Below are 288,358 nucleotides of genomic sequence, written 5' to 3'. Positions count from 1 at the left end.
GACCATATGACCCATGAGAACACCATATGACCCCTTTTAACATCCTAGTACACAACATGATCCCTTATGACACCATATGCCCCTTAGTAAAATATGATGTCCTAATGGGTCATATGGTGTCCTAAGAGGTCCCATGGTGTCTTAAGGGGTCATGCATGTTCTAACACATGTGTGGTCCCTTCAGACCCCATATGACCCCTAACGACACCATATGACCCCTTAGGACACCATATGATCCATGAGAACACCATATGACCCCTTTTAACATCCTAGTACACAACATGACCCCTTATGACACCATATGACCCCTTAGGACAATATGATGTCCTAAGGGGTCATATGGTGTCTTAAGGGGTCATGTGGTGTTCTAACACATGTGTGAGCCCTTAGGACCCCATACGACCCCTTATGACACCATATGACCCCTTAGGACAATATGACATTCTAAGGGGTCATATGGTGTCCTAAGGGGTCATATGGTGTCTTAAGGAGTCATGTGGTGTTCTAGAACATGTGTGGGCCCTTAGGACCCCATATGACCCCTTATGACACCATATGACCCCTTAGAACACCATATGATGCTTGAGGACAACATATGACCCCCTTTAACATCTAAGTACATGACATGACCCCTTATGACACAATATGACCCCTTAGGACAATATGATGTCCTAATGGGTCATATAGTGTCCTAAGGGTTCCTATGGAGTCCTAAGAGGTCATATGGTGTTCTAACACATGTGTGTGCCCTTAGGACCCCATATGACCCATAACGACACCATATGACCCCTTACGACACCATATGATCCCTGAGAACACCATATGACCCCTTTTAATATCCTAGTTCACAACATGACCCCTTATGATACCATATGACCCTTTAAGATAATATGATGTACTAATGAGTCATATGATTTCCTAAGGGGTCATATGGCTTCCTAAGGGTTAATATGGTGTTCTAACACTATAGGCTCTTAGGACTCCATATGACCCCTAATGACATCATATGATCCCTTAGGACACCATATGACCCTTTTAACATCGGAGTACATGATATGGCCCCTTATGACAACATATGACCCATTAGGACACCACATGATCCCTTAGGACCATTTGATGTCCATATGGTGTTAAGGGGTCATATGGTGTTCTAACATGTGTAGCCCCTTAGGACCCCCTTATGACCCCTAATGACACCATGTAACCGCTTATGGCATCATATGACCCCTGAAGACAATATGATGTCCTAATGGGTCATATGGTGTTCTAACACATGGATGGACCCTTAGGATCCCATATGACCCCTAACACAACATATGACCCCTTAGGACACCATATGACCCCTTAGGACAACATATGACCCCATAGGACAATATGATGTCCTAATGGGTCATATGGTGTCCTAGGGGGTCATATGTTATCCTAAGCGGTCATATGGTGTTCTAACACATGTGTGGGCCTTTAGGACCCCATATGACCCCTAACGACACCATATGACCCCTTAGAACACCATATGACCCCTAAGGACACCATATGACCCCTTTTAACATCCTAGTATACAACATCACCCCTTATGACACCATAGGATACCTTAGGACAATATGATGTCCTAATTGGTCATATGGTGTCCTAAGGGGTCCTATGGTGTGCTAAGGGGTCATATGGTGTTCTAACACATGTGTGGGCCTTTAGGACCCCATACGACACCTGATGACACCTTATGACCCCTTCAGACAATATGATGTCCTAATGGGTCATATGGTATCCTAAGGGGTCATATGGTGTTCTAACACATGTGTGGGTCCGTAGGACCCCATATGACCCCTAACGATACCTTATGACCTCTTAGGACATCATGTGACCCCAAAGGACACCATATGACCCCTTAGGACAATATGATGTCCTAATGGGTCATATGGTGTCGTAAGGTATCATAAGGTGTTCTAACACATGTGTAGGGCCTTAGGACCCTATATGACCCCTAACAACACCATATAACCCCTTAGGACACCATATGACACCTTAAGACACCATATGATGTCTATATGGTGTTCTAACACATGTGTTGTCCCTAAAGACTCCATATGACCCCTAACGACACCATGTTCTCCCTTACGACACCATATGACCCATTAGGACAATATTATTTGCTAAGGTGCCATATGGTGTCATAAGGGAACATATTGTGTTCTAAGGGGTCATATAGTGTTCTAAAATGTGTCTAAGCCTTGACGACACCAATGACCCCTTATTACACCATGTGACCCCTTTGAATACCATATGACCCCATATGACATGAGAGAGAGAGAGAGGGAAAAAGAGTTAGAGGGAAAGAGAGAAAGAATGGGAGAGAGAGAGAGAGAGAGAGAGAGAGAGAGAGAGAGAGAGAGAGAGAGATGGGGATATGGGGAGGGAGAGTGGGAGAGAATGGGGATAATGGAAATAATTGGAGAGACCCTTGAGAGAGAGAGAGAGAGAGAGAGAGAGAGAGAGAGAGAGAGAGTGGTGGGTGGAGGGATTGTGTGTTTGAGAGAGAGACCTAAGAGGTGGAGGGAAGGATGGTGAGAGAGAGAGATAGAAAGAGCCCGAGTGAGAGGAAGGGATGGAAGGAGAGTAAGAGACTAGAGAGAGATAGGTGAAGAGAGGGAGAGAGGGATAAAGAGAGATGAAATGGAGATAGGGAGAGAGATACACCCAAGAGAGGAGAGTGAGATAAAGAGATAGCTTTCTGCTCGAGACTCAAAATTATGAGCCATTTAACTCATTGGAAAGGTCTCCAAGAGTTAGGAGAGAATTCCAGCAAGAACTTGCCTACGACAACATTCTAAAGGACATGCCAAAATTTCAACTAGGGCTAAAAATGCCCCGAAGGCCTTCAAAAATGACAATTACTAATGCATAGAAAAACTACAAAAAAATTTAAAATATTTTTCCACTATTTTAGATTTGCTTCTGATCATTACTTCCCCCTTGGAAAGCAATGGGCTCCATTGCATCAACACTCTGAATGAGATGAGTAAAACATTCTTGGAGCTACTCCTTGGTAAACCACTTTCCTTGTTGAGCAATTTGCCCTGCTCGAACCACTTTGTACAAGTAAATCTATTGTTGTTTGAGTGTTTTCACCATGGTGTCCACAATTTGATCGCATTGGAATGGGGTAGATACATTTTGGATTCAATTCTATAGTGGAGATTGTTTCTACCACATCTGCAACATCTAATAGTGGAGGAAAATATGGCTTCAAGAGTTCCACATTGAAGACTGGATGAAGACCCAGAAATGGAGGTAAATTAAGCTCAAAAGCATTATCACCAACTTACTTGATGATGGTGTATGACCCATAATGCAAAGGATGAAGCTTCCTATTGGCACCCTACAATCATTCCTTCTGGATATGCAACCACACCTTGTTCCCGACTTGAAAATTAGGAGGAGTACAATTCTCATCATGTCTCTCCTTATACTTATTATTAGTGTGTTCCAAAATTTCATGAACTTGTTGTTGTAGATGATGAATTCTATTGATGAACTCGGCTGCCTTATCTTCCTCCTTACCAACATGTAAAACTAGATCAAGTTGAATAAGTGGTATTGAAATATCCATGGGTGAAAGTGGCTAATAACCAAGACAAACCTCAAATGGGTTATGGCCAGTTGAACCGTGAATTGCCTTGTTGTAGCTATGCTAAACATATGGAAGACTTTCATCCCATGTGCGGGGATGTTTTGAATGGTACATTTGTAGGATGTGCATGATCATTCAATTCACTACCTCTATTAGGCCATCTGTTTGAGGGTGGAAAGCAGTAGACTGTTAATTTTGTGTCCATCTTTTCCCATAGTGTAGACAATAACTTACTAAGAAACCTGTTGTCCCTATCCAAGATAATGGTATTCGGTAGACCAAAATGAATCCAAATGCATTCAAAGAATAGCTTTGCAGTGTCCTCTGCAAAAATTAGTTTTTTACATGCCACTATTACTGCCATTTTTGAGAACCTATCTACCACAACATACACACAATCATGACCTCTTTTGGTTGTAGGAAGACCAAACATAAAGTCCATAGAAATTGAGTGCCAAGATTTTTTAGGAACAAGGAGTGGTGAGTATAGCCCAAGTTTACGATTGGCAGGCTTAGCAATAACACATTCATTACAAGCTTGAATATATGAAATAACATCATTTCACAATTTTGGCCATTAGAAATACTTCTGAAGTATAGCAGTAGTCTTGCCTATACCAAAGTGACCAGTAACCTTACTATAGTGACCTTCCCATATCAACTTTTTGTGTTCTGCATTGGGCACACATATTTGGCCAAGGTGACAAAGCATTCCATCCTATAAATAGAAGTCATTCACTTGATGTCCCTTCACCAATTGATTATAAACATCTGCAAATTCAACATTGTTCTCATACAAGCAAGCCCAGGCTTTAGTTTGATGACCACATGAGTTCAAAACCATACTTATGGCTGCAATTGGAGGCCTGCTCAAATAGTCCACTACTTTGTTAGTACTTCCCCTCTTGTGGCAAATATTGAGGTGAAATTGTTGAAGATATGCTGACCATCATTTATGTCGATCATTCTGCAACTTTTGTTGTGTTTGCAAAAATTGAAGGGGTTTGTGATCTGTGTCGATGGTAGTCTCCTTACCCAAAATGTAATGTTTCCACTGCTTACAGGCTCAAACAATAGCATACAGTTCCTTGTCGTAAGTGGCATATCGATGCATTTTATTAGAAAAAGTCTGACTGTGATATGCAACTAGATGACCATGCTGCATGAGGACTGCCCCTAGAGCATATTTTGATGCATCTGTTTGTATTTCAAATGACTATTGTAGGTCAAGAAGAGATAAAACTGGTGCAGAACATAACCTTTGTTTTAGCCCCTCGAATGCTTCTTGTTGAGCACTTGTCCATTTAAAATTTTCTTGTGTCCCCCCCCCTCAATGACTGATTTAGAGGCCAAGACAAATGGGAAAATCTCAACACAAATCTACGATAAAAGTTTGCCAACCCGAGGAAACTTCGTAGGTCTGCAAGATTTCTAGGAGACGACCAATCCTTAATCAATTGCATCTTCTCCAGATCAACATGGACACCCTCATTATCAATAACATATCCTAAGTATCTAATACTCTACATACCAAACGAGCACTTTTCTTTGTTTGCATAAAGCCTATGATCTTGTAAGGTTGAGAGAATGTTTTCCACATGTTGAAAATGTTCCTCTCAAGTTTTGTTGAAGATGAGTATGTCATCAAGATATACCACCATAAAGGAATCAGTGAATGGTCTAAGTATATCATTCATCATTCTCATGAATTTTGCTGGAGCATTTGTTAGACCAAAAGGCATCACTAGCCATTCAAACAATCTCTCTTTAGATTTGAAATATGTCTTCTACACATTGGCCGATTCAATTGGTACTTGATGGTACCCTGATTTTAAATCAATTTTGGTGAAGAATCGAGCCCCTCTAATTTGGTCCAAGAGGTCATCTATTTGGGGAAGTGGATACCTATTTTTGACTAAAATTTTATTCAAGGCCCTATAGTCAATACAAAGTCTCCATGTTCCATCCTTTTTCTTTGCTAGAACAATGGGGCTTGCATAGGGTGATGCACTTGGGCGAATATGTCCCTTCTCAATCAATTCTTGTATTTTCCTCTTAATCTCATTATTCTCTAATATTGACCTATGGTAGACTGGTTCATTAGGTAATGGAGTTCCTGGTATCAAATCAATAGTGTGTCTCACTTGGCAGTGTGTAGGTACCCTAGTTGGTAACTTAAATAGATTCTCATATTTCATCAAAATTTGATCCATTGATATTTTCTGCAGTGTTGTGGTGTTTGTGATGGTATGGGAATTATAAACTGATTTACTTTCTTCTTTAGAATGAATCATCAATAAAATAAATGTTCCTATTTTGGCAATGAACCTCTTACATTGCTTGGCACTAATCAAAGAGGTAGTGTATGCAGGGCTTACCTCTGGTATTCGGTATTTCTGCTCACCTAATCTGATGGTCACACTGTGAGGCCTAGACTCATAAACACCATGTCGCTAGTACATATATGGTAGTCCCAACACAGCATCACAAACATCTAAGGGAGACGCATCAAAGATTACCTCATCTTTGAAAGACTTTATGGAGTATGAAAGGCGACACTACTGGTGCACCTGGATATCTCTCCCTTGACTAACCCATCCCATTGAATAGGGTTGTGGGTGGGTTATTGTTTTTCAGATTCAATCTCTTCATAGTCTCTGCTGAAATTGTCATGCCTGTGAAGTGTGGACCTATTCCTGCAACACAAAACACTCAATAGATCATTACAAGCATGTTTAATGAATTTAAAGCAAAGAAAGATAAAACCATAACTAAGCGATCTATCACCTCCTAGTAAATGCAAGTATGAATTTTGCTCTTAGTTTTGGTTAGGCAAATTCCACTGAAATCTATTCCTACAACACAAAACACTCAATAGATCATTACAAGCATGGTTAATGAATTTAAAGTAAAGAAAGATAAAACCATAACTAACCGATCTATCACCTCCTAGTAAATGCAAGTATGAATTTTGCTCTCAGGTCTGGTTAGGAAAATTCCACTGAATTGAATATACTTAAATGGAGGATTTAAATGATAAATGGAGGATTTAAATGATAAACAATGCATTTAAGCTAGAAATGATGAGATTAAGCTAGATGATAAGAAAATTGAGCTATAAAATAAGCTAGATTTAAGCTATAAATTGAACATGATAACAATGCTAAAATGATAAACTAAGATTGCATATGCCTAAAGTAACAATTCTTGAATGCAAATGAGATGGGATGATTATTGCTCCAAAATGGGGTCTATTTATAGGATTTCCAAGGCTAGGGGTGAGGTGATAGGAATCAATGGTCAAGATTAAGTCTAAAGATATCAATGGTTAAATTGGAGGAGGTTGGCAAAGAGGTTGGATTAAAGGGAACATTTGGAGGTTGGTAGGAGAAGGGGTTGGATGAAATGGGATAGTGTCATCTCCATGGTGACAAGTGTCAAGAGGCTTCTAGAAGAGGTTGGATGAAAGGGAACATTTTTCATCTCTATGGTGACAAGTGTCAAGAGGTTTCTAGAAGGGATTAGATGAAAGGGAACACTTAGTGACAAGTGTCACAAAGATTTTCTCATGAGAGGGAAAAGTGTTCAAGGAAAGGGGACATGGTGGTTAGGATGTGCAAGCTAGGATGGAGTTAATTAAACTTGAGGATAGATGGAATGAGTTAGGTTTAGAGGGGGTTAGGTTAGGTGGTTAGAAGTTAGGCGAATTTGAATTTAAAAATTCAAATAATAGAAAAAGGCTAATTAATCTCAACACCTCATAAATTAATTTGTTTTAATTAATTATGGGATTTAGAAGAAATGAATTCAATGATGAATTTGATGAGGGGAATTAATTAATTAAAGGGGATTATTGAAAATGAACCTATTAAATAAATCCTTAGATTTATTAACAAGTAGATGAAAAGGGGGAATTTAATCAAACTACTTAGTGAATTCAATTAAATTGGGAAGGGGGATTAATTAAATAATTGTTTATTTAATTAATTATCTTGAGACCATGTTTAGGTGTATACATTTTGCTCTTCTTTGAAGCTAGGTGTGATGACACGTTGATTCAAACAGTAATCTCATTTTGATGATGATATTGGTTCGATAGGATGCCCCAAATCTTTATTGTGATACGATGATGCCCCCTTGGGAGATCAATTGAGATAATTGATGTTTGGATTTTTTGGATGAATGCGAAATTGATGTCCTGATTAAAAATGATTTGATGTCTGCAACTGTGGTTGATGAAAATGCGAGTTCTACCATCATGGTGATGTGGCTCTCGATGATTGATAAAGCTTGATTGGTTGGATTGATAAGATCGAGATTCAATCTGGTTTTAGGAATGACACCTCTTGTATAAGACAAAGATGATCAAAGCGTTTGGTTTCAGGAATGATATATGTTGTATAAGACATGATCATAACATCTAGTTTCAGGAAATATAAATCTTGTATAAGACATGATCATAATGTTTGGTTTCAAGAAAGATACATATTGTATAAGACATGAGAGAATCAATTTAGATGTGATTGATTAATAGAATTAAGATTGATTGGATAAAGAATTGACAGTTTGTTGATATCAAGTTGCAGTAAGATTCAGATATGTTGATTTTGGTTCTGATGAGAGGGTAGCATAAGAGTTTTGTTGGTTCGACAATATCTAGAGAGATATGAGTCATCATTCTGATTGTGTATACACCTGTGGTGATACCTTGATGATTCATGTGATAGATTTAACCTTGGATAAAAGGAACATGCGGGATCCCATGCAAGAATGAAGTGCAAGATAAATGTAAATGAAATGAAATGCAAAGCTACGATCAGACTAGTCACTAGATTATTGTGTTTTTGCCATCATTAAGCTTTTTAAGCCTGGGAAGTGAGTGCAAACATCGATGGTATAATTAAACCATGATGACCTGAGCACTGCTTTCCAAGATTTTCATATGGCAAGTTAGCACAAGCATCGAGGTATAATTGAACCGAGATGACTTGAGTGTTGCTTGCGTAAAATAGGCAGTATTAATCATTTCAATACTCAAATTGGAAATGTCTTCAATGATACTTTGATGATCATGTCTTGAGACAAGTTTGCACATATTAATGATTAATTTTCAGACAGTAGACAAGAAAAAAAATCATGCTTCTTCCTTGTTCCTCTAGTCAAAGAAATCCTGGAGTCACACAAAAATCATGATAGCGAAAATCAATATAGAAAAGTTGAAAAATCATGTTAAAATCATTATCCAAAAAGATATCATCCATGCGTTTAGACTGACTTTGTGATAGTTTGATGGTTGATAATTTGATCTCGTGTTCGATGTTGGATATGTCTTAGTTTTTGCTTGATAAGAGTTATCTAACCGTTTGTTCTACCTGTTTGATTAAGCTCATAATTGATCCAAATTTTTACCCCCAGCTAAGTGCAGGATTTTTCCCCAAGCCTAGAAACAAATTCAGTATGATATACCCAATCATCCAAACCATGGTGAGAGAGTGTGATGCCTACGTATGTACAAAAGCTTTATGAATGCAAGTGGAAAGATGCATGAACTAATAGATGGAAGAGCTAGCCAATAAATAGCGCCTGTTTGCCAGGTTTTCACCATCTATTTTTATTGCACTTTTTTCTCATATTTAATTTTTTTGGATTTTCTTCTTTTTCACTGTTCTGGATTTTTTGCTTTTTCACTGTTTTTGATTTTTTGCTTTTTCACTGTTTTTGAATTTTTTGCTTTTTCAGAAATAAACTTCTTTAGATGCATGCTATTGATGGGTTCCTCAAGCTGATCTTTGTCCTGTGTTGATAGCTGATATGCTCTTGATCTTAATACTGCTGTGATCACAAATGGACCTAACCAGTTTGGTTCAAACTTTCCTGTTTTCTTGATCTGCCTGGTTGCGTGGATTTTCTTTTAGTACTAGTTCCCCTACTTGAAAAATTCATGGTTTGACCTTGTGATTATAGCTCCAGCACATTCTTTGCTAATATACCTTTAGATGATCAAAGACATTTTGTCTTTGTTCATGGATCGGTTCTAACTCTTGTGGTCTTGATACATCTTTTTCTTCATATGGGATGAGACCTTTTAATGATACTCGTAGATAAGGTATCTCTACTTCTATTGGTAGTATTGATTCTGATCCATAAAAAAGAGAGAAAGGTGTGGCACCTGCTGGTGTGCGGATACTAGTACAGTAGGCCCATAGAGCAGGGTTTAATTGAATATGCCAATCTATTCCAACATCATTCACTGTCTTTTTGAGGATTTTTAGAATAGTTTTGTTTGATTCTTCTGCTTGCCCATTCCCTTGCGGATAGTAGGGTGTGGAGAATCTGTGTTGAATCTTGAATTTCTCACATAGCTCTTGTACATCTTGATTCTTGAATGGTTGCCCATTATCAGTGATAATGGTCATTGGTATTTCATAGCAACAGATGATATAGTTCAAGATAAATGCAGAAATTTGTTTTCCTATGATATTTATGAGAGGTACTGCCTCAATCCATTTTGTGAAATATTCTATAGCTACAAGGATAGATTTGTGACCATTAGATGAAGAAGGATTTATCTTTCCTACTAGATCAAGACCCCATTGGCAGAAAGGCCAAGATGTTGCTAAAGCATGAAGTTCTTATGATGGTGCATGAATCAAATTCCCATGGATCTGTCATTGTTTGCATGTTCTAGTTATCTTAAAATAATCTCGTTCCATAGTCGACCAATAATAGCCCATGAGTTTTTTCAAAAGGGTAAGACCACTTGAATGAGTGCCACAAATTTTGTTATGGACTTCACGTAAGGCCTTATTAGATTCTTCTTGTTCGAGACATCTTAAAAGAGTATCATGTAGACCTTGTTTAAATAGGGTATCCACGATGAGAGTAAAATGGGAGGATTGGCGAATAAAGTTTCTCTTTTGATTTTTTGATAAGTCGGGAGGTAGGGTTTTATCTTTTAGGTATGTGTAAGTTTGGCCATAGTAGGAGGAATCATGCCCCACAAGTTGACAAATAGTTTGGGAATCAAGACAATTATAAGTGGGGTAAAACAACACTTCCACCAAGAATTCATAACGCTGTTGATTTTCCTCTGTCTGAAGTAGAGAAGCAAGTGTAGCCATGGCATCTGCTACTTTGTTGTCATTTCTTGGAATTCGCTAAGGCATTGATTTTTTGTCCTTTGTTTGATAATCATCATTGATTTGATTAATGATGAGCTGGGAGTCTCCAAAGACTTGAAGTTATGTAATGTTCCATTCTGTAGCCATTTTGATACTTGTTACCAAAGCTTCATATTTTTTTGTGTTGTTGGTGCATGGAAAGCTTAATTTGTATGTTTTTGGGGATTGTATGACCTTGTGGTGTGATGAATAGAATGCCTACTCCTGATCTGTGTTGTGTATATGAACCATCAAAGTATAATTGCCATATTTTTGTTGTAATTGTTAGGATATCAGCATCAGGAAATTCAATATGTAAAGGATGATCATCTTGAAGGGGTGCCTCCGCTAGCTAATTTGCAATAACTTGTCCTTTGATAGCTTTTCTGTCAACATACTCAATATCAAACTCACTCGGGATCATGATCCATTTTGCTAGTCTTCCTGTTAATGTCGCCTTGCTGAGTAAATATTTCAGAGGATCTATTTTAGCTATCAGCTTGATGGAGTGAGATAGTAGATAGTGTCATAATTTTTGAGATGCAAAAACTACTACCAAGCATTCTTTTTCTGTTGGTGAATAGTTGATCTCGCATCCTACTAGTGTTCTTTTGATGTAGTAGATAGGTCATTCTTTCCCTTCATTATCCTGTTGTGCAAGCTAAACTCCTAATGATGCTTCGGTGGTTGATACATAAAGTAATAACGACTTTCCTAGAATTGGTGACATTAGGATGGGTGATTGTATGAGATAAGCCTTGATCTTGTTGAATGCGTCCTCACATTGGTGGTCCCACTTGAAATGAACTTTTTTGTGTAATAGATGAGTAAATGGTTGACATTTATCTTCTAGTTGAGCAACAAATCTTTTGATTGACTCGAGTCTTCCTTGGAGTGATCTTAGTTGACTGATATTCTTAGGAGACATCATTTCCATGATTGCTTTTACCTTAGCTAGATCCACTTCGACACCTCTAGCTGAAACAATGTATCCCAATAGCTTGCCTGAAGTGACACCAAAGGAATATTTCTTAGGGTTTAGCCTTAGCTTATATTGTTCTAACCTATCAAAGATCTTTTCCAGTATCTCTATATGTTCTTCTTTGTTGTATGATTTAGCCAATATGTCATCCACATAGTCTTCCATGAATGTATACACCATGTCATGAAATAATATAGTTGTCATAGCTCTTTGATATGTAGCACCAACATTCTTTAATCGAAAAGGCATGGCATTCTAGCAAAAAGTACCCCATGGACATGTGAAAGCTATCTTTTCTTGGTCTTCGAGTGCTATTTTGATTGGATTGTATCCAGAGAAACCATCCATTAAAGAAAACATGGAGTGTCCAACAGTTAAATCTACAATGATGTTGATGTTAGGCAAAGGAAAGTAATCCTTTGGACATGCGTTATTAAGATCTATGAAGTCTGTGCATATTCTAATTATTTTATCTAGTTTTGAAAGAGGAACGGTGTTGGATACCCATTGAGGATATGCTACAGGTCTAATGAATCTAACATCGAGTAATTTCTTTAGTTTTGCTTTGACTAGAAGAGAAATATGAGGATGCATTTTCTGTAACTTCTGTTTGATTGGTTTGGCTCCTAGACTAACATTTAAGTGATGCATAATAAGCACTGGATCTAACACTAGAATGTCTACATAGGACCAGGAAAAATTGATTTGCCATCGTTTTAAGAATTCCACATATTGTTGCATTTCTTCTTCTGATAGAGAAGTCTCCAGATGAAGAATCTTTGGTTGCTCTGTTGTGCCAATGTTAACTACCTCTATTGGTTCGATCAAAATTGATGACCTTTCTTTATAGTGCTCAGGTAAAGTGTCAAATCTCCCATCTTCTAGCACCTCAAGGAGGTTTTCACCATTAGATGTGTCCTTTCTTTTTACTTTTTCCTGATCTAATGTTGCCAATAAATGGTTTTCAACATTCGACTTGATATTCTTTTCATTATTTTCAATTTTGCGACTAGGAGATTTGGCACCCACTTGACTAGAGGACGCGTTGCTGAAAAACCTGGTGAAGGTTGTTACGGGTTCTATTGCATTAAGATATACAGATATGGCATGGTCATTCAGAAAGGTATCAATGGCAGTATGTCCTTCATTTTCCCAATTAATAAGCTCAGGGTGGATTAGAGGTAAGGGATCTTCAGGCTGGGAGGTTTTGAGGGTTTCAAGGGTCATGATGGATATATCAAAGTTTTCAATAAGTATGTCTATGTCTAGAAGGGTACTCTCATCAGAATGACCTCGTGCAAGGAGTTCTTGATCATCCTCAGTTAATTCCAAGTTAGTTGAATGTGATTCTAACTCAAGAGAACTAGTTCTCGATGTTGTCCCACATACGTGTGAACTACATCAACTCCTACATCTCCTTCAAAGCAATTTTCTTCAGTTGATTCTTTAGAGTGATAGGAATCCTATTCTCATTCATTAGAATCTGTATCACTTGTAGCTTGCAATCTACATATTTGATCATATAGCATTTCTTCTACTTTTCTGGCTATATCTTTTCTTCTTTCATATTCAGCTTCTTTGGGACTGAGATTGAGTTCTATCAACTTTTCTATGAGCTCTCCTTGACTTATATTAGCTTCTTCCTTGTTTTGATTTAGATTTAATGCTACTTGAGAGATTCTTTTAGTTTGTTTCTCTTGTTGATTTAAAGCTTGTTTCTTTTCTCTTTTCATTTTTGCTTGTGTTTGTTGCTTAGCTAATGTTTCTTCTCTTTCAATTGCCAGTTGTTCTTTTCTATTTTCATATTCCTCTTGTTGTTGACTAAAAGATTTGTCTTCTGGTAGGGTGACTTGTCCATACCCTAATCATGTTTTGTCAGTAGTTTGCTGAGTGTAACATTGAATAGGTTCTGAGATACCTTCTTTTCTTTTTCCTATAGGACATGTTCCAGTGTATCTCATTCTTTTGAGAATGTTAAATCATTTTCCATACTTTTCTGTAGGTATTCTAACATTGTTGATCTTTAGTTGAAATTCTTTGTCCTTGTATAGCCAATTTAGCACATCTTTGTCTTATGTTTCCTCTGATAAGGTTCCAACACTAAAAATTTTTCCATCAAATATCAGAAGATGTTTTACAATTGGTTGTTGTTTAGAGTTTGATGGTTTTCCAAAGGATTTAGGAGAGAGTGGTAATTGTGATATTGAATATTCTCCATTCCCTCAATCTCTTAGCTACATTTGTTTTTCCATACTTGATAGAATAGAGGAAAATGATTTTTCCTTGGATTGTGTTTTTGAAGATGATGCCTCCCTATTATGAGGAACAATGACTTCTTGGGCCATTTTTAGATTGGTGCAGCATTGAAATAGATTTTAATTTGCAGAGATTGTGATTTCGTACCCATTGTAGGGAAATTTTACACACTGATGATATGTTGATAGGACAACTTGCAAGTCATGTATCCATGGTCTCCTCAGGAGTACATTATATGATAGGTCCAAGTCTAGAACTTGGCATGTTGTGTCTTTCTGCAAAGGTCCAACTCTGATGGGTAGTATCACAATTCCCTTGGAGGAACGTTCTTCTTCATCATAAGAATTTATGGTGATCCTTTTCTAGACATCAATTGCATCTTTTGAATATCCTAAGGCACAAACAAGACTCAATGAACAGATATTTAAGCCAGCTCCACCGCCTATTAGAACATGTTTAACACGCAGTTTGTGAATGAGGACTTCAATATACAAAGGAGCATTGTGGGGATGTTGTAAGGACATGTCATCTTCTTTAGTGAATGATAAGTAGTGAGGGGTTGTAAGGTTTCTCACCATGGTTTGGAATTGATTTATATCAAGATCTTTGGAAATTGTTGTATCTACTAATGCTCGTTCAAGAATTTCTTTGTGTGCAGGTGAAAGCTTTAACAATTCTAAGATGGATATTTGTGCGGGTGTTTTCTGCAATTGCTCCACTAGACTGTATTGTTTGGTAGTGGATGATGTGTTTTTTGTAGGACCTGGAAAAACAAATCTGGCTTTGCTTCTTGTGATAGCAAGAGCATGTTCTTGATTTTGTTTTTCTTTAACTATAATCACGTTTACCACATTGTCATATGTATGAGCGTAGTTTACCTTTGCTTTACCCTTACCATTATTTGTTGTTGATGATTCACCTTTCTCATAACTTGGAAGTGGAGTTTTAAAAGCTATATGAGATTAGTTTGTTGTATGTCCATCCACTGTTATTACTCCATTATTAATCATATCTTGTATGATATATTTCAACTTCTCATAATTGTCTATGTGATGTCCCTTGTTTTGATAGAAATCACAATAATGGTTATCATTCTACCAAGGTGGTGTGATTTGAGGTTCATAGTTCCTTTCTTCTGGTAAAATGATTAATTTGTTTGTGAGAAGTATCTTTAGTGCTAACCCAAGGGATTCACCAATGTTCGTAAATTATCATTGAAAGAAAGTTTTGATAGTTGCTTTTTGGTGAATGTTGTTTTGTTGAGCTGCTGTTGAGTGAGTGGATAAGTTAAAAATTGGTTATTTTGGTTTCACATTGTTGTTATCCACTATTCCATCATTGACGACATTTCAATTTCTATTCCAAAACTTTGGTTTATCATTATGGTTGTTGTTATTAGGAGGATGAACTCCGTCTATATATTTTCAACTCACCTTTCTTTATCATAGCTTCCTCCATTTTGATTCCATTATCAATCATTTTTCTGAAACTTTGATTTCCTTGCATTTTTAAGTAATAACTCATTTGATCATTTAAGTTGTCGATGAATATGTCCATTTTTTTGTATTCTGGCATTGTACGAGGATACCGTGAAGATAATCATCTCCATTGTTGTAAAAATGTCATGAAAGGTTCTCCACTCTTTTGTTTGGCATTACATAGGTCTAGCATTGTTACTTCATGTTGTATGTTGTAAGAGTATTGTGAAACAAAATTATCCACCAACTCTCAAAATGATCTAATTCCAGGTGAAATTTTGGAGGACCATTCCATAGCTAGTCTACTTAAGCTTTCTAGAAATAATCTCATCAAGTAGGTATCCTCATGTGCAAACTCCATGCTCATTGTGCAAAATTCTCATATATCATCTTGAGGGTCAGTGCTTCCATCATATTTTTTGTATCTAGGAGTTTCAAAACCTATAGGAAATGGTATCACATTTAGGTTAATGTCGAATGGATAAGGGCAAATTTCTTGTAGTGAGTATCTTCTAACATTTCCTCTCTGCATACCTTGAATTTGTGTTTGCAATGTTTGTAGTTGTGTGAGAGTTGTGACAGGATTATCAACATGATTTTTTCTTGCTCAACCATGATTTTGCATTCTAGGAGGATCTAGATCTCGTCTTATTTCATCTCTAGTCCTTCTTGTATCTTCATTGGATTGGATGTTATTCAAAATTTCTACTTCATCTCTTTTGGGTATGTAGGTTTCTTCATTGGTTCTGGTATTATTGGGGATTGATGTGTCATTCATGTGGAGACCAAAAATATCTTCGTATTGTTCATTATTAGGGGGAGGATCACTTTTCTCGAATTGAGGATCTTTCTTGATGTCTCTGATATTTTGTTCTATTATTTCTCCTTCAACTTGTATTTCCTCTTCATGTTCCATGGTTATATGCTTTTCAGTTGTTTCCAATGTTTCAATTTCCATCTCTGTGATCCTTTGTCTCTGAGCTCTGGTTAGAACGGGCATACACTTGTGTTATTTTGCTAGGATTTGATTGTCCAAAAGTTGGTTTTGATAAGTGATCAATTGTAAAGGTAAATGTGATAGCACAATATGACACGAAAAGATGGTTCGAGTGTTTAGAGTTTTGCAATTTTTTGATCTTCAGTTTTTGGAGTGCAATGATGATGATTTGATAAGAACCAAGTCCAGTAGGAATGATATATCCTATGATGTGGGATGAGATTATCCTAACCAAACATTTCAGTTTTGTGATAAAGGATGATAGATCCTGATGAAAAACTATGTTGGAGTGATTAGTTTACCAAAGAGGGTGATAATGCACTTTGAGATGTTTAGATCTCGAACTTGTTGAGGGTGAGCACTTGAAAATATTAAGGTGTTTATGTTCTAGAGTCTGATTTTGACATATGATAACTTGACCAAGCCAACAAAGGAGACAATCCAAGCACAGAATGACATATAACAGGTGTTTATGATTACTGCAAATTGATCAAGCAAAATGACAGACCTAAAAAAGGCATGCAGGACACAGCTCTGGACTAGGAGAAACTAAGACTCGTATGACTGATTATAGAGCCCTGAATGACAAGAGATATAAGGCCATACGACAAACTGAGAATTTTATGTGCAAAAGAATAGGCTCGTACAAAAAAAATTTCTAAACCATATGACAAGATAAATGACTCATATGATAGAGGACAGGACAGAGAAAAATGTGTTTGTTTGATCGAATTTTAATCACTAAATTCTGATGTTTTGCTTATGCTTTCTAGTTTTAGATGTCTGATTCTTTTCATTTAGGGATGAATACATAGCAAACACGTGATATGATAAGTGACCACAAGCATGCTAACCCTAAGGAAGTTGGCTGAGGAGAGAAAACATTTTCTTGCAAGCTTAGCTACACACCCAATAGCTAACCAAAATATGGCCATTGAGTTTCACACAATGGATTCTAAATGTCGTATTATCCGACTCCAAATGCTAATGGGGGCACGATATGGCAATTATCTTGGGAGAGTAACTATCTCTCAAGAGTACAAATATTATCACCCTTTCGGAGGTGAATCAGGTAGCTTCTAATTTAACCGACACTAGTAAGGGATCTGTTCGACGCGTCGGGGGTATAATACTCAATTAAGAGGTCTCCCAGCCTTGAAACCCAAGGTTTTCTATACCCAAAGGTATGAAGGAGAGCTATTCCCGAGCACTGCTAATGACTTTATTTTCATCAAATCACATTTATTTTATAGTGGGTTGGATTAATTAGCGTTAGCTGTTCCCACTTAGGTTGTTCTCCTCTCACTGACCATAATAGCTTTAAGAGTTATTAACTCCTCAGGAGGGTAGGCTTGCTAAAGATATGCACTAATGAAAGCAAAAGATGAGTCTAGCTTTCTGATCACCTAAGAAAGGTGAGAGCATACTCGCCTATCATCAAAGACACAAAATACATGATTGTTCATTCCTTTAGCAAAAGACATGTCTTCCTTAAAAAACTTTAAGGAATACACAAAGTTTTGTTGAATTCTTTTAGGCAACCTGCAAAATAAATCTGTTAGTAGTCATTGATGTGTCTTGAATTTGGCCTTTGACTAGCGTATCTTTGACAGTCGTCATATAGAAAAGAGTTAGGCTACCAAAAATCTCATAAATAGAATAGAGCTAGTGTTAGTGATAATCAATTAAAGCATCACATCCTTAACATGTAGTCAATTTAAAAAACCATAGAAGCAGAGTGTTGTATGACACACCTTACCCACTCGTGTGAGTATCTTTCTGAGACCATACGAGTTAGGATGAGTGATAGTATGAAATTAAAGTTTTCCTAAAGGCTCGTACGAGTTAGGATCTCTTATTGTTCAAGCTCACAAAGCATGTCGTACTAGGCCAAAAATGAGTTCGTACGATATCTTGATTCAGACCTGGCAGAGATGAATGTTGATGAAGCTTGAGAGGCCAAAAATGATAACTCTAGCCCCATGGTGGGTGCCAAAATGTCGTTCCTATGAAGTGTGGACCTATTCCTGCAACACAAAACACTCAATAGATCATTACAAGCATGGTTAATGAATTTAAAGCAAAGAAAGATAAAACCATAACTAAGCAATCTATCGCTTCCTAGTAAATGTGAGTATGAATTTTGCTTTCAAATCTGGTTAGGTAGATTCTAGTAACTTGACTACACTTAAATGGAGGATTTAAATGATAAATGATGCATTTAACATAGAAATGATGAGATAAAGCTAGATGATAAGTAAATTGAGCTAGAAAATAAGCTAGATTTAAGCTATAAATTGAACATGATAACAATGCTAAAATGATAAACTAAGATTGCATAAGCCTATAGTAACAATGCTTGAATGCAAATGAGATGAGATGATTATTTCTCCAAAATGGGGTCTATTTATAGAATTTCCAAGGCTAGGGGTGAGGTGGTAGGAATCAACGGTCAAGATTAAGTTTGAAGATATCAATGGTTAAATTGGAGGAGGTTGGAAAAGAGGTTGGATTAAAGGGAACATTTGGAGGTTGGTAGGAGAAGGGGTTGGATGAAAGGGGACAATGTCATCTCCATGGTGACGAGTGTCAAGAGGCTTCCAGAAGAGGTTGGATGAAAGGGAACATTTGTCATCTCTATGGTGACAAGTGTCAAGAGGATTCTAGAAGGGGTTGGATGAAAGGGAACACTTAGTGACAAGTGTCACAAAGATTTGCTCATGAGAGGGAAAAGTGTTCAAGGAAAGGGAAATGGTGGTTAGGATGTGCAAGATAGGATGGAGTTAATTAAACCTGGGGTTAGATGGAATGAGTTAGGTTTAGAAGGGGTTAGGTTAGGTGGTTAGAAGTTAGGAGAATTTGAATTTAAAAATTCAAATAATAGAAAAAGGCTAATTAATCTCAACACCTCATAAATTAATTTGTTTTAATTAATTATGGGATTTAGAAGAAATGAATTTGATGAGGGGAATTAATTAATTAAAGGGGATTATTGAAAATGAACCTATTAAATAAATCCTTAGATTTATTAACAAGTGGATGAAAGAGGGAATTTAATCAAATTACTTAGTGAATTCAATTAAATTGCGAAGGGGGATTGATTAAATAACTGTTTATTTAATTAATTATCTTCAGACCATTTTTAGGTGTATACAGATATTAGGTTCTTTTGACTTCTACTATCAATGATAAAGTGCAAGGCTTTTCCTCCGACCCACATCTATGAATGGAACAATCTCTCCACATCCTCCCGGGGTAATATCCTTGTAGTAGCTACCATGGCATATGGATCAGCCTCAATGACCTATTCATGACTTCCTTCAATGCAAGTTTCTGCCACCTTAGATTTTGCCTTGTCTTCATGCATCTCCATCATTAAACTTTTTATGGATCTGTAATCTTTTATATTATGAGAGGGACTCTTATGGAATTCAAACCACAGACCGTTCTCTTCTGTCTTCTTCATACTCCATGTCTTTTTGGTTGGTGAATTGGGAGAGGGTTCCTTAGAGGTGTGTTTCCATGTAGTTTTGCCACCTTCACTCTTCCATCTATTGTTTGTGAAATTATGCCTCCTTCCTTTCTATTTGAATTTCTTCTCAGTTTTGGTAGCAAATTTATATGCACTAGGTAAAGTCTCTATGTTCAAGAATTCCATTTCGGTTTGGATGTACCTATGGAGTCCACTCTGAAATTTCAAAACTCGGTGCTTCTCACAATCTTTGATGCCAAGCTTTGCTGCTAAGGCATGAAACATATTAGTATATTCCTAAATAGTATGGTCCTTCTTCTATCGAAGCAATTGCCATTGCATATATTTTTGTTCATATGTATCAATAGGAAAATATTATTCCTTTATGTGCTCCATGAATTCTCCCCATGTGGGTTTTTGATAAAAAAATAAAAGTGCTTCCATTTTCTGCTGCCTTGGATGCTAACTTCGATTCCCACAAATATTTCACATGATTTTAAGCTTTGAGGAAGAAAAAGTTATCTTCTCTTCATCTGAAAACTGATTGATAGAGAAATATCTTTCTAGTTTTGAAACCCAGTCATCAATAACATCTGCATCAATCTTTCCTTGAAATGTGGGTATGTTGAAATTCACTTGCACCTTGAATGGCGTATACCCTATAAATGGTGGGTTTTCTTGTGACCCACGACTTTCTAGCATTTGCTTGAACTGCTCCATCATTTCTTCACATTGCTTTGTTAGCGCATCTGCAACTAATACTTTAATTTCATCATCGGTTTGCAACTTAGCAATCTGCGATTGTGTGCGTCTCAAAGGAAGGTAGTCTGAAGGATTCCTTGTTTCCAACCCCAATCTTTGATATGTTGATCGTGTGTGATATGAAATACATGAGCTAACTTTCTCTGGTACCATTGATCTGAATTATGGATTCGAATGACAAAACCTGAGTGAGAACCTGCGGTATTGTAAATTTTGTTTACAAGAACAAGAAAGCATAGAATTGAAGTAAGCCAAAAAGTAATCTATTCCATTCAAAAACCCAACATATAGTAGTTCATGAGATTCAAGGGTCACACAAACCCCTTGAGAATCGAAGCTGAATAGTCACATTTTTTTATTACATAACAAAATCTAAAAACTATGAAAATTTTAAAAACTATATGAAATTTTATCCTAACTTTAAATAGGCATAACTTTTTGCTCGGGACTTGAAATTACGAGCCATTTAACTCATTGGAATGGTCTCCAAGAGTTTGGAGTGAAGTCCTGCAAGAACTTGCCTATGAGAATGTTCTAAAGGTTAGACCAGACTTTCAAGGGATAAAAATGCCCTGAAGGCCTTCAAAAATGACAATTACTAACGTATAGAAAAATTAAAAAAATATAAAAATATTTTTCCATTGTTTCAGATTTGCTTCTAATCAAGATGACAGATAAATATTTCCCCTTAAGTCGCTCACCATACCAATAATCAGTAATAAACATAATTAAATATTAAACCTTAGGATAAGGAAATAATATTTAATTAAATAACTTATAACTCCAATACTGATCAACACCAAAATCAAGGATGAAGCTATGCGATGAAGACCACTAAACTGTGCTAAATCAGGATCCTGTCTAAGACTGCTAAAGATAGTAATGTTCAACACAACCACTTACTAAAAATAGTAAGTCAAGAAATACTGCTTCGAAAATCATGATCTTCGCACCCAGAGAAAGAGCTTGGAAACCTCAGTAGAACTGCATCATCCAAACAAACAAACCCTAACTTACTAAAAATAGCAAGTTCTCACTTCACCAAAGAATAACATGCATGTTATGCCACCCTAGAGTTCATGGAAAACCTAGAAGGAAACCATAAGCAGAATTGAATAATTCCCTTCTGACAAACCCTAAAAAGCTCGTGCAGACTTCACAAAAGTTGGAAACCTTAATTCTCCTTTCCAAATAGTGTACGGGTCTCCAGAGTAGGCCAATGGACCACTGAATGCACATCACTGAGAAGGGAATATTACATGGATGCAGCCCTAGGTGAGGATTAAGTTGAATCATGACAAGTGTCTTCATATGTCTTGAGACAATATGACTTATAATTAGTTCAATCATGTGACAAGTGTCCTCATAATATGACTTGAGCCAACATGACTTATAATTAGTTCAATCTAAATATAGAAAAGCACTCTCAAGTTTAGCTTAAGTTTAAAATGTAATAGGGGACCCAAGTAATTAATTGATGATTAATCAATTTTTTGTAGTTGCTTCTAGTTTTGATTGTATGCCTTTTTTTACATCAACGTTTTAGATCACACTTTGTGATCCATCATTAGGATGTGAAGAGAATGCAAGGATATGACATATCATAAATTCTCTTAGCATCCTAATGATGGATCACAGTGTGATCCAAAACGTTGATGTAAAAAAAGGCACACAATCAAAACCAGAAGTTGCATTCCCTTAGCATCTTGATGATTGATCACAAAGTGTGATCCAAAATATTGATTTAAAAAATGACACACAATGAAAACCAGAAGCAGCTACAAAGTATTAATATGGATTGTAGAAATTTGATTATTTTGATTACATGATTATTAGTTGATGAACCTATTTACTCCAATACCATCCTTAAGATCAACTTAGGGATAAGCTAAAAACCTAATGACGAATGCAATGATGGATGCATGGATGGGTCTGAACTACACAACCTGATGAGGTACCCATGTACAAACAAATGAAATCACTCATAATTGGAGAAAAGGAGAAAACCATATGGGCAAAAAATTCTCTCCAAAAGAGAGAAAATGAAATAAATGCTCTAGTAAAAGAAGGATAGGAGGATAGGATGTGACCCCCCAAGAATTGCTTCTTTCTTACAAGTATAATACATGTCCCACATCACCCAATAAGAGAGAGAAAATAAGGATATGAATCTCCCCCATAAAGAAGTAGCTTCCATGCCAAGGATGAAAGTGTGAAGACATAACACAATCCATTGCTTGCAAACAACATTTCTACCCTTAGGAAGAAACAGATCCACTTGGGATTGGAGAAGCCATTCCCATGAGCTTGAAGAATTAGGTATCCAAATCCAAGTGATGTGTGCTTCTAAATATTGCTCAAATATCCACATGGCAGAATGAGATGATGTCAATCCAGAAACTTGTGAATATTGATGTAGAATAAGCTCCAAAGTCAATGTTGATGGTGGGCTAATAGTGATGATGTGGCTATCAGTAGAGAGGTGGTTAATGTTGTTAATGTTGTGGCTTCGGTCATATTAAATTGATCAAGAAACAACTGCCTAATCAGTATATGAAGATCATTTTGTTATAAGTGATTTATGTTGACTGAAAAAAATAAGTTAACTATGCTTCAAAACTTTCATTAACCCGATAATCATTATCGATTAGAGACATTGATATTAACCATAGTGATAAATAAAACATTGGTCATGCATTTTTATCATTATTACATTATCATTGTTATATTATTGAATGGACATGTCTCATGTAGAGGCATGCCTCTACGTGGAATTAGTCTACATAGAGACATGTCCCTACATAGACATGCCTCTCCATCTGCATATTTATATCCTTTTCGGCCTGCACATGGAAAACACCTAATGTGTTGTTGATGTGTCTTTTATACATGAGCAAACACAGAATAAAATACCTAAAGGTACCTTATCCTCTCTTGAATAAGGCTTCCCTGAATGCTGAAGATCTTGTAGAAGGATCAATCAAAGTATCTCCAAGGTTCTGATTCTAGGTTCTCTACATGTGGATAAGCTCTTGCGGTATGATGTGATTTTGCTGGAATCACAATGGGACTTACATTCAATGACTTGAGCATCTGATTTGTTTTGGATATCACTGAAACGTGGGTCTTTACTGATCCTTGATTTTTTTTAAAAAGGGAAAAGGATAAGGGTTGGAGAAGGATCTAATTCTAACACTAAGAATGTAGGAGTAATGGATGACTTTTGATGAAACTTTAACTAAGTCTTTCTTTGACATTCTAGGATCATCTCCACAAGGTTAGTGTGATCTTCTAAGGAAAGCTTTATGATGTTCAAATCACCACTACAAGAATAGACATCGCCAGGTTGATGCATATCAATGAAGAAGTGATAATTGAAGTTAAGATTAAGCTGAATGATTCTAGTTGACTACGCAAGGCAAGTTTGCAATCAACAAACCGCTAGTAGTATGGATATACAATTTTCACCATTGATCATATAGATTTCACCATTGATCATACAAATTTCTTCCATTCATCTAATAACATAGAATTAAATTTGAGAAGTATAGAGACCATGCAAATTGTAGAATCAACACATAGAATTCACCATTCCTTCAATGAAATTTACATGTCTTTTGCAATAATCTCTTGGCAACAATCTTTGCCTTCTCTTTCTACTGTACTCTAAAATGCTATCTACTATTGAGCTACTAATTATTGACTATCTCTCTTTTGCTAACTCCTAACTATTCTCTAACTATTAACCTTTACAAATGAAGAGTGAGGGCTTTATATAGAGCCCTTTACAAATTGATGGCTCTGATTGACTTAGAATCAATGGCTAGGATTACAAGATAGTAACCCTAATTAGGGTTTGTTATGACAAAAATTTTTAGCCAATGAGAAAATTACATTCAATGAGTGTGGACCAATAAGAAGAAGGGTTAGGTACATCAAAGTTAGTTCCATCCCCGATAAATTAGATACATTGAATCTGGACATGCTGAGGTGGACCAATCCAACTAGAGGAAAAATGACTGGGATGCCACCTTGTCTGACATTTGTGCCCTAGTTGATCCTCCTCTGTCTTTGATGTGATTAATGATGTACCCCCTTTACTCCCATGTGCTTGATGAGGCTTCCTTACTGTCAAGTCTTCTTTCTCCGGTAGCATACCTCGCCTTAAAGTGTTGGTAAGCTCATTCTTCTCTATCATCATGTGGTAGAATGAGGTCTTGAGGATAGCTTGCAATTTCTCAAACACTTGAAGTCTTTCAATGGTTTAGAAGCACCTTGAGTCCTCCTTCATGCCTTTCAAGTGTCCTTGATAATGATGAGACTTGAAGAGGTTGTCCTTTTCCTAGCCTAGTCTCCCTCGAACTTGATTTTGTTGATCTGCAAAACAAACAAAAGACGATTAAGTATACATAATATATTCATTCTAACATAGCATTTCTTACCTTAAATCATCAACAAGAAGACATTAAAATTAAGTTCTCTCAAGATCCTCCCAGGGACAGGCCCTATAAGAATTTCGCTCTGGACCCTTTGGAAGGGGCAGGAGTGAAATTTGCCATTTTGCTCAATTTAGACCTCATTTCATCATTTCATAATCTTAAGCCTAACACTTCACTTGCCCTTTGAATCACTTTCTCCTAAAGACATCATTTATTTGACCCCCAAAAAGACCAAAAAAGAAGATTTTGCTTTGGACCTTGGCCAAGGACAGGACCTATAAGGAATTTCACTAGCGAAATCACATTCTTGGTTTGAATTCTTTACATTTTGTGACCATGGATTGATCAAATGCATGCCTAAGGATGTTTCTAATCTCAATCAATACTAGGCTTGATGCAAAATTGGGAACAAAATAGAGGTTTTAAGGATTTCGCTTTGGACCCTTTGGAAGGGTCAGGAGCGAAATTCACATTCTAGGACAAACTCTATTATTTTTCTACTCCAAAATGCCTTCCAAGGAAAGCATACACTAGTCTTATATCCACCAAGGTCTAGGAATCTATGTCTTGATCTCAATCATGAGCAAACTAGGTGATTTTGAGAATTTTGCTCTGGACCTTTTGGAAGGGTTGGGAGCGAAATTCTTGATTTGCTTGTTTTCCTTCACCTAGTTTCATTCTTCATACGTTACTTTCCTTTGACTCTCCCTCTTGGATCCCCCTTTCATGAAGACAACACTTGTTTGACCTCAAAAAGGCCTGAAAGGAGAATTTCGCTAAAAACCATGGCCAAGGACAGGACCTATAGAGAATTTCGCTCTGGATCCTTTGGAAGGGTCAAGAGAAAAATTCAAGTTTTAGCTCAATTCCTTAACATTTGGTGGTCACAAGATATTCAAAGGCATTCCTAGGGGTATCTCCAATCTTAATTCACCCCGATCCACACTTGGCTTGACACAAAATTAAGAGAAAAAGGAGATTTTGAGAATTTTGCTCTAGATCATTTGGAAGGGCCAAGAGTGAAATTCACATTCTAGGCTTGACTCTTCATCTCTTGAACTCCAATCTCCATTGAAAAGTCAATATAAGCCAATCCACCTTCAACCAGGCCATAGAAACTAAGGATTTGACCTTATCAAAGGGAAAAATAAGTGTTTTCAAGAATTTCGCTATGGACCCTTTGGAAGGGTCAAGAGCGAAATTCATGATTTAGGACAAAATCCTTCACTCCTTCACTTAAAATCACTTCCTAAGTAAAAAACATGTCAATCTACTTCCAAATATTCCCAAGGAACTAAGATGTTGGTCTAAACAAGGAAGAAAATGAGGTTTATGGAGAATTTCGCTCTGGACCCTTTGGAAGGGTTAGGAGCGAAATTATTTCTTGGGCTCATTTCTCACCTTTTCCCTCCCTTCCTTGGCTTGAATATAACTTCTTAGGCCTCCTTCCATCATGATCAAGTGAATTTTCTCCTCAAGTTGGCATCTAGTTCAAGATTTTGTGAAGAATTAGGGTCTTATATGAATTTTGCTTTTGACCCTTTGGAAGGGTCAGGAGCGAAATTTGCATTTTGGGTTGATTTTTGACTTCTTTTCCCACATTTCTTCATTTAAACAAGTGAATTCTCTTCAATAATGCCTAGGACATGGGTTTTCTCATGGCTTTGGGCAATGTAGAGTGTCTTATAGAGGAATTCGCTCTAGACCCTTTGGAAGGGTCAAGAGCGAAATTCCTATTCTAGGCTCAATTCACCTTGGATTTGACTTGACTTTGGCTTAGAAGTGATCCTAGATCCATTTCCTTCCCTATCCTTGCAAATTTTCTCAACCATTGAATGACTTAGGTGAAATCTTAGGTCCTTTGTGAAATTTCACTCTGGACCCTTTGGAAAGGTCAAGAGAGAGATTTGTTATTTTAGCCTCTCCGTCAAGATTCATATATGGAATATAACATTTAAGTATAAGAAAGAAGAAAGATATAAGAAAATGTATATATTGTCAGGATGTTTGAGAGTGGTTTTGGACTTCTAGGAGTTATAATACAAAATCTAGTTTTTGGAGGATTCTTCAATTTTCCAGACTTAGTCAAGTTTCAAGATCAGGATGACATTCCAGATAGCCAAATTTCAGGATTAGGATGAGATTCCAAACTTAGCCAAATTTCAAGACATTTGAGGATCAAGATGACATTATGTATTCAACCAAGGTTTGATTTAGCAACTTGAAGTGCAACTAGATAATACACAAAAAACACCCTAGGAATGATCTAAATTACCCCTAATCACTCAATTGACCTGACCTCTTGAGTAGATCTACCTGACTCAAGTAGAGCCTGCTATCTTAATGAGCCCCCTGGTGACCTTTCAAATGAAAAAGGTCAATAGACAAGAACCTAAAAGACCTAAAAAGAAAACCCTAGAAAGTAGAAAGTAGGGGTCCCGATTTGCAATGGGGCATTGTGTGAATACGTCACAACACATACATAAAACTAGTGCCACTATAAGTGCAATCATCTCGCTATTACAAGTGCTATGATCCTTCATTATTTTAAATCACATTCTTACAAGCATGCAAATTTACCTATTCACAACAACAGTAAATCTGAATCAGTATTGTATCAAGGAGTACATACATCAAATAAAGAAAGGTATTATAATCTGATCTCATTTCCTTAACATGGTATTAGAGCCACGTTGAAAATAATACCAAGAGAAAATATAATTACATAAAATCCAAAACACCATCAAGAAGAAAATAGCAATCATGGTGAATGGACTTAGATTTGAAGACAGACTCGAGGGTGCCACAAATTTTGTCTCATGGAAACTTAGATTAATGATGACACTTAGAGAAAAAGAATTGGACACATTTGTGGAAAATACCATATCTATACCAAATGATGAAGATGACAAAATACAATGGCAAAAGAGCAACAACAAAGCCATGAAGATCATAGTAGATGCAGTAAAAGATCATATAGTTATTGCTATATCAAAGTTGGACACTGCACATGCCATGTTTACCTTCCTAGGAGACATGTATGAGATTAACAACACCATCCAAACTCTCTCACTAAAACAACAATTGCATCATGTAAAAATGAACAAGGGTGAATCTATTACATCTTATTTCATAAGAATAACTAAGTTAAGGGATCAACTATCTATAATTGGACATACAATTGATGACAAAGAATTAAGAATGCTGGCATTCAATGGACTTCCTACATCTTGGGAAGCATTTATTCAAGGGATAAGCACATGATCCAAACTCCCAAAGTTTGATTGACTAAAAACTGTTTGTATTTAGGTTGAGTCCAGACTAACAACTAGAAGAGGTATTGGGCTAAATAATACTAATGGAAAGATTCAAGTACTGAACACAAACTCTCACAATAAAGGGAAGAAAGGAAACTTCAAACAAAAAAGGGGAAGAGACAACAATAAACATTCATTCAAAAGAAGGAAGGACATGTATAGGGTACAAGACAATAGATGTGACCAATATGGACACCTTGTGGTGAAGTGCTCGGAAAGACTCAAGAATCAAGCCTCATTAGCTGAAATCAGTAAAGACAAAGATATAGAGAAAATGATAATCTTTTCAGCCCTATCAAGTGAATTAATGACTACCAGGAATACTTGGGTCATTGATAGCGAAGCATCTGGTCATATAGTGGGATTCATAGAACAACTGGATAGTTTTGAAGAAAACTCAAATGAGGAAGTTACCATAGGAGATAACTCCACCTACCCTATGAAAGGAATTGGGGCCTGTACAGTTTATCTAAAACCAAGAGTTTCTCTTCAACTAACAGGAGTACTATTTGTACCAAGCATCAAAAGAAATCTAGTTTCCATCTTAGCCCTTGAAGACAAAGGGTATCAAATCACCTTCTTGGATGGAAAAGTTCTAACCCGGCCTAAGAAAAGAAACATAAAGAAGGCATACACAATAGGGATTCAAGATGGATGTTTATACAAACTTTGCAATGTTCAAACCCAAGCCTTAACTCATGATGTTTCCACTACTAATGAAATATGGCATAGGATGTTAGGACATCTTCACTTCTGTGCCCTACCTTCCATATAAAAACTTGTTACAGGACTACCCAAATTAAATAAAAAACACAAAGGGATATGCAAGAGTTGTGTTTTAGGTAAGAACTATAAGGGGACTTTTTATTGTAGTGAGAACAAATCAAAGAATATACTTGAACTTATTCACACCGACTTATGTGGTCCAATGACAATACCCTCCTTAGGGGTATTTTTGTACTATGTTATTTTTGTTGATGACTACTCCAGGAAAACTTGGATTTACTTCCTAAAACTTAAAGAATCTAATGAAGTACTATCAAAATTTAAGGAATTTAAGGCCTTAGTTGAAAACATGACTGGGAAAAGAATTAAAACTCGAAGGTCAGATAATCAGGGAGAATATATCTTTGAAAACTTTAAAGAATTTTGTAGTACAGTCAAGATTAAGAGGGAGTACATTGTTCCTTACAGCCCTCAACAAAATGGGGTAGCTGAAAGGAAAAACAAGACCATAGTAGAAGAAGCCAAGGCTATGATGCATGATCAAAATCTTCATACCTCATTTTGGGTTGAAGCCTCTAACACCACTGTTTACATACAAAACATATGTCCTCATTCTATTCTTGACAATATAACTCTTGAAGAAGCATTTACAAGAAATAAGCCTAACTTAAGTCACTTAAGAATATTTGGTTGTCCAATCTACATCAACATTCCCAAGGAGAAAAGATCCAAACTAGATCCCTCAAGAAAGAAAGGGATATTTTTTGGTTATAGTGAAACATCCAAAGCCTATAGGATATATGTTCTTGGTCAGAATATAATTGAGCTTAGCAAATATGTAACTTTTGAAGAAGACATTGCATTCAAAATTTCTAAAAACACTAATGAAGTAGATGATGAGTCTTCTCAAGATGTGACTGAGGATTGTGGCACTGATATTTAGAGGGAGATACTTGTAGAAGATAATGAACCAATAAATTCTACTCCTGAACCTCTTGAACCTACTACTAATAGAAAAAGACCACTCTAGGAAAGGAAAACAATTGAAGAAGCAAAGATCTATGCTACACCCAAGGGGACATTTAGAGAAAGCAAGAATCCAAGAGGTTATTTAAACTATGTTGCTCTTATGAGTGAACTCATTAAATCCAAACCTTCAAATGTTGAAGAAGCCTTAAAAAATCAAGTTTGGAAGGATTCCTTGATTGAAGAGTACCAATCCATTCTAAAGAACGATGTTTGGGATATTGTGCCTAGACCTAAAGGAAAATTAGTTGTTACATCCAGATGGCTATTTAAAATCAAACATGCAACAAATGGAAGTATTGAAAAACACAAAGTTAGATTTTTTGCTAGAGGGTTCTCTCAAAAGGTTGGAATTCATTATGAAGAAACATTTGCCCCAGTCGATTGGTACACTTTAGTAAGGACCATAATTGCTATTGCCACCTCAAAAGGATGGAAAATACACTATATGGATGTATAGACTTCATTTCTGAATGGTATAATAGAAGAATAAGTATACCTAGAGCAACCTAAAGGTTTCACTATTCATAATATTACTTCTCATGTTTGCAAATTGAAGAAGGCTCTCTATGGGCTCAAACAAGCCCCTAGAGCCTGGTATGAAAAAATAGATAGTTACCTCATCAAGTTATGATTCTCCAAGAATGAAGCAGATGCTAACCTCTACTTCAAAGTAATCAATGGTAACATGTTAATTCTCATCCTTTATGTTGATGATTTATTAATCATAGGTGAAGATCATCTCATCATAAAATGCAAACAAGATTTGGCTTCTGAATTTGATATGAAAGATTTGGGTATCTTGCATTACTTTCTAGGACTATAAGTATGGCAAGAAGACAATCATATCATTCTGAATCAAGGTAAATACACTATTGATATTCTAAATAGATTTGGAATGATAGGAAACAAACCTATGTCTACACCCATGGAGATGAATCTTCATAAACTAAAAGATGCAGCTTTTGAGTCAGAATTAGTCAATCCTACTCTCTATCGACAGATAATTGGACCATTGATGTACTTGGTAAATACTAGGCCAGACATTTGTTATGCAACAAATGCTCTCATTAAATTCATGTGTGAACTCAGGAAAATACACCATGTAGCAGTAAAACACATCATGAGGTATCTACATGGAACTATTGGACTAGGACTAAAATATGATAATTTAGAGATATGTCTATACAGATATTCTAACTCAGATTGGGCTGGTAGTGTTGTTGATCATAAAAATACTTCAGGATGCTATTTTAGCTTGAGATCTGCCATGATATCCTGGTTCAACATAAAGAAATCTTCAATTGCACAGATCTCCATGGAAGCTGAGTACATTGCAACATCAATGGGAGCTTGAGAAGCAGTATTGTTGAGGAAACTACTGGTAGGATTGTTTGGACAATCCATGAACCCCACTATTATACACTATAATAATGAAAGCTATATTAAGCTTTCTGTGAATCTAGTATTTCATAACATATCAAAACATATTGAGATCCCCTACCATTACATCAGGGATGTGGTGGAAAGAAATGTCATACAATTGAAATATATCAACACGGATGAACAAACTGTAGACATCTTAACCAAGCCCCTCTCCAAATTAAAAGTGAATCACTTCAAAGGTACACTTAGTATGGTAAGAATGTAATTATATTTTCTGAGGTTGAGTCTCAGTAATATTTTAATGTTAAAAGATATCTATGTTATTTTATCATGTGAGTTACTACATGATTCTGTAGAGACATTGTGGAAGGTGGTGATATTTCACTGATGTCTGATTATGGTTACTATTGTAAGGTGACGATCTTATAAATAGTTTAACTTGTTGTCATGATGGATATTATAAGAATAATGTCTATGGAGATCATGATAGTGTACATATCTTTTGTAACTAAGTTACTAAGATATGACATGATGGATACAATGAGATTTAGTATCAATGGAGACATCATTGCAGATATCCTCCTTGATAGGCATCATGAGACTTGATGCCACTGCACATATTGAGGAATAAATGAGTATGGTGAATATCCTATGGTTGATATTATTGAATCTACCATACCTTGATGATACCATAAGGTAACATTTAAATAATGGATAGATATTGCTATCCTTTGTTATTTTTACGTTATCATATTGAGATGATTATTTCCTCTCTCATAACTTGAGAGTATAGTATATTGATCATACCATAATCCTCCCTAGCTAAGAGGGAGTGTTAATGTTGTAGCTTCGGTTAGATTAAATTGATCAAGAAACAACTACCTAATCAGTATATGAAGATCATTATGTTATAAGCAATTTATGCTGATTGAATAAAATAAGTTAACTATGCTCCAAAACTTTTGTTAACCCAATAATCATAATCGATTAGAGAAATCGATATTAACCACAACGATAAATCAAACATTGGTCATGCATTATTATCATTGTTATATTATCGAACGGACATGTCTTATGTAGAGGCATGCCTATACATGGACATGCCTCTCCATCTGCATATTTATATCCTTTCAGCCTGCATTTGGAAAAAACATAACGTACATAAAACCAGTGCCACTACAAGTCCAGTCATCTTTCTATTACAAGTGCTATGATCCTTCATTGTTTTAATTCACATTCTTACAAGCATACAAATCAAACTTACTTTGTTCACAACAATAGTAAATCTGAATCAGTATTGTATCAAGGATTGCATACATCAAATAAATAAAGGTATTATAATCTGATCTCATTTCCTTAACAAATGTCCTCAAAATAATCCTTCAAATTTCTAATCTGAGACTCCACAAACAAGGATGATATGTCTGTAAGATAAGAATCCTAAGTAGTTGTATCTGGAAGATGATGAATGTCTTGCTGCACTAAACCAATAGGAACCAAGGATGTGATGATGCCAAGCTGATCATGAACAAAAAAAGATGGGGATTGGGTCTCCACATGAGTAGGAACAAGGATACAAGCCTTTGAACCATTGGAACATGCAAGACCTATGATGTACTCAAGCTTCTTTAAAGCATCATTATCAAAGGGTATGCAATCGGCATTTGTAAAAGGAATGAGATAATTTGTGTCAAGATCCTCTGGGAATGGAGAGATATGAGGGCCTCCATGGATCTTCCAAAGTCTAGTCCAAAGTGTGTGAGGATTAGGACAATCAATGCTTGATACATCACACTGTGTTAGGATCAACACTAGAAAAAATCATGCCTACAACATGGACAATGATGTTACCCCAAGTTGATCTAACCTCTGGTGTGGCTGGTTTAGATTTCATTCCACACAAATAAGGAAAAAGATTAAGTCATTTGAATGTGTTAGGATTCTATTTTGCTAATACTCATATTTATAAGTTGCCAAGATGACTACAAAAAGATGAACAAAAGAACCCATGATACCTCCTTAAATGAAAAATTTAGAGATCAATGACCTCAATACATGTTAAGCAGATAAAAGGAAGTTATATCATGCAAATAGATCCTTTGGAGGTGCAAAGATGTCCAAGTAATTGACCAAAATGTGAAACCACAAAAAATAAAATAAAATATATACGGGGTAGATTTTGGAATAAGTGAATGTATGGATTCAAAGAGCTTTGAAGTACCTTTCCAACACAAGAATTACGAAAATTGGAGATATAAGCAAAAAGTTGCAAAAAATGGAAGCCAAAACTTATGATCTGACTTCAATAGATGATAAATTGTACAAATAACAAAATCTGATTATGAGACATGTACCATTGGAAAGTACTTGGAACTAGCTTTTCAAAAATATCTTGTTTTCTTTATTTTGACATTGTATGTCCAAGTTTTGGCCAAAAGAAAAAATCTTCTCTTTTAGGGCCAAATGGGGGCTACGAGAGGGGCTTGGGTAATGTAAAATTGTTGATGTCACATTGACATTAGTGTGAATATTCTTGAAATATTCCCTTGCCTCATTGAAAACAAATCGCAATCCCTAGAAAAAGAAGATTCCTTGAAATATTATGTGGGTTGGTCTGTATATGTGTTGAGGCCGAATGGAATATTCCCTTTTTGGCATGAAAATTTGGGGTGAATCTCTTTTCATTGGAATATTCTTATTGTGCATTGGTATATACTAGTTTGTTGTGAGTTTTGTTGATGTTGTCGAGATTTTTGCCATTGGCATCGAATGGGTGCACTCGTGGTGGTCGAAGGGGGTTATTGGTGAAGTGGTGGGTGATGGTATAGGTCATCATTGATTTGGCATGGGGCTCATGTGGTCTCTTTATATTTGTTGCTAGGGTACGATTTGTACCTTGTGTACAAAATTAAAAGTTTCTGACCTTTTTGATTTATTTTTATTGATTCTCTTGGAAAAAATATTGAAAAAACCAAAAATTTTGTGCATGTACAGAGTGATGTGGGTGTGGTATTCTATGCAAGTTTAATGGCTGAGAGTGTATGGATTTGTATGAAGGATGTATGGCTGGCCTAAAATCTTGTTCTCTCAATTTATTTTTTGCCAAGAATTCAACTACTTGGATTTGAGCATTTGAGTAGGCGTACTTATGGTTTTTGGCTATTCTAAATCCAATGGTGATACTTGTTTTTCTCTAGAATAAAATATTTTTTCCCTCAAGGCTGGAAGTCATAGAATTTGGATAGGAAGTCATAGATTTGGTGCTATGGTTCCATGTTGGAGTTGATAGTGAGCGCTACAACTCCTAGAAATCATCTAAAACTAAAACACCTATCACATCTAGAAAGAGAAGGCCATGATTGTGATATTAACCTTGAGATTAATATTGATCCAATGAGGAATCTAATATTGAGACTAATCCAATCAGATTTGATACAATGTACAAATGAATGCTTATAAAAGAAAAATCCTAGATGAAACCTGATGGAAATGGGTATGGGATAGACTAGCCTAGTCTATGCTCTTTGATCCTCTCCTTGGATCACCAGGTGTTCCAACCACACCCTAGGGTCTCTATGACTTACCTTGCTTGTGGAATCCCCTGACCTTGCCCAATCCACCCACCAACAACATGTGATGCTTCTCCTAAGGTCTCGCCTACTCACAAGCTTCAAAAACCCTCACATAGGCTAATAAGGGTTTAACTCTTCCTACACCTTCTCAGGTCCTAGAAAGGATAGGACAAGTCTTTGACATATTTCTCCATCCATTCATGTGCCCCCAAGAGGTTTTGACCTTCCTATTTGTTACTGATCTCACTATTTTGCTTCTTTCCTACAAAATAGGGCTACAAGGAATGTGCCCAATTAGGCCTCCATTCCAGACTTTTAGGGCTCCCTCTTGCAAATGATGCCCAAACTTGTGAAACTTCCCAAAGGGACTTCTATTAATTTGGAAAAGGCTCAAATATTTTCCTAGTTTTGGGCCTCCAAGTGTCCGTACACTTCCCTAGGTGAATTTAGGGGTTTTTGAGGGTTTTTATGAGGGTTTTTAGGCCTGCCAGGGTCACAGTGATGGTTTGCTATCTTCACCACCTTGAATGGATTGGTGGAAGCTCCTCATTCTCACCAATGGTACTCCACACACCCCTCCACAACTCCTCCAAAGGTTTCCTCCCTTCTTGTCCTTCCTTGCTCTCATGGACCTCTGCAACCTTAACCCTTCCTAGCTGGGCATAGTCTAGTCTCGCCTAGGAGTGGGTCTTTGAAAGGATTTCCTACATCTTCAAGGGCCTTGCTTCCTATGAGATACTGTACAAGGTCTTCACTCCTATCCCCTATGGTTTCATGGTGTTTCCACAATGGGGATAGGAGTTGTCAACCCATTTACACAAAACAGTCCAAAACTGGACAGTAAAGAAGAAATTTGCAAAGTATTTACAAACACACCAAAACTTGGAAAACAAACTTAATATAAGTGCTCAAAATGAATGTTTCAACTCTAAATAATACTCCCAATACAATTTAATTTCCACAACAATCCATTAACAATCCTTCATTGCTCCATTTGTGTCGACTGGCAACCAAAACACGATCACAGTCAAGGTCTTTTTGTTTTGGTTGTACAATCTGACATCCAACCCCTCATTTTAGGGTTTGCAACCATATATAATGTCTTTGCCTCAGTTTGTGTGCCAAGGTTATGGTTCTCCATAGCAAGCTAAGGTTATGACCTATTAGGTGGAAAAGTTGCATGACAACTTTGAAAAATTGTCATGCAACTTTTTGCAACTTTTGAGCAACTTTTGCAATGTTGCTTTTCTTGAATTTTAGGCCTACATTGGGCTATCCTATGGAGACAACCATGCTTAAAGGACCCCAAAATCCTGAATGGGAACACATACCCTATACTCCAAAAGAAAACTCAACCTAGACTTGTGAACCTAGGACCTAAACAAGACCAATGAGCTCTTGGCTCTTATTACATTTACATGGCTTCTTAAAGAAGCAAAATCCCAAAAAAATCAAATGGAGGAAGACCTTATAAGGGTGCTCCTGTACCATACTCCCCCTCAACATAGAATTAAGGAGCTAAGGGAGATATGAGAGTTGGGTCAATACCAAGTTTCTTGAACCTACCCTCTTCAACCCAAGTGGCTTCAGACTCAAGTTGACCTGCCCACTTCACCAAGTGTTCCATGTAGACCTGGTGTCTAGTAGACTTCTTCACCCTTGACTCCAAGATCTCCTTTGCTAAGAGCTACTTCACTTGAGGTAAGGCATTCACATCCAAGTCCTGCTGCACCTTGGCTTGATTCTCAGTTTGCCCTGCTATTTCACCTTTATATAATATCAGATTAGCAACATTGAAGACTAGTGATATAGCCAAATCTGAAGGAAGATCCACCTTGTATGCATTCTCACCATATTTGGACAGAATTCTACAAGGTCCAACCCTCTTCATTCATAGCTTAGTAGGCTTGTTGCTTTGCATTCTATCTTTACTTAGATGGACCATCACATAGTCACCCACTTTGAACTGAATCTCTCTCCTTTTTTCATTCACTTTATCTTTTAGTTTTTGAGTAGACTCTAGGATGGCTCTCTTTACCTATTCTTGGACTTCCTTGATGGTTTGAGTGAAGTCCTCTACTTTCCAACTCTTCATCTCCATGGAACCAAGTTCTCTTAGTTCACACACCCCTCTTGGATGTCTACCATAGACAACCTCAAAAGGACTCCTTCTAGGGGTCCTATTTACACTGTCATTGTAGACATACTCAGCTTGTGGAATAACTATATCCCAAGTCTACTCATACTCCTTGGTTAGACACCTCAACAAGTTGCCTAACACCTTGTTAATGATTTCAATTTAACCATCAGTTTGTGGATGGTAGGTTGAGCTAAATGATAAATTAGTCCCTAGTCTTCTCCATAAGGTTTGCCAAAAATGGCCCATGAACTTGCTATCCCTATCTGAAACAATACTTAATGGGAGTCCATGAATCCTTACAATCTCCTTAAAGAAGAGATGTGCAATATAACTAGCATCATGAGTAGTTCTACATGGAATAAAATGGCTCACCTTAGAAAATCTATCTACCACCACATAGATGCTATCCATACCTATCTTTGTCTTGGGGAGTCCTACCACAAAGTCCATGCTCACACACTCCCAAGGCCTATTTGGGACTGCTAATGGTTGATAGAGGCCTGCATTTCTTGATCCTCCTTTTTCCCTTTGACACACACCACATTGCTCCACATATCTTCTCACATCCCTTGGCAACCTAGGCCAATGGTAGTACCTCTATACTAGATCCAAAGTTTTATTGATTCCAAAGTGTCCACTTAGACTTCCATTGTGTTTCTCTTGTATGAGGTTTTCTCTCATGGGTCCTCTAGGCACACATAATTGATTTCCTTTGAACAAGAGACCATTTTGAAGAGTGTAATTTGCATACTCACCATGAAAATGATTCTCAAACTCCTTGCAGACCTTGTAGGCTGATGAGAAGTCCTCATCTTCTTCATAGAGACCCTTGAAACCTTCTATCCCTATGCTCTGCAATTGTAATTCTTTGACAGTCAATAACTTCCGGCTTAAAGCATTTGCCACCTTGTTAAGCTACCCCTTTTTATGCTTGATGGTAAAGGTAAAGGATTTGAGGTACTCCATCCACTTCAAATGTCTATTACTAAGATTCTCTTGAGTGTTAATGTAACTCAAAGCCTGGTTATCTGTGTACACCACAAATTCTTTTGGGAGTAGGTAATGCCTCCACTTCTTGAGAGACTGAACTAGTGCATACAACTCTAGATCATATGCTGAATACCTCTTCTTTGCCACATTAAGATTCTCATTGAAAAATGCCACAGGCCTTCCCTCTTGACTCAATACACCCCCTACTGCAATTTCACTTGCATCACATTCCAATGTGAATAACTTGTCAAAAGTAGGTAAGAGTAGGATGGGTTTTGTGGCTACTTCTTGCTTCAATAATTGGAATGCTTCATCGACTTGTTCAGTCCATTTGAACTTAGTTTTAAGGCCTCCTTTTATGGTGTCAAGTACTGGTGCACATATGCCACTGAAGTTCCTCACAAACTTTCTGTAGAATTGGGCTAAACCATGGAAACTCCTAACTTCAGTCCCTATTTTAGTGGCAGGCCAATTCAAGATTGCCTCCACTTTGCTTGGATCCATCTTCAAGGTTTCCTTAGACACCACAAACCCCAAATAGACTAACCCTTGCTTTAAAAAGTCACACTTCTCTAAGTTGATTGCGAACTTCTCTTCATGCAACCTCTCTAGGACTAACCTCAAATGTTCTAGGTGCTCCTCTTTGGTTTTGCTATAGATGAGTATGTCATCTAAGTACACCACCACAAATCTATCTATGAAGTCCTTCAACACCTCATTAATTAACCTCATGAAGGTGCTTGGGGCATTGGTAAGTCCAAATAGCATCACAAGCCATTCATACAATTCTTCTATGGTTTTAAAAGTGGTCTTCCACTCATCACCCTCATTAATCCTAATCTGATGATAACCACTTTTAAGGTCAAACTTAGTAAAATACATGACACCTCCTAAACAGTCCATCAAATCGTCTATTCTAGGATTAGGAAATTTGTACCTTATGGTGATCCTATTGATTGCCCTTGAATCAATGCAAAGTCTCCACTTGCCTCCCTTCTTTGTTTCTAGTACTACTAGAACTGCACATGGGCTAATGCTCTTCTTGATCAGTCCTTGATCCAACAACTCCTGCACTTGCCTTACCACCTCCTTGTTTTGATTAGGCATGAGCTTGTATGCTGCTTTATTGGGCAGGGATGCACTGGGGACAAAGTCTATTTGATGGCATATAGACCTTCTTGGTGGAAGTGTTGTAGGTGCTCCATCACTCACTATGTCTTTATACTCTTGCAACATTTGTTTTACCTCCTTAGGTACCTCTATCTACAACTTAACTTCCTCCTCCTTTGGCTTCACAAAGATGGCACATCCCGCTATCTCCTCTTCATGTAGCAGGTGTAAGAACTCTTTACCAATATTAAGTAAGACACTAGGTGTTCTTGAGGTTCCCTCATCATTCTCTGTCAGAGACTGAATCTTATAGGTTATGTTGTCCTTCTTGAAGGAAATGGAGTTCTCCTCTCCATCATAGATCATCTTCCTATCAAATTGCTAGGGTCTACCTAGCAGCAGATGACAAGCATCCATAGGTAACACATCACAAAGGATCTTATCCTTGTATCCTCCAATAGAAAACTCTATGCAAGTTTGTTCATTGACAAGCACACTCTGTCCTTGATTCAACCATGTCACCTTGTAAGGGATAGTGTGGGGTATCTTTGTGAGTTTCAACTTCTTGACTACCTCATCTGATATGATGTTATCAGTTGACCCTGAATCAACTATCACCTTGCAAACCTTACCAAGGATTTTGCATCTCACCCTAAACAATTCTCTCCTATGCTTAGGTTCATCCTTAACCGGCTGTCTTATCAAGACTCTATTGAACATCAAATTTTCTCCAATCTTTGATTCAATATAGTCCACCTCAGGTGTTTTGCTGCTTGATGTGTCTTCATGGGCATACGTAACCCTCTTTCCACTGTTTGATGAGGTAGGCTTGTCAGGGCATCTATAGGCCGGGCATCCCAATTGACCACAATTGTAGCATTTCATGGTTTCAAAGTAGGAATTACCCCTACCAGTGCCTCTGCTCCTATTTGGGCCCCCTTGTGCACCTCTTCCTTGAGAATGGCCTCCTCTAAGAGTGGTTTCACTGTTATGTTCAGTCAACTTGGACTCTCCTTGATTCCTTTGCTCACTTGCCTTGCTTTGGTAACCACCTTGATGATTCATTTGATCTCTACCTCTACCTCTACCCCTATTGTTGGAGTCTCCCTTCCTTTTGTTCCTCACTTCCACCTTAGCAGCAACCTGATGACACTTTTGGACAGTGGTAGGAGTCCATAGGGCTTATTTCCTCTTGGATATTCCACTTTAAGCCACTTAGATACCTAGCCACCTTGATAGATTCCTCTTCTTGGACTTTGGATCTAAGACACAGCTTTTGAAACTCCTCTATGTAGGAGGCCACATCAAGGTCTTTATGCTTCAATCCTTGTCTCTTCTTATGAATTTGGACTTCATAATCCTCTGGCAAGTAGTTCTCCTTGATCTTACTCACCATGGCCTTCCAGTTTGCAATAGGTAGCTTCCCCATGCTAATTCTCTCCTCTTGCAAGTACTTCCACCATGTCAAGGCTTCTCCCCTTAGTCTTGATTTGGCAACCTTATAATTTTGAGGTTCTCTCACACCTTCACACTCAAAGTGGTTCTCCATACCCTCAATCCATTCCATGACGGTGTCAATATCCATCCTTCCACTGAAATGTGGCAATCCTTCAAAAGCTTTTGTATTCAAAGCATTGATGGCCTTTACAAAAGGTTCTTCATTAATTAAGGGGCCTAGTTTAGGTATGATGTCATCTAGATCAATAGCTTTCTTGCCTCTGTCACTAGTGTCTGTACCCCAGAGTTCTTGTGCTCTCTAATCAACCACTTCTTGCAGCTTGTTCCTTATCTCACTCATAGCATCTTCAAGGAGTCTATTTTTCTCCTTTTGTTCTTCTACCTCCCTAGCCATCTCTACAATAGTGACCATTATGTTCTCCCCTATTGATTCACTAGAGTATAGAGACATGCACGGTCCACCAAATCTTTAACTTTGCTCTGATACCAATCTGATGCAAATGGGTATGGGATAGACTAGCCTAGTCTATGCTCTTTGATCCTCTCCTTGGATCACCAGGTGTTCCAACCACACCCTAGGGTCTCTAGGACTTCCCTTGCTTGTGGAATCCCCTGACCTTTCCCAATCCACCCACCAACAACATGTGATGCTTCTCCTAAGGTCTCACCTACTCACAAGCTTCAAAAACCCTCACATAGGCTAATAAAGGTTTAACTCTTCCTACACCTTCTCAGGTCCTAGCAAGGATAGGACAGGTCTTTGACATATTTCTCCATCCATTAATGTGCCCCCAAGAGGTTTTGACCTTCCTATTTGTTGTCGATCTCACTATTTTGCTTCTTTCCTACAAAATAGAGCTACAAGGAATGTGCCCAATTAGGCCTCCATTCCAGACTTTTAGGGCTCCCTCTTACAAATGATGCCCAAAATTGTGAAACTTCCCAAAGGGACTTCTATTCATTTGGAAAAGGCTCAAATATTTTCCTAGTTTTGGGCCTCCAAGTGTCTGTACACTACCCTAGGTGAATTTAGGGGTTTTTGAGGGTTTTTAGGCCTACCAAGGTCATAGTGATGGTTTGTTGTCTTCACCACCTTGTCTGGATTGGTGGAAGCTCCTCCTTCTCACCAATGGTTCTCCACACACCCCTCCACAACTCCTCCAAAGGGTGCCTCCCTTCTTGTACTTCCTTCCTCTCACGGACCCCTGCAACCTTAACCCTTCCTAGTTGGGCATAGTCTAGTCTCGCCTAGGAGTGGGTCTTTGAAAGGCTTTCCTGAATCTTCAAGGGCCCTACTTCCTCTGAGATACTACATAGGGTCTACACTCCTATTCCCTATGGTTTCATGGTGTTTCCACAATGGGGATAGGAGTTGTCAACCCATTTACACAAAACAATCCAAAACTGGACAGTAAAGAAGAAATTTGCAAAGTATTTACAAACACACCAAAAATTGGAAAAAAAACTTAATCTAAGTGCTCAAAATGAATGTGTAAAATCTAAACAAGACTCCCAATACAATTTAAGTTCCATAAAAATCCATTAACAATCCTTCATTACTCCATTTGTGTCGACTGGCAACCAAAACACAGTCATAGTCAAGGTCTTTTTCTTTTGGCCGTACAATCTGACATCCAACCCCTCATTTTAGGGTTTGCAACCATATATAATGTATTTTCCTTGGTTTGTGTGCTGAGGTTAGGGTTCTCCATTCCAAGCTAAGGTTATGACCTATTAGGTGGAAAAGTTGCATGACAACTTTGAAAAGTTGTCATGCAACTTTTTGCAGCTTTTGAGCAACTTTTGCAATGTTGCTTTTCTTGACTTTTAGGCCTACATTGGGCTATCCTATGGAGACAACCATGCTAAAAGGAACCCAAACTCCTCAATGGGAACACATACCCTCTACTCGAAAAGAAAACTCAACCTAGACTTGTGAACCTAGGACCTAAACTAGGACCTAAACAAGACCAATGAGCTCTTGGCTCTTATTACATTTACATGGCTTCTTAAAGAAGCAAAATCCCAACAAAATCAAATGGAGGAAGACCTTATAAGTGTGCTCCTACACCAAAACCCTAGGTGAGTATTAAGTTATATCATGACAAATGTTCTCATCATATGATGTGAGACAACATGACCTATAATTAGCTTAATCTAAATATAAAAAAGTAATCCTAAGTTTAGCCTATGAAAATAAATAGGGATCTAAGTAATTAATTGATGATGAATGAATTACTAGGTGATTAACCTATTTACACCAACAAGATGAAAGAATGGATGATATTTGTCACAATCTTGACATTCAATTGAAGTTGAAACTTAGCTTAAATTTGAGGTCTAACTAGCCCTTTTCATAAGTTTTGGCAAAAAAATCAGAGTTTAACAATATCTTTTTTAAATAGCTCAAAATATCCGATAAAGGAATTTTGGGCCAAAGATGAACCATTGACAAGAAATAGAACCCACCAAATACAATTGTTATATATAGAACGTCCCTTCTTGAATTGGCCCTCATTTTAGATAAGATAGAGTTTAATTCTCTTTCAACCCTTAAATACAATAAAACATAAAGGTTCCTACTATCTTTACCAAAGCAACAGTAATCAAGATATTTTGAAAACTTGGCCTTTGTATATCTTTGCCAAAGCGGGGTGAAGAAGAAGATTTTAAAAACATGGCCTTTTTAACTGACTTAGTTAATAGGAGAGCCTTGAGTGATACATATTTAGACTAAGAAGGATCACCCCCCTACAAATCCTAATGATCCACTTTGCAGAAAAGAACCATTCCATGAATTTTGACATCAATAATGTCCATACTATCCTTACCTTTGATAAACAACATAGCTACTAAGACACCATTAAAATTTGTTTAAGAATGGGTATTAGCCTAGAAAAATTATTCAAGAAACCTTTCTAACCTTATATTGGTAATGGTTGAGGGAATCTAATAATAAGACTAATAAACATGAGTAGAAGCAATAAAATTAGACTTTATCTAGATGTAAGTAGTCAGACATAGGTTTAGTGATCCAAAGCTATTTAATTTTCACCCTTATTATGAAATAGCTCTAGAGGATATGAGTGGCATGGAAAGTAAAGATGACATCCTATAATTTGAGCATAATACTTGTGTCGATCCACGAGCATCCATATTGATGCAGCCAAATTAGGAAGAGATCTAGAGATTGTTTGAAGTATTGAGTTTGTAATTCTATCGCAAGTGAGTCTCAGTGTCAAAAAGTTAGTATAAAATGCTAAATGACTTCTTTAAATGACATTTCTTCAGTTATGGTAAATTGATGTTTTAAACAAAGGAGATGAAGGCTCCTTAAATACATTTACAAAGATGATGTTTCTTAAAGAAACAACTGGTGACTGAAGATGGAAAAGAAACTAACTACACTAAACAAGATGACCATTATAGAACATTACATAATTTTAATACCCTCCCTTAATGGTCATCATTCTAACTACCCTACAAAAGACAATTTGCAGGTCTTTTGATTACAAACACAAACAAGGCCGCTCCTTCTCCTCAGAACGCTCTGCGACATGAGCATGTTGTTGAGATAGTCCCTGATTCTGTAGAACTTCTAAATATGACCAATTTTGGCACAATCCATCAACATGATGTTGGGTAACAAAGCCATCCCTCCTGTTATCCAGAGACAACAAGATTAGCTTGTCAAAAAACATTGTTTTTTGTTGCCAAAAAAATTGGCAAAAAACTGAAACCACGATTTTGTAGAAAGATTGTCAAACCCTCCATCATGATTTTCTTTGGAAACAATCATAAAACCCACCACCTTGATTTTTGATGGAAAAAAAATCAAAAAACCCACCACCATGATTTTTTATGGGAAAAAAGTTAGAAAACCACCACCATGATTTTTTATGGAAAAAATCTAAAAACCCAAAAAATAGCAACACCCTTCATGGTTGTTTGTGGAAAAAGAAAAATAACCTAGAAAACAACAACACCCTTCATGATTTTTCGTGGAAAAAATTAGAAAACGTAGAAAACAACAACACTTTTCATGTTTTTTTGTGGAAAAAATAAAAAGAACCCAGAAAACAACACACTTGATGATTTTTTGTGAAAAATAAGAAAAATCCTTCAATAGAGGAAAAACCCATGATTTTTGTGTGAAAAAAAACGTGCAAAGAACAAACAGAGAAACCACAATTTTTTAAGAGAGAATTGTGCAAAACCCTTCATGATTTTTTATGGAGAAAAATAAAAAAAACCCATCTACAATTTTTGAGGAGAAAAATGTACAAACCCTTAGTCTGTTCAAAAACTTTACTCGAGGCCATCACAAGTAGTAAAAAAATATAAAAATTCCCCGATTTTTGTAGAAAAATCAAGCAAAACCCTTCCATGATTATTTGTGGAAAAAAATCAGAAAACCCAATAGTAGAGAAAGAACCCATGATTCTTTGTACTACAAAAATTTGCCAAAAAAGAACCTAAGCTCTGATACTATGTTATGGTAAATCGATGTTTTAAACAAAGGAGATGAAGGCTCCTTAAATATATTTACAATGACGATGTTTCTTAATGAAACAATCGTTAACTGAAGATGAAAATAGAAACTAACTAAACTAAACAAGATGACCATTATAGAAAGAACATTACATAATTTTAATATCTTTCTTAGAAAATAGTAATAAAATGATCATCAAAAAATGACCATTAAGAAGTTATTTGTTTTCTCCACAAGAACGAGAAGTATTTTGTAAAAATTTATGGGAGCCTTTATGGGATAAAATTTATCCGAAGTCATCAATAGAAACAACTAAAAGGGAAGGGCAAGAGTACACCATCATCTGATACTACAAAGATCAAATCCCTCCAATTTATAACCAATTTTGGCTAGACAAGCAAAAGCAGGATGTTAAAGAGTTTTGATAGTTTGATTAAACTTGGGACCAAAATCTAAAGCCTGCAGTGTAGCCAAAGTAAAAGGCTATACTTACCTTTTCAAAATCGATCTTTATGAGAAAGACATGTCACGTAGAAGGTTTAGCTTATTGTATACCTTCCCAATAGCTTGACAATCAAAGGCTTGGCCTATTGTAGACATCCCTGATTTTGAAGGAAAGAGCCTTGACAATAAATTTATAACAAATGGTAAGCTGGTATTTTGAATTAGAAACTTATAAAATTATAGCAAATATCTATCTCTTACTCACTGGCTTATATTTTGGATATGAAATTTAGGGTGATATAGGAGAGAAACATAGCACAAAAATGTTGCTTAAAAAAATACTAGAGAGTTTTTCATTTAAATAATGTAAAAAATGGAGTCACTGATGTGGCTCTTGGTTTGCTTATGGAGGCTCTTATTAAGGTGCACTATCACTTTTTTAGGTTTCCAATATTGAATGGAAGTCATTATATCTCCGATCTTGAATGAAACTCTAAATAAATGAGGATATATATCTTGTTGGCATTGTTAGAATTGTAACTATTCTCCAACATTTAGATATTAATGTAAAAAAATAAAAATAAATTAGATTAGCATCTTTGAATGACCAAAAAAGATCAATGAAACTCAAGAATACATCTATGTATGATAGAGAATTATTGCAGGATGAAAGTGTCTTAACACAATTATTGACTTAATACTAATCTGAGTGAAAGGCAAACCCAATCTAGGTACCTACAAATGAAATTACTATATCCAAGTAAGAGAAAACTACAAGAAACAAGAGTTGATGACAACCCAAGAAAATGATTAGTGCCTTGTATAGAGAACACTATTATCACTTCTCTTGATCAAAACTTGGAAAAGAGTATATGTTATCATCAGTCACATCAAAAGGACCAATCTAAGATCTAATTATGTCTATAGGAGAATATTGGAGTTAAGGTGTTTATGTTGGATAAATCTAGGAATCCACTAGAAAAAGGAGTTAGTGACGACCCAAGTTAGAGATCAGTGTTGTCTAGAGACACCATTATCACACATCTTGACCAAAACATGGACAAGAAGATATGTAGGCACTAATCATGTCAAAAGGACCAATATAAAAGATCCAATGATGTCCATAGGAGAATGTCAGGAACTATGTTGTGAGTTATTTGTTGTCATTTTATGACATTTTTGGTCCATCAGTAAGAACCGATCAGAGATATGTTCCATGGACCAATGCTGCCCCAGTCAATCAAGGATAAAAGTACTGGAATCATGGTTTGAAGTGTTGTCTTGTTGAAAGTTCCTAGGACCTCTTTTTCTCTTCCCCCGGAACTCTAGAACCTCAAGATTCCAAAGTTCTTTGCCTTAGCCGCTTTCTTTCTTGCTTCGGAACCTCCAGGTTCCAAAGTTCCCTTCCTTAGCTTTTCTCTAGTTTCTTTGGAACTCTGGAACCCCGAGGTTCCAAAGTTCTTCCCCCTTCCCCTACCCTTCTTCGGAACCTTGGGGTTCCAAATTTCCTTCCCTAGCTTAGCCCCTCCTCTCCTTAGCCTTTCTCCCTCTTCCTTCAGAACTCCGAAACCCTGAGGTTCCGAAGTTCCTTGTTATTTTTTCTTCCCTCTTCGAAACTCCAGAACCTTGAGATTCCAAAGTTCCTCTCCTTCTTTGTAATGTCCCCACTTTGAAATATAATTTAATAATAAACGATAATAATAAAGTTAAAATATAAAATAATATAATTAAATATGATTAATTAAAAATTAATTAAGCTAATGAAAAGTCAAAAGACATGAAAGTAAATTTATGACTCCCTCAACAATGAGATATAAAAGGGAGAAGAAAATCTCATTTGAGAGGAGGGGATAATTTGGAAATGAGAAGTGCAGATTTGATTTAATAATAAGTGCAGATCTAATTATGAAAGGATGTGTCCCTTTCAAAGGGTAGAAATAATGAAGAGTTGCACTCTTTCAAAGGGTGCTAATGGTGAAAGGGTATGTCTCTTGCCAAAGGGCATACATGATGAAGAGGTGTGACCTCTCCCTCAAATTGAGATATATAAAGGGAAGGAATCAAAAGAATCTAGTGACATCACCATTGATAATATCATATCAGAATTGTTATCAAGTTATAGGCAGTAATATTTGTGTTCTTGGTGGTATGCATGAGGATGTGCTTAATATGTAGGCTTAGTATATGAAGCTTGATAAGGATATTATGCACAATCTAGTAATAATATTGTTATAAACTATAATATGTATGACTATCATACTTAATTTCATATATATTTATAATACATGAGAAGTTAGCGTACTTATAGTCTAAATCATGTTATTACTATCATTATTTAAGAAGATGGGTATGAGATGTTCCAAAGAGGGGCAGTCTAAATCCAAGCAATATGTTATGTCCCAAGATAGGGTAGGGATCAGTGACCCATAAGCCTTGAGGGTATAGACCCAAGATAGGTAAGGGCTTGGATCTATAAACTTTGAGGGAACCTATTGTAGTTGGTCTCTAAGCGCTTTGGTAACATATGTAAACCCTTCTCCCTTAAAACTGAAGTAGTAATAGGGTCTAATATCTATATTAATAATGATGTTAATCATCTATTGAGGTAAATAGATAAGCACTTGTTAATAACTAATTGAAGAATATCAATCAATTTTAATATGTTGAAATAGATCAGGTAGGGGACATTACATTCTTTCCTTTTTCTCTTCTCCTCCTTCGGAACTCTAGAACCCCGAGGTTCCAAAGTTCCTTCTTTTCTTCTCCCCTTTCCCTAAACTTTGAAACCCCGAGGTTCCGAAGTTCCTTTGTGTAGTTCCTTGGAACTCTGGAACCCCGAGTTTCTAAAGTTCCCTCCTAGCCTCTCTTCCTTCTTTTCTTCGAAACTCCAAAGCCTCCAAGTTCCAAAGTTCTCTTCCTCGCTTCCCCTTCTCTCCAAAACTTCAGAACCCTGAGGTTACGAAGTTCCTTCCCCCTTTGCCTTTTCTCTCTAGTTCCTTTCCTTCTCTTCCTCTCTCTATTGTGGAACTTTGGAACCCTGAGATTCCAAAGTTCTTTCCTTAGCCTTTTGAAAGTTCTCTGGAACTTTGGAACCCCAAGGTTCTGAAGTTCCTTGCTGCCCTCCTTTCTCCTATCCTGGAACTCTAGAACCCTGAGGTTCTGAAGTTCTTCCCTTGTCTTCCCACTTCGGGAGCTTGAGCTTCCGAAGTTCCCGGACTTCCTTCGGACTGGCAACACTTCCGGATGGCGTAATCAACACTCAAGGCTTTAAATGCTCTGACAATTTTGGTGAATTGTGCACTTTCTTTTGTGGAGCCACAAGGGTGCCTTAAATGTTTTTGGCACGATATCCATCAAGTGAGGTACAGGGCCATTCTTGGTGACTTATGTCATGTCTGAATTTGGAAGATTAGTCAATCAACCTTCTCAGGATTGCCTTTTGTGGGTATGTCTAGGTTGCTTGCATGTACAAGTCAAGTGCATGCACTTCATTTCACTTCCAGACTAACATGCAGGGCTCATGATCACCCTTGTAACTTTTTTTTTCTATATAAAGGTTGTTAAGCCTCATTGTAAAGGGTTCTCTCCCTGCTGACTTGAGTTATTCTATGCTCTCCCACTTCTCTTGTATTTATCTTGCATTTATGAAACTATAAGTTTTGCAATTGGCCTTATAATTAATTGAAAATCACCATTCTTGCCTTCTTTCAACCTATGTATGTTGTGTATGTTTTCTTACCTTCATTATAGGTGTATGTCTTGTGGATTTTCTCTCTATATATGGTGTGTTAACTTGTTTTCCGAGTGTGACTTGTGGGAATCCTTCTCCCCTCTTGAATCTTAGCAAATTCTAACCTCCATACATGCATTGGAGTCACTCAGGCAACTGAAGTTTGTGCATCTCTCGAGTGTTCAGTTAATTCTTTGTGTCATCTCAGTGGGGAGAGAAACAATCTCTTCTTGGTGCATCACCTCCCTCTATTTCCAACATTCTCTCTTCCCTTTACCCTTGCAAGTTGTTTAGGTATTCTTAGGAATTAGTTTTAAAGTGTCGAGTTGGTTCAACACCTGCACCTAATTGAAGAAGGAAGTTGGCCTTCTTCGGAGATTCAACCCCTTGTGCAAGGTCCCACACTTCAGGGTTGTTTCCATGTTTCACAAGGTTGTTGAGTTGATAGCTTAGCAAGGGTGCAAGCTTTTGTGATAACAATATTCACACATTGCCCCATTGTAAATGGGGACCCCCTACCTTTTTTTTCTTTCTCGATTGTGTTAGAGTCTTTGCTATTAGTCTTTGCATTGAAGGGATAGAATTTCTCAAGTAGCTAGAGAGTCATTATGTCAGGTTGGTCTCCTGAGTGGAGTGAAGTAGGACATCAAGTGTTGCAAAAATATTTAAGATTGAACAAACTAGGCAAAGTCAGGTGAAAGGACTAAGTCAAGAGTCTTTCCTAAGGATGTGTACCGTGCTCCCTCGCTGGAGCAAAATTTGCCCAAGTACCTTGACCCCATACCTTGGAAAGGTTCTAGAGCGAGATTTTGATGTCCTGTCCTTCTTGAGGTCCTAGAGCGAATTCCTCCAAGTGAAGATTAAGAACAAATCTGTCCAAGTAAAGATCAAGAGAGAATTTGTCCAAGTGAAGATCAAGAGAGAATTTCACCTCCAAAGTCTTGTCCTTTCCAAGGTCCAAGAGCGATTTTTATCTTTAAGGTCATGTCCTTCCAAAGGACATAGAGCGAACTTGATCTTGTCCTTTCCAAAGGTCCTAGAGAGAATTTGGATTTAAGTCTTGTCCTTGGAGAGGACATGGAGTGAATTTTCTACCTTGACCTTGTCCTTGGAGAGGATCTAGAGCGAACTTATTTCTTGTCCTTTCCATGGTCCTTGAATGAATTTTTGCCAAGTATGTACCTCACAAAGACCTTAGAGCGAATTTGAAGATGTGTACCTTAGATGGACTTTAGGGAAAATTTTGTCCATTTGGTGTACCTTGGAGAAGTCTTAGAGCGAGTTTTGTCTAGAATCATGTGCATACCTTCCAAAGGACAAAGAGTGAATTGCATTTTAGGTTTTGTCCTTGCAAAGGCTAGGGAGAGAATTTCATTTTAGGTCCTGTCCTTGCTAATGACGTAGAGCGAAATTTTTATCAAGAGTCTTGTCCTTGCTAAGGACATGGAACGAGTTTTTTCTTTTGACCTTGTCGTTCCAAAGGACTTAGAGAAAATTTCATGCCTTGTCCTTCCAAGGGTCATAGAACGAATGTACTCCCAAAGGTCCAAGAGCAATTTTTCTTGTCCTTACTAAGGATGGAGAGTGAATTTTATTTTAGGTCTTGTCCTTGCCAAGGTCAAAGAGAAACATTCCTTGGAAAGGTCCTAAGGCGAAGTTGAATTGATGTCCTTGGAAAGGACAAAGAGCAAAATTTTTACTAAGATCCCGTCCTTCCAAAGGACAAAGAGCGAAAATATTTACTTAGGTCCTATCCTTCCAAAGGACATAGAGAAAATTTTTTTCCTTGATCTCATCCTTCCTAAGGACATAGAGTGAAATTCTCATTTAGACCCTCAAGAAGTTGAAAAATACAACTTCAGAGATCCCAAGAACACTTGCAAGCAAATACCTGTCACAAGAGAAGAATGGAGGCAAAAAAAAAAATGGCTCTGAAGAAAAAGATTATCATTTAGAGAGGGAATGAAAAAGAAATACAATACAATCCTTATAAAAGGAGATTATGCAACCCTAAAGTTGTGCAACCCTAAAGAAACCCTAAAGGGATAATGTGTATTTACTAATTAGAATAATTATTAAATACTTTCAATATTATTAAATGCCTAAGTTTAGCTTAAGTGTAGAGGATAATAGACTAATAATTAAATAAATAATTATTAGCTAATACATGATAACTCTAACACCCCACCTTAAGATGAATTTAGGGAGTAGCTAAAACAACTAAGGACTAAAAAATGCATGTAAACAAAATGCATGAAAGTAACAATGGGTCCAAACAACTAGGCTTGATGAGGTACCCAAGTAAAAAATAAATCTCACAACTGGAGAAAATGAGAAAACCTCATGGGGAAAACTCCTCTCCTAAAGATAGAAATACAAGTGAAGGACTGAAGAAGCCTCCAAACAAGAGAATGCCCTAGAAAAAGGAACAAAGGATGAACATAAAGAACACCACTGAAGCATGAAGCTGCAAACATTGTTGAAGAATAACTATCATTTGAAGAACCTCCACTGAAATAGAAGATGATCGGGTAGAGAAGACTGTAATCTGCATGAGTGCCCTCAAATAACACTACTCAAATCAAGTGGCAAACAAAGGCAAACAACTGAACTTAAAGGTATAGATGGCAAAAACACCAAAGTCTGAAGAGTTGATCAATCGAAGATGGAAGGTTGCCTCCAAAAATAGGAATGAAAGAGTGTCCATATGGTAAATGATCCATCTCACCTAAATGCATAAGTAACCAATCACTGCATCCACCTTGTACATAGGAACAAATACTGAATACATAGCTCACTCCAATGAACCAAGGAAGTATTAGAACCAACAACCAATAGGAGAAACCCCCCCATAATGCTAACAAGGGAGAGGTGATAGGTACACTGAAACTGAATGCCAAGAAAAATTGCATGATGAAGAACCATGAACATCGAGAGTGCAACAGAAAGTACAAACACATATAAAGGCTAGTGTCGTGGAAGGAAAACTCACTTGACACACATCATGAGGCTAATGTTGTGGAAGGAACACTCACATGACAAAGGTAGATGGTAAACAAAGGCAAACATCAAACCCCCCCATGGCACTTTATAATGGAGTGCAAGTACAACAAGGCGCAAGATGTGCAAGATCTTAAGCATGCAAAGCATAGTAGCACTTTATCTCAGTGCATTTCCAAAAAGGAAAATGCTTACAAAATGATGTATACAATGCTCAAAGAAGACAAAAGTCTGAAAATACAGAAATAATAGCCAAAGATGAGTCATCCCACACAAAGAAAAGGATCCCAGGAGCTAAAACATCCAAGATATTCACTAGAGTGCATAAATGCAAAATACTGAATAAATGTACCTAGAGCAGAAGTTTGAAAGAAGACCCATACCACTGGAAAGTGTACAGAATCAACTTTCCAACAATATTGCATGTGCCAAAAATGAAGTCCAGATTCTCAAGATATGTTTCCCGGAGTGCAAAAAAGAATTTTTGGCTTTGACGTCAAAAAAGACATCAAAACAACAAAAAATAGAAGACCAAACCTCCAGATCTGAAGAGAGCTTGGAAAGAGCTTTCTGATACCTATTCATTTGCCAAAATCCAACTTTCAAGAGGGGTTTGGTGGCGACTAGGCGGAGCTGCCGGCAGAGGTGGCGGGTCGGTTGGGCGGTGGTGGCGGGTCAGCCGATGCAGGTGGTAGCGGTTACCGTTGTTGCTGGCTGCGATGGTGAGTAAACTACAGGTGGTAGCAGTTTTGGTGACTGGTCCTGTGATCATAGTAGTGTGGAGATCGGGTCAACCTAGGCATGCCATTAAATTGCCCAATTTTTTTATTTATCTTTTTTTATTTTCCTGAAATGCGTGCCCAAAAGGGCAAAAAACCAAAAAAAATTGCAAGGGCCAGAGTTGTCCAAATTGGATAACTTTTATATAAAAATGGGGGTTTTGGGGTGTTCTGAGCTCAATCGTGAGGTTTTTTGAGCCCAAAATGACCAAAAAAAAAAAGCACCCCAGATTCAAATAAAAAACTCTAAAAATCTTGAAACCCTAGCCTCCAAAAAATTCTTCTGAAAAATCAGGAACAAGTAGCAGCAAATGTAGGCTTTGATACCATGAAGAAGTTGAGAAATATAACTTCAAAGATCCCAAGAACATCTGCAAGAAAAATACTCGTCACAAGAGAAGAATGGAGGCAAAAAAACAATAATGGCTCTGAAGAAAAAAATTATCATTCAGAGAGGGAATGAGAAAGAAATACAATACAATCCTTATAAAAGGAGATTATGCAACCCTAAAGAAACCCTAAAGGGATAATGTGGATTTAATAATTTGAATAATTATTAATTACCTACAATACTATTAAATGCCTAAGTTTAGCTTAAGTGTAGGGGATAATAGACTAATAATTAAATAAATAATTATTAGTTAATACATGATAACCCTAACAGACCCTATGCTTGGAAAGGACATGGAGCAAGTTTTTTTCATGAAGGCATGTCCTTCCAAAGGACATGGAGTGAACCTCAAAGTTATGTCCTTTCAAAAGGCCTAGAGAAAATTTATCAAAAGACAAGATGAAGAAAGTCTATGTTGAGTCGGCCAGCATGAGGAGGACAATTTATTAATTTGTCAAAGTAAATCAGCCTTATACCCCAAAAGACACACCTTTACCCTAAATCAAATATATAAGAGAAGTCAAAAGGATCATTTTAGCATCAATTCAAAACATAATTCCTCTCTAAAAGCGAATTTTGTCGCAGGCCAGCAAATTAATCCAATTGAACAACAAACTTAGTAGAAGAACATCAGCAAATTCCAACAGTATAAGATCGAATTTCATCATTGGAGATGCAGGTCTAATCTTTTGGAGCAGGCGAGATTCATCATTTGAGCACCAAAGAGAAGTGAATTTTCTTAGCCAACAAGCTTATCAACCTAGCGAATTCACTTTAGGACAACCCAAATTTGTCCTAGGGCACTCAACTTATCTTCCACACAATGAATTTATTAATTTTTATCAATTCTCTTTGATTATATTTGGAGAAAATTGTATTAAATCAGAATCAGAGATTATGTCAAATTAAGAGGTTATATAAACTATACATCTTATATGTTTGATGATCAATTGTTTGTTTTGCAGGAGGTAAGGAAAGAGATCAAAGGATTAGGTTGGAAGAAGATTGGAGTGGGGATCTTAAGGAGAAGTCATACAATCACTCCAAGGCAAGCAAGTAAGGATAGAAGGAGACATCTATATCAATAATTCCCATCACCACTACTTTGAGCGAGCTAGATAAATGTTGAGTATCAAGAGATATCTCTTGATATCCCTTCATGATGATGAAACCAATCAAGTCTACAAAGTGAAAGATAAAAGTGGCATCCTAGACGATGTCCCAGTCACCATTTCTCTTGCTAATGAAGTCCACATTAGCATGTCTAGATGCAATGCACCTATCTCATACATGGATGCACAAAATCTAATGTACCTACCCTTGATAATTGTTGGTCCACACTCGCTGAATGAAATTTTCTCATTGGCTAAGGAGAGTTTGTTGTAACAAACCCTAATTAGGGTTTTCATTGTAAAATCTTAGTTGTTGATAGAGATTTGATCCTGGCTATTAATTGTAAATGAGCTCTCTATATAAGCCTCAATCTCTTCATTTGTAAAGGTTGATAGCGAGTAGAATAACTAATAGTCAATAGATAGTCTTAAGAGAATAAAATGGTAATTAGAGTAGAGTAGGAGGAGAAGGCAAAAAATGTTGCCTAAGTTGTAAATGAACTCCATTTTCATTTAAGTTATGGTGAAGTGTGTTGTTTCTTTATAATGTGCATGGTTTCTTTTTGGATCTCCATGTTAGATGATAAATAATTAGATTGAATGGAAGAATTTGTTGAATGCATTTATGTGGAATCCACCCAATCCATACCACTAGCCTGTTACTGATAGTAAGTGTACCTTATGTGGTCAACTAGAATGATATTAGCTTAACTTCAAATCATTATTCATCCATTGCTTATCCAATAACTTGAATGGTGATCAATGTTTGATGGTATCGATTCAAACATCTTTGAAATGTCTTTAGAAGATTGCACCGAGCTTGTGTCAAATTGTTCAAGATGATGGTGAGACCTCACTCGGTAGGGTTCCATATTGTCAATCATCTATGTTCTCACATTCTAGGCCTCAGAATAGACCTTCTCAACCCTTTACCTTTTGCCATTTTTTCAAACTTGAGATAGTTTAGGACAAACAACATCACCATATAGCAACATTGGATGATGAAGTTCCAACAAATCAAGCATTCAGGTATTCAAATGTAAGTCCCCTTGTGATTCCAGCATAATCACATCAAACCAATGAGGTTATCCACACGTAGTGATCCTACATTCATGAACCTTGGAGTCTTCTCAAGTGATCCTTAAGCTAATCTTCAACATTTGAGAGACTTTGTTCAAGAGAGGATAAGATACTTTTGGGTATTTTATTCTATGTTAACATGTGCGTAAAAAACACATCAACACTATGGCTTTTAGGTTGGATAATTCTAGTAGAAAGCATGGTAGCTCCACTAGAGCCTTTCCTAACATTCAATTGTGACAAATTGTGAGTTAGAAAGAAAGCTGGTAATATGAACCTAGCTTTGATCCTTGTGATATCAATTAGAAGTACTAGAAGGACCTTGATGCCAACAGAAGATATAAATAGGATGCTTGAGGGTGGGAAAGTTGATTGAGATATTTTTGCAGTGGTGAAAGAACAAAAAATGAGCTCTAGTTTCTAGTCATTTGGGGTTTCTATGATGTTAAACATTTGTAAAGATAAGCTTGAGTTTTAAGCCCTAAAGTTGATAAATTTGACAAGTGTGAGTTTAGATATTTGAAGGGAAAATTATGCTCGCTATGTTTGTTAAGCATTATTATTTTTTTGGTTATATTTAAAAATTTTAGCCCAGAAGTGGAGACTATTGTGCTTTCACACATGGATTTCATGACACCAAGACTTCTTTTTTTGAGAGGTTATGGGTAAGCAAAAACACAAAATTCTGAACATCTCAAGTATAGAACACTAATGTAAAGAACAGTTAGATAAGTAAAGCCTTGTAGTGAAGATGACAATCTTAGAAAAGGGGTGAGTACTTGTAATGTCCCCTTTAGCAAATGCCCTAGTTTTTGCCTTTAAATCACAATTCCAAGCTCATTGAAAGCATATTCCATAAAATGGATCTTTCCTAGTAGGGTTAGAAACATTATTTTAGTCATATGATATATCTAATTCATTAATGGAATTCAACTATAGGAGAGTTAGGATAAGAAGGTATGTTAGGATGCTTGAACGATCCTCTACCCTAGGCCCAAGAGCAGATAGACCATCCCTCTTGGCCTCATGTGGCACTTTGCCATCCATATGAGGGGGTGTACCTAGTGAGGAACCCTATAGCTGTTCCCGTCTTCTTGCCACCCTTATTCTCCTCCCTATGATTGGGACTCCTTAACCCTATTCTCCTCCCTATGATTGGGACTCCTTAACCCAATAATCAACCATGGTGGAAGCTTGTGGGGAAACTACAATAGGGTTTCTGGAACATCCTTCCCTTCTAAAGCCCAAGGGCAGGGCACTCCTTGAACCCCCTCGGCCTCATGGGACCACTGGTCATCCACCATGAGCTGGTGTGCTTAGAAGAGGACTTTATAATTGTTTCCTCTCCTTGTATTCCCTTACTATCCCATCATGGTTGATTGCAGCACTTAAACAGACATATATTATATCCTATATTCTTTATATAAGAGATCATATAATAACACCATATCCTTAGATTGTATACACACCATTCATATGTGAGTACTTATACATAAGGTTCATTATGCAGCCTACCACAAGAATTATTATTTCATATTCAATCGCAATTGTAATACAAAAATCTTTGTATGCCTGAATCTGATTATCTTATATCAGATCTACTCTTGTTCATGGATTCTTTTTTTTGATTTAGGTCTGCTCCTAAATCTTCTTTTTAATGCCTTTTTTTTCCATCTTCCTTCCTGCCCTTCTTTGAATGCCAATTTGCAATAAATAAATAAATAAATATATATATATATATATATAAATATAAATAAATAAATAAATAAATATATATATATATATATATATATATATATATATATATATATATATATATATATATATATATATATATATATATATATATATATATATATATATATATATATATATATATATATATATATATATATATATATATATATATATCCCTCTAAGGGGGTGGAGGGTTATGCCCATGTTTCTTCCTAAAGGTGGTGTCTCTTTACAACCTAACTATTCTCCCTTTGATTAACAAATCACTGCCTTTATTTTCTAACTTCAGATAATTATAATTGCTCTCTTTATATTAGCTTATTATATATGTCTTTGAGTATGGGGTCGGCCAGCATGTGAGTGGCCTTATACTATTGATTTTATTCTTAATCTTAAACATATCTATTTGGCCCTTAAATGTTGCTTAATCCCTTAGCCCAGTCGCGCACTGCTGATATTTATTTAGTTCTTCCTAGCCAAGTTGATCTCTTAGAGTAATTCGTCAATAATTATTTCTCTTCCTAGGTTGGGTCAGCCTTCAATGACCATGCTTATTACAATGTCAATTTCTAATATTAGTTGACCTTAGTGGCTAACATGCAGGTTAGGCTATTTTTTAAGACTTCATTGTACATAATTTTATCAATTGCTGCAATTTATGTTAATTGCCTTCTAAGATAATAGAATCGCCGCTCCCTCGTGTTTCTAATGAAGATGACCACTCGCTTAAGGTATTAATTTCTACAAAAAATCATTAAGTCTTATAAGTAAGACAATTTTTAGAATATCTGTATTTGAACTCATTCTAAGGACGATGTGGAAAATCTTATTAAGTGGGGGCATGCCAGTCCTCCCTTCCCACAATTTCTTGTCCTCAAGCAATAGTTGAATGATCATGGAATCTAATTTTCAATCCACCTTTCATTGCACTACTCTAATATTATCATAAGTTATAGATTTCGATTAAGACATATATTTTCTCCATTTATTTGAATGTGAGTTACTAATAATTGGAAATTGGTAAGGTTTCATTTAAGAGTAGTTTTCTCTCATCTTCCAGAGAAAAGGATCAAGGCAATCCAATTGTATATTTGCAAAAGCCAATTAGCTTTTTGATATGTTTTCAAATTGGATATCTAGGTGAGTCTTTCCATATTTTAAGATGATGATTAGAAACATGACACTCATCTATGACCTTAAATGCAATGTTATTCTCTAAACAAGTTCATATCCCTTTGGTTCACTCTCATTATTCTCATATTCTAGATTAACCAAAATTAGAAATTTCATGATGATAGGAATATGTTTACAGAAATCATATTTTTACCTTAAGTCCAAGAGCGGATATACCATCCCTCTTGGCCTCATGTCACCTTTTGCCATCCATATGAGGGGGTGTACCTAGTGAGGAATCCTACAACGGTTCCTCTCTTCTTGCAACCCTTATTCTTCTCCCTATGTATGGGACTCCTTAACTCGATAATCGACCATGGTGGAAGCTTATGAGAAAACTACAATAGGGTGTCTGGAATGTCCTTCCCTTCTAAGCCTAAGGGCGGGGCACTCCTTGCACCCTCTTGGCTTCATGTGACCACTTGTCATCCACCATGAGGTGGCATGCTTAGAAGAGGACCTCATCTCTGTATCCCCCTCATATTTTCTTGCTATCCCTATCATGGTTGATTGCAACACTTAAACAGACATATATTTTTGTCCATATTTTGTATATAAAATATCATATCCTTAGATTGCATACACACTATTCATATGTGAATAATTATACATATGGTTCATTATGCGGCCTACCACAAGAATTATTATTTCATATCAAATCACAGTTGTAATACTAAATCTGTGTAAGCTTGAATTTGATTAACTTATATCAGATATGCTCTTGTTCATTGATTCTTTTTCTGATTTACATCTGATCCTAAATCTGCTCTTTATGCCTTAGATATTTTATTCCATCTAAATCCCCACCCTTCCTTGAATACCAATCTGCAATTTATATATCCCTCTAAGGGGGTGGAGGATTATGGCTACGTTTCTTCCTAAAGGAGGTGTCTCTTTACAACCTAACTGTTTTCCTTTTGACTAACAAATTGCTGCCATTATTTTCTGACTTAAGATAACTCTAATTTCTCTCTTTATATTATCTTATTATATATGTCTTGAGTATAGGGTCGGCCAGCATGTGAGTTGGCCTTATACAATTTATTTTATTCTTAATCTTAAAGATATATAGTTGGCCTAATCCCTTAGCCCAGTCGGACACTGCTGATATTTATTTAGTTCTTCCTAGCCAAGTTGATCTCTTAGAGTAATCCGTCAATAATTATTTCTCTTCCTAGGTTTACAAAGCTTACTCGAAGTCAACATGTACATATTTTGAAAGAGGATCTGGCACTTCAAAGTTTCCTGGCTATTCATTTATCTTTGTACTTTTAATAGGGTCAGATCCACTATCCTTTTTCAAAGAAGATCCCATCTTGCCAAAAGGTTCCTTTAACATTGGATTTGTTCTTCTCAAAGTTAAAAAGTCAAATCCAATAAGCAAGCACTTGAGTTTATTTACCATTTGGATTCTAGATGCCCTATCTACTTTGCTATCTAACCTGCTAGCCATACCATCGCTTGTTTCCAAATTCTTATTGACTTTAAAAAATGGGTTCCAATTTGTGTGGCTTTGTGACTTAAATAGAGAAATGATCCATTCACAGTTTGAGATTGTTACCTTCAACTATATAACCAAATAACAAATACAAGATCATGCTCAACATCCTCTAGCCTCAAACAAATACCAGTCAAGTGCTAAGAGAAGTTGGAAACATTAAAATTCTATTATAAATGCTTTATTTGAGGGAATGGTTACTCTTTTTTGGCTATGTACTTTGTAGGGTACCACTAGGCCAGGGTTAAAAATATTATCTAAGATAGAGCTATAAGTAATGCTAATAACAACTACCATGTTTTCTTTGAAAGTTCCTATGTGAAAGATATCACTAAATGCAAACTATGTTGAAAGTGACTGACTGGGATGTTATTTATTATTTGAGCCTTTAGAAGTCCCAATTAACAAAGATCGTGGTAGCTGTTTAAGTTCGATCACAAATTTATGCTTAAAAATAACTTTCCAAACAATTAAGCAAGAACCTCTTCCACACCCCAATAATAAAAAAATAGAAAGACATTACCAGCAACTGAAGTTCTCATACTTGTTGCTTGTGACACAGGAAATCTCCCAATCTTTTTGGTCGCCATGTTTTTGCCCACAAAAACTATATATCTCTTTCTTCTGTTTTAGTTTTCTGACTTTCGTTTGCTATTTTGGGCTCAACAGTTGTTGTTGCAGTAGATGTTTCTCTTTCTGAGATCAATGAGCATTTTTCTTTCGATAGCTTTAGTGTACATAATTCAAAAATAGACATTTGTTTGATCTATGTGTTGTTGGATTTGAATTGACCACATCTTTGTGCACTTGTAAGTGTATGCCACAGAAGATAAATCACTTTAATAATCAGAGCTTCTAATCTTTTACGAAACTCCTCACCGGAGCTTATAACCTTGGGTTTGTTTTGGATTAATTTCTTTTCAAAATTTTGAACAGTAATTTCTCTATCTTCCATTTTAAAGCACCTCCTGCTCAAAGAAACAAGTTGGTTTACTATTTGTATAAGGGCTTGGACGTTGGGCTATGGGGACAGGCCTGATAAGATTTGGCTCTAAATTATCATCATCATTAGCCAATTTGTTAATTTCCTCATTCCTACAAGAAATAATCCACCCAAAAAATCCCGACCATGATACTTAAACTAGACATGATGAAGGCTTATAATAGAGTAGAGTGGGGGTCTTTATGTGTTGTTCTTGAGAAGTTAGGTTTTTCCAAGGCCTGGGTCAAATGGATTTGTGCATGTATTTCTTCTGCAAGATTATTGGTTTTAATTAATGGTTCTCCTTGTGGTTTTTTCACTTCCTCTAGGGGTTTGAGTTAGGGAGATCCCCTTTCTCCCTTTTTATTTATTCTCCTAGCTGAAACCTTTAGTTGGACTATTAGGGCTGCTAAAGTGGGGGGGCTTTGGAAAGGTATAAGGATTCAGAATATTCCCCAAAGTATTTCTCATTGTCTCTTTGCAGATGATACTCTATTATTTGGACTTGCTTTGTTAGTTGAGGCAAAAGTGATTAAAGGAATAATACAAAATTATGCATAGTTTTCTAGTCAGAAAGTGAATGGTGATAAATCAAAGATTTTTTTCCTTAATACATCACAACTGGTTCAACATAGGTTGCAATCATTTGGGGATTTGAGACTGGAAATCTTCCATGTACTTACCTTGGGATTCCTTTCTTTGTTAAACAAGATAAGACTGGTTTTTGGGATAAGATTATTTTGGTCATTTCTAAAAGAATTCTCTCATGGAATCATAGATGGTTAACTTTGGCGGGTAAAATTGTTCTCATCAAGTCTATTTTGAATGTTGTTCCCATATATCTTATGTCTATTTTGAAGTCTCCAAAAGCAGCCATTATTAGTTTACAAGATACTCTTAGAGATTTTCTTTGGAACAATAATAAAGATGGCAAGAAGAAACTCCCTTTAGTTGCATGGGATAAGGTATGTTTGCCTAAGGAACTTGGGGGAACAGGAATTCGGAGTCTAGAGAATCAGAATTTAGCCTTAGGTGCTAAGTTGGTTAGGAAATTATATGACAAGCCTAGCTCCTTATGGGCACAGATTATGTTTACCAAATATTTAAATAATGGACCAAGAGAGTACATTTTTAAAGTCTCAAATTTGCCTTCGGGTTCTACTATTTGGAATTTCCTTTGTAAATGTAGATTAGTTATTTTGCCTCATCTCTCATGGATTGTTCATAATGGTAGAAAGGTCAGATTCTAGGATGAAGTATGGAATGGACACACACCTTTGGTGAATATTAGGGATTGGTCTCCTCTGATCACTGTTCTTTCCTCCCTTTGGGGTGTTTTTGTAGTAGATTATTTTGAAATTGTGACAAGTGGACCCCTTAAGCTAGCTAGATGGAAGTCGATTGATTTCTTAAATGTTGATCAAAGCATGAAATTAGATTTTGAAAAGATTTTGGGGGATAGAATTGCATTTCTTTCTGATTTTGAGGATGGACTTATGTGAACAAAGAATATTTCTGGTAAGTACACTAATAAAGATGGTTACAACTCTCTTATGGTTGCTAAAGATTTATTTTCTTGGCCTTATAAGTTGTTTTGGCATTCGGCTTGTCTTCCCAAAGCTGGAGCCTTTGCTTGGTTGGCAATTTAGGATAGAGTCCTTACAGGTATGAGACTAGACAAGCTTGGTATTACTGTTATTTTCCCTTGTGTCCTTTGTAACAAAAATTTGGAATCTTCTTCACACCTGTTCCTACATTGTGATTATGCTTATGAATGTTGGCAATGGTTGTTTGAGAAGTTAAATATATCCTTTGTTATTGGTAAGGATCTCATTTCCCATTTTAGATCTTGGCCTTTTATGTTTGCCTCATCTTTTTATGCATGCCTTTGGATCATATCTCCATCTATTGTGATTTGGAATGTTTGGCTAGAGAGAAACAATAGGATATTTAAAAAAACAAGGTCTCCTGTGTCTCAGGTTCTATTAAAAATTGAGTCTTCAATCTCTAAGGTTGCTTTGTCATTTATTTATAAGAGTTTGGAAAATCTTACTTCTTTTTCACACTAGGATAGTAGAGTTACTAGAGTTTGGAAGCTACTGTCAGTTTTACCCTCTCATGGTTCAATTTTAAAAAAGAATGATGCATTAGGTAAGAGATGCTCTGCTAGATGGAAACCTCCTCTGCAGGGGCACTTTAAACTAAATTTTGATGGGGCCTCTCGTGGTAACCCTGGGTCGGCTAGGGTAGGCATGGTAATTTATGATTATAATGCAAATTTTATTCGAGCTAAGTGTCATGCTATTGGTTTTAAAACTAACAATTATGCAGAATTTCATGCTTTGTCTTTTGGATTGGATATGGAAATCTCTTTGGGAATTAAGGACTTAATAATTGAAGGTGATTCTATGGTGATTATTCAATGTGTTATGAAAAAGAAATCAAATTGTTGAAATTTGCAGTATATACTTGATCCCATTTTACAAAAATTAGAATTGTTTGAATCTTTCTTGGTATCCCATTGTTACAGAGAAGTTAATAAGATTGCAGATTATTTGGCAAATTTAGCCATTGATAGAAATGCTAATTAGGGAGAGGTGGGTTTTGAGGAAATTCCTTCTAGGATATGGGAACGTTTGTGGCAATAGTCATATGATTTTCTTGAGTAATGTCGATGTAAAATTTTATGATGATAATTATTCACGCTTTCCCCTTTCATTTCTAGTATTCATGTTCGTTGTTTGGAGAAGAGTTTGAGGTCATGGTATTTGATATAATAGTGTTTTTCCAAAGATTTTTTGATACTTTCTTTTTTGGCAGGAAGGTTTTTGGCTCATGGGCTTCCATTGATAGCAACTATGGAGTCTACATTTGAAAATTATCCGATGGATTATTTTGGCAAATTGTCATATGGGCTCTATGCAAAACTGATATTATGTGTGTTGTGACCGTATTTTGTATGTGGTTTTGGGCAGGGTGTATAAATTGATCCGTTAGGTACTATAGGTTTATTTTATGAGCTATGTTCGGAGGTTTTCTTCCCAAGGTTCTTTCCTCTGGTATGCTCTTTGAATCCTGTGTAAAAAATAAAAAATATTAATAAAAATTTTTAATGGAATAATCCACTTTTATTGAAAAAAAAAAACATAGACACGAGAAATTCAAATCACAAATTGGACTTTTAGCAGTTTATTTTTTATTATAATATTTTGTTTTATACAATTTTAGAGTTATATTAAACTTTTATAAAATATTATATAATAGAAATTATTTAACAACCTATTTAATTTTTTCCCAATTTTTAAAACAATTTAAACTAATATGTAAATCTATATAATTCAAGTATGAAATTAGTCCATGATATCATTTATAATGTTTTTCATTCTTATTTTTAGGTAAAATTGGTGAATGAAGGGGCTCAATGCTATTTGTCTGGTCACTAGAAGGAAGCATAACGAGCTTAGTCTATCTCAGCAAAATAAATAATCAATTTCATTGGATATGGCTATAGAGGTTAGTCTTGATGGGGAAATGGTGGAGTTGAGAATTGCTCTTCAGTGGCTAGGATTTTCTTTTAAAGAAAATATTAGTTATGTTCTTGATTCTAAGACTTAAGGTAGGGGTCTTCAGATATGAGGATTCTAGAAGTGGTTGATAGAAAGGGAAGTTTTAATGTAGGTTCATATGATCCTTGCTAGGTAGTGAATGATTTAAGCCCTTCTCAGATAGTTCAACCCTATCTTAGATCATCATCATTAAGCAAGGGAAAAGAAAGAAGCACTAAATTATCTTCTGATTTAGATTGGTAGTTTGAAATTGTTAAACAATTATTGTATTTGTAGATAGGTTAGTACTTAGAGTGGCTTTATCATTGGGATGAAGATTGTGTTTTATAGAAAAATATTATAGAATGGTACATTTTCATCATTTGAAAATAAAATGTTTACCAGTGGATGATATTGGTCTACAAAAACTTCATGTCCATTTTTTTTGTGCTTTCTAACATTGTTATTTTTTATTGGTAATATAGGAAACAAGGATTTTTTAGCTTGGCCCAAACCAAGTAAGGTCACAAATGAGGGACCTAATCACTGACATGAATAGATTGCATTTACTTGAGAATTCCAATTCCATAAGCTTAGTAGCCCAGTAGGGGCACAAATCCTATGACCACACTAGCCTAGCAAAGACTTGGAGCATGAAGTCACTAACATGAACACCAATATCTTCAATGTGAAGGTTCAAATCCACAAGTATAATGTATCAATGGAGGCATAATGTTTGTAATCATAGTGGACTAATGGAGGTTTGAACCTTGGTGGCTACTACAACAATTCCATGATTTAACCATCACACTATGCTATGAATGACATCTTTTCTAACACTACTATTTTATATTATAAAAGAGTAATTAAAATAGGGAGTATACTAATAACAACTTTTTGTTAGTCCTTTCCTACAATAGAGATACCAATGTTTTCACTAGTGCAAAATTATTCAATTTGTTTCTCTGGGTACGTGTGCGCATGCATATTTTTTTTCCTTCTCTATAGTTGAAAATTTTCTTAAAAAAGTTACAATCTACATTTTTGATGAATAGGGCCTTTACTACTATTTAAGAACTAATAATAATAATAGACTATTCAATAAAAAAGGTCAATGGTAAAAGGAACGCCAATAGAGTCTATGGAGGACAAGTCCAAAATAAAAGATGAAAATAGTCTAAGTGGATTTATGCCCAAATATCAATAAACATACAAATAACTACTAAGTGGCTAGAGCAATATTGGTAGGGGGGATCATGGTCATGTGGTTTAATCCATACATCAATGATGATGAAACCATTATCAATATATTCCTAGCCAATGTGAGCACCCTCATTCTCTTCGTCTTCATTTGTAGGATTCAAAATATTAATAGGGGAATAACTAGCTCTAGGCGAGGGAACTTATTTGAATCCAACCAACTAAGAGAATCACACTCATGAGAATAGGTGAAAGTTAGTTGAGAAGGTTGAGATCACCCATAGGTAACATGAGTCCTAGAGTGTTGTGACTAGGAGCCTCATTAGTGGGATTTTGATCTTCTTTGGAAGATTGACTACAACCATGTTTATACCCTTAAGATGGGGAGGATGCAAGATCTAGAACCTAGAAATCATGTAGAAATGATTACTAGTGATTTAAGAGCTCATATAGATGGACAACTTCAAGTAAAACCTTGTAACCTTATAGATTTATCTACATGAGCACATTAGAGAAAACCATAGCTTTAATGTACTAAGAAAAGTGAATATCAACCAACAAACCTAGAAAGAGAGTCAAATTCATATATTTCTAAATATCGAAGAGAATTTGCACCTTAAAAGCATACCAAAAATACAAAAAAATAAATGGGAGGCTAGGGATAGTCATCCAAAAAAATCTTATGCCATGATAAGAGGTGAAACAAAAAAGGATTAAATAAGCCATGTATATAAATCCTAGCTTCTTAAGCTTCTAGATGAGACAAGCAAGATCCAAGCATAAGACCTTGGTAAACAATATACTACATGAAATGAGCAATATTTATCTCAAGCACACATACCCAGGTAGTTTGAAACCATCAATGCAAGTGTTGGGATAAGCTTGGAGGTGCCAATGGTGGTTTAGCTACTCCACAATTTGGAGATGAGGTCTAAGATACAAGCATCCCTTATAGGGTTTGTAATTTTGAAATGGTGTTTTAAGATATCATTTTTTAACATTTCAACTAGGGATTGAAGGACCTAACTCTAAGTTTGTGAACTGTATAGGGGAGGGATAAAATTAATAATAGTTTGGAAGGTATCCCAATCCTAATTAGATAATCCCAATTTTAACTTGGCCTCAAGTCAATATAAAAAATTCTTAGTAGGCTTGTCAAGGAGATTTGAGAGTCAACTTACAATATATGAAATGATTACAATATAGTTTTAGGCTCACTGTCAAGGAAGCACACTACTCCCTGAAGGACTTGCAGGCTAGAGTGCACAATCCTAGGGCAATATACAATGCTTTCAATCTCAATATCAGTTCTCTAAAGAAGAATACAATGAATATATGAATCAACAAGAAGCAGGCCTTCAACAATATTGCCTCTAGTAATCTCCAAACATGAAGTTATCCTTGAATCTATGTCTCAAGCGACCAACTCCATAAAAATCACCACACAATGGCTTTGTCACAATTGACTTTTGCAAATGATATAATCAAGTAGGAATAACACACACATTGATCCATAGAGACAACTACACTCACACACTAGTCACCCCTTCAACATCAATTTGATCATATAATACCATATTGTTCATTGTAAACATAAATTAGGTTGTCTAGAATAGAGGACAAGCATAGGTCCTATCAAGTCAGCCACCAAAACATAATTATAGTGAAAGCGGTCCAATCTAGAAGATAGAGAGGACCTAAAACATCTTGTAGTGTTGAAAATTGCATACCCCTTTGTAATTTGACCTACATCTTTTGTAACCACTTTCGTGTCCATTACCCTAGCACTTGAGTAGGCTCACTTCAGCCCTTGCATCAGCCTTTTCCCTCTCAAGATGCTCAAGACACCTTTCAGTAGCTATCCTTTATCTTTTGTTTCCTGTTAGCCATGTGTTTCTCTTGTTGTTTTTGAGGACACTAGAGTTTCGCACTGTGCGCCACACATTCGCCCTGTGACATCTTAATGTTCAAATGCCAATTTTGAGCATGCCTTTCCACTTATCACCTATCTTGGTTGGTGGAAATGGTTGGAACTTTCCAAAATGGCTTGCGACCCTCTTTTTCCCTCCTCTCATTTTTAAAATTGATCTTTCTCTTCTTTCAAGATCTCTAGTTCCTCCATACAATTTCTCTTATTCTTTGGGCTCTTACAGCTTTCTTCGGCTCTCTCTCACTTGCTACAAAAGTCTCTATTTTACTACAGTACTCTCAAGCTCTCACAATATTCTTTTGCAACTCTCTTGGCTTTCTCAAGCCTCCTTGGTAATATCTATCTATTTATCCTATCTTTGATCATCTCAAGATTTATCACATCCCTCTTCTATCATTTATCATTTATCTTATCTTGTGTTTATCTTTTATTCTCTCAATCTATCTAGCTGTCTATGGAGGTGGAAACACCAAAACAAGGATTTGACTAAGGCAAGTCCCCAAGCAGCCCCAAACATTTTTCCTTTCTAGCTTGTGTGCAAGTTGCATTAGAGAAGATTTATCTGGCTAGAGGCTTCATAGCATGGACCTATTGTTTGTTGAACACATTGTACCACTAAAAGGGGGGTGAATCAGTGGTTCCTAAATTCTTTTTTTTTCAAACAACCTTGGAATATCGGTTATCACCCTAAGCACTAAACAATCAAACCCGGTAAGACAAATGTGGATGTCAAAATAGGCAAACACACAAATCCAACCCACAACACCAGATGTATGAGGAAAACCCAATATGGGAAAAACCTCAGTGAGAAATGTTGTTGGAGTCTAATACTCCAATCCAACATCACAATGAAACAATGGATTAAAATGATTTAGGGCACCAACCCAAGGAACACCAACCCCTACTGATTTAGTGCACCAACCCAAGGAGCACCAACTGCTACACCAAGCTCCAAATTGGTGTTGTATAATGAAATGTAATTTAGATGTAGTTATAGCACCTGGTTGCAAATGAGTTCTGCAACACCTGATCAATGGATTTATGCTAGTTAACAACCTCCTCTTCTTCATTGGTTCTCACACTATCGGTTATCAAATTACTCTCTCTAATCACTCACCGGTTACTCCTAGCCTCTCTTATTTCTCCCTTAGCCTCACACCACACTATGTCACTCTCAAATGCCTTGTTGACCAATCACACCTCACTAGTTAGCTTAACTGTTAGACTTGCAATAGTTTACCAGTTACTTTGTCTCCATGAGTTAGACCCTCACACCAGTTCACCTACTAACTCACTCTACAACTTTCCCAGAGCACACTCTAAGGAAGATGATCTTTCTCCTTGCTCAGAGTCTCTTCTCTCTTACTCTTTCCATCAAGCATCAACTGATTTTAGTCTCGAGCTCACATATTTATCTTCTAGGGTTCCCACCAAAACAAAACTCAAATAGTGTCATGTTAGGTTTTGCCTTCACCAACTTGATCCATATTGGATTTGATCCAATATGCTTTTCCAAAGAGATGATCTACATGTCATCGATCAACACCGCCAACACCTCGCATTCCAATGTGTGTTTTCTATATCTGGAGGTCTGCACCATGCTTTTCTGTGTTTCTCTATCACAAACCATTAATGGTTTGATTGTTTCCTTCAACAAACGGGTACGAAGATCAGATATTCTTGCAGGATTAGTTCAATCGCTTTCCAGCTTGTCTTCCCAAGCCACAATCTTCTGCCATCCTCCCATGACTTGTGGGTTCTTCATAAAAGTCATCATGGTTGCTGATTGTTATGTCGACGCACACTTCGCCAACCTATGCATGATCACCACCTGGCTTCTAGCTATCGTCTTTGTTGACATCTACCTTTGATTGGTTTTCTATGTTGCTTTAACATTCTTCATTGACCAAGATTGACTACCAGTTCAACTCACCTTACCGATATAACCTTACTCCACTGGTGGGCCTTCATACCTGCATACCTCTTCTCTGTTGGTGGATCAACTTGGCCTTCCATCAAACATGTTGGTCCTATTACTCAGTCCATTTACTAACAACATTAATCTTTTCTGAGTATACTAGTTTACATCATTCAGTTCTTCTCTTGCTTGCTTGCTTCTTCTTGTAGGTGGTCTTGCTTTATTGGTAGATGATGCATTTCATGTGTACCAGTAACTTACCTTCAATCCACTTACATACATATGGATTGACATCATCATATCTTACTTCTCCTATACCGATCACCACTTCTTACTCACCAGTGACCATGCCATACTGGTTGACATCAATGCCAACTTAATTCCAATAATGTCAACAATCTCCCCCTTTGGCATTGATGTCAACTTACTGCAAGACTTCACACTGGTATATTTCTCCCCCTTTGACACAATGACAAAGGGTCAAGGCCCCCCTTGATTCATACCTATCTCCCCTTTAGTGAAGTCTTCTCTTAGTGATTACAATCGGTACTGAGACATACAACCTTGAACTTTCCCTATGATCAGCATGTGGTTCAAGAGTTATAGATGCTGCTATGAACTCCCCTGAACCATTTAATTCCTTACTAACTTAAGTGCATAAGGTAGGTGACACAACTCCCAACTTGTGTCTTAAGTACTCAGAAGTGCTTACCGACAATGGTTTGGTAAAAATGTCTGCCACTTGTTCTCCTGTAGGGACATAGTCCATCTTTACTTCCTGTCCTTCAACCTTCTCTCTGAGAAAATGATACTTGATGGCTATATGCTTTATCTTGGAATGCATCACCAGATTCTTTGATATGTTGATGGCACTTGAATTATCACACCGGATGGGAATAGGATTAGAGATGTCCACCTATATGTCCTTGATGGTTTACTTCATCTAAAGCACCTGAGAGCAACATGTAGCAACATCAATGTATTCTGCTTCAGCAATTGATAGGGAGACCGAATCTTGCTTCTTTCTATTCCATGAGACCAACATGTCACCTAGGAAGAATGCACCACCACTTGTTCTCTTCCGGTCATCAATGCAACTTGCCCAATCAGCATCAATGTATGCTTCCAAGATGAATTCCCCTTGTTTAGGATAACACAAACCATAATTGAGTGTTCTTTGCAAGTACCTAAAAATTCTTCTTACGATATTCATATGTGACTGCTTAGGTGTAGCTTGAAATCTAGCCACCATGCACATTTCCTACACTATATCTGGTCTAGAAGCAGTAAGATACAATAAGTTGCCTATCATTGATCTATATAATTTCTGATCCACCACCAATGATTCATGATTCTTTCTTAATATGCTTCTGGTCACCATGGGGTTACTTACTGGTTTGCAGTCCTCCATTTGAAATTTCTTCAACATATCCTTTGCATACTTGGTTTGTGAGATAAAGATTCCTTTATCTTGCTGGGATATCTGCAAACCAAGGAAGTATGTCAATTCTCCAAGCATTGACATCTCAAATTCTGACTGCATCTGATCAACAAATTCTTTACAAAGGGTGTCCTTGTTGCCTCAAAAAATAATGTCATCTACATACACAACCACAATGATCATGTGGTTTCCATCTTTCTTGATGCATAAATTGCTTTCAGCACTCCCCTTTTTGAATCATTGCTCCTTCAAGTATTGATCTAGTCTAGAATACCATCCTTTAGGACCTTGCTTTAAACCATACAGGGCTTTCTTCAACTGACACACAAAGGTTTCATCATCATGTAACAAAAACCCTTCTGGTTGCTCCATGTACACTTCTTCTTCCAAATTTCCATTGAGGAAGGCAGGTTTTACATCCATTTGATGTACTTTATAACCCTTGTAGGCAGAAAAGGCTAGAAATATTCTAATTGCTTCTAATCTAGGTATCGGTGCAAATGTTTCTTCAAAATCAATGCCCTCTACTTGAGAGTAACCCTTTCACACAAGTCTAACTTTATGCCTAACAATTTTACCTTCTTCAGTCATCTTATTTTGATAGATCCATTTGGTGCCAATAATATTCTTGTCTTCCGGTCTAGGGACTAATTCCCAAGTCTTGTTCTTCTCAATCCGCTGCAACTCTTCCTCCATGGTATTCTTCCATTTCTGACTTTTGCTGGCCTCATTAAATATTTTAGGTTCTACTTCAGTCATGAGGCAGAAGTTGACTTGCTCATCATTCCACGCAAGTCTTCTTCTAGTTTGCACATCATCACTCTTATTACCTAAAATCTTCTCTTCTTGGTGGTTCATTTGCACATACTAGTTATGAGCCTTTTTTGGTGCTTCTTTTGGTTCATTGTCTAGCTGAGCTTCCTCACCTTCATCATTGGAATCATCATACCAGTTTACCTATGATTGTCTTCCTTTGTGCATATCCTCATCAACTCTTACATGCACACTTTAAATGACTCTTCTTAGTCTTTTGTTGTAGCATTTATAGGCCTTTCTGTGTGTGTACGCATGTATGTATGTGTGTATACGTATGTATGTATGTGTGTGTGTATGTATGTGTGTGTATTATGTGTATGTACATATGTATGTAGGTACGCACACATGCACATATGTACATAAGTAGGTATGTATGTACGTATGTAGGCATGTATGTATGTATGTATTTTATGAATGTACATACGTACGTATGTACGTATGTATGTATATATGTATGTATGTATGTATGTCGTGTTGTGTTGTGTCTATTCAATTTCAATCTAGGTATAGACATTAATTGACAAATTTATAATTTAGATTTTAGTTGAATTAATTTATTTTTATAATTTTTCATAATATAGGACTAAGCTACGTAGATGTAATTTTGACTTTAGTTGAATCAAAATTATTCATAATTTTTGCCTTGCATTATGTTGTGTCTATTCTTTAGTTACAATCTTGAGTATAAAAGTAGGCAACTTAGTTGTAATTTCAATTTTAATTGATAATTTCTTGTCTTGCATTATATTGTGTTCATTCTTCAATATGAGTTGATTATAGAAGTTATGTGCTTTAGTTGTAATTTCAAATTTAATTCAATCAATGCTAATAAAAAATCAAATAACTATGTATGCACATTGTAGGCAAGTTGATAAGGTTATGCACTTGTAAAACTGATGTCATGGGTTTCCAAATAACACTTTTAAATAACAAATTTTAATACAATTTAATTAAGAGAATCAAAATTTACATGAAACCATATGTAACTTTTTTTTTTCAATTTATATGAAATATGTTTGTTAAATTGTAGTTGAATAAAGAGCAACAGTTTTGTTTTCAATTTATATGAAATATGTTTGTTAAATTGTAGTTAAATAAATCAAGTGAAAGAACCACATGCTAAAATTAGGAGACCACTTTCTTGGTGTCAACTTAATGATATTTACCAAAAGTAATTGAAAGGATTTCTTGTGTAGCAATTGCATAGAGGTTGTGTGTTTTCCATTTTGTTGGTTCCTTTATTTAAATTTGAGTTCTTATATTTGTTGATGATTTTTTTTTTGCAATTTTTATAGTTGATGAATAGTTGGGCTTTCAAGATTATGCTATTGTTTTTTCTTTTCTTTTTATTGATATGCAATTGACTTATTTGTATATCTATTTTGGAAGTCTTGCAAATAGGTATTATGTAATTTAACACATAAAATGATTTATGAAAATTTTAATGGATTCATATAGTCTACGATATTAGGTGATTTGTTTTTTAAGCCTATACATGACTTACAATATATGAGATTGCCTCATATTTCATACAAGAGGTACCTTATTGTGCTAGAAATAAGGCGTACATAGCTTACACAATGTAGAATTTGAATTTGTGCCTGATTGGGTGTGAGTGGTTGCGAGGGTTGGTATCTGAGGGGTTTTCTATGGGTGCAGGGGTTGCTGTGGCATTTGGGGGGTTGGTGTTTGCAGGAAGTTTCCGTGGTGTTTGGGGGTTGCTGTGGTGTTTGGGTTTTGTTGCAGAGGGTTTTTTCTTATGGGATTTTGATGCGTTTTTTATGGTGGGAGGCCGTTGTCTTCTAGTTTGGTGATTTTTGATGTTGGGTAGTGTAATGGCTTGTCTTTAGGTGTAATGTGAATCCTTCAGATTCTTTTTATGGTGGCGAGGGATCTAAGCTTAAGAAATATAATGGCTTCCTGCTGAGAAGCAAAGATCATCCAGTGTTGGTTATTCCTCTCGAATCCGTTGTGGAGGATATGGCGTATTGGGGGAATCATGCTTTGATCTATAAATTCCTTGGGATTCGCATTTCTTTGTCAACATTGGATGCTTGGATTCATCGGACTTGGCAAGTTGAGGGAGATATGGAGATCATGTTGGCCGCCAATAGTTATTTTGTGGTTGTTTTTTCCAGTATGGCAGATAGAAATTGTGTTTTTGAAGGAGGTCCCTATTTATACAATTGGGTAGGCGTGTTTATTAAACCTTGGCATATGGGCTTTAGCTCAGTTGAAGATCCGCCTTCCTGAGTTCTAGTTTGGGTTCACCTTCTAAGGTTGCCTTTGGAATTCTAGAGAGGATATTTTACATCGAATTTTTGAGTTACTTGGAAAGCTGGCTGCGATTTCTCAACAAACCCTGGATAAAAAGATAATTTTGTATGCTTGTATTTGTGTTGAGGTGGATTTAAATAACCCTTTGTCAGATTCTTTGGAGATTTGTTTAGATTCATCATCTTGGGTTTAATAGCTAGATTACAAGTCTCTTCCATTCAGATGTCAAGTTTGTCATGAATATGGGCATCTTTAGTGCTAGTGCCCTCGAGTTGATAAATCTGTTGTGGGTAATACTTCCTCTAAATCGCTGAATGTGGCAGTGGATAAGAGAGACAAAGGAAAAGCTCCTGCATTTAAGGGGGTTTCTGGAGGGGATGGATTTGAGCCAGTCAAGCCATGCACTAAAGGGAAAGGGAAAAAGAGGTCCCTTAAGGATAGGCAAAATGAGGAGGATTTCAATAATTTTGAGGTTTTGTCATTGGAGGAAGGAGTTACCGCTGAAGTTTATTCTAGAGCAATGGGAACCGGTGACCCACAGATAGCCCTAAATGGGTTTTCTAAGAAATGGGATGTCTTTGTTCAAGTTGTTAATGAACAAGACACCTTACCAAGTTGGGATTGACTTTGGAGTGACTTCACTCAGGAGGAGCTTAGACTAAGCCTTGTCAATGGAGCCAACAATAAGAGTCAAAAAAGTGAGGCAGAATAGGAGAACATTGCCCTAGTGGGTAAAGGAAAAGAAAAGAAGGGGTCCACCAAAGGATCAAATCCACAAGGTGAGAAGAAGAAGAATAAAGACTTCTTGAAGATCAAGTGCTATGGCTATCACAAGTTTGGCCACTATGTTAGCGATTGCCCAGAAAGGAAGAAAAATAACAAGAAAGAGAAGAAGCAAGTTGCAGCTTTAGCAAGTGCAGATGAGCTCTCAAATATAATGGAAGATGAGTTTGCACTCATAGCATGTATGGTTAGCTCAACCTCAGAGAGTTTTTGGTGCATAGATAGTGGGGCATCATTTCCTATGACAGGAGTTAGAGAATACTTCTCCAGTTATAAGGAGGAGAGCACCAGAATCCGGATCTCTATGGGAAACATGTCCAAACTCAACTCAGTTGGGAAAGGGACTATTCAGTTTTAGAGGGAGAATGGTAAGATGATTCCTTTTCATGATGTGTTGCATGTTCTAGGCTTAGGGATGAATTTGATTTCTGTATCTATCCTACAGGACAAAGGGTACAATGTTCTCTTTAGAGGGGCACATGTATTGATTAAGCATAAGGATTAGAAATCACCCATAGCCATTGGAGTTAGGAGCAGTCAGCTTTATAGGTTGCAGTTTGATATTCCTAAGGCACTCATGAGTAGCATCAATCTTAGAGATTGAGGAGAGCTATGGCATAGGAGAATTGGTCATATACATCATGGAGCACTTAATTTTCTTCGTGAGACAGTGACAGTTGTTCTAGAGGTGAGCACAAAGCATGATGATGTATGTAAGGGATGTGTGTTGGGGAAGTTTGTGAAATCAAATTTTCCAAGGAGTGACACTAGATCCAAGGGTGTTCTTGATCTAGTACATTCAGATGTATGTGGACCAATATCAATGAAATCTCTCAGAGGGTATGAGTACTTTGTTACTTTTATTGATGATTTCTCTAGGAAGACTTGGATATACTTCTTCAAGACCAAGGATGAAGTTTTCAATCACTTCCAAGAGTTCAAAGCTCTTGTAGAGAATTCATCAGGAAAGAAGATAAAGTTTCTTCGGTCAGACAATGGAGGCGAGTATAAAGGCAATGAGTTCTAGGAGTTCTGTACCAGAGAAGGAATCAAGAGAGAGTGGACTGTTTCTTACAATCCACAATAGAATGGAGTTGCTGAGAGGAAGAATCGGTCTATATCAGAGGAAGCAAGGGCTATGTTGCATGACTAGGATATGCCTCGTTATCTATGGGCAGAGGCATGTAGTACAATAGTATACATACATAATAGGGTTCCACATAAGGTTCTAGGGAAGATGACACCAAAGGAAGAATTCACTGGGAAGAAGCCAGATGTTAGTCACTTCAGGATCTTTGGGAGTTTGGCATATTGTTATATTCCAAGGGATACACGTACCAAGTTAGATCAGACTATAGAAAGAGGGTACTTTGTGGGGTACAGTGAAACCTCCAAGGCATATCAGATATTCATTCCAGGGACCAGACAGATTATTGTTCAATGTGATGTCAAGTTTATGGAGGACAAGGCATTTAGAAGTTCCAAAGATTTCCCAGTAGATGATCAGAGTGAGTAGCCAACACAAGCTCCAAGGATCACTCAACTGAATCAAGGTCAACAAAGCTCTAGTACAGTTACTAGTACAAGCATAGGCTCAAGAGGTGAGAGTTCTCAAAGTATGGAGCAACAGGTGCAAGAAGAGATGCATGAAGAAGACATGGAGGTTGATATTTCATCTTCTACAGTTGGAAGCAACAACCATGAGGTTCAACGGACACAAAGAAATACTCAGGAGTTAGTGGGTACTCCTAGGAGGAGTAATAGACAATGGAAACAACCAGCCAAGTTTGATGACTATGTTGCATTAGTTAGTCAGTTGGTAGATAGTGAACCTTCTAGTTATCAGGAGGTTGCACAACATCAAATGTGGCAAGATTCTATGTTTGAGTATACTTCAATTATGCAAAATGATGTTTGCAAGGTAGTGCCTAGACCAACAGATAGAGTTGTGGTTGGATCACGTTATAAGATCAAGCATGGTGTAGATGGTAGCATTAAGAAATACAAGGCAAGGTTTGTGGCAAAAGGGTTCTCTCAGAAGGATGGAATAGACTATGAGGAGACATTTGCTCTAGTTGCCAGGTATACTTCTATATGAGCCATAATCTCAATTTCAACACAAATGGGATGGAAGATCCATCAAATGGATGTCAAGACATCATTCCTCAATGGTAAGTTGAAAGATGAGGTATACATAGAACAACCAGAAGGCTTTGTAGCACACAGAAAAGAGACCCACATGTGTAGATTAAAGAGAGCTTTGTACAAACTCAAGCAGGCTCCCAGAGCGTGGTATGAACACATTGATAGTTACTTTTAGGAAATGGGCTTTGTGAAGAGTGAGGTGGATGCTAATCTCTACTACTTGGTGGTTGGGGGTGAGATTCTCATTCTTGTTCTATATGTGGATGACTTGTTTCTAAAAGGTTCACTAGGGCTCATAGAAGAGTGCAAGAGGGACCTTGTAGTAGAGTTTGAGATGAAGTATTTGGGACTTATGCACTACTTTCTAGGCATGGAGGTATGGCAGACAAATGGAGAGATTTTCCTTCGACAAGGGAAATATTGCATTGAAATCTTGAGAAGGTTCAGGATGGAAGATTGCAAAGCCATGTCTACACCTATGATCATGAATTGGAGGAAGGTAGATACATCTAGGGAGAAGGATGTAGATCCCACATTATTAAGGCAGTTGATTGGTTCTCTCATGTATTTGGTCAACACCAAGCTAGAATAGCTTTTGCAGTTAATTCTCTTAGTTAGTTCATGGTTAAGCCAAAGGGAGTGCATTGGACAGCGACAAAGCATGTGCTGCATTATTTGTGAGGTACAATCGAGTATGGGATTAGGTATTCTCGAGGTGAAGGAATCAAGTTGATGGGCTATATTGACGCAGATTGGGCAGGTAGTACAATAGACAAGAGGAGCACTTCAGGGTGTTGTTTGAGTATGGGATCAGGAGTTTTCTCTTGGTTCAGTAGGAAGCAGAAGTCTATGGCTTTGAGTTCTGTAGAGTCAAAATACATAGCAGCTAGCATGGTGACATGTGAAGCTATATGGCTTCAAAAGTTGCTAGTAGCCTTGTTTGGTCAGAAGGTAGAGACTACAGTGATAAACTGCGACAATCAAAGTTGTATTAAGTTGATTGAGAATCCAGTGTTTCATGATAGGTTGAAACATATAGACATCAGGTATCACTTCATCAAAGATTGTGTACAACATGGAGTTGTTCAGCTACAATTTATACCTATAGATCAGTAGGTAGTAGACATTCTGACAAAGGCATTGGGGAAGACAAAATTCATCTTCTTCAGAGAGAAGTTGGGTGTCATGGAGAATAGCTTCCTCACTAAGAGGGAGTGTTAGTTTGTTAGCTTGGATAGCTATTTGTCCATTTGCTAAATAATTAGTAAATAATTGTTTTCTAACAAATGTAGTTAGAGTTCAAACAATTTTTATTAATTATTTGACTCTTTTTAGAAACTTCTAGCAACCAATTTGGTTAGGGTTGTTTAGTTGTTTTTAATCTCAGTTGTTGATTGAGATTTAATCTCGGCCATTGGTTTTCCAAAGAGAGTAGTATATAAGGGGGTCAGGGGGCATTTGGAAAATAATGAAATGGGTGAAGAACTTGCAGTGTTAGCAAGGGTGCAATGATAGCGTTGGGATAGTAGTGGGGTGGAATATCAATAGGAGGTTTAGGAGATCATCGAAGCTCTGTCAGTAAGAGGCAAGTTGTATTTGTATCTCTTAATCTGCTGAAGTTTAATATATTTCTCATTTGCAGTATTGGTTTACCCTTCAAGGTTTTTCCAAGGACAATTGTCCGAAAATATTGTGTTCATTGTGTTGCACATTTTTTATGAGTTTGTGAAATTACAGTTGTGTTATATTCCAATATTTTTTATATCTCCATGGCCCTTTTCTCAGTGGGGATTTGACCTTAGAGGCAACATTCACCCATCATCTGCAAATGGAAATAAATTTATCATAACTGCAATAGAGTATTTCACTAAATGGATTAAGGATATACATATGACCTATATCACTGGTACACAAATTTCCAAGTTCATGTTAAGTATATCATATGTCGATATGGAGTCCCTCTTGCCATAGTCACTGAAAATGGTCATCCATTTAAGAATAAGGATATATGAGAACTCTGTGAGAAGTTCCACATTCAACATCACTTATCAACTCCTTATTATCCACAAAGTAATGACCAAGCTAAGGCATCCAATAGAACTATCATCAAAATACTAAAAACCATTGTCAGTGACACTGGCCAAGACTGGCATGTGTAGTTGAATTATGCCTTGTGGGCCTATCACATGTCTATTTGCACCCCTACTAATGCAACACCTTATTCCTTGGTGTATGGTGCAGAGATTATCCTTCATTTTGAATTCAAGATCTCGTTATTGAGAGTTTCTTTGCAACACTTGATTAGTGATGAAGCATACCGACTATCCAAGCTACATCAGTTGGAAATGTTAGATGAAAGGTGTCAGACAACATTGACACATTTATAAGCTTATCAAATTCATCTCAGTCACAACTACAATAAGAAAGTCAAAGGGTGACATTTTGAAATAGGAGAGCTAGTTCTAAAACCCAGTACTAAAAATTCTCAGTCTACAAAAACCATTAAGGAAAAATTTGAGCCTAATTAGCTAGGACCTTTCATCATCATTACATCGTAAGACTTAGGTGCATATCAATTGGTAACACTAGAGGGAGAATCATTGTTAGATCCTATTAACAACATGTACTTCCAAAAGTATTACACATGATTCTTTCAAAAATTCCTGATATGATCCTGAAAAAATACAAAAAAATTGAAAAAGGCAAAAAAATCATCACCTTGGTGAAAACATGGCAAATAGGTGCCTTAGGTGCAAAAAAATAAAAAGAAAAAAATATGAAAAATAACAATTATAGTAAAGAGAAAAATCATTCATTCTCTAGTGAAAACCTAGTAAATAGGCATTTTGGGCAAGTACAGTGGTGAAAAATGTACAAACAAGTGCCACGTGTAAAAAGGTCATTGCTCTATTATCTATCATTATTCTATCTAGAGCATGTTGTGCATGGCAAAAAAAAAAAGCCTTATCATGCCCATCTTTTTTGATTTGACCCTTTGTCCTTGTCTAGGCATGTGAATGGTCAGTATCAAATGTCATTTTCCCTTTAGTTGTCAGTCTGTACATATGTTTGTCCTGGTCACTCTACACAAATCAGACCTTAATTGGGGGTAAATCCCTTGTCATGATCATTTTATGGAGTTATCATTGTGAGCATCTTGAAAGGCATGACACGTATATAACCTTTAATGTCTTGAAAAAATCAACAAAAAATCAAATAAAGTCCTCAAAAAAGTAAATAAAAATCAAATAGTCCTGAAAAAAAAAAAATTAAATAAAGTTTTGAAAACATCAGTAAAAATCAAGTGAAGTCCTGAAAAAAGAATAAAACTTAGATAAAAGTCCTCAAGTAAATCAAAAAACATTCAAAAAATGTCTTGAAATAATCACTAAAAATTGAAAAAATGTCCTGAAATAATCCAAAAACATTCATTAAATGTCCTAAAAAAACACAACAATATTTAAAAGTTCAAAATCCCTAAAAATTTGAAAACATCAAAATTCAAAAGCAATCACACACATTGTCTTAGGATGGTTGAACCATTCCTTGTCTACAATGTATTTGTTTATGCAAAAGGGACTACATTATCACCCTAGCCATCAATGCCATAGTGCATGACATCTTCTTTTACCACATTAAATAAAGGATGTCACCTACATTTTTTGCATTTGTGAAGCAAGATTTCCTCATCAGTAATTTTTCTTCATATAATTTCCTCTTACTAGTTACATTTCTTCTATCAGCCATTGCAATCAGTTTGGTCTAGTACTCTGGTGCACAAAAATAATTGCATCCTACATTCATTTACCTTAGCACATTTTCATATCATAATTACCCATTGCATTTCATAAAAGCATAAAGAAAAAAGAAAACAAAAGATTTTATTAGAATTCATTGCATCACGTGAGCAAGTATAAGTCATTCATGTACCACATCATATGAAAATAGACAAAATGCATATGATAATTGTAATTGTTGAAATGTGGTGACTGATTAGCAAAGTACTGTACACTCAGCACGTATCCTTGCTAGGGTCCGGGGCAGGGCTAGGCCCTGGGCAGGGGTTTGAGGGTGGGAGGCCTCGAGAAAAAAAATTTTGGGTATTTTTTTGATGAAAACCGACATTGTAATAAAACCCTAAAAAAGGTCAACTTTGTTTTTGCCCTAAAAATGCATGTTATAAGCGGCTGGGATGCTTAAGGCATTGTAAGGTTGATGTACTATTTTTGCTAGATAATAAGAAAGATTGGACGACTATGTATGGTGGACGTAACCCATTCTGGGTGAGCCACGTTAAATCTTTGTGTTATCTATGTCTTGTTTTATTTCTTTATCTTTTGTATTTAAATCTACATATAATTGTTAGTACATATTTACTTCGGATTTGCTTGAAACCTTGACAGTAACTGCATATCATATCATATTGTGAGATTTTTCCAAGATCAAGAGCTCAATAAAATGTACAAAATAGAGAGACAAAATATAGGATAAGAATAAACTGTATATTCAACAATAGATAGATGGTCAAAAGATCAATAGTTGTTACATACAATGAATATGAGCCTGCATATATAGGCAAGGCTATATGGATATGTGAGCACACAAAAATGACTGTAGCTCAATAAGAAACAAGGGTAGGTAGGTAGGAAAAACAATAAAATATTATACATGAGGTAGATCACCCACCGAAGGTAGAATTACCACTCCACAATAAGTGGATATGATAGAGTAGTAACAAGATCAACACCATTAAAGGTGGAAATTCTCCTACACACACTATCCCAATGTGGCAGAAACACCCCAGTGTCTCATATCCAAACTACTATGAAATGCATTTCCCAAGTAAACTTAAGTAAGGTGTAATAATGTCCATGATGAATAATTATTTACACCAACAACCCCCCTTAAGTGCAACTTAGGGGAATGCACTTAAGTCTACAATGCAACTATACAATGCAAGATGGGTCTCGGCTACTAGGCCATGTAAGGTACCCATATACAAATGCAAATGCATGCAAACCAATGCATGAAATCTCTCACAAAGTGGGGAAAGAGAGAAAAACCCAATGGGGAAAAACCTCCCCCAAAAGAGAGATGAAAACTATACAAGAGAACTCTCATAGAAGTATGTGAGGAACAAAACCCCATGTGAGGAAAAAGTCCCCCTCATATGAGAGAAGAAGAGAAGCTAGGAAGCCCCCCCTCAATGTAGAATCTGCACCAATGATAGAAGCTTGATGATGTATGAAGAAACTACTCCAAAAATGTCGAACAACATTCCTCTCCTTAGGAAGAAACAAAACCAAAGGTGTATCCATGAAGTCTCCCTAATCATGAAGGGAAGATGTATGAAAAAAACTCATGATGAATGGAATCTCTATAAACTTATCAAGTGTCCCCATGTCGATGTTGAAAGATACCCACTCCAAAGGTGGTGAACTGCTCCACACTTCTCAAAAAGTCACTCCAAGATCTAGTGGAGAAGAATGTTGAACAAGTTCCAAAGACTCACATGTCTCCTTAAAGGATAAAGAGACATCCTTCAACTGTTGTACATAAGTATCCACAATTATGTCAACCTCTAAAGAAAGATCGTGTAGAGAATGAACAGGAGGATCAGAGTGTTCCCTCGCAATAATTGAAGAAGGATCATCTTCATCAAAGAGAAGATGAATGTCATCAATGATGTCTCCCAAATCTGCAATGTGGGATTCCACAAACAAACCTGCAATTTCTGTCAAGTACTCAACCCATGAATCTGAAGCTAAAAAGACAATGAATATCCTGCTACACTAAATCACATGAAGGAAAAACTATTGCACTATCCACATCATTAGGTGCAATAGGTGATGCAAGGATCAAGAATGGGGTCACATGTGAGAATCCCCAAGTTCAAGTACCCAAAGTTCTCCTCAAAATATGAAGCATCACAAGAAGTGTGATCATCATGTGAAGAATCATCATATGTGAAATCATTATCGTCAAAAAAATATGAAAAGGAATATAACCGAGATGCATGATCAACCACCCCAGTCGCAATGATAGCTCTAGTCTCCAAGTCTCTAATGAAAACTGACTTAGGTATGTACTCCACAATTCTCTTAGTTGCCCCATGTGTGATTTGATAGATGGAAAGGAGATTGTTTGTCAAATGGGGTACACACAACACATCATTGAAGGAGTTATCCCCTCCAAACACAATGGAAAGGTCAGATCTGGTCTAGGACACCTCCAAAAGATGTTGCTCCTCAGATATGCCTCTTGACGTTGCAAGAATTCCTCTCAAAAATGAATCAATGACGCTCTAATGGCTCTAATACCATGTGATATTTTGACAAGATCAAGATCTCAATAAAATGTACAAAATAGAGAGACAAAAAATAGGACAAGAATAAATTGTATTCTCATCAATAGATAGATGATCAAAAGATCAATAGTTGTTACATACCATGAAAATGAACTTGCATATATAGGAAAGGCTATATGGATATGTGAGCACACAAACATGACATGTAGCTCAATAAGAAACAAGCATAGGTAGGAAATAGGTGTGGTAGGTAGGAGAAACAATAAAATATTCCGCATGAGGTGGATCATTCACTGAAGGTGGAATTATCACTCCACAATAAGTGGATATGATAGAGTAGTAACAAGCTCAACACCATAAAAGGTGAAAATTCTCCTACACACACTATCCCAATGTGGCACAAACACCCAAGTGTCTCATACCCAAACTACAATGAAATGCATTTCCTAAGTAAACTTAAGTGAGGTGTAATAATATCCATGATGAATAATTATTTACGACAACACGTATATATCAAAAAATTATCGGAGTACAAAAATCAGACTGTTTGTATCAAGTATGGCCCATAGGTTCAATACATCATAGCAAACAAGTGTCTACATCAAGTGAGAAATTATGTCCTTATCACTAAGTTCTCCTTTTGTCTTGTCCTGAGGATGAAGCTCCTCCTATTCCTGATCCTATCTATGGTTGTCTTTCTGGCCCATTCACTCCCATGCTTCTTTGCGTCCTTCGGGAGTGTGACTAGCTCTGTGTCCTAGTCTATGACTGGTTAGAGGGTACTCTTTGCTCTGGTGGCACTATGCTCTCATATAGCATTGTCCAGTATCGTACCTACTATCCTGAATCCAATAGCATGTGACCGAATTCTTGTACACCAGCATCTGTAATAGAACTCATGAAATCTTACATGTCCACCTCTGTCCTATGAGCCCAGGATACCATTATGTATCGAGAAGATATTAGAATAGCTATCTCTATTGTATACGTATACCTCTCAACTGTATATTTGTCCCTGTCTACTGCTAACTGATCTCACTTGATCATCATTTGACCTATCCAATGTAATCTCTTTGGGTCCTCACTATGGCCCTATATGTCCTAAGATCTGTAATCTGGTCTATATCATCCTCAATAGGTAGATCATGTATTAGCTCATCCTCTGGCTAATCAATATGCATATTAGTAGGACTACCGATCTCCTCCTCCTCATCCTCATCCTCATCCTCATCCCATCCTCCTCATCCTCATCCTCATCCTCATCCTCATCCTCATCCTCCTCCTCCTCCTCCTCAACATCCTCTTCATCTTCTTCATACTCATCATCATCTTGAGCTATCCCCTCATCTCTCAAAAACTCCTTATGTGACCTAGGAACTGACACCTGTGGATCTGTCAATGCTATCAAATGATGCTCTACAAAACATTTGTCATACTTTACTGTAGTACTTGCATCTTTGACATTTGAATCCCATCCCCACTTCCTAAGCTATAATTGAGAAAATACTAAATAGGCCACATGTGGTTTAATCTATGGACCCCACTATATGACCTCTATGCTTGAACGAGCAAAGTATGTTGTACCCATAGGCACATCTTTCCGCTCACCGAACTATCCTCTCACCCTATTTGGAAGTTGTATCCCAATCACTCTCTATCAAGTGATAGTCCGACCTATCAAGAACCTCTCTTGCCAACAATATGGCAAATTCTTCACATCATCTAGATATCCAAGGCTATCTTTGTATAGTCTCCAAGTTAAATCTCCAAGTCTATCCTCAACTCATGATGCCAATATAATGTGTACCCATATTGATGTAGACCAGGGAGTTTGAAACACAAACTATCTCAAATCAAATAAAATTTATAAATGTGGAACCCTAACTTCATGAATTTCACTCAAAATCTCACTATTTCCTTAGTAGCCCTCCAATAGAGGTTTTGTGAGCATAACTTCCTGTACGGACAATATTTGGAAAATATGAAAACACTTCTGGATACCCATTTGAAATTTTAACAACATATCAATAAATGAGGTGGGGTTTTTTTTTTTTGGAAAAAATGACTCCATAATTGACTAGTAAATTGAAACTAGGTCTAATTAATACAACAAATTGAGTTTTTTGGGCATAAATTTTGATGCAAACTCGACCTAAAGGATCCAAAACCACTTTTGGGTACCCATTTTGTCTTTATATAGTATATATATATAAATCAAGGTAAGTTTTTTTGTAACACAAGGGCCTAAAATTGACTGGTAATTTGTATTAGGCTCATTCGCCAAGGGTTTTTCAGACCTTGTCTCAGTAAAACACCTCTTAAATACTCAAAACTCAATGAAAAAGGATGATACTTGTCACAATGGAAAGGTTACTCAATAATATATTGAAACATACCATTTTGAGATCATAAAACATCTATATAAATTCATACTATTTGTTGCAACATGGCTATTACCCAAAAATCTAGAAGTTGCAGTCATTAAAACAATCATAACATTGTTAATAGTTAATGAAAAACCACCAAAGCAATTGAATTTTTAAGGTTATTCAATGCTCTATCACATCCAATCAATTTTAGATTATTAAATACAAGGTAAAGTCCATATAAAACCAAATAACAGTTAGATTTTCTAGAAAAACATTATTTGGGTATGCAAACTTTGTATTTTATTCATTCCATTCATTCCCAAAACCTTCCTCCCTATGAAAAATTTGTATTTTCTTCATTCCATTACTTCCCAAAACCTTCCCCCCTTGGGATCCATGTTTACAAGGCACTGTGTACATTGTCTAACCTCTCAAATCGAACATAACTAACTTTTAAACTTCCCCAAACAAAAATGACCTTTCAACTTCCCATCTTGCAACTTTTGTATTCTTTTACATTAACAACATTTAGAAGATTTCACAATTTTGGAAGTATTGACCCAAATGACTCTAAATCCTTCTTATTACATCAAAATGACCTCAATGGACCTTATTAAACTCAAAAGAACTCAAAACACCTACTAACCTACTACTTGACCCCTAATGTATGAGATGGCCTTGTTGCCCCTACACGACATATGGACCCAGTGACAATGCCTCTCTTTAATTGTAAACATATGACCTATTTGGAATGACCTATCTATCTGGAATAGGCTTGAAAATGGCAATGTGTTCAAAAGAAGGCATAACTAAAGCAATGCAAGTCTGCAATTGAGTGTCTATGCACCCTTGTACACAATCTAATGCAACTGAAAGTACAACATCCCTAGCATACATGGTCCCCATGCAAACATTATACTCTCTATGACCATGTGTTGGGATCCAAGAAAACTGAGAGGGGGGGGGGTGAATAAGTGTTCTTCCGGTAAAGTAAGATTTTATCCTTTTATACCATACACTTATGAACCGATAAACAAATAAACATATAATATGAAGCAAATAAACCATCCACATAAATGAACACCATAACACACACAATTTATACATGGAAAACCTCAAAGAGGAAAAACCATGGTGGGATTTGTGACCCACAATATCAGTTCACTGACCATATGAAAAGATATTGCATATAATGGGGGCCTGCACATGCAAGAAGGAACACTGCCTAAAGAATACTGCTCATCACTAAAGAGCCTCACTTACTACAAGCTTTCTGCTAAAGTAAAATACTGAAGAATGAACTCAAGAATGCATCTACTATGCAAAATAGAGTTCCAGTTCAAGCTCTGCTTTGTACCAATTCATAAACCCTGAACACTACTACAGGTACCTCTTCTCCTCCCAAAATGCTTTCCAAGCTATCTACAAATCATTACATGATATAACATTCACATATAAAATGATCTTCATACATCTACTTCACATTATATAGTTATTCTATATTCTACTATGTTGCCTCCTATATGTCATGTTCATATCTTATAAAATGACCTAGCAGATTGACCTATATACCCATTACAAACAATATGCCTTATATCGGCTTACAATACATTTACAAAAGATATTCAATGTTTGCCTTGACAATAATTACAAAATTATTTACTAAATAAATCTTCCCTGATGTCGGCTTACTGAAGTGTTGATGTCGGTGCCGATGCTCGTGTTGGTGTAGCCCTAAATGCTCCAAAGTCAGCGTCTGCTGATATATGCCTCCTAGTGACGGTATATGACTTCCATCTAATCTTGTTGCCATCAATGACAACAAAATGAGTCCAATGAGTGTCAATTGCCAACAATCTCCCCCTTTGGCATTGATGGAAACACTCATGTGAAAAATAAATTCCCTGTCGGTATAACTAAAATATGCTCCCCCTGAGAAATACATTCCTTTTGATATCCTGATGTGCTTCCCATGTGTTCTTATATGGTATTCTCTGATATTTTTCACATATATACATACTCCCCCTTTAACATTAATGCCAAAGACCGGTGAAAGAATTGAAAGAATTCAGAACAAAAGAATAAATGAATACTATTAATTTCACTGGAGCTTGACTATCCTCAAAATTTCAGGGTATGCCTTATTCAACAACTAAAGATATGTATCCCAGCCAGTTTTCAAGGTTTCAGAAATGGATACTAGTCCACTTAGTAAGTGTGGTAGTGTTTCCTTCTCTTTGACTTCTATCAGTGTGGGTTTTCCAATCATGTCCATGCACTCTCTCTTATGAACACCCAATGAATCTAATCTAGGACTTACCAGCCCTCTAAGACTTCTTGCCCTGCGAATGATCTTGTCTTTCTCTTTCTCCAAAGAAAAAAATTGGTTCTCTAAGGACAAAATTTTTGTCCATCAACAAATGTGGTCAGTGCAGTTAATCCATCAAAAGAATTAGCAATGTTAGTTATCTTATCATATAATTCCTTCAACGTGTCATCTACACTAGCTGTAAGAATTTATATGTTCCAACACACTCTGTAGATATTTGTACATTATTTTAAACAAACCTCAACAAGAATAAGTTTGGCCTCAATTTCCTTCTTCTTAGTTTCTATGATCTGATCAAAAGTTGCTCTTTTAGTTGTGAATTTTTCCATAGCCTGTTGATCTGTAATCTACCTCAGAGATTTAAAATTGTTAGAAATATGTTTTGTTAGAGTCTTGAGATTTCTGGAAGGGCTTGCTCCATCTCCAATATGATAGTCAGGTATCAATCTATGCAACACTATGATCGATTGATCAATTATTCCTTTATCTACAGTACCCTCCTTCAGTAATTTTTGAGTGGCCATCATCATTAATTCAGTTGGACTTAACTCAGAGACTGATTTCTTCTGAACCTGATAAGTGTAAATTTACAAAACCTCTTCCAAGGAATTAGTTTTAACTATCAGTATAGACCCAATTTCTTTTACCTTATCCTCCTCAACCTCTTTTGCATCAGTGGCTTCACCACTTGGTACAGTGTCAATTACTACTGGTGGAGTATCATCTACAATATTTATAGTGTCCTATACATTTCCTTGCTCAAAAATGTTTTGTACTGATATCGATTGTACACTCTCCTTTACTATTGGTTGTGTCAAAATTGGAGTTGAACTGCCCAAAATACGTTTCTCTTTTGATTTGTCAGGAATGGGGGAAGTTGTTGTCCTTGTAAATTATTCTTGAGATGTGAGAGAATCTGGATTATTCTAAAAGAATTTGGTCCAACCCTTAGTAGTCTCATTTATCACCTCATTTACTGTGCCCATCATAAGACTTATCTATCGGGGTTTACTACTAAAAACTGCCCTATTTGCAATATCTATGTATCTTTTCATTTCCTCATTGTTTGCAACACCACACATTTCCAAAAGTGATACTTCCTTAATCTCCCTATCTATCTCGACAACATCAAGTCTTCTAGCCTCAAGTTTATTATACAAGGATAGAGGTATCTCCTTCAAAATTTCAACTAAGGCTTTCTTATAGATGTCTATATACAACAAAATCGCCTCTTCTATTTTATTTTGCTCATTTTCTTCTAAATCTTCATAATACTTAGATATATTTTTCAAAATTCCATCTTTTGTAATTTCATCAATAAGCTTAGCGCATGTCATTAAATTAATTTGTATATTTAATATATGTACATGCGTGCATATAATTGACACATGCAACTCTTTTTTAAATATCTTGTAGGATCTTGTTGATAGTGGAGCTTTTGTTGATGTAGCCTAGGATACATTGTGTAGAGGAGATGATCTGAGTTTGGTACATGCGTATGAACATTAAATTATCTCTATTTCAAATTGAACATTTTAAATATAAATTTAATTTATATTTATATTTAAAATCATTGATCTTGATCTATATATATGTGTGTGTATGTACTATATAGCATGAGATACCAGTGCCATTGACTGCCCCTATCGCACCTAGAGATGCAAAGCCCTCAGTGGAGTCTAGAGGAGACGAGCCTACTCATGTACACATATGTGCTACTGAACTTATAATTGAAATTTTTAAATAGTTTTTAAATATATATATATGAACATGAACTATGTAGAACTCTCGCAAACTTGAACATTTTTGTTTTGCAGAGTGGATCTTCTCCTTCTCTTTGTCTGTGTGGCTTGAAGAGGAATCTAGAATGATTTAGGGCTTACATGACTCGTCTTCATTTTAGGGGCTAGATTTGTTACATGTTTCATGCAGTTTACTGACATTTAATCATTCCATCCCATGAGACTTGTTTATTTTGCGCACTTTCATTATATAATTCATTTTGAGCATGGACTTGATGTACATGTGTACATGTGTACACATGGACTTGTTTATTTTGCACTTACACTTTGATTATATTTCATGTTGACCACATGTGGACTTGTTGAACATCACACATCTAGACTTGATATACATATATGCACATGTACATGTGATATATATATATATATGTTTTATGTTCGAGTGTTCACTTCTAGTACACATATACACATCAGCAACTGATATTAATAAAAATAGCACACTTGTACACATGTACATATATACATTAAAAATAAAATACTTGCAATTTTGATATTTTTCAAAATAACACATGTACACACACATTGTATATATTAAAAATTTAATTCAAAGCAATTAATAATTTTTAAAATAACCATGTACATGCACACATATATACATACTAAAAGCTTATATAAAAAATGTTTAATCCAGGTGCATCTCTTGAATATATAATAATTTAGCTTCATCCACATCTCAAATTTAAAAGTTTCAAGATCCACACGTCTTAAATCTATATATTAAATTCTAACTCAATATTCTGAAATCTAAAGTATTATATAAGTTTGATCCAATCTAAGACATTAAAATTAGTTTCAAAAGCAATCTAGATTTAAATTAGATCTCCACAGTTTCAAAATCGATCTAGAGATTTTAAATTAGATCTCCAAAGTTAAAAGTCTGGTTACAAGATGTACCTACATGCACAATTTTTTATTTTAATCAGAACTTAATTAGAAATAAATAATTAAATGCATGTATATTAACTAAGTCAAATTTAATTAAAAATACAAAAATAAATTAACTAAGTCAAATTTAACCAAAAAAATGATGCATACATACCAATTAGGAAATGGCTTAAAAGGGGAAATTATTTAAGAATTTGAACAATTTATCATTGAAAAACATCAAATATAGAAATTAAAGCTAAACATTTAACAAAAAAAATGATGCTTACCAATTCATTGGAAATATTCATTTAATTAGATAAAGATTCATGAACTCATTTCACATGCCACCAACAACAAAAAACTACTTTAAGATAAACATACAACAACCAAAAATAGTTAGATATATATTATATATAAGATTTAAATCTAGGGGGGTGAATTTAAGTCAAAACTAGGACATGTGGCTTAAGGGGAAATTAACTAATTAGGATGTGCATGAGGCAAGCTGAAGGTGATGGGCATAATTGGGATGTGACTTAAAGAGATCAAACTAGAAATAGGGCATGTGTCTTAAAAGAGGATCATTTGAACTAAATTATAGGACATGACTTAAAGGGAAATTAATTGATTAGGACATGACTCAACTTAAGGGGATGGGTGTACAATTGGGACATGTGGCTTAAGGGGATCAAAATAATAAGGACATGGCTTAAGGGGACAAAAAAAATTAGAATCTAGATGGAAGTGCAAAATAGTTTGAGTTCACATTTTAAATGAATTATGAAAACCTATATATATTTTAAAAGCAATTTATATCAATTTAAATCATTTCAAAAGACATGTAATTTTAAAAACAAGTATACGTACCTCTATATATTAAATACTTATTCCATTACATGTACCACAATTGTGTAAGAGCTCTCAATAAGGGGATGGACCTATATATATCAAACAATAATATTTAAACCATCTATATGATCAAATGGTATGTAATAAAAAGAAAGTATAGATTTAATATATATATATATATATATATATATATATATATATATATATATATATATACATTTAATGTATACACACCTCTTTATTTAAATACTTATTCCATTGTACAATCTGCATCCTCTTTTTTCTCCAAAGCATCTATAATTGTCTCGTGATCTTCCATAGAAATCGTCCATAACTTTTAATTGTAGACACCTAAAATTGTCCAGTCTAATTAAATAAATATCTTTATTTATTTAATTATCTTTAGCCTAATTCTTATATTAATTGAATAAATCTTTATTTATTTAATTAATTCATTTATCCTCTTCTAGCCTTATTTCACATTAAAATAAATACATTTATTTATTTAAAATATCATTTTCCTAAATTAAATAAATACTTTTATTTATTTAATTGATCCCACTTCTTCTATTAATTAAATAAATTTTTATTTATTAAATTAATTCATTAACCTTTTCTACCCATGACACATGTCATTCATCTCTTAATTCCTACACTACCTACCCTCTCATTATTTTCTTGTTTCCTCTACCTACCCTCTAATCATAGCCGACCATTTATCTTTTACACCTCTTAATCTTATCCCTCCATTTCTTATAGTGTCTTCTATATAAGAGGATGCTTCCTTCATTATCAACCCTGACTGAGTACCCGACTACTCTAGCATTCAAACTTTCATATGCGATCAAGCCTACTTGCAACCACATTTCCGTTCTTTGTTGAGCTCTTGTGCACATATAAAATCTGAGAGCAAATATATCAAGCAAGATCAATGGAGATAGGAAGAATGGAGATCCAAACCCTATTGGACATGTGATGGTATATTCTTTGTGATTTCATTTGATTTGCATTGTCTTAGGTAATCTTCATATGCTATGGTGGATCTTTGTTGTTGTTAGGCTAGGGTTTTGTGGTTGAATTCATTTAGTCTTTCAATATTGTTGTTTCCACTTTCACCATAAACATTAATTATTAGGTCTGCCGTGATATCTCTCTAGTTGTATATTTGTTGCAACAATCAAATGTGAGTAGTTTATTATCTTCTTATGTGTTTCATAATCTTCAAAAGAAGGCAAACCATTCTTCCTTGTCAAATATTTCCTTAGCCAAGTTCCAACAACTACCACTAAACTAGTCAGATAATGAAAACCATTGTCAACTTCTCGAGGATTAACTAGTTTGTGTTTAGTCTCAAAACATCGAGCCAACCAATATTCTATTTCCTCTTCATTATCCTCAGGTGCAACAATGCCATACACATGTCCTACAAACAAAAAATTAATAAATTATCAAAATTTAGAATTAAAAAATTACCATTTTTAATTTACACTAAATATAAAAAAGTTTGAAACTAATTTTATTAAATGGCCAACAAAATAATAATAAAATGATCACCTTTCTGTACAAGGTCTGAAACATGATCATAATCATCTGATGCAAACAGTTGATCATTATCTTCAATTGTGTTAATATGATCTTGTGCTTGAGTAGGAGTCAATGATCTTTGATTCCAATCTTCAACCCATTCAGTATTCTCACATACATCAGAATCACCTGAAATACAAAATTGACTAAAACATGCAAGTTCCCTTATACATATAGTCCATGTGCTTGCATTTGAACTCTTAAATGAATGTCATTTTGTCGATCCGCTAATTGTCTCACAATCAAGTTTCGGCACAATGTTTTCCTCTTCAACTAACCAAAAATATCGTTGAATTGTAGAGTTCACACTTGATCCAGTAGATAAGGTTGTGTTGCACCAATCTACAATTGCACGTACATCTTTAAATTTTAGATTATCTTCAAATTTTAACTGCTCTCTAGCAAGAATTATTTTAACACATACACCAGCTCCATCATGTTCTTCTTTACCATGTCGAGCTTCAAAAGAACTCCATATATGTTGGATATTGTATTCCTTGTGAGCCTTGCTTAACCAATAAAACATTTGAGCATTCTTGAATTGTCCAGTACAATTATCTGACCATATAAGATGTTCTGTCATCTGGATTCCTCTTTCTCTTATATTTCTGTAAAATATACTGAAACAATATTGAACAAACTTTGACAAGTTCATCCTATTATCACTCACCTAGAAATGGTACTCCCTTAGGATTTTTCTATCATCCTTTGTGCTATCATCTGCGTGTCTATAAACAATATGAACAAAAATAGCAACTTGAGTCAAACTGTAATATTGAGATTGAATTTACTCTTGTGGCTTAAGAGTATAGTTTTCTACAAATTCCACCACTGATAGTATACTTCCAACTGGGAATGTATTTTTACATGTGTGAAATTGAGAATCAAGCCATCTAGCATGTTGAGAGTGTGTCACATATTTTTGTACAATCTTACTTTTAAATTTTGACATGAATGCATCTACACTAACCTTCTCTGTGATTAAATCAACAGGCTTTCCTATTTTCCCATCCTTTAAAGGATACTCAACATTCTTAAATCTTCTAACATCCACTAGTTGTTGTCCAAATTCAGTTTCACTACTCTCATGCATACATTCTACTAGTGATGAAAAATTGCCACAACTAGAACATTGTCCAGAGATACATGAATGTAAATAAAATAATTGCCCATCAGTTCTTTGACAAAATAAACTTGCTACAAATTCCTTCATTGAATCTAGTGGCATTTCAATACCACATTCTTGGATAAGCATGTTACTATGTAAAACACAACGTATGTATCGAAAAACATCATAATAGTAATGAAATTGCACGTGCATTTTACAACAACAAGAGACTCTTTGCTTATTAATTTTCACAGACCAGGGCTTGCATTTTTCAAATGATCTTTGACTTATAGTAATATTTCCAGGTAACACAACTTCATCCAATTTTTTTTTATATAATTCAGTTTGAGTTGTGTCTAATAGGTGTTTTGGATGAGGGTCACGAATTTTACACCCTAATCTCAACTTTAGAACATTTGTAGCATTAGATGATACCCTTGTATTATCATGCCAAAACTTTTCAACCAAATATTTCACTTCAATATTCAATTTCATATCAAACCTGTGAAATCTACCACTAAAACTCCAACTTTGGTTGATTGGATCACTTTTAATACTTTCTCTTCCTTTAGCTACTCTTACCAATGTTTTAGGATGCATCTTTAAAATTCCACTAATGTTGATTACCATGCTTTTATTCAAGGTTTCTTTATTCACTATGGCAGTTGTTATAGCTCATCGCACCACATTCTTATCTTTAGATCGACTCGTTGTACCAATAGATTCAATGACACTTGCCATAGTAGACATAGCATTCTTAACGGTTTCATCTTTTTTTTTATGGTTTCGCATAGATGCCTATTTTTTTCATCACTTTTCTCATTTTCCACATTCTCATCAATTGCATCATAAGTTGACATTGAATTGCAAGTTTTATTCAATAAAAAAATCCTTCGTATATTATATTGGCATATGTTCTTATCTGTCTCCAAGAAATCTTACTAGGAAGATTATTCGGAACTTTTTTTCAATTTTTATAAAAGCATTTCCCTGATCTTCAACAATTGGATGATTTTCATTTTCACCATGTTCAAAAGGATTTTCACTTTCAACATTCAAAAGAATTTCATCTTTACCAACATGAAGGTTTTCATTTTCATGGACAATTCTATCAATCTCCTCATTGGTATATCCAGCTTCTACTAAATCATCAATATCAATATCACCTATAATCACATTATCCATGTCTTCTAGAGAAGGATTTGAAGATGTACATGGATAATTTGAAGATGTACCTAGATTTGAGGATGTTGTACTTGGAATATTCTTCATAATTGTTTCATTCACATCAACATCATCCATAATTGCATCATCTACATTCATCTGATCCCCCAAGGCATCATCTTGAATGTTTGTCTCTTCCATTGTTGTGGATCCAGAAGTATCAAGATTATTCATTTGTCGAATCCTCATTCTTCTATCCCTTTGACGTTTGGCCTCCTTCTCTCTTTCTTCTTGAATTTCCTCGATGGTCAATTCCCTTTGTTTCTTCTTCTAACGTTGTTTAGACTCCATGACTAAAAACTTATGCAATGAATGCCACCTTTAAAAAATGGATCTAAAATTGCAACAAAGGAACATCCAAAGGACAACTAAATCATAATATATCATGTAAAAACTCGCACATTTGAAGACATGTTTTATTATGTTAAATGATCACTTATTTATACAATTCCAAAAAAAATTTTAATGAAAAAGAAAATGGGATCCCGTGTTGTTTTTTTATTTTTAAATAATTTGCAATAAAGAACGGGATCTCATTTTCAATACGGTATTCTGTTTTAGATATGGGGTCCCGTTTGTAAAAAAGTGTTTTTGGGGCCCGCTTGTAGGTTCAGAATTAGGCTTGGAAAATGGTTCAGAAAGCCGAACTTGAGGCTTGGAAATGGTTTGACCTGCAACTTGAAGCCCAAACCAAGCTTTATACAAAAAAATGACTTAAAAAATATATCTGAACACCTAATTTTCAGAATTTTTTTAAACAACAAAAACCCATTATAGTACATACTGTCTAGATTCCAAATATAAAATTTTTAAGAGAATGAATCAATATTTTTAATTTTAAAATAATTTCAAATGAAAGAGATCCATAAACTTGAAATAACAGGGTTTTTAAAAATTTTAATAACTTTTTTGTCTTTAAATTTTTTTGAGAATCTTTTTATATGGCATCAAACTATAGAAAAATCTGTACAGTTTTAAAAAAAATAAAATTAAAAAATGTTAAGTTTAGGTCAAATTATGCTTGTTGTACACGCAGATTTTTCAACATAGTGATTATGCCCAATTTAAAAATAACAAAAAAACATATATAAGAAAAAAAATTACAAAAGAATATCCTCATAAAGGTGAGTGAGTTATAGATCTTTCCCCAAAAGGATAAAGAAAAATAATTTTATTTAGGTCAAATTATGCTTGTTGTACACGAGCATGGTAAGGTCCTAAAAAGTGTCTTTTAAACTATAGGTTTTACTAATGCCTATTCAAACTTCATTTTTAAGATCTAGGTATTAAAATAAATTACATATTTGGAAAGTAGACTTTGAGCACTACATTTTCTATTAGTAGTTTTTTTCAATAATCATTCTTTAAGTGCCTCAAATATTTAGGTCAAATGGGACAAAATAAAAAAAAAGGGAAAAAACTTCCACTTTTTGGCCAAAAAGTGGACACAACTTCTTGTAGGCACCCAAAAATAATAATATATTACATGTCTCCACCCATTTTTATGTGTCTAAAAAGATTAATAATGAAGATTTACATTTTTTATGTTCACTGTTAACTCTAGGCAGGGTTTTGACAATTTTTACAAAAATTACTACAACTTTTCAAACACTTAACGAAATTAATTGAAACGAAGACTGAAATTAAGTATGTTCATCCCCTAAAAATATCCAATGGGATACCAAGGTTTATGAGAAAATTTTCACAATGAAAAATCAAGAATATCAGACTACCACGTTGAAGAAAAACTCAGAAAATGTAGGGAACAATGAAAACTTTATTGATTACTGCTTGTTTTTTACACCAACATGCATCCAACCTCCATATGGTTCAAAAAAGACTTATTTAAAGGATAACCAAGACTCCCCAATGGTTATAACTTCCTTTTAAACTTGTCTCAACAAACTAACACCTAATTACTTATAAAATGCACAAAAGTTGCTTATGACAATGTTCACAATATTGACAATTTTGCTCCAAATTGCACCTAGACTTGATCCATGACTCAATATTAATCCAAATAGGTACAAATAGTTCACAAAGACCCTTGATAGTTCTGATACTTAATGTAAGTATAGATCCAATAGCCAACAAGATGAGAGGGGGGGGGGGGGTGAATCATACAAACTTAATCTTCCATAAAAACATCAGATTCAACCTCAGTAACATATACTTCAGTAATATAACCAAAACTGCTAAACATGCAAACTCAAAAGCATATAAACATCATAAACCTCATAACACCACATTTAACATGGAAACCCAAATAGGGAAAAACCACTATGGGATTTCGGACCCACTAAGAAATATACTCTTCTATAGTATGCTCGGTTAAAAGAAAATCCTGTTAAAGATTACAAACACATTGCTAGATGTGACCTGGTTAAGGGATTTCCCTCAGATCTATTAGGATCTTCACCTTGTTAGAAGTGACCTTGTTAAAGAATTTCAAACAATCAATTAGAATGTCACCTTGCTAGAGGGTTTTACAAATAAGACTGTTAAGTCCACTCGGTTAAGAGATTTTCTGTCACTTTCACAAAATAACAGTAATAAAAATCTATCTGCAACTTCACATCTAAAATGCTAAAGAACATTCTTATTTTCTCAATACAATCTAGACATAGAACTAATCTTGTCCATCTGCTGGGCTTCTATACTCTGTTATTCAAATAGGTCTTCAAGCTTCTGTGTTCGGTAATACATTTGCCCGCATACATTGTTTATCAACAGTTCCCTATTTATAAACAATTCACCAACCACTTAATCTCCTTGATCACACTTCCCATGATCAATCATAGCCATCAGATCTTCAAACTTATCCAGGTTCAATATATCCTTCAATCTGAAAAATGTTCTACCCCACCTAGGAACTTGTATACATTTCTTGGAACTTGTGCTAGGGTAATGCGGTTCAATTTGTGCTATAGATCTTCATGCCGATTTTCCTTTGCCATAGATTCATTAGCAAACTTCATGCACGACTTACCAATCATTTAATCAGTTCCATCTCATCAGCTTCCTTCATTAAATAACACATGTAACCATTTAATGTATTATGTTGTAGCCCGGTAACAACTGGCTAACAACTCGGTAAATACTAAACTTCACTCGGTAGACATTCCACCTTCATTAATCGATAGCGATAACCTTAGGGTTTACCGACTAGGTTCTTTGCTCGGTAACATAGTATAGTATTAACCTTACAATTTACAACATATGTATGATGTTAAAACAATCTAAACATCATGATCTCATCATTGTCTGACTCGGTAATAGTTGCCCATTGAATACCTTATTCATCCCCTTATTCATCATATTCTTTCTATGTCTTTTACCAACATCTTTATACTCATCAAATCATACTTCTCAAGATATGGTGACATCATACTAAATTAAAAAATCAATTTCTTGACATCAATGACAAAATAATAATATTAAGATAGTAAATCATTCTTAATCAGTTATATCCATAATCATCAACAACCTTCTCAATATCCTTATTGAAATGCCAACAATCTCCCATTATCTGTTATAATGCCAAATGCCAACAATCTCCCCCTTTAGCATTGATGGCAAAACCAATTGACTTGACCTAATTGATTCGGATTGTTGTGAGTTGTTTGTGAGATTCTAAAATGCTCTCTTCCTATCATCAGAATTCGCCCCCATACATTAGTCTTCTCCTCTTTTCTCAGTCTTTCTTTTCTGCTTTATTTTTTCAGTCTTCTCAGTCTTTTCCAGTCTTCTTCTCTAGTCTTCTCCCCCTTTGACAACAATGCCAAAAAGTAAAGAATTAAGACATAATTTCTTCCTGTATGAAGTGAATTCCTGCTGTAATGTGTCAACTTAGTCTCGGTCAGAGCACTTTGTCTTCAATTCTTGTTTCCTGTATTGTATCCTGTATTGTTTCCTGCACACCTTTAGAAAACATCCTAAAGTGTGTAAATCAACATCAACTCTTAAAAGATATTCGATAGAGTCATTGAATTGATGCTTTCACCGAACTTGGTCAGTGAGTAGAAGATAGGGGTAGGACCCCTAACTTACTTCTGAGATACTCAAAAGTGTCCCTTGGTAGTGGCTTGGTGAAGATATCTGCTATTTGTTCCTTTGTGCTAACATACTCCAACACCACTTTCTTCTCTTGAGCTTCTTCTCTAAGATAATGATATTTGATAGAGATGTGCTTTGTCTTAGAGTGCATAACAAGATTCTACAAAATGTTAATGGCACTAGTATTGTCACAGAATATAGTTACTGGCTCGGTAACTTTCTCATTTATACCTTCCAACAGTTGTTTGATCCATTCTATGTTGGTACAATTCAATGTTGCAGCAACGTATTTAGCTTCTGCTGTTGACTGTGAAACACATCCTTGTTTCTTGCTAAGCCAGCTCACTAGTCTTTCTCCTAAAAAGAAAGCTCCTCCACTTGTGCTTTTTTTGTCATCAATGTTGCCTGCCCAATCAGCATCAGTATAAACTTTTAAATCAAAATCATTTCTTTTCTGATATACTAAGCCATAATCCTCAGTGCCTTTCAAGTATCTCAAAATTCTCTTGATTGTTGTCATGTGTGTTTCCTTAGGATCTGCAAAGAATCTTGCAACTATACCTACTGCATGTGCTATGTCTAGTCTGCTGTGAACAACATATTGTAGCTTTCCAATCATGGATTGGTAAAGTGTCTCATCAACAGATGCAGATTCATCATTCTTTGATAGTTTACAATTGGTAGTCATAGGAGTACTTACTGGTTTTGAATCCTCCATTCCAAATTTCTTCAAGATTTCCTTTATGTACTTGGATTGAGTAATGAAAATATCATTTTTCATTTGCAGTATCTGTAAACCTATAAAATACTTTATCTCACCGATTAATGACATCTCAAATTCTTTTCTCATTTCATTTCCAAAGTTCTTGCATAAAGAGTCATTTCCACAAAATATAATATCATCAACAAATATGGCTGAGATCAGTATTCCATTTTCATCATACTTCATGTACATATTTTTGTTCTCACTTGTCCTTATAAAACCAATCTTAATCAAATAAGAGTGCAATCTTTCATACCATGCTCTAGGTGCTTGTTTCAGACCATATAATGCTTTGTTCAATTTACATACCTGATCTTTACTCTTGTCTTCAACAAATCCTTCAGGTTGTTCAATAAAAACTTCTTCTTCTAATATTCCATTCAGAAATGCAGATTTGACATCCATTTGGTATACCTTGAAGTTTTTGAAAATAGCATATGCCAACATTGTTCTTACTCCTTCAAGTCTAACCACAGGTGAAAAAGTTTCACCATAATCAATTCCTTCTTCTTGAGCATAACCTTTGCATACTAGTCTTGCTTTATTTCGAATGACCTCACCTTTTTCATTTAGCTTGTTTCTGAAAATCCACTTTGTACCGATTACATTTTTGTCCTTCAGTCTTGGGATTAGTGTCCATGTGTCATTCTTCTTGATTTGATCAATCTCTTTTGTCATAGCATTTATCCAATCTTCACTATTAAATGCCTCTTTCACTATTCTTAGTTGAAATTCAGATATCAGACATGTGTTTTGTTACAGTTTGTTCCTTGTCATCATTGGATCATCCTTATCTCCTATAATCTGACTTGGTGCATGATGTCTTCTGACATACTTGGCTAATACAGGCTCGGTAGGCTCTGTATGATCTTCTTCATCACTCGGTAACTAGATATTCTCTTCATTTTCTTCAACAGTTTTCTTGGTAGGATTTGTCGGTTGAACATAGACAAATTCATCATAATCTTCTGGTTCTTTGGAATTTCCTGCATCATTTATTTTTGCAAATTCATCAATTTTCACATTTTCACTTTCTACTATTTTGTTAGATGATTTGATCAAACATTTTGTTGGGAGTATTTAAAACTGAGTCAAGTTTATAGGCCCATTTCAAAAAATTTCCTTGCATTTCCAAATGATTAAAATAAGTCAGTTTGAATGGCCTAGTTAGCAACGGGGTAAAAAGGAACCAGTTGATTTTCAGAGGGTAAGGCTCAGGATTCATGTCCCACACCTTTCATTTGGCCTATTCAATGATTTGCAACTTTTATAATTCATTTTGGATAAGTTTATGAGGTACCCATTTTGAGGGGTGAGCTGGAAGTGCATTTTAGGCACAAATGCAGATTTTATGGAGTAGCCTTCTTTGAGCGATTACATCTTTTGCCCTGTTGATCATCATGAAAAAATTCAAAATGGATTCAATTGTATGAATTAAGGTGAGTCACCCTACAAAATTTCAGGTCTTGACGAATCCATTTGCTCAGTTTTCCAAACCGAATCCGTTTGCAGTTTGTGTGTTTTGGCAAGTCCCTATTTCGACAGCTAGTCGGAGCCCTGTTTTGCACAATTGTAAAACTTGCCTCAGTAAGCATCATCCCAAAGTGTTTCTTCCAGGTTGATTTCAGTATAAATGGTGAGCTACATTTCAAATTTCAAGTCCTTATGAATCCGTTTGCTCAGTTTTCAAAGCTCAATCGTTTGTAGTTGGTGATGTTTGCACAAGTGTAAAAATGTCCCGGTGAGCGTCATGTCAGAATGTTTGTTCCGGGCTAATTTTGGTATAAATGGTGAGCTACATTTCAAATTTAGAGCTTTTATCAATCCGTTTGATCGGTTTCCAAAATGACTCATTTTGCTATCAAATTCAGTTATCCGCACTTCCAGTATTAGATCAGTTAATGTAGCCGTTTTGGTGAGCGCGTCGTTTGCATCCTGTCAGTTGGGTGATCGAACTAAGAATTCAAAGATTTAATATGTACTTAAAGGTACCTATGTTCTAAATTTGAGGACCCACGGAGGTCGTTTGATATTTTGAGAAAGGCATCATGTGTTGCCAGAACATTGACTTCATCAGGTCCGCAGTGTCGACAAAGCCAGTTGGCCATTTTCGAAAATTAATATCTCTTCACTCGAGACTTTTCTTGAGAAACCGTTTGGTAGAATTCATCCTTGTATATTAGAGTACACGCCTGTCAGATGGCGAGCTCCAGAAAGGTGTTTTGACAGGTTTGAAAATTACGTCTTCGCGATTAAATGCGAAAATTGTGGCGTAATTGTCTGAAGGTTGTAAAATGTGGATTAATGATCCGAAAACGATGCTGATCATTTCTAGAGGTGTGTTTAAAGTTCCTGAAGCATTCCAGGGGTCAATTGCATGAAAACAAAAAAAAATTTGGTTGGACCCACTTTGGGGCCCGACCTGGCTCATACCCGCAGATTGATTTTATTGGTGACTTTGTTTATTAAAAGAATTTTAGAATATGCCAATAAATGGAGTATTGTAAGGAGAAAAGGAAGATAGCCATGTAAGAAGGTAGAGGCCTCATAACAATCTAGTCACAAAATCAATAATGGATATAATCCAATTAAAGACAATAAGAGCAGCAAAAATAGATTCAAAGAGACTTTGACAGTTTGATAAAGGAAAGAGCAGCTACAGTAGCTCAATTAAATTTTTAGAAACTCCAAGCAAACTAATTGGCAGTGGTAAAGTCAACCTCCTCCTCTATGTAGTTTTTGAGCAGCATTTATAACTTTTACTTCAAATGCCATGGCAAGTAATGTGCCAACAGGTTCCCTGCGTGGAATGGTGAGAGTTTGGAAGGCAGCAATAAAACTCCAAGCCAATGCAATTATCATCTAACAAGTGAATCCTCTCCTCTACGTGGTGTTTGGGGGCTGCAGTCAAATGTTATTGCAAGTTTATGTGGTGTTTGAAGTGCAGCAAAGAAACCATGCTATGGTTGTCACGTTTTTGGCAAAGGGGCTATAGGAACAGCGAAGTAAACATCCCAAACTTGAAAACTAGATCCTCCTCTCTCACGTGACAGATTGGGCACATTAACTTTGTAAAATGCAAATGGTAAGTGGACAAATTATGATTTCTTGGAGCTTGGCATGTGAAAGACTTTGAAACTCGAAAACAAATGCATATTGGTGTGTTTGAATCCTCCCTTGCTGTGCGTGGCTTTTGGTAGAAGCTTTAAACTCCAAGCAAATTACTCTCTGCTGTAGCATGGAACATTGACTACAAATGTAATGGCTAGTGAAAAGGCCCAAATTTGATTTACTTTGCCACCAAATTTCCTCCCTACTCTGTTGTGGATTCTTGGGAGGCAATTTGAAACAATGAAAATTGTATTGGGCAGGTGTATATATCAAAGAATGCAAATTGGGGCAAAACGTGGTGTTTGGAAGCCATTAATCCTTCAATAAAATGCATTGGCAGGTGTTTATGCCAAGTCTCACGTGCTCTCTCCTTGCCCCTGCGTGGTATGAGTAAAGTTTTGAACCTTTCATTGTTAGCCCTTGGTTAAAAAAAGCCATTAAAGTTGCAGGCAAGGCTCCAAAATGCAGTCCCAGGCTTAATGTTTTAATCCCACATTGGCTGGGAAGTGGGATATTTTAATGTTTATATGCTAATTCACACAATACCAATATATCTAAGCCATAAAGGCTTTTGACGGATGGTGCCTATGGGCGCCCAAGGCGGGCCCATGTGCGAGCATGCTTCCCGAGGTGATGGAGAAGTTGACTGGACGAAGACCAAGTGGACCCCATGCAAGAACGCAATGAGGCAAATAGGTGAAATTTTGTAGACGAAGGCCGGGTTAACGAGCGAGCAAGTCCGAGAGAGATCAACGATGCGCGCTATTTTGTGAAGGGAAGATGCACGTCGTTTAAACCCCGCGAAATATTGAAAGTGAACGAGAGCCGTCCACGTGTCATGATAGGTGGCAATCCAGTAGGCGGGTCTCGGTGAGGTGGCACACAGTTGGCGCACAGGTGGTAGTCCAGTGGCGATGATGTGGCGGCCAAGTGGCAGTGAGGAAGCAGATGACGTGGCGATGATGAGGTGTCATCCCAAGTGGCATCCGGTCAACCCCATCGACCAATCAGAGGCCACCATGTGGCAAGGCGTCAGAGCAGAAATGGAGGCAAAAATCAAATTTAAAATGATTAAATGATATAGTTTAAACTATAGAGAAATTCAAAAAATTTAAATGATGGGTCCATGTTGAGGATTAATTCGCCCAGGGCTCAATTTTTTGCCAAAGTATAAAGTGTTATATGTTTTCGGAAAGCTCTCAGAGTGAGGAATCTGATTATGAAGTTAATTTTGACAAATGTGGGATATTTTAGAAGCAGTTTCCATGGGAACAAAATTCAGTTAGAGAGGAGACACTTGGCAATTCAGTTGTAGATTTGATTTTCTTCTCTCCTCTTTTTATTCCGAATTCTTCTCAGTTGTAGGGGTTCTAGTTTTTGAGTGATTTGCTTCAAGGGAGAAATCTGAAATTGCAGGTTCTAGTGATGGCATCCTTTTATCAATGCAAATGACAGTGTGTTCGTCTATGTTTTCAGTGTTGTCTTTACTGTAGGTTTAGTTTCAGTTTGCAAGTTCACACATATGCAAGGCATGTGTGAGTTTCCATGAAATTGTCTCCAAAATGTACTCAGATTCATATAATTTCATATTATCAAGGATAATTTGAGTTGTCTCTTTTAGATTCTTCTAAGAGTGTAATGTTGTCTTTTGGGTATTCTTCAAGGAAGGATTTAAATCCTAAAACCCAGTATTAATGATTTTGAATGCATATTGGATATCTACATATAAGTATGGTTTTGTGATAGAGCAGAGGATTATATTAATGCAAGGCATTGATAGATGAAAATTTAATATTGAAAAGAACTTGCATCTAAGATTTCTCTTCCAGTTTTATGCATGACTTTGTGGCCTGGATAAGGCACTGGTCTTTTGTAATATTTAAAGGTTGTCAAAACACCATTTAAAAATCCAAAATTAGAATATCTTTTTATATTTTATGTTATGTGGAAGTGTCCCTCCATCTCATGATTCAAAATGTTGAGTTGCAAGTGTGGATCTAGCCCATCTGCAGTTATCTCTTAGTTTTTGAACCTTTTGAGATGTTGGAAATATGGATGGAGTAACTGAGAGGGGAGGGGTGAATCAGTTACCACAAAAATAAATCCACAAGTCCCTTAGATGTCTTAAATATAAACTGCTGAAACTCGATAAATTAACTTATCAGTGTTTATTAAACATTAACATGCATAAAACAAGTAACATGAACACAAGTAACACCAGATATAACGTGGAAACCCAATTTTGGGAAAACCACCAATGTAACTAGTTACTGATTTTCACTCTTCTGAAGTGAGCCCTGTTAGGAGCCAACCCTGTTAAAGGTTACAAAACACACTGTTAGGTGTGACCCTATTAGAGGATTTGATCACCCTGCTAGGAGTGGCCTTGTGAAAGGTCTTAAGAACAATTCAACCGAATTGTCACCTTGTCAGAGGATTTACAAAATGGTTGTTAGACCAACTCTGTTAAGAGATTTCGGTATCACTGCTACAATGGTTAGAAAACAACAATGAAGTGATCTGAATTAAATACAACTTATCTTGCTGATACAGATCTCTGTTCTGCGCCAATAGATCCTTACTGATCACATATATCTTTTCTGCACCTCAAAGATATCACTGATCCTTCATCAGAATTCGCACATTTCTGCTCCTTCACATTTCCATACTTTTCATACCACACCTCGAAATCGCAACTTGATCTCTCATATATACCATTCAGGTTACCAAGTCGGCCCAATTAAAAGTTAAGATGAATATTACATAGGTCGGCTACATATACAAATTTCAATAAATAAATATTGCTTCGGTCGGCTGCATAAACATTTCACTGATGCTCGGTGAACACTGCTGATTCTTCGGTAACCGATTGAACTCGGTAAGTACTGCGAACTCGGTATATACTGACTTTCCTTCACATATTCTTCGAAGACCGACTTAACTCGGTAAAGACTGTGAACTTGGTATAGCATACTGGAGTGCTAGGTAGACTCTGTAACTTACTTCTCTTACCGTCTGAACTCGGTAGACTCTGTCTAACTGCTTTGCCGAACATTCTGAACTCGGTAGACTCTGTCTAACTGCTTTGCCGAACATTCTGAACTCGGTAGACTGATATGACATTTGTGTAACATCAAAGACAATACACAATTAAACAATTGTATCCAACAATCTCCCTCTTTGGCATTGATGGCAACACAACATGTCATAGCAGAATGAAATTTGAAAACAGGTCTTTTCTTTTATGACAGCAACATGCCAACATAACTTTCCCTTTGGATAGAGAACGCTCCTTCTTTCAATAATCTCCCTCTATGAAGTAACTTCATCTTTGGACAGTAAAACTCTCCCTCTTTATCAAACAACTCTCCCTCTTTATCTTAAAGAACTTTCTTTTAAATTTTAGTAGGATATGACAGTAACTCTCCCTCTTTGACAACACATGCCAAAGACAATAAGACTTTATCTGAGTTATAATGTACCCTTTGTACTGATTCATATGCAATATTTTCCTGATTATACTGCATCAACTAGTAGATTTTTCACTTAGGATGAGTTGATGCATCACTAAAACTTTTCTTTAGTGAATTTCAGATAGGGGAGTGACCCCTAACTTACCTCTTAGATACAAGAATGCATCCTTAGCCAATGGTTTTGTGAATATGTCAGCAATTTGTTCCTTTGTGTGAATATATTCCAATCTGATCTCCTTGTCCTGCACCAATTCTCGGACAAAATGATATTTTATTGCAATGTGCTTGGTTTTGGGATGCATTACTGGATTCTTGGACATGTCAATTGCACTTGTATTATCACAGAACATAACAATTGGTTCTTTGATTTCCATTTTCATGCCTGCCAATAGCTGTTTAAACCAAACAACATTTGAACAATTTACTGCTGCAGCAACATATTCTGCTTCTGCTGTAGATTGGGATATACAGTTCTGCTTTTTGCTTGTCCAGGAAACCAATCTCTTTCCTAGAAAGAATGCTCCTCTGCTTGTACTTTTTCTGTCATCAATGTTTCCTGCCCAATCAGCATCAGTAAATATTTTCAAATCAAAATTTCCTCCAAATTTGTACCATAATCCATACTCTTCAGTTCCTTTCAAATATCTCATTATTCTTTTGATTGCCGTCATGTGACTTTCTCTTGGCTTTGCTGAGAATCTTGCAACAATACCAACTGCAAGAGCAATATCTGGCCTAGTATGAACAACATACTGCAGCTTTCCAATCATAGATCTATACAGTGTTTGATCTACTTCTTGTGATTCATCTTCCTTGGTAAGCTTCAATCCAGTACACATAGGAGTTCCAACTGGTTTACAATCTTCCATACCGAACTTTTTCAGTATTTCTTTGATGTATTTTGATTGTATAATGTAGATACCATTTTTGTTCTGTTGAATTTGAAGACCAACAAAGAATTTGATCTCACCAAACATAGACATTTCAAATTCCTTGTTCATTTGTACTGAAAATTCTTTGCAAAGATCATCATTTCCTGTGAAAATAGTATCATCTACAAATATTTCTGCTAAGACAATTTTGTTATCTGATCCTTCCTTGATATACAAGCTACTGTTATCATTAGTTATTTGAAATCCAATCTGAATAAGATAGTTATGCAATCTTTCATACCATGCTCTAGGGGCTTGTTTCAGACCATACAATGCTTTATGTAATTTGCAGACCATGTCCTTTTGTGGATCAACAAAACCTTCAGGTTGTTCAATATAAACCTCTTCATCCAATATACCATTAAGAAATGCAGATTTAACATCCATCTGATAAACTTTGAATCCTTTGTAGGCGGCATATGCAAGTAAGGTTCTGACTCCTTCCAATCTTGCAACAGGAGCAAAAGTTTCTCCATAGTCTATTCCTTCTTGTTGAGCATATCCTTTGCATACTAGTCTTGCTTTGTTTCTTGAAACTTTGCCATCTTCATTCAATTTATTTCTGAATACCCACTTAGTTCCAATGACATTTTTATCCTTAGGTCTGGGTACAAGAGTCCATGTCTTGTTTTTCTCTATCTGTTCTATCTCTTCTTTCATAGCCTCTGTCCAACTATCATTTCCCAATGCATCTTTGACATTTCTAGGTTCAAAATCAGCAAGTAAACTAGTACTTTTCAACTTACCTCTTGTCATGGTTCCTTCAGATTTGTCTCCAATGATCTGATCTGCTGAGTGATGTCGTCTGACATACTCGGCTAATACAGGTTTCTTGCCTTTAGAATGAATTTCATCATTGTCCTCTTGGTCCGGCTCGGTAAATATTGGCTTGGTTTCTTCAGACTCGATAGACACTGGTTCTGGTTCATCAGACTCGGTAGATACTGGCTCGGTTTGCTCTTTCTGTAACTTGGTTACTGATGACTCGAGAGTAGAAGATTCCTGATTTTCAGATGTATCTGGTATTGTATCAGGTTCAATAGACACAAATCTTCTATAATCTTCTGGTTCTCTTTTGCTTTCTTCTTCAGATCTTTCTGCAAACTCATCAACTTTCACATGTGCACTTTCTATAACTTTATGAGTAGACAAGTTCAAACATCTATATGCTTTACTCTTGCAAGAATATCCGAGGAATATACCTTCATCACCTTTCACATCAAATTTTCCTTTTCTAGATTCTTTCAAAATGTAACATTTAATTCCAAATACTTTTAGGTAACTTACATTAGGTTTGTAGCCATACCATAATTCATAGGGGGTTTTGAATGAGTCCTTCTTCAGCTGTACTCGGTTCAAGGTATGAACAGCAGTGCTGATAGCTTCCTTCCAGTATTTGATAGCAATATTCTTTTCAATCATTAAGGTTCTTGCACAATCCATGATAGATCTGTTCCTTCTTTCAGCTATTCCATTTGGCTCAGGAGTTCTAGGGGCTGATACTTGTCTTTTGATTCCTCTTTCAATGCAAAAGTTATTGAATTCATGAGAGATAAATTCACCACCTCTGTCTGACCTTAGACATTTAAGTCTTTTACTTGTTTCTTTTTCTACTCTAGCCAAATACCATTTGAACTTTTCAAATGCTTCTGATTTGTTCCTTAAATACATGACAGTCATCATTCTTGAGTAATCATCAACAAAAAGAATGAAGAACTTTTCTCCAGTATAACTTTCAGTTCCTATGGCTCCACATAAATCAGTATGCATAATTTCTAATATATCTTCAGATTGATAGTTTTTGCTTTTGAAACTAGTCTTTCCCATCTTTCCAATTTGACAATTCTTACATAGACCGACCTCAAGTTTCTTTATATCTGGAATACCTCTTACTTTTCTGAATTTACTTATTTTCACTAGGTTATCAAAATTTACATGACATAACATTTTGTGCCATAACCAACTTTCTTCAACTTGAGCAATAAAACATGAATTTTCACTTGTTTCAAGTCGGAACAAATTACCTTTTGTTTGAGTGCCTGATGCAATCAGCTTTCCTTGATTATTTAGCAGTTTGGCCTTTTCATGCGTGAATTCCACCTTGAGTCCACTATTAAGTAGCTGTGCCACACTCATCAAGTTGTGATTGAGACCTTCAACCCAGTAGGCATCATCAAATACAAGTTCTTTGGTTATAGGGATTCTACCTCTTCCTTTTATGTAGCGAGGTTCATTATTACCAAACCTTACACTACCTCCTTCATAGTCTATCAGATGTTCAAACTTGGTTTTATCACCAGTCATATGATGAGAGCAACCACTGTCTATGATCCAAGTATCATTTTTGCTTATATGAGAAATAAGTGCCATCTTATCTTCCTCATCATTATCAGAATCATCTCTTATAGCAATATAAACAATTTCATCTTCACTATTATCAGAATCCTTAGCCATAAAGCATGTTTTCTTACCTTTGAATGATTTGTAGTCCTTTTTGCCATTCCATTTGTGATCTTTCTTCTCATCTTTGCTCTGCTTGTTTGGGCATCTAGCAGCAATATGACCGACTTCATCACATGAAAAACAGATTAGAGGAACTTTGCCTCTGTATTTTCCTCTGCCTTTGGAATATTTCTTTGCTAGAAGAGCTTCAATTATTTCAAGATCACTGTCTGAACTTGGTTCTGATTCATCTTCACTTTCTGACCGAGATTCCTTTTTCTTTTTGCCTTTCTCCTTGAGTGAAACCTTAGCTTCAAATGTTGATTCCATGTTTTTGGAAGCTGGAACATAGTTGTCATAGTTGTCTAACTCAAATGCAGTTAATCTTCCAACTATGGCCTCTAAATTTATCTTGTGATTTGCTTCACATCTTCTTTCCTGAATTGCAGAAACTCTAATTGCATAAATGGGTAGTAATGTTCTGAGAACTTTGCTTATGATTGTTTCCTCTGAGATATCACCTCCAGAAGCTTTGATTGCACTGACACTGGTTTTGACTCTTTCAACATATTTTGCAATATTTTCATCCTCATTCATTTTTAATTGATCAAACTGTCCTCTCAAGCTTTCTGCTTTGGCTCTTCTCACATTGTCATCACCACCATAGATATCTTTCAGCTTGTTCCACATTTCAAATGCAGTTTTGCAATCTTTGACATCATCAAACTCTTCATAGCTTAGGGCAGATGCAATATCTATCATCATGGTGTTATGAGTCTTCTTTGCAGCAATATCAGCAACAGTTAGTGTACCAGTGGGTGTCACATATTCTGTGTCAAGATGTGTCAATCCTATATCTCCAATGGAAGCCAAATGGAGTCTCATGAGACCTTGCCATGCTGAAAAGTTATTTCTGTTTAGCCTTGGAATTTCCCTCTTGTAAGACATCTTGATCTTTAGCTTAGATCCTTGAAATCCTTCCTATAAGCACCGAAAGCTCTGATACCAATTGTTGGAAATATGGATGGAGTAACTGAGAGGGGAGGGGTGAATCAGTTACCACAAAAATAAATCCACAAGTCCCTTAGATGTCTTCAATATAAACTGCTGAAACTCGGTAAATTAACTTATCAGTGTTTATTAAACATTAACATGCATAAAACAAGTAACATGAACACAAGTAACACCAGATATAACGTGGAAACCCAATTTTGGGAAAACCACCAATGTAACTAGTTACTGATTTTCACTCTTCTGAAGTGAGCCCTGTTAGGAGCCAATCCTGTTAAAGGTTACAAAACACACTGTTAGGTGTGACCCTGTTAGAGGATTTGATCACCCTGCTAGGAGTGGCCTTGTGAAAGGTCTTAAGAACAATTCAACCGAATTGTCACCTTGTCAGAGGATTTACAAAATGGTTGTTAGACCAACTCTGTTAAGAGATTTCGGTATCACTGCTACAATGGTTAGAAAACAACAATGAAGTGATCTGAATTAAATACAACTTATCTTGCTGATACAGATCTCTGTTCTGCGCCAATAGATCCTTACTGATCACATATATCTTTTCTGCACCTCAAGGATATCACTGATCCTTCATCAAAATTCGCACATTTCTGCTCCTTCACATTTCCATACTTTTCATACCACACCTCGAAATCGCAACTTGATCTCTCATATATACCATTCAGGTTACCAAGTCGGCCCAATTACAAGTTAAGATGAATATTACATAGGTCGGCTACATATACAAATTTCAATAAATAAATATTGCTTCGGTCGGCTGCATAAACATTTCACTGATGCTCGGTGAACACTGCTGATTCTTCGGTAACCGACTGAACTCGGTAAGTACTGCGAACTCGGTATATACTGACTTTCCTTCACATATTCTTCGAAGACCGACTTAACTCGGTAAAGACTGTGAACTCGGTATAGCATACTGGAGTGCTAGGTAGACTCTGTAACTTGCTTCTCTTACCGTCTGAACTCGGTAGACTCTGTCTAACTGCTTTGCCGAACATTCTGAACTCGGTAGACTGATATGACATTTGTGTAACATCAAAGACAATACACAATTAAACAATTGTATCCAACATGAGATCCATCTGCTTTTTATTGATGTAGTCTTGTATGTAATAGGTCTGATTAAATGCATCAAAGGTATACCCGCCTAGGTTTTGCAGAGCCTGAAGAGTAGAAGGATTCATATCCTTGTCATGTTGTCCAAGCCCTGAGGTGTTTCATTGATTGAGATTGGCTATCTCATAGATAGATTTGTAGGTATACTTGGGTTATCACTTTTGGTGAACAACAAAAATGACGACTTTGCTGGGGAGTAAATGAACTGTCAAGAGCCTCTAGTTAAGAAAGAATTAATTCATATAAGGTTGAGATTATCCCATCCGAGTCACCACAATAGAAATGGCGACTCTGCTGGGGAAGTGTTGTAATAATTCATGTTGAATCGAATCCCAGAGTTGTGCCAAAATTCATTTGGGGAAGAGTCTTAGAAGTGTACAAATCTGAAAGTCATTTTCAGATTTGGAAGTGTTTACCCTGGAAATTCTTGTTGCTAAGACATTTGAAAAATATTATGTGACTCTGCTGTGTGTGGTGAGACCTAGAAATCTGAAAGTGTTTCAGAGTGAAGATCAGTAGTTTAAAATTTATTCCTCTTCAAGGAGGTGGCGACTCTGTAAGAACGAACCTGAGATTTGGAGGATTTCTTCAAATTTCTAGTCAGAAGTGAAGTGGACAGCAGCAGCATTGATTTTACCAGGTATTCCTCAAAGTATCTATGAAATTATATGTTCCTTATAAGGTGAAAAGGTCACCATTGAAAGGAAAAGAAATTTACAATTTACATACTTCATTGAAATAAGTTTTCAGTCAGAGATATGATGAGAAGTGTGTATGATTCTGAAAAGTAGTGACTGCTTGTATTTTGAAAAGAATTTGTAAAACAGTGAGATGCATGGTTATGATAGTGGTTCAGTAGATGTTTTAAACCCGATGGATCTAGATGTAGTTCCTAGATCTCCAAATCCTCTGTCAAATCTGAAAGAGATTGATAAAGAGATTGCAGTATGTCTTCAAAAGATCTGAGAGAAATTCATCTAGTTTTTAAGAAAGAAAATAGGGAAAAGAAAAGAGGAAGAGTCATCATGTATTTTTTATAAAAGATTCATAGCTGCATTAAATGAGTTTCCAGCTGATGCTAGACCCCATGAGTTTGTTTTGATTGAATTATTTTTAGAGCTTGATGAGCCTGACTTAATTAATTGGTCTACTACCTTGAGAGAAGAGAGTGTTGCATGTATTAAAGAATGGATAAATAAGATTGAAGCAATTAAATCTGAAAATGTACACAAGATTGAGGACAGTGAGGGAGATGAATCCGTGAGTGGATATGCCTCCTATGATGCTGAAGGTGATTCTTATTCTCAGCATGACAGTTTAGATGTGTATTCAGAGCAAGAAGAAATTTATGAGAAAATAAGTAATTGTTCGAGTATTCATGAGCTCGTTGAGGTTTCAGATTTTAATGATATGGGTCACCTTGTTGTTAAGTTCAATCCACAAAATGTTTGCAACCCCAGTTATGAAACTATGTTGCAACATATAGCAACACTTTATGAGCAGCATGATAAAGGTTATGATGCAGATGTGAGTTGTTGTAATGATGAAACAAATATGCATAGAGACATGAGCACTATTGATTTAATACCTTTATCAGATTGGGACAATGTTTATAGCTCAGAGGATGAAGCCAAGAAAAATGGAAATGAAGAAGGTTCACTAAGTAGTGAACAAATTTCAGAGCTCTTAGCTGCTGATTTTCAGAGGTATGCATCCAAAAATGTGCCCAATCTCTCATGCCCAACTAGTACTTGTTTAGATATTGATGATGTTTTTGAGGGTGTGAAGTATGATACATATGCTATTGATTCTTTCCCTATTTTTGATTTGAGTGATGGACAAGATGAAGATGCATATACGCTTGATAGGTGTGATAATGTAGATTCATATGTTGATATGAACTCAGATTATGGTATGCATTGTGTGGATCTTGCTGTTAAAAAGAATGACAAATTTGAAGTAGTTTTCTCAGATTTACAAGTGTGAAATGAACCATTGACAAGTAAAAATCATGTACTTTCATGTGTGCAAAATGCTGATAGTTTTTGTGATCAGCAAGTGGAAGTGCAGTCATGTTATGAGGAAGTTTTCCTCTCTAGTTTGCAAGCTGTCATTGTGGAGGAGTGTTCATCATTTGAGAAAACTAGTAATATAGATGTGCTTGATGTTTTCAACTTTCAGAATGAGTTAGACTACTTTCCATTTCAGCTGGAAAAAAATGGTAAAGAGTATGGCACTCTTACGTCACCTGGTGATCAGCACGTTCAGCATTCGTTTGTTTTCCAAAGATTGATTGATTATGAACATGCTACTGATTATTTTTTATGTGACCAGCTGATTAGAAGTGGAAGTGTCTTTGATCAGGTAGATTGGAATGATGATCTCAACTTACCTCCGGTTAGTGGAAATGAAAATCAAGTGTTTGACAGAGGTAAGAATTGATTTTAGTTTTGATGGCCTGGGGCCATTGATAAGTTGTATATTTTGTACAGTTGCTTTGCTTTCAGTTGTGGTTTTCAATAAGGTGCCCTGCTGTTTGTGTAGAATAAGGAAGCCCTATTTTGAGAAGAGAAGAATTGAGAGAAGAATGATCCGTTTTTGGGTGGTCTGCTTAACCAAAGATATCTGGATTCTTGTGTTGATCTTGCAATCAACCATCCCCAGTCAGAGCCACTGTTGGGAGTATTTAAAACTGAGTCAAGTTTATAGGCCCATTTCAAAAAATTTCCCTGCATTTCCAAATGATTAAAATAAGTCAGTTTGAATGGCCTAGTTAGCAATGGGGTAAAATGGAGCCAGTTGATTTTCAGAGGGTAAGGCTCAGGATTCATGTCCCACACCTTTCATTTGGCCTATTCAATGATGTGCAACTTTTAGAATTCATTTTGGATAAGTTTATGAGGTACCCATTTTGAGAGGTGAGCTGGAAGTGCATTTTAGGCACAAATGCAGATTTTATGGAGTAGCCTTCTTTGAGGGATTACATCTTTTGCCCTATTGATCATCATGAAAAAATTCAAAATGGATTCAATTGTAGGCATTAATGTGAGTCACCCTGCAAAATTTCAGGTCTTGACGAATCCATTTGCTCAGTTTTCCAAACCGAATCCGTTTGCAGTTTGTGTGTTTTGGCAAGTCCCTGTTTCGACAGCTAGTCGGAGCCCTGTTTTGCACAATTGTAAAAATTGCCTCAGTAAGCATCATCCCAAAGTGTTTCTTCCAGGTTGATGTTAGTATAAATGGTGAGCTACATTTCAAATTTCAAGTCCTTATGAATCCGTTTGCTCAGTTTTCAAAGCTTAATCCGTTTGTAGTTTGTGATGTTTGCACAAGTGTAAAAATGTCCCAGTGAGCGTCATGTTAGAATGTTTGTTCCAGGCTAATTTTGGTATAAATGGTGAGCTACATTTCAAATTTAGAGCTTTTATCAATCCGTTTGATCGGTTTCCAAAAGGACTCATTTTGCCATCAAATTCAATTATCCGCACTTCCAGTATTAGATCAGCTAATGTAGCCATTTTGGTGAGCGCGCCGTTTGCATCCTGTCAGTCGGGTGATCGAACTAAGAATTCAAAGATTTAATATGTACTTAAAGGTACCTATTTTCTAAATTTGAGGACCCACGGAGGTCGTTTGATAATTTGAGAAAGGCATCATGTGTTGCCAGAACATTGACTTCATCAGGTCCGCAGTGTCGACAAAGCCAGTTGGCCGTTTTCAAAAATTAATATCTCTTCACTCGAGACTCATCTTGAGAAACCATTTGGTAGAAGTCATCCTTGTATATCAGAGTACACGCCTGTCAGATGGCGAGCTCCAGAAAGGTGTTTTGACAGGTTTGAAAATTACGTCTTCGCGATTAAATGCGAAAATTGTGGCGTAATTGCCTAAAGGTTGTAAAATGCGGATTAATGATCTAAAAATGATGCCGATCATTTCCAGAGGTGTGTTTAAAGTTCCTGAAGCATTCCAGGGGTCAATTGCATGAAAACAAAAAAATTTTTGGTCGGACCCACTTTGGGGCCCGACGTGGCTCATACCCGCGGATTGATTTTATTGGTGACTTTTTTTATTAAAAGAATTTTAGAATATGCCAATAAATGGAGTATTGTAAGGAGAAAAGGAAGATAGCCATGTAAGAAGGTAGAGGCCTCGTAACAATCTAGTCACAAAATAAATAATGGATATAATCCAATTAAAGACAATAAGAGCAGCAAAAATAGATTCAAAGAGACTTTGACAGTTTGATAAAGGAAAGAGAAGCTACAGTAGCTCAATTAAATCTTTAGAAACTCCAAGCAAACTAATTGGCAGTGGTAAAGTCAACCTCCTCCTCTATGTGGTTTTTGAGCAACATTTATAACTTTTACTTCAAATGCCATGGCAAGTAATGTGCCAACAGGTTCCCTGCATGGAATGGTGAGAGTTTGGAGGGCAGCAATAAAACTCCAAGCCAATGCAATTATCGTCTAACAAGTGAATCCTCTCCTCTACGTGGTGTTTGGGGGCTGCAGTCAAATGCTATTGCAAGTTTATGTGGTGTTTGAAGTGCAGCAAAGAAACCATGCTATGGCTGTCACGTTTTTGGCAAAGGGGCTGTAGGAATAGCGAAGTAAACATCCCAAACTTGAAAACTAGATCCTCCTCTCTCACGTGACAGATTGGGCACATTAACTTTGTAAAATGCAAATGGTAAGTGGACAAATTATGATTTCTTGGAGCTTGGCATGTGAAAGACTTTGAAACTCGAAAACAAATGCATATTGGTGTGTTTGAATCCTCCCTTGTTGTGCGTGGCTTTTGGCAAAAGCTTTAAACTCCAAGCAAATTACTCTTTGCTGTAGCATGGAACATTGTCTACAAATGCAATGGCTAGTGAAAAGGCCCAAATTTGATTTACTTTGCCACCAAATTTCCTCCCTGCTCTGTTGTGGATTCTTGGGAGGCAATTTGAAACAATGAAAATTGTATTGGGCAGGTGTATATATCAAAGAATGCAAATTGGGGCAAAACGTGGTGTTTGGAAGCCATTAATCCTTCAATAAAATGCATTGGCAGGTGTTTATGCCAAGTCTCACGTGCTCTCTCCTTGCCCCTGCGTGGTATGAGTAAAGTTTTGAACCTTTCATTGTTAGCCCTTGGTAAAAAAAAAGCCATTAAAGTTGCAGGCAAGGCTCCAAAATGCAGTCCCAGGCTTAATGTTTTAATCCCACATTGGCTGGGAAGTGGGATATTTTAATGTTTATATGCTAATTCACACAATACCAATATATCTAAGCCATAAAGGCTTTTGACAGATGGTGCCTATGGGCGCCCAAGGCGGGCCCATGTGCGAGCATGCTTCCCGAGGCGATGGAGGAGTTGACTGGACGAAGACCAAGTGGACCCCACGCAAGCACGCTTCCCAAGGCAAATAGGTGAAATTTTGTAGATGAAGGCCAGGTTAACGAGCGAGCAAGTCCGAGAGAGATCAACGGTTCACACTATTTCACGAAGGGAAGATGCACGTCGTTTAAACCCCGCGAAATATCGAAAGTGAACGAGAGCCGTCCACGTGTCATGATAGGTGGCAGTCCAGCAGGCAGGTCCCAGTGAGGTGGCACACAGTTGGTGCACAGGTGGCAGTCCAGTGGCGATGACGTGGCGGCCAAGTGGCAATGACGAAGCAGATGACGTGGCGATGATGAGGTGTCATCCCAGGTGGCGTCCGGTCAACCCCATCGACCAATCAGAGGCCGCCATGTGGCAAGGCGTCAGAGCACAAATGGAGGCAAAAATCAAATTTAAAATGATTAAATGATGTAGTTTAAACTATAGAGAAATTCAAAAAATTTAAATGATGGGTCCATGTTGAGGATTAATTTGCCCAAGGCTCAATTTTTTGCCAAAGTATAAAGTGTTATATGTTTTCGGAAAGCTCTCAGAGTGAGGAATCCAATTATGAAGTTAATTTTGACAAATGTGGGATATTTTAGAAGTAGTTTCCACGGGAACAAAATTCAGTTAGAGAGGAGACACTTGGCAATTCAGTTGTAGATTTGATTTTCTTCTCTCCTCTTTTTATTCCGAATTCTTCTCAGTTGTAGGGGTTCTATTTTTTGAGTGATTTGCTCCAAGGGAGAAATCCGAAATTTTAGGTTCTAGTGATGGCATCCTTTTATCAATGCAAATGACAGTGTGTTCGTCTATGTTTTCAGTGTTGTCTTTACTGTAGGTTTAGTTTCAGTTTGCAGGTTCACACATATGCAAGGCATGTGTGAGTTTCCATGAAATTGTCTCCAAAATGTACTCAGATTCATATAATTTCATATTATCAAGGATAATTTGAGTTGTCTCTTTTAGATTCTTCTAAGAGTGTAATGTTGTCTTTTGGGTATTCTTCAAGGAAGGATTTAAATCCTAAAACCCAGTACTAATGATTTTGAACGCATATTGGATATCTACATATAAGTATGGTTTTGTGATAGAGCAGAGGATTGTATTAATGTAAGGCATTGATACATGAAAATTTAATATTGAAAAGAACTTGCATCTGAGATTTCTCTTCCAATTTTATGCATGACTTTGTGGCCTGGATAAGGCACTGGTCTTTTGTAATATTTAAAGGTTGTCAAAACACCATTTAAAAATCCAAAATTAGAATATCTTTTTATATTTTATGTTATGTGGAAGTGTCCCTCCATCTCATGATTCAAAATGTTGAGTTGCAAGTGTGGATCTAGCCCATCTGCAGTTATCTCTTAGTTTTTGAACCTTTTGAGATCCATTTGCTTTTTATTGATGTAGTCTTGTGTGTAATAGGTCTGATTAAATGCATCAAAGGTATACCCGCCTAGGTTTTGCAGAGCCTGAAGAGTAGAAGGATTCATATCCTTGTCATGTTGTCCAAGCCCTGAGGTGTTTCATTGATTGAGATTGGCTATCTCATAGATAGATTTGTAGGTATACTTGGGTTATCACTTCTGGTGAACAACACATTTAAATGCTTTGCTTGTAGAAGAATAACCTAGAAATGTTCCTTCTTCACTTTTCTGATCAAACTTGTCATTTCTATTATCTTTGTGTACATAGCATCTACTTCCAAAGATTTTAAAATAACTTACATTAGGTTTCTTGTCATACTAGATTTCATATGATGTCTTCAAAGTACCTTTCTTTAGTTGTACTCGGTTCAGGGTGTAAACTAATGTGCTTATTGCTTTCCTCCAAAAATTTTGTGGCACTTTCTTTTCAATCATCAGGGTTCTGGCACAATCCATAATAGATCTATTTATTCTCTCAGCAATTCCATTTTGTTGTGGAGTTCTTGGTGCAGAGACTTGTTTTTTAATACCATGATCATTGCAGAATAAGTTGAACTCATCAGATGTGAACTCTCCTCCTCTATTTGATCTAAGCCATTTCAGTTGTCTTCCTGTTTTATTTTCAACTCTTGTCTTGTACCATTTAAACATTTGAAAAGCTTCTGATTTTTCTTTTAAAAACATTACTGACATCATCCTTGAGTAATCATCCACAAATAATATGAAATATTTATCACCATAATAACTTTGAACTTTCATAGGACCACAAAGATCAGTGTGCACAAGATCTAAAATTCCCTTAGAATTGTAAGACTTACTTGTAAAGCTTGATCTTGTCATTTTACCCATCTGGCATCCTCGACACATAGCATTCTTAGGTTTTTCAAGACTCAGTAGACCTCTTACTCGGTGCTTCTTACTTATTTTGATCAGATTATCAAAATTTACATGACAAAACCATTTATGCCATAACTAGGTATCATCTATCTTTGCATACAGACACTTTTTCTGAGTTGAGTCAAGGTGAAATGTATTACCTTTTGTTTGTGTCCTGGTAGCAACTAACTTTCCATGCTTGTCATGAACTTTGACAATTCCTTTCTGAAATTCTATTCGGTACCCTGTATTGTTTAGCTATGCTACACTCAACAAATTATATTTCAAACCTTCAACCTAGTAAACATAATTGCATCTTGCATTGTCAAGAAGTGTTATAGATCCTTTACCTCTTACTGGACATGGTGCATCATTACCAAATCTTACATAGCCTCCATCATAATCTTCTAGCATAACTAACTTGTGTTTATCACCTGTCATACGATGTGAGCATCCACTATCTATGATCCAAGAATCATTAGTATTTATGTGAGATATTAGGGATTTTTCTTCATACCTTTATTCATCTGATCCATCTTTGATAGCCACATAAACTACTTCCTCTGAATCAGTTTCATCTGATTTATCATCATTGGATTCCTCATCGGCTATTAAGCATGTATTTCTATCTCTTCTTCTGAAGTCTCAGTGTCCTCTGTAATGATTATCTTTCTGTCTGTCATCTCGGTAATCTCTCTTTTTAGTAGAATCTTTGTCAGGACAATTAGAAGCCATATGTCCTATCTTATCACAATTGAAACATTTCAAAGGTATTTTTCCTTTATACTTACCTTTGCCTCTCGGTAACCTTCTGGCTAATAGTGCTTCAAACTCTTCCTGCTTTCTGATTTCCTCATATAGTTTGTGTACTTCTTCCATGTTCTTGTGAAATCTTTCACTTGCTCCACTGTGATCTCCTTCATAGCACTTATACTTTCTTTCATTGTAATCATTAGATTCATCAAGATGAAAAGAACTAAATGCAGATTCAACTTTATTTACCGAAGATCCATTGTTATCAAAGTTACTTAACTCAAATGCATGTAGCTTACCAATAGTAGCATCTAAAGAAACTGGCATATAAGGTATAGACCTCAATTCATTGATTGTAGAGACTTGGATTGCATAAGCCAGTAGAAGGGTTCTTAACAACTTACTTATTATATCCTTTTCTTCAATAGTTCCACCTGCTCCTTTGATTTGATTAACGATCTCCTTTAGTCTTGTACTGTACTGGGTTATGTTCTCAACTTCATTCATCCTCATAGATTCAAGTTGTCCTCTTAGACTATCTACTTTTGCTCTTTGAACATGTTCATCACCACCATATACAGATATGAGCTTGTCCCACATTGCCTTTGCATCATTGCAGCCTTCTAGATGATTAAACTCTGAGTCGGTCAATGCAGATGTTATTTCAATCATTGCTTGGATATGTTCTTTGTTTGCCTTTATTTCTTCCATAGTCAATGGATAGGTGCTCAGTGTGATGAAATCATTCTCCAGATAATATACAACATATTCTCCAATTCCTGATAGGTGCAGCTTCATCCTTATCTGCCATGTAGAGAAACTTGACTTGTTTAGCTTCGATGCATCCCTCTTATACATCCTTGGATCTTTGCCTCAAGTACCTTTAAAATTTTTCTTCCGGAGTCCAAAACTCTGATGCCAATTGATAGTTTTGATCCTTAATGTAACTATAGATCCAATAGCCAACAAGATGGGAGGGGGGCGGGGGGGTGAATCATACAAACTTAATCTTCCATAAAAACATCAGATTCAACCTCGATAACATATACTTCAGTAATATAACCAAAACTACTAAACATGCAAACTTAAAAGCATATAAACATCATAAACCTCACAACACCACATTCAACGTGGAAACCCAACTAGGGAAAAACCACTGTGGGATTTTGGACCCACTAAGAAATATACTCTTCTAGAGTATGCTCGGTTAAAAGCAAATCCTGTTAAAGATTACAAACACATTGCTAGATGTGACCCGGTTAAGGGATTTCCTTCACATCTGTTAGGATCTTCATCTTGTTAGAAGTGACCTTGTTAAAGGATTTCAAACACTCAATCAGAATGTCACCTTGCTAGAGGGTTTTACAAATAAGACTGTTAAGTCCACTCGGTTAAGATATTTTCTGTCACTTTCACAAAATAACAGTAATAAAAATCTATCTGCAACTTCACATCTAAAATGCTAAAGCAAATTCTTATTTTCTCAATACAATCTAGACATAGAACTAATCTTGTCCATCTACTAGGCTTCTATACTCTATTATTCAAACAGGTCTTCAAGCTTCTGTGCTCGGTAATCACTATGTAGCATCCCTGTGCATACATTTGCCTGCATACATTGTTTATCAACAATTCCCTATTTATAAACAATTCGGCAACCGCTTAATCTCCTTGATCACACTTCCCATGATCAATCATAGCCATCAAATCTTCAAACTTGTCTAGATTCAATGTATCCTTCGATCTAAAACATGTTTTACCCCGCCTAGGAACTTGTATACATTTCTTGGAACTTGTGCTAGGGTAATGTGGTTCAATTTGTGTTGTAGATCTTCATGTCGATTTTCCTTTGCCATAGATTCATTAACAAAATTCATGCACGACATACCAATCATTTAATCAGTTTCAGCTCATCAGCTTCCTTCATTAAATAACACATGTAACCATTTAATGTATTCAGTTGCAGCTCGATAACAACTCGGTAACAACTCGAAAAATACTAAACTTCACTCGGTAGACTTTCCGCCTTCATTAACTGATAGTGATAACCTTAGGGTTTACCGACTAGGTTCCTTAGGGTTTACTGACTAGGTTCTTTGGGTTTACGGACTAGGTTCTTTGCTCGGTAACATAGTATAGTATTAACCTTACAATTTACAACATATGTATGATGTTAAAACAATCTAAACATCATGATCTCATCATTGTCTAACTTGGTAATAGTTGCCCATTGAATACCTTATTCATCCCCTTATTCATCATATTCTTTCTATTTCTTTTACCGACATCTTTATACTCATCAAATCATACTTCTCAAGATATGGCAACATCATACTGAATTAGAAAATCAATTTCTTGACATCAATGACAAAATAATAATATTAAGACAGTAAATCATCCTTAATCAGTTATATCCATAATCATCAACAACCTTCTTAATATCCTTATTGAAATGCTAACAATCTCCCATTGTTTGTTATAATGCCAAATGCCAACAACCCTTACATACCATAAAAAAACAATTTTGACCCATTGAGACCTATTTTCCACAAAATGACAATTTTTGACATTCTGACAATTTTTTAGCAATATTGAAAACATGACCCTACTAGGACTTAATCTAACATTAAATGGTCTTAATGATCTTATTACATCACATTTGGGCTTACAAGACCTTATTTATCACTTTCACTCTTTAAAACACAAAAAAATCATAATTTGCCTCATGGAGGCTCGATAGCAACTTAGGTGCTCCTGCACCAATGAATATTCTTACCATTTATTAAATTAATATCATAATAATCTAGGAATAGACTAGAAAAATTAAATTCTCTTTTGTCTTGACCTTAATCCAATAGAACAGGGAACTAAAATTTTGTTGTAAAATAACTCTTTTAGGTAGGTGATTGTGATTATAAGAGAACTTATTAGATAAGTTGTACTCCATCTCTATTTTAGGTGTGAAGCTACACATACAACATCCCCAAGTTCCCATGATAGACCTTGTTATTGAAAGCCTTAGGCTTGAAATTTAACATGTTCCAAAAAAAAATGTGAGTTATTCAATTTATTGCTACAATTTTATTTTCATGCCATCATTTTTCTTATGTTCTACTCTCATGCATATTTTTGTATAATATTTATAATTCTACCTTTGTGATCCAATCCAAAATTGAAAATCATAATTCTCTAATTGACCAGGCAAATCAGATCCACATCTAAATTGATGTACTTGTTTTATGCAACTCATTGGACATTATACACCTATTTCTCTCAGAGTATCTTATTCTTTACCTATGAACTCCAAGTAGTTGGTCAACAACATTACATGCAACTTCTTAGATCTAGATTTAACTATGTTTTACCTCTCTAAACACATCGAGCCTCATGAATTTTTGTTGGGAGACACTTTTAAGGTTAAATTCCTCATTGTGATAGATGTTTCTTACTATAATCCCTTTTACATGTACCCCATTTTTTTTGATAAATAGGTGTTAGAATTTATATTAATTAGAGAATAATAAAACACATATTCACAAAAGGTGGATGATGGAAAGTCGCATGAAGAAAAACCCAAAGAAAAATAAATAAATATATCATAAAATTATAATTATCCACTTCAGTATTTAAGGCCTTTAGTTTAAAAAATATAATTTTCTATGCATAAGGCATATACATATTATATGGCATACCTTTTGATATATTCATTTATGTATATGCATATGTTACTGTATAAAGTCTGATTTTCGTTTTTGCTCATAATTTTTATGGCTTTCTCTCTTTTAAATTTCTTTTATATCTCTTATTGATTAGTCTTGTCATATTATGCATACACATTTATAACTTGTTTAAATAGTAGTGTATTTTAATTTTTACTTTATTTTCTTATTTTTTATCTTAAAATTTGAATCTCGCGCAACCTTCCCCCTTCACCCTCACCCCTTCTCTTTTTATCTAGTCTTGGTCTATAATAAATTCATTTTTTGACTACAACTACTCTCTTTCATCTCGATGGTGAATAAAAAAGTGTGATCCAAGATGAAGAAACATAATTATACATAATCGAAACCAAAAATTATATGCAATAAACATGATGGAATGTGGAAATCCAGTTATTTTCATAAATAAACACAAAATATAGTTGTAAAAATAGTAGGATGCAGTGGATCACAATCACTCGAATTACCTCATACATCAAAGGGGTTTTGAGTGACATGAGAGGGATCCCACCCCTCATCAACTTTGCCTTTATCTTTATATTCATCATAGGCCAAAGAATCACGATTATTGGGCTATTGTTAACTAGATTGGAATCGTTTGATTCTTTCACGACACAGAGAATTCTGAATTCACTTTAGCGAAGTAATACAGACCTTCTGATTTAATGTTAAATGAGGAGAGCTAATATTTTGGATTGAAGGATGGATTGGTTTGTCAGACCCACAAAATTGTGCACAATTTTCTTACAGATTGTTCCAGTTTGCCTTAAAAAACTCTGACTTTACCGTTGGATTTGCATGATTTGAAATTGTGCTTCATTTTCTTCTTGCTTTTCTCTCGATCTAAACTATATATTTTTATGAAGCAATCTCTTTCATTGTAAAGGATTTTTTTATTGATTTTTCCCTCATGTAAATTGTATTTGTATTCTCAATTAATTATTCAAAGTTTATTCAGTTTTGGTTAGATACATGAAACTTATCTCATTAAATTTATTCAGTTTTGATTAGCTACATGAAACTTATCTCATTGATAGTTCATAGTACCAAAAATAATCAAATTAATTGAATAAATTATAAATGTCAATCTATAAATTCTAGTGGGCAAATAATCCATCTAGTATGTATAGTTCATTGCTATTAAAAGAATAATTAGGTCCCTTTATCTTATTCTAAATGTTGGATATGTCAACCCAATTTCTTAAAAATTGTTCATAGTTATTTTTGTTAGGATAAGGTGACATTAAATCTACAAATCCTATATCATTCATGTGTCCCCATGTTCCTTGGAAAGTGTTCTCTAGGACATGAGAAAAAAATATTAATTAAATATTTGTATTTTATTCATAATTACATTTTCCAGAAGTCAACATGTAATAGTGATAAGGATAACTAAAAATGGACAAATTACCATTATTTAGGTGTCCAATAGGCACAAAGGGATATGAAGAGTCATGCTTTGGTTGCCCAAGATTAGAAGGTGAAAGGTTAGTTGGATGATCCAAAGAGTCGCTGAGGAGTTGCAAACCATCTAGGAAACTAAATTTTTGAGTTGCTATGGGGTAGGTACCCATGTTAGACCCATTTAAAATAAATTTATATTTTTATTATGTCTCATGTTTGTCCATTTTTTTAGGTGACAATCTTTGCAAGTGGCTTCTTTCGGCATATTTTACAAAACAATAGTTGTTTGCCCTCTCTTAGTTTTCTATAAATTGGAGTCATGATGTTGTTACTTTGGTGGAGCTTTTTCTTGAAAGAGTTTCTCCACACAATTTTGGTGTTTTATTCATTTACTAATTTTTCACTTATATTTATTGGTGTGCGCAAATTTATGTTTCAAATTTGGTATTATTATTTTCAAATTTTAGATCCATAAATAAGTTAAATTGTAATATTTCTTCACCTTATTTTCATTATTTTGTACAGTACTATAAATTGTTTCCACATTGAATCCTTGCCTAGACCTCACATTGGCACTTTAATTTTCGATACATGATGCATGTTCTATTCTAGTTACACCACTTACAATCCTACATTTCCACCTTCCCTCCAAGTACAAGTCTTGATTGTTAGGACCGAGGTACCCAACACCTTGGTCTTCTAAATTAGGATACATTTTTGGTTCACGTAATGATCATTTAGGATTAGAAGGAGATCTAATCTCATCTCAGCCCACTCCAAGAATTCAAATCAATTTTTAGTTAATCATGTATAAAAGGAGGTCTACCCCTCTCATTTGAAATCCTAACGAAACCTTAGCCATCTAATAATCTCGATTACACTTTAGCAAATTAAAGTGAACAAGCAATCAAGAATTAGAGAAGAGTAAAGTCAATTTCAAGCATTCAAGATGGCAACCATGATCAAATTTTTGTAAAGGAATTCTACAAGACATCCTAAAATCCTTACATGAGGATCCAAACAAAATTTCATCAAAGTATACATTTCCATTACAAGAATTTTATTTCAAATCTTTCCTTTCCCTAAAAAGGAAAGCATCTTGCAACAATTTTCATTTCAAATACTATCTCAATTTCAAGGATAATTCCTAAATTGAGATTTGACCTAAGGAAAACCGCTAATAATATTTTCCCTTTGTTTCTATGACCAAGAAATTGTCTTAGGAGTTGTACTCAAGGATTCCAATAGATAACTAATGATGACGAATGGGTTCAACTTTCAACAAAGTAACATTTGGAGGACCAAGACAAATCTTTACTACCCGATCCCAAAAATCAGGCTAATTTTCTAGGAACAGGTCCTGACTCTATTCTTTTTCTCATATATTTGATTGTGGCTCTATAGGATATATGTAGTAGTTTGTTTTCATCACTTTGCATCAAATTCTTAGGTATTTATCCTAAATTCAAATTTTACAATTCCAATTACATTTTTAGCTCAAACAAAAGGGGAATAAGGACTACAATTAGCATTCAATCCTCTTTTTTATAGAAGATAGATTGGATCTACCATAGTTATCCTATTTTAATGTTTTGGCATGAGAAAATTAGGTCATTTCCTAGTTTATAAAGCATAACTTGGGAAGCCCTAATTTTCCCAAGAATACATTTTGGACGTGAATGTTATACTTTATGCACACATAATGGAATTTTTTTAATACTCAAGTTACTTTGCATTTATTGATCCTTTTTATTTTTAATTTGGTACTTCTCCTTTTCACACATAGTAAGCATTAAATCTTACTAGGCCAGTATAATTATGCTCTCTCTTTCTCTTTCATGTAGTGTCCCTTTTATTTTGATATTAGAGTAATTAGATATTAAATTTCCTCAGAGCTTTGTGTGTCTTATCTCTTTGATATCTTGGTGAAAAATTTTCAATGCAACTTTGTACTTTACTCTGAGTATGCTTACTCCCACTAAAGTGGGGGCTAAATTTAGCATAGCAAAGTGTATCCATATACAATTTTTTTCTCCCCTAGACCTTACCTTGAATCTTTGGATTTCGATACCTGATGTATGTTCTCATTCTACTCACACCACATGCAATCATATAGTTCCACCTTCTTCCTTGCCTTCCCTACAAGTTTGAGTCTTGATTCTCAAGACTAGGGCACTGAAAACCTTGGTCCTCTCAATTAGGACCCATATTTGGTCATCATAATAGTCATCTCACATGAAAGAGAAATTTGACCTTGTGTTAGTATACCCAAAAAAAATAATTAATGTTTGGGTAGTCAAGTATAAAAGGAGGTCTATTCCTCTCATTTAAAATCCTTGTGAAACCTAAGCCATCTAATGATCTCAATTACACTTCAGAAAATTTAAGTGAGCAAGAAATCAAGTATTCATGAAGCATTGGAGAAGAAGTAAAGTCAAGTTCAAGCATTCAGGATGGTGTCCATGATAAAAATTTTGTTAAGTCATTCTACAAGACATCGTAAAACCCTTGCATGAGGATTCATACTGAACTTCATCAAGGTATACATTTCAATTACAAATATTTCATTTCAAATCTAGCCTTTCCCTTAAAAAGAAAGAACCTTGCAATAGTTTCCATTTCAATTACTATCTCGATTTCAAGGTCAATTCCTAAACTGAGATTTCACCTAAGGAAAACCTCTATCAACAACATGTTTCCTCTCTTTCTATATATAGTAAATTAGCTCAGGAGTTGTACTCAAACATTCCGATAGAGTTGACAATGCCAAATATGTTTAGCTTTTGATGGAGTAAAATTCAAAGGACTAGGGTGAATCTATCCTACTTGGTCTTGAAAAATTAGGCCGAACTTCTAGGAACATGTTTTGACCTTATTATTTTGCCCAAATATTTGATTGTGGATTTTTTGGATATTTGTAGTATTCTAATTTCTTCAATTTGAATCAAGTTCTCATGTATTTATCATAAATTCAAATTGTACAATTCCAATTACATTTTCAACTAAAAAAAAGGGGGAATAAAAACTACAATCAGCATTCAGTCCTCTTCTTAATAGGATAGAATATATATTGTGTCTATAGTATTTATCTTGGTTTTAGTATTTTGGCATAAGGAAGTTAGGCTATTTACTAGTTTATAAATCATAACTTGTGAAATGCTAATCTTCCCAACAATTCATTTGGTATCAAAGCTAATATTTTTGGTGAGAGGGGGGTGCCATTCTCTTTAAGTGTTGAAGTTTTTTTTTCTATAGTGAGATATTTTATTATATGGTTTTATACATTTGAGAAGATGATTTAAAGTCACTACTTCTAAAAAATTTAATGGCATTGGCTATGAGATATAGAAACTAGTTTCACAAGAAAAAAAATCCATCTGCTATGTTTGATGAAGATTGGAAAAAGTTAGATGAAAAGGTACAAGTAACTATTCAATTGTTTTTTATAGATTTTGTCCTCTTTAATGTCTTAACAAAAAGATCCACATACAAGTTGTGGGAGAGGATAGGTGATATCTATCAAACTATTTTTTATCAGACAATAATTTGTATCTCAAGAGGAGGTTGTATGCTTTAAAAATTAAATATGTTAAATCAATGATGCATTATTTAAATGAATTTATTTTAAGAAGGCTTGTATTAATATATGCTAAGATAGAAAATGATGATAAGTGTATCTTATTTCTTTTCTCCTTTCCTAAATCTTCGGAAAATTTAATCATTTTCATAAGTGGTAGTAATGCATATTTGAAGATGGATAACCTCATTTATACACTTATTTTAGAAGAGACAACCCTAATCACAATCAAATCTTAACATTTTTTTATAATATTTATAATATAAGTATTAGACTCATGTTCAGATGTGACACATATTTTTTTTTTATAGATTAAATAATTATTTATGAATTTTTTACTACAGCTTTTCAGAAATTCAGAAACTCCTACGTCTGACCACCTTAACTTGGTCAAAACTTTATGAAATTTTATTTTATTTTTTTTCCCTATAGTAGACGAAGCATAGGATGTGATGCATGTTTTGGTTTCAAAAAATGTTATACCGTTTGAAAGTTATGAGTATTTTTCAATCAGTATATCAATTAGGACTATTGTCAGAATTCAATTAGAAAATAAATAATAATTATTTATTAAAGTCAAAATAAGACAAGCCTTATATTGTTGGAAAGCTGGGAACATCTTTAAAAAACCCTTTTTGTTTTATCAATTTTGGTTACAAAAAAAGCCATCAGCCACTAGTGTAAAGTCTGGAAAATCAAGGAATACTGAAAAACACGTTTTTTTAGTTGACTTTCCAGGCTTGTCACTTCCAAGCCAATGGTGTCCTATGGTGTCGTTAGGGGTCATATGGTGTCTTTGGACACCATAGGACCCCTTAGGACACAATATGACCCAAAGCGACCCAATATGGTAAACTGCCACATGGCAGAAATCCGATATCCGATTAAATCGGATATTGGATTTTATTAGTCATATTTTTGAGAGAGAGAGGAGAGGAAGAGAGGAAGAGAGAGAGAGAGAGAGAGAGAGAGAGAGAGAGAGAGAGAGAGAATATAACCCCTAACGACACAATTTGGTGTCTTAATGGGTCCTATGGTGTCGTTAGGGGTCATATGGTGTCTTGGGACACCATAGGACCCCTTAAGACACCAAAGCATGTCGTTAGGGGTCATATGGTGTCCCAAGAACCCTTATGACATCTTAGGACACCATATGACCCCTAATGACACCATAGGACCCCTAACAACACCATAGGACCCCTAACAACACTATAGGACCCCATCCTCTCTCTCTCTCCCTCCCTCTCCTCCTCTCTCTCTCTCTCTCTCTCTCTCTCTCTCTCTCCCTCTCCCTCTCCCTCTCTCTCTCTCTATGACTATAGGATATCGGATTTGTACAATGTGGTAGATTACAAATAAATGGCGGCAATGGGAATTGTTTTTGGGGACCACAAATTTTGTACTAAAATCGAATATTGGATAAAATCCGATATCTGATTTTATCCAATATCCGATTTATATACAAAAAACCAAGAAAAAAGGGTTTGTGGGCCATTCTGTAGATTCCAACGGCCCACAGTCTGCATATTCTATTTTCTATCAAGGATCATGGGTTTTCAGACAGCTAGAGACAAATTTGTGCTTTTGGGAGATTCTTAAAGTGAAAACTTACATTGTCAATCACGAAGGCACATGTGTGGAGGGAAATAGGGAGTAGTAGTCATCGGAAGTCTAAACATAAAAGAAAACTTTCAAATGACCAAATTGAAGTGTATAGAGAAAGAGATAGAGAATGTCATAGGAGGAGAAGGCAAGGTATGTTAAATATTGCTAATGTTACTTCAACTGAAGAGGAAATTGAATTTGAAAATGTGCCACAAGTTATTGAAAATGAAAATGTAGATTTTGAAAGTGAAAATATTGAAAATTTTGAAAATGTTGAAAGTGATAATGAAAATGCTCAACATGTGAAAAATTTTGACATAGGAGGTGGAAAACTTTAACGTTGAAGGTGGAATTGCTCAGCCAAGTGAACCATATGTAACACCTAATTACTTTAGAAATGAAGACCCTCTCATGATGGAAGACAAATTCCAAATCCAAGACCTTCAAGAACCCTAAAATGGTTATTTGAAATCGATGAGAACATTATTGCGAATCTTGAAGGCAAGAGGTCAACAAGAACCGTTCGGTTGTGAGCTACACAACTTTTCAACCAAAATTTTAGCAATAAGACATTGGCCAAGAAATGCCAACTCTTTGTTTAATTGCTAAAGATGATAAAGATGAGACCATTGCTAAACAAATTGAAGATTCGTATGAACAAGAAGATGGAGAGAAATTCTATTATTACAAAAAATCTATTTGACGCTCTCAATTCTATTGAAAAGAATACCAAAGAAAGAGATAAGAGAGCCACTCGAAGAGTAATTACAACCTCCTTAGTAAGCCATAAATTAAGGAAGGCTCGTCAAATGAGACAAACTTGTGTTGATTTTAACATAAACCGTAAAACTTTGGATAGAGCACTTGCATGAAGACAAAGACTTGACGATCCACTTCAACAAGATACATGGGCATATTTGGTGGGAGGCTTCCACGTGTTGATAGAAAGTTGACTGACAATGTGAAGGAAGAGATTCAACAATTTTGGCACTCTAATTCTAGAGTGTCATCCAATGTAAAGGACATTTTGAAATTAAGAATCGACAACCGAGACCGCACACCGCATCCCAAACATTTCTTGGAATCAAGCCAAACAATGTTGTACAAAACATTTTGTGAATTACATCCAACTTTGCAAATATCACAAAGGGCCTTTGAATCTTTGAAACCATTTTATTGTGTTCCTCTTAAGATTCGCAATACCTGTTGTTGCAAGTACCATGTGGAGTTTTCAATGTACCATGAACTTTTATGTCATATTTGTTCTACGATGCATACTAATGAGATGTTGCAGGAGTGTGGTGCAATGCTATTTCTGAGATCATCAAGAGACTTGCAAGATCTATTTTTATGCCCTAGAGATGATGGCTGCTATTTCTATACAAATGATTGTTTGAACGAGAAGTGCTCAGAATGTGGTGAGTTGTCAAAGTTTGTTTCATGTTTTCATGAGGGCAGCGAACACGAGTTTGGAAATAATTATGTTGAGAAAAAAAGATACGAGACAGTGAGTATTGCTGATTTTATTTTGGATTTTAAGGAAAATATTTTCTACAAGTATGCAAGGCACACCCATAGGTCTCAGTGGTTGGATCAACAGTTCAGGATGTGTAAGAACTCTTTCTTGATTGGCACTATTGTATCGGTGGTTGATTTTGCAGAGAACTATACATTGCAACCACAGAATGAGGTACAGTCTCAGTACTACAATTCAGTTTAGATTGCTATTTTTGTTCACATTACATATAGACATGCTCCTGATAGTACAGAAGAGGACAGGAAGATAATCAGGGAGTATCATTTTTATATGAGTGATGATAGATCACACTCCTCCGAGTATGTGCAACATTCTTTTGAGAATTTTTTTGAGTTCTTGCATGAGAAAGATATTGCAATTGACCAACATATAATATGGTTAGATGACTGTATGAGTCAATTCAAGAATGTGCGTATGTTTTATTGGTTGAGTAGAATGCATGTGGGGAGGCGTATACCTCATATTTGGTGTTTTTTTGAGGTGGGGCATGGGAAGGGAGAGAATGATGGAGTAGGTGCATGTTTGAAGAGAGCTCTAGTTAATGAGAAATTGAGGATTTCAGGTGCAAATTTCTCTGATGCACATTCTATTGTTGATTGGTGTAGTTCAGCATTGTCACATGGAGGTACTCTTGATTCAACAGTGAGCAGATTCTTTTGGTTGGTTAAGGAGGGAACAATGGGAGATAGATTGGATTGTCAAACAATTAAAGATTCTTCAAAGATGCATTCATTTCTTAGCTCAGATGCAAGTACATGGACCATTTGGACACGAGTGTTGGCTTGTTTTTTTCAGAGTTGTGTTCAGTGTGATTGGGATCAGTGCGAGTCAAGTGAGTGGGTTGATACGTGGGTTCCCCACTATCTAACTCCTTTATCTCAAATAATATCCTTGTCAAACGATGACATGGAAAGTTCACTTGATTATGGTCATCTATCAGATCTTGTACAACCAGGACATGTTTTTGCAGTTGTTGCACCGCAAGGGAATGAAGAGAGATCAGAATATTGGTTGGCACGATGTGTACAGGGAAAACAAAAGCTAACACAACCAGTGACAGATGATGATGGGTTCACATATCCTATAGGTTCAGTTGTTGTTGTTGAAGTTGGTTGTGAACATACATGATTAGAAAGAATGGCATACCTGCATTTGAAGACTATGAGAGACAGAAAACCATTATAATGTATTCACACCTTATTATAGCTACAAATGTCAAGTTGTTGAAGCATCAAGCAAAACCAAAGACCAAAGAGCTATGCACAGTGACTACTGTTGATCGTGAAGCAATACTGGATACTCTTAAACAAAGAGATGACCCTTCAGGCACACTTGAGTAGTAGGTCTTTAATGGTGCCTTATTTTTTTTATCATGCATTTCATTTCAAACAATGATTATTAAACCTTAATGTTCAAGTTTGTTACATGTATATTAAGGATGTGTTCAAAATGCAGGTCTATTGATGAACCTTTTTTTTTGGCAACACGGTTTTTGCATGCACACAGCGAGTACACTCGATATAATTGGAAGGGATGTATTTTTGCAACATGACTTATTATCATAAATTTGATGAGCTTTACAATTTTTGTTATTAGACAACACTATTTGATAATTTTTTATGATATAATTATTGCATAACCTTTATGCTCATGAAGGTCATTTTGATGATATACAATAGTATCACATTACGATTTTTGCATCAACATAGTGGGTTATGTTGATATAATTCGAAGGGACATATTTTTATGGTATATAATCCCACCTTTTCATTTATTATCATGCATTTCAGTTGAAGTGATTGTCATAAATCCTTTATGTTCATCCATACATTTTATGTGTAGACTAACAATTCTTAAAAATACAGGTTCATGCTAGATCATTCATCATTGACAAGACCCTCTCTTGGTGATGGTACATATTCCTTTGTGCATTAATGAGATTAAATTGTGGGTCTTTTTGTGTTTATTATCATGAAGATGATTCAAATGCATGTGGCTAGGACACATCTGTAGTGGATCAAATTGTCATGACAGATGGTCTATTGAATCAAACATTTGACATTGATGGTCAAGGTGGTCTGTTGAATCAAACATTTGACATTTGACATTTGTTAATGTTGGGCCTTCAACATCAACACCTACTAGTCAAGGTGGTCATCAAACTTTCACTCAGGTAACCTTGTCTATTTTTATTCATTAATGGTTTATAAAATAAAGTCAGTTATATTTTGGCAATTGAATAACATTGTTTCATTTTCAGACGCTGACATAAGATGCACCTAATATACTCTCCACAATGGACCATGGTATTCTCTAGCAGTAGCATCTTTGATGCTTTTGACAGTAGTAAGAGTCAGATTAGTAAATTTCTAATTTGATGCTTCCCATAGGGCTTTGCAACTTCAGACTGTGAGTGTGCCCCTGTTACAAATGAATTGTACTTTAATCGACATAGATGGTCTATGATGGCTTTTTTGTAAGACTATATGGTTTTATAACATATAGTGTACTTTAATCGACATATAACAATATCCAAGTGGTGGTTGGCATGAGCTTGAATATGGTAAGTTGTATGCATCTTGAAGTTGAATATGATATGTTGTATACATCTTGAAGTTGAAATTTGTGTTGGCATATGCACACTCCAATGAGACATTGTATGTGATTGAAGGTTTTGTCATTGATGGTAACCTTGCAATCCTATGGCACCGACAAAGGCATTATACCGGCATCAACAGATCACACTCTACACCGGCACTCAAGACACTGGCACCGGCACAGAAGAAATGAGGTACACCGGCATCGAGGCTGACAGGAATTTGTTATATTATATTTTGTTTATTATTGAAAAAATTTGTAAGCCGACTTGGCAATTTGTAAAATGACTCTTATATATAAATGAGATCATTGTAGACATTTTATATAGCAGATGTAAGCATAAAGGAAAATATTAAGCAGACCTATTGTGCGAAATATAGGTTAAGGGGTATATGTCAAGAACAGAGCAGGAACTAGTACTGAATCTGACATTGAAGATGCTATTGTAAAGCAGTACAAGATATTGGATTTGTATAATCCTTATTGTAAGTCAGTGAGAGTTCGGCAGTTGGCCTTCCTGCATGTGTAGGCCCCTATTGTAAGTAATATTCTCTTATTGGCCAGTGAGTGAATATTGTGGGTCACAAATCCCACCAAGGTTTTTCCCACACCGGGTTTCCTCGTTATAATCTTGTGTTATGGCATGCTTTTCATGTGGATGTTCTTAATTCTATTTATTACATTATTTCTTGCATACCGGTACACTATTATATTATGTTCTGAATGTTTTAAGATAAGAAATTCTATATACCTGTCAAATACTGATTCACCCCCCCCTCTTAGTATTTGTGGGATTCCTAACAATTGGTATCAGAGCTTGGTCCTCTATTTTCAGAAGCCTAACAGCTTGAGGAAGATCTTGACACCGGTAAAGATGGAAAATCTAATGAAGCAACTAGAAGGAGCTCTTTCAGACTATGATACAGAAAAATTGAAAAATATCAAACTAGAAGATGATTCAAGGGCAGCTCAGGATATCATTCACACACTTCAAGAAAATCTTACTGTTGCAAGAAATAAGAGAAGAGAACTTTGTGAAAAATTGCAAAAATGAGAATGATGAAAAGGAATCACTTAATGGTCAGATAAGCAAGTTGAAACAAGAGAACATGACAACAAAAAATGAGATGCAGGATATGACTATGAGATTTTGCAAAGAGATTGAGGATAGGAAGAAGAATGAAGAAGAATTGACTAGAAGACTAATTGGTGTAGCAAATGAGAACACAAGACTTAGCTATGAAAATGACATGTTGAAGATAGATCTGATGCATACACAGAGTGACTCAAATGAATTGATGAGACAAAAAGAAGTCTTAGAAAGAGAACTAGAAACTGCAAATTCACACAAAGAAAAATTCAAGAAAAGCTCAGAGGAACTTGGCACTTTGCTAAAGAACCAAAAACCTAAAGGTGACACTTCTGGAATTGGCTTTGAAGTTGGTGAATGCTCCGGTACTGCAAATACTCAGGATCACAACAAATCGGTAAGATAGCCTAATGCTTATAAATTCAATGGAAAATGATTTAACTGTAATAAGTATGGTCATAGAGCAAATGAATGTAGATCTAGAAATTACCAGAATATCAACACACCCACCGGTCAATGTTCTAAATGCAAAAAAGTTGGTCACAACTCTGAAAACTACAGAATGAATGTGAGATGTTATGTTTGTGGAAGATTTGGACATTTATCTAATCATTGCAGAACACAAACCGACATAGGTTATGGGAAAGCTATTCAGAAAAATAATGTAACTTGTTATGCATGTAACAAGATTGGGCATATTGCTAAATTTTGTAGAAGTAAAGGAACACTGGTAGACAATAAAAGTTCTATCTTGAAAGGTAAAGAAAAAGTTGAAGAGGTTAAGCAAGAATTATCAAAACAATGGATTAGAAAAGCTGATTTAAATATTGGAAATACTCCTCCATCGGTAGAACCAGTCAATACTCCATCGGCAGGACAAAGTGATGCTTCACCGGTAGGATAGAGTAGTGCTCCACTGGCAAGAAGTTCTTCATCTAATTGAAGAAAATTTCCTTGAGGGTTTGGCAATATAATGACACATGCGCTATTATTCCCTCGGTTAGAGATAAGAAGTTGAAAATTACTTATTACTGACAAACAATGTTAAGTGAACACTTAACTGGCATGCAATTAATGTGGTAGATGGTGAAAAGACACTATAAAGTTAAGGTTTTGGCTCCATTTTATTTCACCGATATTTCAAACCTACGAAGAGCGCGAAGATTCCGAGCTAAGGCATTTCGAGCAAGAAGCAAGAACACTCCAAGCAATCATCCATCCTAAAGGCAGTAAAAGGTATTTAATCATGGCATCCACCCTTGCAATTGAATATATAGCAAACCCTACTGTTGTTGAAGTGATAAAAAGACCTAGGCCCATATTTCAATTAGTTCCTGAGGTAGCAAAGAAAGATGATACCTTAGGTGCTTTTTCTCAAATTCCTAAGGGAGTTGTTTATGTTGAAGACCTCGGAATATACATCCACTACAACATTGAGGAACTAGGAGATGAAGAAATTAAGACTATGTTTAAAACTGTGATATGTGATAAAATCGACAATGTAAAAGATGAACACGAGATCATTGAAACGCTAGGATTTAAAAAGATCCTTAGCATTCCTAAATTTTCCAAGGATGTGATTAGGATAGTCTTAAGTAGGGTACATAGTGAATTTTTCTGGTTAGATGCAATCCACAAAATCACTAAGGAAGCTGTGAAAGCTGTCACAGGATTACCGACCACCGGTAAGAGACCAGATAAAACCAAGAAAGTATCAAATGACCTAGTTACAAACCTAACTAGTGCAACATTCGACAAGAGGTCCCTAAGAGTTAATGATGTAACAGATATCAATGTGAGATTCATCAGCATGATATTAGGATATAAAGCTACTCATGCAAATAGACTTAATTTTGTTTCAAGTTTATGAATTAAGAGTGCTTATGATATGGTCACAGATAATGAAAAGATTGATATATGTGAGTGGTTAAAAGATGAATTAATTGACAACCTTGGAAAGATTAAGAAGGACAAGAAAGGAACTTTCAGTTTTGGAAATCTGTTAGTATGTCTGATGCTACACATAACCAAACAGGTTCCTGGTATAGGCTACAAAGAACTTGGATATGATATACCGGTAGGCAAACAGTTAACAGAACTATTCAATAACATGGGTTAAAACAAGGAAAATAATATTCATGACTTCTTTCAAGCATTAAAGGCCAAAATGAAGAAAAGAATAAGGTTATCACACAAGATTGTTGACAAATAAAAAGATGAAATATGCTTTGTAATCAAGAAAGATGAAATTTGGATGGAAGCAGTCATCCCAAGGACAGTTTGGGTAACCGAGATGGGCTATGAAACAGATGATCACATAGTTGAAACATATGCTAAAGCACATCTAGAAGCCCCCAGTGAACCTAAGGAAGAAGTATTTGGTAGTGCTGAGACTATAGAAAAAAAAATACAATCAAAGAAAAGAGTGAAAAAGGTTGAGGCATTTGTAAGGAAAGGTTCCAGATAAGAAAAAGCCATCAAAGAAGATGTATTGAATAAAACCGGTATAATAGAGGATGAGTTAGCAGCTCCACAACCTGAAACTCACCTATCATCGGTAGGTACTTCTTCAGGGAGTGACATGCCTGCAACTTGCAAAAGAGTTGTAAGGAAAAGAGATCCCTCACCGGCAACCACACCCTCACCCAGGAGGACAAGACAAAAACAACAAGCAGTGAGATCTCCAGTAAGAAAGGCTACACCAAAGAAGAAACTAACACCCAAGAAGAAGAAGAAGACAAACAAAGACTTGACTCCTCTTGATATATTGCTGAATGAAATCACAGAGGAAGGTAAATTGAAGAACATAGAGAAAATATATGACACCTTAACAGCTGATGAAAAAGAACAAGTTGAAAATAGTGTTATATTACATATGGATATGTACAAGAAGTTTTTGATGGAAGTAGTCAATGAAATTCTAGATGAACTATTTAACAGACTGGAAGCAAGAAGACAAGTAGTAGTTGAACTAGACAAGAAAATAAAGATTGAAAAGCTACTTACTGTATATCCGGTAAACTCACCTAAAGAGATTGATGATTTAATTGTTGAAGCCAACCGGTCAGTATTTTCTACTGCACACCGGCACATTGCATTAATGGTCGGAGGAGTCAATGAGGTGACTGAAGAGACTAAAAATGGATGGGATATATTCCTAGTTGAGAAAGAAAAACAAGAAAAATACAGGAACCCCAAACCCATAAAAGTTTATCAGAAAGATAAAGACAAAGGTAAAGGTAAAGTTGGTGGATCACCTAGTATCAAAGCTAGAGACAACTTACCCCCACCTCCTTTGATCCCTCCACCAGTAAAAACAACAGCTATAGAAGATCAACCGGTAGCTGAGAGTATGGATGTAGAGGATAATAATCCTAATCCTGAAGTCTTATATACTGTGGATGTTGATACTCAAAAGATCAACATAGTGGTAGACAAAGATTCAACAAATAAGACTGATATGGCTAGCGAGCCTCTGGTAGCTGAGGAAACCGATAATACACAGGAGAAACCAACAGAAGATAAAGACCAATAGGTAGAGATTCAGACTGAGACAAAGAAACAAACAAAGCAAAAGGCTCCAGAACAGCAACAACAGGAACAGGAACATAAGGAAACAGTACCACCGACAACTAGTGAAGTAGAAAAACCATTGCTTAAAGAAATGCAGACACAAACAGACCTACCAGAGGTCAATAAAAGCTTGGTTACTTCCATCAGTACTCAGATTGTTGATTCATCAACAAGCTTCAAATCAACTAATGTGACTGAGGTACTATAAGATTCTATCAAGAAAATAACCAACTACAACTCACAAGCTTACAAAGCAATTGATGATACCATACCAATTTTGAAGGTAATTGCTCCTAACTGTAATATAGACAATAAAGATTCTTTAGGACAACTTGACACACTATGTAAATATATCACAGAAAACATTGAGAAAATAAAGGAAGAGTCATTGAAGGATAAAGTAGAAGTTGAAAAACAGAAATTCTTTGATGAGCAAATAAAGAAGTGTAACAGACATTTTGACACACTTCTACCGGAATTATGTAATTTGTTGAAAGAGTACAAAAATCTGTACAAAGATACCTATAAAACAAACTTTTTGACTGTAGATATAGACAATAAAATGACCAAGGTACAGGAAGAGATCAATAAACTTGCAGATAGTTTTGTTAACTCACCTGATACACTATCAGTTTTTGAGGATAAGATAATAAATTTTGAAGAAGAACTACTTAAATTGGAAAGAGAGAAAGAAAGAATAGTAAATAAGGCAAAGCATTTGAGATCAAAACTAAGTCCAAGATTGGAATATCTAGCATCATTATGGAAGGAAGTATCTGAGGCACTAATACAGGGAAAGAAAACATCGGCAGAGCATTTGCAGCATCTCACTGGTACAGTGAAGAGAACAGAGATAGCAATAAAGGATAGCAAGAAGTTTATGGATAGTATAAACTTGATTTTGGGAGATCTTTTTCAAATTGTAACCACCCAGTTACAAGGTTGAAACTACAAACTCTACTGACATCTTGACAACCTTTGTCATTGATGCCAAAGGGGGAGTAGTAGGATGAGAAAATTCAAATCACAGGAATCATATGCTCAGGGGGAGCACACACATGTTTGGTAATATTTTTGGACTTCACATTTTTGGATACATTTTTGAAATTTCTCATGAGTGTTGCCATCAATGCCAAAGGGGGAGATTGTTGGCATATGCACACTCCAATGAGACATTGTATGTGATTGAAGGTTTTGTCATTGATGGCAACCTTGCAATCCTATGGCACCAACAAAGGCATTATACCGGCATCAGTAGATCACACTCTACACTGGCACTCAGGACACCGAGACCAGCATAGAAGAAATGAAGTATACCGACACCGAGGTCGACAGGATTTTGTTATATTATATTTTGTTTATTATTGAAAAACTTTGTAAGCCGACTTGGCAATTTGTAAAATGACTCTTATATATAAAAGAGATCATTGTAGACGTTTGATATAGTAGATGTAAGCATAAAGGAAAATATTAAGCAGACCTATTGTGCAAAATATAGGTTAAGGGGTATATGTAAAGAACAGAGCAGGAACCGGTACTGAATCTGGCATTGAAGATGCTATTGTAAAGCAGTACAAGATATTTGATTTGTATAATCCTTATTGTAAGTCAGTGAGACTTCCCATTGAGTAGTGAGCTCTAGGCAGTTGGCCTTCCTGCATGTGCAGGCCCTATTGTAAGTAATATTCTCTTATTGGCCAGTGAGTGAATATCGTGGGTCACAAATCCCATTGAGGTTTTTCCCACACCGGGTTTCCTTGTTAAAATCTTGTGTTATGGTGTGCTTTTCATGTGGATGTTCTTAATTCTATTTATTACATTATTTCTTGCATACTGGTACATTGTTATATTATGTTCTACATGTTTTAAGATAAGAAATTCTATATACCGGTCAGATACTGATTCACCCTCCCCTCTCAGTATCTATGGGATTCCTAACAATTTGATTATACTTTGTCAGCATTTGATGAATCATAAATATCATTTCATTATTAATCTTGTGAGTGTGAGGTGTAGGAATAAATATCAATTACTTTGAAAGTCATGGATGGTTGTCCTGATATGATAACCACCACATGGTTGTGCCTTACGAAGAAAAGTTGAACAGATAATAACTAATTGAGAACATCAATTCAAATCCATAATATAGAGGATACTAATAACAGATCTTTGTATATTTATTTTTTCTAATAATGAAATAGGTACAACTGTATTGAGATAAAATGAATCTTTTCTCTCATATGAAGCTTTTCTCTCATGGATGTCACATGCGTAGGGTATGACCCCAAGCGTTCGATCGAGTGGGGGGCAAAAATAGGAGCATGCGTAGGGTAATTATGCCTAACTCAACAGTTTGTCATCGCGATGAGAAGAACAAGAAATCGGCCACGCGACAACATTCAATTGAGTGAGACTGACGATTTTTTCACCAACCAAAAAATTGCTGCCCTAATAAAACCGTAGGGCAAATTGAAAAATTGAGATAGGCTTTTGTAGGGACCTTTCTCATGGCCCCGTAGGTTCAAATGGATCATTCGTAGGTGCCATGAATTCCAAGTTAGGGCCCATCAAAGTTTGACAATTTTGAGCACTTAGGGCGCTCAAGGGACGATGCTGGTAGGGTATGACCCCGAGCGTTCGATCGAGTGGGGGGGAAAAATAGGAGCATGCATAAGGTAATAATGCCTAACTCGACATGTCAGAGCTGACGGTTCATCATCGCGATGAGCAGAATGAGAAATCGGCCACGCAACAACATTCCATTGAGTGAGACTGATGATTTTTTTGCCAACCGAAAAATTCCTGCCCTAATAAAACTATAGGGAAACTTGAAAAACTGAGATAGGCTTTTGTAGGGACCTCTCTCATGGCCTTGTAGGTTCAAATGGATCATTTGTAGGTGCCATGGATTCTGAGTTAGGGCCCGTCAAAGTTTGACAATTTTGAGCACTTAGGGCGCTCAAGGGACGACGCCGGTAGGGTATGACCCCGAGTGTTCGATCGAGTGGGGGGGAAAAATAGGAGCATGCATAGGGTAATAATGCCTAACTGGACATGTCAGAGCTGATGGTTCGTCATCACGATGAGAAAAACGAGAAATCGGCCACGCGACAACATTCCATTGAGTGAGATTGATGATTTTTTCGCCAACTAAAAAATTGCTGCCCTAATAAAATCGTAGGGAAACTTGAAAAACCAAGAGAGACTTTTTTAGGGACCTCTCTCATGGCCCTGTAGGTTAAAATGGATCATTCATAGGTGCCATGGATTCTGAGTTAGGGCCCATCAAAGTTTGACAATTTTGAGCACTTAGGGCGCTCAAGGGATGACGTCGGTAGGGTATGACCCCGAGCGTTCGATCGAGTGGGGGGGAAAAATAGGAGCATGCGTAGGGTAATAATGCCTAACTCAACATGTCGGAGCTGATGGTTCATCATCGCGACAAGCAGAATGAGAAATCGGCCACGCGACAACATTCCATTGAGTGAGACTGACGATTTTTTTGCCAACCAAAAAATTGCTGCCTTAATAAAACTGTAGGGCAACTTGAAAAACTGAGATAGGCTTTTGTAGGGACCTCTCTCATGGCCCTGTAGGTTCAAATGGATCATTCATAGGTGCCACAAATTCTAAGTTAGGGCCTGTCAAAGTTTGACAATTTTGAGCACTTAGGGCACTCAAGGGACGACGCCAGTAGGGTATGACCCTGAGCATTCGATCGAGGGGGGGGCAAAACAAGAGAATGCATAGGGTAATAATTCATAACTAGACATGTCAAAGCCAATAGTTCATCATCACGATGAGCTGAATGAGAAATCGACCATGCGACAACATTCCATTGAGTGAGACTGACGAATTTTTTGTGAACCGAAAAATTGCTGCCCTAATAAAACCGTAGGGCAACTTGAAATACTAAGATAGGATTTTGTAGGGACCCCTCTCATGGCCCCGTAGGTTCAAATGGATCATTCGCAGGTGCCACGGATTCCGAGTTAGGACCCATCAAAGTTTGACAATTTTGAGCACTTAGGGTGCTCAAGGGACGATGCTGGTAGGGTATGACCCTGAGCATTCGATCGAGTGGGGGGGCAAAAAAGGAGCATGCATAGGGTATTTTTCATTAAATGAATTGTATATTTCATGAATTTTATTGCTCATTGAATGAATTGTATTGTATTGTTGATTAAATGAATTGTATTGTTCATTAAATAAATTGTACTGTATTGTTCATTAAATGAATTATATTGTTCATTATAAAAACAACACTTACGATGAAATGAAATGAATTGTATTGTTCATTAAATAGCCATTATTAACCATTATTAATTATGGGAATGAAGATTAAATATTTCCATGATAACACCACACACAGATGAGCAACAATTTATATGATCGAATACCAACTTCTGCATATATAAAAATGTCGAATGATTACAAATGTATGTCCATACACAAATATGGCATAAACGCCAACTAAAACAAAATGTATGTCTAAATACGTGAATGTATGTCCATATACAAAATATACATGCCAACTAGAAATGTAAGCATCCCAGAACTATCTATAACATCCTAAGCTGCTGATAGATCATCAAAATCAATCCTCTTCGCCACACTGCTCAGCTCTGAAGGATCCTGCACAAGAAAAACAAACCATGATTAATATTAGTTATATTATATAATTCACATTCAAAAATTTAACATAAAAATGAACTATTTAATTGAACTATTCATGTTTACCTCATCTCCACGTTTTCTCTTCAACTTTGCAGGACTCTTGATGTATGTCTTTGGTAGAGGAGGTATGTTTTGAATATTCTGATACACAACCTACATATGTTCAGAAACATGAGATTGATACAAGTTAGCATATAATTGTCACTAATAATAACAAATTATATCTACTAATCAAATAATAAAATAAACACACATCTACTCGAGGCATCTCTTCTTCTTCTTCTTCTTCTTCAGGTATACTGGGTGTAGTCATCAAGGATGTGAAGCCAAGAGTTCTCTGTATATATACACAACAAGTATATGAAACTATCAATCTATGTCTAGACATGTATAATCACTATAAGCTATTTAAACTATTCATTCAATCATATTTGCATTCAATTACCTTTCCCTTGTCTCCAATTGCACTACCAGATCCTAGATCACACTGCACCGCACTCGTGCTGCTTGTCCCCTACAAGAGTAAAATAAGATATACATACAAGTTACTACATAATCTAATTAATACAAATATAAATGATGAGCATGTATGTACAATAAAATACAAATGACTAGTTGCAGTAATATATGTATCGTCAAGCTATCGAGGCCAAATGAAATGGCTGACAAGGTGCCCTCCTGAATATGTCTCAACTCATCCTTGGTCATCAACTGTTAAATAGATCATGTAAATAAAAATTAGTACTTAATATTATCTAATTTATAAATATTTAATTAAAATATAACATGAACTATGAAAACACAAATCTTACCAATACATCATCAATGTATGATGACGGTGCCTCCTCGCCTCTAGCATGTGAGGACTCCCCAGGGTATTCTTCAGTTTGTGTAATAACGTCTGGTGCATCATGCATCTCATGCACCTCATAATCTGCACTACCCACAACAGGATCAATGGGTTGTCCAACTAGACCCAAGCATACGTGCCCACACATGACACAACTATGGGGCACACATATGTGTGGAGCCGAGGATGATGTGTCACTGACACCAGATGCACCGCTACCATCAAGAGTAGGCTGAGCTACTGACGCAGCCTGAAAAACCAAAAGGCTACTCAAAGATTGAATAGTTGATATGGTTCATGAAGCTGCCTCACAAATGATATCAGGATGCTGAACTGCAGGTGGGGGATCAACAAGAGGAGGGGGGACATATGGGCCCTAGACTACTCTGACTGCCCTAGGTCTATTTTGGGGCATACCTAAACCTACACCCTGGAAAGGTTGGATATCAAAGTAGTTCACATGTTTGTGTAAAACAAACTCAGCATACAATTTTTTTATGAAATAGAAGGGTATATCAAGATTGTTGTTGGGTGGTTTGTCGAAAATCATCCACCAACGATCCCAAAAGTTTTTCACAATCCCATCATTTGTGCACCATTTTATAGAAAGTTTTGTTTTTTGGGATCTACGGGCTGACCAGTATGGGGATTGACAAGCAATGAGGCAATTTCAGCTTTGGATATCTCAAGATCCTTGATATCCTTATACGACAAGCCATCTACATATTTTTCCTTCATAGAATCTTGCCACAAAAGGGCGGCATCATGCTCCTCAGTCATGGTTTCCATACTTTTTACGATCGACGTGAGAGGATCAAACAATGGGTTTAGATGAGGGATCCTATGATATACTTCTACAATCCCCCTCAATTCATTCAAATTTTGTGCAATCAAATCTTGAATTGAGGGGGGGGTTTGGCAAATAAGGGTTTGGTTGTTGCAGTTGTGGTTGGTCAGTGTTTTCATTGTTATCCCCCATTTTTAACCTAATTGAATGTAAACAATTAAATTTAGTTAACAAATTTAAACAATTAGGTATTTGATTTTAAAAAAACCTAGTTTTCATGAAAAAAAACCATATTTTCAACGAAAAATCAAATAAACATTCACAAAAAATACAAAAAATGAATGAAAATGATTCAAAATGACAAAATTCTTACCTCTAAATCTATGTTTTAGCAATTTTTTGTCAAAACACCGGATATTGGATGGAGCGGATATCGGATTTTGACGAATTCGTGCGATCCGTGAGTTAAAAATGACTCACGGGACTGTCACTATCGAAATATAAAAGTCTCAGAAAATTGGATATCCGATTTCAACACTTAAATTATTTTTAAATAACATATATAATATAATAATATATTATTATATTATAAATACGTATTGTATTATATTATATATATTATAATATATAATATAATATCATATTATATATATTATAATATATAATATAATATCATATTATATTATATTATATATAATATTATATTATATTATATTATAATATATAATATAATATAATACAATATTATATTATATTATATAATACAATATTATATTATATTATATAATACAATATTATATTATATTATATAATATAATATTATGTTATATTATATATAATATAATATTATGTTATATTATATATAATATAATATTGTATTATATTATATTATATATAATATAATATTGTATTATATAATACGTAACATATAATATATTTTTTAAATTAAAATTACAAATAAAAATCGGATATCGGATAAAATCCGATATCTGATTTTATCCGATATCGGATTTGCTTAGGTAATTACCAAGCCAAGGTGTACTGACACCCAAGCCAAGCAAAAAGTCAACACATATTTTCATGTTTTTAGGCGAGTGAGGAAGGCTATTTTTTTCACATCACCACTTTTTGGCCCCCCTTGATCCTGCACTAACCCTTAAGCCATACATGACTCATCTATAGTTCAATGATAGTTATGCATTTGATGAATATGAATATTCATGATGAGTTTATGATCAAGGTTGATGACCTTTGTGTTAATTTTGTCCTAAGATTCTATATAGCTAAATTATGCTTTGGAAATAGAAGCTTCAACTCATTGTAAAATATAATATTAAAGAAATATAGATTGAATTTGAAAGGATGGGATATGTATACAAGCATGGAAAATCTTAATAAATTATCAATGATATTTAGATTCTGAGATGGTTGATTATATGTTGGCCTGAATAATTTAATTGTTAATTCATTTGCTAGTTAAAAATACAAACATTGCATGATGCACAATGTATCGATGATTTGCAAATTAACTCCACAAGAGTAGAGTAGATAAAGAATAAAACATGCCTAGAATATAAACAATTGTGAATGATTGAGATGGGTCATTCCTCTTAGTTGAGAGCTTATATCCTACAATATTTTGTTATCCATAATCAACCCTCTTAAATTGACTTAACATAGAATATTAGGGGACTTAATAGTCCTCATAAACATAATTTAGTTAGAAATATGATTAGAGACAAAAACCCTGACATATTTTTTATTCAAGAAACTAAGATGGTGAAAGATAAAGTTGAAAGTTTGAATATTTTCAAAAATGGAGGAGTCAGTGGAGGTAGTTCAGAAGGTGCCTCGGGAGGAATTATTACATTCTGGAACAAAAACAATATAGAAGGAGAGGTGTTAATTCAGGACAACAACTTGGCCTGTATTAGATTTAAGCACATTAAGAATTGTACTATGTGGGTCCTAACAAATGTTTATGCTCCTAACACTAAGACTGGCCATAGCAAGATGTGGAGATATCTCACTAGGCTAAGAAGAAGATTTGCTGAGGACAGCTGGATAATTATGGGAGATTTCAACACTCCCTTGAAGGAAAATGAGAAAAAGGGAAGGAGTCATGCTAATCTGGATAGCAGATTGGACCTAATGGACTTTATAAACAATAATTCCATTCATGATCTGGAGTTGCAAGGAGTCAAATACACCTGGACTAATCGAAGAAGTCATGAGAATTTGATTCAGGTCAAACTGGATAGAGCTCTACTTTCCTTAGACTGGTTTAATCTTCATGAATGTTCTTTATCATCTCACATAAGGGCAGGATCAGATCATTACCCTATAACCCTAATGGCTGAAGTAAAAAATAGGAGACATTTCCCTTATAGATTTGAAAAAATGTGGACTAGATGCCTAGATTTGGAAAGTAAGATTAAGGACTGGTGGTAGGTTAGTATTGAAGGCAATGCCATGTATAAAGTGGTCAAAAAGCTGAAGAATGTTAAAGATAATGTCAAGAAGTGGAATAAGGACTGCTCAAGGAACATCTTTACCTCAAAAGCATCGACCCTCTTAGAACTCAAGGAGATCCATGATGAGATACAACACAATGGTTTTACCTATATGTCTAGAAGTACTGAAGATGCTATTTTGATGAGATATCATGAAATAATAGCTAAAACAAAGATCGAGAAATGTCTGGTTAAAGGAGGGGGATAGGAACACTAAATACTTCCATATGTCCACACTTAGACATAAGGCTATAAATAGAATTGTACAGATTAAGGTGAATGGCAGATGTGTTGAAGATGATGATTCCATGAGCAAGACTGCAATGGATTTTTTCTCTAATCTAATTGCTAAGGATCAGAATCTGAATAAACAGGCCCAAAGGGAACTTCTTGACAGTATACCTACCACTCTGGGGGAAGATCACAATGACCATTTAACTACCATTCCCTCCCATGATGAAATTTTGATAGCTGTTAAGTCCTTTGAGGGCAGCAAAGCCCTAGGTTCGGATGGCTTTCCCATGTTCTTCTTCCAAATGTACTAGCATATTATTGGAGATGATGTTACAAGAGTTGTGAAAGAGTTTTTTGGTGCTAGAAAACTTTTGAAAGAAGTTAATGGTACTTTTATAGCTCTTATACCCAAAAAGATGGGGGTTGATTCAGTGGATCTTTTCAGACCTATAATCTTATGCAACTCTCTCTACAAGATTATCTCTAAGGTCCTTACCTCTAGAATTCTCAACTTGCTTCCTTCCATTATTTCACCTCAGCAAAGTGGTTTTGTCCCGGGGAGGCAAATTTTGGACTCTATCATCTTTGTTCATGAAAACATCCATTCTCTGGCCTTTTCTAAAAATGAAGGTTTTCTTCTGAAGCTTGACCTTACTAAAGCCTATGATAGAGTGGATTGGGATTTTATGATGGATGTTCTTTTAGCTTTTGGTTTTAATCCTAGGAGTGTTGGAATTATCAGGCAACTTGTTTCTTCGGCCACTTTCTCTGTGCTAATGAATGGCTCCCCCTCTCCTTTCTTTAAAGCCTCAAGAGGTCTCAGGCAAGGGGACCCCTTATCTCTAGTGATCTTTATCATCATGGCAAAATGTTTGGGGAGATGTATTGGAAAGCTGGTTGAGAAAAGGGAGTTTTGTGGTTTGAAACCTTCTTCGATAGATCAAATATGCTCTCATCAGCAGCTTGTTGATGATTCTATAATAATGGGAAAAGCCACTGTGAAGGACGCTAGAAGACTAAAAAACGCTTTGGATATCTATGGAGAGGCTACTGGTCAGCTTATAAATTGGTCTAAAAGCTTTGTTTATTTTATCAACACCCTGGAGAGAAGGAGGATTAAAATTAGTAACATTCTGGGTGGCCAAATTGGTAGCTTGCCTGCCTCCTATTTGGGGCTCCCTTTAGGTCAGGATCCTCTGGATACCTTTTGGGGAGCCTTGGTGGATAAATTCCATAAAAAGCTATCTGGATGGAAGGGAGCTCTACTTAGTCAAGCTGGTAAGGTTCAAATGCTAAAAACCACTCTTCAAAGTATCCCTCTCTATGCCATCAGTCTGTTTAGGATTCCTACTAAGTATGTTGAGGCCATTGAAAAAATACAGAGATCCTTTTTATGGACAAGGGTTGAGGAGAAGAAGAGAATGAACTTAATTGCTTGGGAGAAGGTCTATAAGCCTAGGAATAAAGGCAGTCTAGGCCTTAGAAGAATAAGAGACATAAATGAATACCTTATGGCTAAGCAGATTTGGAGAGGATATAGAAATCAAGGAGAGTGGAAAAAAATATGGGACAACAAATATAAAAGACAATGTCCAAATCTTCAAAGTTTCCTCAAAGCGGAGACTATCCCAATTGGATCCAATATTTGGAAAAATATCTCTAGGACTAGAGACTTAATTATCAAAGGTACAAAATGGAAGCTGGGGAAAGGGAATCTTATTCAGTTCTGGGAGGATCCTTGGCTTATGGAGACCCCTTTAAATGAAAACCTTGAGTGGAACAGATATTAAAACCAATGCAAGGAAATATTTGGAACCAAGGTGGAGGATTATTGGAAAGATGGATAGTGGAAAGACTTATCTCAAGTGGATCAGTCTTTGGGTAGTTTGAACAAAGTCATGAACTCAATGGTGAGGATTGAAGAAGAAGACCAGTTAATTTGGAAACTCAATGCTAGTGGTACTTTTACTGTGGCATCTCTTTATCATAAACAGTACAACAACATGGAAATTCCTTGCTGGGCTAAAGCATGGATGAAAGGCTTTACCCCCAAGATCAACATTTTCTTTTGGATAGCCCTCCAAGACAAAATTCTAACAACAGAGAATATAAGAAAAAGAGGTATCAGTATACCAAGTTTCTGTACACTCTATAAGAAAAATGAGGAGATAATAAATCATATGCTCTTTCATTGCCCCTTCTCAACTGATGTTTGGGGAAGTTGTCTGGATCAATTCAATATCAGTTGGAGCTTCCCCAACTCGATTCAGGAGATTTTCAAGTCATGGCATCATCCTTCAAAAAACATAACTACTACCTTGCTATGGAGAATTGTTTTACCACACATGTGCTGGGGTATATGGAAAGAGAGAAATGACAGGATTTTCAAAGAAAAGTACACTAAGGCTAACATTGTGTTTGAAAAAATAAGAAGAAGCATAGTGGAAAATATGAATATTATAGGTGGTATTGATAATCCTAACACTAAGGAGGATCAATTTGTCTATAAAAAATAGAGATTAAAAGCTCAAGAGAGTATCCAGAGTAACCCTAGAGAGGGAGTGATATGGACCAACCCACCTAGGGGATGGATGAAAATCAATTTTTATGGGGCCTCTAAGGGAAACCCGAGGGTTGTAGGATGTGGAGTGGTCCTAAGGGATGAATGGGGAATATGTAAAATCATAAAATGTATTCCTATAGGAAAACAAACCAACCATGTTGCTGAAGCCATGGCGGCTTATCATGGGATTATCCTTGCCAAAGAAGCCAAATGCACTAAATTTTGGTGTGAAGGAGACTCCTTAAACATTATCAATTGTTTAAATATGAAATTCCTGCCATCATGGTTGATTAGTAATGCTATTAAAGCAACAAGGAAAATCAGCGAAGAGTTTGAAATGTGTGTTTTTACACATGTTTATAGGGAGGCCAACTCATGTGCTGATTGGGCAGCCAACCTAGCTTGCCAATCGGAAAACATCATCACTAATTATGATGAAAAGGAGATTGCAAGTGAAATGAAATCCTTACTCAATCAGGACCAAAGCTATACAAGGCAACGTGGTACTTTTAATCATTATTTCTAATGACCTTTCCGCCTTTTTTGATGCAGGGCTTATTTGAAGATAATGAGCTATTAAATGGGTGTCATATCATCATTATTTGGCATAGATTATGGGTGCTCTTACAGAATAACCACAAAAACTAGAGGAAAAGTTATCAAAATGAGAGAAGGCATTGCAAGGAAGGTGCTGGAAAAATGGGAGAAAACAAGAAGAGATTTGAACCTGCTTCATGTGTTGAATGGAGAAAGAACGAAGAAGTATGGAGTATCCTTCAGCAGGGGGGGCTCAATGTTTTCATGGAACGACTGAATGGGAACGACCCCACAATTACCAACTACTTCATGAAGAACTGGAAAAATGGAAAATTTTTGATTGGATCACATATGATGAATGTAGACAAAGAGGTTATCACTGAGGCCATGGGGATGACTACCGAGGGTATGAAATTTTACAGGGACAGAGGGATATTAGATAAGGCTACAAACAAGTTTCCTATTACAAATGGTGAGAGAAGAAAGATGATCAAAATTGACAACTCCTACCACTCCCCGAAGAGAATTTGCAGGCCATGGAGGTTTGTCTTATTTTCCTCTATTGAATATATTACCTTAGACAGTAGGTTTACCAGGGCTTATGGGCATCACTTCGTCCTTCTTAACCATTTCCATCATGGTGAAAGGGTTAACCTTCCCTATTACCTGACATGTTTAATGGATCATACTATAAAGGAGATCTAGAAGGACCCTAAAGGTGATCATGCCCTCCACCAGGGGCTCATGGTCCTGGTTTACAAAATGCTAAAGGGGAAGTGCATTGAAAAACCTATTAAAGGAAAAAATGCCAGAGATGAGACTACGGAAAGTAAGGATAGTGGTTTCAACTTTGATTCTGAGACCGAGGGAGAGTCAGAAGAAACTAACAAAAAAGGGAGGATTAGGGCTAAGAAGAGGAGAACTATTGTGGAATCTGAAATGTCAGACTCTGAAACTGATTCCCTTGAGGAAAAACCTGTTAAAAAGAGGAAAGGGAAAGCCTTTGGAAAGAAGGCTCAGAAAAAGAACACTAAAAAGGGTAGCAATTCTAATTCAATTATGTTCTAGTTGAGTCTGAGGAGGAGGATGATGATAATAAGAGGATTGATAGTCAGGACAAAGAAGGGGAGGGTAACTCGGTTAAGGATAATTTGGAAACCATGGAGACCGTGAATACCACTGGACTGCATAACGAGGAAAAAGGGGGTCAAAGTGATAGTGGTGACAAAGATGCCATTAAGGCCTTCTGTGAGACCATCACTACTCTAGTGAAGGATATTAATAGCTTGAAAATAGATACACAAGCCATGGCAAGAATTATAGTTGGTGACAAGCCCTTGGTGGAGCATGTTAAAGAGTTAGTGGCCGTTTTGCATAATGCGCAAGCTATTGAATGTATGGTTGGAAAAATCTTAGCCACAGAGAAAAAGGTCAATGAGATGGGAGATAGAAAGGAAATGGACAACAAACTGAAAGATTTTGGCAACAGAATTGACAAGCTGGAGCACAATGTCAAGCAGATTGTTGATCAAAATTTCTAAATTCTTAAATCTTTAGTGGACAACATGAACATCTTTATCAACAGGTACGAGAACAATGCAGAGAAGGAAGGTGATAAAGAGCAGGTGAACAAGAAGGGTCATGAAAGGAGGACCAGAGCCAACACAAAGAATAAGGTCGACATTGAAGGTCGTGAGCTGGAGGATATGAAGACCTTGACAAACAACATGAAACAAATGGTTGTTCACGATGAGGAGATCCTGAATAGTATTTAGTTCCAATTGTTGTCCTTGGTTCTGTCTCTTTGCTGTCTTTTGCTTTCATGTGGCTGTCTATTCTAGTTCCAATTGTTGTCCTTGGTTCTGTCTCTTTGCTGTCTTTTGCTTTCATGTGGCTGTCTATTCTGAGTTTTATGTAATTATGTTATGATGTTTTAAGCTGGGCCCATCTGGTGGGTTCATTTTGACTTTTTGAAGTGATCAAGCACTTTTTTATGCTTTTTTGCTCTCCTGGCTTGTAAAAGGTTTGGGTACCTTTCAAATACCTGTATTTACTTAATCAAAACATAGAACTTCCTGTTTATGATGATTAGACAAAATAATGATCATACTGCAAGTCTTTTCACTGAGATTTTTATAGAACTCCAACGAAAATTTCACGCAAATGAGAGCATAGGGCGACCATGATCAAGGAGCTATGCACTGTCATGGAGAAGGGTAGGCATTGAATCATGCTTGTTAGCTGTATTTTTAGCATTTTATGTTAATTTTAATTTTTTGAGTAGTGTAGACATCTACTTTTTCCATGAAGGTCTAGGATTCACATTGGTATCCACAGATGAACATCTGCACTACCATCCAGGATCCACGCTGGTGTCTCTCGGACACACTGACATCTCGGGAATGCCCATGCACTCTTTATGTTTAAATGAGAGAATAGATAGAAAATTTCTTTTATTTACTTTGAAATAGAGAAACTATTGTTGATGTTTTTGTTGATGCAGGTGCTGTTTGAGGTTCGTGATCATACACTTCTCTGATTCTCATAAAGAACGAGTTCACCTACTTTGAAATTTTGGGAAAGGATATTCTAATTATACTATTTTAATAAAGATTTCTGATAAGATTGAAGATGTTGAAAGGTCTTCAAGTGGCACTCATCAAGCAATTCTAGTTGATGAAGATGGTGAGTATGGTAAGTGTCATCATCAAGGGAAACCCATAAAGAAGGAATTTCCAACTCTAAAGCCTTAATAGTATTAGGACCATACAGAAGGTTATAAGGCATTACCCCAGTAGTTGCAGGAACACCTGTGTGATAGGCCCATAATGCATAAACTAGTTGTATGTGTTAATTTTTATTATGCTTGTTAACCATCTTGCATAAGATCCATTCAATGGTCTTGTTCGAGGCTTTAGCCTGGCCATTAGCCTAAGGATAATAAGGTGTATATAATCAATGTTGAATATGGAACTTCTCAAGGAATTATTTCACATCCTTGCTCTTAAAGGACATTCCATTATCTAAGACAATAGTAGAAGATAGTCCAAAGTGGGAGATACATCAATATTAGTAAGAAGGAAACTACAAATTGACTTCATAGTAGTGGACCTTAGTGGTGCAACCTCAACCCATTTTGTGAAATAATCGGTGGCTGCAATGATGAAGGTATACCTTTTAGAAGAAGGTGGAGATATATTACAAATAATATCCAATCCCCATGTTTGAAAAGGTATACCTTTTAGAAGAAGGGGGAGATATTTTACAAATAATATCCAATCCCCATGTTTGTAAAGGTCAAGGAGAAACTAGATTTCAGATTTCTTATGCAGTAGAAAGAATTAGATTACTATGTTGTTGACATAGGTTTCTTGAAAAAATCAAAGGAATATTATTCCATTGTTTGTTAATAATACTAAAGATTTACCACCTAAATTTCCACCATTAGAGCTTGAGTGAGAAATCTGGAGGGAAAGGAATGCTTTTTCTTTAGTCAAACACCTAAGAAGAAGACCATTGTAAGATCTATGATATAGAATCTTAGACAACATAATGTAATGAGCAGAAAGCTTCCAGATTCTAATGAAAGTATTCTTACTAGCGTCATTAGGAAAATTTCTAGACTTTAGATAATTGTAGATATTGGAGAACCATTCACCTGAATCTATGTGAGAAAACATAAAACTCAAGTTGATAAAAAAGAATAGGAGAGTGAAGGACTTTCACTATGAAGTGGTACTTGTCTATGCTATAGCCAAGGCATACAAGGGAGTTTGCACTTGCCATTGCATCTACATGAAGATTTTCTCTCCTAGATATATTGTCTATTGTATAGGAAGAAAAGTGCTTAAAAAGAGCCAGAGTGAGATCTCTATACTAAGATAGCTTGGATTGTTTAGCTCCATATATGCTCCCATGATTTGATTCACAATAAGTATAAAATCTCTAGGAATATGAATGTGGATAACATCTAGAGAAATCGTGGCAAAAAATCCAATGTAATATGGGCTTCGTACTCAGTGATATTATTTGTATAGTGAAATTAAAGTAAAAAAGAAAGAGGAATAGGTTTTCCTTTAGGTGAGATCAAAACTACACCTACTCCTAAAGATGTTTGACATCTCAAATCCATTAAAATACGTTTCCCAATTAGGTTGATGCTCAATAGTGAATACATCTTCATTATCCTGAACAAATAAAGAGTAGGGAATGATTTAGGTGAGGGAGCTTCTGCCAACTAATAAATGACAACTTGACCCTTAATAGACTTTTGAATTATGAATTTAAGATCAAACTTAGAAAGTAACATAACCCAATCCACTAACCTCCTAGAGCAACCGACTCTAGTGAAAATATGCTTAAGGAGATTTTTTTAACTACTTGAGTTTCTGAATGAAAGAAATAATGCCTCAAGTTTTGGGTTGCAAAAATAAGAGACACACATTTTTTGTTTATGATGGAATATTGAGTCTTGTAGTCCACAACAATGTCGCTAATGTAGTAGACAACTCTTTATTTTTCATCATTATCGCATTGAGCCAATAAGGCTACCAAAGCATGAGAAGATGGCGATATATACAAAAGAAAGTATCTATCCTACATAACCAACATCAAAATAGGAGGGTTCACCAAATACTTCTTGAAAGAATCAAAAGAATTTTGGCACTCATCATCCCATTTGTATTGAACATTTTTATTCAACAAACATACAAACTAAAGGGTATGATTAGCTAATTGAGAGACAAATCTATGAATTGCTTGAATCTTCCCTTGTAGGCTATATAGTTATGAAATGTTTCTAGGAAAAGGCATGTTAACAATCATATCAATATTATTCATATCAACTTTAGTCCCTTAGTGAGAGACAATAAATCTTAATAGTTTTCCAGCATCAACACTAAAAACACATTGAAGGGAAGTTAATCACATCTTATAGAGTCAAATCCTTTTAGAAATATGATGAATATTTTTAACATGATCTTAATGGGTTAATGATTTTTCCAGTATATCATCAACATAATCTTGTAAGATCTTATGGATGAAACCATAAAATATAAAAGTCATTGCACATTGATAGGTCGCTCCTACATTCTTCACCTCAAACAACATGACTACATAAAAAAAGGGTACACAAAGGTGTAGTGAAATAAGTTTTGTATTGATCCTCTGAATTGATAAGGATCTAACTATAACCTAAGAATCCATCCATGAAAGACTTTTGGGGATATTCAAGTCCCTTGGTGGAAGCAGGTTTGGTAAAAGTTCTCTTGGCCAAAGTGCAAGTTTTTCAAGTGGTTGGTGGTTCATAATCGGTGTCTTACCTAGGATAATTTATGTAAGCATGGTTTTTAGCACCCATCGATGTGTGTGTTGTGTTGTAATAGTGAAGAGAGTGTTTCTCATCTCTTTTTTCAATGTTCCTTCACTAGGTATATTTGACATTTATGTTGGGAGTTGTGGAACCAATCTTTTAGGCATGTCTCTTCTTTGGCTAAGTTTTTTGTTAGATGGAGCAAGGCCCCTGCCAGAACCTCTTTTCTTCAAGTTGCTTGGACTCTTGGCACTTATTTTATTATTTGGCATATAAAAGGAACTATCAATTTTTTCAAGATCTGGTGCTGGGAACCCACCCCTTGTGGTGGAAAATTCTCCACTCCTCAGGAGAAACTATTTCAGCAAAATGTGACTTGTCTGAGGCTGTAGATTTGCATGATGTTATGTTCTACATTTGACTCCATCTTCCTCATCCACAATTCCAACTCATGAGAAATGGATGTAGGCACCCTTTTTGGAAGATAAATCAGGTGGGGAGGTAATGTCCTCCTCCACAAGATATTGTAAAAATCAACATGGATGGGTCTTCTCGGGGTAACCCTGGTCTTGCTAGCATTGGTGGATTGGTATAGATAGCTCGGGGAGTGTTCTATTTCTCTTTTCTATTTATAAAGGTTGTTATACTAACAATTTGATGGAGGCTCTTGCCATTTTATTTTCTATGGAGCGTGCTTGTGCTCTTGGATGGAGCAGACTCATTTGTGAATCAGATTCTCGAGTGGTGGGGAATTTGTTGTCTTGGTAGCAATCTGGAGATGTTAGTTGACAGTTTAGTTCAGTTGTTAACCAGATTCTTTATTTGAGTGATTCTTTGATTTCTGTTTCTTTCAAGCATATCCCTAGGGAGTGGAATAGTGTTGTCGATTGCCTGGCCAAATGGGCTTTTGAGCACATGCATAATTGGTATATCATGGATAACGGTCAATTACCCTTGGATTTGTCTCATCAGCTGGATCACTTAGTGGATATTGACAGGGCTATTTGATGCCCTTTCTTTGTTAGTCTTTTGGTTTGAATAAATTTTAATCCCTCCTTTATTTGAAGAGGGAGACAAATAATTGTATAGCTGATGTGGCATCACATTATTGGTTGTTTTTAACAACTATTGGTAGTCATCATCAACAATAACAACTTTAAGGTCACAACTATTAACAAATGTAGGTATTAAATCAACAACCTATATCACAACCCTTAGATATTCCTCTCCCCTACTAATCCATTTCAGACCAATATACACTGAAGATTGTGGAGATTTATTTTAATTAATTTGTCCCATATTTGATGAAGTTTTCCAAAAACCAAGATGGAAAAATATTTGTTCTAATTAACCTGTCAAGTGTTTGGTAAACTTTGCCTGAAAAGAAGCTGGAAAATAAGGCGCAGATAAAATAGAATCTCCTATTACTTCAAGTTAGAATGAGCAAAATCTAGAGGCTTTTGGGCTCATGCAGGATGAGGTTTCTCTAGCGGATTCAGCCAAACAGGTTGTAAAAATTTTCAAGAGTAGGGGTCCCCCTTAGGCTTTGGGTTTGTTTCAGTAGCCTCACAATTTTTGTTTTTGGATATTTCCAAGGGGGGCCGAAAAAAGGATTAGGAGAAGGTGCATGCAACTAGGGGTTTGTTGGTGGAGTCAGGGATGGTGAGACATATTGAATCTCACTTTTCTCAATCCCTTAAATGATTATTCTTTCATGGAATGTGCAGGGGTTGAATAGGCCCTCCTGTCAAAAATCTATTCATGATTTAGTGGGTGTTCATTCTTGATGCAAAGGGCTCAAAAACATTAGAAACAACTCAAAATCATTCCCCAAAAGTGCTCACAATATTCCAAAGGGAGATATTTCTCCCAACTCACCTTGCCTACTCACCATCCCTTCACACCTTGACAATAAATGGCCCAACTTGAATGTTGACTCAAAATGGATCCAAACTTCAAGGGCAGGCTTCTAAAAATGGTTTTGGCATCACAACAACACCCCTCAACCTCTGTCATGAACCCTCTGACCTAGTTCTTCAACACTTCCTTCACAACCATAACACTTTCCTAGTAGCCCTCCATAATGACTATTTTGGTCATAACTTTTCAAAGACACCTCATACCATGATCCCAAATGCTTTTTGGATACCCATTAAGGCCCATTCAAACATATCAAAAGATCTTAAGCACTTGTTTTAGAAAGTATAGGAGTTCATATAATTATAAAACAACTACCCTTGAATCATGTAAGCTTCACTAAAAACCTCAAAATAGAAGATAAATATGTCATAAAACATCTAAATCAACAATCTCTTGGGTTAGTCATGTATTTTAAGACCCCAAAATAAGAAACCCTCATTTAGCTTGCAATTAGGAGGATTTAATAAAAATAACATCTCCATACCTCAAACACCCTTGAAACCACTTGGAAAACTTCCCATTAGACCTGCACATGCTCACAAAATCTTCACATGGCCAGCCATAACATCAATTGACTAAAACTCAACTTCTACACCTTCATTTGCATTGAAAATGCACAAACTTTCAACTAGGGCATCACCTTAAAAGAATCACAAATGACCACCCCTACTTTCCAAACTCACACAGATTTAATTTACATTATATTAGAACATTACATTAAGTTATAGTGGCATACAATGGATGCAATGGTCAAAAACTACATTTTAGACTTTAAACCCTCATTTAATGGCTTTGCACAGGCAGATTCTAGAAAAAATTGCTATAAATTGCACTAAACTTAAATGAAACTCATGAAACTAGTGCCAAATGAAATTTAATTCACCTCTCTTTTAAATGAGTCTAGTCTTGAGCCTTAACTATTCTGTACCAATTCAGAATAAACGTTGCAATTGGACTGTTATTGTAAAAATCTAGAAATTGCAGTCATTAAAATGATCGTAACTACTTCAAATTTCAATAAAATTTAATGCCACAAAAGCCAAAATGAAGGTATTTCACTACCCTAACACATAAAATTGGTTTCCAATCAAAACATGATGAATTTCATATTGAAAAATGAAGAGAATAAGATTACTATGCCCAGAAATGCATAAAAACTCCAACTTTCATTAGCAAAATTTTCAAAATTCCACCAACCAGCCTTGGGTGGTGTGTACGAAGAGTATTTATACCCATATAAGTGGGTTACAACCACCAAAAACTAAAAATTAACTTTTCCAACCATGTGTTTATAAAGTTGCTCCAAAGTTGTCATGGCAAAAATGGCAACATTTTACAACTTTTACATTTTATAACATATAGATCCCAAACTTTCCAAATTGGGTCCCAACACATCAACATTTCCTCAAATGGCCTTATTTTCATGAGAACATAAAAAAAACAAAAATCTCAAATTTTGACCCTTTGGACCAAAACTAGGTCCTTGGGTGCTCCTGCACCAATTCTCCAGATATTTTTTTGTATTTAGGAGACCAAGATTTCAGTGGATCTTATGTTTCAACATGCTCAGGATGTGTAACATTATGGAAATTGTCAGTGTATTGGCTCCTAGGGCTGTTTAGGTGGATTGGCTCTCTTTTGGGACCTGAGAAAGATTGCTCCTCTTTGATGGCTCTCTAGTGAGTCTTCTATTTCCTTGGTTACCTCCAATATGGAATCAGGTGAAATTATTCTAGTTACAAATGTCTATGCTCCTATTGCTATCCATGGTAAAACTGAGCTTTGGTCTCCTATTAGGTATGACCGGTCTTGTGCTCCTTACCTTCCTTGGATCCTAGCTGGCGACTTTAACTTTGTTTTGAGTTTGGTTGAGAAGCGGGGTGGGCTTCCTAGGTTGGTCCATTCTTCTATTCTCTTTTAGGAAAATGCTTATTTTCTTGGTTTAGTGGATATCAAGCCATCTAATGGGGTTTTTACTTGGTCTGATCGGCGATGTGGGGAGGAGGCTATTTCTGAGCATTTGGATAGATTTTTGGTCTCTTGCTTCTAGGTTGGGGATAGGGTGCTATCCAATTTTGAGATATTGGACTAGTGGGGTTCTGATCATTGGCCTATCAAGTTTTTTTTTGGGTTTGGTAGTGGTCCTAAGAAACCTTCTTTTAAGTTTCAACTCATGTTGCTTTGGGATGATTCTCTTCATGACCTCATGATTTAGTGGTGGCGAGATGGGGGCCCAACCTATGGGACTACTATGTACACTTTTTCCAAGAAGTTGTAGTTTTTGAAGTACCATTGTAAAAAATGGAACAAGTTGTGTTTAGGTAATCCTTCTCGTAGGAAAAGAGAAGCTCAAGAGCACCTGGATGTTATTACTTAGCAAATTAGGGACTTTGACTTCATTGTTGAGTTGGGTAATGCAGAGTTTCGAGCCATGAAGAACTTGGATGAATGGGAGCTTCGCGAGGAGATCTTCTAGAAATAGAAGGCTTGGGTTGACTGGCTTCATGAAGGTGATTGTAACACTGCCTTTTTTCACAAGTCCATCGACAGAAGAGTGTTATTTCTTCCTTGGTTAATTCTGAGGGCATTCAGCTGTCTTCTTTCCAGGCAGTGTCTCGTGAAGCTTCTCAGTATTATTCTGACCTTTGTTTGTGATGATGTTCTTCCTACTCCTGGGGAAGATAATCCAATTCTTGCCTACATCCCTCCCTTGGTTACCAATACGATGAATGAGTCTCTCAACCACCAGGTGTCTCTGTTGGAATTAGAGGAAGTTGATTTTGGAATGACTAAAGGTAAAGCTCCTGGCCTTGATGGCTTTCCTATTGAATTTTTTCAAGAGTTATGGAATATCATCAAGTTGGATTTCCTTGCAGTTGTACAAGAATCTCATAGCAACAAGAAGATTCTTTGGGCCTTGAATTCTATCTTCTTGGTTCTTATCTCCAAAAAGGAGAGTGTTGCTCAGCTTGATTTCTTTCATCACATTTCTCTTTGCAATGTGGTGTATAAGTTTATCACCAAATTGATTGTGGAAAGGCTTAAGATTTGGCTTCCTTCTTTAATTTCTGATGAGCATGGAGGTTTTATGGTAGGCAGACAAATTTTGGATGAGGTTGTTATTGCTTCTGAGGTGCTTTATTCTATGGTGCTGTCTAAGGAGAGATCTATGTTTATCAAACTTGATATAGCCAATGCTTATGATAGGGAAAAGTGGACTTTTTTGCGTAAGATTCTCTTGGCCTTTGGCTTCAACTTGGAGTGGGTCAATTGGATTATGAGCTGTGTGACCTTTGCTTCTTTCTTAGTTCTTATCAATGGTAAGCCATCATAGCTATTTGGAGCTTCTAGAGGATTGAGGCAAGGAGATCCTCTTTCTCCTTACTTGTTTATCATTATGGCTGAGGGCTTTGGCCGTTTCATAAAGTCTTGGGTTTCTCAGGTTTTGATCCAAGGTTGGGATTGGGGTGTTGGCTTACCGAAGCTTTCACACCTTCAGCTTATGGACGACACTTCTCTTATTGGTGTTGCTCACATTCAAGAGGCCAGGTCTATCAGGAATTTGTTGGATGTCTATTTAGCTGCATCAGGACAACAAGCGAAAGAACACAAGTCTGCTCCTATTAAGAGGAGAATAACCAATATTCTAAGGTTCCAAATTGATTCTCTTACTTTCATTTGTCTGGGGATTCCTCTAGTAATTAGATGTCATTTTAGACCTTTCTGGCACGATCTGTTGGATAAGCTACGTCAGAAGGTCAATCATTGGACTCATCAATAGCTTTCTACTACTGCTCATGTTACTATTCTTCAATCTGTGATTTAGGCTCCTCCTATTTATTGGGGTTTTGTGTAGGTTGCTCCATGGTATTTCCTCATGGAATTTGATGCCTTATCTTATCAATTCCTTTGGAGTGGTAACTTGCATTCTTCAAAGTGGATCTTGGTCAAGTGGGAATTTGTCTATCGACCAAAGAATGAGGGTGGTATTGGCCTTCGGTCTACAATATTGCATAGTTAGGTTCTTGCGCCTAAGTTATATTGGAGGTGGTATACCAATCAACATCAGGTGTGGGCTTGTATCCTTACACATAAGTATTTAGGTTCCATTAATAGTTGGAATGTTCCTCACTGCCTAATGGAGGGTAGGGGTTCTATGATTTGACATACTCTGAAAACTAGGGCTAAGCTTATTAAAAATTGACTCTTTTTGATTTTTAATGAAGGCTCATAAGCTCTTTTCTAGTTGGACTCTTGGGATGGTCACCCCCCATTCTTTCAATGTATCCTCATTTGCAGCCTCTTTATGATATCTTCATGGTTGCTAGCTGAACTATGGTTGGACATTACAAAACTATTCATAACTTTGGGTCGACTATTGGTTATATATGGGAGGATCTCAGTGAGTGGCTACCTCAAGGTTTTGAGGATTCTCATCAAGAATTGGCTCATATTCTAGCCTCTCGAGAGTGCGACTCCTTGGTTGGTCCAGATATTTTAGCTTGGGGAAATTATTCTTCTAGGAAGTATTCTATTGCAGTAAGATACATGCAGTTGGTCCATCACATCTATGGGGGTGAAGAGGTGCCTTGGTGGAATAGATTTTCTTGGCCAAAATGTAACTTCTTTTTGTGGTTGGTGGTTCGAAACCAGTGTCTTACCTGGGATAATTTGTGCAAGAAGGGTGTTTGTGGGCCTTCTATGTGTGTTCTTTGTTGTAATAGTGAAGAAATTGCCTCTCATCTTATCTTTCAGTGCTCTTTCTCTCAGAGGATTTGGCACTTCTAGCAGGATTGTCAGAAGTGCCCTTGTTGGCATGTTTCTTCCCTTGCTGAATTTTGGGATCATTGGGGTCAGGCTCCTGTTCAAACCCCGTTTCTTCAAGTTTCTTGGTCTTTATGACCCTCCTTTATTATTTGGCACATTTGGTTGGAGAGGAATCACCAGATATTCAAGGATGCTAGGTTAGTTGTTCAACATGTGTGGCAAAAAATTCTTCATTCTCTTCGGGAGATTGTTTGGCATTGTTATACTTTGGTTGCCCCTTCACACACAACACATACATCCACTCACTCACTAATTCACACACTCACACACACACTCATGTACTCACTCACTCATGCATGCATTCACACACTCACACTCACTCACTCACTTCCCTCCCTCCTTAACCCATTCACTCACTCACTCAATCCCTTGCCCAGTCACTCAATGTTCTTTCTATTCTTTTATAAGTATATTGAAAGTTCTATTTAACAATATTTTTTTGTATTGAAGTGATATGGAATGATACTATTTTTTTTTTTGCTTTGTATATTTATGTTTATCCTAACATTAAGGTTTTGTGTGGTTATTGTTGTTAGGTTTTCTTAGAGGTTTGGTGTTCCAATGGGTTATGTAGGGGGAACCTAGAGAGTGGATTGTAATGTTTTTCTAGTGCATTGTGTATATATAATAACAACTCTTTCTTAGTGATACAAGTGAAGAGGTGTCCTTAAAATTTAACAAGAGCCCTTATATTTGTATAATATAAACTCTAAAGATGTAAACAAATCTATTAAGTATTTTTTCCACCATTTCCTCACAAAAAATATTGTGGCTTCTATTATTGTATTTTTTCCTTTTCTTTTAGAATCATTTCTCTTGTTATTACTACACAAATTTTGATGCCTTTTCAATTATGGACCTTGCAAATTTAATCATTAGAAAGAAATCTTGATAGATATCGAGCATTGATGTTTTAAAAACTTATAATGAATTACCAAAATTTGGATTTGGCTATATGTTACATTATTCTTGAACTATTGTTGTGAAGACAAATGATTCTTTAGGGTTTAGTATTTTATCCTTAACCAAATTTAAGATATTTATTTTATCATCGCTTGAACATAAATTTATTGACTACTCTTTTGGAGGTTCCTAAGTAAATCTTCCCAGTCTAATTTTCTCCCATGATTCTTTTAGTGGATTTGTTGTTTCGATCTTCATTTTTGGTATATTTTTTAGTACAATTGTCTTAGTAGTTACCTTTGGCATTTGATTTGATAAAAAAATTTCCCCCTCAAATTGTAAAATCTCTTCAATTAATAATAATGATTGCATATTCTACATAGAACCTTGTTGAATTGTGTAAAAAATATGTAGTTATTCAACAAATACTAGTGATATTAAGAATATTACATAAGAGCCATCTTTGGACTTGTTTGACGAGATGATTTTTTTTTTTCAATTTTACTACATAATTTCTTGAATTTGTAAATGAAGTTTTCTATCCACTCAAAATAGCTTCTCGAATATATAAAATGTAATTTTGTATCTACTTAAAATCCTAATATTATAATTGTGTTCATAACATTTAATAAATCCTCCAAAAGAACACTTAAACCAAGTAGTCTAACTAGATTATCTCCTTTACTTAATATTCTATAGCAAGTTTTTTATAGGTCCCCTTTAGGATCTTAGGAATCGTCTAAAATTCATTGTGAGGATTAAATGCTTGCTAGTTTTTTTCTATTAATGGTCTTGAGGGGTTTTTACTCTAGCCTTTTATGTGCCTTTTGTTAATATGTTAGTGATGTGGATTTTTAGAAAAATTCCACTTCCCTAAAAATATATGAATGAAGATGTCCTATCCATGAATGTTTCAAAAATCACTTCCCTAAAAATATATGAATGAAGGTGTCCTACCTCTACTTTTTGCAACCATAGTTATATTGAGTGCTTCAAAAATCACGTCATATCCATGAATGTTTCAAAAATCACTTGTAGATGTGGTAGGGCACTTAAAGGTTAAGAGTTGGGAGCTTGAATCAAGTTATTAACACCATTTGGTAGATAGATGATTCTCTCAATAGAATTAAGGTGACATTTTTTCTTATATCCTTGTAATTTCCCACATGCTTGATCCCACACACCTTGTATTTCTTATAGTTGTCCTTTCTCCAGTCAAACTTTATTTAAACCAAGAGGTACATCTTTTAAAATTTAAAATATGGTATAAGGAGGCATCACCACATACTATACGTGGGAATATGAAAAAGTGACAATCAAAATCCTATATAACCAATGAAGATGGATATGCCTAAACATAAGTAGAAATATAAAATAAAACAATGAAACAAGAATAATAGTATAGGTTGAAAAACATAATATCAATAGTTAAACATGAAATATACAAAGAGAAGAATATAAATCCCTATATAATAAATAGATTAATAACATATAAATAGTTTATAGTTTTTGTATTATATCAAATAAAATTATCGAAATAAGGTTATCGATATAGAGGGTCTGTATTTTCATATGCTTTTCTTATTTTTTTTCAATATTTTGATTTGTATCAAAGATATACCTTTGTGTTTGGTTAAAAACTTTTGCTTACCAGAATATAGAAAATAAGTTCAAAAATCAAATAGAATATACTACATACATTTTTTGGAAAGATTATTCTATAAAACACATTCTTGGAAAATCTCATGTATTTGATGGTCCTAACATTGCTTTGAAACACAATTTTACATCAAAATTTGAGTTACTAGAATGAAGAGGGTAGCATAAGGACCTTCAAATGAAGTCGCTTTAATCAAAGGTCCCTTATATATATTTTGAATTTATAACATTTAATATTAGAAAAATAATTATCTTGCATCAAACCCTTCTTCAATTAAATCTTATATACATGTGTTGGGGTTTGTACCTCTAGATGGAGAAATTTAATTTGAAGGTGTTTACTATTTTTTTCCTTCTAAAACTTGTATTTTTTCCTTGTATCACAACTATGACATACCTTTATTCTTTCATCTAGATATGTTTCATATTGTTAAATTTTCTCATAATTAGAAGGAGAAAAATAGGGTTAGTAGAAAGAATAAAAAATAAAAAACTGGGTTAGTAATCTTTGAAAACATTAGTATTATGTGAAATAGTTATGTATGGGTTGAAAGTGAGGAGACAATTGATTTGGAGAGTTTACTAAAATATATTAAGGTGTTTTATTAAAATGCATTGATTTTGAAGTGATGGGATGATTATTTTTACTATAGATCCAATGATAGTGGCTAGATTGATTGATTGTATCCCTTTTGCGTCTTCTTGATTACAACGTAACCAATACAAGGGATGTGAAGGTAGTCTACATATGAAATTATGATTATCAATATTGTTTATGCATTTATGTTAGTGATGTTTTTGGTAGGTAGATGCTATGATATTGATGCCATTTTTGTTGATTATTGTATCAAGGGTTTTTATGCTCATCACAAGCATCTTCTCTTCTCATGACCCATTGCAATGAAGGTTAATATTTGATCAAAACGCTAAGTTTATCTTTAACTACCATTCAAAAAACAAACTTAATATTTTAAGTTATTCTAGGAAATGAGGATTTGGAGAATAATGATCTATTGCATTTTTTATCCACTGCATTGTTATAGTTTAAAGAGGACTTGATCTAACTAATTATAAATGAAGAGTTGGGGGATACTGTTTTGGAAATTTTGGTCTTAGAATCCTTGATTACGAATATAGAGGAGCTAGAGGAATGTTGGGATGAAGAGGAGCATAAGAAGTGAAAAAGATAAAGGCCCTACGAATGAGTATGAGATAGAGAGTATGCTAAAATTGATGAAGCTAAATATAAAGGATTTGAGAATCAATGCATAGAAATTAGAGGCATCCATGAATGATATGTAGACTATATTTAGAAATATGGTGATATCAATATACATAAACACACTAGAATTAATGAGAGGTTGTACAATTCTTTTCCTCAAGAAAGGTTTGTTTTCAAAGGAAAAAAGATGTTTGTGGTGGTGCATGGTATAAAATTTCACGACCTTCACATCAATCTTGGGGTGTATAATAGGGCTTATAAATCCTAGTAAATTGTTTAGTTGGGGAGTTCTTTAATATGGGGAGGTTGATAGTTTGGTGTTCAATTATTGGTGCTAGGTGAATTTCCTTTTGTTTGTCTTCATTATAGTAATATATGATTCAATATTTATGTATATTATTATAGTTACAAATAATGGTTAGCTAGGTTAGTCTTTGGTATTGTTATGCCCATGTTTGGGGTTCATGCATTTTATTCTTTTTATATTTTGTTCATGTATAAGGGATTAGGCCTTTTATAAAATTTTACTTTCAGTATTAAAAATAACATCTTTATAAATTGCTTGTGTAATACATCAATATTAGAGTTAATTTATTTCTTTTTATTATGAGAATCCTACTATGGACACATAAGTACTTGAGACGTAGATACAATTTTTGATGCAGGAGCATTCAAGGTGTAAGGACAATCTTGCATCACCCAAAAATATTGTATAGTTTCTCAATAAGGGCTAAGAATGATAAGGTTACTAATTTTTGTAAGTTGTTATTTTTTCACAAAATCTTACATAGACCTCCTAAACACTGAAATGGAGCCAATGGTGAAGGAATTATCACAATATCTTGTGTCGTTTGAGAGATATTTATTTTTTTGGGGAATTTTCTCCAATAAAACCTACATATGCATTTTTTAGGACCTTAGAGGATCTAGATGGTCTCAAAAGTTGACTGACATTGTGTTAGCACACAATGCCACTATAGGTATCATCACAAGGTTTCCAATGGTGTATGATGATAAAAAATCTGATAGTTGGTTTGAAAGTTATGGCCCTTAGAGCTTCACAAGGTGAATATTTAATAAAATATTTTCTTAGGACAAAAGTTGGTTGATTTGGGTTTTGATGCCTAAAATTAGGGGATTCTACTTTTTAGAAAATTTTATAGTAGTTACACATTCAATATAAATAAGGTGAACGAGGGTGGTAGAGGACAATTCCATTAGTTCAGAATGAGGCTTTGGCTTGTGGATTATTTTAATAAGAATGCGTTTGTGGCTGTAGCAAATTATTTTTTGAATGGTTTAATATTATTTCATTGAGATAATAAAAAGCAAGTGTTTCCTCTCTCACATTTGTTGTTTATTTCTCTATTGTTGTTGTGTGTTTCTAATTGTAAGCAGAGTGCCCTTCATCAATTTCACAATCATGATGGAAACACCAAAAACACATATTCAACAATTTATGCATCACCATGCTTAGTATAATTTAAGGGCACACATTTCACCATATCCATGGATGTTGAATTAAGTAAAAGTAATTATTTTTAAATTGACTTTTAATTTGTTGACTTTCTCTTAATTTAATTTGATTACCACTTTTAAGTATACTTTATATTTCACATGGCATCTTAGGATTATTAAAAAGGGATAAGCTAAATAACTTGAGTGGATTTTTTTGAATCAATCTAATCACTCGTTTGTATGAGAGTTTTGGAATGCCCTTCTCTTGTCACATAATAGATTATGGGTTGGAATGGCTTGTGTCTTGGTTGATATAATTATTTGATGACCCTTATTATTGGAGAATTTTTGACAAAATGCATCACCTCCTAGCTTACACTTATGATCCCTTTATCCATAAATTATGACATGATCCATCGTGTTTACACTCACTTATGTGAAATGATCCTTATTTAGACTTTTTAAAATAGAAGAAAACATAAATTAACATGTTAATGCCAAAATCAACTTATTAAGTTAGTCTCACTCTTAACATATTTATTCACACTAAAATATTGTAAAATTTTCTCTTTGGGAATATAACTTTTTTTTTCAAAATTCTATTCATTTCACAATGATTACCAACTTAATGGACCAAGCATTTTCCATCTAGCTTAGAAGTGATAATTTCATAACTTCTCTTTTCACCATGGTGACATTATTTCAACGTCACCACTTATGCTTACATATGAAAGTGGTAATCTTCCTAGGTTAATGTCATCCTATACCTAAGCCTTGAGGGTTTATTCATGATGACCCTACCTATGTATCTCTTTTCAGAAATCAAAGGTTTTGTAGTTTGCATGTCAACACTAGAGGGAGTTCAGTTTCTCCTCAAATGTGAGATCTCTGATCTCTCTAAAAAACCCAACCATTAATGAAGTGCAATATATTAAATTAGTCCGATATAATAGAATGATAAAAGTTTCCTCAAGTGTTGGTTTTGTGCCAAACATTACCAATTAGTAGTGTACAAACATACATAAATACATATGGGTCACATCATGCCATAATCTTCCAATTCTATTGTGATTGAATTGAGTGTACATCACACATACCTAAGGTGACTAGCTCTTACAAATAATATATGTACACAAGATGACCATCTATAACATTTGTCACATATATACAATGTCTAGCTTTGACATATATCACATATACATAGTGACTAGCTCCAACATAGAACACATACACACAATGACTAGCTTCATCACAGATCACATGTACATAGTGACTAGGTCCAACATACCTCACATATACACAATGATTTTCTCTAGCATGCATCACATATACACAATGACTAGCTTTAGCATACATCACATGTACACAATAGCTATCTACAAAATACATTACATATACATAATGATTGGCTCATACACATTACTAGTACAATAGTGACTAGCTCATCCATAATGGCTAACTATCAACTGCCCATAGTGCATTGTAGATAGATAAAGAATGTTGGTGCATTACACTATACATCATGGGTCCCATTATTTTCCCTAGTCTTTTACATTATTGAACAATTGGGAAGATGATTCAATGTATCCCATACTACATCGAGGGTGCATCCTCAACCCAAAAGGGTTAAGTATGCTATTTGACAATTGAGAAGATAATTCATTGTATCCCATAATATACCAAGGGTATATCCTCCATTACAAGGATTTTCACAAGTTGTGAACCATTTTAACTCAATTAATGTTGATTTTAGTTGTCTACAGGCCACTAATGACAAGTTTGCCCACCTAGGAAGAAGTGGCTTCTAATATATAGCACATGATTCCTTAGTGATATTGTTAGCTATCTTCTTGACAATCTTGGGTAGCAATTGGCATTAGTCACCCCCATGCTATAAATGATTGCTTTGTAACCCTCTCAATATAGTGGTTGGCTCTAGCTTCCATTACTCACACGGTAGGGTAACTACATGTGCAACCATTGCCATATCATGTCTAGGGTAGCCCAATGGAAACCTTCTCCCTTGTAAACCAAGTTAATTTCAACTAATACTAGTAGCCCAGACATCGATCACTATCACGATCTAATGATTTACTATTATTGCTGAAAGAGCTTGGAGGTTCACAATTGTGGTGATCATACATAACCAGATTCATAGTACTAGTGAAGGGGACCTATATAAGTTTATCACAATTGATTGATTTAGGAGTCTATACATAGAATCCTACAAGTCTAAGATTAAATTATACACACATAAAAATAACTTTGAACCAACATAGGATGGGCTCTGCTCAACATGTACCCTTAAGAAAATACCAACTACACGGTATTCAACCCATTTTATTTCATTTAGCTCACTATTAAAAAGCACATTATGATTAAGTACAAGTTATTAGGTTTCTTAATTCTTTCATAAATATCTAATTCCCATATTGACCTCATTTTAAACCTAGTGAAGATGGAAAGTCAAAAAGGTTAGGAACAACCACAAACCTTGGGGTTATCCCCCCTCAAGTCATCCTTATGGACTTGAGGTTGAAGGGTACACAATATACTAGGGGATGGGGCTAAATTTGTATTTACAACTTTTCTCTTAATTACCAACATTAATTACTACAAATAATGCATCAATTATATTCTCTTATGTGTCCTAGTGATGTAACAAATAAAGCATGGAAATCAACAAAAAAACACACAATGAACACCGGATATACATGGAAACCTTGGATGGGAAAAACCACTATGAGAATAGTTGCTTGGATCTACTGCCCAAATCTAGCCTCACAAATAATGAACCACTTACATAGATCTTGTAGGCACCAACCTATATGAGACATCAACCCCCTTAATGTGTAGTGGACACCAACCCACTAGAGGCACCAATCTACAAGCCTAAATCAAAACACCAACTCAGGAGCTAGGACTTAATGTGAACAATATGAAAATATAGATTTAGGACCTTCAAGGTACAACTTTCTTTTGATCAACTTAGCTTCCACAACCTCTCCTTTATCACTTATGATATTTTGGTAATGGCACATATGAATCAGGAAGCCTCCTTCTAACTCATTCTTCAAATAGTAGTATATGAGCTTGTAACCTTAGAAGTAAATAACAACATTAAGAACACACACAAGAAATGAATCTACACTAATATATATGACCCCTTAACTATAATTACAAATATAAGTTGTCCACATGTATAATTGCACATTTTACTAGTTGGTCTCATAATTTACTTCACCAAATGTGTAGTAGGCTAGGTAATGGTTAGCCCAATCAAACATCAATTCAAAGAATCTTAGCACAAGCTTCACAAGGTATCTTTGATAGGTCCTAAAGATTATCTTTGAACAATATTCGGCAAAAGAACACGCTACACTACTGTAATGGTGGGAAAATGGTGAATGATAAATCGAGAGGAAAACTACCCTTTCACTCAAAGAGAGATGAGAGTCACTATTGATTACCCTTCAAATACTTTTCGGCATGTTACACTAGGAAGAGGAGATGATAATTCACTAGATTCAATCTCTCCACACGAAGATGGTAGATTGAATTGTGAATGAAATGGGAACGATAAGTTGATCCCCTCTTCCTTGTTTGAAATGGAAAGGAATTGATTGAATTATGTAGTGCACAAGTGACAAAGAACTGATTATAACTTGAGATTGGGATATGGGATGAAGTTGTGCACCTGGATCTGGTAGTAATATGTTGAGACGAAGTTGCCCTGTGAATTTGAGGAAAAGTTGTCTGAACTGTGGTGGGAATGTGCACGGTCCTCCGAAAAATCTGCGAAAGGAAAAGGGTTTTTCCACCTCTGCAAATGAAGCCCGAATCTGAAAGTTTAGCTGCACACCTACAACCTACACACAGAAAAGAGAGGAAAATGGGTTGGGATTGGGGGTTTTCCTTTAGATCAAACCCCAGTTTTGGAATTAACCAAGTAATGAAGGAAAGTACTTGCAAGTAGCTATAAATGAGAGTCTGAACTGTAAATCAGAGGTTGTGGTAGCAATGTTGATAGAAATTATTTTATGGAATTGAATGTTGGAGTCAATCTCCTCTTCAATGGTTGAATCCTTGACTTGAATGCAACACCTAGCCTTGAAGGGAGACTTAAGAATGCTCAATGCTGGAAAAGAATGCTTGAATTCTTGAATGTTCTTGAGTGCTTGATCACTTGAATTTCTCCAACTTCGACCTATCGAGCTTATTGAACTTATGCAAATGAGAGGATGAATTCCCCTTAAATATATGTTAGTGGATTTCATTTTCATCATTGGCCGACATCGGGGGAGTTTCCCGCCCAATGCACAACCAACAATGCAACCCTAGGAAGGGTCCTACCCCAAAATGGGGCAAGGACAGGGGTGCTACACCCTTGTCCTGAGAAGAAAAGGGCACCACACCCCTATCCAAGGAGGGATAGTGGAACCACGCCCCTTTCCTACCCCTTTCTCCAGGGAAGAGTGAGGATGGGGTGATGCAGAGGCCAAGGAAAAAGTTGTTTCTGAGGGCTGAGCAATCTATGGTATCCAATCAGGCTAAAGGATTCAAAATCGCATGCGTGAGGACCCTAATGTAGTCAAGAATTGCTAGGGTCTCAATTTTATGACACTACAACTACATCCTTTGTTTGACTAAATTAAACATGCATTAGGTTTGACACAAAAGGTCATGCACAATTACACACAAGGAAACACGTCATGTGGATCTTATTGACAATCAATTTGATCATAATGAACATATTATTGGATACTAGATGATATGTTGTCATTGATCTCAACATATGTGACATATATGGAGATTTTTGATGGAGATATTAATGTAAAGTTTTTTGTGTATTCCAATGTTGCAGTTTGATTGGATGAGTTGGTTTGGCCTATATATTACAGATGAGCTAATGCAATTTAAAGGGTTTTTGGTATGTTGCGTGTAGATGGTTCATTCCCGTTTCCAAAGGTCTACATGATGATTTGATCAAGTTATGGGATCCATTATATAGGATATTATGCAGTTGTTCATGTTATCTGGTATTTTGGTTTGCACTTCGTATTGCTCTAGAATTTCTATATATTTGGTTGTAGATGTATGGAATGTGTTCTGGATGTTGATGTGCATCCTTTGTTTGAGTGGTTCATGATTTGGGTGTCCACAAGAGAATCTTTCAGGTTGACAGTCAGTTATGTGTATGTTATTAAGCTCCATTAGAGAGATGATGATGATTCTGGAGACCCAAGTTGTTGCGGTTGTTGTGATGCAATTCGCATTGCTTGTAAATGTCTTTTGATTGTGTTATAGGTGTATTGGTGGTTTGCATTGATTACTATGCATGTTATTGAAGATTTTCCTTGTCTAGTGATGTTCTTCGTGTTATGCGATATTCATGGTGGTTGTTGATAACTTAATGATGAACCACTAGTACCAAACCGGTACTGAGAGGGCCGGGGGGGTGAATCAGTACCGACACAAACACAGTCCAAAACCAGTTTGACAACAAATACTCCAAATAACTAGCAAATAGGGACACTGGTTAAACCAGAGTGCAACTGGTAACATCCAGTACAACTCAAACAATCATAAACTGGTTACTCACTAAGCTTTCCTCTTAGCTCAATACTATAGTACCATTACACTCTCATGCATGAACAGGTAAACTAACATCAGATCTTCATAACAGTGAGTTCAATATGTTTTATAGACAGGCATAAAACATAGAACCATCATATGCTCAATAGGTAAAAATGAAGAATCACAAGATAAAAGCATTACACATGACACACATATTTTTCACGTGGAAACCCAACTAGGAAAAACCATGGTGGGGATGAATACCCACAAGTTGCTTTTGAACTCTTTTGAAGTCCACTCTATTAGGAGCCTTGTCCTGTTAAACACATTACAATAGGTTCTGCTAGGAACTGATCCTGTTAGGGATCACCCGATTAAGGGCTGGCTATAATACCCGGTTAAGGGTTAAACCTGGTTAGGGTTACCTTGTTAGAGGATTTCAAGAACTCAATAGCTAAAGGATCTCCAGAGCTCTATAGCTTCTCAGAACTCATTAACCTCGAGTTACCCTGTTAAGGGATTTGAATCAAGCTGGTTAAGACTACCTTGTTAAGGGATTTTGCATCAAGCCCAGTTAAGGCTACCCTATTGAGCAATTTCACAACTATTGAAGTGGTTAAAGATCAACAGGAATTACAATGATCTGATAACAACACTCAATGCTAATGTAGATCCATTTTGGCTCCTCTTCTCCTTCTGCACATTCACTTTGCAGGTATCTCTTCTCTCCTTTGGTCTGGCAAGAATCACATATCACTTCCCTTGGATACACACTCACAACTTTTGCCAACAACCTTAGAAAGAAACACAACATTGACCTTATAGGAAACAGACAGGTCGATAGTAGAAGCCCTAAACCCTAAACCTGTTAGGTTAAGCAATTCAAGCGGTTCAATCCTGACCATTGAATCATACTGCATTAAATGCAACAATCTTGAATCGATCTCAAGACATTCTCCATTGTCCATTTTCCACCGATTTCATGGTGGTTGATAACCCATCACGTGTTATCACCGTTTGACAGACTTCTCACATTCCCAATGTAGATAGGAATAGTCTTCTTCATGCAAGATCCTTCATGAGCATAGAGCTTACGTGGCAACATGATCTGTTCTCCATTATACTGCTATCTCATCACACAAAGATCACCGATTGAGTCACACAGGCTTGAGGTACTCCAACTGGAAATCCTGAAGTGGAAACTACCTACCAACTGATAGTAACACAATGCTTCCATGTGCTGGTTCCCATAACTGCATGCTGGTTCATTTTGAAAAAATATGCCGCTTCACTTTGGCATATAAACTTGTTCCTCTCTCTTTTCACCTATCACATGTGCTGGTTCACATCATGTCACATATTGACATCAATGACAACATACAATATCATTATGTCTTCATGCCAGTTCACATAATGCCAACAATCTCCCCCTTTGGCATTGATGGCAATATACAAAGATATCTTCTCCGCTTCACATCTCCTCCCCCATTTGTTGCAGATATCTTTTCGCTTCACTCCTTCTCCCCATTTGACAATAATGCCAAAGTGGAGGCACAAGCATCTCTGTTCCATTATACTGCTCCCCCTGAGGAGTAGCATCCTTCAACACATCAATCAACAAAAAATTGACTTTGCTATACTTGACTGATGTGGAACAATTACTTTTAGTTCACCTCCTGAAGGGGCAATGCCCCTAATTCACCTCTTAAGTGCACAAATGTAGTCTTTGGGAGAGGCTTGGTGAATATGTCTACTAACTGCTCCTTACTGGAAACATGTTCCAGTGCAATCTCCTTATTCTAAACCTTTTCCCTCAAGAAATGATACTTAAGCTCAAAATGCTTGGTTCTAGAATGTAAAACCGGATTCTTTGATATATTGATAGCACTTGTGTTATCACAGAATATACTTGTCGGTTCAGATATAGGGATCTTGAAGCCTTCTAGTACATGCTTCATCCAAATTGTCTGAGTGCAATTCATGAAAGCTGCAACATACTCCACTTCCGCTATAGACTGAGAGATACAACTCTGCTTTTTACTCATCCATGAGACCAGTCTACCACTGAGAAAGAATACACCATCGGTTGTGCTTTTCTAGTCATCCACATTACCTGCCCAATCAGCATCTGTGAACACTTTTAGATTGAAATCATTGTTGTATGGGTACCACAATCCATAGCCAACTATTCCCTTCAGATATCTAAGAATCAGCTTGACTACAATCAAGTGGGATTCTTTGGGACTCTTCTGGAACCTTGTAGTAATACCAACTGCATGTGCAATATCCGGTCTACTATGCACTACATAATGTAACTTACCAATCATTGATCAGTATTCCTTCTCATCAACCAGTGCAGAATCATCCTCTTTTGTCAATTTGCAACCAGTCACCATCAGTGTCCCAACTGGTTTTCTATCTTCCATGCCAAAGGTCTTCAATACCTCTTTGACATATTTGGACTGAGTGATAAAGATTCCATCTTCCATTTGCTGGATCTATAGTCTAATGAAGAACTTAATCTCCCCTATGAGTGACATCTCAAACTCTTTCTTCATCTCATCAGCAAACTCATGACTCATCTTGTCATCTCCTCCAAAGATAATGTCATCAACAAAAACCTCACAGATCAAGATCTGATCTCCTTCAGACTTCAGGTAGATATTGCTATCTTCACTTGTTCTCTCCAATCCAATATTCACAAGATGGGAATGTAGGCACTCATACCATGCCCTAGGTGCTTGCTTTAGACCATATAAGGCTTTATGTATCCTGCACACCATATCACTGTCTTCAGATAGGGAAAACCCATTTGGTTTCTCTATGTATACCTCCTCTTCAAGTACACCATTTAGGAATGTAGATTTTACATCCATTTGATATACTTTGAACCTTTTAAAAGCTGCATATGCAAGAAGCATACAAACTCCTTCCAATCTGGCTACAGGAGCAAAGGTTTCTCCGTAGTCTTCTCCTTCTTCTTGAGCATATCCTTTACACACCAATCTGGCTTTATTCCTAATCATTGTGCCATCCTCATTCAACTTGTTTCTGAACACCCATTTGGTGCCAATGACATTTTTATGCTCTGGTCTAGGTACCAAGGACCATGTACCATTTTTTTCTATCTGGTCAAGTTCCTCTTCCATTGCCTTGATCCAGTCTTCATCTTTATGAGCCTCTTTGAATGATTTAGGCTCAAATTCAGAGATCATACATGAGTTTTCTCTGATCTTTCTTCTTGTAAGGATTCCTACATCCTTATCACCTATGATCTGCTGGGGATCATGATTCAACTTGACATACCGAGGAATGGTCTTAACTGGTTCTTCTTGCTTTTCCTCTTCATCCTCATCTTCATCAGTATCAGCGTTCACCGGTTCAGGGACACTGTTCCTGGTGCTTGGTTGACTAACAACCGATTCCCAGAAGGTTGCAACTAGTTCATTTACAGCTTTCTCACTGCCGCTTTCCTCAGTTTTCTCAGAGGATTCATCAACTCTTACATTGATACTTTCCATAATTCTCTGAGTCCTATTGCTGTAGCACTTGAAAGCTTTACTCTTGGTGGAATATCCTAGAAATATTCCCTCATCACATTTAGCTTCAAATTTTCCCTGATGTTCACTCATCTTGATGTAACATTTGCTACCAAATACCCTAAAGTAGCTAACCATAGGTGTCTTACCGGTCCAATACTCATAAGGAGTTTTGTCCTTACCTTTCTTGATGAGTACCCGATTCATAGTGTAGACTGCAGTGCTCACCGCTTCTCTCCAAAAGGTGTGAGCAACCTTTCCTTGAATCAACATGGTTCTAGCTACTTCAACCACAGTTCAGTTATTCCTCTCTGCTAGGCCATTCTGTTGTGGAGTCCAAGGGGGAAAACAACTGTCTCTTGATGCCAAATTCTTCACAATACTTGTTGAATTCACCAGAAGTGAATTCCCCTCCTTGATCAGTTCCGAGACACTTGATCCTTTTACCGCTTTCCTTCTCCACTAATGCTCTGAAAGCTTTGAATTTCCCAAAAGCTTCAGACTTGTCTTTCAAGAATGTGACTTAGATCATTCTTGAGCAGTCATTAGTGAGGATCATGAAGTACCTATCACCCTGCACACTTCTAGTTTTCATAGGACAACACAAATCAGTATGCACAAGATCAAGCAAGTTGTTAGCAGTGAAAGATTTACCTTTAAAGGTTGAGGAAGACATTTTCCCCAATTAACACTCTCTACACAAGGTATTATCTGGTTTGCTTAGCACCGACAACCCTCTAACTGCCTTGATCTTACTAGCCTTCACAATGTTATCAAAGTTTACATGGCAGAGTCTCCTATGCCATACCCAACTATCATCAAGCTTAGCCATAAGACATGTACTTGCATTTGCATTCAGATGAAATAGGTTTCCTTTGGTCTACATGCAGGTGGCCACCAATTTACCATCTTTTCCATTGATTTTGCAAACCCCATTCTTGAATTCTAGAGTGAGGCCACTGTCATTTAGTTGGGAAACACTTAGAAGGTTGTGTCTGAGACCATCAACCGAGTACACATTGTCAACACTACTCTTTCCATTCAGAGAGATGGACCCTCTGCCTTTGACCATGCATGGTGCATCATTGCCAAAGTGAACCACACCACCATCATACTCCTCCAAGGATAGAAACTTGCTCCGGTCACCAGTCATATGGTGAGAACAGCCACTATCAATGATCCACTCATTGGAATTATCAAACTAGGAGACAAGAGCCTTCTTGTCTGCCACATCTTCCTTTACAACAACAAACACAATGTCTTCATTTTCTTCATCTTCTGATTCCTCATCTGTGACACCTTCATCAACTGCCACAAAACAGTTTCTTCGGTTTCCTCCTTTGAATTTCCTGAACCTTTTTGGTTTGTCCTTGTTATCGCCATTAGGATAGTTTATAGAAATATGTCCTATCCGGTTACAAGAAAAACATTTCAAAGGTAACTTACCTTTGTATTTATCGGTTCCTTTAGGAAGCTTCCTGGCAAGGAGAGCTTCAAATGCCATCAGAATCTCCTCATCATTCATTTATCTGCTCTGACTAAGTTCCCCACTAGTGCTAGCCTCTTTTCCTTTTCTAGATGGTATAACAGAGGCTTTAAATGTTGATTTAGTCTTTTGAACACTGCCATCAAAACTATTTAGCTCATAGAATGTTAACTTGGCTATGATGGAGTCCAAGGATACTTTAGACTTGTCTATTAATCTCAGCTCCTAAATAGCAACAAACCTTATTGCATAGACCAGCAAAAGGGATCTCAGGACTTTACTTACCATAGTGGAATCTTCTATTTTGTCACCTGCACTCTTGATTTCTCCAACAACCATTTTGATTCTTATTCCATACTGCTGAATGGTCTCACCTTCAACCATCCACATGTCTTCAAACTTCCCTCTCAGGCTTTCTTCCTTAGCCTATTTTACAAGCTCATCACCACCATAGATATTTTCAAGAGCATCCCATACCTCTTTGGGATTTGCCTTGTCCTGAACATCAATAAACTCAATGTCAGATAGACTACTGATGAGGGCTTCCATGACTTGCCCATTTTCTTGTATCTCTCTCTTTTGGTCATCAGTGAGAGTACTAGTAGGAACAACATATACATTTTCAACATAACTCCTGTGTTGAACACCCATGCTTCTGATGAATATCTTCATCCTATCTTTCCATATACCAAATTTTTCCCTGTTAAACTTTGGACCTTCCCTCTTCATCATTTGGCTAGGATCTTTTCCTCAAGCGGTTAAGCTTACAACATAGAGGACCTGGAGGTGCTCTGATACCAATTGATAGCTCAATGATGAACCACTAGTACCAAACCGGTACTAAGAGGGGGGGTGAATCAGTACCAACACAAACATAGCCCAAAACTGGTTTGATAGCAAATACTCCAAATAACTGGCAAACAGGGATATTGGTTAAAACAGAGTGCAATTGGTAACATCCAATACAACTCAAACAGTCATAAACCGGTCACTCACTAAGCTTTCCTCTTAGCTCAATACTATAGTACCATTATTCTCTCATGCATGAATAGGTAAACTAACATCAGATCTTCATAACAGTGAGTTCAATATGTTTTATAGATAGGTATAAAACATAGAACCTTCATATGCTCAATAGGTAAAAACGAAGCATCACAAGATAAAAGCATTACACATGACACACATATTTTTCACGTGGAAACCCAACTGGGAAAAACCATGGTGGGGATGAATACCCACAAGTTGCTTTTGAACTCTTTTGAAGTCTGCTTTGTTAGGAGCCTTGTCCAGTTAAAGACATTGCAATAGGTTCTGCTAGGAACCAATCCTGTTAGGGATCACCTGGTTAAGGGATGGCTATAATACCCGGTTAAGGGTTAAACTCGGTTAGGGTTACCTTGTTAGAGAATTTCAAGAACTCAATAGATAAAGGATCTCCAGAGCTCTATAGCTTCTCAGAACTCATTAACCTCGAATTACCCTATTAAGGGATTTGAATCAAGCCGGTTAAGACAACCCTGTTAAGGGATTTTGCATCAACCCCAGTTAAGGCTACCCTGTTGAGGGATTTCACAACTGTTGAAGTGGTTAAAGATCAATAGGAATTACAATGATCTGATAACAACACTCAATGCTAATGCAGATCCGTTTTGGCTCCTCTTCTCCTTCTGCACATTCACTTTGCAGGTATCTCTTCTCTCCTTTGGTCTGGCAAGAATCACGTATCACTTCCCTTGGATACACACTCACAACTTTTTCCAACAACCTTAGAAAGAAACACAACATTGACCTTATAGGAAATAGACAAGTCGATAGCAAAATCCCTGAACCCTAAACCTGTTAGGTTAAGCAATTCAAGCGGTTCAATCCTGATCATTGAATCATACTGCATTAAATGCAACAATCTTGAATCGATCTCAAGACATTCTCCATCTTCCATTTTCCACCGATTTCATGGTGGCTAATAACCCATCACGCGTTATCACCATTTGACAGACTTCGCACATTCTCAAGGTAGATAGGAATAGTCTTCTTCATGCAAGATCCTTCATGCGCATAGAGCTTACGTGGCAACATGATTTGTTCTCCATTATACTGCTATCTCATCACACAAAGATCACCAATTGAATCACACAGGCTTGAGGTACTCCAATCGGAAATCCTGAAGTGGAAACTACCTACCAACTGGTTCACATAATGCCAACAGTTGTAGCATGTTGTGGATGATCGAGGCATGATTGTTGGAGGTGTTTCATGTTTATGGTATTGATTTGGGCCTAGGATATGTCTTAGCCAACATTGTTTTGGTCCGCATGCATTGTTGTAGTGTGTGAGGATATTATTTTTTAATTTATATTGAGGGTTTAGCTAACCTTGAAATATGCATTGGAGGGTTTTTATAAATATATTTAATTATCATTGTAAGTGATTATGCTATGTGGGAATATTGTATCAATCATTCAGTATCAGGGAAGTTGTGTGAAGTTATGTGGAGAAGTAAACTGTTGCAGAGCAGACTAAGTGCTTAACTGGAACTATACTCAAGCATATGGAGATGCTATTTTCACAGTTCATATGATTCAGATTATAGTCCAAATGTTTTTGTAAGTCACTGAGACTTCTTTTAAGTCACTGAGACTTCCTGTAAGGCAGTGAGCCTTCCCTTAAGGTTGTAGCCTTTTTGGGTTTCTTATTTTGAGCAGTGAGCTCTAGGCAGTGTGCTTGAATACATGCGCATTCCCATTGTGATATTCATATTTACTCCTAATAGGGTATTATCGGTTCCCACCATGTTTTTTCCCTTAACTGGGTTTCCCACGTCAAAAATCTTGGTGTTATGTGTGTTATTGATGTGGTGTTGTTTCATACTTTAACTGTTAATCATCAGATCTGTTTTATGGTTTAAGTTGCTGTTCTTTTTGGTGCAAATTGATTCACCCCCCCTCTCAGTTTTCTACATTGTTGCCAACACAGCCACCCTTAATTTATAACAATACACACACTATACAACTACCACATCATTCTACAAGACAAACAATCTAGAACCTATTGGTGAAATACATATTGTCTTCCGCCACACAAGCAATCTTGAAACATTGGATACTAATAAACGCGTGTAGGAATATTCTTTATTAGAACTGAAAATCATAACTCTTTAGTATTATCATATATGAATCTTTGCAAGTTACCAATACAAGCATACTAACTGGGTAACTACAACCAAAAACCTTCTATCAACATTAAAAAGTGCATTGTGATGATACAAAGATGTCAGAGACCAATTTCATAGTTATATCAATCAATGGGACTGCATAATATTACCACTACTCAATATTCTTTGACATGACAATGCCAATAATATTGCTACTACTCAAGAAGCAACATGACTATAGTAGTACTGAGAATATTTGGCCAACAATATTACTTTGAAGCAACTCTCTTTTTGACATCAATGATATTTTTTGTTAAACAATCTCCCCCTTTGTCATTGATGGCAAACAACAAAATGCTACTGGAATATCAACATATATTAGAGAAATCTAATATGTTTAGGACCGAGTGACTCCCCCTATCAGTAGTAGCTTATCTCCATTCTTATCATTTTGAGTTTTTTTCTCCCCTTTTGACATCAATGGAAAAGGTCAAATTCTAATACCATTACTCCTCTTGTTTTTTAATGAATTAGTCTAGTTCTCCATTGCTCAACTTCTAGAAACACCCCCCCTAAGTCCATACACCAAAAGTGCCAATGAAATATGCATGTCTACCAATCCACAAAACCATTCATTATTTTTGCGGAAAGGAGTCAATACTCTCTCTCAACTTGTGCTTCCTCTTCATTCAAGAGGAGGGAGAAACAACCCCCAATTTCTTCTAGAGATGCTCAAAGGTATCCTTGGGAAAAGTTTTTGCGAAAATATGTACAATTTTCTCTTTAGTTTCCACACACTCTAAGTTTACCTCCTTGTCTACAACTTTATTTCTTAGGAAATTATAATTACTTGAAATATGTTTTGTCCTTGAGTGCATTACTAGGTTTTTAGAAATATTGATTGCTCTTGTTTTATCACACAAAATTGAAATAGGTTCAGCAAACTTCATCTTCATCTCCTTTAGATTTTTCTTTATCCTTGGAACTTGAGTGCAATAAGAAGTTGTTGCAATGTGTCATACTTCTATGGTGGATATGGACACTAAATCTTGCTTCTTACTCAACCATGAGACTAAGTTGTCATCAAGAAAGAAAGCTCATCCACTTGTACTCTTTTGGTCATTAATAAATCCAATCCAATCTACATTAGTATATGTAGGCAAACTAAAATACTCACTCTTAGGGTACCATAATCCAAAATCCTTTGTGGCTTTCAGGTAACGAAAAATTCTCATTATAGCTGTGACATGAGTCTCCTTTGGTGTCTCTTGCGATCTTGCTACCATTCTGAGTGCCTACATGATATTTGGTCTGGATGCAGTCACATACAAAAATAATCCTATTTTTGATCTCTAGTAACAATAGGTATTCCCACCATTTTCCAATATTCCATCTTGAACTTGTTCAACATCTCCTTTATACACTTGGTCTAAGAAATGAATATACATTTTTTGATTGAGAAATACGTAAACCAAGGAAGAAAGAAAACTCAAGCATTGATATCTCAAAATCTGTTTGCAAAGCATTCCAAATTCCTTACAAAATCCATCATTGCTTTCTACAAAGATGATGTCTTCAATATAAATTGATGCTCTACAAATAGGATTTTAGAATATGTTAGGAAGACAAACACAAACACACAAGAAAAAATCCAAGTGTTAGTGTTAGAGATCACAAATCAAAGACTATCCTAAGCAAGCATATCAAGAGAGACACGAAACACAAAATAGAAAGCTTAACAAAACTAATAAATACAATAAGACATCTCCAAATTCCCTCCACCATGTTTGTAGATACTCCTCCCTTGTTCCTCTCTTCTCCAAGTTCCAGATGAGTGTAGCTCTCAGTAGCTTTTTGCACTATTCTGGATGTCTTATGGAGATTCAATATTGAAATGATTAATTATGCCAATGCAAGTGTAAAGAAAACTAAATATGAGATGTTATGTAATTAGCTAATGTTAATTTTATCCCAAAAAACAAATGTAGATTATGCTAAAATGTTCTCTATAATTCACTATAACTTAGATGCATACAAGATTTTAGGATTATGGATGTGATTGAGGATGCTTGAGGCTTGAGAATGAGGGATGTGAGCTCTATTTATAGGTAAAATGGAGCAATGGATGGTTGAGATTGAGTAATCTCAACAAGGGCCAGGATTGATGGGTTTATGATCTATGTGAGGGCTTTCAACCCAATCCCAGGATGACAAATGTCATCATGATATGAGTTGAGAGGAGAGGGAAGAAACATTAAATGCTTGACATGACTTGAAGGTTAACTTTAGAGGTAAGGTTAATGCTGAGTTGAATAAATAAATCCATTATCCAATAAATAATGCCTTTATCCAATAAATAAGCTCATATGCAAGAGTTAGTGAGGATAACCATGGTCAAAGCAATAAACGCTTGAAGAGATGCATGAGTCAAATGGAGGTTGTGTTAGAGGGAAAGTCTCTAACCATGTGCGTGAGTTGAATTAACCATAAATGGTTATGTAAGAGCCATTAGTGGTTTGGAGGACTTTAGGGGTTAGCTTGTTGAACACATAAAGCATTAAATGCTTTTCAAAGACTTTGAGGCTTTGAGAAGTGACTTAAAGTTGCTTAGGAATGTGACAATAATTACGGGATGAGATTAGGCTAATTAGGAATGATTAGAAGAACTTAGAAAGTGGCTAGAAGAGTCTAGAAGGGGATTTAGGATTGCAAGTGGGTTTGGTGGGTGAGGGAAAATAGGATTTTTAATTAAACTTATTTCAATTGTGGTTGCAACTTGCATTTGTAGGAGAATGCAAGTGGGGGGAATTTGTTTAGTGATTTTAAACAAATATTTAATTTATTTATTTAAAGAGGAAAGGGGAGGTTTTAAATTAAATAAATATGATTTATTCATTTAATTGATTGTGAATTTGGTTTAATGAATTAATTTAAATAAATTGAATATTTTATTTAATTAATAGGAGAAGAGTTTGAGGATGAATTAATTAAATATTAATTTAATTAGCTGGTTATTGATGGTTAGATAATCAAATAAATAGCAAATATTCATTTTTAATTAAATGGACATATTTATGTGACTACATTTGCCCCTCTTTGAGATAGTGTGGTTTATCGCGTCATTTCAAAGAAAGAAGGATAGGTGTGAAGAAATATGCCCCATAAATGTTAATTTAATAGGTGGTATGCCCCCTGAAGAGATGGGCTGAAAATTTTCAAAAAATCGGGTGATCTCTTGAAAAAGAACGAGAAGTGGAGGGGAGGTAGAGCAGAAGAAATTAGAAATAATGATGAAATAATGGAAGAAATTGGAGTTAAAATAGAGAAATGACAAGCCAGTGAGTATCCTTAAGTCATGCAAGAGATATAGTGCAAAGGTAGTGTGTGCTTTTGATTGATGCTAGACAATTGATCAAAACCGATTGGACAATCTAGTGCAATTGGTTTAATTGCCTCCGTCGAGTCAAAGCATGACAGTTGATGTCAGTTGTTTGCTTGGACAAGATAAAGTCTGAGTAAGTGAATCAAAGTGACCTATTGGTGACTTAGACAATTGATGCAATTGCCTGATGAAGTCAAGGTATATGAATAAAAATACTCGTTGAGACTTAGACAATTGATGCAATTGTCCGTTGTGATTGTGTTTGATTGGTCGAGCAATTGAGAGAGTGTGTGTGTGATGGATGGTTGTGGTGAATCATAGCAACCCCATTGAGACTAGGTCATTATGAGAAATGCCTGTTGTAGTCTAGGATTGCCATGATCGATTACCTATTGAGACCCAAAGATACTTGATCAGAGTATCTATTGATAGTCTAGGTGTGTGTGATTCGATGTGGTTTTGCATACATAGTAACTGGCTTTGCTTATAAGGGGACTTAGGATGGGAAACACAGCTCCTCATGTGAGAGATCGATGATGATGAACGAAGCTTGATTGAGTTGATGGGAAACGATGATGGGATTATGATGATGTTGATGATCAAGATAGGGAGGGTGAGGAGAGGGGGATTCACTGTTAGATAGAAGATATGGAGGACCTAGGACTCATTCCTATGGAAGAAGATAAAAAATAAATAGAGTATGCATCCATTGTCATTACTATGTATGAATGATATGCAGCTATTATGAATGTATGGATGGATGGAATGCAATAGAATGCAATATATACAGATGAGATGGAATGATGATCCATAGTGCTTTATTTTTCATCATCGAGCATGGTAGTATCAATCTTGGATGAGGTAGTAGGAACCAATTTTGGAGCATTGTACCTATTGTATGTGGGAAAAATGGATTAATAAAATTTGAAATGTGAAAAATACGTAAAATACCAATCCACACACACACACAGGACTTCTTGATGCAAGCTATGGAGTAACGATGCGTTACTCAGCTTCCCAAGGAGGGTCCTATGGTTCTCTATCTCACAATGTCCCTCAAACCAATGTTTTGCTCTCAGATTACTGAGCAAAATGGCTTAGGGATGGCAAATATGAGAACGAGAGAGATTTTTAATCGATTTTAGCATGAGATGTGTTATAAGCTAAATGAAATGCTAGAAATGCAACAAACTAAATGGTAAGATGACGAGGTTAGTATGAAGATTATCCTAGCATACTATATTTACTCTATGATGGAACTAAAATGATAAATAAACTACTTTAGCATGCATATTCATGATTAATTCTGATCTAAAAGAGGCTAAATGAAGAGCATATATAAAATGAAAGCTTGAAACAATTTGAGCATAAGTGTGATGCTTCAAATTTGAAAGATGATTGTTAAAATGGAGGAATGAGAGCTCTATTTATAGCACAAACAGGGCAATGGATGGTCAGGATTGAAAGGTTTAATCAAGGGCCAGGTTTGAAAGTTGGGGATCCATGTGCACAATTGGCACCAATGAAATGGTGACAAGTGTCAACACAGGATTGGGTTGAAAGAAGAGGTTGGAGGCATTAAAGGCCTGAGGAGACCTCGTGGTTATCTAAAGGCTAAGGGTCAAGTCTAAGTTAGGTTTACCCACTGAATTAGGATCTAATCCAAGGATAAACCTTTGTGCAAATGATTAAGAGATAATCATGGTCAAAGCATTAATAACCTGATGAGACCCTTGGGTTGGATAGAGGTTGAGTCAAAACAAATGTTTTAACCATGTGGGAAGGTTTGAAATAACCATTAATGGTTATTGGAGACTTTGTGGATTAAGTGGTTGAAGGTTGGAAGCCTTCAATGGTTTTCAAAGACTTTAGGGTTTTAGTGGTTGAAGGTTGAAAACCTTCAATGGTTATCCAAGACTTTGGGCCATTTGAGAAGTGACCTCCCTTTGCTTAGGGATGTGACAAAGTTTAGAGGGGGTTTAGGTTAATTAGAATTGGTTAGAAGATTCTAGAAGGGGTTAGGAAGGGGTTTGGGATTTTGCAAGTGGATGAGGGGATAATAGGATTTAATTGAATTATTTTGATTTTCATTCAATTTGGTTGGAATTAAATAAATTTGATTTATTCAATTTAGGATAACTATTTAATTAAATTTGAATTTAATTAAAAGTGGCTAGGGGGATTTAATTGAATAAAATGATTTATTCATTAAATGGGTACAGTGAATTTAATTTAAATAAATTGAATAATTTATTTAATTAAATAGAGGAATGTGGATAGTTTAATTAAACTAGATTTAATTAAATAGGGAAATGAACATAAAATATTCATTTAGGAATATGGTCATTTTTATACGTCTACATTTTGCCCCTCTTTGAAGTGACGTGTGTGCACATGTTAATTCAAAGAAAATGATTGTTTTTGTGTTTTTATGATCAAATGCAATTTTTGTGTCGCTCTTTTAATTTGCCAATCATGCCCCAGATTCGATGTTTGATGTGATGCCCCATATTTGATTTGATGTGTGATGCCCCAGATTCGAGATTTGTGTCGTGTTGTCATGATTTTATGTAGTTGTCCAATATGAGTGTCGGTATAACTTGTTTTGATGTGAGATATTTCAAGTTATGTATAGATTATCAAGCTGTTTGTGTTGATCAGAACATGATTATTTGCATTATCTATTTCGAGTTCAATGTGTGTGAAAGCCTGAGTTGTTTTACAAGCCGATATGGGTTGGAAACTTGAGTTGTTTTACAAGTTTTGATATGGGTGGGAAACTTGAGTTGTTTTACAAGTTTATGTGATTGTGGTACTTGAGTTGTTTTACAAGTTTTGATATGGTTTTTGAGAACTTGAGTTGTTTTACAAGTTGATATGAAATGATAGGATTTTGAACTTGATGTAGATGAGCAAATTTGTTTCATGTTGTTGATGTAAGTTTGATTTTGATATCTTTGTTTTGATGTGGAAACTGATATTGGATTTGTTTTGAGATTTGATATGATAATGCCCCCTCGGGAGATCGTTCGTGCACACAAAGCATGAATGATCTCTCGAAAGAAGAAGAATGTTGTTTGAAAGATGGAAGAGTAGATAGTGATGGCATGCATGGGTTTGATAAGATTGATTAGATTGATTGGAATGAGAGCAAGTCTTGTTTCAGGTATGACACCTCCTGTATAAGACATGGATGATCGATCATCTGGGTTTAGGAATGATATCGCCTGTATAAGATATGGATGATTGAGTGTCTGGTTGCAAGAATGATACCGCTTGTATAAGACATGATAGAAGATAGTTTGGAAGAATGATAGAAGATAGGTTGGAAGAATGATAGAAGATAGTTTAGAAGAATGATAGAAGATATGAAAGTGAAGAAAGATTCTATGATGATGTGATAGATATGCATGCGAGGGATGCAATGATGAATGATGAATGATATTTTGAAAATGAGATGTATGATATGATATGCAACTAATTGTAAAATGATATGCAACTAATTGTAAAATGATATGTAGCTATGTGTAAAGTGATATGCAGCTAATTGTAAAATGATATGCAGCTATGTTTTTGGAGCATCTCTCGTTCTGTATTTGCCATCCGATAGAACCATTCATTTGCTTTCTTTGTAAATATCATCACTGAGCATTGATTTTTTTAGGATATGTTGAAAATTTATACAAGCATAATGGTATAATTGAACCATAATGACCTGAGAAAAATTTACCTGATATTTGATTTTGCAAGATAGCACAAGCGTCAAGGTATAATTGAACCAGGACAACCTGAGTGCGTATTGCGTAAACATACAAGAGTTAACCTTTGTCCCATACAAATCCGAAATGTCCTCAGCAATATGCCACCGGATTTCTTCATAGGACAAATTTGCATGGTAAAAGACTTCACTCACAGATAGAAGACAAATAAAACATCACATTCCTTCCTTGCTTCTCTAGTTGTAAGACATCCTGGAGGTGCTCAGGAGATATGATAAACAAAAATTAACAACCATAAGTAATCATGCATGCTATTGGAAATGTATTCTTGTCAATTAAAACATCTTGCAAAATAGATCTTTGTTCAGTTGAAATCAGTTCAAGTTTGTGATGTTTAGCCTTCTTGCATTGTCATTTGTCATTTGTTGGTTGTTTTGATCCTTGTTGTCTTGCTACGTTTTTGGTCTGATGTTGAAAATCTTGAAGGCGAAATGCCCCTAGCGAGGTCAGGGTTTTGCCCCTTGTTGTTGATACTACTTTGATATGGATATGTACACAAATCACCAAGCCATGGTGGGATATTATTTTGGATAATTGTTTCAGATAAACCAAGGACAGTGACTACACTAAGTATGTCCAAGATTGATAAGCATTTGTGAATTTTTGGTGATGTCTCAGATGGATGGATATGATATGTACAATATGATTTGTGAACCATGTACTACCATCAGTTGATAAAGATAAGGCTAACTAGAACAAAACCCAACAGTCATACTGATTGATGTCATTGTTATGATTTGGTTGATGATTGATGTATAAAAACTTATTTCTCTTGATGAATTTGGAAAAACTAAGTTGTTGTTTCTTCAACGTGATGTTACGATAGAGGTTCTTTCTTCTCAGAATAAGGAGATTAGTCATGCATGAGTGATCAATGGTTTCCTTTGATTGGTTTGGATTCAGTTGATTCTTGTTTGAGAAATTTCAAATCTTACTTTATCAGAGTGAAGGTTTAGCTGTCCCTTCAGGATAAAGCGTGTCAAATGATATGGATAAAAGCCTCCTGATCTGGAAACTGGATTTGACAATTTGAAAATTCTAAACAAGTATTTTTGAGATAAAATCCGTAAGATGGTAAAGGATTTGATTGATACTGATGATGAAAATTTTCCGGATTATGATAGGAGAGACATCCTCTATTGCTCGATTCATTTAGGATTCAGACAACTTTGTTTGACACAAATTTTGCTTAAGAAATAGTTTTATGGCTTGTTTTTGTCACTCTGCTTTGATGAAAAATGATGTTGATGGATGGATTGATTATCAAGACTTGATGATTGATAGGAATGTCTAGATTCAAAGAGTGAGTACCCCGTATAAGACCGATCTGTCTGGTTTCGAGTGTACCTATCCCTGTATAAGACATGTTTGATGTTGATGTTGATTTCAAGTAATGAATTGATTAACAAGACATGTGATAAGTTTGATTGTAGACTTTGAGAGTTTTCCTGTTGTTGATCTGATTTGATGGATGGTCCATGTGTTCATGCTTTGATTTTTTTGATTTTTTTTTTTTTTTGTTTTGTTGATTTTTGGTTTTTGGATATTTTGATTTTTTTTGAGTTTTTTGGATATTTGATTTTTTTGAGTTTTTTGGATATTTTGATTTTTTTGAGTTTTTGGATATTTCATTTTTTTGAGTTTTTGGATATTTTGATTTTTTTGATTTTTTGGATTAGAAGAAAGATGTATTTGGTTGCCCCAATGTATATCAAGACGAGGAATGGATGAATGGATGACTGAACCATTGAGGTTGAAATAGATTCGTTGTCCATAGTTTTGATCAAGATCAAGGATGAAAAAGGGGATATGGATAGAGATAGGATATAGATAGCAGGATTGTAGAAAGAATTGGATGATAGAAGAAATGAATAGATAGGACCAGGGATGTGGATTAGAGGACATGGGAGATATGGTAGGAAGAATAGAGTGGATGAACTTTGCCCCCAAGCATAGAGGTTTCCATTTGCAAAAAGGTGATATGTAAGATTGTCATAGTATTTAGCACCATCTGAATAAGTGTTCTTGAATTTTTCAAAGATAGAGACCCAACCCACACTTAGAACCTCTGGAAAATTCAACTGAACATTTCTAGCAACTAGGAAGCAGACTCAAAAGGGAATAAGAATCTCAAACTGGATCAAGGTACGTAGTCTTTGATTACCCATGTGTGTGCAAGTGGGTTCATTCTGGCTCATATGATCATTGTAATCTTCAGAATCCAACATGGCTAGCTACCTGAGTTACCTTGACTTCAAAAGCATCCTGGATAGAGCCTCGCTACCAGCGAGCGTCCATAGCCCCGACGAGGTTATCGCTGTAATCTCACAAATATTGCTCCATTGCCAGCCAGGCGTCCATAGCCCCGATGGAGTTACTTGCATGTTCCCATAGCCAATCATTTTGATATTGCATTTCATTGCATTTTACTTTTCTTGATATTCATTTTCTTGCTCATTCTTTTGATTTTTCTTTTTGCTCTTTATTTTTCTTGCATTGGCTTGTAAGTGATGAAACTTACATGGGTCTGATAATTACAGTGGCGCTGAAGCAAGATTTTAGATTTTTCACGAGCCATGTCTTTAATTTAAGAGGTCACAATGATTTAGAGCAATCAATTAAGTGTATGAGATATGGTAATCAAAAGATGTTGGTACCAAGATATGATAAGTGGTTCTCTTCTGGATTGAGTGTGTATCCCAACCAAAAGAAAATGTTAAAGAGGAACAACCTCGGATTCTGAAGCATTTCATGAATAGATATCTAGGAAAAGGACTGAACATGAGATTCGAACATGGGCAAGTATGTGACAAAATGACACAAATGCCTATCTCATTGATGAAGGATTTTATGCGAAGGATTGGATGATAGGGATGGAAAGAGGTGTTGGATAATAGATAGAATGTTTTGAAGATTTGTGCAAGGATAGATAGAAATGTTTTCAAGATGAGTGTTGGTACTTGAGAAGTGATGAAGAGATGGAGGAAAATTGAATTTTGGGACAGAAGGACCCTAAATAGATAAAGGAAATGATAGAAGAAGTTTTGGAAAGATGTTTAGATAGAGGATTGAAAGAATTTCAAAGATGTGCTCCTCATTGATCTTTCTTATGGATCATTTGAGGTGATGGATTTGTGGATGGAGGGAAGTAAGGACCCAAGATGGGTGAAAGGGATGGAGAGTTTGATTGTGGAATGAAAGGACCTAAGATAGATTTGGAGGATGAAGAGATTCCTTGATCTTGATCTTGACTTGGAGTAGGATCATTTGAGTTTGTGCTTTCCTCGAATCTTGTTGGATGAAAGTCTTTCCTAAAGATAGTTGAAATGTTAATAAGCATCTCAAAAGATGTTTTGTTGGATATGGAAATTTTCTCCACTTTATGATTTTTCCTTGTTTGAATTGACTTTTGAGTTTGATTGTTTAGATATTTTGCAAGATATTTTAGCATTTGCGACAAGAAGACATAGCACACATGAAGACAATGATCATCCTAATGCTAAACATTGAGTGTATATTCTTTTGAGGATGTGTTCAAATCCCCGATGTTATCATTGGTTTGATTTACAACAAAAGACACATCAGATAGACTCTTTATTCAAAGGTCATTGACAATATCATAGCCCACTAGTCTCGATACTCCGTCAGCTCAAACAGCCTTGTCACCCCCTAGGGGGCGCCCGTTTTTTTGCCTTTTGCCAGAAGTTAACTCAAAGTGAATCGCTTCACAGTTGAGTAGTTATCTTGGGAGATATATGGTGAGTAATCTTGGGGGCGGATTCTTCCCCACCCTTGCACTATGATATTGCCAATGTTTGGCGACTGACTCGGTTCAAAGTTTCTAATGCTAAGGTTCTTAATCAGGCTTCCCGTTCGGCCGTCAGTGATAAACTCCCTCAGGAGGCTTCCCAACCTTTAGAACAAAGGCTTTACGTATCTCGAGGATACTGGGGGAAGGCTAATCGCTGCGCGTAACCGTTGAAAAGGACTTTCGTCACTTTCCACATTTGATTATAGTGGGTTGGAATACTTGGCGTCAAAGCCGTTCCCCACTTAGGTCGTTCCCCTCACACTGGCCAAAGAATGGCTTTAAGAGTTTTTCAACCCCTCGGGAAGGCAGGCCTGCTAAAGGATGTAAATGCTTGAAGTACAAAAAGCTTAAGAGTGGCTAACTTCCACTTTCGAGACAAGGCAATCAATTTGTTCTTTTTAGCCTTCAAGACAATGATTTGCTAACTTCTACTTGGAGATGTTGCTCCAAAAAGCATGATGTTCTTTTTAACCTTTCATAGCAAAGTGTGTATTTCCAAAACTTTTTGTAAAACAAGCCTGGTCAACAAAGTAAATCGTGATGTTTGGTCAACAAAATTAAAGTCGATAGGGGAAAACTTTCCCTCTTTGCCTTGCACAAAATGAAGATGAGGTTCTTTTACTTTGCAAAATGAAGTGAATCCTTTTAAACACCAAAGGATGGTGAGGTTCTTTTTAAAACTTTTACCAAAGTAAAGATTGTTGGTTCTTTTTACAGCTTCCAAAATGAAGTGTTTTTCCTCTAATCTTGCAAGAAAGCAAATATGAAGTTTGTTGTTCTTTTTACCTTGCAATAAAGAAAGATGAATTTTCTTTTAGAACACCAAAAAGGAAGGCATGAAGTTCATTTTATGCATCCAAATGAAATGATGAGGTTCATTTTAACTTGTGCAACAAAAAAAAATGAGAGTGAGTTCTTTTTAACCAACTTTTGTTGAAAGAAAATAAAAAAAAGAGATTTGAAGCTTCTAAACTAACTCCTTCCCCTGCACAAAAAAGATTAGAACCTGCACATAATCAGTGATCAAATGTTAGTGTGGGCTTACACAAGCCTAAATTCTGATCTTGGTTACAAATTTTACAATTCTGATCCTGAAATGCCCCGAAATTTGACTAAGTCTGAAATTTGGAAGATCTTCCAAAAACTAGTTTTTGGAAGATCTTCCAAATTTCAGACTTAGTCAAATTTCGGGGCATTTCAGGATCAGAATTGTAAAATTTGTAACCAAGATCAGAATTTAGGCTTGTGTAAGCCCACACTAACATTTGATCACTGATTATGTGCAGGTTCTAATCTTTTTTGTGAAGAGGAAATGTCACTTATACTTAAATGTTATATTCCATATATTTTATGCCTCCCACAAGCCTAATTTTTGACTCTGTCAACTCTATGCGCTAAAATATTGCACAGACGCGCTAAGAAAAAGCACCCACGCGCTACTCTGCCCCTGGTTACGTGCTAAAATATTGATTCTGGAAAATTTTGTTTTGTTGACTGTGAAATATGCACGCGATAGACTTTATTTTCCATGCGCTGACTGGTTTGGCTAATGCGCTAAAACAGGAATTCTACGCGCTAAGCTGTTTGTTCCACGCGCTAAAACAGGAATTCTATGCGCTAAGCTGTTTGTTCCACGTGCTAAAACAGGCTGTTTTGAAATTTGCTGTGAAGTTTTTTTGGAGAATCACGCGCTAATGTTTGAACTGCACGCGCTAGACGATGGTCTCCACGCGCTGAACAGTGGATTGGATGCGCTACTCTGTTTACTGGATGCGCTAAACAGTGTTTTACCCGCGTCAATACCTACAGGAAATTTTTTTAAACAGAAACACGCGCTAAGGAAAAGTATCCACGCGCTAAGACAGAGAGCCCACGCGCTAAACAGTAGGCTAGAAGCGCTAAACTGTTGGGCGTATGCGCTACTATGTTAAGTAGATGTGCTACTCTATGTTTTGCCCGCATCGATACCTACAGGAAAATTTGTTAAACAGCATCATGCGCTAAGGAAAAGTGTTCACGCGCTAAAGCAGAGAGCCCACGCGCTAAACAGTAGGCGAGAAGCGCTAAACTGTTAGGCGGATGCGCTAATACATGCTTTCGACGCGCCGATTCCTGTTTCCCGCGGACCTGCAAAAGTCATCAAATTCAAAAAACGATATGTTATTGGGGTTCGAGCCCCACGGTGGGCGCCAGAAATGTATGTGGGGAAAATGGATTAATAAAATTTGAAATGTGAAAAATACGTAAAATACCAATCCACACACACACACAGGACTTCTTGATGCAAGCTATGGAGTAACGATGCGTTACTCAGCTTCCCAAGGAGGGTCCTATGGTTCTCTATCTCACAATGTCCCTCAAACCAATGTTTTGCTCTCAGATTACTGAGCAAAATGGCTTAGGGATGGCAAATATGAGAACGAGAGAGATTTTTAATCGATTTTAGCATGAGATGTGTTATAAGCTAAATGAAATGCTAGAAATGCAACAAACTAAATGGTAAGATGACGAGGTTAGTATGAAGATTATCCTAGCATACTATATTTACTCTATGATGGAACTAAAATGATAAATAAACTACTTTAGCATGCATATTCATGATTAATTCTGATCTAAAAGAGGCTAAATGAAGAGCATATATAAAATGAAAGCTTGAAACAATTTGAGCATAAGTGTGATGCTTCAAATTTGAAAGATGATTGTTAAAATGGAGGAATGAGAGCTCTATTTATAGCACAAACAAGGCAATGGATGGTCAGGATTGAAAGGTTTAATCAAGGGCCAGGTTTGAAAGTTGGGGATCCATGTGCACAATTGGCACCAATGAAATGGTGACAAGTGTCAACACAGGATTGGGTTGAAAGAAGAGGTTGGAGGCATTAAAGGCCTGAGGAGACCTCATGGTTATCTAAAGGCTAAGGGTCAAGTCTAAGTTAGGTTTACCCACTGAATTAGGATCTAATCCAAGGATAAACCTTTGTGCAAATGATTAAGAGATAATCATGGTCAAAGCATTAATAACCTGATGAGACCCTTGGGTTGGATAGAGGTTGAGTCAAAACAAATGTTTTAACCATGTGGGAAGGTTTGAAATAACCATTAATGGTTATTGGAGACTTTGTGGATTAAGTGGGTGAAGGTTGGAAGCCTTCAATGGTTTTCAAAGACTTTAGGGTTTTAGTGGTTGAAGGTTGAAAACCTTCAATGGTTATCCAAGACTTTGGGCCATTTGAGAAGTGACCTCCCTTTGCTTAGGGATGTGACAAAGTTTAGAGGGGGTTTAGGTTAATTAGAATTGGTTAGAAGATTCTAGAAGGGGTTAGGAAGGGGTTTGGGATTTTGCAAGTGGATGAGGGGATAATAGGATTTAATTGAATTATTTTGATTTTCATTCAATTTGGTTGGAATTAAATAAATTTGATTTATTCAATTTAGGATAACTATTTAATTAAATTTGAATTTAATTAAAAGTGGCTAGGGGGATTTAATTGAATAAAATGATTTATTCATTAAATGGGTACAGTGAATTTAATTTAAATAAATTGAATAATTTATTTAATTAAATAGAGGAATGTGGATAGTTTAATTAAATTAGATTTAATTAAATAGGGAAATGAACATAAAATATTCATTTAGGAATATGGTCATTTTTATACGTCTACACCTATAAGCAAGAAGCATAGATAAATAATATAGACCCTCCATTCTATTTCATGTGTAGATGGTCAAGGTATACACTATAGTTAGTAAGCCATAGTGATCCATGACTAGATTTTTGCATATGATCACGTAGCCTACTGAACTTCACATGTAGACACCATTAGTACATGCCCCAGAACTTCATTGGAACAATTCACAGATAATAAACAAAACAATACTTAGGAACCATCTCGAACACTCTAATCACTTGTGGATATCTCAGAGTAGCGTAGGACCCTGATATAAATGAATAAATAACTTAATTAACCGACCAAGTACTTGATAGCTTAAACATATTTTTCTTGTCAAAGAAAATGTTATCATGTCTTTGTTTTGGTAAGGAAGGATACATCCTTGTTAAGACAGTTGTGTGTACCTATGTTGATTGTTTGGTTGATTTGATATGTTATCATTGTTTGAGTAGCTCAAAATATTTGTTTGATGTCTGTTTCGATGTGTATGTAAAAGGGTTTTTTGGTGTTGCCATGTTTTTGATTGATTTTTTATGTTTTATGATGTTTTTGGATTTCGTGAGTGTTTTTTGAATGTTTTTGAATTTTGTGAGACAACTTTGAATATTTTTGGAATTTGTGAGTTGTTTTTGAATGTTTTTGGATTTTGTGAGTCAATTTTGAATAAAGAACTTAATGAATCACAAGTAATGTAGAATCCACTTCCATCAACAGGTTAAGAGAATCTCCCCCAGTTTAGACATTACTATGAAAAGAAGGATGCAAAATGCATGAAGTACTATCCCTGATTGCAGATCAATAACAAGCCATGGTTTGAATGATGGATGAATGGATGAAATGGATGTGATCGCAACAAGTCTGAAAGACAATGGAGCCATATCCTTTACGAGTGGCACCTTTTTGCCAGGTTTTCACCATTGCACTTACCCAAGGTGCCACTAGAGTGGTTGTTCACCATTTGGATGCATGATTTGTCTTTACTATTTTTTGATTTTTTTATATTTTCTTCAGGACTTTTATTTGAATTTTTTTGGTGTGTTTTCGGGTATGTATTGAAGCCTGATGCTCTGTATGACTTATGTATGAAACCATTTGAGTTGCATGTTGTTGATCAGATCTATGAGCGGTTCTCCTTCTGAAGTAGCCAATTGATATTCCCCAGACCTAAATACAACAGTGATAACATATGGACCTAGCTAGTTTGATTCAAAATTTCCCTGATGTTTTCAGTTTGGTTGATTATGAGGATTCTCCCTGAGAACAAGATTACCTACCTCAAATGTATGAGGTTTAACCCGATGATTATAGCTTCTTCTCATTCACTGTTGATAGGCCTTGAGGTGGTTGTATGGAGCTTGTCACCTTTCATCAAGTTGTACCAAGTCTTGAAGATGTGAGACTCGATATGATTCATCATCTACCAGATTGTGCAAAGAAACTCGTAGAGATGGTATCTTGACCTCAATAAGAAGTATGGCTTCTACGCCATAGACTAGTGAGTAGGGAGTTGCACTTGTAGGGGTTCGAATGTTAGTTCAATATGCCCATAGTGCTAGATTTAATTAAACGTGCCAATCACGACCAGCATTGCCGACTTTCTTCTTGAGGATTCTCAATATGTTCTTGTTTGATGCTTCGGCCTAGCCATTTCCTTGTGGGTAATAGGGAGTGGAAAAGTGGCATTGGATGTGAAACTTCTCACAGAGCTCACGGACATCCTAATTTTTTAAAGGAAGTCTGTTATTTGTGATGATGAACATGGGTACACCATACTAGAAGATGATGTAATTAAGGATGAATGAGGTGATCTGCTAGCCGATGACTTGGGTAAGTGGAATGGCTTCAATCCACTTTGTGAAGTATTCCGTGGCGGTAATGATAAATTTGTGGCCATTAGATGAAGATGGATGAATTTTACCCTCAAGGTCAAGTCCCCATTGACAAAAGGGCCATGGTGTTGTGATTGGTTGCAATTCCTATGCTGGTGCATGTATTAGGTCTCTATGAACTTGGCACTTCTTGAATTTTTGGACAAAATAGTAGGAGTCTTTTTCCATGGATGGCCAATAGTATCCAGCTCACATGATTTTCTTGGCTAGTGGAGGACTGCTTGAGTGAGTCCCACAAATTCCTTCATGTACCTCTTCCAAGGCCTTTATTGTCTCATCCTATTCCAAATATCGAAGGAGAGTACAATCAAGACTACGTCGATATAGGGTTTCAACAATGATGGTGTATCAGGCAGTTTGTCAAATGAAGGTTTTGCATTGGTTATTCAATTGGTTATGAGGAAGTGTGTTATCGCGAAGGTAGGTGTAGAACTCATCGTACCATGGGGATTCAGAACCAACAAGGTGACATATCATCTCACATTTAGGGATATCATAAGAAGGAATCCTAATTTGTTCTACTAAGAACTTGTAGCGTGTTTAATTCTATGGAAGATCTAAGAGAGATGCAATTGTAGCCATGGTGTTAGCAACTCGATTATGATCTTTGGGTATGTGCTCAAATGTGATAGTTATAAATGATGCTTTTAAAATGTCCACCATTTGTTTGTACGACATAAGCTTATCATCCTTGCTCTGATATTTGTCTGTGACTTGTCAGATGACTAGTTGGGAGTCACCATATAGATGTAGCCCTTTCAGTTTCTATTGTATGCCTAGTTTGAATCTTGTGATCAAGCCATCATACTCTGCTATGCTGTTTGTACATGAAAAAGTGAGTCTTTAAGACTTTGGGATGTTGCCACCTTGAGGTGTGATAAACAGAATGCCTTCCCTCAAGCCATGTCTAGTATATGAGCCATCAAAGTAGAGTTTATATGGTTGTGTTGTTGTGATCATGAATATCTCTTCATTTGGGAAGTTAGAAATAAGAGGATGATCACCTGTGAGGGGTCCATCGACCAACTGATCTGTAATAACTTGGCCCTTGATAGCCTTATGGTCCACATACTCAATGTCAAATTCACTCAGAATCATCAGCCATTTGGCCAAGCGGTCTGTCAATGCTGCTTTGCTGAGTAGGTACTTTAGTGGATCGATCTTTGCAAAGAGTTGTACTTTATGCGTCAACATGTAGTGCCTCAGTTGAGTGGCTGCCAAAATAACTTCTAGATAAGCTTGCTCAATAGCTATGTAATTGAGTTCATAGCCAACCAGTGTGGGAGAGATAGAGTATATAGCACACTCTTTTCCTTCTGCATTGTGTTGTGCCAGCAATACTCCTAATGCCGTATTTGTAGCTGAAATATAGAGTAATAGAGGTCTATTGGATTTGGTGGGATCAACAACTGTGTATTCATGAGGTAATCTTTGAGCATCTGGAATGCTTGCTGGCATCTGGCATCCCATTGAAAGAGGATGTTTTTGTGTAAAAGATGTGTAAAGGGATGACACTTATTTGCCAGTTATGCAATGAATATCTGAATTGATTGTAGGCGCTCTTATGGTGTCCTTAACTGATTGATGTTCTTCGGAGGTGGCATGTCCATGATTGCTTTGACTTTTGCTGGATCTACTTCAATGCCTTTGCTTGAGATAATGTATCCTAGAATCTTCCCTGAGGTTACTCCAAAGACACATTTCTTTGGATTGAGTTGAACATGATATTGTTCTAGTCTATCAAATATTTCCGTATGACCTTCTCTTGTTAATGATTTTTCCAATAAGTCATCGACATAATCCTCCATTATGGTATGCATCATATCATGAAAGATGATGGTCATAGCTCTTTGATAGGCCACCCCTGCATTCTTTAGACCAAAAGGCATCACGTTCCAATAGTATGTTCCCCATGGACATGTGAAGGCAGTTTTATGTTGATCTTCTGGGGCAATCTTTATCTAGTTGTATCCTAAAAAGCCATCCATAAGAGAAAGCATGACATGTCCTACTGTTAGGTCCATGATCATGTCGATGTTTGGTAGGGGGAAGTCATCATTGGGACATTCCTTGTTTAGATCTCTAAAATCTGTATGGATACGGATGCCTTCATTTAGTTTACCAATGGGTACTATATTGGATATCCACTCTGCATAATCAATTGGTATAATAAGACCAACATCCAAGAGTTTCTTAAGTTTGGCTTTCACTACTACAACAATCTGGGGGTGCATCTTACGAAGCTTCTGTATTACTAGTTTAGCTGCTTCTGCCATGGTAATGTGATGCATTACCAAATCAGGATCTAGACTAGGCATGTCTGCATATGACCATGCGAAGTTGATTTGATGCTTCTCAAAGAATTCTACAAATTTAGGTTGTTCCTCTAGAGTTAAAAGAGATGCTAGATGTATTTGGTGAGGAGTCTCAAGGGTCCCCACATTGAATTCTTTTGATTCCTCGATGATGATTGTTGATCGTTCCTGATTTGTACTAGAGGGGAGGATGTCAAACCTTTCATCCTCAGACACCTCATAGAGATTTTCACTATTGGATATGGTCTTTCTTTTTACTTTTTTGGGATCAAATAGTGCCACAGTGTGGTTTTCACTGGAAGATCCATGTTTTATTGTGATATTTTTGCACCTGAAAGGTTTGGCATTTGCCCCAAAGTATGCTATGCTATTAAGTTCAATGGAGAATCCATCTTTATTATCCTTGATTGGTATGTTATCCTATAGTTCCAAAAAGACAATGACCACCTCATTGTTTTGGAATTGGTCAAGACATGGGGGATTAGGTTGGTTCCATTTGATGAGTTCAGGATAGATAATGGGCATTACCTCATCGATCAGGTTAAGTTCATGGGATGTGTCAATGAGGGTTAAGACACTACGGTGAAGGTCATTGATGGTACTCTCCTTGTCAGAATTAGGCGTAGGATGTGACGTAGGGTCTGTGAAAGGTGTTTCCAGTTCAGGAACCCAAGAGGTTTTAATTTGTGCCTCTTCATAAATAGGGATTTATTTGAGAGGTGGAGGTGGTGATGCATCTTCCTCATTTGAAGTATTGAGATATATGAAATCAAATTCCCACTCATGTGAGTCAGTCTCTGAGTCACTTTCTAGTATCCGATTACTATACCAAATCGGGATATCTTTTGAGTTGAACACTACAGTTGTGATCGACTGATGTACTGCTAGTGATGGAATTACTGGTACTATGGGTGCCACTAATGTTGCTAATGGGTTTACTAGTTTCATCGATGTTATTGGGGGTATAGATATGGCTAATGGTGTTGTTGATGTGGCAACTACTGCTAATGGGGTTGTTGGTTTGATTGGTGGCATGATTGGTGTTGCAGGTAGGATAATCGGTGTTGTAGGTAATATTATCGGTGTCGCTAGTGGGCTTATGGGTTTTGCAAGTATTTTTAGTGGTGTGAGTCATGTTGTGGAAGCTACTAATGGGATTATCAACCTTGTTGGGGTAGTTGGTGTTGTTCTTGGTGCTGCCAATATAATCAAAGGTGGCCTCTTTAGAGTATTAGGCTGATATAGAGGTTTGTTGGGTTTCCCTTTGAATCTGAGCTTAGGAAGAACCTCCTTTTGAAAACCTAATCTCGTGTTATCTTTGGGTTTTAATTATGGCTATAAGGGCTCGTGTCGTCCTTTCTTGCAAGGTCCCAAAGCACTCTGGCCATCATAGCCCATTCTCTACATGATAATAAGACCGTTGCCATATTTATCAATGGGTAGTCTAGCCTGTGGGATGTCTTTGATAGGGTCTTTGTAGATCCATTCTTCTAGGTCCTCATCTCTGGTCTCCTCTTCCTGACTTTTTCAAGGGATGAATTGTGCCAAAGTACATGTTGTCTTGACCAGTGGTGGTTGAAGTAACCTTTGAGGCTTGCCATAAGCTCTAGGAGAAGTGGGTAGTTTCCCAACACAAAAGAGTTGGCTTAGATTATATTCCCCAGGACCTTCCTCAACCATTTTCATTTTTAACTTCTCTTTCTTTGGTATAGGGGTGATTGAACTAGAAAGAGAGGCTGGATTTACATATGATGTGGACTGGACAACTTCTCTATTGTTAGAAATGGTGATCTCTGGTTGATGGTTAATATTGTTACAATATGCAAATGGATTTGCATCGCCCAAGATAGTGATTTCTACACCGTTATGGGGAAACTTGATACACTGATGATAGGTGGATGGAATGGCTTGCATGGTGTGTATCCAAGGTCTTCGTAACAAGAGATTATATGGAAGAGGAAGGTCCAAAACTTGACAGATGATGTACTTCACCACTGGGCTTACTCGGATTGGTAACACAACCGCTCCTTTGGAAGAACACTTTGCATCATCATAGGCTTTTATGGTTATCTTTTTGTGGGGGTCCATTGATTCTATTGCACATCCCAATGCTGTGACCAACTGTAATGTACATATATTCAGACCAACGCCATTGTCAATCAAGACTCGCTTGATCCTATGTTGGTTGATAAATTCTTCAATATGGAGTGAGGCGTTATGAGGTTGTTGGAAGGATGTATTGTCTCTTTCAGAGAAAGTGAGACATGGTGATGGCCTCATATTACCAACCATAGCTTGAAATTGATCTGTATTAAGATTGGCAGGGACTAGCACTTCTTGGAGAGCTTGATCCAAGATTGTTTTATGAGACGGGGATATGCACAAAATCTCTAAGATGGATATAAGGGTGGGCATCTTATCTAACTACTCCACAAGGTTATACTTCTTTGGGATGGATGTTTTTCCTTGTGGAGCTTCTTTAATAGTGATCTTGCTATGACAAGTAACAACATGGCAGGCAGGGTTCGAATCTTGGATGGTGAGGGTTACAATTTGTTCATTGGCATCATATAGGTGATTCACAGTATAATTATAGGTAGCTCGTGTATAATCAGTTGTATCTATGTTTTGCCCTGGGGTGGAAGGACCCCTTTGATCTTGTGATGGAAGCAGATTCTTGAACATGACCTTCGATTTCAATTTCTCCTTCATCAATAAGATCTTGAACAAGATCTTTCAATCTATGGAAGTTACTTGTTTTATGCCCTTTCCCTTGGTAGAATTTGCAATGTTCATTATCTCTCCACCATGGAGGTTTGACCTAAGGTTAATAATTATATGTCTTTGGTAAGGTCACTAGATTTGAAGAGAGCAATTAATGCAACACCATTGAAACCTTGATTTTGTGGAGGAGCAATATTATTGTTTTTAGGAGGGGGAATTTGCCCTGCAAATCTGACCACAGGTTGTGCACTCTTTATGGTCCTTGCATCTACAAACCCATCATTGATGATGTTTTTGTTCTCATTCCAGAAGTTGGGTTTATCACTATTAAAATATGGGTGAGGGCCATCTTTTGGTTCATTGTATATCTTGATAAGTCCCTTTTTGATAAGGGCCCATTCACATTTTAATCCCTGGGTGATCATGTCTTCGAAGGACTCTATTCCCTTCATGTATAGGTGGAATTCCATTTCATCATTCAAGTTGGAAATAAATGTTTCCACTAGCTCTCATTCAAGTAGATGAAGAGAACGTTTACTAGACAATTGCCTCCACCATTGTAGGAAAGCTGAAAAATAGCTCCCCTGGCTTTTATTTGGTATTACATAGATCTGCCATGGTAACATTGCATTCTATGTTGTGTGACTAATGCACGATGAAATTTTGGATTAGTTCCTCAAATTTTCTAATGCCGCCTATTATTCGGGAAAACCATTTCATGATTGTTCCTCCCAAACTCTGAGGAAAGAGGTGCATTAGACATGTGTCTTCATATGCCACTTCTAGGTAAGTTGAGTGAAATTCCCTGACATGATCTCTAGGGTCTCCTTTCCCTGATACTTTTCAAACTTAGGTGTTTCAAACCCTCACGGAAAAGGTGGCATATGTAGGTTCCTATCTAAGGGATAGGGACAAATATCATTGAGTGAAAACTGGGTAGTCTTCACACCACTATGGAGTTGTTGGGCTAGATTCTCGACTTGTTGCCTCAACATGTCTATGTCGTTAGGAGGAGGAGGTGGGTGGTTTCGTTGATTAAGGTCATGTCTAAAGTTATCTTGACCTCTTCCACCCTTGTTACAACTATGGTGCTCTGATGTTTCCTGTAATTGTGTGGTATCAAAATCAGAGGGTAGTTTAGCTCCCTCTTGAGAAAGTCTTAAAAAATGAGCATTTGTGTTGTTTTTGAGGATTTCATCAAAAAGTCGATTGAAGAGGGGGTTGTGTTGTGCTCTTTCTATTGCTTCAGGAGTGGGAGTACTAGGATCTTCATCATTTGTACCTCCTCCAATGGCTTCTTGAAAGTCATTGAGATTTTCATCCTCCCCTTCTTCAATTTCTATTTGTCTAGTTTTCGATCTGGTGTGAGCCATTTTGTTTGAAAGTTGTTTTTGAAGTTTGGTGAAAGTGATTATGAGTTGGTGATGAAATGAGAGATAAATGTTTTGTGAAGTGTTTAGAAGATGGACATCTAACAATTAAGGTTTGATATTACCAAATTTCTTTTATGAAGTGCTCTTTGTGTTTTCAACAATGTTGATGTGATAAGGTATAGCAAGGTTTGAGATGTGTTACACACCAAGCTACCTAGTAATGAGAGGATGCACTCATAGACTAGTTTTAACCTGCGTAGAAATGCTTCTTAGGATGACTTATCCTCAATGTAGAAACACTCTAAAAAGTGATGTGTTGTTTTGATTTAAGCAATATCTAAAAAGAACCTACGACAAGACCTTTTTAAGTTTCGAGAGTTGAATGGATTGATGATGTATGAATGGGAGAGTGGATAGAATGTGAACTTCAATAAAAACTTTGTGTCATAAATGGGATAAAATTATTCCTCTTCTCTCTCAGGGGTTGGTGGTTCTTCCCAAGCTATGTTATATGTAATGCAAATGTTTGGCAAGAAAGCAGGGTTGATTTTGCCTCCTTTGTTTTTATGATAACTCAAAGCTCTAAACTGAGTAAAGGCTATGTTGTTCAAAGGCTCTTTATCAAACTCGTTGGATTTTCCTTGAAGATATAGATGCGTATGATGCAAGAAGGCTCTGTGTGAGATAAAAAAAATTCTATTGAGATAGAAAAATTTCCTTCTTTTGATAAAAGTCTTTGAACTCAATGGTCTTCTCTTCAAATTGATATGTTGATGAAGATTCCCTTTTCTCAAGATTTGAAGGATGGCCATATAATTTGATATCTTGTTTGCACTTTGTTTGATGTTTTTGTTGGTCAAATGTTGGATGGAAATTTGTGTTGGATGAATACATTTTTGAATTGGTTTTGAATTTATTTGACAAGAAAACAGAGCAAGCACACAAACACAATAAATTTGCCTCAAAAGGCACAAAACAGGTGTGGATCTAAACCAACCCAATCTTTGAACTTTTTGACCCCTTTTTAAATATTTTTGTATGTTTTTCCGAAATCCTGAAGTCGGCTCAATTTATCACTGGTTTGACACAAAATGAAGATAATTCAAACACACTTTATCCCTAAGGTCAAATGGCCAGTTGCGATAATTTCAGCCCACATCTTGATATTTCTTCAAGTTTGGTACTACATACCTTATGAATCCCATCGTAGCAGGTAAGGATGTGATATAATAAGTCTTGTGTGAGCATAATAGATAGATGATCCCTATGATGGGGGAGTCATCACTTTTATCAAGCTACAAGTAGCCTTTCAAAAAGCCATGTTTTTACTCAAGGAAATATGTATGGTGAGTATCTTGGGAGCAAAACCATCTATGCTCTTGCACTGAACTTCTCACAAATATCCTCAGTCAATAGAATGGGTAGGCTTCTATATAAAAAGGTGTCTAGTAATGTTCGATGTTTTTGGACATAACTTTATTCTGTAGGGACTCACTTAAGAGCCTTGTAACTTGTCATGGGACCCATATGTCCTTTCAAAAAGTTACACTGTAGGAACAACTATACCCAAGGCTACAACTTTCGCTCACACTTGATTTCTATAGTGGCTTAAAGGATTTACTGTGCGAGGTCATTCCCAAGAGTGATGTGTCTCTTGGCAGGCCTCTCTTAAAAAGATAAAATTTTGAGTGTTACTGACACTTTTCTCTTGCACCTAAGACCACGAAAGCCCAGGGAGAGGATAGTGTGTGTTAGAAGTAAGACCACTCGACAAACTTTGCACAAGTGTGTAAATCACCAAAAACACTTATTCTTTTTAACCAAGTTATAACAATGCGATCTAACTATTTGGAGATGTTACTCCAACAAAAATGGTGTTCTTTTTAACTTCAAGGAAAAATGTTATGTAATCTAGGAACTTGAAATCCCGATCAACTAAATTTGAAACATGTTTTGCTTGAAATAAATCAATTTTGGAACTTGAAGGGACAAATGGTTTGTTCTTTTTAAACTTGCCCAAACAAAATGTTGATTGTAAATTTTAGTTTGATGCAAGAAATAAAATTTATTTTGTCTTTTTTTAAAATCCAAAATAAAATGAATCCTAACTTGCAAAAAAAGCAAATTTATTCATTTTGAGTTTGTGGTTCTATTTATCGTGACAAGTGAGGTTCTTTTTAAGCCCAAATTTAAAATATGTGACTCATTTAAGCCCAAAATAAAAATGTGAAGTTAATTATCTTAAGGAAAAATAGAAAGTGAATTTATTTTAAACCCAACTTTAAAGACAAAGTTAGCAAAACAAACAAATTTACTTCCTAATCTAACTATTGAAAATCCCACAAAAGGGGTTAGTCAAAACCTGCACAAAAAAGTAAATAGTTAGTAAAATCCGAATTTTTGGTGGGCTTCTACAAGCCTAATTTTTTTTTCGGTTACAAAAAAGTTTTTACAACTCTTTGTTACAATAGTGCTACTTTGTGTGAAAACAGAAGTGCTATTTAACATGAAAGCGCTATATTAATGACAAAAACACTAAACTAGCTACAACTGTACTACAAGAATGACAACCGCACTAAAAGACTCTGTGAAAAAGAATAAATTCTGTCAAACAGAGAGCACAAAAACACTAAAAATAGACACAATAGCACTATTTAATGGTCAATAGCACTATAAGAATGACGATAGCGCCAATTGGAAGACAGTAGCGCTATTATGGTGAACAATAGCGCTAAAGCACCAAGTTTCAAAGGTGCTAGAGCATGAGAACTGGTGCTAAAGCACGATCTGTGTGTCAATTAAAACAAGCAAACATGTTATTAGTTTCAAAAATTGGATCAGAAGGTTGCGTGTTCGATTCACATTGGGTTCACCAAATGATGCTCTACATAAAGGATGTTAGAATATGTTAGGATGACAAACACAAACACACAAGAAACAATCCAAGTGTTAGTGTTAGAAATCACAAATCAAAGACTATCCTAAGAAAGCATATCAAGAGAGACACTAAACACAAAATAAAAGCTTAACAAAACTAAGAAATGCAATAAGACATCTCCAAATGCCCTCCACCATGTTTGTAGCTACTCTTCCCTTGTTCCTCTCCTCTCCAAGTTCCAAATGAGTGTAGCTCTCAGTAGATTTTTGCACTATTCTGGATCTCTTATGGAGATTCAAGATTGAAATGATTAATTATGCCAATGCAAGTGTAAAGAAAACTAAATATGAGATGTTAGGTAATTAGCTAATGTTAATTTTAGCCCAAAAGACAAATGTAGATTATGCTAAAATGATCTCTAAAATTCACTATAACTTAGATGCATACAAGATTTCAGGACATGGATGTGCTTGAGGATGCTTGAGGCTTGAGAATGAGGAATGTGAGTTCTATTTATAGGTAAAATGGAGCAATGGATGGTTGAGATTGAGTAATCTCAACAAGGGCCAAGATTGATGGGTTTATGATCCATGTGAAGGCTTTCAACCCAATTCCAGGATGACAAATATCATCATGAGATGGGTTGAGAGGAGAGGGAAGAACATTAAATGCTTGACATGACTTGAAGGTTAACTTCGGAGGTAAGGTTAATGCTGAGTTGAATGAATAAAGCCATTATCCAATAAATAATGCCTTTATCCAATAAATAAACTCTTATGCAAGAGTTAGTGAGGATAACCATGGTCAAAGCAATAAACACTTGAAGAGACGCATGAGTCAAATGGAGGTTGAGTTAGAGGGAAAGTCTCTAACCATGTGCATGAGTTGAATTAACCATAAATGGTTATGTCAGAGCCATTAGTGGTTTGGAGGACTTTAGGGGTTAGCTTGTTGAACACATAAAACATTAAATGCTTTTCAAAGACTTTGAGGCTTTGAGAAGTGACTTCAAGTTGCTTAGGAATGTGACAATAATGAGGAGATGGGATTAGGTTAATTAGGAATGATTAGAAGAACTTAGAAAGTGGTTAGAAGAGTCTAGAAGGGGATTTAGGATTGCAAGTGGGTTTGGTGGGTGAGGGAAAATAGGATTTTAATTAAAATAAAATCAATTTATTTCAATTGTGGTTGCAACTTGCATTTGTAGGAGAATGCAAGTGGGGGGAATTTGTTTAGTGATTTTAAATAAATATTTAATTTATTTATTTAAAGAGTAAAGGGGAGGTTTTAAATTAAATAGATATGATTTATTCATTTAATTGATTGTGAATTTGGTTTAATGAATTAATTTAAATAAATTGAATAATTTATTTCATTGATAGGAGAAGAGTTTCAGGATGAATTAATTAAATATCAATTTAATTAATTGGTTATTTATGGTTAGATAATCAAATAAATAGTAAATATACATTTCATTAAATGGACAGATTTATGTGACTACATAAACCACAACTATCAATAATTGATCACAATCAATTTTTATATATAGGTTCTTGTGGGAACAACCTCTCTAGAAACCTTGTTGCTGCAAGTATCTGTGCAACCCAAAATACCAAGCCCTTGGAGCTTGCTTGGGTCCATATAAAGCCTTCTTCAATATGCGTACAAAATGTGGTTTGTTTGAGCTTTGAAGACCTTCCGATTGTTCAATGTAAAATTCCTCTTCTTGTTCTCCATTCAGAAATGCAAACTTCACATTCATTTGATAAACTTTGATGTTGATAGAGCCAAAAATATTATGATAGCTTCGAATCAAGCTACTGGAGAAAATGTCTCTTAAAAATCCACACCTTCAACTTGAGTATATCCCTTGCATACTAGTCTGGCCTTATTTTGCATCACTTTATCTTCTTAATTCAACTTATTCCTAAAAAACCACTTAGTACCTATCACATTTTTGTCTAAATAGGTCTTGGAACTAGCTCCCATGTAGATCATTCTTATTGATCTTAGATAGTTCTCTTTCCATAGCATCTTTCCACCTCTTCTCCTTGTTTGCTTCTATATAACTGCTTGGTTCAATTTTTGATAGTAAGGAAAAATGTATTTGTTCATTTATTCTATATGATCTTGTCCAACTTTGAACACCATTGTCCTTGTCTCCTATAATTTGATCTTCTGAATGATTCTTTTGCACATACCTTGCTGGAGTCTTTTCATGGGTTAATCTTGATTCATTTATGGATTCTTCATCATCTTGATGGGTTGAATAAATCTTGTCTTCTTCTTCCAGAGTCTCACTTGGTTGTAATGATTCATCAATGCTTACATTTTCACTTTCAACTACTTTCTTTCATCTCTTGTAATAACATCTATATGCTTTGCTAGTCATTGAATAACCAAGAAAAAACCTTCATTGGATCTAGAATCAGACATACTCAAATTCTCCTTATCGCTTTTGATATAACATTTTCTTATAAAAATTCTAAAATGTCTAACTAAAGCTAGTCTTCCATTCCATAACTCATATGGTGTTTTTGTTGTCTTTAGTATGATCTAAACCTTGTTCAAGATGTAAACTATTGTTTGAGATGCTTCTCTCCAATATATATTTGATAATTGTGCCTACTTTTAACATTGTTTTGGCCATCTCTCAAACAATTCAATTATTTCTTACCGCTACTCCATTTTTTTGTGGAGTTCTAGGTGTTGAGTATTGCCTGTGGATTCGATACTTTGAATAGTAATCTTCATATCTATCAGAGTTGAATTCTCTAACACTATTTTATTTTAAACATTTGATTGCTCTACCCTTTTCATTTTCAACTAGTGCCTTAAAAAAATTAAACTTCTCAAAAGCCTTTGATTTCTCTTTTAGAAAACCAATCTAAGACAATCTTGAATAATATTCAGTCAACATAATAAAATACATGTCACCTTGCAAACTCTTTGTTCTCATAGGACCACACAAATTAACATGAATCAAATCCAATGGCTTTGCAATAGATTATTCCTTTCTAGGGAATTCGGTCTTAATTTGTTTTCCTTCATGACATTGTTTGCAACTTGTAGATGAAGTCTTCTTTATCTTGGGCATGTCTCTCACTATTCCTTTAGAGCTAATTCTCAAAATATCATCAAAATTGATATGTCCCATTCTTATGTGCCAAAATTAACTTTCCTCTCTTTGTATGACAAAACAATTTTGTCCATTTACCTTACTTAGATGGTATACATCTAAAGCAGTCACTAGTGAGGAGGGACCTCAAAAGATCAATCCAGACCAGTCAACAAGAGTAAACACAACAAAACCACAAAGATATGATGGTGGCAATGATGAAAAAATTATTTTATTTCATGAAAATTGATTACAACCAACCAGTAACAATTGGGTTACAACATACCAATTGATAGGCCTGGTAGAACATATAGAATAGGTCACAACCGGGACCTTGAATCTTAAGATCTATCTTCTACGTACAGTCTAGATACTTGATTCTCTGATTGATTACATTGTAATGTTCAATTAAAATTATATATATATATATATATATATATATATATCCAAAGCATCCAGATGGCCCAAAAAGGATCAAAACCTGAAGAACAAGACCTAATGTGTAAAATAAACAAGATCAGCCTTCGCCAAGAGATTCCTTCGAAAAATCCAAAGGATGAAACATAGATCATGGAAAAAGTTCAACCACATGCCAAGGAACATCGGAATCAATGCCCAAGGCTCCACAAGCTTCGGAAGGGTTTCCTGTAGATCACCAAAACAGGTCCAGGCAACCGGTAACAAGAACTGTCAATCGCTAACAAGAAACTATCAAGGAAATTGATAGCGATATCTTGTCAGAAAATGATCCAAATGTGATGCGGTCTGGAAAGAAAAAATATGATTAAGTCTTCAAGTAGAATCTAACTCCATAGGATAAGGTGAGCCAAAACTGAAACACATAGAAATGAAAACTGAAACTGTAAATAGAAAACAAAACAAATGAAAATGTTTTTGGTTGATGCAAGATTGTTATGAACCGGGGATGCTCCTGCATCAGACATTTGGGTTGATTGAAAATGTGAGCCTCTCACTTTTATAGGGTCAGAGGAAAACCAAGATGGCCTACCTCTTCCTGAGAAATCCAATATGAATCTTCAACTGGTCTATCCTTCCACTTCACAAGATATTCCTTATAGTGACTGCTCTGGGTACTATGCGTAATCCTACTGTCCAAAATCTCTTCAATCTGATCCGGTTCCTTCTAGGGCAACTATTTCTCTAGGTCTTCAATATTGTCCTCACTAAATTTTAATTCATGATAATCATGAAGATTTGCAATATTAAACACAGGTGAAATACTTAGATTATCTTGTAACTCTACTTCATATGCATTTCCAGAACTGAACTTCCTCAAAATCCTGCAAGGTCCAAACTTCTTCATCTGCAACTTGTTATAAGTTCCAATCGGGAATCTTCCTTTTCTCAAATATACCATCACTTCATCACCAACTTCAAATTCCTTATGTCTCCTCTTCTCATCTGCCTTGTCTTTATACTTGTTGTTCATGTCTTCCAAATGCCACTTAACCTAAATATACAATGCTGCCATGTGATCTGCAAAATCTTTTGCTTCTGAACTTCTCCGGTCTTCACTGCTAATGTCTTCCAATTCTGATATACCTATAGGATGCACTCCAATAACAATCTCAAAAGGTGTTCTTCTAGTACTTCTATTCATTGAATTGTTATAGGCAAACTCTGCTTGTGCAAGGATCAAATCCCAACTTCCAGTTTTATCCCCAATTAAACATCTCAACAAATTTCCCAAACTCCGGTTAACAACTTCTGTCTATCCATTAGTCCATGGATGAAAAGTAGAACTGAACTTCAAATCTATCTTCATCTTCTTCCAAAGTGTTCTCCAAAAATAGCCAACAAACTTAGTGTCTCTGTCTAAAACTATGGTCTTAGGCAATCCATGCAATCTCACCACTTCCTTTAAAAATAAGTCTGCTACATGCAATGCATCTGATGTCTTCTTACAAGGAATGAAATGAGCCATCTTCAAGAATCTATCCACTACCACAAATATAGAATCATTCCCTCTCGGTGTCTTAGGCAATCCAAGTACAAAATCCATGCTTATATCCTCCCAAGGTCTTACCAATTTTGTCAAAGGTTTATACAATCCCACATTCTGACTACTACCCTTTGGAACTTGATAAACTCTACAACTATGCACATATGTCTGAACATCCTTATGAATCTAGGGGCAAAAGTACTGCTCACTCACCAATGCTACTATTTTGTCAATACCAGAATGTCTAGCTAAACCTCCACTATGTTTCTCCTCTATCAGATTCTCCCTCACAGAATTGTTAGGTATGCATAACTGAACTCCTATGAATAACAACCCATCCTGAATGAAGTAATTCAACCACTTGTTTCTATCAACCATAACCGATACTCTACATGCTTTCCAAGGCTATGCAAAATTCGAGTCATCATCATACAAGGTCTTCAAATCTTCAAATCCTAATACTGTCACTCTCATCTCTATCAACAAATTCCTTCTCCTACTCAATGCATCAACAACTTTGTTAGATTTCCCACTTCTCTGCTTCAACACAAAGGTGTAACTCTACAAGAATCCTACCCATCTCATATGTCTCTAATTCAACTTACTCTAACTGTTCAAATACTACAAAGCCTGATGATATGTATACAACACAAACTCCTTAGGCAACAAGTAATAGCTCCACTTCTTCAAGGCTTGAACTATGGCATAAAACTCCTAATCATAAATTGAATATCTCCTTTGGGAATCATTCAATTTCTCACTGAAATAAGATAAGTTTCTCTCCCTTCCTGACTCAAGAATGCTCCTATTGTTGTTCCACTTGCATCACAATCCACTTGAAATACTTTATTGAAATTCGATAAAGCCAACACAGGCTGCTTAGTCACTTTCTGCTTCAACAGTTCAAAACTTTTGTTTGCTTTGGTGGTCCACTTGAATTCTTTCCGATCTCCTCTCATGATCTCAGTCATAGGGTTACAAACTAAACTAAAATTTCTAATAAACTTCCAATAAAAACTAGCCAATCCATGAAATGATATTACCTCTCCAATGCTTTCCAGTGTAGGCCATCCAATAATTGCTTTCACTTTCTCAGGTTCCATCTTCAAACCATCCTCAAATATCACAAATCCCAAATAGACTAACTCATCCTTCATGAAAGTACACTTCTTAATATCGATCAACAACTTCTCTTCTCTCAACCTCTGCAAAACTTGTCTTAAGTGCAACGAATGCTCCTCTTTTGTCTTATCGAAATTTAGAATGTCATCCAAATACATACTAACAAACTTACCTAAGAATTTATTCAATACCTCATTCATCAGCCTCATGAAAGTACTCGTTGCATTAGTCAATCCAAAGGGCATCACAACCATTCATACAGTCCTTCATTTTTCTTAAATGTTGTCTTCCACTCATCACCTTCTCTGATCTTTATCTGATGATATCCACTCTTAAAATCTATGTTTGTAAAGTATTTTTCTCCACTCAAACAATCCATTATGTCATCCATCCTAGGCAAAGGAAATCGATATTTCACTGTGATCTTATTTATTGCTCTGGAACCAATACACATTCTCCAATCTCCATTCTTCTTAGGTGCTAATACTATTGGTACTGCAAAAGGGCTCAAACTCTCCTTGATCAAACCTTTCTTCAACAACTCCAGCACTTGTCTATTAAGTTCTTCATTCTTTGCCAGTGTCAACCGATGTGCAACTTTGTTAGGTAAACTAGCTTCAGGAACCAAGTTCATGTAATGACTAATACTTCTCACATGTGAAAATCCATCAGGTACATTATCTGAAATGATGTCTTCATATTTTTTCAGCAAATATTTTATCTCCTCTAGTTGTTCTCCTTCTGGTTCTGGTTTCTTAGTGTAGACACCTAAAAATGGTCAATGCTTGCAGAATCATACTTTAACATTTGCACATTGTCTCATTTTAGGTTTTTTTGTGTCGCATTAACATTTCTCCTATGTCATGCATTTGGTCTTTATCATTTGCGAGCATCGAGTCATTCTTCTACATTCTTCATTCGTCTCGCTCTCAAATTTGGTCTTTTCGATAACACTCTCTAGTCATGATTTTGATCAATCTTATCCTATCGCATCAATGTGCGTGCTCATTTGTCATCATTTTGGACATCGTCAATCCTAATTAGGGTTTTGTCCTCTTATCAATCTTGTCATTTTGCGATCGATTTGTCATTGATCATGGTCATTTTCAATCTTGTCGTCTTGCAATCTATTTTGTCATCGATCCTTGTCCTCTTGTCAATTTTGTCATTTTGTGATTAATTTCCCATCGAACGTTGTTTTTCTCAATTATGTCAATTTGGATAAATTTGTCATTGTTCCTCATCAATTGGCACATTTATCAATCAAATCATTTATCACATTGGTCCTTTGTTAATCAGAATCATGATCGAGTCAATTACCTTTCATCAAGACCTAATTCATCTTCTAGGGTTTCGTGATTTAATCATCTAACCTTGTTTGTCATTTGTCCCTTTAGGATAAATTATTTATTTATCCTAAGTCTTCGAGTCACAATTAAATGTTTAATTTAATTGGCTAACTAATTATTCCTCTTTTTGTGAATTAATTAATAAATGACAAATTATTAATTGATTTACCTAATTTCCTAATCTTTCATCAATTTCTAAATTTCCTCTTTGTGAATTAATTAATAAATGAAAAATTATTAATTAATTCACTAAATTCCTAATTTCCTCATTTTCCTAATTTCTTAATTCCTCTTTTTCTAATTTTCTAATTTTCTAATTCCTAATTTCAATTCTCTCCTATTTTTCTCCTAATTTCATGGGAATGACATTTCAATTTGTCATAATTTGTCATAATTGACAATCAATCAATTTTGACATAGAAATTTGTCATAATTTGTCATAAATTATCAATCAATCAAATTTTGCATAGAAAGTGCATAATTTGTCATAATTTGTCATAATTGACATTTTTGATTCACAATTTCCATTTGAGTTGAATCATGCTAATTTGATCATTTCTCCAATTTGCCTATAAATTGGATGAATTTCTACAATCCCAATCTAATAATCACTTTGTCGAATCAATCACGCTTCGAGTACTCTTGCGCCACGATCTTGTTTATTTTCTTTCATCTCATGTGTGTGCACTTGAAGGTGAGATCCACAAACAAAGGCTATTTGGAAAAGAAAGAAGGACAATGGAGCCGCATGAAGGAAGCATTTAGATCTACATTTGGTTTGCATAGTCTTTAGTTTTGAATGTTTCATTTTCATGTCTTTATTGAGTGTGTTTAGGATAGATCATTGCATTTTAGTTTTCGTGATTGAGCTAGATTAGTATTTTGATATGCTTTGATGATTTCCGATTTCCTAGCTACATTAATTGGTGAACCCGATGTGAATTAACCCCCTAACCATGCTTTTGAGTGCTTTTGAGTTGATTTGCAGGTCAAAAACCTAAGAAATAGGGTAGTGCAGTGTTTTCTGGGAACTTTTGTGCCTGTGTCAAGCATTTTGCGCCTATGTCAGACATTCTGTGCCTATGTCAAGGACATTTTGTGCCTGTGTCAGACATTCTGCGCCTGTGTCATGCATTCTGCGCCTATGTAGGGCCAGAAACAGAGGTAAAAGACAGTGTTTTTCACTTGCAAATTGTTTTCTTTTGCATTCTGTTTCTGCTTTTTTGGTTTTGTTGGTACTGATTCTCTATGCGGAACCTTGGCATACGTAGGAAAAAGACAACAAATGAAACTACTAACATGTTTTGTGCAGGTTCGATAGTCAAAGACTAAGCATATCAAACTTCTGACTTGGGTTTTGCAGGTTGCCTTGGACTACAACTAAACTTTGTGTTTGCAATTAATATTTAGGCACCTAGTGATTTCTAAATAGGATGGAATGAATGTATGTTTGCCTTGATTGTTGAGTTTGACATTGGAGTAGGAGAGTATGCTCTCATCCTTCTTAGGGTGATCAGAAATCCAGATCTTCGATACCATGCTCACGTTTTTGATTGTGTGTCACCTTTAGAGTGCTTGCCTTCCCGACCATTTGCTTTTGCAAGCAAGTGATAATCGTGAGAAGGGAATGACCCAAAGTGAGTACGGCTAGAATACCTTGGCATTATAACTCACTATAAACAAATACCTAATGGGTGAAAGCTTTGAAGGAAGGGTTATGTGGGAATTGCAGTTAATTGGGAAGTGATGACCCTTGAACTCTTTCTCATATCAACATCTAAGTAGGACCTCACAGTCTAAATCGTGTTTGTGTGACTACATTTGTTTGGTATCTTGATGGGCTTAATGTCTCAATCATTCTTGCATGACATCAAGGAGTAACACTTAACATAAATCCTTACTAAACACCTTGTATTTAGAGGCCAAAAATCCTTCTAGTTGCTTGAGAAGGACAAGTTCGGATACTTGGAAGAGATACTAAGTTTTCCATGGGGAGATTTCCATGGGGACTGATGCTTGGCTACCTTGAGAAGTGAGTGTCATGGAGGGGAGCCCATGGGGTCAAGCATCTATGTATTCTCCTTGAATCCCATAACAAGTCTACCTCTCAAGTACTTAATGTCCTTGCCTACCATAAGAAATGTGGGAATGAGCATGATTGTCTTGAGTCTAAGTTGAAATATCTTGTATTCTTTGCTTGTCAAAAGTTGAAGTGTATCTCATTTCAAGAACAAGACAAATCAATTCAAAACAAGGTTAAACACAAGAACATTTCATTCAGCAAAGTTCAAAACACATCTTCAAACATGGTTGTCAAACATTGTTCGAAATCTTGTCTCAACATTCATGTCACTTGGATTTAGGTTCATCCTAGGATTGCATTTTGCAAAGTCATTGTCAAGTACCAAGGTTAAGTTTCATCTAGGTCATACTCCTTTGCATATCAATAAGAGTCATCCATTTGCATATGTCCTCTTGCATTAAAGTCATACCATTGTCATACATTCATATTTGCATACCCTAGGTCTCTTCATTAAGCTTAAGTCATTATCATATCATATTAGGGTCACTTGCATAGTAATTGTCCCGTAGCATATAGTGTCAAAACTAGGTTTTGTCATTCTTGAGTAATCCAAATCTTTGATAAACCCTAAGTCATTGTTGGGAAGTCTAGACCTTATCAAACCTTTTGTCCTTTTGTCATCAATGTCATTTTGTCAAACCTAGCTTAGTATCCAAGCATATAGGGGAGACATTGTCATCTTTTCCTTTTGTCACTTGGTCCTTTTGTCCTTTGAGGTCTAGACAGCATTCCAATTTCCTAAGGGTCCCTCTTTTAGATTTGCATTCAAAAGTTTGTCAAAATCTTCAAAAACAACCAAAAACATAGATTGCATTCTTGTCATAGATTGCATTTTCATCTATTTAGTTTGCATTTAGTTGCATATCATACATTATCCTTGAAAAATTTCCAAAACCATTGCATTTGCATAAGTGACATGCCTGTTGAGACAAGATCAAAATCTAAAAAGATGGGTGAACCAACGTATCAACCCATTGACAACATAGCAAATTCACAGTTTCAAACTAGTCAAACAGTGCAAATTGAAGGTTCATCAAATACATCTTTACCACCATATGGCATGGTTCAACTTGGACCACCTCCATTATATGAACCAGTGTTTGTACCTATGAAACCAAGCCATGGGAGTGTTTGTACCTATTGCTTGTGGAAATGACCAAGGAAATCAATTTGGGTACACCTGACAACCCTAAGGTCATTCATTTTGCTGCTTCTCTATCACAACAGGAAAAGATAGATTTTGTCAATTTATTTCTTGAGAAGAAGATTAGCTTTGCATGGTCCTATGCAGATATGCCTGGCCTCGATCCAGAATTAGTTCTTCATCATTTTCCATTAAAAGCAGATGCCAAGCCCATCAAACAAAAACTTAGAAAGATGCATCCCCAGGTGGCTCTTTTGGTCAAGGTGGAACTAAAAAAATTACTAGATGTGGGCTTTATCAGACCCATTGATTATGCAAACTGGATTTCAAATTTAGTACCAGTTAGCAAGGTAACTGGGGGCATCAAAATCTATACAGATTTTAGGGACCTCAATAAAGCATGCCCTAAGGATGATTTTCCATTGCCAAACATAGACATCATAGTGGACATGACTGCTGGATATGAGATGCTTTCATTAATGGATGGTTTCTCTGGCTATAACCAAATTCGCATTGCTCCTGAAGATCAACATAAGACAACATTCACTTGTGCTTGGGGTACCTATTGCTAGAATGTGATGCCCTTTGGTCTTAAAAATGCAGGTGCTACATATCAAAGAGCAATGACAATAATTTTTCATGATTTCATGCATACTTTGATGGAGGACTATGTTGATGACTTGTTATGCAAATCTGTCACAAGAGATAGTCATTTAGCCATCCTGGGCCCAATCTTTGACCGAATGGAGACCTACAAGCTTAGACTCAATCCAAAGAAGTGTGTCTTTGGTGTCACAGCTGGCAAATTACTAGGGTACATTGTTTCTCACAGAGGCATTGAGGTTGACCCTACCAAGGTTAAAGCAATAATGGGTATGCCTCCTCCTTCTAATCTCCATCAACTACGCAGTCTGCAAGGAAAGCTCCAGTCCATCTGCCGGTTTATAGCTCAATTGGCCGACAAGTGTCATCCATTCCAGCATCTATTGCATAAAGGTGTCACTTTTAAATGGACTGAGCAATGTCAATCAGCCTTTCAAGTTCTCAAAGACTATTTGCTGTCGCCGCCTATTCTAATGCCTCCAATAGAAGGAAAGCCATTCATATTGTATATTTCTGCAACTGAAATGACATTAGGATTTCTCTTGGCCCAACAAGATGAGAACGGCAAAGAGCGAGCTATTTATCATATCAGCCGGACACTAGTAGGCTTTGAGCTGAATTATTCAACTACTGAAAGGGCATGCTTAGCAGTGGTATTTGCAACACAAAAGCTTTGACATTATATGTTAAATCACCAAACATTGTTGGTTGCAAAAATTGATCCCCTAAAATACTTGCTTAGTAGAGCAGCTTTGACGGGTCACCTAGCAAAGTGGGTTATGATCCTCAGTGAATTTGATATTGAGTATATGGAGCGAAAGGCGATAAAAGGACAAGTCATAGTAGATCAACTTGTAGAGGCTCCTATTTATGATGACCATCCTATGTTGACCGATTTTCCAGATGAATCAGTCTTTGCTCTCACATCCTCTAGTGAATGGAAGTTATACTTTGATGGATCCCATACCAAGTTCGGGTCCGAAGCAGGCATCTTGTTTGTCACCCCTCAAGGTGATGCTATCCCCAAGTCCTACAGGATAACTTTTCATTATACCAATAACATTGCAGAGTATGAAGCACTGGTTACAGGACTCCGAGTAGCAGTCCACTGGAACATCACACATTTGCAAGTCTATGGAGATTCTCAATTAGTCATCTGACAAGTGAATGATGACTATGAAACAAAAGATGAAAAGCTTATTCCCTATAAGCATATGGTAGATTTCTTCAAGACCAAATTCACGGTTATCCATTTCAGTCAAGTTCCAAGAATGCAAAACAAGTCGGTAGATGCGATGGCTATGATTGCTTCCATGTTCGAATATGCCCCACAATATGGACAAATGTGAATTTTTAGTCAAACAATTGCTGGTTCCTTCTTTTGACATTTTGACAGCAGATGTGATGTGTGTTCTTGTTGGTCCCAACTCCCCATGGTACAATGACGTATATCAATATTTGAAATCCCAAACCTTACCACCTAACCTTTCCGCTAACCAACGCTGAGCCTTCATCCGATAGATAGCCAAATATGTCATCATCGCCGACACCCTTTACCATCGTTCCTTTGACCATACCCTCCTCAGGTGTTTGGATTTTGACAAAGCACAAACGGACTTACACAAGGTTCACGATGGTATATGTGGGGGCCATTTCAATGGTCTAAGCTTAGCCAAAAAGTTGATTCGTGCTGGGTATTATTGGCCCACTCTGGAAAAGGATGTTCACAATTTTGTTAAGAAGTGCTACAAATGCCAGATCCATGGAAACTATATTCATGCACCAGCACAAGAGCTTCATTCTGTCATATCTCTGTGGCCCTTTTCTCAATGGGGATTGGATCTTATTGGCAAGATTCACCTGACATCTGCAAATGGACACAAGTTCATCATTACAGCCACAGAGTATTTTACAAAATGGATCGAGGCTATCCCCATGACCTATATCACTGGTGTCCAAATTTCAAAATTCTTGCTGAATTATATCATATGTCGGTATCGGGTTCCCCTTGCCATAGTCACAGATAATGGTCGTCCCTTCAAGAATAAAGATGTCAAGGAACTCTGTGAAAAGTTTCATATCCAACACCATTTCTCCAGTCCATACTATCCACAGGGGAATGGTCAAGCCGAAGCATCAAATAAAACCATTATCAAGATCCTGAAGAAGGTTGTCAATGATGCTGGTCGAGATTGGCATGTGCAGTTGAATCCAGCACTATGGGCCTATCACACTTCTATCCGCACACCTACTGGTGCAACACCTTATTCCTTGGTGTATGGTGTAGAAGCCATTTTACCTTTGGAGGTGGAGATTCCTTCCTTGCATGTTTCCTTGCAACATCTGATTAATGATGAGACACACAAAGTCTCTCAGTTGCATCAACTTGAGATGTTAGATGAGAAGCGTCAGACAGCCCTGACACATTTGCAAGCATATCAAAACTGTCTCCATCGCTCTTATAATAAGAAGGTCAAAGGGCGACACTTCGAAGTGGGAGATCTGGTTTTAAAGGCAAACCCTAAGAATGCACAGTCTACTAATATCATCAAAGGTAAGTTTGAACCTAATTGGGTTGGGCCTTTCATAGTGACTGCAGCCTATGGCTCGGGGGCATATCAGCTTGCCACTCCAGAAGGTGAACCTTTATCTGATCCTATCAATAGCATGCATCTTCGCAAGTACTGGGCATAATTTTCTATCAGCATTTCCTCAAGTATGATCCTGAAAAAATACAAAAAAATCAGAAAAAAGAGAAAAAATACAAAAAAATCAGAAAAAAGAGAAAAAATACAAAAAAAAGGAGAAAAAATACAAAAAAAAAAAAAGAGAAAAAGAGCAAAAACAAAAGTAAAGAAAAATGATTCGCCATCTAGTGAAAACCTAGCAAAATAGGTGCTTTGGGCAAGTACCTTGGTGAAAACCTAGCAAATAGGTGCCATGTGTAAAATGAGATCATTGCTCCGTCATCTGTCATGACCTCTAAGCTATGCTTTCTCTCGGCCGGTTTATCATGTCTATCCTTGTCTTGACCCAATGTTTTGTTCCAGGCCTGTGATTGGTCAAAATCATTGTCTTGCATACTCCAGTTTCTTGTACATATGTTTTAATCCCGGTCTATGTATTTCTTTCAGATGCGCATTGGGTGTGTTCCCCTTGTCATGATCGATCACTGGAACTTTTGCATTTAAAAATGTCCTGAAAAAATCTCCAAAAAACATTTAAAAATGTCCTGAAAAAATCTCATAAAAAATTGAAAAATGTCATAAAAAATCTCATAAAAATTTGCAAAATGTCTTGGAATAATTCAAAAAAATTGAAAAATGTCCTGAAATAATCCATAAAAAATTGGAAAATGTCCTGAAAAAATCTCATAAAAATTTGAAAAATGTCCTGAAATAATTCAAAAAAAAAATTGAAAAACGTCTTGAAATAATCCAAAAAAATCAAATAAAGTCCTGAAAAAATGAACAAAAAAATTGTAAAACCTCGAAAAGAAAAACAACAAAATAAATAACTTCTCTGTGCATAGACAACTAATTGAGTATACATCCAACGACTCACAATCCAATGCTGCGCTTTAATGAAATCATGCGTAAACAAATAAACTTTTCCAACCAAACCAGACATTCAAACTGATCACAATTGTCATATCAATCGAACGTTACCATCAATATCATTGGTCATTGTCTCTACTATCATGAGTCTTATACAGGGTGTGGTATACTCGAAACCAGACTGTGTCCTATCTTAGACGGGGTACCTCATTCCCTGAAACCAGACAGCATGATCGTCCTATCAGCACTTTCAACTTTTGACAATGAAGATCAAGATGTTTGTTTGACTTGTTGGAATTTGTGCATCTTATCTTTTTACTGATTTATCTTTGGCTTTGATCATGTTCCTATGTTGCTCGATGATGTCACTCAGTGATTTAGAGTGACCGGGATGGATCATGGTCCTTTTCTTTTTGGTTGTGATTGTTGTTTGTCTGTGATGTGTCTGTCTTTTGCAAAAAGGGTTGCATTTCAGCTCTGGCCTTCAATGCCATGATGCTCCGCATCCATTTTGCTACATTATATAAAGGTTCTCACCTACAAAGTGCATTACTGAAAGCAAGTTTTTCTTCTTCTCTAACTGTCCTCTGTCTCATTTTCTTCTTACTAACATTTCTTCCGTCCGTTCGGATAGTCAGTTCAGTCTAGTGCTTCAATTTTCCCAAACACACATATGCTGCATCCTGCATCCATTCGGTTAGTACATTTGCATTATATGAAACATCACATCGAGCATCGTATCAAGCATTTTATCCATTTCATATTATAAATGCATCAAAAACACATAAAAATGCATCCATACATGTTCCACAAATAAATAGTGCATAAGTCATCCATACATGAAAAATAACATCAGTCATAACATATTGCATCCCATCATATCGATGCATATCATATCATATGTCACAAATATCGGGGTACAAAATTGGACTGTCTGTCCTAAGTATGGCCCGTAGGCTGACTACAAAATGTCAAACTACATAATGTCCACTATCCGTCATATGAAGCATGTGCCTCTGTCACTGGGTGCTCCCTCTGTCCTCCTCATCCCTACCATGTCTCATGGATGATGTCCCTCCTAGTCCTGGCTGTGGTGGTCTCATAGGTCCACTCACCCCCATGCTTCTCAATGACCTCCGAGAGCGTGCCCTGCTCTCTGTCCTCGATCGTGCCCGAAATGAAGCTGCTCTCTATTTTGGTGGAACTGCACTCTCATATAGTGTCCTCCAATGGTGTATCTCCTCTCCGATCTCTACCAGCATCTGTGCCATCTCTCATGCACTGGCATCCCGAATCGACCCAATATACTCAGTGACTCTCTGTTCTTCTCATTGTGCCTGAGCTACTGCTATATCTCGAGCCGCTGTGAGTCTGGCTATCTCCGCTTTGAACTACTCATGCTCTCTCTCTAAAGTTGCAATGTGATCCTGCTGACTCACTATGGTAGCTCTGCACATCTCCATCTCCTCTGTCCTAGCTGTCTCCAGCTCTATGGGTATATCCTACAATGCCTCCTGATTGCCTGAATCTGGCTCATCCTCATCATCTCCATCCTCATCTCCATCCTCATCCTCCTCCTCCTCTTCATCGCCATCCTCATCCTCCTTGTCCTCATCATCTCCCTCCTCTCCTATGAGTGGGAAGTCCTCATGTCTCCTCGGTACTGGAATGTCCGGATCTGTCAATGGCACTGGCCGCCGTCGTGCAAACCATCTCTCATACTCCTCTGTCATCCTGGCGTCCACCACATCTGATCTCCAATCCCACTGTCTCTACTATAGCTGGGTGAAGTCAGTATATGCTATGTGTGGTTAAATCATACTCCCCCACTGACTCGTCTCTTTGTGAGATTGGGCAAAGTGTGCAGTCCTCCTAGGTACATCCTGCCTCTCTCCAAATTGTTGTCTGACTCTCTCTGGCAGGTACAACTCAATCACTCTTTGGAGATTCAGTAGTCGCCCAATCAGGTACCTCTCCTATCTATAATACGGTAGCTCATCACTATCATCTGACCATCCAGGGCAATCACAATATGGCCTCCATGTGAACTCTCTCAGTCTGTCTAGCAATGCACATATGGTCAATGTGGTAATACCTATCTCTTTGTAATTGGTCGACATATGGCTATGTGCTCAAATGCCCATACCTGTAGCAGTGTGACTCCACAACTCAAAGTCTGAACTCCCTGATATGCTATCTGATGCAACTGAAAATACAGCATAGCCAATACACATGGTCCCCATGCATACACTGTCCCCTCTGTTGCCATCCACTCTAGTACTCTTCCCCATCCAATAGGGAATCCATGTCCTCGTCTGTCCCCTACTAGTAGGCATGCTATCACCACTGCTATCACCACATATCATCGATCATACTCTGATGCCATGGTCTCCCAGCCAATCTCCCTCTCTACGATATCTAGATCATCTATGTCACACTCAAATAATCTACACAACATGTCTCTCCCTATCACTGGGTCATACTCTACCATTTCCCCATGAATCGAAATGTGGAGGATACGCCATACGTCCTCCAGTGTCACAGTCGCCTCTCTAGTTGCCAGATGGAAGGAGGAAGTCTCTGAATGCCATCGCTCTGCCAATGTGGTAAGCAGTCTTATGTTTACCCTAATCTCAGGCATGAATGTGACATAGTATATCCCAAGTCCCGCTAATGTATCTCTGTCTGTGCTCCTGAGTCTATGTCGTAGCATGAAGCAGTCAAGTCGGTTCTCTCGCGTGATCAATGGATACTGTCGACTCTGCATCACAATTGGGGCACATTTTGTCAGTTTTAGGGTTTGCTCCTACGGGTTGCATTTCCTCATTTTCATGTCCAAATCAGGGTGTTTTTCATCTAATCTGACCTATCCTACCCTTATCCCCCCTTTCAGGATCATTTGCATGCTGTTTTTGACCAAAATTAGGGTTTCCACTGCACAATTGCGCTTGTGTGATGAGTCTTGCACCTATGTCACATGTCCTACACCTGTGTCTCCCTAGACAAGTGTAGGATTTTCCCTACACAAGCGCAGAAGTCCCTCTCTGCCTTTTCTGTGGGCCCCACAATGTCCCGCAAGCAAGTCAAATTCATCAAATTGAAAACATGGGTTTTTGAGATACATACCACTGCTCCTGCATCATCTGGTCATCTGTACATGCGTACATGTTCTCCAAGGTGATCCGCCATTGGAATGTTCACCATCTCTCAGCAAGTGTCCTTTTCCAAAGCAACAAATTCTCCTTTTTGGCTAGTGCAAATGAGCAATTTTCACTCTCTTGGTCTCATTTATAGATCTTTGTCAGTGCATAAATGGACATGCACCCTCTCCATCTCATGTTGGTCATGGTCTTTTGCACCATCAATTGCTTGTCCTTCATGCATCCGATCTTCAATTGTCAGTCCGTTCGATCCTATCATTTTTATCGATCAATTGGCCTCTTTTTTGCGTGTTTCCGGCCAATTCCTCGAGGGGGCATGCATATGTCATTGTTATTGTCTGGGGCATTTTCATTATTGTTCTTTGAAACAACGCTTAAAATTGCATTGTCTCAAAGAGGGGCAAAATGTAGACACCTAAAAATGGTCAACGCTTGTGGAATCATACTTTAACATTTGCGCATTGCCTCATTTTAGGTTTTTTTGCATCGCAATAACATTTCTCCTATGTCACGCATTTGGTCTTTATCATTTGCGAGCATCGAGTCATTCTTCTACATTCTTCATTCGTCTCGCTCTCAAATTTGGTCTTGTCGATAACACTCTCTAGTCATGATTTTGATCAATCTTATCATATCGCATCAATGTGCGTGCTCATTTGTCATCATTTTGGACATCGTCAATCCTAATTAGGGTTTTGTCCTCTTATCAATCTTGTCATTTTGCGATCGATTTGTCATTGATCGTGGTCATTTTCAATCTTGTCATCTTGCAATCTATTTTGTCATCAATCCTTGTCCTCTTGTCAATTTTGTCATTTTGCGATTAATTTGCCATCGAACGTTGTCTGTCTCAATTATGTCAATTTGGATCAATTTGTCATTGTTCCTCGTCAATTGGCACATTTATGAATCAAATCATTTATCACATTGGTCCTTTGTTAATCAGAATCATGATCGAGTCAATTACCTTTCATCAAGACCTAATTCATCTTCTAGGGTTTCGTGATTTAATCATCTAATCTTGTTTGTCATTTCTCCCTTTAGGATAAATTATTTATTTATCCTAAGTCTTCGAGTCACAATTAAATGTTTAATTTAATTGGCTAACTAATTATTCCTCTTTTTGTGAATTAACTAATAAATGACAAATTATTAATTGATTTACCTAATTTCCTAATCTTTCATCAATTTCTAAATTTCCTCTTTGTGAATTAATTAATAAATGAAAAATTATTATTTAATTCACTAAATTCCTAATTTCCTCATTTTCCTAATTTCTTAATTCCTCTTTTTCTAATTTTCTAATTTTCTAATTCCTAATTTCAATTCTCTCCTATTTTTCTCCTAATTTCATGGGAATGACATTTCAATTTGTCATAATTTGTCATAATTGACAATCAATCAATTTTGACATAGAAATTTGTCATAATTTGTCATAAATTATCAATCAATCAAATTTTGCATAGAAAGTGCATAATTTGTCATAATTTGTCATAATTGACATTTTTGATTCACAATTTCCATTTGAGTTGAATCATGCTAATTTGATCATTTCTCCAATTTGCCTATAAATTGGATGAATTTCTACAATCCCAATCTAATAATCACTTTGTCGAATCAATCACGCTTCGAGTACTCTTGCGCCACGATCTTGTTTATTTTCTTTCATCTCATGTGTGTGCACCTGAAGGTGAGATCCACAAACAAAGGCTATTTGGAGAAGAAAGAAGGACAATGGAGCCGCATGAAGGAAGCATTTAGATCTACATTTGGTTTGCATAGTCTTTAGTTTTGAATGTTTCATTTTCATGTCTTTATTGAGTGTGTTTAGGATAGATCATTGCATTTTAGTTTTCGTGATTGAGCTAGATTAGTATTTTGATATGCTTTGATGATTTTTGATTTCCTAGCTACACTTAGTCTTCTTAGGAATTAAGGTAAAACACACATTGTCATCTCTCAGTCCATCTAGGAATTTCATTCCATCTACTAAACAAATTCTAGCATTTGTACAGACTTCATTGTTCAAAGGTTCCTCCAAGGGTAACAAGGTTTGCTTCATCCCATTGGCCACAACAGTGTATGTATTCTTCCTCCCATCATGTACTACTTGTCTATTAAACTGCCAAGGTCTACCCAACAAAAGATGACAAATATCCATAGGCATAATATCACACAAGACTTCATCATGATAATTCCCAATTTTCAATTTCACCAAACATTGTTCACTTACTAACACCTAATGTTCATCCCGAATCCATGCTATCTGGTAAGGCTTAGGGTTTTTCAATCTCTTCAATTTCAACTTATTCACCATCTCTTCTGAAACAAGATTATCTAAACTACCACTATCAATAACAACTTTACAACACTTACCAAATACCTTACATCTAGTCTTGAACATATTCTTCCTCTACAAAGGCTCTTCATCTCCTCCAGTATGACACAAAGCTCTCCTCATCACCAACAATTCTCCATCTTCTAGTTTATTGTCTGATTTGGTGGGGTTTTCTTCCACCACTATTTCTCTTCCAGTATTTTTTATCTTTTTACACTTGAATGCATGATGTCCTTCTCCTCCATACTTAAAACAGATTCCTCTAAATGTCCTCTTGTCTTATCTTCCAAAATTCTCATTCCAGTAGCCATCTAGTTCTCCTATGGTAGAAATTTCTATCATCCTTCTGGTATGAATTACCTTCTTTCTTCACTTTCTTGTCCTTGTTCTGCTCTGTACTGGTTCCTCTACCTCCAATATATCCTCTTCCTCCTTGAAATATTCCTTAGGTAAACCTTCCACCTCTACCTCTCTGCCTCTACTAATGTCTTTTGTTTATCTTTTCTTTCGCCTTTACGAAATACTAGTAAGCCTCTTCAACACTCTCCAAATTGATCAAACTGAGGTCATCTTGTATAGACATCTACAATCCATTCAAATATCTTGCAACTTGTTCAAATTCATCATCAACATGTCTAGATCTAATATTAAACTTGTAAAATGCTTTGGTGTACTCCTTCACACTAGATTCCTTCTATCTCAAATTCTGCAACTTCTGGAACAGATTCCCTTGATAATCAATTGGCATAAACTTTGACTTCAACTTAGAAATCATCTGATCCCATTTCTTAATCTTCTCAATACCTCTTCTCTATCTATAAACTTCCAAACTCTCCCACCAAAGAGATGCATGACCTTTCAATTGGGTATAGGCATACTTCACCTTCCTCTCTTCTGCAGTGTTTTCAAAATCGAAATACTTCTGCATCTCCAAGATCCAATCCATCAGTTCATTTGAATCTAACTTCCCATCATATTTCGGTTGGGTAAAATAAGGTTTAGTATTTGTCCTACTCAAAACCCTCAAAAACCTTTCCTCATCTGGATCAACTACCAGTAGGTTTGCTTGTTCTACCAGGGCTTCTTCTCCTTCATCTTCACTCACATCTTCGATATGTCGGCCTCTTCTCTAGGATGTCTCCATGATTTCCAATCAGGCTGCTATACCTCACAGCATCTCTATCATAGAAGGGTTTGCATTCCCATGTGCTCCACCATTCCTAGCTCCTCTTTTTGCCATCATTCCCACCGGTCCTCTGTAGCTACAAGTCGGATCCGCAATCCGCCACCCTACAACAAACTTTCAGGAAACAAAACCTCCATAGGAAACTTCGCTCTGATACCACTTGAAGCAGTCTCTGGTGAGGAGGGACCTCAAAGAGATCAATCCAGACTAGTCAGCAAAAGTAAACACAATGGAAACACAAAGATATGATGGAGGCAATGTAGAACAGATTATTTTATTTCATGAAAATTGATTACAACCAACCGATAACAATCAGATTACAGCATACTGACTCATAGGCTTGGTAGAACATAAAAAATAGGTCACAACCAGTACCTTGAATCTTAAGGTCTATCTTCTATGCATAGTCTAGCTACTTGATTCTCTGATTGATTACATTCTAATGCATAATTTTAATTATGTATATTGATCCAAACGATCCAATCAGCCCCAAAAAGATGAAAACTCGAAGAACAAGACCTAACGTGTAAAATAAACAAGGTCGGCCTCCGCCAAGAGATTCCTTCAGAAAATAAAAAGGATGAAATGTAGATCATGGGAAAAGGTCGGCCACATGCCAAGGAACATCAAAATCAATGACCAAGGCTCCGCAAGCTTCAGAAGGGGTTTTGGTAGATCACCAAAATAGGTCTAGGCAACCGGTAATAAGAACTGTCAACCGATAATAGGAAACTGTCAAGGAAACCGATAGCGATATCTTTTCGGAAAATGATCCAAACGTGATGCGGTTTGGACACAAGAAATATGTTCAAGTCTTCAAGTAGAATCCAACTCCACAGGATTCGGTGAGCCAAAACCAGGACACACAGAAAGGAAAACTAAAACTACAAATAGAAAACAAAACAAAAGAAAATGTTTTTGGTTGATGCAAGATTGCTATGAATTGGGGATGCTCCTACATCAACATCACTATCAATTCCACTTCCTTGCGGAATCAAATCTTTAGTATCCTTGTTTTTGATTTCACACACTCTCACTAAAAGACAAGCTATATCCATTGCCACACATTTGACTTACACAAGATATTCATTTTTAGACCTTCCACATATAAAACATTATAGGTTTTTGTCTTACCATTGTCAAGACTCAAAGTACCTTTTTCGACAATCCAGGCAACAAAAAAATTACCAAGAATAACATCTCCTCTTTCATACTTTTTGAGGTTCAGGAACTTGCTTTTATTTCTAGTGATACGACTCAAGCATTTGACATCAATAATCCACATATTCTTCTCCTTCTATGTATGTAGTTTGAGCAACCAAAGAATTTTCATACTTCTTCTCTTTCAATTTCTCTTTTTAAACTTTCCTTGAATCATTTTATACTTACCAGACTATTTCCTTTGTTTTTTGGTAAATAACAACTCATAAGTTTTCTTATACAATTTCTTGAATTGTGCCCATAGTTGTTACATTTATGGCAAATGATATTAAAATAAAATAATGGAGAAAAAACATTTCCGCTGACAAAAAATTTTCTCCTTAGAGGATCCCTTCTACAACCTATTTCTCTATGATAAAAATTATTGCAATGAGAACAATAGCGAGGAAAGTAATAATTGAACTTGGTATTGATTCCTTTTCCTCTTGGTGCTTGGCTTCGGGGTCTTTTATTCTACCTCTGGACCTAAATAAAATAATCATTAATCTTCTTGCTCTCTTTAGTTGTCATAACTTGTTATGTTTTTGAACTTCCAAATCCTTTGTCTTCTGCACTTACTGCTTCCAACCTCACAAACTTCTCTACATTATTGATTTCTTTTTCTTTAGTAAAACCTATGTCGGTTTTGATATGTGGTGATCTTTGACTTACAATGATTTGATCTATCATATATGTACTCTTCTAGAAATTCATCTTCAGTTGATTATTTGCTTTGTCAACATCTTTTCTTAATGCAACAATTTTCGTTTCTAGTTTTTCACAGTCCTTATCTTTATTCAGCAATCTTTTTGTTAATAGTTCTTCAATCATTTTTGTTTGTTGTATTTCCACATTCAACTCAATTATGATTCTCGTTCCTTTTTTTGAGTTTTTGGGATAGTTTTTTTACTTCCTCAGGTATCCTCTTCTTTAGTCTTTTTATCTTAGATGAAGTAGTTGTTTTACTACGTAACTATCCTCATCCTCATCATTTGTTCCTATTTTGGTATTATCATTTGGTATCTCCAATGCCATGAGTAGGGATTTCTCACCACCATTTCTGGTAGTATTTTTATCTTCTTCTTCATTAGATGATCTACTATTGCATTTACAAAGAAACTTTTTTGGTTCTCGTTAAACTTCTTAATTTTGTTGAATACATTTTCCCATTCTTTTGACTTTCATTGTTAGAATCCTTGTAGGGACACTTAGCCATAAAATGCCCCATTTCTTAACAATTAAAAATTTGAAAGGTAATAGTTTAGCTTTATACTTGCTGAAACCTATTTGAAGTCTTTTGACAAAATGAGCAACTTCCATATCAGAGTCATCATCAATGTTTGACTCATCTTCCTTCTTAGATGCCTTGAAGGCTATCTCTTTTGAAACACATTTCTCACTATCTAGTCTAATATCAAATGCAATTAGGGATCCATATATCTCATCCTTGCTAGTTTTTTTAAGTCCTTAGCTTCTTCTATAGCAACCACTTTAGGAAAGAATCTTGATGATATGGATCTAAGAACCTTTTTTACAACACAAGGTTCTTTTAATTGTTCACCTAGTCCTCTAATGGAGCAAACTATCTCATCAACCTAGAGTAGAAATGTAATAATATTTTCATCCTCCATTTTTAGGCCTTCAAATTGAGCCTTGCAAGTTTGAAGCTTTGCTTATTTAACCTTGTCATCTCCTTCATAGATTGTATACAGTTTGATCCATATTTCTTTAGCTATCTTACATTGCATTATATTTACATACTTAGAGTCAAACCACAAATGATAACATTTCTAGCCCTATAATTGTCTTCATAGGCTTTCTTACGACCTGCATTCTTTGGGAAATTATCAAGAAACACATATCCGTTTATCACAGATTGCAAAATTCAAAACCTAGAGCCATCAAATATGACTCAATCCTTCTCTTCCAAAACCCATTGTTGGATCCATCAAACAATGGACCATGATTCATAGATGAACTTTTTAGTGTAATTGAGCATGCCATTTTGGATATAACTTACAATGTTAATATTTATCCAAGGAACCTTGCTTTAACATAAATTGAAGGAGAGGGGGGGTGGGGTGAATTAGTATATGAAAATTTTCACTTAATTCCCAACATTAATTACTACAAATAAATTATCAATCAGATTTACTTATCCCAATGATGTAACAAATAAAACATGTAAATCAACACACATTCATACAATGAACACCATATATATGTGGAAACCCAAGATGGGAAAAACCACAGTGAGAATAACTATTTGGATCTATTGCTCGAATCAGCCTCATAAATATTGAACCACTTACATAGATCTTGAAGGAACCAGCATATAGGAGACACCAATCCCCTTAATGTGTAGTGAGCACCAACCTAGTAGATTTACCAATCTCATAAGCCTAGATCTGAGCACCAATTTAGGAGCTAGGACCTCAATCTCAACAATATAAAAAATATAGATTTAGGACCTTCAAGGTATAACTTTCTTTTGATAAAATCAACTTCCACAACATTTACTAAATGTCACTTATGATATTCTAATAATGGCACATGTGAATCTATAAATCTCTTTCTAACTTATTCTTCTAATGACATGATATGAACTTGTAACCTCATAAGTACATAAAAACATTAAGAACACACAAAAGTAATGAATCTAGGACACTCATGTAAATGAGACCCTGACTGCAATTACAAACATAAGTTGACCACATATATAATTACACATTTTTCAAGTTGGCCTCACATTTTACTTCACCAAACATGTTGTAGGCTAGGTCCTAATCAACCCAAATACACATCAATTCAAAGATTCTTATCACATGCTTCACAAGGTATCTTAGGTAGGTACTAAGGATTATGCACACAATCTCCAGTAGAAGCACACACTACACTTCATCTATAGGTTGGGCAAATCAAATGTGCTATAGGGTTTGACTCAAAAGCTCATGCACAATTCCACACAAGGAAAAACGTCATGTGAATCTTACTTAGGATCAATCTAATCATGATGAACATCCATCCTTAAATTCTGGTAGTACACACCCAAAAGAACCACTGGATCAATTTGGAACACAAATAGGGTCTCTCAACAACACAATAATAGACTGGTAAAATAAACATTGTCTTTTGCCATACAAGAATTATGAAAACACTAGATATTGATAAAACATGTGTAGGCATATTCTCCATTCAAACTACAAGTCATAATTCTTCAGTATTAACACATATGAATCTCTGCAATTTATTAGAATAAGCATATAAACCATGTAATTACAACCAACTCTTTGAAATAGACTTTCATGAACATGAAAAGAGGTATTGTGATGATACAAACATGTCCTAACCAATTTTGCAGTCATATTAATTAATGGGTCTACATAAGACTGGTTCTTCTCAAAATACTTTGACATGATAATGACAATAACACAATTCTCGAATAGTATGGATACAGAAGAAGTAAACAACATGACTGCAACAATATTGAGAACATTTGTCCAACAATCTTCGTTTGAGAAAACTACCATTTTTTACATCAATGACAACCTCTATTCAACAGAGGTCACAAGAGAATCCTTTTTGCAAGGACTATCTACATACTAACTTCCAAATAAGATCCAAGTCACATATTGTTCTCCTCACCTAGTCTCTGAAAGTACATATACGCATAGGTTCCCACATGATCAAGGTTTGGTTGATGTTTCCCTTCAAATAATGTCACTTGATGAGAGTTAGGAATTATAACTAAATTTACAATTTAACAACTGATACTATATTGATCCCTTTCCTTAAAATATACCGAGGTCTTGAATCAATCTCCACCCATTATGATTTATAATGTAACTTGAACATCCCAAGGTTTATGTTATTGACATGAGGGTAGGGCTTATTACTGAAGACATAATTATGGTTCAAACACACTCATAAGAAATCAATTCCATTTGAAATTCACATAATAGATTCAATTTTAAGGTTTTCATACTCAAGAGGTCCATTGATATCTTGTAGTCATATAAAAGCCTTTACTCCAATACTCAAATACCATTTTAGAATTATATATCATATATTATTATTGCACTAAGAAAGGATGATAAAATGACATTAAAGGTACTTATTACACATATTGCCACTGTAATAGAATTTTACCAAATGGTCCATAACTACATGCATTTTAACATATTCTCATATTACAAGTATATAAAACCTCCCCGATCTTACAATATAGGAATATCTTTGCCTTAGCCACAATTCCTACACAAACATACCATATCCAACACAACCATAGTCCTCTTTTCTTAGTTCCCATGATAGTTTCTATACTAGTTATTGGATTAAAGAAGTCAATAAACATCATGTATTTATATAAGCCTTTATCCACCAATTTTAAGAAGTCAATAAACATCATTGTATGATTTCAGGAGTCTCTTCATGGTTGCTCAGAAGTTACTCAAATCTATTTGTGAAATTCTATACTGAATCCTATTTCCTTTTGTTTTCTATCCCCAAAATTCCTCTTTTAATAATGTTGTGGTCTATATTCTACCTTGTACATTGTTTTTCCATGCCCTCTTAACTTTCTCAGTCTTTTCTAGAATTTTATCTCGTGCATCTCTAGCAATAACCCATCCTCTCATCCTCCTTGCAAAAATGATTAACTGGGGAGAGGGGGAACGCCATTCTTCTATTATGGTGTTGAGGACAAGCCTTCCTCTCCATTCTCACCTCCTTTAAAAATGCATTTAATTTTCTTTAGACCTACAATCTTTCTTGCAAAATAAGGGACATCATGCCTCCTTAATGGCATGGATGTTTTTTTCCTTTTGCATTCCATTTTTTTGGAAATGTCAATTCAGATAACTAAAATACAAATCATAAGAAGGAACACTTAAACTATTTTTTGAAAACTCTTCTTTATGAATTACGTTTTAATGAGTTAAATAGACACTAATAATTTTCTACATACCACTTTTTCATTTCTAATGAATTTTGTCTCTTCACCTATATATTTTTTTTGTTATTATTTGTTTTTTTCATATTTTATAAGATTATACATAAGAAACCAATTAATATTTTGAACTAGAAAATTTTAAAACACTCATACCCCACTTGTAAGTACTTCTCTCGAAGTATTCGTCTATGATCTTACCACTATTTTAATCAATCCCTCAAGATATTATCAAACAACTTTCTTATCTTAAATTTCTTATATTAAGTGGAAATCAATTTGATGGGTTCCTCATATAATATAGTAGTTTGTCTACATTATTCTAGTTATAGAGTGTCCAAATATATTGCAAGAGATTTCTTTTATCCATCTTAGCCATGATTGATTTCGGTTAGGGAAAAGGGGAATTGGTCAAGCCTAATTTATATATATTTTATTGATGAGATTATTACATTTTACTTATACATGTTTATGATATATTTAAACTTTCAACTGATTAAAGTCTCTAACAATATAAAATGAACTATTTTGTATATAAAACTATACATAAAATTATAATCTTCTATCTAATCTTAATTTTGCAATTCAAAACAGTTACTGAAAAATATCAAAATCTTCTTGTACAAGTACAACAAAATGTTTTGGACAACATTAGGTTTTACCAAAGTTGTGCTCTGGTGTGCAGATTCTCTAGGCTTTGGCCTTCTTTACCACATCTTCATTCTTGGGTGAGTAACTCATGGAAGCCTTTGGTTGATCAGAATATTGAACTCTTTCCTTGTGCTAAAGGTTTTTTCATTTCTTCTTCTACATGTTCTTCTGATTGTGACTAGATTTTGGGCAAGATGTGGGCTTGGGGAGTACATTCCCTCTCTATTAAGCCTTGGACTACCTCCTTCAATCCCCTTACTAAACCACTCAATGTGCGTCTAGTTTGGGTTCGACTTTTGAATCTTCCCCTCCACTTTTGGGAACAATCTTTCTATGAGGCCATTGGTAACTCTATTGGTCATTTTTTGATGGTTGATGATGCCATGACTTCTATGGGTCATTCCACCTTTTCTTGCATCTTGAAGGATATTGACATTTTCTCACCCCTCCTTGGGGATGTGGTCCTTATGGTTGGGGACAGGCCTTGGACACAAGCAGTGGATTTTGAGGGCCTCCCCTTTCACTATAGAAAATTTTTCGCCACGGGTCATTTAGTATCAGACTACTCCCTCCTGCATCACAAGGGGTGACTACTTGGTAGAAGGATGCCGCTCTAGATCATTTGACTATTTATGCTATTGACTTGGCTGATGAGCCACCCTCCACTGATGATGTTGTTGATATTACTGATGTCTATGAGGAATCAACCTTAGTGGCTCTTGATTTGGATTATACTCCTTTCACCTTCGATTTGTAGCTCCACTTTACACCTATTGCTCATGATGCCACTCCTCTGCACCAGCATACTATTGTATTGCAATAGCCCCCTACTCTTCTACATCGGTCGACTGTTGCCTTACTGATGCACTCTTTTGAATCTACTGTTGGTACCCAAGTGGGGACCTTGCCACTTGACCACTCTCTTAACGGTCCCAATGACAGTATTGTCTAGACAGTTGTTTGGCGCAGGTGGAAGGGGAAGTTTTCCTCGCCCCCTAGACCCCTCCTTGTCAAGGCTCAAGTATCCCTACCCCTTCTTGAGTTGGGCTTGGGTTGTTGATGGTTTCTAAGCTCTTTGTTATTGTATTGGAGTTGTTGATAGTCTCTGACTATGTGTAAATGTTTTGTTGATAGTCTCTAACTATGTAAAGGGTTGACGCCCTAGTTAACACTACTTTTTAATCAAAAACATATTAGACCATTTAAAGGTCATGACTATTCATCACTTCACTCGTGCACTCAAATAAGAGTGAGACATGTTGAAATGATATGAACAACATGGTAATACTATATCCAATTCCTTCTAAGTTGGTTAAATTGATTGGTGACATTAACATTGAAACAAAAATATGTGGGATGGAGTAATAAAAGGTAAAATTAAATTTTTTTGGATCTTGAAGACAAGATGCACAAGACAACTTCTCTTTATTCTTAATATCAAACATACTACCAAGACTTATCCTTAAAATATATGGTACCTAACTAGAACTAATTATATGATGCTTTGAAAACGGTAATACTATTATATGTATCAAGTATTAAAGATTTTGAGCAAGATAAACCTAAAACTTTATTTTCAAGATTTTATATATAATGGTATGTGGGAGTATAAACCATTAATACAAAGACAAATAATAAATCATCTAAATAAGAGATTAAGAAGTTTATAAGGTGATATTGGAGAGAATATTGTTAGAGAAATTCCTTGAAAAGCATGAACCCTTGGAGGGCCTATAACCATATTTAACCATATTTATGATTCATTTTGATTTTCAGTGGCACATTTCTTCTTGATGTCAGCATCTTTATAGAGACTCATGAATCTTGCCACGAAATCTGCCATAAAAATGTAGCAAGTTTGCATAAAACTATTCAATACAAACAATAAAATTCTTGTAGAATCTTGTTAGAGAAGTTCTCACCTTCAATCATGGAGTAAAGATTAGCCTTTCTTTTGATGTCTTCATCAGCCCCTTCATCTCTTTGATTTTGTGTCAAAGATTCTCCATCACAGGGAAAGTGGCACTTTTTATCAACACCCAACTAAAAGGATTAAGCCCAACTGCTCTATATATATTTTCTGGTATGTGATAGAAATCATATGGTCTATAACTGAAAGACTATTTTGAACTCACACTGTAAGTAATGCAGAGATTCTCAAGTTTGCTCTTTAAATTATCGTCCAAATGTCGCTTGAGCTCTTCTACCAGAGTCTATAAATAGAAAACAATGTTGATAAGTTAAATTCATGAAAATTTTTAGTGTACAATGATTTTGAGTCCGTATTTTTTCAATTAGATCTTGTCGTTTTTTATTATCAACGTTTTAGATTAAATTCTATAATTGATTATTAGATTATGAAACTAAAAGAAGTGAAAAAAACTACTATATATCTAAGATTTTTCTCTTCTCTTGCTTTTAGAATTTTATTATCGAAGTTTGGGATTAAACTCTATGATCCATTATCAGATTATGAAAACAAGAGAAGTCGAAAAGCTACATTGTATTAAGATTTTTCTCTTCTTTTGCTTTTCCAATTTCATTATTTTCAGATTATGAAAACAAGAGAAGCCTAAGAGCTACATTGTATTAAGATTTTTCTCTTCTCTTGCTTTTCCAATTTCATTATTTTCAGATTAAATTCAATGATCCATTATCAGATTATGAAAGAAAGAGAGGCCAAAAATCTACACTGTATCTAAGATTTTTCTCTTCTCTTACTTTTAGATTTTTATTATCAACCTTTCTGAGTAAACTCTATTATCCATTATCAGATTCTGAAACAAGAGAAGTGAAAAATCTACACTGTATCTAAGTTTTTTCTCTTCTCTTGCTTTTAAATTTTTATTATCAACGTTTAAGATTAAATTCTATGATCTATTATCAATTTATGAAAGCAAGAGAAATGAAAAAAACTACACTATATCTAAATTTTTTCTCTTCTCTTGCTTTCATACTTTGATGATAGATCATAAAATTTGATCCGAAATATTGATAAAAATCTACACAATCAAATTCAAAAAAATACTTAACTACAAATATTACAAAATCATCTAATCGTCTAATCATTTTCAGAAAATGAAATCAAATTTCCATGAGTAACAAAATCTGTAATGATGATTTTTCAAAATTCTATACGGAAAGATTTTCAAATTTCTATACAGAAAGATTTGAAATGGCTTACAGGCTTACCATGAAAACAAATTTTGTGGACACATAATACCTGCTCAGCGTTTGAAGCTTGACACGAATATCATACAATCTGCAATTTCAGTCATGAAAAGCTCTTTATATTTTTTTGATGAATAAATCTTCTCTATTAATTAGAAATATTAAAGTACATATTCACAAAAAAAGCTCTCTATATTGATTGACTCATACACTCATACAGCAACCTGCAATTTAAGTCATGAAAAGCTCTCTATAGAAAACCTAAAAAATTAGTCGTTGATAGTAGCAAAATATTTTCTACTGCATACTGTTTTGGGCTTTGATCCTCCACAATGCATTGCGCAATTCTGGCAATATGATCTTCCCATCCCGTCATAATATTTTGGTTCTCTGTAAATGGATACCTATCAAATGTTTAAAATGATTAGCAATTCGTAACCCTAAAATGAGAGGAGCTTTTTTCAAATTACAACTTTTCTCAAGACAATATGTAAAAGGATGGAGGAAGCAAATGGGGAAAATATAAATCTATATATCCATAAATCTTTTTAACATACAAATGAAATTTAATCTATGAATAATATAAAACTTCTAAAATCGCTTAACCTTATTAGTGTCACTAGATGGGTGGTAAATTATTAAGGGTATATTAAATCATATAGAACTTGGAGAAAATAATATTGTATCATTAGATGTTAGGGGTAAGTTTCTTAGTGTTTTTTTTTTTAATTATCTCAAAAAATTATGTGTGGATTGTGAAGGGACAATAGAGACATTCAAGTGTACTTATATACTAATATCATTTCTTCGTTATGTAGAGAGATTGAATATGGGTGAAGGTCTAAATTTATTGTTTTCTCTAAAATGATTTATATTTTACTTATTTTAAAATAGATTTATATTCATTGAGAAAATGAAATCATATGTTGAGAGGTATAAATATATTTAATTCAAGGAAGTGGGTTGTAATATATTTATATTCAAGGAAGTGTGCAAGAAAATATTTAATATAAATTTTATAATTATAATGTTTAACATTCATGTGTAACTATATTAATAATAAGGGTCAAAAGTAGCTATTAAAGAAGTAATGGGGATTACAAGTAGTTTGTCGAGAATTCCTTTGAAGGAGAGGAGAAGATGTAACACACCATAATGGCTATAGTACAAAAGAAACTAAAGAACCTACCCACTCCATGGGGTTTGGTAGGTTTCAATGTTATGATTTATTTTGCACTTGAAGAAAGGTTTGAAACAATTTATAGATTCCAATTTGCCCTGTTAAATCACATAAGACATGGATAGCAATTTTTTTTTCTATTTTATCTACTTTCATCCATATATAATTGCATGAAAGGAACATGCCCACCTCTTCACCAAGGCTTGATTATGGCCATGTATAAATTTCATCTTTTAAACATGCCTCAAACCATCCCCATTAACAACAAATCTGTTAAAATTGACCTTATTGACAACAAATCCTATGATTCTAGTAAAAACAACCCAATAAAGGAAAGGATAAAATATCTAACCTAGTGGGGGCTGGGGTTTCTAAAAATGCACCAACATTATGCCTTTCTATGAAGAATTCTTGGAAGTTACACTAGTGAAAAGGAAAGCTCCATTGCTTAAAAAACCCGACCCCTTCCAAGAAAAAAAACTTGAGCCAAAAACATTTGACCATACAATTATATGGATATAAGAGAGGAGGATGAAGAACAGCTTAGTAAGAACAAAGATGGAGATGAAGAGACTTAAAAAATTTAAGGTGGTTTTTGTATGTGGATCATTTTGTGGTCTTCAATCCTTCTTTAGACTCTTCATTGTTGTAGTGTACATGAATTTGAGTGTTTATATTATGCTCAATTTTTATATATGTTCTTGATCATTCTAGATGAGTGATGTGATTCAATTCCTCCATGATGACCTTGATTATGTCAACTGTTGCATTGAGATGCATGCTTTCTTCCTTGTTATTGGTTGTGAGAACCTTTGCATGATTGATTTGTTGATTCATTAAGTTTTTATTATGTTGTCATATAGTCCCATTGAACCTTTGATGATGGAGATAGACTAATGTCATGATTTGGAATTATCATATATGAAATGATGACATAAATAGTAATTTGATTAGCATGAAATAGGTGATGATGACTTGATTAGTTGATTAAAAGTAATAAATCATATTTTATGTTATTTAGTTTTGATGAGAAATCATGTTACTAAGGATGCTATGATGTTGACCTTGTTTGAAATAGGTCTACACTAAACATTCCCAAAGTGGAAAGGAATGAGAAGTGGACCACACCACAATGCACTACTATAATGTTCTACAATTGCACCCCTTTAACTCAAAAAAGTGAGTTATTTTGGAGTTGAACTCATTTTCTCTTCTTCTTGCTCTCTCTCAAAAACCCCTCCATGTTGGATTTTGAAATGGGGAGTTTGAATCCTTTTGTGGATGGAATTGGATGTACTTCATTGCATCAAAGTAGGAATCTGGAGATCATAAAGTTGTCTAAAGGGTGTACAAATTGGCTGGGTATGTTGGGTGATCTTTTCATTTTTCCAATTTGGGGCAAATGAGGTAGGCTCTCTTTATTTCCTCTTTATTTTTCAATTTTATCTTCTTTGAATGTTCATGATGCTAGATATGAGATTAGTCCTGATCATGTTGAGCTTATGTTTTGATCCTTTAGGTGTTTGATTGTTGTATTTGAATGATCATTTTAATTTAATGTAAAAATTGGCTGTTTTTGGGGAAATGATACCCAATTTTCTTTGGGATTATTGTATGGGTGTTATGTTTGTGTTTTAAGGTGTCATGAGGTAGTTCTTAAATGGGATGGTCTCCAATTTAGCCTCCCATGTTTCATTTCTATCAAACTTGATGCCCTAGTTGGTTTCCCAGGACAAAATTATGCATCTGCATCCATACTTATACAATTGATGTTAGGATTACATAATTCCTAATTGATTTATGCAATTTCTAAAAGAATTATGTAATTGCTCCAAAATTCACACAATTGTTTGTTAGTGAGTTGATTTAGGGTGTTAGCCTCCTTTGTTTCCTTATTTGAATTGTTTTTCATTTTACCTTGATTTTTGTGTCTAATTGACCTTGAGTAAGATGAATTGTGATGTTTAGGCATGTTTCTATGAGATTCCATAGATAATTGCACTTGTATTTGTGTATTGGGATCAATTTGGGACTGTCTTTAATGTTTTGGAGACCCTTAGGTTGCTCCTTAGGTAATGGCATTGGTTATGCATTGATAATTAATATATGTATGCATGCATCATTCTCATTCATGTATTAGCCTCAATATTAGGCATTACAATATTATTGCATTGCATTGAAGTTGGTATTGATACTTGGCCTGTGATTTTTTTGGGTGTAATGAATTGATAGATCTTGATATAAGTAATTGTTATGAATTGATGAATGCCTTATCGAAATATTTAAATGGATGCCTTGTAACTTATTATGTAATTTCATTTCATTATGGGATCAAGTGGATCCATTCTCTTGGTAGCATGACCAATTGAGTATGCCTTGTATATGGTTAAAATGATATTGTGAAAAAGAGATATTTGATGTCATTGAGCATATGAAAAGTGAATCGTTGCATTGTTTTTTATTTTGATACCTCATTCGATTGAATTGGATGAGCTTAGGACTAGGTATTAAAGTGGGTTTAGGAATTGTCTCCCAATCATGTCTTCGACTTGTAAGTGGTACACTTGGAAATTTGATTGGGGAGTTTTCTAATTCAATGATAACATAATAATAAAATTAGGATGTGATAAAATATTATTTGAGATAATTGGTTTCCCAAGCATGCTTTGAGTGCTAGTTTGAGGCTAAGGATAAGTTGGGAAGGCATGCCTACACATGGAACGATTGGGATTTGTCTAGAGAGACATGCCCATGTACATGTAGTGATTGGACTTGCATGATTTATATTGTTGTCTGTATGAGAGAATGCTCGATTCCATGTGCTGCGTCCTCATAAGCACATATGCTGATACTCCCTACACTGGAACTCTAGTATATAGGTTGTGATAATTGAGTAGCACCATATGGATTTAATATTGCTTGATCTTTTGGTTATCTTGTTCTGATATATATCATATAAAAAATTTGGTGTTTCTCTTGTGGATGCCTCCTTTCCCTTATTGTTTCCAACTGAGGATGCTTCCTCATTCTTTTGACATATTACTTATTGATTCTCGGGCACCCTCTCTCTTTATTGATTGTTTCTCTTTGATGTGAGTGATGTATTGTTAGAATTTTCATCTTGTTGTGATTTTATGACTCTTGTTGGGTTGATAAATTCTGTTGAGCATTTTTTCCATGTTTAGATTTTGTGTAGGCCCATTATTCTTCCTTGTATTCTTGTATGAATATTTGGTCCATGTCACTATTTCCATAAGCATGGTGTGGTGGAATTGAAATTACTACATGGTTGGGGCGCATTTCCAACCATAGCTGGAGATTAGAGGACTTGGTTCATGACTAGCTCAATGGATTTCACCTCCTTCCTTAATGTTGAATCTTTCTTGTTTTCTCCCTTTCTTGTACAGTATAATCATATGTATATTAGAACATGTAATGCACATTTATTGTGTATGTATTGAAACACTCCAATTGGATATGGATGTATAATTGATATTGGATATGCATTGGTATTACTTAACATGCATTGGTGTTAGGATTGGGAATGAACTATGATATCTTTTGCTTCTCTATTCTTGATGTATGATGATGCAATCATAGGAATATTTCAATTGGTATATTGAAATGAACATAGATATGTTTGGTTTAGAATCTGAGGTTGATTTAGTCATCTCCTAGTGGGTCATCAGATATTGATCCAATCTTTGATTTGTTGCTTAGGTAGTGAAGCCAAGGAATGCGTAGAGGTGAATTGAGTTATCTTGATTGGAGTTCCAAGAGTTTATACTTCTGCATGTGCTTAGTTGGTTAATATATAGTTGAACTTATCTTATGGTTTAGAATTATACTTGTGTATGTTATTCATGGTGACACTTGATCACTTTAAAAATAATATTTCTATGCATTTTTTACATATATTTTTCTCTTATACTTAGGGTTCCTTGGTGGTGTGTTACATTAGGTATTAGAGCCCATATTGCAGCACTAAGATATTTGGTTACATTAATTCCCATGAAGTTGATGATGTTGGTACATAGATGTGTGAGTGTTGCACTGTTATCTAGTCATTGGCTTGTTGTTTGTGTGCCTTATGTGGAAATCTCGAGAGTTTAGGATGAACCAAATTGAGTAGCTTGTTGTGGAGGAAGAGTACCTCCTAGATCATTTGAACCTCTCAAGGATGGATATATACCCCTATACGAGAGCCTTTATGTGGTTTGTGTGTGTGAATTCTCTTGGAAACTATGGTTTCATGTCACCTTGTGTTATCTAGCATGATATTTACGAGTGTATGTTTTCTTGGCAATTGTGGTTGTGTTGCCTCATGTTATCTAGCATGATTTTGAGTCTATATTTTTTACGAAGAGTGTATGTTGTACTTCTTCTTCATAGCTTAAAATTTTTGATCTCTAGGAGATCTTGGAGTAGTATTGTATTAGGAGCTAAAAGTAGAGACAGATAGATTATTTTTCTACTATTAAGCATATTTCATATTTGATAATGAAAATGGAGTTGAAGACTATTTTGTGAAATTGTCTCCTCATGTGATATTTAATCTCTTATGGAATATTTGAGTAAGGCTTGATTTTTCCATCTTTGCAATGCAATGAGTGATTTTATTTTTGTTCTATTTCAAGGAAACATTTAAAAATACTCTGATCAAGGCACAAAGGGGGTTAACTATTACGTTAGGATCTTTAAGTAGAGTTGTATTTTAAATAGCATTGCGTGGTTTGGTGTAAAGTATGAGATCAATTAACCCTAGATTGAAAGTTTCTGTGTGAAGGTTGTAGATGATATTGTTCTGGCTTGACTCTTTTTCTCTATAAGGCTCTGGTCATAATAATCTCAAGGGTTAGGCATCTTAAGTTCAAAAAATAAAATTTTTTAAAATTTTCCTTTGAATTTGTTTATTTTCAAGTTGTTAGCATAGGGTTTGGTAATTAGATACCTAATGTTAGTCAAATCCAATGTAATGTATCCTTGAGAAATATACATAAAACTTGGATTTTCATATAAGAGTATATTTGATTTAAATGCAATATCAATGTCTTAAGTTAAGTCAAAGTGATATTTTAATATGATTACTCTCCTTGGTTCATAGAGACAAAAGTGCAAAAGGTTAAGCCTTAGGGTTTAAGTAGGGTTTCGCCTTGTTCAATGGCCACTGGCCTAGAAGTCCCTGATCATAAGAAGAGGTTAGTCCTTAGAGGAATCTAGGAAAATTAGTTGGAAAAAACCAACAAATTCTATTGGCTAGTAAGTTGTGTTATGTTGGGTGGGCCAAGTAGTGCAATAAGATGATCAGACTAGAAATCCACACTATAATAGGTAATCAACATTGATGATCATGCTAACAAGTTGTGTTATATTAGATGACCAATTCTCAAGGAGTGCAAAGTGATAACAATGATCAAACTAGCAAGCCTCACTATACTAATTGTCCAACATGTTTTCTAAATGATAAATCTAGATATTCAGATTATTCTAGAAGATTGGATGAGTCATATGGATGTTATTGACTAGAAATTATTTTATGCTAGGCGATCCATAGATCATTGACACTTTAAGGGATAAACTAGTAATACACACTATTCTAGATGATAAAAGAATGCTAGATCCCATGCAAATTGATAGAGATAGAATGATAGCCATGTCTCAGTGGGTGTTATGTAACACAACACCAACACTTTGGGGACACATTGATGAATGAATATAAGCAACGAGGAGGTCTCATATGGCTCTAGAAAAAATCAACATGTTTTTATCTTGATATCTTAAGGAATATATATATCCATATCAAGGATAAAACACCTTCAACACCAAGGAGATATCCTTTTCTAAGGTGCATGCATTCCAAGCTAGGAAAAACATCCTTACAAAGGATGTAAATTTTTAAGAAAGGAAGAGAGTGTTGTAAGGAAAACATTTTGCAACAAGTGTAAAGGGATCCTTATCAAAGATACATATCTATTAAAGAGTTGAAGAGATGGGAGGATCCTTTTCTAAGGATACCTATTTCCACATAGGGAAGGAAATATTCAAACAAAGATACATAGGTTAAAGGAAGTTATCCATGACCCCAGTGTGTAGAAAATGACAACCACACTAGAGACACTTATGTTTCTTACCCTAAAAAGGAATGGTTGCACTTGATATTCTACCAACATGAATAAAAATGAGCCCATATATAAAGTTACTAATGTCACATAATGAAGAGAAATATAATTGAAATAAGTGTTATTTAGAAGGGACAAGAAAAAGGTGCAACTCATTGTCATCTGATTTAAATAATACTAGATATGATAAGTGTTGAGGATTATTGCAGATATGGTATCAACATATTTTTTTGTTATTGATGTCTCATGCACAATTTTGTGTAAAGATGTTGCTGAGCTATGATGAAGTCCATGGTTGGATGACAACCCTCAATTTGGTGTTAATGTCTACAGTTAGTGTGTAGTGGTGTCATTGATGATGATGATGATGCTTATAATAATGATGATGTGTTTGTTACTGAAGTTCATGATCAGATGTCATGCCTTGTTTGTTATCAGTAGTGATGATATCATATTAAGATGAGGATCAGAAGAATTGTGATGTTGTGGATATGGTGCTATGGTATTGCGCATGCTACAAGATGTTTTTCTATCTCTCTTGTTTCTCTTGAACTAGAAAATGGTGTTACAATGATGTTTTGGTCTCTACAGATTGGTGAATTGTTAAAATGTAAGAAGTTGTTTTGAAGACAATCTATAGAATTGTTCATGTTGCTTTATGCTTAAAGATATTATATTATAGTTTGGGATTTAGCTTGTATGTGTTGAAGGCATTACACTTCTATTGTTTCATGTCTTTGGTGTTGCTGCATGTATTTTTTGGTAAATATAATCTTTTGGCAATTTGGTTGCTTGTTAGGGATGGTCTAAAAATTGCTCCGCATTTGTTCGCATTTGTATTTCTGCTCCTATGGTTTAGTGGACATGCTTATATTGTCTATCAAATGTTTCAATTTATATTTTAGGTGATGAACTATATAACAAGTATGTTTGATAATATTCTATCTCAAACATACTTGTCCACAACACATAGTCAAACATACTTGTGGTACACTTCATATTATGGTTTCTAGCCTTCCAAGTATAAATAAATTTGTATTTTTTTGGTTTTTACAACTTGTTTTGGCATGAAAGAGTGAGTGAAGTGTATGTGAATGTTGTTAAGTGTTCATGGAATGTCTTTATATGGCCCACATGACAGTGGTCGATCTTTTTGGTGCTACATATTGTCTAGAGATTAATTTTTAGAGTGATTTGTGGTTGTTTGGCCAACATGGCCTATTGTCTTTCTTGAGCTATGCATTTGGGGTTCTAAGCAAATATTGGAGGTTGTGATGAGTTGTCTTTGGGTCCCACTATATTTCAATGTGAACCCACACTGTGTAAACTCATTTGGAAGTTGTGTTTTTGGATTGATTGCTAAAGTGCTACATGTTTCATCTATGTGTTACCCTATTGATGACTTGGAAGATGCATGCCAATATGTTTGATGTTTGGGCTGCATTAAAAGATGTAAAAAGTTATTTTAGGTCCACTCTATCTCCTAGTTTGGAATGTTTTCACTGCAAAATGTTCTGAGGCCAAATTTTTGGGTCATTGCTTGTCTACTATTCTGGCCAACCTAATTTGATGTTTTATTTTCTCATGGAGGATATATTTAGTAGATCATATTAGTTGCAAATATGTGGAATTTGAGATGCAAAGTGTGGTGCAGTGAAAGTGTGTGGTGGGAGTTTTAGAGATGCATTTCTAAATGGTTTCTTCAGGTAGTGAGCCAAGGGAAACTACATTCTTAGGAGATTGTTGGAGACTATGAGTTGAAGCCTTATTCTTTGTAATTAAAATTTTCATGTATCCTAATTTAAGATAGTTAATCACTTCAACAGTCCCTTGTATCTTGTTCTGAGGTAGTGAACCTCTTTAGAAAGTCCTTCAAGGAGCAGTGCGGTTCCTCAGTCAGTGAAACTTAAAATAAATTGTATTCGTGTTCTTATTTATGAGGTTGGATGTAAACAATAGATCTAAGCAATTTTTATCACTATCGTTTTTCCCTTGTTGGATTTTCCACATAAATATGGTGTTCTCTTATACATTTTTGTTCATTTCTACTCACTTGTTTAATGGTTTTGAATTTAAATTATGCTAAATGGTTTAAGTTTTCCAGATACTAATTCACCCCCCCTCTCAGTATTCATTATTCAATAATTAGTATTAGAGCCAAGTTCCTCAAAAGTATATTAAATGCTTGAGGAAGGTTTGAGATGGTAAAATATGGATCTCACAAGGCACCTAGGTTTGATGGAACAAAGTACACTTTTTGGAAAGTAAGAATGGAAGAATATATATCTTATTTAGGTTTTGGAGTTTGGAACTCATTCAAGGATGGTTATAATACTCCTGATACATCTCCAATAGATTTAGCTGAGATTAGGTTGTATGAAAACAATGGAAAAGAAATGAATGAAATCTTGAGTGGGTTAGTAGATTTAGAACTTGTGAAGGTGATGCACTGTAGTACTGCTAAGAAGATTTTTGGAAATATTCATAGCATTTATGAAGGATATGATAAAGTAAAGGAAATATAGATGCAAAACTTCAAGTGCAAATTTTAGAATTTGAGGATGTCAGAGGATGAAGATATTTCTAATTATAATATTTAGGTAGATGAAGTGGTAAATGACATCAAAAATATTGGTGGAGACCTAAAAGAAAATGAGGTTGTGAAAAAGGTACTTAGATCTCCTCCTAATCTCATATTCATACGATGTATGCTATTGAGGAATGTAAGGACTTGGATAACTATTTAATGGATCAACTATATGGTGTTCTCATTTTCTTTGTGATGAGATATTTTGACAAAGATGCTCCAATGAAGGAAGTGCCATTCAAAGTCAGTAAAAGAGTAGAAGATGAAGCAACTGATTGGTTTGATGAATTTGATGAAGTAGAAGTAAACTTTGTGAGAATACTAAAAAAGGGCACCAACAAATAAAAAGTAAGTTACCTTTCAAATTTTTAATTGTGGGAGAATTGGTCTTTTTGCCTCTAAATATACTTTTAGAGAATTAGAAGATAACAATAAAAGAGACATGTTCAAAAGAATTATTTATTCCGAGGACAACAACTATTCTTCAGAAGATGAGGATCATAATGATTTAAATAATGAAACACTCTTCATGGCATTAAAAGATTGTGACAGAATGGGTGATACTAAAATATATAAGAAGTTTGGTACCTTGCAAGTTGGCAAACATAATGGAAATGCAATGATTTTATGGACTGCATTCCATGCAAAGGAAGAAGAAAATTATTGGGTGATTAATAATTTTTGTTCCCATTACATGAATAGTGACAAAGGGAAGTTCACAAGCCTTAAGAAGTGGAATGGAGGATCGGTCAAGTTTGGTGATGAAGGCTTTGCACAAATTTGTGGAAAGGGTACTATAAAATATGATGAAAACAATGAGATAAACAGTTTTATTTATGTTAAAGGAATGAAACACAATCTTTGCACTATCGGTTAGATGTAGAACAAAGGATATAATCTTAAATTTCATCACAAAGGTATTGAATATTCTGGGCAACTTAGAGGGAGGTGAATCAGTTGTCAATTAAAATCTTTTACTTATTCCATAGAAACAGATCTGGTAAACTAATTCTTGATTACTTAACCATAAACAAATATAAGAATGACAGAGAATATACGCATGAAACACCAAATTTGATGTGGAAAACCCAAGAAGGGAAAAACCATAGAGAATGCCAATTCTCAAGTATAAAACAACTGTTAGGGTGACACTGATTAAGGTGATTTTTACAAAGGGTGGATCACTACCAAAATTCTCAGTATTGGTGGGCTCACTACCTAGCTAAAACCACTAGAAAAAGGGCTCATTTCCTAGAAGAAGAAGGAAAAATAAAGAATCTAGCACTAAAGCACAACTTCCACTAAGTTGCAATGCCGAAAGAAACCTTTGGATCACTGCCTCCGATACCAAACAACACCAATGCATAACTATAGTTCTCAACCACAATCACACACAACCTCATACAAAATTGAATCAATGGGAGATATATCTTCTTTTTTAATCCACTTTCTTCAATATGTTCCTCATTACGATCATCCCTTATTTATACTAATCTCTAAAATAGAAGTTTCCCAATTCAGACAAACAAATTTATGGAGCCTAATTTTAAATAGGTATACACTAAACATTCCCACGATGGAAAGGAATGAGAAGTGGACCACACCACAATGCACCACATCGATACAAAACAACATATTATCCATATGCCACAATCACTAGAGCAAAAATAGAACATTCAAGGTCAACTGGACCCAAAATGAACATATCTGCAAGCATGACTCTATAGCACATCAACACGTCCCAAATTAGGATAACAAAGCTAAAGACATGAACAACATGAATCCAATATATCATCAGCAAAACTAGAAATATAAATAATTGCAAACACTAACAAATATCATCATCATTGAGTACACTTCCTAAGCACCAAATCATAAACTGACATCCCAAGGGAACATCCAACAACTTACCAAAGCTTCATGACTACAACACTACAATATATTAGAAATGCAGAGAATAAACCAATAACACCAACATAGAATCAATATGTTGAAATCAATGACAACGATATTGGCACACCATTGAATTCATAGTTGCAACATTCTCCCCCTTTGTCATTGATGGCAACACTCATCAACGAAAAACACAAACTTAGATTCACAACTCTTTTATCTATACATCTTTCTCCCAAACATATCCTTATCTATCCAATCTCTCCAATCTATCCCCCTTTGACATCAAGGAAAAAGGTGAGAAACAACTCAATATTAGTAATAAGATTCAAATCTCACATAAATCCTCCTAAGAGGAAGCCCCAATCATTAGTCTAGACTAAAATATACATGAAGTTCCTTAGAATAATGAACTACTAAATGCACTTAGTTCAAACTAGGAAAGGGTGTTACCCCCAACTTTTGGTGAAGATACTCAAAAGTATCTTTGCACAAATACTTCATAAAGATATCTGCAACCTACTCTTTTGTATGTACATTCTCAAGTTCTACTTTATTGTCCACCACTTTCTCCCTTAAAAGGTGACACCAAATAGAGATATGCTTTATTTTGGAATGTAGTACCAAATTATTAGAGATATTTATTGCACTTTTATTATCACACATGATTGAGATCAGTTCATCAAACATCACGCCAATATCCTTCAATGTTTGTTTCATCTAAAGTATCTGAGTGCAGCATGATGCGGCTGCAATGTATTCATCTTCTGCAGTTGATAAAGAAACAAAGTCCCACTTTTTACTTAACTATGCAGCTAACTAGGAGCTAAGGAAAAATGCTCCTCCACTAGTACTCTTTCTATCATCAACACTTCTTTCCCAATCTACATTAGTATAAGATTTTAGAGTAAAATTTGATCCTTTGGGATACCACAGTCCATTTTTTTTTGTACCTTTTAGATATTTGAAAATTCTCTTTACTGCAACAACATGTGACTCTTTTAGATCTTGTTGGAATTTAAGTGCAAGGTAGACATCATACATGATATTGAGTCTGGTAATAGTCAGGTATAACATTCCTCCAATCATTGATATGTACTTACTTGCATCAATCTTGGGAGATTCATAATCATTAATTAGTTTGCATCTAGTTGTCATAGGAGTACATATCAGTTTAAAATTCTTCAATAAAACTTTTTCAACAACTCTCTAACATACTTTGACAGAGAAATAAAAATACCTTTACTATTTTGATTCACTTGTAAACCAAGAAAGAAGTTCAACTCACCAATCATGGACATTTCAAATTCCTTTTGCATTTCATGGACAAACTTCTTGCACATACCATCATTTCCTCCAAATATTATGTCGTCCACATATACAACAACAATTAGGATCTTATTTGAAAACCTTGATTTAATAAATACTTGTCTATCCTGAACCATAGCAAGCTCTAGGAGCTTGCTTCAATCCATACAATGCCTTCTTCAATCTGTAGACAATAGCTAGATAATTTGACAACTTAAATCCTTCTGGTTGCTAAATGTAAACTTCTTTTATTTCCCCATTCAAAAATGTTAACTTCACATCTATTTGATATACTTTGAAATATTTACATGCTGCAAAAGACAAGAACATCCTAATAGCTTCCATTCTAGCAACGGGAGCATAAATCGCTTCAAAATTAATGCCTTCAACTTGTGTGTAACCTTTGTAAACTATTCTTGCCTTGTTTCTTACCACACGTCCATCTTCATCCAGCTTATTCCAGAACACCCACTTTGTTCCAATGATATTCTTATCTATTAGTCTAGGGACTAGTTCCCAAGTCTAATTTTTCTCAATTTGATCTAACTCTTCCTTGATAGCCTTCATCCAATTTTGATCTTTACAAGCTTCTTCAACTGTCTTAGGTTTAGTTTCAAAAAGTAAACAAAAGATAAATTGTTCTTCAACAACTTTACTTCTTGTAATAACACCTTTGTTCTTGTATCTTATAATTTGGTTCTCAAAGTGATTCTTCTGTACATACCTCAGAGTTTTTGATATAATTACTAGAGCAACCCAAGTTTCTTTCTATTTATCTTCTCTGCTCTTCTCTTCTTCTTCTTTGTTTGCAAACTCATCTTATTCATATCCTTCTTGTATACTAGAGTCTTTGGAAATGTTTTCGTCAACCTCCAGATTTTCACTTTCAACAATTTTATTTAGTCTCTTGTTGTAACACCAATAAGCCTTGCTCTTTGTAGAATATTCTAGGAATATAATTTCATCTGCTCTGCTGTGAAACTTTCCAAGATTTCCTTCATCTCTCCTTTCATCTCTTTGGATGTAGTACTTACTTCCAAAAACTTTGAAATACCTTTCTGATGGAATCTTTCCATGCTATAACTCATATGATGTCTTCCCATATTTCTTCTGGAATAAAACTCTATTGAGATTGTATACTGTAGTATGAATTTCTTTTTTCCAGTAAACTTCCTGTAGGTTTTCTTCTTTGATCATACTTCTTTCTACCTCTTGTATAGTCCTGTTCATTCTTTTCACCACACCATTATATTGAGGTATTCTAGAGGAAGACAATGTCTTCTAATTCCACATTTCTTACAAAAAGTGTCAAATTCATCAGAAACAAACTCACCTCATCTATAAAATATTAAGAAGCATTTGATTCTTCTATCAACTTCATTTTCAATTATAGCTTTGAATATCTTAAAATTTTCTAATGCCTCTAACTTTTCTCCTAAAAATGCAACCCAAGTCATTCTAATGCCTCTAACTTAATTGCATGGGGTAGACTTAGTGAATATGGTGTGATTTTGTTGGAATCGCAAGGGGGCTTACATTTTTCTTGAACTCTACCGGAACTTGGACTCTACACTAACTTGCTTGGAAAATAAAAGACAAAAGAGATAAAGAATGACCCAGATTGACTATCAAATCAACAGTCAAGATAATATAGTGAAACCCTAATTAGGGCTTGTTATAACAAACTCCATTCTAGCCAATTAAATAATTACATTGAATAGGACACATGTCCACCTTGAATTCTAACCAATGAGGAAATAGGTTAGGTATGCTTGAACAAACTTTGATGTATTGCAATGTGTCACTAGCTCATTCATTAGATGAATCAAGTACGATGAACTTGTACATGTCAATGTGGCTTCACTTGATTAGGGTGACAATGATTGGATGCCAACTCAACTTGCCAAGTCGATCATCACAAAGCTTATGTGATTGAGCAATATCTCTTGATACTCAATGTTATCTAGTTTTCTCAACATGATGAAGGTGGTGGGACATATTCCCAAATTGTATCATCTAGATGATCAAGTCCTAAGCTTTTGATTAATTCTTCTGAAACTATCTACTTGATCATGTTTGTGTCCTTCCATCTTCCTGATAGTTCTTGATCCTTTTATATGACCATGTGCTTAATGAAGTATATGTTTGATGATGCTTGGTCCTCCTTTTGTTGCATCTCCATACCGATGATGCTTGCTTCAACTTCATGGTACATATACTTGACTTGAATGGCTTGCTTTGAGGAAATCCTCTTTGAGATTCAAAAATCTACCTCTTTGTGGGGTAATTCACCTTGGTGAATATGTTTGATATAGACTTTGTAATGCCTAGGCTTGATGTAGAACCCACTTATTCTTGATCTATCCAACCTTGATCACCTCTGTAACTCTGACTTGAATACCTTGATCATTGGTGATAGATGTCTTACATATGGCCTATCGTGTTGTAGATCCCTTCATTTTAAAGCAATCCTTATTGATTTCTCCTTATTCTACTGATTGCTATTCTTGGATTTTCAAAGGGAATGCAAGATAGTCTTCTGTTTCTTCCTTGTTGAATCCTCATAATATCTTGATCATCATTTGACATTGTCCTTGCACCTTGAGATTCTCCTTCCTTTGTATTGCATTGTTGAAAGCTTTGAATAGGTTTAGCTCCTCATGTTGCCATCCTAAACTCATGAATCTTGGTGTTGATATTGATGTGAAAATCCTCCATGATGCCAATGTCCTCTTTCATGCCTTGAAGCCTCCTTTCATCAAGTATCTTCATCCTTGCATTGAAGCATGATGTTGGCATGCTCTACGTGCTGGATAAGGTGTTCTTTTCCTTGTAATGAAGTACTCATGACATCCTGAAAGCAAGAAAGAACATATCGTGAATGAAATGAAAAACAAATAATGCATCACAAATAAATTTAATCTGATTTTATACCCTAATTCACAGAACTGCTCCCTAATTCTTCTCCTCTTAATTGGTTGCAAATTGAATTTTATGAGCATTTGATCTTTGTTTTATATGCTTCCTTTTTACCTTTGCCTTCATTTCACCTCCATAGGTCAGCCAACCCAATAATTGTTTATTAAATTCATGAATTTACCTTCCTTCTAGCTAACTTAAGGTGCTCTTCTCTTGCTGAGTGGGTTTGGACTCCTCTCATGCACAGATTTAGGCGCAACTAACAAGAAGGTTTGCACAGATTGGGGTCGGCAGTGTAGAAAATTACTGATTTTATCCTTTAAACATTTGCATTTTTCCTCAAAATAAGGCCAACTTAGGGCTATTTTACCCCCGAGTGGGTTTGAAAGGCTCATATGCATAGACTAGAGGTGAGACAGAGAGAGAGGGTGAGAGGAAGAGATAATGACCTGGAGAGGGTAGAGAAAGAGAAGTAGAGAGGGAGAGAAGAAGAGAGGGATGGAGAAAGAGACCTAGAGAGGGGAGAGAGAAGAGAGATAGTAGAGAGGAATAGAGAAGAGAGATAGAATAGAGATACCAATGCCAATCTTTTTCTATAATTTTTTTTTTTCTGAAAAATCGGCCTACCGTCGGAATTCCGACATCAAAGCGTAAAAATTCCGACAGAGGAGTGCCGTCGGATGCACAGCATCCTCATCGAAGCTCTCCTAGGGACTATCATAATTCTGTCCCCAAGGGGTTCAAATTACGACAGCCTCCAAGAGAGTTCCGACGAGGATTCTGTGCATCCGATGACAATCCTCTGTCAGAATTTTTATGCTTTGATGTCAAAATTCTGACGGTAGCCCGAGATTGAGACGGTATTCTTTCTGGGTATGAGTATCAATGATGGTCATCGGAAAGGATGGGGCGGATGTCAGAATTGCGATGACAACAAGGATAGTCAGAACTTCCAACAAAAAGTTTTCGATGGCTTTTTTTGTCGGTAGTGCGACAAAAATGCGTCGGACTACCAAAGATTTGCCGTCGAAATTTTGACCCGAATGTACTAGTGACATCTTGAATTAGGATAACAAAGATAAAAACATGAACAACATAAATCCAAGATATCATCAACAAAACCAAAAATGCTAAGAAATGCGGAGCACTACAAACACTATCGAATATCATCATCACTGAGTACACTTCTGGATCTAAAGAAGTGTAGTTTCATGAAAGAAGAGTTAGTCTATTTGGGATTTGTGATATCTGCGAATGGCTTGAAGATGGACCCTGAGAAGGTAAGAGGAATTGTTGAATGGCCTACATCGGAAAGCATTGGAGAGGTTAGATCATTTCATGGATTGACTTGTTTCTACCAGAAGTTTATCAAAAATTTTAGTTCAATTTGTAGCCCTATGACTGCAACAATGAGAGGATAGGAAAGAATTCAAATGGACAAATAGAGAAAATAAAAATTTTGAATTGTTGAAGTAGAAGGTGACTGAATAGCCTGTGTTAGCTTTACCAAATTTCAAAAAAGTATTTCAAATGAACTGTGATGCAAGTGGGAATGCAATTAGAGCAGTATTAAGTCAGGAAGGGAGAGTAGTAGCTTATTTCAATGAAAAGTTGATTGATGCTAGGGGGAGATATTCAGTGTATGATCGAGATTTTTTTTAAAGCCTTGAAGAAGTGGAGACATTACCTATTCCTTAATGAGTTTGTGTTGTATACTGATCATCAAGCCTTGTAGTATATGAATAGTTAGAGTAATTTGAATTAGAGACATATGAGATGGGTAGAGTTCTTGCAGAGATACACCTTTGTGTTGAAACATAGAAGTGGAATTTCAAACAAAGTTGTTGATGCATTGAGTAGAAGAAGAAGTTTGCTGACAGAGATTTGAGTGATTGTGTTAGGATTTGAGGAATTGAATACCTTGTACGATGGTGACTTGGATTTTGCAGAACCTTGGAGAGCATATAGAGAATTGGTTATGGTAGATAGAAGTAAGTGGTTGGATTATTTCATTCAAGATGGGATGTTATTCAGAGGAGTTCAATTCTGCATACCTAAGATTTCTATGAGGGATAATCTGATAAAGGATAAGCATACTAGAGGATTAGCCAAACACTTTTATGTTAACAAAATAGTAGCATTGGTGAGTGAACATTACTTTTGGCCTTACATTCATAAGGATGTCAGGAAATTTGTGCAAAGTGTTAATCTGAGAGGATCTGGTTAATACTGAGAGGGGGGTGAATCAATATTAACAACAATTTTAAACTTAAACTTAAACTGATAAAACTACACCAAATCAATCATAAACCTATAATAAACTATTTACCAGTACTGGTAATCACTGATATCCAACTATTAAACTGGTTTATCAGAACTGCTCATTAAGTGTTCATCAACATGCATAAATTGAAAGTAAATCATATAAAAAAAATTCACCACATGGACACCAAAATTTTCACATAGAAACCCAATTAGGGAAAAACCATGGTGGGAACCCACAAAAATTGTGCACTCTTTCAGAATGCGCCCTGTTAGGACCCTAGCCCAGTTAGGAGCTTACAATGATGTCCTATTAGGAGTAGAACTTGTTAGGAGTCACCCGGTTAAGGGATTGCTATGATGAGCTCTGTTAGGAGCTTTTATTGATTAGAAGAAACCTCACGAGAGGATTTGAGACTTAGATGTTGAGCTACCCGGTTAAGGGATTTACAATTTAAGGCTTGTTAGAACCTACCTGGTTAAGGGATTTTGTCTGTTGCAACTGTTAGGGAACAACAAATGAATGATATGGAAATAACACTAACTACTTGCTTGTTCAGATCCAATTTAGCTCCAATCTGCTACACTCTTGCAAATACACCACACTGGTTTGGCTTCACACTCTTTCCTCAATTCACTGGCACAACAAACATCAACTATACTAGCCTAAATAACCTTTATAACTTAGTCAGTTACAAAACCCTAGATACATCAAAATTCAAATGAATTTATAATATAGATCATCAAAAATCTTTACAACTCATTACAGATCACATATGGATCATTACAATCAATTACAAATCAATTACAACCGTTGAATGATCACCACACCTCTATTTGATACACTTTCAAAATATTAGCTCATTCCATTAAGAACTTTGCACATTCCCAAGAAATTATCTCTTTGATCACGCCAAAATGTCATTCAAACACTTCACGCGGTTTCATCCACATCATCACCAACATATACACATAATGTAATACACCGCCAAGCTCAAAATCATTACCGGTTATAAGAATTGAATACCGGTTCTTAAACCCTTCTTAAACCCTATAGGATATACAACATGAATCATAAACATGATTTTTGGTGATCAAAGCATGATGCAGTTTTGATAAAAGATACATTATAATGATACAACTACATGTTCCAAACCTAAACACTTGACTTATCACCAATCTCTAGAACCAATGAAAACATTTTCATGTTTACCGGTTAAGGTCCTAATTCCTAGTTCATTGTCTTCATTACTGGTAAGGCATTTCCGGTAGACCAGAAAGACTTAGATGACAAAATAAACATGAATAACATAGTTTCCACATAGTTTTCCATCAATGACAACACAAATAACTAATCAAAGTCATTAATCTAATAATCTCAATCTCTTCATCACTATATCATTACCAACAATCCTTTACCGGTTTATCAACATTCTCCATCAACATCAGTTATACCAATCATGCCAACAATCTCCCCCTTTGGTATTGATGGCAACACCAACATATTCATCTATCAACTATAATCTTCTCTACTTCCTTCACTCACTCTTCTTCTATTGCACTTCATTGGTCAATTTCTTCTACTGCACTTCATCTGTTGGTTTCTTCTATTGCACGAATTCTTCTTCTCTGGATCATATTACTTCTCCCCCTTTCTCTCACAGTTCTTCTCCCCCTTCGACAACAATGTCAAAGGTGCAAATGCATCTCTAGTCTTCATTCTTGCTGTTGTTGTCTCTAACATCTCTACAAATCTCATCTAAGTTGCTCCCCCTATGGAGTAGCCAACATTTCATCAATCCATAGTGAAAAATATTCATTAAGTCCACTGGATTGATGCATCTCCTGTATCTTAGTTGTTCTTATGTAGGGGTCTTATCCCTAATTTACCTCTGAGGTACTCAAAGGTTTTCTTTGGCAAAGATTTAGTGAAGATATTTGTTAACTGCTCTTTGCTTGTCACATATTCCATTCTAACTTGCTTCTCTTGTACTCTCTCCCTCAGAAAGTGATATTTCAGTTCTATAGGCTTTGTCCTTGCATGTAACACAATATTTTTTGAAATATTAGTAGCACTAGTGTTGTCACAAAAAATAATCATTGGTTCATATATATCTTGCTTGAAACCTTCCAACACATGTCTCATCTAGATTGCCTATGTACAATTCATAGATGCTGCAACATATTCTACTTCAGATATTGATTGTGATACACATGTTTTCTTTTTACTTGTCCAAGCAACCAATCTACCTCTAAGAAGAAAACCTCCACCAGTAGTGCTTTTCCGGTCATCAAAATTGCCTGCCCAATCTACATTAGTAAACACTTTCAAATAAAAGTCATCTTAATAAGGATACCATAATCCATAACCCATTGTGCCTTTCAGATATTTGAATATCCTTTTCACTGCTACCAAGTGAGTCTCCTTGGTTTCTTTCTAAAATCTAGCAACCAATCCAACAACATGTGCAATATCCGGTCTATTGTGAACAACATAATGCAACTTACCAATCATGAACCTGTATTCCTTTTCATCTACAAAGGGTGAATCATCATGTTTAGACAATTTACAACCTATCACCATCGAAGTACCAACTGGTTTGCAATCTTCCATGCCAAAAAATTTTAATACTTCTTTTACATATTTAGTCTAACAGATAAATATTCCACCATCTAATTGCTACACCTCCAACCCAATGAAAATTTTAATCTCACCAATAAGAGACATTTAAAATTCTTTCTTAATTTCCTCAACAAAAGCCATACATAGATCATCATCACCACCAAAAATTATAGCATCAACAAAAACTTTTGCTATCAACATTCTATCTCCACCAGTCTTTAAATATATGTTACTATCCTCACTGGTACGCTGGAATCTTATCTTGATCAAATGTGTATGCAATCTTTCAAACCATGCTCTTGGTGCTTGCTTCAAACCATATAGAGCCTTGTGTAACTTGCAAACCATATTTTCATCTTCACTTAATGCAAATCCATCTGACTGTTCTATATATACTTCTTCTTCTAGGATACCATTCTGAAAAGTTGATTTAACGTCCATCTAATATACCTTAAATCATTTAAAATTAGTGAAGGCAAGAAACATTCTTACACCTTCCAATCTTGCCACTGGTGCAAAGGTTTCACCATAGTCTTCTGTTTCTTCGTACGAATAGCCTTTGCAAACAAGTCTTTCTTTATTCCTTACAACCTTGCCATCTTCATTTAACTTGCTTCTAAAAACCCATTTTGTACCTATAACATTCTTGTCTTCCGATCTGGGAACAAGTATCCAAGTCTTATTTTTCTCTATCTGATCCAATTCCTCATTCATAGCATTAATCTAGTCATCATCCTTCAATGCTTCTCTTACTATTTTAGGCTCAATAGTAGAAATAAAACAAGAGTTTTCTCTGATTTTCCTTCTAGTCTGTACACCAACATTCTTATCTCCTATTATTTGATATTCTAAATGATTTAATCCAACATACCTTGGTATTACCAGTTCTGGTGCTATGCCTTCTACTTCATGTTCATCATCTTCTTCATCAATTTCTTCATTTACCAGTTGAGCACCTAATTATGCATTGTTCTATTCATCATTCTTCTGCACTTCTGGTTCTCTAAACACAAGGTTTTCTTCATCATTTTTAGGCTCAGATCTACTGGTCTCATCATATTTCTCAGAGAATTCATCAACCTTAACATTTACACTTTCAACTATCTTCTTAGTTCTCTTGTTATATCATTTGAATGCTTTAGTCTTGGTAGAGTATCCAAGAAATATACCTTCATCACACTTAGCATCAAATTTTGTAGTAACATCATCTCTCTTAATAAAACATTTACTCGCAAAATTTTTAAAGTAGTTGACATTAGGATTCTTACCATTCCAAAGTTCATAAGGTGTTTTATTATTACCTTTCTTAACAAGTACTCAGTTCAAAGTATAAACAACTATACTAACTTCATCCCTCCAAAACATCTTAGGTACTGCACCTTGTATCAACATTGTTCTAGCAACTTCCACAATTATGCTATTCCTTCTCTCAACAATTCCATTTTTTATGGAGTTCTGGGTGTTGACATTTGCCTCTTAATTCCCCATTCATCACAAAACTTCACAAACTCATCAGAAGTGAACTCACCTCCCTGGTCAGATCTCAGACATTTCAAACTCCTCTCAATTTCCTTTTCAACTAAAGCTTTAAATGCCTTGAATTTACTGAAAGCCTCAGGCTTTTCTCTCAGAAAATTACCCACATCATCTTTGAAAAATAGTCAGTAAAAATCATAAAGTACTTATCACCATAATAGATTCTAGTCCTCATAGGACCACATAGATCAGTGTGAACTAAATTGAGGATATTCTCTGAAGACAAAGTTTTTCTCTTAAAAGATACAAAAGTCATCTTACCCATCTGACAGTCCTTACACAACACATTGTCTGGTTTCACAAGATGGGGCATACCTCTCACAATACTCGATTTACTAACCTTTATCAAATTGTCAAAGTTCACATGATAAAACCTCTTGTGCCATAACTAGCCATCTTCAACCTTAGCCATCAAACAACTATTCACATTAGTATTCAGAGGAAAAATATTACCTCTAGTTTTCTTTCCAGTAGCAGTCAACTCTACTTTACTTCCAAGGATCCTGCACACTCCACTCTTAAATTCAAGTAGATATCCTTTATCATTTAATTGTCCAACACTCAATAAGCTATGCTTTAATCCATCTACCCAATAGACATCATTTGCATTACTTTTTCCATTCAATGAGATAGATCCTTTACCTTTAACCATGCAGGGTGAGTTGTTACCAAACATTACCACACCACCATCAAATTCTTCAAGGGATGAGAACTTGTTTCTATCACCAGTCATGTGGTGTGAGAAACCACTATCTATTATCCATTCATCGCTGCTATCCATGTGTGATACCAAAAATTTTTTATCAGTCAAATATTCTTTCACAGCAACAAAGACAATTTCCTCATTGTCCTCTTCCTCAGATTCCTCAACTGTCACACTTTCATCCACTGCAACATAGAAATCTTTCTTTCCTTTTCCTTTAAATTTCTTGAACTTTTCCTTTTTATCACCATTAGGACAATTTGCAGCAATGTGTCCAATCTTATTGCAAGAAAAACACTTCAGAGGAAGTTTACCTTTGTACTTACCAGTGCCTCTAGGAAATCTTTTAGCCAATAGTGCCTCAAGTTCCATTAGATAATCTTCATCATCACCATCTCCTTTGCTACCACCATGAATAGACCTGTAGTCATGATTATGAAAAATATCCTTTCCTTCACAGATGTGCCAGTTACAAAAGCCTTAAAACAAATTCAGATGGCTTAGAAACACTGTTATCAAAGTTGTTTAATTCAAATGCAATCAATTTACCAATAAGGGAATCAACTGTAACTTTATCTTTAGAAATATATCTCAACTCTTGTATTGCACATACCCTAATAGCATATTGTGGTAAAAGAGTTCTACGCATCTTACTAACAACAGTATCTTCTTCAACTTTACCTCCAACACTCTTAATACCACCTACAACTTGCTTAATCCTTTGTCCATATTGTGCTATATTCTCACCATCAACCATTCTTACATCATCAAATTTACCTCTAAGACTTTCTTGCTTAGCCCTTTGTACATGTTCATCACCTCCATAAATCAAACCTAGCTTCTCCCATACTTCAAATGCAGTCTTTAATCCATGAACATCTATATACTCAGAGTCAAACAAATTACTTACAATTGCTTCAAGTGCTTGGATGTTTTCTTGATGCTCCTTAATCTCACCAAGTGTCAGGGGACTGGTAGTAGGAGCCATATACTTGTTTTTAGCATTATTCTAGAACTGAGAACCCATTCATTTGATATATATCTTCATTCGATCAATCCATATCTGGTAGTTATCCTTGGTACTTGGGACCCTCTTCTTCATCATCCTTCTCAGGATCTTTTCCTCAAACTATTAAGCTTCTGCACATAGAGGACCTAATGCTTTGATACCAATTGTTAATCTGAGAGGATCCGGTTAATACTAAGAGGGGGGGGTGTGAATCAGTACTAACAACAATTTCAAACTTAAACTTGAACTGACATAACTTAACAAAAACAATCACAAACCAATAATAAACTTTTTACCAGTACCGGTAATCACTGATATCTAACTGTTAAACTAGTTTATTAGAACTACTCATTAAGTGTTCATCAACATGCATAAACTGAAAGTCAATCACATAAAAAACATTCACCACATGAACACTAGAATTTTCATGTGGAAACCCAAATAGGGAAAAACCACAGTGGGAATTGGTACCCATAAAAATTATGCACTCTTTCAAAATGCGCCCTATTAGGAGCCTAGCTTGGTTAGGAGCTTACAATGATACCTTGTTAGGAGAAGACCCTGTTAGGAGTCACCTGGTTAAGGGATTACTATGATGAGCTCTATTAGGAGATTTTCCTGGTTAGAAGCAACCTCACAAGAGGATTTGAGACTCAGATGTTGAGCTACCCGACTAAGGGATTTACAATTTAAGGCCTATTAGAACCTACCCAGTTAAGGGATTTTGTCTGATGCAACTGTTAGGGAACAACAATTGAATGATATGGAAATAGCATTAACTGCTTTCTTGTTTAGATCCAATTTAGCTCCAATATTCTACACTCTTGTAGATACACCACACTGGTTCGGCTTCACACTCTTTTCTCAATTCATTGACGCAACAAACATCAACTATACTGATCTAAATAACCTTTACAGCTTAATCGGTTACAAAACCCTAGATACATCAAAATTCAAATGAATTTATAACATATATCATCACTGATCTTTACAACTCATTACAGATCATCATATGGATCATTACAATCAATTACAAATTAATTATAACCGTTGAATGATCACCTCACCTCAATCTGATATACTTTCAAACCCTTAGCTCATTCCGCTAAGCACTTCGCATATTACCAAGAAATTTTCTCTTTGATCATGCGAAAACATCATTCTAACATTTCACGTGGTTTTAACCATGCCATCACCAACTTATACACATAATGTAATGCACCGCCAAACTCAAAATCATTATTGGTTATAAGAATTGAATACCGGTTCTTAAACCCTATAGAAAATACAACAGAAATCATAAACATGATTTCCGATAATCAAAACATGATGCGGTTCTGATCAAAGATACATTACAATGATACAAATACATGTTCCAAACCTCAACACTTGACTCATCACCAATCTCCATAACCAATCAAAAAAATTTCACATTTACCAGTTAAGGTCCTAATTCCCAGTTCACTATCTTCATTACCGGTAAGGCATTTTTGGTAGGCCAAAAAGACTTAGATGACAAAAAAAACATGAAAAACACAGTTGCCACATAGTTTTCCATCAATGACAAGATAAATAACTGATCAAAGTCATTAAGCCAATAATCTCAATCTCTTCGTCACTATATCATTACTAACAGTCCTTTATTGGTTCATCAACATTTTCCATCAGCATCAGTTATGCCAATCATGCCAACACATATTTGTATAATTTGTTAAGCTGCAAAAGGTAGTAGTCAGAATGTGGGATTGTATAAGCCTTTGATAGTACTGAAGAGACCTTGGGAGGACATAAGCATGGATTTCATACTTGGATTACCTAAGACATAGAGAGGAAATGATTCTATATTTGTGGTGGTAGATAGATTATCAAAGATGGTTCATTTCATACCTTGTAGGATGATGTCTGATGCAATGCAGGTAGCTGACTTATTTTTCAAGAAGGTAGTGAGATTGCATGGACTACCTAAGAGCATAGTTTCAGACAGAGACACTAAGTTTGTTGGTTATTTTTGAAGAACACTTTGGAAGAATATGAAGATAGATTTGAAATTTAGTTCTACTTTTCACCCACAGACTGATGGATAGACATAGGTAGTAAACCAGAGTTTGGGAAATTTGTTGAGATGCTTAGTTGGAGAGAAGACCAAAAGTTGGGATTTGATTCTTACACAAGCAGAGTTTTCCTACAATAATTCAGTAAACAAGAGTACCAAAAGAATACCTTTTGAGATTGTTACTAACACACACCCTAAAGATATATCAGAATTGAGGGATATTAGTAATGAAGACAAGTAGAGCGCAAAAGAAGAAGAATTTGTAGATCACATGAAGACCTTACATATTTAGGTTAAACAACAATTGGAGGATATGAACAACAAATATAAGGAGAAAGCATATGAGAAGAGAAGACATAAGGAATTTGAAGTTGGTGATGAATTGATGGTGTATTTGAGAAAACAAATATTTCCAGTTGGAACCTATAACAAGTTGTAGATGAGGAAGTTTGGACGTTGTAAGATCTTGAGGAAGTTCAGTTCTGGAAATGTATATGAAGTGGAGCTACCAGATAGTTTGTGTATTTCACCTATATTCAACGCTGTAGATCTACATCAGTACCATGAATTAGAATTTAGTGAAGACAATATTGCAGACTTGGAGAAGTAGTTTCCCCAGAAGGAACCAAATCAGATTGAAGACATTTTGGATAGTAGGATTGGGTGTAGCACCCAAAGCAGTCAGTACAAAGAGTATCTTTTGAAATGGAAGGACAAACCAGTTGAAAATTAATGTTGGATTTCTCAGGAAAAGGTGGACCACCTTGGTTTTCCTCTAACCCTAGCAAAGTGAGGGACTCACTTTTTTTCAAAAACCCCAGATGTTTGATGTAAGAGCATCCCTGGTTCTTGGCAATCTTGCATCAACCAAAAACATTTCTTTCTAGTTTATTTTCTGTTTTGTAGTTTTAGCATTTCTTCCTGCATTTTCTTGCATTTGCTCACCAGATTTTGCAAAGTCAGATTTTTCTTGTGAACATGATTATCTTCCTTATTCCTGAATTGTGGGATATTTGGATCATTTTCCGACAAGTTATCGCTTCCAGATTCTGAGACAATTTTCTAGCTTAAAACACCAGAACCGCTAGGACCTATTTTCTATTGATGAATCTTGCGGATCCTTTACATAGCTTGCAGAGCTTTAGTTCAGTGATTCCAATGTTCGTTGGTGTGTGGCCAACCTTCCCTCTAATCCGCACTTCTTCCTTTGGATTTTCCAAAGGATTTTCATTGGTGAAGGATGACTTGGTGGCTTTACACGTTTGATCTTGTTCTTTGACATTTGATCCCTCTTGGGATGACATGGATCTCTATTGATAATATATAACAATGTAATAAAGTATCATAATTCATTATAGGGAACATAGGAGATATATCTTAAGATTTAGAGGTCCGGAGTTGACCGATTCTATAATTGAGCATGTATGTAGCAGGCTAGTGAGCTGAATTTTGTAGTCTAAATATTACCAACCATTTGTAATTAGTTTTCATGATCTAATTCATTCAGTTCTACATTGCCTCCATCATCTTGTATGGCTTTCATTGTGTTTACTCTTGTTGCACGGTCCGAATAGATCTCATTGAGGTTCCTCCTAACCGTGACTGCACCATTAACTTTGGTGAACACTCATTTAATTTCCCAACATTCCCCACCTTAGTGTGAACATGGTAATAACTCGCACCCTACATCTATACTAAGCCCAAATCTTTTGGCTCATGATATTGATTCAAAATGAAAGGCACCTCCTATCAACCTTTCATGGTTTCCACATAGGCTTACCACAAACCTGGACATGAACAAGAACCCACCAACTGTTCACCTCGTGTGGTTTTTGGGTCCTTCCAAAAACCCATTCAAGATCCATGAATTGACTAACTCGGGTGCTTTTTTTTGCTACTATGCTTGTACACCAAGGAAGGTATATAGAAATCAACATACATGTCACTAATCTAGAAAACACATTCCATAAGAACACAATGTTCTTAATTGTAGTTGCTATTCTTGTTTGTTGCGACTCAATATCGAACAAAATAGACAACTTCATCTTCCAGTGAAGTATGGTAGTTAGAGGATCATCATAGTCAGAGGACCTCTACAATCATCTGCTCTCCAATTCAATCATTTTTCCAGCATTCACACACCATACTGAAAAGAATAGAAAATGAAATGCCACGAGAGCTGATAAATTACCCCGTTGTTGGTGATTGACAAGAGGTCACTGAATGTCCTCAAACCTCTTGTGCCTCCAACCTCCAGTAGATTTGCTACTTACCAAGCAAAGTTGACTTTAAAACTCAATTTTAGAATCCCCCCCCCACAAAATGGATATCATGTACAAGCGAGAGTGCATCCAATTATAATTATTATTTTTGACATTTTTTTAATTTTAAGAGATGACAAAACCACTAATGATGTGTAAAAATAGACCTTATAATATAACTTGATTTGACTTGAAAAGCATACGCTATCCAAATTGACTCAATAACAATTGGAGAGACTAAAAATACTATTACCACATTATTTTGACTAACATACAAAATATCTTTATAATAACTAAATAATTTTTTTTTCCAAATCAATCTTGACACAAATTCTAAAGTAAATGAAACCCTTTGAATTAACTGAAAACACTACTTTAATCAAGCAAAGGGACACACAAGCATGAGACAAGTATAATACTCAACTTCAATGTGCTAAAGGATGAGCTAACCACATCAACCACCAAGCAAAAAAAGATATAGGTGATAAGAACACGTTCCTCTTGGATCACAAGCACAAGCCAATCACAAGGCTTGATCTACGATCACAATGCCTGACCAAGAAAATAATTGTTGAGAAAATCCTTGCCAAAGAGAAGATCATCTGAAAGGAACATTGCCAATTTTTGTGGCAAGAATATTGAGCCCCACAAACAAAACCACCTTCCACATGAAGGATGACAACCATTTTAGTGATTGTCCATCATTCCTAGTCAATCGCTCAAAAAACCAACATGAGCCTAAGAAGTATATGGTAGCCACAAAATATTGTTGCTATAGATCTCCAAAACATGACAATGAACAAACTAAGATATGACCTCTAACAGTAATATTAATCAAATGAGAAAGGCAAAGAGGAAGTCTACAATGATCTGGCAATCCGGACTGCAACACGATCTTACTAGTTAAAATGGGTATTTGAGCCTTCAAAGCACTTATAGATGCTAATGCAAACAGATTGCTAGTAACATAATAAAAGGTTCTTGGATGTTGGTCAATGTGGAAGGTTCTTGGTTCTTGGATGTTGCTCCTATTACATTTCCACTAGCGTCACAATCAATTTGAAATACCTTGTTGAAATTCGACAATGCTAACACTGGTTGTTCTATCACCTTTTGTTTCAACAATTAAAAACTTCTTTGTGCTCTGGATGTACACTTGAATTCTTTCATATATCCTCTCATTATCTTAGTCATAGGTATACAAATGCTACTTGAATTTATGATGAACTTTCTATAGAAAGTGGCCTATCCATGAAAAGGTCTTACCTCCCCAACATTTATAGGTGTAGGCCATTCAAGAATTTCTTTAACCTTCTTCAGATCCATCTTCAACCCTTTTGTATAAATGAAAAATCCTAGATATACCAACTCTATATTCATGGAAATACTTTCTTCATGATATTTATCAATAATTTCTCTTCCCTTAGCATCTATAATACTTGTTTGATATGCCACAAATGTTCCTCTATAGTCTTACTAAAAAATCAAAATATCATCCAAGTAAACAATGATAAAATTACCTAGGAATTGCTTCAATACCTCATTCATCATCCTTATTAAAGTGTTTGGTGTATTAGTCTATCCAAAAGACATTACCAACAATTCTTAGAATCCCTTATTTGTCTTCAATGCAGTCTTTCATTCATCTTCTTGTCTGATTTTGATCTAATGGTATCCACTCTTCAGGTCAATTTTTTTGAATTACTTTGCCCCACTCAAACAATCCATAATGTCATCCATCCTTGGCATTGGGAATATTTACTTCATTGTGATCTTATTGATTATTCAATGATTTTCTACACATCCTCCATTCTCCATATTTTTTTGGTGCTATTCCATAAGGTACACAAATTACCTTTCATGGCAACTCATGTATTTATCTATTAACCTCCATCATTCTATGTGACAATTTATTTGTGAAACTTGCTCTAGGCATAATATGATGATTGATGCTTTAGACTAGTGGTAGTGTTGGCATAACTAATGGTGTTGGCACAACCGGTTCATCAGTTAGTATTGTCATTGATGACCAACACTTACCGGTGAATAAGGCCAAGCTCATAGGCAAGAAGATGTGGTAAACGTCAATGGTTTACTCATGGCTGCAAACAGTATGGAGGATTCAGTGCTTCCCAAATATGCACCATTGACACACTTAAGAAGAGTGTTGTTAGAAGGCTAATCGGTTGAAAGGAAAACAAAGTAGCCGACTGGTCAGTCAAGCATCCAATAGGTATTGAGATCAGTTTCTTCAAAATGGCAGATGAAATGATGATGTAGTTATAAGAGGTGACTCAGATTGCAGTTTAGTAGTCTTATGCACGACTGAAACACTTCAGATAGACATGTGATCAATCTAATTGATGATCAGTGACCAGTGGCAAAAGGTGAAGAGTTACACTAGTGAACCAGTGATATAGGTTGAAAGATGATATCCTCTATAAATCTCAAAGTAGTGACCAGTAAGCTGGATGTGATGACCAAAGGTGAGTCAATCATGGCAAGATATTATCAAACAAATAGATAGTGAATTATATTGCAGTTAACAATCAGTTAAGGTGAGATTTGTGCAGATTTTCTGGTTTGCATTAAAAAGACAGAACACGACCCAAAGGTTGGTGAAATTATGAGTTGCAGAGGCAGTTAAGGATGAGTCATTGGCAAGATGGATGGAGAGCATGCAAAGAGAGTGCATGAAGATTTGGAAAGTTTTGAATTTCAAATCTACTGAGTTTTGTATAAAGGTTTCTAGTGAAAACCAAAAAGTTTGATCGTAAAAATTGCAAACGTGCAATTTTGAGGAGAGGCGATCCAACAAGATGAGAAGAGGGAAAAAATGCTAAGTGAATAGAAAAGTGGTGAAGAGAGTGTGTAGAGCTTGGATAGTATGAAGAGTAGAGAAATAATGCAAAACACCAGAAGAGTTCAAAGCAAGTGTGATGCAGAGCACCGGTAAAGTGCAGAGCAAGTGTAATCAGTGGTCGAACTAAAGAGCTTCATTTGGATTTGATTAAGCTAAGAGTAGCTATTGCAACAGATCATTCTCTCTATTATTTTCTAATAGATACAATAGTAAAATCCCTTAACTGAGTGGACTTTAATAGGTCCCTTTGTAAAATCCCTTAACCGGGTGACATCTTAAATGATGATCCTAAGTCCTTTAACAAGGCTACCTCTAATAGGGTAAAGGTTCTAAAAGTCCTTAAATAAAATCCCTTAACCAGGTCACAACTAAAAATGTCTTTGTAATCTCCTAATAGGGATGGCTCCTCATCGAGTGTACTCTAGAAGAGTGCAGATTTTGTGAGTTTCTACTCACACCATGGTTATCTCCCATTTGGGTTTCCATGTGTTAAATCTTGGTAGTCTTGTGTGTTAAATTTTTGTGTGCATGTTTCTTATCAATAATTCTTATACTGATAAGTGTTGAGTTTGAATAAGAAGTTTTGATTAAGGTTAAATCTATAATAATTTGTATAGTGTTGATTCACCCATCCCCTCTCAGCACCAGTTGGGATTAATAGGTAGTCCATTTGTCATGGTTTTTGATATGGTGTCTTGACACTCCATTGAAACAACTCTATTATTTCTATTTGAGGTGGTTCTTCCTCCTTTGCAGTAGGAATATTTACTTTCAGATTATCACACTTTTTTGAAATGAATTCAAAAAACATGTTTTCATGTCTCAAACCCTCTAAGAAATTTTGACCATATACCAAACAAATTTTGGTGTTACCACATAGTTTATTTTTCTCCTCTTCTCCTTCCAAAGGTTTTAGTATACATCTCTTGCAATTTGACATCATAGTGTATGTATTCTTTCTTCCATCATAAATTGCCTTTCTATCACATGGCCATGGTATCCCCAATAATATATGACATACATCCATCGATATAATATCACATCATACTTCATAATGGTATGGTCCTATATGAAATTCAACCAAACATTGCTTCCTTACTACTACCTTATGCTCATCCTGAATCCATTCCATCTTGCAGGGTCTCGAATGTTTCAACCTCTTCATATTCAACTTGGTCACCATATCCTTTGAAACTAAATTGTTTGTGCTTCCACTATCAATAATGACCTTGTAGTTTTTACCTCTAGATTTGCATCTTTATTTGAACAAATTCTTCCTTTGTGCTTGTTCTACAATAGTTTCTTCTTACAACAAAGATCTCCTCATCACTAATGACTTTCCCTTCTCTGATTTTCCAATTGAACTAGGCAATAAAAAAGCTCTTCCTCCACATACATTAAGACTCATGTTTCCTCATCTTATTACTATTCAAATCAATCACATGGTAGACATCATAGTTGGTGCTTTTTAAATTGAAAGGCCTTAGATTTATCACCTATAACTCTTCTTTGTTACTCTAGCAACTACCATAGTAGAGCACTCATAATGTCATATGTGTGATGAGAAATTCAATCCCCCTCCTTTGTGCAATGATTCAAATATATGATAAAATCATAAGGATTTCCTTACAAATGATAGCAATACAACCTTATTTATAGGTTATCTAGGGAGGATATATAGATAACATGAATATCCTTTGATTTTGATATAAGAGAATTTTGAGAATTGTTTGAACCAACTCCCAAAGAAATTAATCATTAACTATGCATTGAATGATGTTCTCTTACTTTTATCTTCTTCTATTCTTCTAACCAACCACATGGTAAAACCATCATTTACTCTTTTGTAATGCTTTAAATACTGTCTTAGTTCCAATTGAGGATAATACTTATGTTGAACACAGAGTACCAATGAGAGGGGGGTGAATCAGTGGTTCCTAAATATTTTTGACTTTCAAATCAACTTTAGAATAGTAGTTAACTACTTAATCTCTAAGCAACCAAACCAGTAAAGCAAAAAGGAAAACTAAAGAGATCAAACACACAAATGCAACTCACAACACCAGGTATACGAGGAAAACTCAATATGGGAAAAACCTCGGTGAGAAATGCTGCTGGAAACTACTGCTCCAATCCAACCTCACAAGAAAAACACCAGGTTACAAAGATTTAGGGCACCAGCCCCTACACCAAGCTTCAAATTGGTGATATATATTGAAATACTAATTGAATACAATTAAGGCTTCTTGTTGCAAATGAATTCTGCAACTCTTTGATCAAATAACTAGCTACCAATTGACAGCCATTTCTCCTCCACTGAATCTCACGCTACCAGTTGTGAGATTACTTTCTCTGATTCTCGGCCTTTGTTATCTTTCTCTCCCTTTCTCACATAGTCTCTCAACAATTTGTGTCACACTTGGATGTTGCCTACTTTTCCAGACCTTACTAGTTGGGCTCAAATGCAAAACTATAGTTATGCCGGTAGAATCCTCTCACCGGTATGCTTGCTCACATACACTGCAACTATTTCTAAGGCTAGAAAATTCTTCTCTTTTACTAACTCTCTCTCTTCTCAGTAGCATCAACATCCTCTAATTCGAGCTCTACCCTTTTTATCCATGATTTACCATCAGAAAGCAATTCAAACTTTGGAGTGGTTAGGGTTTCCTCTTCCCGACACAATCTTCACGAGATCCAATCTAGCCTATCTTGGATCGATCACTTATTCTTCAAAGATGCATCTATATGTGGTTTCCATTATCCAATCCATATTTGCTAAAAATAGCAATCTCAAATAAGATCTCCTACCTTGAAATCCATGGACACGTAAAACGCTTCAGCTGTTTCCTTTTCGAGGTCTTCCTGAATTGGATTTTCTTTGCATTGATCCAGGTGCCAACTAATCCTTGATCTTCCTTTGTCATTATTTATTCCTTGAGCTGCAATGGTCAAATACAGTCCCATGATTTTTGGTTGTTTCATTAATGGTGATTATCTATTTTAACGACCCTATTGATGGGGCTTCACCGACCACAACATGTTTGCCACCTCTGCTCCAAATGGAATCACAACAATCAAGACATGGCCCACCAACACATAGTCAGTCCATCAAGCTCATACCGGTACATTCCTTTTCTAGTAGAACTTTCTTCTTTTGTTAACTGGTAGAGCACACTATACCGATAACACATCTTTACCTCTAGTGGTTTGTAACAACTTTCACATTCTGCCTCTTCATCATAAACAAGCAACCAACCTTCAGACCAATTTGTACCTTACTAGTAGGCCTTCATTCTTTCTGCTTACACTCATGTGAATATCTATCATGCTAGTTGACATCAAGGACAACGTAATGCCAAAAATCCAACAATCTCTCCCTTTGGCATTGATGTCAACTTCTCACAAGACACACTATATCGTTACATTTCTCTCCCTTTGACACAATGACAAAGGGTTGTGCACTCCCCCTTTGATCCATACCAAGATCCCCCTTTGACCACTATTAGCTCCCCCTGAACCATGTAAAGCCTTCCTAGATAGATGACACAACTCCCAACTTGTGTCAGATGTACTCAAAAGTGCTTACTAGTAATGGTTTGGTGAAAATATTGGCTACTTGTTCACCAGTAGGAACATAATCCATCCTTACCTCCTATCCTTCAGCCTTCTCTCTGAGAAAGTGATACTTGATAGCAATGTTCTTTGTTCTAGAATACATGACTGGATTCTTTTCTATGTTGATTGCACTCGAATTGTCACACCTGATGAGAACAGTATCAGTGATGTCCACTTTTATGTCTTTGAGAGTCTTCTTCATCTAAAGCACCTAAGAGTATCATGTAGTAGCAACAATGTATTTAGCTTCAGCAGTAGATAGAGAGACTGAGTCCTTCTTCTTGCTATGTCATGAGACTAACTGGTCACCTAGAAAGAATGCACCACCACTTGTGCTCTTTTGATCATCAATGCATCTTGCCCAATTAGCATCAGTGTATGCTTCCAAGATAAAATCCCCTTGTTTAGGATACCACAAACAATAGATGAGCATCCCTTGTAGGTACCTACAAATTCTGCTAACAACATTCATATGTGACTACTTTGGTGCAGCTTGGAATCTGGCCACTATGCATACTGCCTGAACTATATTCGGTCTTGAAGTAGTTAGATATAGTAGATTGCCTATCATGGATCTATATAAAGTCTGATCCACCACCACTAATTCAACATTCTTGCTCAATTTGTTGCTGGTCACCATGGGGGTACTTACCGATTTACAATCTTCCAGTTGGAATTTTTTCAACATCTCCTTTGTATACTTGATTTGTGAGATAAAGATTCCTTTATCTTGTTGTAGTATCTGCAAACAAAGGAAGTAAGTCAACTCACCAAGCATTGACATCTCAAATTTTGACTGCATCTGATCAGCAAATTCCTTGTAGAGGGTGTCCTTGTTGCCTCCAAAGATAATGCCATCTACATACACAACCACAATGATCATGTGGTTCCCATCTTTCTTTATGTACAAATCGCTATCAATACTTCCCTTTTTGAATCCCTTCTCCTTTAGGTACTGATCTAATCATGAATACCATGCTCTAGGAGCTTGCTTTAGACCATACAAGGCCTTCTTCAATCGACACACAAATGTCGCATCATCATGTAGCAGAAATCCTTCTGGTTGCTCCATGTACACTTCTTCTTCCAAATTTCCATTTAGAAAGGCAAATTTTACATCCATTTGGTATACTTTATAGTCCTTGTAGGCAGAGTAGGCTAGAAACATTATAATTGCTTCTAATCTAGCTACCGGTGCAAATGTTTCTTCAAAGTCAATCCCCTCTACTCGAGAGTATCCTTTGCACACTAGTCTAGCTTTATGCCTAACAATCTTACCTTCTTCATTCATCTTGTTCCAGTAGACCCATTTAGTGGCAATGATGTTCTTATCTTCTGGTCTAGGCACTAATTCCCAAGTCTTGTTCTTCTCAATCTGTTGTAGTTCTTCTTCTAGGGCATCCATCCATTCTTGTCTTTTGCTGGCCTCATTGAATGTTTTAGGTTCCACTTTAGTCATGAGGCATAGGTTGACTTTTTCATCATTTCAAGCAAGTCTTCTTCTAGTCTGCACACCATCACTCTTATTTCTTAGAATTTTCTCTTCCGGGTGATTCAGCTGTACATGCTGGTTGGAGGCCTTCTTGGATGCTACCTTTGGTTCAGTATCTGACTGAACTTCATCATCTTCATCACCAGAGTTATCATATCAGTTATCTATGGTTGACATCCTTTGTGCATATCTTCATCAACTTTTACATTCACACTCTCAACGACTCTTCTTAGTCTTTTATTGTAGCATTTGTAGGCCTTGTTGTTAGATGAGTAACCAAGGAAGATTCCTTCATAACTCCCAGAGTCAAAACTTCCTAGACCATCCATATCTTTCTTGATAAAGTACTTGCTTCCAAATACTTTGAAGTATTTGACTAATGGCTTCTGGTCATACCAGAACTCATAAGGTGTCATTTTGTTGTTTGTTCTTAATTGAACTTAGTTTAAGGTATATGTAGCTATATGAACAACTTTTTTCCAATATGTGTCTAGCAGACTGGCCTCATTTAACATGGTTCTGGCCATCTCCTTGGCTATCACGTTCTTCCTTTCTACCACACCATTTTGCTGTGGTGTCCTAGGAGCAGAGTATTGCCTTCTAATTCCATGTTTTTCACAATAATCTTGAAATTCATTTGATGTAAAATCTCTACCCCTATCTGATCTTAGGCACTTTAACCTATACCCACTTTCTTTTTCAACCATCTTTTGAAAGATCTTGAATCTTTCAAATGCTTGTGATTTATCTTGTAGAAAGGTGACCCATGTCATTCTTGAGTAGTCATCAATGAAGAGCATAAAATATATTTCACCTGCAAGTTCTCTTGTCCTAGTTGGACCACACAAATTTGTAAGCACAATTTCAAGTGGTCTTGAGGTGTTGTGCTCTTTTATCTTGAAGCTCACTTTACTTTGCTTACCTTTTACACATTCATCACAAAATATGTTTACCGATTTGATGATAGGTGCAATATTCCTCACACACCACTTTTTGCTTACTGCAACTAGGTCATCAAAATTTATGTGTCCCAATCTTCGGTGCCATAGCCAAATTTCATCTACTTGTCCCAACATACATTAGGACTCATAACATTCCTTCAGATTATAAACATTTCCATCTATTCTCTTTCCTTCTGCTACAACTTTACCAGTATTGTCTCTCTTTATCTGGCAACTGGTTGAGTTAGAGATGAATTTGTAACCTTTGTCACACATCTAACTCACACTCAATAGGTTGTGCTTTAGGCCTTCCACATTATATACATCATGTGCCTTCATTTTTCCATCAATGCTTAGAGTTCCTTTTCCCATTATTTTGATGGAAGAATTGTCTCCAAACCTTACTGACCCACAATTCCAGTCTTCAAGTTTAATAAATTTCTTTTTGTCACTAGTCATGTTGTTTGAACAACCACTATCTACCACCCATAGATTTTTCCTTTCAGCATGTAAGGCAATCTATACTATGAGACTTGATTTTGCCTTTTCCTTTTCTTTCTCAACCCAAACTAGTTTGGTCTCCTTCTTCTTGTCAACTGCTATATTGAGCTTAGGTTCAGTTACCAGCTCTTGATCTAGATTTGTCTTCTTCTGATTGATCTTCCATGTTTTACAAAACTTTGGTATGTGTCCAAACCCTTGACAGTTATAGCATTTTATATTTTCATTTAAGGGAACATCCTTAAAATTATTGTAGGGTACTGGTTTATTCTTTCTACAATCAAAACTCTTATGACCATATTCATTGCACTGATAACAAATAACATTCATATCCCAGAGTGCATTAAATGAATTTCTACTTTCATAACTCTTGGAGGGCAGATTGATTAGTCTAGAGTCAGCTATTCTATGCCCAAATTTGTTACACATGTAATAGTAACCATGGATGTTTTGAGCATACCAGTTAGGTTTTCTTGGTCCTCAATGGAGCTACCTCATTGGGGGTCTTCCCTTCATGTTGTTGAGTCTGGTGAATCCTTCATGGTTAATTCTTGCATTTCTCCTTGGATCTACATGTTGGTACAAGAAGTGTGACCTCTAGTTCATTGTTGTATATCAATTTGAGTAGCGGTTTCCAACAACATCTACATATGTCTTTTTGTTGGTATCATTGCCTATAGTGAATGTCTTCTTTTCTTCACGTTTAATTGAAGAGGTGAACATTATTTCTTTGCCAGATTTATCTTTGTGGGTTGAACTTTGACCTTCTTCAAAGCCTAAGCCACTGGTGTCTTTGGATTGCTTATGTTTGCTCAACATCTTATCTAAGGCCTCAGTGCTGCCTTCATACTTACTCCTTATTTTTATTTCTTCCTTACTTTATTCAAGCTCCTTTCTGAGCTTTACTATTTTTGCTTCCAACTCTTGATACTCCTTTTCCTTCTTTGTCAGATCAGAGGCTGTAGCTTCACATATCCTTTTAGTTTCTTCCAGCTACAATTTCAAGTCAGATATAACTTGAATGGACTCATCTAGGGATTGCTTCAAGAGATCTTGTTCATCTACTACAGCAAGCTTAAGCCTTTTGAGTTATCTTCTTGTTTTACTCAATTCTTCAAGAGGACTAATAATCTCACCCTCCAAGTCCAATTCAGCTTCAATATCCTCCTCTTCCTCATTTTCATCAACTGGTTCTCGAAGTGCTATGAAGAGATTGACTTTTCTGTCATTCTCATGGTAATCATCTTTGGATGCATTTTCTTCATCTGTTGTCTCATCCTCAATAGTACATAGGTTGTTCTGATTCTGGTAGCCTCTACTTCCTTGCCGCTAGGTGTTTCTTTCTCTATCTTTGCCAGCAAATTTGTTGAACTCTCTTGACTCCTCTCCACCAGTTTCTTTGTGGGGTCATTTTGCATAAAAGTGTTCAACCTTACCACAGTTGAAACATTTAAGTGGTAGCTTTCCTTTATACTAGCCAGATCCTCTCTTGAGCTTCCTAACAAAGTTTGCTACTTCAACATCAGAGTCTTCACTGAATTCTTTATAAGAAGCTGCTTCTTTGCCCTTTTTGGTGATGTTGAATGTTGCTTCTTTTCTTAAGGAAGTATCACCAATTGTTCTCATCTCATGGGCTATTAGTGAACCAAATAACTCATCCATTGTAAGTCTTCAGATCCTTAGCTTCTTCTATGGTAGACACCTTAGTATCATACTTGGGTGTGAGAGATCTAAGAACCTTCTTGACAAGAGTCTCATCTGCAATTTCTTCACCGAGTCCTCTAACGGTATTCACAGTTTCATCAAGTCTGTGAAGATAATCTATAGCCTTTTCATCATCTTTCATCTTGATAAATTCAATTTGGCCCCCTTAGTTCTTGTAGCTTGGCCTCTTTGACTTTTGCATCTCCTTCAAACAACCTCTGTAATTTATCCCAAGTCTCCTTGGCTGATACACAGTGCATGACTTTTACAAACTCATTATCAAACAACCTGCTCAAGATAGCATGTTTGGCCTTGGCATTGTTCTCATACTCCTTTTTGGCATATGGATCAGTGGGAGGAACACTAGGGATAGCATATCAATTCTTGATAGACATCCACACATCAAAACCCAGGGAGGAAATATAGGTCTCCATTCTTCTTCTCTAGAAGGCATAGTTCGATCCATCAAACATGGGGGCTTTGGAGGAAGTAGACTAATTTCTTGCCATTATGTTCAAAGTCTATAATCTACCCAAGGATTAAAGATAACCAGGAACCTATTCTCTGATACCAATTGTTGAACACATAGTACCACTGAGAGGGGGTTGAATCAGTGGTTCCTAAATCTTTTTGACTTTCAAATCAACTTCAGAATACTAGTTAATAACTTAATCTCTAAGCAACCAAACCAGTAAAGAAAAAAGGAAAACTAAAGAGATCAAACACACAAATGCAACTCACAACACCAGGTATACGATGAAAACCCAATATGGGAAAAACCTCAGTGAGATTTGCTACTGGAAACTACTGCTCTAATCCAGCTTCACAAGAAAAACACTAGGTTACAAAGATTTAGGGAACCAACCCAAGGAGAACCAGCCCCTGCACCAAGCTTCAACTTGGTGATGTATATTGAAATTATAATTGAATACAATTAAGGCTTCTTGTTGCGAATGAATTCTGTAACTCTTTGATCAAATAACTCATTGTCAGTTGACAGTCTTTTCTCCTCCACCGAATCTCACACTACCGGTTGTGAGATTACTTTCTCTGATTCTCAACCTCTATTATCTTTCTCTCCCTTTCTCATAGAGTCTCTCAACACTTTGTGTCACACTTGAATGCTTCTTGTTCTACCAGACCTTACCGATTGGGCTCAAATGTAAAACTATAGTTATGCCGGTAGAATCCTCTCACCGGTATGCTTTCTCACATACACTGCAACTATTTTTGAGGCTAGAAAATTCTTCTCTTTTACTAACTCTCTCTCTTTTCTCTTTCTCTTCTCAGCAACATCAACATCCTCTGATTCGAGCTCTACTCTTTTTATCCATGATTTCCCGCTAGAAAGCAATTGAAACTTTGGAGTAGTTAGGGTTTCCTCTTCTCAACACAATCTTCATGAGATCCAATCCATCTTGTCTTGGATCGATCACTTGTCCTTTAAAGATGCATCTATACACAGTTTCCATTATCCAATCCATATTTTCTAAAAATAGCAATCTCAAATAAGATCTCCTGCCTTGAAATCCGTCGACATGTAAAATGCTTCAACAGTTTCCTTTTTATGGTCTTCCTGAATCGGATTTTCTTTGCATTGATCCAGGCACCAACTACTCCCTGATCTTCTTGTCATTGTTTCTTCCTCAAGATGCAATGGTCAAATACAATCCCGTGATTTGTGGTTGTTTCATTAATGGTGATTATCTGTTTAATGATCCTGTTGATGGGGCTTCACCGACCACAACATGTTTGCCACCTCTTCTCCATATGGCATCACAATGATCAAGACATGGCCTACCAACACACAGTCAGTCTAGCAAGCTCATACTGGTACATTCCTTTGCCGCTAGAACTTTCTTTTTTTGTTAACCAGTAGAGAACACTATACCGGTAACACATCTTGACCTCTAGTGGTTTGTGACATCTTTCACATTATGTCTCTTCATCATAAACAAGCAACCAAAATTCAGACCAATTTGTACCTTACCGATAGGCCTTCATTCTTTCTGCTCACACTCATGTGAATATCCATCATGCCAGTTGACATCAATGAAAACTTAATGCCAAAAAGCTAACAACTTATACAATATATTCTTACTTAGATGATTACCCAAAAATCCAACTTGGTTTAAACCATTTCTTTTTAGTTAGATGGCATAAGAATAAATAAAATATAATGTCATATATAACTTCCACTTTGGGATGAAATGGTTTATTTTCCTATGTACTCATCACTAATTGCCTATGACCAATGTATCAACTTGCCTTGTAGATGAGTTTGATAACCACCAACATCTAGGGCTTAAATGTCCCTACCTTGGGAAGTTTGACAACCTTGTTGATTAAGGTGATGGAATCTTTGAGGTCATATTTGAAACATCCTTTAAACATTGGTTTGGGTAATTTAGACAAGGGAGTTTTCTTATCATCAATAAACCACCTCTCCGAGATGTGTTTCCAACATCATTCTATATTATTCACATAGTATGTCTTTGAACCTACCATGTCTAGGGCATGCATAATAGAATGTAATGGGATATTCAAAGTATTGGTTACCTTTAGGGGTCAAGTATACATACACACTTCCTTCCCTTAGAATCTTCCTCTATTATACATCATAATAATAGATGGATTCCAAATTAAATTCCGGGTGGTTTGGGTTGCTTTTGGTGCATTAACTCTTGCGTAGAATTATACTTGGTCAAGATGTCCTAGGTTGGTATCTAATATTACCTTGTAGTATTCTATGAGATTGATCTTAGGAAAAACTCTTTGAAATTCAAACTTCATATCTTAGCCTATAGCTCATTATTTCTGGTTCAAATAAGATGAAATTACATTATGAAAAAAGAATGTTGTTTTATGTACTTAATCAAATAAATTCTAAAGTAGGTTTAATTGCATCTTATGTTTTGAAATTTAACCAATCTATACAATATATAAACCATATGAAATTCACTTAAGGATTGTTAGAGAAACATACCCAGTGTTGGGTATCCAAAAATAAGTCAAGAGCTATACGTGTAGTAGGTTAGATGAAAATTATATATTTCTTATGTGTAAAATAAAATTGTGCTATGAATTTATGAAGTCTGCAGTTCTTTTGTAGAATTATAATGGTTCTTTTATATTTAATGCTAAAATAACACCATTAATTCATTTATGAAATTGTAGAAAAAAACCACAATTAATGTGGAGAGAATCATCTAATTTTTATTTAGGAAAAATCTATAATTAATGTAGACTATGACATCTATTGCTATTGGTCCCACTAGAAATTTTTATCATAAATATCAAGTGAAAGTGGATGATAGTAACTTTATGTTTACACCTTAATTTTTGTAGCTATAGGTAACAAGATTTGTTTGGCAATTAGTGGGTGAATAGAGTCAGAAAGGCTCTATTCGTTAAAACAATTTTTGATTAGGGATCAAATGTCTGCTATCCTTTAATTACACTTAGAAAAGTTGTTCAGATTAATTAGAAAAATAGGTTTTAAGGACCCAAAACCTTTTACAAATAGATCAAAAGATAGTTCAGCAAAGATCAACTAGACCAACATAAAAACAACAAACAAAAGACTGGCAAGAAAACCAACAACCTTAATGGACAACAAAAAACTAGGAACAACAAAGCAGAAAAAAAACAGAAATAAAGGCCTAGACAGCTAGCAACACCTACGGAGACTTTAAAAGTTCAGCAGCCTTGATGACCAACAAGTCATAATTCACCAAAGCAACTTTGAGCTCTTCAATTTCCTTGTTTGGCTTTCTCTCCCTCTTCTTGCCTCTGGTCCTTGTTCTTGGTCCTTGCACACCTTCCACGCCCTCCATGTTGGGTTCCTGCTCCAGGGATCCCTTCTCTCATTATACAACTTACTGATCAGGATTTTGATGTTGTCAGCCAAGGCCTTCATAATTTTATAACTTTGTTCAACAATGCTTCTGAGATAGGTATCAATTTTGTTGAGTCTATTTTCAGCATCCACCATTCTCTGGTCCCTAACAGTGTCATTGTTTTTAATTTCCTCAAACCTTGGATTGAAGGCATCCCCAATCTCTTCAGCTCTGGCAATAGTCTTTCCCAAATCCTCAACATACTTGGCCATGGATTTACCTTCACCAATCCTAATAGTCTCTAGAATTTGAATCCTGTGACTCAGTTTCTTGTTTTCCTCCACAACTTTCTTGTGACTATTTATGAGCCAGTCGAGGGTATCCACAAACCCCTTCAGAACCTAAATAGAGGGGTTAGAAGGGGGGATTTTTTCACCAACCTTGGCCTGATCAATTTTGGGGTCTTCTCCACCAGTAATCTATTCGGCATCACCACCAACACTCTGGTTGAAACCATCCCCCACCAACACTCTGGTTGAAACCATCCCCCGTAATATCCTCCTTAACTTTTTGGTCTGCATCAGAATCCTTGCTATGTTCTTTGTCCTTCGTCTCTAGCTTAGAATTTCCCTGTCTTTTCTGCTTTTTCCTTTTCTGAAAAGAAGATTTAGGTTTCTTCTTGCGAGGGGATGGAGAGTCATCCTTTTCAAATTCCTCAAAGACCTCCTCCTCTGAGGAAGAGTGAATCTGGAAGACTTTCTCTTTGCTTTTTTTTCTTTCCCTTAGAAGAGGATGGCTTACTACTCTCCTATTTTCTTTTCTTACCCAATTCAGCCTCAGAGTCCTCCAGACTCTCCTTAGTCTCACTTTTCAAATCACTAGAAGAATCCTCACCCACAGAAAAATCAGAGTTCGACCCTTCCTCCTCAGAATTAGAGACAAAAAGCTGGGGGTGGGTGATTTGGTTAGCTTTAATATGATCATAGATTAGAACCATTAGACCTTGGTTCATAGCAGTGTGTCCCTTAGGGTTCTCTCTGTGGGCTTTGATAGTGGCATTCATCAGGTAAATCAAGAAATAGGGTATGTAAACTTTGTCTTCATACCTGAAGTGGTTGAGCAGCATGAAATGGTAGCCATAGACTTTGGTAAATTTGCCATCCAGAGTGATGTAGCACATTATTGCAAACATAACCTCCCTTGAAGGCTTTACAAAATCCCTGGGAGGGTAGTAGGTCTTGCTAAGCTTAACCAGACACTTCTTCTCCTTAGTAGTTTTAGGGTATGGCTCGATGGCCTCCTTGCTAAGCTTTCTGTCCCTCTAGAAATTACTTCCCTCCCTCAAGAGACCCATCACTTGAGCAATAAGGTCTTCAAAGATGGTGATAGTTTGATCTCCCATTTTTAGGGTGCCCTTCCTCCAGTTTTTGGTGAAAAACTTAGTCATTTTAGCATCCCTCCCATGGAGTCTTTCCATGTACTTCGTTATCCCACCCTTCTACAAGATACTCCAGATTTCCTCCTTTTGTTTTCATTCCTTACAATTACTAGGCTCGTAGCGATGCCTGTTACCTCCCATGGTTTCACAACTCAAACTAGAAAATCAAGAGTTGCAGATAGCTAATGGAAAGAAATCTCTAGAAGCAGTCCCAAAAACCCAGAAAGCATGGGAGAGGGTGGCATTCATCTTATCATAATTGGTACTGACACAAAAATAATTAATATTAGCCCTCCAAGTCATGTTATTAATCATTATGTAATCCATTTAAAATCTTTGAGGTGCAGTTATATCAATCCATGAAAATGATCGATCTGACATCATTAAGAAGATCCTCTTCACCCTTCTAGGTAATCATGTTGTCATGAGTGACTGCCAAATTAGCTTCCCAATCAGCATGGCCATTAGCTTCCTGATAAATGTGAGAGATAAAATATTTATCAAAGGTTTTAATAAGATCCCTAGCAGCCTTAATGATATTGTTGATAGTCCATGAGGGCTTAGTAATTCCTTTAAGGTAGTTAATGATATTATTAGAGTCCCCCTCGATCTAGAGGTAAGGACAATTCCACCTTTTAGCCATGAGGATGCCTTGGAGAGTAGCCATAGCTTCCACCATGTGGTTAGTTTGGCAACCTATAGGAACAACAACAATTTCCTTGCAAATGCCATTTTCATCTCTGAGAATTGCACCACATCCTGATGGTCTAGGATTGCCTTTAGTAGCACCATCAATGTTGATTTTGAACCATCTAGGAGGGGGAGATTACCATTTAGCTTCAAGTCTCTTACTTTGTTTAGTATCAATCCTAACAGCACTCTTCAGGTTCTAGGAGTTGAGAATGTGAGCTTCTAGGCAATTGACAAGAGTGCAAGGTTCTCCATTGATCCTAAGGTTCTCCACTATAGCCCTTTGAATTTTTTGAAAAACAAAAGCTTGGGGGAGAGAAATATCCTTGAAGATGTGGTTGTTCCTTTCTTTCCAAATCCCCCACAGAATGTGAGGAAGAGAGAGATGCCACAAAGTTCTCTAAGAGGAATTAGACCAATGGTAGCTCCAAGAATGGAACAAATCTTAAATAGAGTTAGGGAACACCCATACCATACAAAAATTCTTAAGAAAGCTTTCCCAAATAGAGATAGTGAAAGAATAGTGAATAGCCAAGTGGTCCACAGACTCTTCCTCCTCATGACACAAAACACACCTATTGGGGAGATTAAAACCTCTAATCTTCAGGTTGACTAGTGTCAAATTATTTTTTCGGAGAATAGTCAAGTAGAAGATATTGATCTTTGAAATAAGACCCTTAATCCAAGCTTTAGACTAGAAGGGGTTCTCTAAGGGGGCTGGAGTCAGCACTCCATACATGGAAGAACCAGTAAGGTTGCCTTTGGGCTCAAGTTTCCAAATAAGAATATCTTATTCATTATTCAGCCAAGCAGAAAATAAGTGTTTCTTGAGATTGATGAGGCCAGGGTGTATACCTTCAATATTTTACCATTTTTCACCTATCCAGTACCCCTCAACCAAGGAACCAAAAACTCTTTTACAAGGGGCAGCAAAAGGGGCCCAATCAGGGATTTCCAGAAAAGGCTTATCAAGCAACCAAGAATCTTCCCAAAATCTGACTTTCCTACCATTACCAACTCTCCATTTAACCCCTTTGGCAATGTTGTCTTTACACTTTGAAGCATGGTTCCAAATGTGAGATCCATTGATGTTGAAATCAGAGTTGATGAAAGAGAAAAGAGATGAAGACAAGAGAGGATACTTACTTTTGCAAATTTCACACCACTCACTGTCAGAGTGGAAGAATCTCCATATCTGTTTGGACAAAAGAGCTTCATTGAAAGTCCCGATTCTCCTCAGACCTAGACCACCCTTTCTTTTCAATCTACAAACCTTGTACCAAGCCACTAAAGCCATTCTATTCTTTTCCTCAACCCCAGACCAAATAATTTTTTTTTGGATTTTTTCAATAACATCAGCAAACTTAACAGGGATTCTGAAGAGACTAAGAGCATAATTAGGAATGCTTTAATAAGTTGTAACTTGCCAACCTGACTTAAGAGAGCACCTTTCCAACCATCAATCTTCCTCTGAAATTTATCCACCAAAGAACTCCAAAAGGAATCAGGGGGAGAGTTGCCCAGGGGAAGGCCAAGGTAGGTAGCAGGAAGATCAACAATTTCACATTCCAGAATTCTGCTATTTCTATGTTGTCTTCTCTCAGGAGTGTTGATGAAAAACACTTCAATTTTAACACAATTGATAAGTTGGCCAGAAGCAGACAGAAACTTCCACAGGGTGTCCTTCAGGATTATGGCTTCCGAAATACTGGAATCCCCCATAATGATGGTGTCATCCACAAATTGCTGGTGGGGGAAGGTGTGATCAACATAAGAGGGTTGGAGGCCTTTAAAGATACCTCTAGTCACCATGCTTTCCATGTACCTACCAAAGCATTCAGCCATATTGATGAAGAGAATAGGGGAGATGGGATCCCCTTGTCTCAAACCTTTGGAGGCTTTAAAAAAAGGGGAGGGGGAGTCG

This window comes from Cryptomeria japonica, chromosome 8, assembly GCF_030272615.1.
Source record: "Cryptomeria japonica chromosome 8, Sugi_1.0, whole genome shotgun sequence".
Lineage (NCBI taxonomy): Eukaryota > Viridiplantae > Streptophyta > Pinopsida > Cupressales > Cupressaceae > Cryptomeria > Cryptomeria japonica.
Note: the sequence above shows the minus strand (reverse complement) of the source record.